General features: G+C 40.3%; 1 protein-coding gene across 1 annotated transcript; it reads right to left on the minus strand.

Moving 5' to 3' along the window:
• Positions 1-70469: 70469 nt before the first annotated feature.
• OTOG (otogelin) lies at positions 70470-217470 on the minus strand. Its single transcript, XM_054027475.1, has 54 exons — positions 217386-217470; positions 216837-216991; positions 215023-215141; positions 214379-214584; positions 212814-212944; positions 210885-210991; positions 209793-209902; positions 209098-209223; positions 207777-207885; positions 203945-203991; positions 202695-202840; positions 192361-192493; positions 191219-191396; positions 189607-189731; positions 188037-188249; positions 186822-186987; positions 184601-184675; positions 181459-181499; positions 179920-180073; positions 161948-162055; positions 157405-157543; positions 155686-155820; positions 153600-153746; positions 153220-153339; positions 151970-152086; positions 150414-150570; positions 149206-149232; positions 144228-144395; positions 141949-142227; positions 120935-121052; positions 120220-120299; positions 119488-119649; positions 118178-119412; positions 115640-118135; positions 114765-114933; positions 113843-113988; positions 112262-112351; positions 108101-108284; positions 103376-103596; positions 101067-101205; positions 96702-96896; positions 96154-96366; positions 95289-95393; positions 94216-94326; positions 92577-92678; positions 92035-92133; positions 91505-91545; positions 90233-90308; positions 88449-88627; positions 87046-87150; positions 86462-86581; positions 82774-82819; positions 73410-73489; positions 70470-71978 (listed from the first exon to the last, which is right to left on the minus strand). Exons 1-54 carry the CDS (start codon positions 217468-217470, stop codon positions 71778-71780), a joined length of 10536 nt encoding a protein of 3511 aa, XP_053883450.1. The 3' UTR covers positions 70470-71777.
• Positions 217471-244529: the final 27059 nt, after the last annotated feature.

A 244529-nucleotide genomic window follows, 5' to 3' on the forward strand; every position in this document is an offset into this window, starting at 1 on the left:
CAGGGGTTACAGAAAGGCAATGCAGTTTACTGAAAACCATTTTAATTTCCCATTTGAAAGATACTATCCACATAACTAGGGGGCACTGTTCAGATAGGCTTCCACCGCTTTATTATTGACTTAAAAGATATTTTTAAAAATTCATACATTTGGTCACGTCACCCAGACTTGACTTTATGTGTTTCCATGCTACTTGCTGATTTAAAGATCCAGATGTCATGGAATGTTTGAGCTTTTAAAAGCCTTCTCAATTAACAGCTTTTCTTTCCCAACACTCATACTACCAAACAGTAGCACAGCTACACTCTGGCAAATTTTCCACCTCTGCTACTTCCACAAGAGAATTTGTGGGTAAACCACAGAAAAATAAACATTTCATCCACATTTCTCATAGTAGCAGACTTGCAGCTAGAACAGATCTCAGTAGGTCTGTTTCTAGTTCATGATAGCAGCCTCACACCCACTGGCAGCCTCACCAACCAGATTTGTAAGCGGACAGAGTAACACTTTCTCCAGCCTTCAAGCTGCCTGCTTGATATTGCCTAGTTTCAGATTGCTGCTACTCTACCCTGTTTTGCTATTACCGGTATTTTATTTTGTAGCCATTAGAGATAAGGAGCGTTCTTTAACCTTACAAGATTTAAACTGCTCATTCACAGCTTCATCAATGTCACTGTTCTAAGCCTCGCACCATCAAGACTTTTCTACCACTCACAGCAAATAACCTCCTTTTTTCTTTACTTGCCTAGATCTATGTACAGGCACAAAGAAATTCCTCTGCTCACCAGACTCATGTATGTGGCATGTCTGCCTGCCCTTTCCACACGGTACCTTTCTCTGCCCCTTTGTCTGTGTCTGCTAAAGCCCTTTCCATGCCACGTGACTATTCCAAAAGAGGGAAAGGTGTTTAGAAATTTGGGGAAATTTTGCAGCTCAGATTTTATTCTGTGCCTCCATATTATTACTGCTGGAGAAATGCCCCGTTATGTATTGAAATTTGCTGTTCAACTCCTACCAATGCCTGCAGAACTGGAGTGCTGAAGAATTCCAAAGGACTTGTACCAACACAGGATTTTACTGTCATTTTCATTTTGAAAAGTCTTCCTTGTAGGGAATCATCATCAACCTTGTATAGCTAATACCGCTGAAGAACACTGAAATGCTTCACGTAGCTTTAATATATGTGTGTGTGTGTGTGTGTGTGTGTGTTCCATTGGAATCACCTCAGTTTGTGGTCTGTATTTCACAAATATTATAGGCACCATGGTTCAGTGTCTATATGTGCCGAATAGTAGAAAGCAAGACAGTTTCACAAATTAGACCTTTCTTCAAAGTGTTCTTTCTCTGATATTATAACCCAAAGGGCTTGAGATGCCTGACACAGTCAAGAACAGTGTGGGTCAACTTCAAAGGGGCTCGCTATTGACATACAAATTCCATATCACCTCAGAGATTCTATGTGCCAATTTCTTCAATAATTAGGCTCTACAAGCAGAGATGTGAAATTATTATTTTAATATTAGGCTTCCTTTTATCTTTGAATGAGACCATTTGTTTTGGCACTGGCAAGGCAAACCTTAATAAACTGATTGGCAAACAGTATGTTTAGCAATGAAAATGATACCCGGGCAGGGATTAGAATATAAGCAATAAGAGGGAATCGAGAGATTTAGGAAAGGATATGATTTATAATGACTTTAAGGAGGATAAGCTTCTACATCTGTGATTGCCTGATTGTATAATATTTTTAATTGATTATCAGAGCTAATAGGTTTATTGTTTCATGTGAATAAAAGCTGTTTTATTTTGGTTTTCATTTGCTTTTATTTTACAGTCTATATTGGCATGGATACTCTTTGTAGGTTTTGGCCTTATCGTGTTGTATTCATTCCATGATCTGAGACACCTAAATTAGCTTAGGAGGCAGGCGGGGGTAGGGGGAGAATCTGAAGATACACCTGTTATTCTCTACAGTAGTGTTGTTTTTTTTCCCTCTTGAGTTTTAGGAGGAAAACTGTGTAATTGTTTATACTCAGTCTCCTCCTCCCGTGCCACCGTTAATGTTTGCTGACAAGGTCCCCCAGCAATTGGCCACCCCTTAATGGAAATCCATCAACTTCATGAAAAAACTCGTATAGATACAGACAGACATCATCTTCCTTTCCAAATGCAAGCAGATGGACATCATACCAAAAGGACTAAAGGTAAAAAATCCATTACAATCTACATATCACACAGACTATGCTGAGAGACTGTGTCACACGCTCTCAAAGAAACTGCGAAACCACCTGATCAGCATCCTATACAGCAAACAGGGAAAGATTAAGAATGAGCTCTCAAAACTGGATACTCTCATAAAAAACCGACCTTCCACACAAACTTCCTCATGGATAGACTTTACAAAAACTAGACAAGCCATTTACAAGACAAACTTTGACTCTCTACAAAGGAAAAAGGACACTAAACTATCTAAACTGCTACATGTCACAAGGAGCCACAACAGTAGTTCCCTTAACCCACCCAACAATATTGTTAATCTTTCCAGCTATACTCTTAGCCCAGCAGAAGAGTCTGTCCTATCTCAGGGCCTCTCCTTTTGTCCCTCCAGACCCACGAACATGATACAGTTCTGCGGTGACCTAGAATCCTACTTTCAACATCTCCGACTCAAAGAATATTTCCAACATACCTCTGAACAGCATACTAACCCACAGAATCCTTCCTCCCAGCACTACAAAAAAAAAAAAAGATTCTGCGTGGACTCCTCCGGATGGTCGAAACAACAGACTGGACTTCTACATAAATTGCTTCTGTCAACGTGCAAAGGCTGAAATTGTGGAAAAGCAACATCACTTGCCCCATAACCTTAGCCATGCTGAACACAGTGCCATCTACAGCCTCAGGAACAACTCTGACATCATAATCAAAAAGGCTGACAAAGAGGTGCTGTCGTCATCATGAATAAATTGGAATATGACCAAGAGGCTGCTAGACAGCTCTCTAACACCACATTCTACAGGCCATTATCCTCTGATCCCACTGAGGATTACCTAAAGAAACTACACCATCTGCTAAAAAAACTCCCTGACAAAGCACAGGAACAAATCTGTACAGACACATGCCTAGAACCCCGACCAGGGGTATTCTATTTGCTACCCAAGATCCATAAACCTGGAAATCCTGGACGCCCCCCATCATCTCAGGGATTGGCACCCTAACATTAGGATTGTCTGGCTATGCGGACTCTCTCTTCAGGCCCTATACTACCAGCACTACCATCTAACTTTGAGACACCACTGACTTCCTGAGGAATCTACAATCCATCGGTGATCTTCCAGAAAACACCATCTTGGCCACTATGGATGTAGAAGCCTTCTACACCAATATTCCACACAAAGATGGACTACAAGCTATCAGGAACAGTATCCCCGATAATGCCACAGCTAGTCTGGTGGCTGAACTTCGTGACTTTGTCCTCACCCACAACTATTTCACATTTGGGGACAATATATACCTTCAAGTCAGCGGCACTGCTATGGGTACCCGCATGGCCCCACAGTATGCCAACATTTTTACAGTTGATTTAGAACAACGCTTCCTTAGCTCTCGTCCCCTAACACCCCTACTCTACATGCGCTACATTGATGACATCTTCATCATCTGGACTCATGGAAAAGAAGCCCTTGAGGAATTCCACCATGATTTAAATAATTTCCATCCCACCATCAACCTCAGCCTAGATCAATCCACACAAGCGGTCCATTTCCTGGACACTACTGTGCGAATAAGCGATGGTCACATAAATACCACCCTATACCGGAAACCTACTGACCGCTATACTTACCTACATGCCTCCAGCTTCCATCCAGGACATACCACATGATCCATTGTCTACAGCCAAGCTCTAAGATACAACCGCATTTGTTCCAATCCCTCAGACAGAGACAAGCACCCACAAGATCTCTATCAAGCATTCTTAAAACTACAATACCCACCTGCTGAAGTGAAAAAACAGATTGACAGAGCCAGACGAGTACCCAGAAGTCACCTCCTACAAGACAGGCCCAACAAAGAAAATAACTAAACACCACTAGCTGTCACCTTCAGCCCCCAACTAAAACCTCTCCAGCACATCATCAAAGATCTACAACCTATCCTGAAAGATGATCCCTCATTCTCAGATCTTGGGAGACAGACCTGTCCTTGCTTACAGACAACCCACGCAACCTGAAGCAAATACTCACCAGCAACCACACACCACTGAACAAAAACACTAACCCAGGAACCTATCCTTGCAACAAAGCCCGATGATGACTCTGTCCACATATCTATTCAAGTGACATCATCATAGGACCTAATCACATCAGCCACGCCATCAAGGGCTCGTTCACCTGCACATCTACCAATGTGATATATGCCATCATGTGCCAGCAATGCCACTCTGCCATGTACATGGCCAAACCGGACAGTCTCTACACAAAAGAATTAATGGGCACAAATCTGACATCAGGAATCATAACATTCAAAAACCAGTAGGAGAACACTTTAACCTGTCTGGCCATTCAATGACAGACCTGCGGGTGGCAATTTTGCAACAGAAAAGCTTCAAAAACAGACTCCAGAGAGAAACTGCTGAGCTGGAATTGATATGCAAACTAGATAAAATCAACTTAGGCTTGAATAGCGACTGGGAATGGCTGAGCCATTACAAACATTGAATCTATCTCCCCTTGTAAGTATTTTCACACTTCTTATCAAACTGTCTGTGCTGGGCTATCTTGATTATCACTTCAGAAGTTTTTTTCCTCTTACTTAATTGGCCTCTCAGAGTTGGTAAGACAGCTCCCTCCTTTTCATGCTCTCTGTATGTGTATATATATCTTCTCAATATATGTTCCATTCTATGCATCCGAAGAAGTGGGCTGTAGCCCATGAAAGCTTATACTCAAATAAATTTGTTAGTCTCTAAGGTGCCACAAGTACTCCTGTTCTTTTTGCGGATACAGACTAACACGGCTGCTACTCTGAAACCTTAATTCCACTGTCTTCCCCTTCCTATTCCACTTCCAGCTGGGCTCTGCTGCAGTTTCTCTTCAAAGTTAATGTGTTGCCCTCCTCTTCTGAGCTTTCAACCCAGGAATCAATTATTTGTGGGTAATGAAAGCAGAGCACACGTTAGTATCAAGGGGTACATGGGAACAGCATCCTTTGACCCACCAGAAGCCAAGCACATACCACTGTGGCAGGCCTGATATTTTAGCAGAGCTGGTCAAATACATTGCAAAGGATATCTGTTGCAAAGTTAGGCTGCAATTCAGGAAAACACTTAAGCATACGGTTAAAACTCATGTCTATTTTGAAAGCACCTAAGTCTCATAGAAGTCTATGGGTCTTAAGTGTTTAATGAATATGGATGGACTTACTAAATGGCTTTGGTGAAGCACCTTTGTCCTTCTTTCCATATGTTAATCATTTACAAACCAACCCTAATTTCAGTGAATGTATTAGTTATTTGTAAGGCTGGTCAAAAAACAAAATCTAAATTCTGTGGGAAATTCTGTCATTTCAAAAAGAAAATGGTTTCAACTCAGAACAAAAGGCCAAAATTTCCCACAAAACAAAAATTTTAAAAAATTTGATTGGGGATCAAGAAAACTTGTTAGTTCAATAAGGAAAAAATATGCTGTTTCAACTATCATTTTGATTAATTTCATTTGGATGTTTATATCGTACTAAAATATGAAATATGCATTATAACGAAAGATAATATTAAATGTAATTGTAATATAATTATATTTATATTCTCCAAAATGTTTAATATTTTAATATAATATAAACATCCAAATGAAATTAATCAAAATGATAAAGTCAAAATGAAACTTTTTTTCACCTAATCAAAATAGTTTCTACTTTTTTTCTATTGTCTATTTCAATACAATTTTCATGTTTCCACAAATCATTTCAATTTTGACAAAACTGCATTGTTCAATGGAACATTCTTCTATCCAAAGTTTTCCAACCAGCTCTAATTATTTACCATTTATTATAGGAAATACTTACATTTTCACTGGGCCAGAGAGATAGAGGTTAGGGTCCTCCCCTAGGTTCAAGTCCCTGCTCTAAACCGGGAAGAATGGGGATTTGAACCTGAGTCTCCAGATCTAGTGTGAGTGTTCCAACCACTGGGCTGTATGAGGAGGCTTTTAGGGTGCAGGAGAAGGGGAGAGAAGGGCTGATCTGATTAAGCCACCTAGCTCCAGGAGCAAGTTCATTGCTGTGAATCCTGAGTGGAGGGACGTGCCTCTTTCTGGCCCAGAGTTCGGCACCTAACTCCCTTTGAGGGGCAGAGCTTAAGGCATCTCTCTCTCCTATTGGCTAGTTTAGGCAGCTCACCCTAGTGCTCAGCTGTCTGGTTTTTGTGAATTCCATTCTTTCTAGGGTGCCTAACTCTCCCCACGCACTGTATTGGGAGTGTGGGCACCTAACTTGGGGCTGAAGAGTCCACTAGGCAGTACAGCACCTAAATATTAGGCATTGCAACACTCTGTCTATGCCACAAGTACTACAGCAGCTCAGGCTGCACTGCTGCCACATGCCACTATAGCATAGACACTTCCCTTCCATCGCTGTAGTATTTCTCCATCACTGTGGTAAATTCCCCCCCTTGAGAAGAACTCTCCTGTCAACCAAACTGCATCTACAACAGCGGATTAGGTCAACCTATGTCACACAGTGCGTGAAATTTTCCACAGCTCTAAGCAATGTAGCTAAGGACAACATAGGTTTTAGGTGTTGCTTCATGAATCTAGCCCTCGATCACTTTTGAAAAATCGGACTTAAGCAAAATATTTTTGGTAAAATTTCATAAGTGTCTAATACATGACCAGCTTCAACTCAGTCTTGTGGAAGTTATTGCTAATCACAAATGCATATAGGACCATATTCTAACCCTCTTGGGCCCTGATTCAGGAAAGCATCCCTATTCAGGCATTCGCTTGAGCACATGTTCAACTTTGAGCCCCATTGCCTTCTCTGGGATTTAAGCACATGCCTAGAGTGCTTCCTGAATAAGACTAGATGACAGAGCTGGTTTGTGTATTTTCCGGAACAGTAGCTTTACTTTGTTTTAGCAGCATCATATTCCACGAGAAATTCCACTGACTGCAATGGGACTGAACATGAAGCAAAGTACCATTGAATGTGAGTAAGGGTATCAGAATCTGGAACCTAATAACTTGCCTAGTGTTACACAGGAAAGCTACGGCGGAATCAGGAGCAGAACTGACATCGCCTGTTATTTTAGCATACCACCATCCTTCTTTCCTTGAGCCACTGCAGAGTAATAATTTAAGAACTGGAATAGAGGTGCTGTATTGCTTAGCCTGGTTTCAATTCAGCATAGCATGTAAACACATACTTAAGTTCCATTGACTTCAACAGAACATGCTAAAAGTCCTTGCTGAATTGGAGTGTTATTAATTATTCTAAAGCTAAATCAAGCATCTGTATATTTTATAAGCAGCTTGCTCACTGATATTCAGCCAGCCTTAGACTCATAATTATAGCACCTGACTGACAAAGTCATCAGTTTTATTATGAGTAGTACAGCCATCTAAAATAACACAAGTCAAAAAGTTCACTGTGTACTTCCCGTGGATTGACAGAGGTCTTAAGTTATACAATAAGGGTCTGACCCAAGTCCATTTGACTTAATGGAAGTTTTTCTATTGAATCTGATGGACTTTTGATTAGACCCTAAGTGAGCATATACAGTGATCGCCCTTCAAAACTTTGCAGTTTTCTCTTGAATAAAACTATATCTCTGTGAACAAGTTATAGGAAATATCTTGGGAAGATTGCAAATACTAAAGTAATGTTATCCAAAGCAATTGAAAAGTTTAAGGGCAACCACAGTTTCACTTTTTAAAATAAAATGGTCTAAACCAACGGTTCTCAAACTGTGGGTCAGGTCCCCAAAGTGGGTCGTGACCCCATGTTAATGGGGTCACCTGGGCTGGCTTAGATTTGCTGGGGCCTGGGACTGAAGCTGAAGCCCGAGCATCGCCACCTGGGGCCAAAGCCTGAGGGCTTTAGCCCTGGGCATCAGGACTCAGTTTACAGGCCCCTGCCTGGGACTGAAGCTATTGGGCTTTAGCTTTGGCCTTCCTGCTCTCGCCCCCACCTGGGGCTGGGCTGGCTCAGGCTTCGGTCCCCACTGCTGGGATCATGTAGTAATTTTTATTGTTGAAAGGGGGTCACAATGCAATGAAGTTTGAGAACCCCTGGTCTAAACTGACCTTGATGCTAAGAATCACTTCATTTATTTTATTTTATTTTTCACTGCTATACAGTTTCCTAAGATCCATTTAATTAAGCCCCAAGATGAAGTGATGATTGTGATCTTATTGTATAAGTCCAGAGAACCATTCTGCTCCAGCCACTAATTGGTGGCAGATTTGCAGCTCAATTAGTATGCACCTGTCACAAAGGCTTAAAAGAAAATTTGGCATTTCCCACTTTAAGTCAACAGACTTTAGTATTGGGAAGGAAAAGGCAGAATATATCCACAGGTCCACCGACAGCAATTCTGGGCCCCATGGCAGAACAGTCAATGGGCGCTCTTCCGGCACGGCCAGGGCTTCCACATGCCCACCCAGCTGCCTTCACCACTGCCGGTACTACTCCACACGTGCCTAGGAACCCTGCGGCCTGCACGGGTGATTTAAAAGGGTCCGAGGCTCCTGGCCAGCAGCAGTGGCCCCCGGACCCTTTTAAATTGCCCTTTTAAACAGACCCCTGGGCAATTGCCCCCTCCCGCTCTGTCGGCAGGCTTGTATATCAATACTGCCCTGGTTCTACTGATGAAATAGACAAAGGGCCACATGAAATAAGAACCCGGTTGGTTCTCATGAAGTTGTTACAAGTAAAGAAAAAACTGTTCTGCTGCAAATTACACGCAGAAGCCATCAAATCTTGTTTACCCATAAGTGTTAAAGATTTAGGGCTTGATCCAAAACTCATTGAAGTCAAGGGAATCTTTTGAGCAACTTCAGTGGGCTTTGGATCATGACCTCATTGTGCTTGTCCAGTAGAAATAGAGAATTCATTCTCCTCCCCATTTTTCTCATTTCACCCTATTTCCCTTCCTACCCAACACACACCTTCATCGCAATGGAATTATGTTGTTTCTACAAAATGTCCAAACAGAAGAGATGCTTCAGGAAAGCAAGGAAATGCAGGTAAAATGGAAAAAGTTCCCTCCATTTCAAACTTCTCAACTTCAAATCTTGAAATGCACAGCTAAAGAAAACCTAGTAGAGGGCCTACTCCTGCTCCCTTTGAAGTTAATGGCAAAACACCCACTGACTTCAGAGAGAGCATGAAAACGAGCAGACTGAAGTAACTGCTGGGATAAAGAGAAATATTTTGATTAATATTCATAAATCCCCCAGATGAACCTGGTTGTCAAGAAGCATTTCAGCTATTTCCCTATATATCAGTTAGTTTAAACACGTATTCAAGCCTATGCAATTCCGATTGTCACCCTGCAGGTACGTGATGCTGGGTTGATCATTTTTAAAGTTGCTTGTATTGGTATAATACTTCCAAGCCCACCTCATCCTGGAATTCTCATTGATAGTCCCCAACCATGGTGATGAAAATAGAAGTCACAACAGAACTGAATGGGCTCTGTGTAGCACCTCTGTACAGTCCCTCAGTCTCACGTGTCCACAAGCATTTCAAATGCTTGCTACATTAAAAAAAAATGAAATTTCATGTAACTGTCATTGGCAGAGCCTTGTGCTCCCAGAACCAAGCTTATGAATTTAGGTCCAGCTTGGTTCTGGGAGATGGAGATTTTGGTAGGGGCAGCTAATCACCATGAAATAGTTTGTAGTGTTGACCATACATTGCCACCAGGTAAGCCCTGATTCAGGAAAGTACCCCTATTCAGGACAGCGCTTGAGCAGTTGCTTAACATTAAGCATGTGCTTAGGTGCTTTCCTGAAACAGGACATAACGTTTCAGAGTTAATATCCCAGCAGGAGGAATAGAATAGCTCACTCCTCTCAAAACAATTGTTTCAGGCTGTTTGCAGACTCAGGCACAAATCACCACATGATTTACACTCAGTTCAGCTGAGGAAGGGTCTATCTGCAGCTATAAATAGGTAGACATGTTTAATGAACATTTAGATTCTGGAGGACAATTCTGGGGCAAGATGAGTCATATTCTGAAGCCAAGGAGCCATTGATCTACGCAGTAACACGAGATGGCAAGTCAGGTTTTAAAGAAAACTTTTCGGAATATATTTGTGGTTTTAAAAATAATGTGGGGTTTTAAGAGGTAAAAAAAGAAGAAGAAGAGTAGATGCTATATGGATGTTTTATAAAAATGTGATTACTGGTGGCATAGTATTTTGATAAACTTGTCTCACGTGTATTCTGGGACATTTTAGCTGTGGATTTGCTGGTTTCTTTGCCAGAATGAGTGAGTGACTTCACAGGCCAGATTTTCAAAAGTGCCCAGCTCCTAGTTAGGCAACTGTTCCTGGAACAAATGGAAGCTGAGCATTTTCGAAATCTGGAACCAGTTGCGGATGCTGCACACTTCTGAAATCTGGGTTCTACAAAAATACTAAACGAAAGGGATGGAAATAGGGGCTGAGAGCAGAATGATTTTCTCAAATCTTTTTTCCCGATTTTCATTGTGGCAGAGAAGCCAAGGAGTCGGCAGCTTAGGGCTTTCCTACACGTCAAGTTTTCCCACTTTAACTATACCGGTACAATTTTATTTTACTGGCATAAAGTTAAATGTTGACTAACCCTTCAATTTCTTAGGCTTTTAAAAGGTGATAATCACATCCAGTGTTGTTAAAATGGTGTTAATGAGAGTTTTAAGTCTGATGAAAGTATACCTTTTTCCCTCTTCACAAATCTTGTGACACATTTCAGGGTTTTTAAAAAAGCAAACAAATAAATAAGACTTTTGCATGCAAAAAACTCCTAAATACTAGCTGCTCTCACTTAAACTGACTAAGAAGGGAAACTTTGGTTTGGCATCTGGAAGGTCATGAATTCTCTGAAGAAGAGTGAGATTTCACAGTGCTCACCTTTCACACACTAGTGCTGATACACTGCTTTGTGACACTCTATTTCAGTCGCAGACGTCACACAGGGAACCTGTGCCATCAGAAACCCAGTCGGATCAAACATCTGACCTTTTTTGTGGTGCATGGAAATGCAATACCTAACTAAAGTAAGTGAAATCTTTGGCCTCACTCACGATGAAACTCTGTGCAAAACCATTATTAAACAAACCCAGAAGAAACTTCATACCCTGAATACTGCTTATCCTTTCACCCCCTCAAAATGGCACTTTAGCAAGATAAACAGAAAAATTAAAATGTTGGAAATAAAGAATGTGAAAAGCATGCACCAAATATACACACAGGAAAAAACAGATACAAAAGGGCAAACTCTGCATTCAAATGTGGACACATACTGCTCATTGGCCCCAAGAGCAGGCAACACGCGGAGGCTTCAAAGCTAATTTTATTATTAGTACTGCTGGTCAACACTTTTTTGACTTTAGACACTTTTTAATGAAAAGTTTCTAAAGAAATTGTGCAGCTTTTTTGCTTTTATTTTTAATCACTCCTAATGACTATTAATAATTATTATTTCTACGAGTAAGTCCCAACAGTGTGACCTGTATAAGACAGAAGAAGACAGTTCCTGCCTCAAGGATCTTACAATCTAAAGTTCAGAGAAGTTAAGAGCCAAATTCTGGACACATTTATACATTGTACAATCTCATTTACTGCACTGGGAGTCCGTATGGGCAAACTTTACATTAGAGGATGATGGCCCAAAGAACCGAATCTGAATATAATACTCATTGTCAAATGCTTTACAAATACTGTAGCAACTAATTAATCCACCTTCTCTAGTGAAGAATTGTTTTCTAACCTATATGGATGAAACATACAACTATAGTCCAATATACCCTTTATCTCTTCTGAAATGAGTCTGTGTCCTCATGCATGGACTTTGTTTTTCTCCATTTCTGCACCTTAGACCCGTCAATATGGATGCATATATATAAAACTATTAGCATTCAAAAGTGAAGAAATGTGCATATTAAAGAGTGCAGAGTTTTTAGAGAGTTTATATGACCATTGGAGTTACAGTAGCGAGGATACAGAAGAATGAGCTGTGTAGCTTGATATTATTATTCCAAGACATGGGATAATTACTTACTTTTGATGGTTCCTTAGGACCACCTCACACACCATTAGGTCTGGGAGATTTCCTCCCGCAATTGCCTGAATCAGTGCATATAGGTCCTAATTTAGCAAAACAGTTAAGTGCATGTGCTTAAATTATTTTGAATAGTCCTATTGAAGTCAATGTGCTTAAGTGCTGGATCAGGACAGTATTGTATATATGTAAAGATTCAAATAGCAGCAAAGGAAGTTTAGAATGATTCTGAATTACTTTTGATTTTTCTAAGAGATTACTTCATCATTAGAAACATCTTCTGTAATATCAGTTTCATGTTCTTGCCATTTTTGTGTAAGAGAGAGTTTTAAAAATGTAAATGGAGATCAAATATAGAGCTAGAATGAAGGATGTCATTTATAATGATGGATAGCTCAGTGGGAAACTATTGGCTGTACTAAAGCTAGTGGGAGTTTTGCTATTTACTTCAGCAGGGCCAGAATTTCCCTAAAACATATGAGAGCATCTAATCTCAAACACCTTGGGCTGGGATCACAGAGGAGCTGTAACTTTATTATTTTGCAGTGCAAGTCTTACCTTTCAACACTGGATGGAGCAATTCCCCTGGACTTCTTTTAGAATAAACCACATGTGAATATACAATTATGATGTAGAAAGCTACAGTTTATCATCATTTTGCTCATTGATGCATTACAAAAATTCATCACTTTGGAAGATCAGGCAGATTTCTATACAAGGATTCAGGAGCCTAAAAGATTGGGATCCTATTTTTTAAAATCTTGGTCCTAAATACTAAAAATGGATTAAACTCAGACATGTCACTGTACTTCTACTATCCTTATGAAGGCATTGGAATTGAAGAGTGATGGAGCATGATTCTTCCCTCACACCAATTCTACCCTGGGACATCTCCATTTCCTGCTGTATCCCAGGGATTCGTGACAAGAGAATCAGGTTCAGGTTTCTTTACTTGCAGTAACTTTTTGAAAAAGGCTGTTCCACTTCAGCATGTTTGAGAAAATCACGAACACTGTGGGGGGAAAAAAAAGAGGAAGGGTTCAAATTTACATGGGCATCTATCAGAACCTGAGTGGTCTAATGGCTCAGCAATGGGACATTTAACACGTTTCATGTGAAATATTGCCTCCGTCTTATTCAAGTTACAGAGTTACAGGTTACCAGAGAAATGTTCAGGCCACTGTTTCAAAGGCTTTTAAAAAGATTCCACTGTAATCAATATACGGGCGAGTTATAACTATGGCAGCAGCAGTTGGGTAGCTGGCTTACTTTCCAATCCTTTAATCTTGGCTTGGTTATATCAGACAATGCTGCCAACAAATGCCATGCCATAAAAGGTGGGTATTCTCACTTTCCATGATTAGCGCTTAAGCCTACTCATCATGGACTTCCTGAGTGATAATCAGAGTTGGGCAAACTGTCAAGTTTTCATGGTGACATTTTGTAAACGGCAGTCAAAGCTTCTGCAATATAGTGTACCACATAGGTGTGAGAGACTGAAAATTCACCATCATCTGGCAAATATCATCAGCCCTGATCCTGCAGGCAAGGCCATTCTGCTAAGAAAAAAAATATTTTTGCTTGTGAAAGGAAATTTCCCCCAGCACTCCTTTTGGTAAAGTGGCAGAATCGTTTTCATAATAGAAAGGTTTGGTATGGTTCTAGTGATGATTACATGGTACATAACACCATAAACAACCCAATATTTCTGGCCCAACATCCAAAGAACCTGTAGGAGTTACTTACAGGGATGCAGAGTGTTTAAATGGGGAATGTTATGTCAAGCTAAAGGAGCTATTTCAGAGAAAAAAACATCCTAAAAACGGGGCTGTATTCAGCTCACATCTCATCAGTGGAAACAAAAAGCGCCTGTTCAGTAAAACTCTTTGTAGTAACATCCACACAACTGGTTTTGGGATAAATTCTACTCTCATTTAATCTCATGCACCTCCATAGTGCACACACTAAATATACACTTGAGTGGCAGGTAAATTTTTAAAAAAAGATTTTTTTTTTTAAAAGTGATAAGTGCTAGTTGTTGAATTTGGGATCCTTGAAAATAAAATTGGAAGAGCCTTCCTGTAAATGCATTACCCCTTTCAAATTCCATCGGCTAGATCCTCAGCTGGTGTAAATCAGGGTAGCTTCTTTGAAGCCACCTGTGGACCTAGCCCTATAGTCACACTGTAGAAACTAATGAAGCTGGTGTGCACATGCAACTTCCGCTGAGTTAACTAGAAGTGGATGTGTATATCTGAAGGGGGAAATTGGTCTTTCAGCAGCTAAGCTGTTCAAGCCATTCCAGACAAAATGCTCTGTGTCCCGCTTCTTCTTCTAAAGGATTTTGGCACACATCTCCACAGAGGAACAATTTCCCAATTTAAATGAAAGTTACAATTCATTCTTGCCCATGAGGGGGAGATTGTCTCTCCATCTTATGCCATATATTCTTCAACTAGGAGTCCAAATGTCCATCTTTCCTCACGCTGAGATTTTGCTGTGCACTGAAAATATTCTGTCCCAAGTTTCCTAACTTGGGGAATGTTCCCCGCCAACATTTCTTCTGAAGTCCTTACATATGTTTGAGGAGAACGTTCATTCATCAATTTGAAACAAAAATCTGTCATCATTTGAAGGTTCAGTTTAAGCAAACAGACTCCTTTACTTTACTATTTGGCTTAAATTACCCAAACTCCCCCTGCTTGGGAAAAAGTTCAGTAAAACATACACCAAGCAAGTTTATTTATTGTTCATATGTCCCATCAGGTCAGTACTGAACCAGTGTCCCCAGAGGATGCTAAGCTTCTGAACGTATAGTCCTCTGGATGAGATATACAACTGAGGTCCTGGCCACTTATCTTTAAAAGATCCATGAGGAGTGTTAGCCCCAGTGTCCTGGTTTCATCACAGTTGCCATTATTTCCTGCCATCCTAACATTTCTCTATAGTTATAACTGAAATGAATTATGTTTCACTTTTCATCCTAAATTGTTACGTAGTGTTGCAGTGTGCTGCTAATTGGCTTCTGCCTTCAACCCCAGAAACCTACATTTTAGTGGGTGATGAAGTGGTCCCTGGGTATGAAAGGCCAGATTCCTGATATGGGGAAGTGTGCATTGGGAATTTGATTTTGGAAATCACTAGAAGCTTTGCACTGGGTGGGTGAGCTGAAGCAAACTGTCGTTACGGGAAACAGGCTATTCTTGTCTAGCTGCAGCCCTGGCACATTTTCTTTTCCAGAAACCAAGCTCCATGTTACTGTGTAACAAAAGTAAATAATGACTCATTAAGTCTCCATACGAAGAAAAGCTGAAGGCTTGCTCCACTGAAAAGAATCTGCACTAGGAAACTTGATAATGTCACCAACTCCAACAGCAAACGTTACTTGCAGAATTTATGGAACTACTCGCTACATCAAACAGCCAGCAGTGTGCTGAAAGCATGGCCTCACTTGGTTATGTGGTGTGTTCTTGCTATCAAGCAAAAGCAAAGCTCTTTGATTTTGATAGGTAGATTTCTATCTGAAGAAAAGGGAATCCCAACATTATCTGTCTAGAAAGATTGCCCAACAGTACAAACAGAACATGTCTTCCTCTTCTTACTATAGAGGATACTATATTTTAAAGATTGGTTCAGCCTCGGAAGGTCCCATTTTAATGTTGCATGAACTTGACTAACAAATGGGAAACTGAGGCACGGCGAGGCTAAGTGACTCATTCAAGGTCACAAAGGAAGTTTGTTGTGGAGCAGGACTTGAATCCAGATCCGAGGCTAGTTTCTTAACAGACCAAACTTCCTGTCTGTAACTCCACAGGAGTTAATTTCTACAAACCACTACCATCTGGCATTGGTTAAGCAAGCAATGAGCTGAGACTTATTTCTGCTAAACTTCTTAATTCTAGGTTTCAGAGTAGCAGCCGTGTTAGTCTGTATCCGCAAAAAGAACAGGAGTACTTGTGGCACCTTAGAGACTAACAAATGTATTTGAGCATAAGCTTTTGTGGGCTACAGCCCACTTCTTCGGATGCATAGAATGGAACATATATTGAGGAGATATATATACACATACAGAGAGCATGAAAAGGTGGGAGTTGTCTTACCAACTCTGAGAGGCCAATTAAGTAAGAGAAAAAAAACTTTTGAAGTGATAATCGAGATAGCCCAGCACAGACAGTTTGATAAGAAGTGTGAGAATACTTACATGGGGAGATAGATTCAATCTTTGTAATGGCTCAGCCATTCCCAGTCACGATTCAAGCCTAAGTTGATTGTATCTAGTTTGCATATCAATTCCAGCTCAGCAGTTTCTCTCTGGAGTCTGTTTTTGAAGCTTTTCTGTTGCAAAATTGCCACCCGCAGGTCTGTCATTGAATGACCAGACAGGTTAAAGTGTTCTCCTACTGGTTTTTGAGTGTTATGATTCCTGATGTCAGATTTGTGTCCATTAATTCTTTTGCATAGAGACTGTCCGGTTTAGCCAATGTACATGGCAGAGGGGCATTGCTGACACATGATGGCATATATCACATTGGTAGATGTGCAGGTGAACGAGCCCTTGATGGCGTGGCTGATGTGATTAGGTCCTATGATGATGTCACTTGAATAGATATGTGGACAGAGTCGTCATCGGGCTTTGTTGCAGGGATAGGTTCCTGGTTTAGTGTTTTTGTTCAGTGATATGTGGTTGCTGGTGAGTATTTGCTTCAGGTTGGGGGGTTGTCTGTAAGCGAGGACAGGTCTGTCTCCCAAGATCTGTGATAGTGAGGGATCATCTTTCAGGATAGGTTGTAGATCTTTGATGATGCTCTGGAGAGGTTTTAGTTGGGGGTTGAAGGTGACAGCTAGTGGTGTTTAGTTATTTTCTTTGTTGGGCCTGTCTTGTAGGAGGTGACTTCTGGGTACTCGTCTGGCTCTGTCAATCTGTCAAGCTGAACTTTGTGACTTTGTCCTCGCCCACAACTATTTCACATTTGGGGACAATATATACCTTCAAGTCAGCGGCACTGCTATGGGTATCCAAATGGCCCCACAGTATGCCAACATTTTTATAGCTGACTTAGAACAACGCTTCCTTAGCTCTCGTCCCCTAATGCCCCTACTCTACTTGCGCTACATTGATGACATCTTCATCATCTGGACTCATGGAAAATAAGTCCTTGAGGGATTCCACCATGATTTTAATAATTTCCGTCCCACCATCAACCTCATCCCACCATCAACCTCATCAATCCACACAAGCGGTCCATTTCCTGGACACTACTGTGCTAATAAGTGATGGTCACATAAATACCACCCAATACCGGAAACCTACTGACTGCTATACTTACCTACATGCCTCCAGCTTCCATCCAGGACACACCACACGATCCATTGTCTACAGCCAAGCTCTAAGATACAACTGCATTTGCTCCAATCCCTCAGACAGAGACAAGTACCTACAAGATCTCTATCAAGCATTCTTAAAACTACAATACCCACCTGCTGAAGTGAAAAAACAGTGCTACCCTAATAGAAATATTAAGTAATAATATAAACCAGCATGAGAACAGAATCAGGCCTTTTTATGCATTCCTACCACAAACTGAATGTTTAACTTCACATCCACACTATTGTAAGTTGGTTATCTTGAAATAAGCTCGTGTGTGTGTGTTGTGAAGTATTGTCACGATTGTCACAATATGCAATCTCCATTTATAGATAGGCTTGGGCTAGATCAATCCTGGAGAAGCTCCTGCCACCATCTAATGAGGCAAATATAGTCTATTCTAGGTAAAGGATATTGATTCACTTGCAGTACCAACAGCCCCATTCTTTGGCATCACTGGCACTATGGGTCCTCCATTCACTCCAGCTAAACTTGGATATAATTCCAGAATCCTGTAAGTGCTGAAATTCTGCCTCTATTTTTAACTGTAATGCTAAAGGTACCGGAAAAGCTTTGCTAAATTTAAGAATTGCTCCCTCTTCAAGCATAATTTTCGCTTTCATATATTTTAAGGATCTGATACTACCCTGAAAGACATTAGCTGCCTTGTCCAAAAATTCAGCTAATTTTAGTTTTGCAGTTGAGTTCATAATTTCTTTTTAAACTTGGAGGCATTTTACGCTTTGTCAGTGAAGCTGAATCTCAGTCATGCATGACCCCCTTACTAGAGATTTAGTATATGCTGTTTACTGTTACAGGTTACCCTCACTGTAAACCATCACCCCCAAAGAGTGAGGATTTCCCCTCTATGTTTTAGGAACACTGAATTTCTATGCAGTTGCACCTCTTTAAGCCGTCTCTGACAATCCTGCTGTGAAATTATGGAAACAGCAGACCGTGTATCAAGCCCCATTTTAAGTCTTACTCCTTCCACTTGTAAAAAAAAAAAAAATCCAAACATTTGTTTGTTGTTTAAATTAAACTAAAGAGCTGTCGAGAGGCTATAGCAATTTCAGTAGACTCCATGTTGTCAGCTACATACTGATGAATCTGCAAGCCTGCGGTGGTATATGCTTCAATTTCTTCCCATTTCTACAGGGTTTGTCCTTGAACCAAGAGTCATTTGCATTGTGAGACCCCACAATGAAAGCACACTGTGAGTGTTGCCCAGGCTGTGCTTTTGGCTTGACCCTCAGTTTATTTATTGCGCAGATCACATCATGCTGTTACAGATTCCTGGCATCTTAAATAGCTGTCTCCATTGATACAGCAATTTCTAGTGAACGTGTTAGGGTTAAATCAGTCTCAGTCAACAGCTAGTTTATGGATTGCTTCATTTTGCATACTACACACTAACTGGGGTCCCTGAATCCATCACAAACTCTCTCCAAACTGGCAATGATCTGTTAATTCCCCCAATTCAGGCACATAGAAATTGTTTCTTTTTCTTTTTTATTCCATTTATAAAGGGGGAAAGACTCTGCAATCTCCAGTGGCTTTGGGGATGGGTGATTTTGTAGGATTTCCACAATCTCAGCAAATTCCTTGTATGCCAGTTTGATAGGAGCTGTTACCCAGTGCAACAGGTTGTATGTTTTAGCCTCCACTACACTCAGTAAAGCCACCACATTTCCCCATTATTTATCCACCATTCCGTTCTCCAGTACAGATGGGCCAGTCCTCTACTGAGCTATTAAACAAGTCCATTTTTCTCAAACAGCCAGACATTTTTAACTGTTTAAGTTCTCTAAATGAGCAGGTTAGTCACAGTCCTAGTGGCTGCAGTCAGGGCCGGCTTCAGTGTTTTTGCCGCCCCAAGCGGCGGGGGAAAAAAAGAAAAGAAAAAGGCCGCAACCGGTGGCACTTCGGCGGCAGGTCCTTCCCTCCGAGAGGGACTGAGGGACCCATCGCCGAATTGCCACCAAAGAGCCGGACGTGCCGTTGGCTGCCCCAAGCACCTGCTTGCTGTGCTGGTGCCTGGAGCCGGCCCTGGCTACAGTTTTCTTTTCAATTTCATTAGGCCTCTGCAGTCAATCTCTGTATCACTGTTTCTTGTGATTAGGATCCTATCTTTGTCACCCACGGTTTGTGTCTTTTGCACTTTACACAATATACAGGTAAAGAAGGAACAAGATGGGCATGGGAGGGTGTGTTCCAAATAATTACGTTTGCTAACAATACACACAATATAAGGCTTAGCCGCTGCTAGCTTTGGCAAGGTTCTGGTGGCTTCTGAAACATAAAAGACACTGAGTGCCACTAGAGGGATCACAAAATATTTAGAGAGATACTATCTCATTCCTATTTACTACACTAGCCAAGAATCTCCCATAGATGAAAAAACCGTAACTGCAATGGCCTGGAAACCTAGTAACTTCAAGGCTGAGGATTCATAATAACTGGCAAAAATCTGTCAACTGAGTTAAAGAGTTGATTGTGAGTGGTGGATGAAGTAGTGACTATCTGAAAGTGTTTTACACAAGGGTTTTTTGGGGGGGAAGAGGGAGAATAAGCTTTGCGGTGTGGAAAGATGATTCATAGATTACATTGGGTGATAATTTGGGGTGACTGAGATCAAGTTACAGATCCAAATTGTTCACTTTAAAGCTATCTATAAATTAGTAACATGGACTCAAATCATGCTTGAGAGTGGTGCACTGTTAAAACGGAAGACTGCTGTGTGAACAGTCCAGCAGGTCCCTACTAATGGACACTGCCAGACAGAAATGGTTTACATCTGCTGGCTACTATTGGTTTGTTTTCAAAGACAACCTCTTCTGAATACATTAGACTACAATCCAGTTCATTACAGTATAATGACGCACTGAAAGGAAAGCAGGACCAGGGAGCACCAGTCTGAAATACAGTGTACCTCAGGACATACCTTTCTCCATGCCAGCATGGCTAGCAAAGAAACATTCATGCTTTGATGATCAAGCCATGAAATAGCACAGAGCCCAACTAAGGGCTCAATCATGTAACCCTTATTCACACATGTAGTGCTTATTTATGTGAATAATCCTGTTGGTTTCTTCCCATGGGGACTTCTCACATAAGAAAAACTTGTATTATTCAGAGTTTCAGGATCAGGCCCTACACGTGTTCTCCAATTCAGTTTGCCTTCTGCGTGCCCCCTCTTTCTTAGACATGTCCCAGAACATTTTTGTAGCAAAAACTGGCTATTAAAAGTTGCCCAGGTACAATGTACTGACAGTTGGCATATGATTCTCCTGCTATATACCAGACTGTATCCGTATGTTTAATTTTCCATTGAATAGAAAATATATGGAAGAATTAGAAAACTGTGCCCATGTTACATAATTCTGGTCTTTTATTTTTATGTTTTAACCTCAGTGCTTTGGTCACTGTTTCCATTCAGTTTCACTAAATTACAGAGTATTCTTTCCCTCAGCACACAGGCTCATGGAAACTATGCCTCGTATCCCAAGCTCATTCTTTTTTACTGAGATCATACTAAACCTGTTTCCCAAAACAATCCAGCTTTGTTAGAATGTAACTTGTATACAGAATAAAGAAGTTTGTTGTTTGTGTCCTGCCTTTGCTGTCATACATCCTACCACTTGGGCACAGAAGTAAAAGGAAGGTACCTAAGCACTAAATGCCCTTCTAAAGTTACCCTTTCATAGAAGTGAATGAAGCAACGGCAACTTACTCCAGCTCAGGCTCTGGTTCATAGCATAATCTGCTGGTGTAAATTGATTGATTTCAGAGGAGTTGTGCCAATTTATCCTAGAAGAGAAGTTGACCCATTGGGGATCTATTGAAGAAAGGCACTTAACATAGTTGATATGGACAGCTATGAATGTCAATCTTCACAATGTTAAAAAACATGATCAACTAGCATGCAAATATCTCTACCAAGGATCCCATCAAAGGTTGAATGATCGATCTGTGTAACAGACAATCCCTAACTTTCATCTGTAGGTTGCTATTTAAATCTAGCTAAATCTTTCTTGAAAAATGTAGGTATGTAGTATATACCTTAGGTATGTATCTATATACTTAGATGCAGAAAGAGCCTCCAACCCCCAGGAATCCTGCATTCCTCTTCTTTCAGTAAGCTATCACTCACTTAAAGTGTAAGAGAAACCAGCTAAGCCCACATGGGGGATGGAGCTATTTTAAGTAATAGTGTCTGACACCAGAGGAGCATGAAATTCAGTCCTGCCATAGCTGAAATACCTAACCTCCTCAAAAAACAACAACAAAAAAAAGTTTATAATCTGAACTTTCCCAATGGCTTTAAAGCTGTAAACCAGTAACAACTGTGAGGTGGAGGACTTGGCTTGCTACTGTAAATCTCAATAAATTAGCCACAGAGACAAGTATAAACAAGTAAATTTGTTTAAATTATATTTTGCCTAAGGATATAACGGTGACATGAGTTATTTCATCTCTTTGCAGGACCATCGCAGTGGGCATGAAATTACCTGATTTACCACTGCATGGTGGGTGGGTACTGTTGCTGAATGTTTCATACGGAGTTACAGGAGCACCAGGAGAAGATGCCTCAGTGTACTGATATTTGCAGAGATTACAGCTGCCTCAGAGCTTTGTCTGTGTGCATGCACATGTGTGTGTGTCACCAGGGCCGCCGAGAGTGGATTCAGGCCCCCGTGAAAAGAATTTTTTCGGGACCCCAGCAAGGGCGGACAGCTAAACAGGGCTGACGAGAGGGGGGGAAGCCGGGCCCCAGGTCCCCTTCCAGACTGCCGGGCCCCGGTAATTTGTACCAGCAATTATAATAATTCTTAGCACTCAATCTTCAATGCACCATCCAAACGTTGGGCCACGCCTAACTCCTACTAAAACCACTTTGTATCACTCCAGTGGCACAAAGCTACCTTAAAGGACATTTAAACAGCTGTGTGGGGATTCACCTGCCCTTGGCTCTACATTACCCCTCCCCCCATCCCCATTAGCTCAGGGAAGGTGGTTGGTCCAGAGGATCTGGACCGTTATTTATTACTTTCGTTTTTTCTGTTTATTTTTCCAGCACCACCCCAAGCTCTGGAGAACAACTGGAACAAACAATACTTGATATAAAAACTAAAAAGTTAGCATCACACTTGACAGATTACCAAGAGCAAAAAAGCCAGTCCTTTAATAAGAATAGCCCATCAGAAGACCCTCCTGATCAACCCACCTCCTGCTGAAGGACACAAACGAATGGTGGACTTTTTTCTAATCAGTTACTTCTTAGAACAGCCCTTTGAGGTGGGGGAGTAAGAATTATTAACTGGAACTGATGCAGAGAGTTAGCCCCTATCTCAATCCAGTACTAGAGTGAGGGTCAGAGCAAAGGAATAGCACCCCAAAGTAAAAGCACTCTGTCTGAGACAGAAAGACAGAGATCACAGCCACTGATACATCCTGAAAGGATGCAGCATGCACTTCCTCCTGCACCAAGCCAGCCCAGTGCTAAGGGAGACAGCACCACAACTCCATCTCTTCCTCCCCACCCCTCTAGAATAGTGCACCAGGACTAAACTCAAGGTGGGGTGCAAAGACTGTGATTGTACTTGGCTCCTGAGGTCCTGGGCCTCTTGTACTATTCAAGTCAATAGATATTTTGCTGTTGGACTTCAATGGAAGCAGGATCAAGCCCAAGGTCACAGGGCAAGTTAGTGTCAAAGCCAGGAAGGGAAACCAAGTGTCCTTACACCTAGCCCTGCCCTTTAACCACTTGTGCTATTCTTCCCAGTTTAACATCTGATATTCACTCAATGTCTGGGGGAATATATTCAGACTGGTGCACAGGGCACAAATTCAACATACTGTTTAACATTGGAAGTGATCTTTATACTACAGCTGTTCATACTTGAGAGAGACTAATCTGGGTGCAAAAATAGACAGAGTGAAGCATGTTTTAAAAGTATTTTCTCCAAAATGAAGAAATGTGCTGGGGCGGTATTAATTTTTCTATCCTTCAATACTGTTCAACAAATCTATAGACAACAGAATTCGGAGTGCGGGGAGGGTCAATTTTTTCAGTCAATCAACATATAAGGAATTTATGCACATTGGGAGTTACCACCCATGCCCTAAAAACTCCATTGCCAATCCGTGAAAGAAAAGATCTCAAAAAATATAACCTTATCAACAAAACCACATCATAGTTATTGGGCCAGATTCTTTGCTGCGATACATTGGCACAGCTCCATTGATTTCATTTTGGCACATTCTCTATGCTTATCTGTTTATCTAATGAGGGATTCCTGCATTTTCTGCATATACTGTTTTCTTTCTTTCTTAGACAACGTTCAGCTTTTATACCTATCATGAATCACTCACTGGACAACCAAAAATGGAATATGGCGCTACATGTTTACATACAAAAGATTAGTGAAAACATAATCTGATCATATTTTCAGTCCATAATACATTTATTCTAAAATACAGGCAGTAATGCCTCTGTTCCAGGCATATCTCTCTTACCAAGATCTCAAATGTCTCAGCTTAAGCCTTATTATCCACATAGGTACTACCATAACAGGCACCACATAAATGCGTATAATAATCAGTATATATATATATATATATTTTATATATATAATGAGTGAAGGTATTTTGATAGTGGAATGATGAAAATAGAACTAAGCAGCACAAAGTCATGGGTCAATATTATTTCCTTCAATGGAGCAATGCTGAACTACAGCAGCTGAGGAGATGCTCAATATATTCAGTTTTTAACAAATTTTGGCTAATTTTCCTTCAGCCTTTCTTTCTTGTGAATGCTGGAAATTGGGTCACATTAGCAGACTACTGCTCTAATACCCAACGTCCAGCCCCACCACCACATTCACATGTCAGTCAAATGGCTAATATGATTACTGCTGCCAATAGGAAACAGTACAGCGCTGAAGACAGATGTTTAGCACAATAGGAAATGTTTATTTTGCTGTCTCTGTGCTGTTTGTAATTCATTGGGATTTCTACCACTGCCTTCTAAATGAGACTTGAAAGCTTCATATTTAACAGATGAAATAATGGATAAAAGCATCCAGAAAGGGAAAGGAAAAGAAAAATCCTTCTGCTTGTTAGGCACAAAAAAGGCCTTGTTGCATTCATATTGCCATGCACATGTCTTTCAAAGTATGCTGTAAATTCAAGTGGGCATTATTATTTGTATTACGGTAGCCCCTAAATGCACCATCAGGGATGAGGGCACCACTTTGTCAGGCACTATATAGACATACTGAAGACAGTCACTGCTCCAAAGTTACTTATCAATGAAGAAGCCCTGCATGGAAGAATATAACAGGTGCTAAGCTGAATATTCACCACTTTGAAAGTTATGTGACATCATCAAAAAGAAAAGAAATTTCACTCAAACCACAGATATGTAGCAATTATCAGTGATAAAACAGCCCGAAAGTCTACACCAAAATTAAACTGCCCCTTAGCCTGACCCCCACGAGCCCAAGTCAGCTGACATGGGCCAGCCAGGGATTATAATTGCATTGTAGACATAGTGTGACCAATTCACTCGCTCTCTGTTCTTTTAAATTTCCAAAAATGCAAAGAAAGGGGAGAAGCAAAGCGGGGTTTCTCTTTCTGGAGAGCTCTTTTTAACCATCTCTTTTTCTTTCCAAAGCCACCCTTTTTATACCTGTGTTTTGTTCCCTTAAACTCTCTAAACTTGCCCATAGATAGGAATAACTTCAGATGGCAGGTTACATAATGGGAAATGCTCTTGGGGGTTTTTACATGGATGTAACTAGAGTTGGATTCTTTAAGAAAAACAACAAACAACAAAAAAACCCAACCCCTTTTGTCCAAGAGGCAATCAGAAGAAATCTCCACTTCTGGTCAATGCTTTGGCAGACAGAAAAGTTTGGTTTTTTTTTAATTGGTTGCTTTTGCTTTTGCTTGTTCTATGTAATTGAAGTGAGAAATTATATAGGTTAAAATGAATCATGATGGTTTCCCATTTGTGTAAAGAATTTAACAGTACTTTTGCTGGGAAGAGCAATATGGTCTTGGCCTCTATCTGACAAATTATTTTAAGTGAGGGCTTTTAGGCCCGTGACACTGGAACAGTACGCCTGCTCTGGAACACAGAAGCCATTAGAAAAGTGCAGACCAGTCGGTCAGCATCATGTGCATAAAATAGCATGTACAGTAATATGCAAACCTCTTAGATGACACACAACACTAACATAAGATGAAGGTCAGTCATGGTCAGCAAGGCTGGCATTGAATACACACAAACTCACTTATTGTCAAGTCTCTCCTCCTTGCCCCTCTACATTTCTGAGCAGAGGTTCTCTCTAACTAGAGTTGTATTTGCAAGACCCCAAAACAATTTGGGGCTTTTATTTTGCTTCTCTAAACCAAGTTTTGCTCTGTCTGAATTTGGTCAAAGCAGTTTTGTGATAGGAATGCATGTATCACTCCCTGGCAGGTATAGATTGGCCTACCTCTGTAGGGGCAAATTCTGCCTGCAATTACATCCATCTTTATGATCTTCTAGAAAGATACAGCCTTTTGGTGGAATTTATAAACATACTATACAAAATTCCATTGCAATGATATAACTCCTTAACTGCTACTGGATGGTTTAACAGTTCTAAAGAAGGAACATTCTCTATTAAATTCTATAGGATTTTTTGAGCAATTTCTATAGAATGATTGGCCTCACCCCGGTTGAATGCTAGAAAACTTTCCCATGCAACCTCATTGATATCAGTAGGGTTGCATGGGTGGAAATGAGACTGTTTGTGGCCTGTATTGTGCTAATCAGTCCTCCTGTGGTTAAAGTATAACACAAAATTGCTACTTACAAGAAGATATCAAAGAAAACCAACAAATATGGTTAAGGTTTCTCCTTCTAAACCCTTCGATACTTTCAAATGAAACCTGTTTCCCTGCCTCAGGACTCAAAGGAAAAGCATCTCTCCCCTACCCCTTGCCTTTTATACATCCTTCCTGATGAGGGAAATTGCCATTAGTAGGACTCAACCACATTTTTCCATGTCAGGGTTTCACTGTAATCCCTGCAGGGGAGGCAAACACGTCACAGATCCAGTTTTAACCCTTCCACCACCAAACCTGGGGCAGGATGATTACCACCCATCCCATGGTTCCAGTTTATTTTGGCTGTTGTGCAGTATTTCAGAGCAGATTGAGTGTAGACAATCTGGTGAGGATATTATTTTAAGGATCATACAATGGTGTGAGTATGGAAAGGATTTTTAAGCACCCAGTGAAATATGGTACACTCTAGGTTCCATGCTTCCGAATAGTCTTGCAATAGAAAAGTGAGTTTTTGGTAGCTTGCAGTTTTCAGATAAATGTTACTTGCTGATTAGCAATGGTCATAGAGGTGGGACTAAGCATCAGTAGCACTGTAACTCTTAAGTGTTCTTCCTTTATTTCCTATTCAAAGCAGCAGTTCTCTTTCCATGGATAATGAATCATGAACGCAGACAATGGGACTAAAAAAAGAGAGTCAATATTTATCCTGACTTGCCAAATGTTACTGCCCTAACGTTATCTGTACAGTTGAGGAGCATGAAAATCAAAATAAGCTCTAATGTTATTGAAGCTAGAATTTACAATGTTAGGTCCTAATTTTGCACACAGTGAGATCAATGGCAAAACTCCCACTCATTTCAATAGGGGCAGGCTCAGAGCCCTACCTTCCCAAGTTAAGTCTCAAAATTAACTGACTTAGGCATATTCTTTCCCAAGATTTAACCCAAAGTCAGTGCTTTGAAACTGCCAGTTTCAAATAAATTAATTGGTATTTGAGTTTCTAAAGTTTTCATTGGGGTTACAAAGACAGATTTTAAACCTAGAGCAACATTTCCCAAACAATTGAAAGCTGAAGCTCCCTTTAGTAAATGAAACCTATAGTAACTCCTTTCCGTCCTGCCATGCATAGTTAAAGGCCTACTCATATTTTGAAATTTTAAAACTTGTTCCTTGTAACATCTTCATAATATAGGGTGACCAGACAGCAAGTGTGAAAAATCAGGATGGGGTGGGGGGGTAATAGATGCTTATATAAGAAAAAGCCCCAAATATCAGGATTATCTCTATAAATTGGGACATCTGGTCACCCTATCGTAATATGATGTTTTCACTTCTATTTTACATTGTTAGATGAATGGTGAAATAGTTATCATAAATTACTGGGCAGCAGTCAGAACAACAGCTGTAGGAGGGGACTCCTTGATAGACAAGGTGTGACCTTGGGAGCCCCTCAATGCCAGCTGGCAGAGGACCCACCGTACTGTAACTCATATCAGACCTGACACACTCACTACCCCCAACATTCTGTTGTTATAAAATGTATCTAAAAGGTGTCCTTTAAGTTATCAGAGGTAAACTAGCGACATGCTGGTCCTGAAAATCATTTCATGATGTATGGGTTGTGTCGTAAATATGTTTGGGGGGCAGCGACATTTTTATTACAAAACTTGCGCAATTTTCCACATCCACCCAGAAAGGAAAACTCACTATATTTTCTTAGTTTGTTTTTGCCTGTTTTGCAAATTGTTAATACTGATTTTTTGTAAACACTGTTCAGCAAATTTCACTGTACACCAATGATATTAAAAGAACTGCTATGAAACAGGATTGATCAAAAATGCATTTCAGTGATACGTTATTACATTCATCAAATTGATACGTACATGTTTCTGCGAAGGCAAGAGGCAAAGGTTAAACATAAGGATGAGACAGTTTTCTATATTGTCTTCAATCAGGGCTGGGCCCACTTACACCAGTGATGAATATGGCTGAGAGTCGGTATCACTTGCAGTATTTCTGATGCTTCAATAGAATCAAAGGGTTACATCAAACTTTGATCACCATTTTTCCATTTCCTACTGCAGTCAATTTTTCCTGGTCCAATACGTTACCGAGAGTCAATTAAATAAACCTGATTTTAGATTTTGAAAAAACTCTGGCAACAGTTTCACAGGACTGGTGCTCGCCTCAGGTATACAATCAATATCAGTTTCATGAAATATGTTCATGTTAGCTACTATCCATTTTTAAAAAGAATGGGTGCAACTCTCATGCAAGGCAGGTCCTATGAGGAACTGCTCATGGATAATGCAGAAGGTGGGGGTGAGGCATGGCCCAAGGATGCCCTGCCATATAAATCATCCTGTACATACTTTATAGTGGAAGCTACTTCAACATCCCCCTTTCTAAACATACCTCTGCCCACCACCCAGACCAGCTACTCAGGCTGAGTTCTGGGCTAATGGTTTGGGCCACAGTGTCTTAGAGCGATCAACTTCATTAACCAAAACCGTGCCTCTCTCTGCTAATAAAAGGAGATGAAATATTATACCTCAATAAGTGGAGGTATTCTCATTTAACAATTCGCAAGCTCCTGCACTTGCTCCCAGGGCCTGCTTCAGACTAACTCACTGTCACACTGGAGGGGAAAAGCTGTAGCTTTATTTACACACCACAAGGTTACAAAGCATCTTGTTAGGGGAACTCCTAATAGCCATGAACTCTCTAGTCATTCACAAATCATTTCCACCTTATTGTGCTACCAGTAAATCCATGGCTATAAGACACTGCCACACATGAAGCAGCATGGGTATTAATTAGTTCTACCTCATACCCCAGTTGCCAACAGCACAGCCTGGCTTCCTAGAGTGGAATAGCCAGATGTTTTATTTAACACACATTAGAATTCCACAGATCCAGACTGTATCTTCTCCAAATCCATACAAAACACCAAACCAGAATGACTTTGCCATGACCCAACCCCCATTGTACTGCTCTGCAGGTGGCCTGATAATGATCCCTGAATCTATCAGAATGCCATCTGCCAATTACACTAATTCCACACTTTGGAAAGCCAACTGTGTCACAGCTGAGATGGCTGCCGCTTGCTACAGGAATGTGTGACAATCTGACCAAATCCTGCCTGCTACAGACATCTCTCCAATATTTTAACCAAAATGATTGCACTGATAATGTACATTAAAACTTTGTGGAATCAGTGGGCCTGAGTCTTCCATGCTCTGTACACTGGGGTGTCATTTATATCTGAGCAAAGTGAATGCCAAGGCGGTACAAAATATCACCACTGCCATGAGTGAGTGGAGAATTGTGATTCGATAGTGTTTTACATCTACTTTATATTAGGTGTAAATGACGACATCAGGTACAAGGTACTCCAGGACCAAACCCAGTTGGTTTGCTCTCATGGAAAAGTGTAGGTTTATTTCTGTTGAATTATATTTAGGGATTATGCAAAACACTGTGGAATTGAATAGAGAATTCTAACCTTTCTATAGATTTTTTGAATCCTTTTATAAAAATTAAATAAAGCAATATAGTTTTCTGTCAAATTATATAGGAGAGTTGAAAAATCCTAGCGAAAGATTATTTTCTATTCAGTTCTGTAAGAGTTTTACACACAAAAAAACTGAATTGAGAATTTTCCCTACCAGCCCCCTTTTCCAAAGTGATCCTCACATGTATATGACACACAAATGGCTTTAATGATTGCTGTAACTTTTAAAAGTCCCAGGCTAAATAATACAGTCCTTGATCAGGTGAAACTCACACTAAAATCAGTAGGAGTTTGCCTGGTTAAGGTCTAAATCAAAAGAGCAGAATTTGGCTCTTCACTGCTATATAGGAGAGTTGGCAGTTTTTCAAAGGGACACTATTAAGGGCCTAAAAGCAAGCTATTCTGCTGGTTAGGAAAGATAGAAAATGTGGCAAAAGACCACCTTGGCTTAACCACAAGATCTTGCATGATCTAAAAAATAAAAAGGAGTCATATAAAAAATGGAAATTAGGACAGATTACAAAGGATGCATATAGGCAAACAACACAGGAATGCAGGGGCAAGATTAGAAAGGCAAAGGCACAAAATTAGCTCAAACTAGCTACATGAATAAAGGGAAACAAAAAGACTTTTTATCAATACATTAGAAGCAAGAGGAATACCAAAGACAGGGTAGGCCCACTGCTTAGTGAAGAGGGAGAAACAGTAACAGGAAACTTGGAAATGACAAAGATGCTTAATGACTTCTTTGTTTCGGTCTTCACCGAGACGTCTGAAGGAATGCCTAACCTAGTGAATGCTAATGGGAAGGGGGTAGGTTTAGCAGATAAAATAAAAAAAGAATAAGTTAAAAATCACTTAGAAAAGTTAGATGCCTGCAAGTCACCAGGGCCTGATGAAATGCATCCTAGAATACTCAAGGAGCTAATAGAGGAGGTATCTGAGCCTCTAGCTATTATCTTTGGAAAATCATGGGAGACGGGAGAGATTCCAGAAGACTGGAAAAGGGCAAATATAGTGCCCATCTATAAAAAGGGAAATAAAAACAACCCAGGAAACTACAGACCAGTTAGTTTAACTTCTGTGCCAGGGAAGATAATGGAGCAAGTAATTAAGGAAATCATCTCCAAACACTTGGAAGGTGGTAAGGTGATAGGGAACAGCCAGCATGGATTTGTAAAGAACAAATCATGTCAAACCAATCTGATAGCTTTCTTTGATAGGATAACGAGTCTTGTGGATAAGGGAGAAGCTGTGGATGTGGTATACCTAGACTTTAGTAAGGCATTTGTTACGGTCTCGCATGATATTCTTATCGATAAACTAGGCAAATACAATTTAGATGGGGCTACTATAAGGTGGGTGCATAACTGGCTGGATAACCGTACTCAGAGAGTTGTTATTAATGGTTCCCAATCCTGCTGGAAAGGCATAACGAGTGACTTCCACAGGGATCTGTTTTGGGACCGGCTCTGTTCAATATCTTCATTAACGACTTAGATATTGGCATAGAAAGTACGCTTATTAAGTTTGCAGATGATACCAAGCTGGAAGGGATTGCAACTGCTTTGGAGGACAGGGTCATAATTCAAAATGATCTGGACAAATTGGAGAAATGGTCTGAGTTAAACAGGATGAAGTTTAACAAAGACAAATGCAAAGTGCTCCACTTAGGAAGAAAAAATCAGTTTCACACATACAGAATGGGAAGAGACTGTCTAGGAAGGAGTACGGCAGAAAGGCATCTAGGGGTTATAGTGGACCACAAGCTAAATATGAGTCAACAGTGTGATGCTGTTGCAAAAAAAGCAAACATGATTCTGGGATGTATTAACAGGTGTGTTGTGAGCAAGACACGAGAAGTCATTCTTCCGCTCTACTCTGCTCTGGTTAGGCCTCAGCTGGAGTATTGTGTCCAGTTCTGGGCACCGCATTTCAAGAAAGATGTGGAGAAATTGGAAAGGGTCCAGAGAAGAGCAACAAGAATGCTTAAAGGTCTTGAGAACATGACCTATGAAGGAAGGCTGAAAGAATTGGGTTTGTTTAATTTAGAAAAGAGAAGACTGAGAGGGGACATGATAGCAGTTTTCAGGTATCTAAAAGGGTGTCATAAGGAGGAGGGAGAAAACTTGTTCACCTTAGCCTCTAAGGATAGAACAAGAAGCAATGGACTTAAACTGCAACAAGGGAGGTCTAGGTTGGACATTAGGAAAAAGTTCCTAACTGTCAGGGTGGTTAAACACTGGAATAAATTGCCTAGGGAGGTTGTGGAATCTCCATCTCTGGAGATATTTAAGAGTAGGTTAGATAAATGTCTATCAGGGATGGTCTAGACAGTATTTGGTCCTGCCATGCGGGCAGGGGACTGGACTCGATGACCTCTCGAGGTCCCTTCCAGTCCTAGAATCTATGAATCTATGAATATGGCAACTGCCATTAAAATAAATAAATAAAAGTCAGCATTTACAAGAGATTTTACAGAGTTATCAACATTATTTCCTGTTCTAAGTACAGGGGTGGGGGTTGGCATTTCAAGTGTCATGGTGCAGAAACTTGTCAGATGATGGCTTTTTAAGAGTAACCACTTTATTTGCTTCCTTTGTTATGAAAAACGTATTGCACTAATAACTTTCATTTTACTATAAGAACTTTACTTGATCATAAACCTAAGTCACTTCAGTAATGCGAAATGGGCAATTGTGCACACAAATTGGGTAAGGGAGCTTGATGTCTGCCTGTTTGTGCAGTTACCCAAATGTGGAGTCTTGTATTCACCACACAATGTGTGTGCATTTGTAGAGACCAGCTGAAAATGGACCAACATGTGTTTAAGGAATCAGGAGATCTGAATTCAATTTCTGTCTCTGCCACAGACTTCCTGTGTACCCATAGGCAAGTCACTTAATGGCTGTGTCTCAATTTCTCATTTGTAAAATGTGGGCAATAATACATATAAGCTCTTCAGGGCAGAAACTGACTCTTTTATATGGTTGTTCAGTGCCTAGCACATTGGATTCTCTAGTCCCTACTATAAAAATAATATATATAATGTGCAGTGTTAACTCACCAGGTGGATGTTCATATAACACAGATCTGCCACTGTATCATTGTTACCTTGTTCATTAGCTCAATTAACAAACTTCACATTTCCCCCTTCACTAGCGTTGTATCAGTTGTGGTCCTGAATGCTGATGAAACAATGTAATTAGTTTCAACAGCACAGTGAATTGACATGTGTAGGTTTTCCCAATAGCAAGCTTCAAGGCTTGCCAGATTAGTAGCCATTTTTAAAACCATAGAGAAGGTGTTCCACTTAATTGCTGCTGTGAAAGCAAAAGCTTTATTTTTATTTGACCTCATGTTATGGAATTAAGTTATTACTGTCTTCAGACTTTGATGTATAAACACCAGCTTAAGTCTTTACTTGAAAAAAAGTTCAGGTAAGGTTGAAGATAACCTTTTATACCTTTTTAAGTAAATTGAAACCAATGTTGTTGGAACCCATTCCCTTGAGACCACAAATTAATCTTTCCACATAGGTCATAGTGATAAGTTAACATTTGCCACCTGTGAAAATGAACAATTTTTATTTTAAAAAATAAGTTTAAGTGTAAATAGACTGTCCTGAAAATACTCCCCTGGCCTGGATTTACTGCCAATATTTATGAGGAAGATTTTCAAAGGTACAAATGGTTAGGCAGGCACCCAGCTCCCACAGATGTCTTTTGCCTTTGAAAGACTCCCCCTCACTATTAAAATAACCCGGAATACACCCCATTATAGACTGTTGATCATATTCTGCACACAGATGCATGTGTATGGCTCCCACTGAATTCAAGGACAAAATCCGATCTTCCTTTTTATCAATATCTGTCTGTGTAGAATACCCATTCTAAATTCTTGCTCCTTTTATACACCTGAATACATAGTACTACAACCCAAAAGTTAGCCTTGCTCTAGAACAGATGCATCAAATTCATTCTGGGGAGAGGGCCTAATTATATTTCTAATTCTGATCTGTGTACTAGGTCTACCGCATTAAGGCTATATATGTTCTCAACACACAGCGGAGCTCCCATTGATAACAATAGTTGTTTGCGAGAGTATGAAGTACAATAAGTGGCCTTTATGTAGTTACCAACTTTTACAGCAGTAGTTTTCAACCTGTGGTCCGCAGACTATATCTAAGGGCTCTGCAAAAGGTGCTTATGAAAATCAAGTTTCTAGAATGTCTAGAAAAGACATTCAATTTTTCTGATCAATCAAAAGTATGTGAATACCCCCACCTACAGGTCAAAACCTGGAAGTGTTTTCTTTACCATAGAGGCTCACAGTTTAGCCTCTTTACTCACGCTGCATCACATGTCGTGTTGAGCATGTGCAACATTTATAGTTGAATTCTGTTCTGTCCGTTTTTAGTCTACAATATCTGTGGTGGGGTCTGCAGACCACAGGTTGAATTTCCAAAGAGGTGCACACCTCTATTTGAAATTTTTTAGGGGTCCACAAAGGAAAAAAGGTTGAAAAACATTGTTATAGATGGTGCAGTAGGAAATAATATGCTGGCCACTTTTAGGTCCACTGCTATTTCTCGCCTTTATTTGCCTAGTTGCACAAGCAGTTACTAATTTGTGTGCACTATTGTGCTGACTGTACAATTTTGGTATATGAAAAAAATGGTATATGCATAATATGCCTTTAGATGCAAGTTTGCACTTCTCTTAGACCTGTTGTTTAAGACTGTCTGCAGACTCAGGAAGAAAACACTGTTAGTTACACTTGGAAGGTAATCGTCATAAGCACAAGGATTAGAAACTTTCTTTTCTTTTTTTAAATGACAGAATTTGACTCTATCTTGGAGGACAATGAATACTATCCCAAATGGGACACATCTTACCCCTAGTCAAGGCGACTGAAATCATTGTTTTATAGAGACTGTTTTAGGTTGGGAGGTGTCCAAAACAGATTTGGGAGCCTAAATCTCCGAAGCCCTTTGAGAATCCCAACCATAATAACTGGGGGTCCAATTCTGCCAGTCCCAAGAGGGGTGCTCACAGAGTAAGGTACTTCTCAATGTGAGTAATGCTGGCAGAATTTGGGGCCAAATGTAATTGCATGTATGGAGTTTATCAGATACCCATCTGTCCTCTTATTAAAATTAACCCATTACCTTTATATTCATTTTTTTTAAATCAGCCTGTATTTCTATCACTACATCAGTTATCTATATTCCAGCATAGATGACTGTCTCCTATGTACAAAGGGACATGAATCAGATCACATACAGGTTCTACTTACAATAATGAAAAAATCACACTGGATTGTTGTTGAACTATGTTAAAACCACAGCACTTTCTAGCAGAATGCTAGCACAGCCTCTCCAGCCAGCATAAACAATGGTGAACGATATTATTTCTGTAGTAAAGGCATGATCAGCTACAGTTGTGGCCCTGACAGTAGACATATTGTTGTATTTCAAGTGGCTTTAAGAAGCAGCAAATGTTTAAAGACCTGACTGTATTTATGGGAATGGAGCCATTGAAATAATCAGGCATGTGTGTGTGCAAGGCTGTGAAATGCACAGCGAACATGGGAGTTGCATTGCCATGGTATATCTTGAGCTGTGATCAAACCACCCAAGTGGAATTCACGTGCCAATGTCTGCAAAGTCATGCATTAGAAATAATTAGGTAATTCAGGGATGTGTTCCAAAGCCCATTGAAGTCAATGGAAAGTCAATAGACTTCAATGGGATTTTTTTATCAGGACCTACATTTGAGTCTTCTGGTCAGGTAGTAGCTTCTGCATTTGAATGGTGGTATCTGGAAACTATACTTCATAACAAATTAGGTAGTTCTGTCAGCTCCAAGGTGCTCTGTTAGCTCTCTTTCACCATATGACACGAGAGCTGCATATAACCCAGGTCCTTCAAGATACATGTTTATCGTGGGACTTTTACCAACTTGGGACAAAATTGTCCCTGCTTTAAACTCTGTTAATGTAATGGAGCTGACCTCAATGGAGTTAAACCAGGAGCGAATTTGGCCCATCATCTTTTACACACACACACACACACACACACACACACACGCACACACACACACACAGCAATTGCCTTTACTATTGTGGTACTTGAAAATTCAGCAGTAAAGAAAATTCCTCAGGAAGGCTGCCCTCTTGAAAAGTATCTTTGCTTCTTAATCCAAGTCAAACTGATTGTTAAAATGCAAGAGAAATTAGCATAACCCTGAGGTGGGGGATGTTGCAAAAGAATCTGACAGTGTGATGAATATGTTCCCCTCCCACATCTAAGCCACATTTACTGCTACTGTGTAGGTCATTAATGTACTGCAAAGAGACCACAAAATACATTCATAAGGCTTGTTACAAAGCAATTTTTAAGGAGTAGCTACATGGTAATTGTGCTGCACCAGTAAATGACATTGAATTGAATGGGACAAAACAACTTGATTTGTTCAATTGTATCTAGGTATTGTTTATTGCTACCGAATTTTCCCCTAGGAATTTATTATATCCTCTTCTGCTTGGAGCAATTCAGGGTTTTATCTTCAGCCGTGTTCCCTTCAGGGAAAAGTGGATATAAAAACATTGTACCCCAATCCCAGGCTACATCTGAGCAGTAGAGGTAGGTGGGCAAAGGTGGCTTGGGCCAGTTCCCAGCATAAGTCAGAGAAGCCTCACAGCTGCTCTAATTTATACCTGGCTACATATGACCTAAGAAGCTGTTCAGCAGTTAGGGATCCCCCAGGAAGTCATCCACTGTCTGTTTAAAGAACGAGGAGTACTTGTGGCACCTTAGAGACTAACACATTTATTTGAGCATAAGCTTTCGTGGGCTACAGCCCACTTCATCGGATGCATGCAGTGGAAAATACAGTAGGAAGATATATATACACAGAGAAAATGAAAAAAATGGGAGTTGCCATACCAACTCTAATGAGACTAATCAATTAAGGTGGGATATTATCAGCAGGAGAAAAAAAATCTTTTGTAGTGATAGTCAGGATGGCTCATTTCAAACAGTTGTCAAGAAGGTGTGAGTAACAGTAGGGGGAAAATTAGCATGGGGAAATAGTTTTTACTTTGTGTAATGACCCATCCACTCCCGGTCTTTATTCAAGCCTAATTCAATGGTGTCCAGTTTTCAAATTAATTCCAGTTCTGCAGTTTCTCATTGGAGATTCAAATATTCCTCGTTCTTTTTGCTGATACAGACGAACACGGCTCCCATTCTGAAACCTGTCTGTTTAAACTGTCATTTCAGCTCAATGCTGCCTGGGCTGTGCAAAGCAGCCATAGTAGGCCTAAACATGTGAATCGCTAAAATGTCTTCTGCTGATTGAAGTAACGGAAGAACAGGTGTGCTCAGTTAGCATGGAATTAACCACAGCAACTTGTGAGTATTACCATGAAATAATGGGAGGTTTTATAGAGTGACTGGAATTGTAGGGGATTATTACTTCTGCATGTGCCACGAGTAGCTGTTGCCTATTTTAAAGCTGTGCACAAACCAATAGCTATCATAGTGTTGTTATAAACAAGTTCTGCTATCCAAATCTACACTGATTGCTACGCTGCCTAACGGCTACCTATTAGCTGCCTAATCAACAAGTAGAAGTTTCATTCTCAGAAGCCAATGAATATTTTACTTATACAATTTCCAATTAAATATGAAAGAGCAGAAACAGAGAATTGGTTTAGCAACCAAGTACAGTGAGCACTATTAAAACTCAGCATTTGCTACTGCAGAGAATAGAAAGTAACGTTGTACTGTAATCAAAGTACCTTTGGCAGGGAATGTTGAGTTTTAATGGTGCCCATTTTACCTAAATATTTCCAGTGCATCAACCTTGGTTTAGTTCTCCTTCCAATTCATTAAGAATTTACTTGTCTAAATGTCAAAGGGAGATGCACCCATGTGCACAGAAACACCACAAAGTTGGAGCAAATCAGATTCAGATCAGTATGGTCCATCCTGATGTACAGAATGCTAATGGCAAAGGGAATCAAGTGCAGATAGCGGGGAGGAGTTAATATTGCTACTACAGTGCAACATAGTTATTCTTTTATCTTCTGTGTTATAAAAAGTTTGATTAGTTTTCCCATTGATGTTAAACCTTAGGATATTGACTATCATGTATTAATTAAATATTAAGGAAGGATATTAAACATTAGTTAACTAAAAGATCTGAAGTAGTATTTTTCTTGAAAATAAAATCTGTATTAGCCTTAATTTAATTTACCAAGATAATAAAATCCAAAGAGCTTTATTTTGGCAGAATGGCATAGTTTGGAATAATTTAATTAATCTGATTTTAATAAAATTTAGAATCAAAAGTACAGCTGTTGAACCATAATGTTTCTTGAATCCCAGGAATCACATTGAAAACTCTTCCTTTCTCCCATTATCATGGGATTATCTATCATTTGGGGGAAAGAATATTTTTAAAACCCAGTCAATTACTAATTGCTAAAAATCTCTCAGTATTTTTTTAAAGCACAGATAGTTTGTGCTGAAATTCACACCTTCACTTTCACAAGTAGTCTCTAATTTGTCTCTTTGCTATTTAAAAAGAATCTGGGTCATAAATTGTAGGAGGGGAGGGTACAAAAGAAAGAATGTTGCTAAGGAGAAGTTTTATTCAACTCATTCATAGAATTTTCCTTTGAATTAATACATTCAGAATCTATTGTTTTTGTTTCTTGTGGAGGGCCAATATGCACACACAGAGTGATAAATACCAAATATAAAAAGCTAAAATACACACAACACATACATCTAATTATACACTTTTGCTTTATATGCCTTCACTTCTCTCTGCACAATCCCCACGTTACAACTGCATGCAGAAATGCATTTCCTTTATAGCAGCTTTGAAACAGTCTTCACAGTTTATCTTTATGCTTAATTCTTTGCAGCTGTTGCTGACTGCAGACTGTACATGCAAGTAACAGTATGAGGGACTCCAACTGTACAACCAGAATACTATAGAATCATTTTGTCATTTCTGCCTCTCTCCACTTAATCCCCTCTTCTGGCCACGATCCAATGAGTGCCTCGTGAAAAACAGATGGCAGTAACTGATATGTTTCGTAACTGTGGCCAGTTAATAGCTCAGGATAACAGTGAGATAAGGACCAGGCAAGCCAGAGTTCTTGAGGCCAGCTGCTGCTGTTTTAACCCTTCCTAGGGCTGAACAGGGTGGGGTTCAGAAGTTGCATAAATCAAGTTGTTTGCAAGGCTTTTGTGATAAATGTGAATTATTTCAGTTCTCTGTCTTTTTACTATTTCATTTTTCCAGGGCATTGTTATACATAATTAGAATGATTATAATACTTAACTCTTCCTTAGCATCTTCCATCCAAGGATCTTAAAGTCTCTATAAACAGTCATTAATTAAGCCTCAAGACACCTCATGAGGTAGGCAACTGTTGTTCCCAATTTACAGATGGGTAAATTGAACAATAAAGAAGTTAAATGACTTGGCCCATGTCATACAGAAGTTTAGGACCAGATTCTGATATCAGTTACTGGTGTAAATCCAGAATGACCTGAATTAAGTCAAAGGAGTTACCTCTGCAACAAAGAGGAATTTGGCCTTCTGCAACTAATTTAGACATATAAACTAAACTTCTCCATTCCCAGAGCTCTTTCCTGTGCATCTCAGAATTCCAGGGTTGATGAAGAACAGCTGAAAAATAAACTAGTAATATATTTGCATCACATATTTACAACCCTTATTGCAATTTACTGAAATACAAGGGCCTGATGGCTTAAAAAAAAGTAGAGTACAAGTGTTACTGAGAGAAAGTCATTTCAAGTAGGACTGGTCAGAAAACAAGAATTCCATTTTATTTCACATTGGAACAAAAATGAGACCTTTCAAAAATGTTGATGAAGAGTGTATGAGACACACCAATGCCCACCAACCCCACTGCAGAATAGCCAATAGCCAGTGGTTAGATGCTCACCTGGGATGCAGGAGACCCAGGTTCTCTCTGGTCTCAAGAGAAGAAATTCCATGCTGGATCTGAGAAGCCTTTCCAACAAGCGTCCAGTTTTCAACCAGAACACCCAGTCGAAAAGGGATCCTCCCCAGCCCGGTGAAAAGGAGAGTGTGAGGGAGGATGGGGGAGAGCGAGCGATGGAGGGAGAGGGGATGGAGGGAGCAGGGCAGGGTCTCAGAGAAGGGGCGGGGCAAAGGTGTTCAGTTTTATGCGATTAGAAAGTTGGCAACCCTAAGAAAGATTCCTGACCGGTTCTAATTCGAAGTGAAAAAGAGTGACTGTCGCTGGCTGGTGCACACCATCCATACATAAGTTTAAGTGTTGTCGGTATCTTCTCATGATAGGGACAGGAAGAATGAGTTTGGAGACTAATGTCTCAATACTTTAAATATGAGTAACTTTACTCAGGTTCGTAGTCAGTTAAAGTCAATGGGACTCAGAAGATGCCAAGGTACTACAGAGACGAAGGACATATATTTAAGTAGACTGTCAGACATAGTATTCACCTGAGTAAAGTTATTCCCAATAGTATTCACCTGAGTAAAGTTATTCCCAAGTCTAAACCTTTGCCAGATCTGGCTCTGAATGACTTCACACCATTTGAGACTATAGTCGAGAGCTTGTGAGAAAAAACTCTGATGGGACCCTATTTCAGTCAGAAAACGCAACACTTGCATGGGGATGGGGGGGAATGAAAAGTTCTGACAAGATTGAAACATCCTCTATGCAGCTCTACCACAGTCCTGCCTGTGAAGGGACAGCAGTGACAAGGTTCAAGGGGAAGCCTGTCTCTCCAAGCAAAGGTCACCATGATCATAAACATTCATTACTAGCTAACACATTCAGTGTTTATTCTAATTAGGGATAAAAATACATCTGTTAAGACAAAAAAGATGAAGGAATAAATATGAAAGAATATCACAGGTTTAGTCCAAAGAAGGTTTCTTGCTAAGTTATTCCACCTATTTTAGTGGCTTGGGTAGAATCATCACCTTCTCACTCATAAGTAGCCTTGGAGAAATCACAGCATAGACATTCCCATTGCAAATATATATTTTTTAATGTATGTGTGGATTTCTCTCTTTCATCCAGCAGCTATTTTCTAACATGGATTCTCACTCCAATTACTATTATTGTTTTCCTGAGCTCCTGCTCAGAGACGTTATGACCTCACAACTGCAGAATCTGCTGTACAAGAAAGGTCTGATAGAAATATGATGGGAGAGGCATTTCCAGGAAATCTTGTCAACATTATTGAATAATGCTGAGAATTTTTGTTTTCAACCAGTGTAGCTAGTTTGGGATGTATTGTAGGTAGTTGTCTGACAGTCACTGTAGCTCTCGTGTATTCAAGGCTTTCTTGATGATAAACTCAGCTTTCCTAGTATATTTAAAAGAAGACATGTTTAGAAGTGTCCATTCTCTAAACAGTGTATGTTTTAGACCAATTTTTGGGGTAAAACATCTTGGTACACAGAGGCCTGTTGGCCTTATTAGTAGTAAGAGAAATTCAGTTCCAGTTCCTTTCTCCCAAGCAAGACTAAACCCAGCTGACACATATTTGCCACAAATAGGCCATTTGTATCAGAGTATACATAAATTATTTCTATTCTTTCCTCCCTATCTATCTTTCTTGTCACCTATCCTTGTCCACCTCTTCCCTTCAGCCATGGTGGTGAGCAAACTGAATGGTGGGTGCAAAAATAAGGATGTCAGTTTTACAGGAACTAGCCGACCTGCAGAAGGAGACCTGCCTTTCACAAAATATGACCCTAAATGTCAGTAAACTCAGCACTAAAACCTTTTTTTGCAGCAGCATCAGTTAAGCTAAAGAACTTGTATACTTTTATAGGATCAGCTGTCAAAAGATGGCTTATTAATAGCGAAGGTAGCTGTGTCTGAAAACACTAACACATGAATCCTGGTGCTCTGGTCAATTATCACAGTTAGTATGGTACATTCTGGGATTTTTCCCCCCCGCCTTCTGAGGCATCTGGGATAGGTCACTACAGAAGACAGGATTCTGGATTAGATATTTCATTGTTCTCTCCTGGCAGTTCCCTATAGTCCTATAACAAACGTTTTAAAATATACCAATACATGTAAATATATGCTGCAGTATCAACTGTAATGAAATTTCTATGCTTAAATTCATTATGCTGTGTAAGGAAAGAAATTAGGTGTCTGGCAACAGTTAACAAATACAATACACTCCATTCAGTGTGGAGAGCCACTTTATCAGGTTGTTTTCCTGGGAACCAGTTTAGTCCAAGGAAAACGACTGCCGTTTTACTCAGACAATATTGGTAGAAATTCTAGGTAACAAGGACACATTTGGCAGTGCCAAGGCATTAAATGGTGTTAATCACATGTGCAGTTCAATTCTTTTAACATAGATGTTGCCAAATAAAGACAGAAAGAAAAAAAATAAAATGAATCCTGCTTCTATTGAAGTACATCGGAATTCTGCCATTAACTTTAATGGGAACAAGATGAGCCCCTTAGACAAGAACTCTATCTCTAAAAATGTGGTAAAGGAACATGACATGGAGACTGAAGCCAGGGATCTTAAAAGTCCGAGATGTACCATAGTTTTCTCCTCTATCACCCTGCTTTAGGTTGTACATTACACTGCAGCTAAGGTTCTGCCCTCGGGTATAGCAGACAACTTGGCTCATTAAAATTACTGAGCTAAATTCCGCAGTTCTTACTCAGGTACAATGTCCATGGACTACAGTTTCAGTCAGATGAAGCCAATGGGAGTGTTGCCTGAGTACAGACTGCAGAATCAGGCCCATTAAGACCCACATCAGCAATGGGAGAGCAACCACGATTTGATGCTTTATCGTACAGGGATTGTAATGATTATACATTTTCTAATCCTCCTTCCTTCTGGCGAAACAATAGATTTACTATGACTTTATAGCCACTGTATGTCAATCAGTTGGGTTTCTATCACCAACATTCTTTCCTTACCACTGACACGTTGCTTCCACTTGGCCATAAGCCGTGCAGTAAACCCCTCCGTGCTGTGTAGTTTGATTCAGACCATACAAACACCCTGCTCACGTGCCCTTCTTGCATGAGCAGAAGGCTGCGGTTGAACATCTTGTTTTTTCATTTGCTATAGACATTTGTTCTTGCAGCTGACCATATGCAGGAGAATTTGCTTGTGTTCCAGAAAAGGACAGCTGCACCACAAATTACCTTAAACCTCCTTGCTCCAGGGATTAGCTGGGTACAGTGAAGTGTGTGTATCTGAGGGCAGGGGTCTTTTCTAACCATAAACACAGTTATTAACCTTTTATTTACCAGAGACATTTATAAACTCAGACGTGTAGACAGTTTTGCTATCAATCAATCACTTCTGGCTGGTAATACATATTTTAAGATGGCCACCCTCAGTCCAAACGTGAGGCCTTCTGGTGTATTTCTTTAGCCTCTGTCTTCCTGGTGGATTAACCCTTTCACAGCAGAGATTTTCACAGGCTTCCTATATTTGGAGGGAACACACAAGTCTTTGGGGCTCTGGCTATGGAAGACTGAGAACTTTTAACCTCCCTCCTCACCTCCAAGCCTTCATGAAAAGGTACCAATTTGCCCATTTTAGGGCCTGACCCAACCAGCATTGGGAGCCTTTCCACTGGCATCATTGAGCATTGGATCACTCCCTGTAGGTCTCCCAACCCCACCAAGAAGCACTCTTGCCTGTTAGAGCACTTTTCCAATGCAGCATCCTCAGGCCTCATCACATATACAGCACTGTGCATCTTCTCACTGGTCTCACTGCATGGAGGATGAGTCCCCTAGACTCAAATGTAAATGGTAGGGAATGTTGGTAGAGTGGAAGCACTCCATTCCCCTCCTGATGAGTATCACTCCAGAAGCAAAGAATTAGCCTCAGACACTCACTCTGGGTAGGTAGAACATTATCCAATGTCAAACAGAAAGCCTGTGGCACAGCCAAGAATTGAACTCAGAACATTTGAATCCTAACCCAGTGCCTTAAGCACCAGACCAACCTTCTTATCAACAATCAGTCTAACAAGGGGGTGAGAGCACAAAAAAAGTATAAGGGGTATCAGAAAGGAGAAATACTTTTTGACAATTTGAAGATAAATCCACTTTCTTGCCTCTCTCTAACATGCTCTCCCATGAAAAGCCCTATGCAGGTGTCCCACTCTTTACATAAAGATGTCGTTTCTTCGGATTTATTTAGCTTTGTGTATTACCCTTTGCACCGTCTCATCTCCTCTGTTGCAAAATTCATGGCACAATTAAACACTGAACCACATGGCTTCAGTGGTGTTCCATCTAGCAGTGGTATTGCCCATTATCTTGACTCCTTAAAGTTCTAGACAGTCTATTGTACGTTAGTTGGAGCTTCACAGCAAATAGCATTTTGAAACATGCTGACGCATTTTGAGAGACATCCATCTGCAAATCAACCAAGCAAATACAAAAAGGAAAAGTTGGAAGACGGAATAGAATTAATCCCCATGTGTGGAATCCTTCCTTTTTGATAGCAATTTTTGAAGTATTTGGCAGATTGAAACAATGTATTTCTACCTAGTTTCAGGCAGGATTAACCAGTCACAGGCGGAGTTTTCATAACCTTGTCAACTTTTCCGTTTATGGCTGGATGCCTGCTTAAAAGTTTAAACACCTGCTAGCCAATTAGAATTGGGCATTCAAAGATAACTTGTATGATAAGAAATAAAAATTCAGTGCAGCTAATTGTGATTTTCTCCAGTTCACTCTAATGAGTTATTATTTTGGTAAGCACCACTCTCATTGTCTCATTGTCATGGTGCAAAAATTAGCACCCCAGCCAGATGTGCGAAGTGGCTGAAAGAGCTGACAGCTGAACATCCCCATGCCCAGCAATTAAAGGCCAGATTGTGATTTTAAGACAGTTTTGACCTCGAGAAGGTGCAGCACTATCCTCCTCCTGACCTCCCTAGCTAACAGGCTGTGTGTGTGTGTGTGTGTGTGTGTGTGTGTGTGTGTGTGGGCTGCATCTTCTCCCTGCCACCTCCGGGGGCACTGTGCACCTCTGGGATGCACAGAGAGAGCAGTCTCTGTGCTCCCTTGAGTCCTGCAACTGTGTCTGGCCCTTATGAGTCCTCTGCAATGGGCACATGAATTCAGACACTAGCTGGTCCTACACCTCAACAGTTCCCAACAGTTTAACATTTTCAGATGTTTTCGATCTCTGCCTGTCTGCCAGGTCCATCACCATTGTACCTAGGATAGCTGGGAGAAACATCAGGGGTTCCCGAGTTAGTAATATAGTGTTTTCTTTATTCAGTTAAATTTGTGGTAAAATTATTCTTCCTTTTTCTAATGCAGTGTTTAAGGGAAGCATCTATTTGTCCCTATTCTACCCTCCTGAACAATGACAAGTCCCAAAAAGATGGCTCAGTCTACTCGTACTTTTGTTGTATAGTTAATAAGGTGCCAAATAATATGGATCTGAGTCAGGTGGCACTGATCATTCTAGATGATTTTAAACATAAGGATGAACTGAAAAACCCGATTCATTCAGACATCACTGAGTGCTGCCAAATTATCCATCTGGAACATGAAAGTATATGCCTGGGGCCAGATTCCCATCCAGTGGCAAAAGCAACTGCAGACCCCTGGCACCAAAGAGTCTGCCTAGAGAACCTATGACATCTACTACATCTGGAGCCCAGAGCAGCTAGCACTCCCCATATAACGGGTGGTCTTAAAACAGAGGGTGCTGGGCTAGGGCACACAGGACTGAAGCTCAGGACAAGAGCAAGTTTTTCACCTGTGCTTAGTGAAGTGAGAGTAACCAGTGTTTTGGATGCAAACCTCGCTACAGTTGCCAAGATATAGCAAAGTGTTCCTGGCTAGCTGAATGTCTGGGTGTCTGAAGGATATTCCAGGGACTCCTCTGGGTGCTGCATATTTCTTTTATCATCTCCCAAACTGAGCTCCATGTTCCACGTACCCCTATTATTAGCATCATCTTAAATGTAATGCTTTCCATAGGACTCTGGAGCTCTGGGATGCATTGTTACTCCTGCTGTAACTGTCTGTTTGTGAAGTCACCATGTGGACTAGCATTTCCTCACTCACACTTACCGTTCTGCAGAGACAGAGATCCTTACATTGAACTTTATTGGAGATACATTTCGCAACACAGGAAGCAGAAATAGTCTCATGAAACCTGGAAACGTTGGGAAGCATAATGAAACCTGGAAATATGTGACTATGGCCCAGATTGTACATTTAAATGGATTAACCAACCCAGGAATTAGTTGTTTTTGCGTTCTCCACCTCCTCCCCTTTCTTTTGTTATTTCCTCTCCCCATTTGTTCTCTATTTCTCAGACTAGCTCCTGTTTTCTCTCTGGCACCAATTACACCCCCTCCCCCTTATTTTTATATTATAGAGATTGGTGTCCCCTTTGTATTAGGTACTATGCAAACAAATAGCAAGAGACAGCCCCTGTCCAGAAGACCTTATAGTCTATACAGACAACAGACACAAGGGAAAAGAGCAGCAAAGAGACTTACCCAACATCACACAGAGAATCAGTAGCAGAACCAAGTACAGAACTCAGGTTTGATGGAGCCCAGTCCAGTGCCTTAGCCATTTGACCACGCTGGTTACTCTCACTTCCTCTTTATGGGGCACTGTTCACTGCAATATACTATTGTCTCTGGGACACATGACTACCTTCCCTGCTCCACTGTTCAAAATGTGGTTCCAAAGAGGAACCCTTGCAAGCTGTGCAATGTGCCAGTACTATCCTCCCTTGTTTCTGTCTGGCATTACCTTCCTGAGGTACTCCAGTAACCTTCTCTCACTTGCTGTGTATTGTGGTACATCGGACAGATGGGGTTTCCCTTGAGCTGAATGATGGAGAGCTGCAGATGGATTTTGAAAAGGACTGGAGTATAGTAAAAAAATAACCTAATGGAATTATGCAACATAATGATAACCAAATCCCATCTCTCAGGACAAAATCTGATCTTTGCATTGGTCAAGAAGTCTTTTTCCAGCATATACAGCTTTGTACTATTGGTAAGATGCATTACCACTGGTTTTCACCTTTCTTTGACACAATCAGATATTGCCATTGACAAAAGCAACTACCGTACCTGATGGCCAATGGTGTGCCAATAGGTCTCGAAATAAACATATTGCATACCTAACTATTCAGATATTTTTATTCTTTTACCACTGTTCTATGCACAGTACTATAATCGGTAACGGCCAGGAAATATTAAATGTATGATTATTTCAAGATCCTTTTTCTCAAATAAATGTAAGTAGGATATCATCAGATACCTTAGCTTCTTGAGTTCTCAAATGCATATTACAACTTCTGTCTAGGAAATGTTCCCATTTGTTTTGAACCTTGTACTCTAAATCAAAGATTATCATCACTTTTAGTCTCATATCTAGGTCACATACTGTGTTACACTCTTGAGAAGCCAAGCGTTAGATATTACTAGTAAAACTATGTAACATAAATTCCTAAATTGCAACCAAACCAGGGACAAATCTAAAAATAAGTCACTATGAACATGAGCAAATTATCCCCTGTATCTTAAAAAGTAATGCAAAAAGACACCAAACTGTTGAAAGAAAAACAAAGCCACACAGCTCAAACAATCTGCTGGACACCATAACCAAAGGGTAAGAATCCTCCTTCAAAATGGGTATTGGATAAATGCAAAAGGAAATATGAATCACTACAGAAATTGTCTACTACATCCATGAAGAAAAAGTAACATCATTAAACAGTTGGTTTTTAGGCGTACTTTGAAAGTACACTGTCAAGACTGCTAATCCTGAAATTAAATCAAGCAGCTTTTGTTTTGGTTGGTCACATCACATTAAAAACCTTCTCGGCCAGTTTCTGGAATATTCAGATATAATATTAAGTGCAGGATGATTGTAAATGTCAATAAACACCTTGAGCTCACAAGAATAGAGCTGGGAAGCAGAGAGGAGGTATAGATCCTGACAGAAAAGCATGGCACGCACACATTTGCAATCAAACCTAGTATTCTGTGTTTGTTCTTGTGGGTTATTTCTGCAGAAAAACTGGGATTGTAACCATTTTTAAGGGTGATATTTTTCTAATCTGTAGGGATTGCTTTTGATTACGATGTTTAGAGGAAGTATGGGAATTAAATTTGTGACCTCTCAACTTTGCCAGTATCCCTTTAAAATGTAGTTTTGTTGCAATAAAGGACTACGTAAAATTAGCACCTTACTCAAAGCATTTGCTTCCTAATCAGAGCTGTCTACTTTAGATTTGGGTTGTGGGGCAGTTACTACTTTTTACTCCCATTAGCACTGCAGAACCCACACTACTACAAGAGAGGGAGTTGGATCCAATTCTGGCTCTTGCATCACTAACAACATTGTTGACGAAGTTCTATGGCGGGGCTAAATTCTGTCTTTAAATCACCTATACAACTCATGAGGGCACAACTGGAAGACAATGGGGTTTGCATCAGTTTAACTGAGGACAATATTTTTTCTGCATAATTTTTTATTACGAGTGATGCTGCACAAGCCGCCCTTGAAAAAGCAAAACAAACCCCTATAAACCTGACTCTGCAGGGCTGTCAATTAGAAAAAAATCCTTTTTACTGTATAATGGATACATTTGAACTGAAATCAGTGAGACACTATAAACAATGCTATTTTTACAGTCACATTTCAGACTCACTGCACCTTAATATCAAGCTAAACAAAGACACAGCTTTTTCATAAGAAACCACTGAACAAGACACTATGATGATTTTTGTCAATCTAATTTCTTCCCATGCCTGGTATGCAAAGTAAAAGGGAGAGTTTCAGGAAATAGGAAGCAGTCAGTGTAACTACAGTAGAACGTCAGAGTTACGAACACTGTAGGAGTTGAGGTTGATTGTGACTGTGAAATGTTCATAACTCTGAACAAATTATGGGTGGTTCTTTCAAAAGTTTACAACTGAACATTGACTTAGTACAGCTTTGAGACTTTACTATGCAGAAGAAAAATGCTGCTTTTAACCATCTAAATTTAAATGAAGCAAGCACAGAAACAGTTTCCCCACCCTGTCAAATCTTTATTTAAACGATCCTTTTATTTTTTTAGTTTATGTTTAAGACAGTACAGTACAGTATTCGTTTTTTGCCTTTTTTGGTCTCTGATTCCTGATTGCATACTTCCGGTTCCAAATGAGGTGTGTGGTTGACCAGTCAATTCATAAGTCTGGTGTTTGTAACTCTGAGGTTCTACTGTAAGTAAGTAATACACGTACACTTCTATGACCTTCTTCATGGGACAGGGTTCCCCCTAATGGTATATTATAGAATTTCCTTTACAGGTTTGCGCATTTTCTTTTGGGTGTTCCGGAAAGATGGAAAGGACGGGAAGTTCCTAATCTTTCTGTAACATCATAAAATAAGATTGTAGCTTTATGCTTCAGCAGGGAGCACTACATTTTCCTCACTCACTGGTGAAAGGGAGAAGGCAGCTTAGAGCAGCTGGAGGGATATGGAGATACCATCACTGATTCAAAAGGAGCCTCTGGGAAGCAAAGGAAAGTTGTTGGATATATTTTTTAATATATCCAGCGGTTTGGTTTTGATTTTTCTTTTGTTAAAAATTTGGAAGGAAAAAGGGAAACAACCGGGGATGGTCTTCAAGCATCTTGGGGTGTGGATATCACTGGACACTGGAAAAGCCTTTGCAGGGTTGATATTTCAGATGTGTTTATTTCATTAATAAGCCACATGGTGGTAGCAGGGCTTGGGGCATATATGATGCATGTGTTTATCTCTGTACTCTATAGGTATATAGATCTGCATACTGTGACGTATCCTCTCCATAGTTAAGATCACAAATGGCTTCCATTATAAAGCTCTATTTTAGCCCTTTTTTAGATTTGGCTTGGAAAATTGGTTTGGCCTGAAAATTTCCAGATTTACTCTAAAGGCAAAGAAAAGTGTTTCTGCAAAGTTTAAAGAAAGTTCATCAAACTGAGTCACACGTCACTAATTTATTTTTTTTAAATCACTCAAATGTGAAATGAAGACTTTGGTTGGTTTCTACCTCTGCTGGCAGACAGCAGGAAATGTCCACTCCCAAGGGGGGAGGAAAGCCTCTTTTCTCTTCCTCTCCCCTACCCTACTGCAGGCACAGAAAGATTCACTCCCAAGGCCCAGCATAGTCACTCCCCATCCCTTATCCCCTGGAGATGTAGCCCGTCCTTATCACTGACTTTGAGGCACTGGGCTTCACTCTGGCCATTCACAGCTTTGTCTCAAGGGGCTCCCCTCAAAGGCAGCTTTACTTCTCCACTGCTGCAATCTGCAACAACCAGCAAGGGGCACATAGTGTTATAATTTTCAGCTCCTTGCAGCAGTATCACCCCTTCATCATTACCCTCAGCACTGAGGAGAAGGAGGAGCTGGTGGCAGTATAATTGTTCACATCCTCCTATGCATGGGGGAACAGGCAGGATTTTCACACCTGTCAGAGCTTCATTTGGTATCATCCTCTACCATGGCAATAGCACTTATTTGATCCCAGTGTGGGGAAGGGAGAAGTCATCAGGAACAAGAAAAAAGGATGGAGAATCCTGGTGCTTATTACTTGTTTTCAAATGGTACCTGTAGAAGTCACAAGTGCCAGAATTCTCCATCCTTAGGATCAACCCCTTCCCCTCCCTCCCAAAAAACCTTTATAACATGATCTTCTCTATTTCTAAATCCAAACAGTTCACCTAAAACGTGTTTATGGCACAGGCATTGTTTATGTATAAAACAGCTCCACCAGCAAATGATCTGACTGCCAGGAAAAAAAAATAGTGTTGAAAGAGTTAAAGAGTTTATTATGCTTCTACACATTTTAAGAGATCATCTTTCAACAATGGCAGTAAAATCAGCATGTAGCCTTAATTTTCTATGGTTGAACCTTGAACGTGAATCATTATATTACAATGTAGTTATTGATTTCAACAGGAAGAGGATTAAGCCCAGAAAATCAGGTTAGGAACCTGAAACTGGACTGAGGAAAATGAAATTTTTCTGGTGCTAAAAACCTTTTAGGTTATGCAAAATACATTAAAATTTTAGACACGACACTTCACCATTTAGAAAATATTCTTAGTATCTCAGAAAATAGCAGTGCTGAGACAAGATAGAGGAACTGAAGAATCTGACTCATATCTAGTCCTTTCTGAGTCAAAAATTGTATCACATTATATACACATTGCATAGTCATACTGTCTATCTACACACACATATATAGTGGCTGACATTCAAAAGTCCTTATTTGTCAACAGTTATCACTCAATGTTCTTAGAAGTACCACATTTCTCCCTGGTCTTACAATAGGAAATAACTCTGATTGAGTGCTACCTGGTGGCAAATGCTGACTTTTTCACGGCAATCACTGTAGATAGTAATTATATGTAAAAAGTTATAACCAGTTGAAAACAGGGTCTTCTAATGGAAATGTCAGGCAAACTTAACTACAGGTGTTGGTATCTACTCTGCCTATCATAGGAGGATATCATATGGCAATGAATTGAGTGTACACATTTAGGTCCTACATTCATCTACTGTATCAGTTATAATTATTCTTCATTCATTATTACAGATAGAGCTGGTAGAACCACCTATAGTTAAGGTTGCCTGACACTTTCCACTATATGTAGAGTTGAGTGAATCACTTTTTTGTTGTTTGCTGACAGAACAGAAAAATAAATGTAAAAATATTCGGGACTTTTTATTTTTTCAGCAAACCAAGAAAGTTAAAAAAATTTTTTTTTTTGCCTTGACCGAAACATTTTGTTCTACCCTAAATGAATAATTTCATTTAGCTTCAGGATTTTTTTTTTTAATTATAAATGAAATTGAAGTAAAATTCAAAATGAAAAGTCATTTCCAATTGAAGTGTTTGAATATTTTCCTGAATTTGTTGGGTCTACCCATCCCAGCTGAAACAATTTGGCTAAAGTTCAGCTGGAAAAATTTAATCCAGTTTTAATTAAAAGACCTTGTTTTCAGTGACTTATAACTGTGGCCAAACTTGGGCTGAAGTTGTCCAGGCTGGGTGTCTGCCTCACTCTGGCAGTTTAAATTTTTCTGCGTGTTGAAAGTTTCAGCTAACACGGTTCAGCTGTTTCTGAGAATATGATTAAGAAAAATGCATTATTTTGCCCGTATTATAAAAAATTCTCAAAACCATTTCATTGAGAAGTTCTAGTGCCTCAGTGCTTTGGATCTGGGATGTGCCTTTTGCTGTTCCCTGTAAAAATTCACCTAATTTTGTCCAAGTTATTGATCTCTGAAAAATCTCAGCTTGCACATGCTCTGTCCCTCTCAGCTCCTACATGCCAAGTGGACTGCACATGATCTATTCCTACAGAAGCAACTGAGCATACTCCAGCCGAGAGTTACGAGGGCTGGGTATGATTTTTCTTGCAATTGCTCGGCCCAGCTTTTAGGAGCTACTGTGGTGCTAGGCAGCTGAACAAAGAGCAGAGAGGCTGTCTCTCCTCTACTCTCAATGCTCATCCTACTGGCACCTAGGCACCATGAAGGAGAAGGAACCACTTGATCTGAATGCAGTAGGAGTGAGAAATGAGAGGAGTGGGTGTGGACTGCAGGAGCCAGAGGGTGAGGAGGTTGGATAAGGAGGAGCAGGGAGAGAGGCAAGAGCCCTGGAAGAGAGAGTTGGGTAGGAGAAGAGAGGGAGAGTAGCGGGGCAGGGCCAGATTATGACATTCTGAGGCCCTAAACTATGTCAAGTGTAAAAGGCCCCATACCATAAAAAAAAAATAACAGTTTATTATTTTCACAGAAAGGACATTGAATATATAAACATGAAAGCTTTATATTTGCATATATACAAAGGTGAAATTGTAAAAATAGAATAATAATCTAAATAAAACATGTCTTGCAAATATGCCTGTTTGCATGATAAAATAATTTTAAACTAACATATTTTTGTCTATGATTTCTAAATTAATAGATATGAAAACTTTATATCTACAGCAACACCAAAAGCAGTTACAGTTACACAGACCAGTTTACTTAATGGAAGCAGTACAACCTGCAGTATGTCTGTTTGCACATCACTTTAATTTTAACATTGACATTTAAAACATTTTCTTTCATGATTTTTGGAGAGCAAAGTCATTGATGATGTCCTCAAATGATAAGCTTTTCTTGCAGCATTTTCTAGGCACACATCTCCCTTCATGTTCACTTCTCTATCCTCTGTCTCCCCCAGGACCACTAATTAATCTCGAGTAAACACCTTGGACACATAGCTATATGTGTGAAAGAGGAAGAAAGAATTTACCAGAAAAAAAGACACGTAATCTCTAGACAGGCAGTGAGAAAGTGAGAAAAACTAGCCTATATTCAAGTAAAGATGATGAATATTATAGGCTTTAATAACCTATAAATCATATATGCACATAGTTTGAAATAACTTGCTCACCAAGTACTCAGAATATTTTGATATACTATGTATATCTTCCTTCACTTCTCTCAAAACCCTCTATTTATCCTTTCATCAGCACTCTCTGATATTTACTGTGAAGGTTCCCGGAACTGACAGAGGGAAGCGAACACAAATTTATCCTCCTCAAGATCCACTCAACCCAAATCCATAAGATGGTCACCTGCAAACTCAATCATGTGAAGCATGGATAGCACATGAAGCAAAAAGTGGCATGTGCACTAAAATACACAACTGTACGTATGTACAGATCAAAGGAAGAAAGAACACACTAACACTTAAAAAGAAGAAAAATAGGAGTGACAGCACTATATGACTGAGCGTGCTGGACCTTAAACAAAAGATGGCAGCCTTCTGACTATTACCAGCCAAGGGAGATGCTATACATGACGTCACTCCTAGGACGAGTCCCATTCGAGTATGAGCTTGGCAGGATTGCTTTATGACACTGCCATTTCTGACCTCACATTTTTTCCAGTGTTATCAGCAGTGAGATTATTTATTTATTTAAATAAGTTATGAAGGCACACTCAGAATTTTACCAGTAGTAGCAGGCCAACAAAATGCTGCCTTAGGAGACTGATAGCAGACTTACTTGTAGAAATACTAATTGTACAAGTGCAGTTATTGTTTTTTTTCTCAGCCCTGGCCTCCCGCTGTCAATAATGAACAATTAGTGAAGGGTAAGGGTATTTGTATAGCCAGATGTGTATATTTTTGTCATATTTGAATGAAAATGTCTATATTTAGAGAGAATATTCTTTTCTCCATATCTCCTTTATTTATCAACCAATTTTGATAAAATTGGAAATGGAGTCACCTTTTTCTTTTTTAAAGGTCCCTCATATTGCAAGGTCCTAAACTGTTGTTTAGTTATCATATGCCTTAATCCAGCCTGGAGCCGGGACATGGGGGTTTGTGGCTATGCTCAGAGTGGGAGATGGCAGGAGATTGGATGTAGATAGGTGCAAAGTGGGAAGGAGCAGAAACCATGGTGGAGGATGGTGGACAGAAGCAGAGAGAAGGGGATTGGATTGGACCAGAAGGCAAGTTTGGCAGGGGCTGAGATGAGGGGGTGGATAGGAGTAGAAGGGAAACAAAAGCCAGTGAGGGGCAGATAGGAGCAGAGGAGGAGAGAGACAGGCTGGGGTCATAGGAGAAGAACAGTCTATAACTACTAGAGCACATCCACCTCAAAAACCTGGAATTGAACCCAGGAGTCCTGAGTCTCTACATTCCTCTGCTGTCTGCAAATAGCGGTGATAGCGATTGGCAAAGTGTGTGTCTAATCACCCTCTAGTGGTTGATTCACATAGAAGATAAGAGCATCTGTTAACCCTGCTGTGGAACTAAAGGTCAAAACCCTGCTGATGATCCAACTTGTGGGTCAAGCAGGGCCGGTGCAAGGAAGTTTTACGCCCTAAGTGAAACTTCCGCCCCCCCCAACTCAGCTAACTCCACCTGCCGCCCCCACCGCGGCAGCTAACCACGCCCACCCGCCCCTCCCACCAGAGGAGCCCCCCTGCAGCAGCTAACCCCGCCCACCACCCGGGGAGCCCGCCTCCCCCCCTGCCAGGGGAGCTCCCCCCCACAGAAGCTACCCCCCCACCTGCCGCCCCCTCTGCATCAGCTAACCCCACCCGGGGAGCCCGCCCCAGCTCACCTCTGCTCCGCCTCCTCCACTGAGCATGCCGGCGCCGCTCTAATTCTCCTCCCCTCCCAGGCTTACGGCGCCGATTGGAGGAGAATTAGAGCGGGGGCTGTGTGCTCAGCGGAGGAGGCAGAGTGGAGGTGATCTGGGGCAGGGAGCGGTTCCCCTATGTGCCCCCCCACCCCAGCTCACCTCCACTCCACCTCCCCGCCTGAACTGGCTTTTAGATGCCCTCAACCACTAGGCGCCCTAGGCAGACGCCTAGTTCGCCTAGTGGTTGCACCGGCCCTGGGGTCAAGATGGTTCCATGTGACTGAATTAGTTTTTGCAAAAAAAAAAAGTGTTTTTAATTAAATTCTTAGGAAGTTACATCTGAAAAACTGCTAAGAGAATGTTACGGTTGCAAATTCAAGCACTCAAAAATTAGTAAGTGCCAGACATAAGGTTGCCTGGTGCAACCTTAATTTGGCCCCTTTGTGCATATGCACTATGATACAGTTCTTTCCTAGAAACCCAGCCTCTTGTAGAGAATCAGTATTTCTTTGTATCCTTTTCTTCAGTGTCAGTTTGCTGGGTTTGGATGGTATGCATTAGTCAAGACCTGGGGGCCACACACTGAGGGGGGAACTTGCTTGACTTTGCAACTTTAATTTTCTTTTAGCAGCTTTTAAAATGTAATTATTTATGTTGCAGAAGCTCCCAGAGGCCCCAGTCAGGATTGTAGCCCCATTACACTTGTGTTTTATAAACACTTAATTAAAAAGCAGGTCTAACCCTGAAGAGCTTACAGCCTAGGCCTTCTCAAGACAAGTTGCTACTGTGGTGCGTAATTAGCAAGAGGAACAAAGAAGGAGAAAAGTAATTGTAAAAAGAATGCAATTACAAAAGCTAACAATGTGCAAGACTTGATTGTTCCAAAACACGTACATACACACACATCAATAACCACTGACTATTGTTATATTTGTGTGTGTGTTTGAGAGAGAGAGAGAGGGAAAACCACTGCCTGCTTCTGTTTTCGTTTTGTATTTTAAATCTCTGCTGTGTGTGTGCGTATATAATTACTTTTGGAATCTCCGTTGGCTGGCTATCTACTTGATGATGTTGGACATGGTTTCATGAATCTGTGACTTAAAACAAAGATCTGTAAGCTGGCTCTGGTGCTGGATATGCACCTGGCACCACTTCCCAATCTGTCCCCAGGCACCTCTCGCTCAAGTAATTAAGGTAGGATTTTGACCTAATTCCACATATTAGATGCACATCTTAAATGTTCTTGATGAGGATTTTCTTAAAAGGGAGAACAGCGGTATCTTATTTTAAATAATATATTGTAAACATCTTCAATTATTTTGAACTTCAAATGACATTAGTAAAAATAGACTGGGTGAGCAATGAGTGAGTCACGTACTTGGTAAACATGTAACTCATCTAGGTTTCTAGCCTACTGCAGCTATCAAGATCTTAAGTTAACTGTATCGGAGAAGAGGAGAGGGAATTCACAAAACTGTAACAAGAGACCAGGGTCTTTGGCGACATATGGGCAAAAATAGCATCTCTGACAAAATTATCTGGCTTTTATTTGATTTGAAGAAGACTTTAGATAAATGGAGGAGGTTGATTTCACAACTGAACACACCACCACTTGAAGGAATAGCCACTGCATCTCTTTAATCATTTAAAGTCTTGTTGGGCGCTTCCATTTTACTGGCAAGTGTAACAGTCCCAAATATAGGATTTGCCATGCATTACTGTTGTTTTTGTTACGACTTGTGTTATGCTATCACCTCCAAAATTCAGCTAATATCATTATCCCACGGTGGTAGGTGCTGTGCAAATGCATAAAAACAATCCTTGCCTCAAAGAGCTTGCAAGCTAAACAGACAAAGGATGGAGGAAAGGAAGTATTACCCTTCAGTTTTACAGATGAAGAGCTAAGGTAAAAAGAGATTGAATGATTTGCCCAAAGTCATGTGGAATTTATCCCAGATCTTTTGAATCTCCATCCAGTGCCTTTACCACAATGCAATGTCTCCTCTCATTCTAACAAAACCAGTATTTACAGCCATCTCTGATAATGAAGGTAATTTCCCCCTCTTTCTGACCACCATCTCTAGTCAAACTAAAAGCTAAATTATAGTTCCCCTGTGCAGGAGATGTAGGTTATGTCTACACAGCAACTAGACACCCACAGCTGGCCTCTGCTCCTGGGACTCAAGCTGCAGGACTGTTTCATTGCTGTGTAGACTCCAGAACCCTCCCACCTCATAGGGTCCTGGAGCCCAGGTTCTAGCCCAAACCTGGAAGTCTACACAGCAATGAAACAGCCCCACAGCCCCAGCCTGAGTCAACTGGTATGGATGAGCCCAAGGTGTCTAGTTCCTGTGTAGACATACCCTTAGGGAGCAGGCCTTTGCTCCAGTGCATCTGTGGAAGAGGCAGCCATTATATGGCGGCTTAAAATTCAGAGGCCTAATGTTCAGCTCAAGGGTAGGAATAACTGCCATTGAAGTTAATGGGAGTCACTTGTACTAGGCAGACAGATAATCAGGTTCCTAAATGGCAAGGAAGGAGGTGGGATAGCACCATCTGCTGTAAGCGTCTTACCTGTATTCTGTTTCACTGAACTCCCTTTTCTTGATTTTGCAGCTCAAAACTCTAGTGAAATAATTATGGTGGCAATGAGTTCCTTGTGGCGCTCTTGATCCCTTTGGACAAGGATTCTAGTCTGAAGAGAAAAGCTGACACTAAACTCTTCCCTTGGGCTGCGATTCCACACCAGCTGATCACTAACCTAACAAGAATTTTAATTTTTTTTGAAACTCTATTTACTATATAGAGATTGACCCAAAACAACTCCCTGGAGCTGATCACCATCACAGATTTGGGCACAAGGGGACATTTGCAGAAATCTGATCTGTCTTTACAACAGCCAACACACCTCAGCTCCTCCCAGACCTAGACACCAGCCTCACCCAGGTATACCCTTTCCAAAGGTCACCAGGCTCCAGCAGAAATATCCCCCTCCCAACCGCATGGGTAGCAACCCGCAGAGGCATCCTCAGAAACACCACAGACTCTCTGGAATTCACCAGAGGCAGTGGTAAAGCAGGGTGAGGCTCAGTCTGGATCCCCCTGATCCTGAGACGCAGACACCAGCAGAGAGCCTTTCTCTGAGGGCATGTCCCTCTGCTCTGGCCTCTGGGCATTTCCCCTCCTCCCCCAGGCCCATGGCCATAAAAAAAAGTACCTCATGATGCCAGTGATGACAAAAAATTCTTCCCTCTATATCTTCATCTGTGAACATTCTTCTCCCTCTGCTGATTGCCTTCCTCCCCAACCGCCTTCCTCATCTCACCTTCCAACTCAAGTCCTTCACCTGTCAGCCTGACTCCCTCTGCACCCCACCTTCCTCCTCCTCCTCTTTCTACCTGCACACCTCTCTACCCTTTCTTCCTCACTACCTTTTATCCTACCCCCTGCCAACTCATCCCCTTTTATCATTCCCTCCAGATGTTCCTATTACCACTGCCAGGACTTTGCCTTTATAACACATCCCTTTCACACACCCCACCCTTCACCTGTTTTTGGTAAGCTCTTCTGGGCAGGGTGTCTTCCTAAACATCTGTATCGCACTTTTGGGTGTTACTATTCTAAATAAATTGTAATAGATAAATCCAGTTAAGAGCTAGATTTTTCTCCCTTTCTTACATTGTGCAGGTCCTTGTTCAATGAACACTTCATCAATGGGTCTATTAATCAGTAGGACTATTCACGGAGTAATATGCAATTGAACATGAGAAAGGGTAGCAGAATGTGGCCCTTAACAAGGAACCACTATAGAATTCTTGGTTTTCTTTCAACATTTGATTCCAAGGCAATCGATAGGATCTTGGATTCAAAGTTTTAGGCAGCTTCCATTTTGTGCATGTGTGAAATTTTTCTGTACTAGGTCTAGCTTTAGCCAGTGCCATTAGCCCCCAGCATTCATGAGCAGCTAATATAATTTAGAAAGAAAAAAAGGATAGGATAAAAAATACTTCCTGGTGAGATTTCGGATAGATACAAGGCTCTCAGCTAATCTGCAATGTCCTCCCAGAAATAATAATGATTAACCACATCATATAATGCAAATATTTCAGGCAGTTATTAAAATAAACTTAACAATAGAAGAAAAATTTCTGCCCAGAGAAAAATATGTTCATATCCAGTAGCAGATTTGATTTATACAAATTGTAATAATAATTCCTTTGTTTTTAAGTCAAGGCATTTTTGATACTTGACAAAACCCAGAGACCAAGACAAACATTTCAGTTTGATATGTACAGTGTATTAAAAATACAATGGGAGAAATTGCAAAGCCAGAGAAAACATCTTTATTAGAGTGCTCCAGACTCCCTAGGGCACTGGAAGATTTCTTAACCTCAATAGAGTTGTTTAACAGTGGACTTGATCGTGCATTGGACCAGATGGCATTTTTTCCCTTCTACTTGTTCATAGCAAACACCATCCCAAGAGTGAAAGTTGCAGGCAAATCAATATTACATAAAAGAGTCCAGCAGAAATTCCACCCTACTGTCAGTTTGGACAAATATGTCTAATTTTATAGGGTTATGAGACATCACTCACTAACTCTTTAAATGGATTTACTCCATCATTAAATTATTTGATTAAAAACTTATTTCCATTCCCTAGCTAATAATTCCAATAACTGTTTCCCATAGACTATATCAGAGATCACTGACTGTAATTTGTTAAATAACATTACCACAAGCCAGCAAGGTTACAAGCCCTCAGCCCCATCAAATTACATAGACATTTGGGAAGAAATCTTGCCCCATTGAAGTCAGTGGTAAAACTCCCTTGTAAAGATTAAAAGCAGATTCTGCCAGGCAAAGTTCTAAGGTCTTTCCAAAGATAAACTACAATGAAAATCTTATTTTCTTTGGATTTTGGTTATCATAGTATGAGATGGTGTTATTCACCCGGAGCAGGAGGCTGTCAAAAGCCCACCTGCCCCTCTTAAGTGGTGTATCTTTGAAGTGGAACTGTGTATGGGGGCCATTGAGGGAGGCCTGGGAGCCACCTGCATATCATAGATAGGGACACCTCTGTGACAGCTCCAAACAGTGGGGACAGGGGAATTGTGGATCCAGGTCAGCCTCCAGGTAAGTGAATTCCACTCCCACCAGCCCATGGAGCTCCACTCATAAAGCCCAAACATCTGGGCTTCATGCAGGGAGGGGTGAATTGTGCCCAGAAAATGTACTCTTAAGCATGAGTAGCAGTGCACTGTCCTTAAATTAAATTAAATATTAAAGCTAAAGGAGGCAACCGTGGAGTTTGCCAATAGTTATTTAATCAAGTGTGAAGTGGAGCATCTGAAAAACATTGCCACATTCTGGAAACACAGTGCCCTTTTTTGATATCACCGTATAAGCATCAAACTATTTTGTTTTAAAAGCCATGGTAAATTTGTGAATGAAACTGTGCAAGAGGGATTTAATAAGAGATCCACAGCAAGTGTTCAGTGGTCTAGATGATGCCTGCCACCAGGGTAGCATGAAATCATTTGATAATTACACCATAGCCATGCAGGATTAGTGTACCATAAAATATAGGGCTGCATTATTTTTATTTATATAACAGATGGATCTAAGAGAGGGATTTTTTTAAATGAATGCAACGTCATGACAGTGTTGACAGATGATTTAAAAGTGCTACAAGATGGTCAAGCCAAAAACCTAAGAATGTTTCCATTTCCCTTTTTCTTGTGTCAAGGAGAAGAAAGCAGAGAAACAAATGTTGACTAATGATATGAATTCCATTCTGGGGATTGGATGAGGTACAATATTTTGGGGTTTTTTTGTACATAGATCTTTATGTTTTCTTCCACTTGCTATCTATCTTAGATATTACCTAAGATGGCCCCTATTATCATAACGCCTGAGTCCCTCATAAGCTTTAGTGTGTTTATCTTCACAACACACTAGTGAGTTAGGGAAGTAAAAATACTGAATGCTATTAGAAGTGCAGTAAGTGCTAAAAGTACATTCTGGAAGTAGAACAGCAATATTTCAAGAAATCTTTGTAAAAACACAGGGGCTTGAGGTGTGTGTTAAAGCAAGGAGAGCTTGTATTTTAACAATTACATTATTTTATTCATAAGCTATTTAACTGTCATATTGCAGAAATCAGAGCCTGCTGTTAGCTGCAGCCGTCTGTTCTCTTGTGAAGCCAAATAGCCCCAACTTCCGATATGAAGGTTAACCTTTTTGACCCCTGCAGCCATACTCCACAACAGCTCCTCCGCACACCAGCCCCAAATTTCATTTTTTAATCTGTATCTGAACTTTCTGAACGTTCAGGTGCATTCAGATCTGTCAATGTGATGAGCCACAGGTCTTCATAAACAGGCATTTATCAGGGAAAACAGCACTAATTTACAAAGCGGTCTGACTTCCATTTTGGTTTATTTCTAGTGACCCCACCCTTTTCTATACCTACCCACAGAGCATAGCAACATCTACTGGTTGAACTGCATAACTGCACATAAATATTACTACCAGATCCAGGGTTTGACTCAGGTGTATCACTAAAGATATAGTTTTAGCATTATTTTCTTTCTACATTCAGGAAGGTTTATGGAGGACTGTCTAAAGCTGAAATTCAAAGTTTTCTGAAATCCAGAATCCCACTTGCCCTCTGAAAATGCTGTTTAAGTGATGCTTAAGTAGTGTCTAGGACTTGTGCTGGTTCTCCCTCCACAGGGATGGGAGTGGAAACTGCACACAAAGAGGCTGTTTAATTTGGCACATGGCATAGCAAATGCAACAAAATATCTGCACACCTGATAAGCTGACTAGGTCATTTTTTTGAGGAAAAATGGATTTTTAAATTATATGAACTTTTTCTGCCACATTTTTGTATTGCTTAATTTTTTTGAGAAATAAAACCAACTTTTTTTCAGTTTTTCTCTTTCTTTATTTGTTTTAATCTACTCCACTGTCTCCTTTCTTTTCTCCTTCCACCTCTCTTCCTTCCAGTGGAAAGAGAAGGGAGAAAAAGGGGACCTTTTTTTTTTCTTCTTTTTTTAATTGAAACAAAATTGAGGGATTAATGAAAAAAATTAAAAATCAAAATAATTTAAGGTAAAAGAAAGGGTTTCTTTCCTTTCCAATATTTTCATAGTAAATACAAAATACTTCTAGCCCTACTATTAAGTCTCCCATTTTGTCTCCCATATTCTCCTGAAGATGCCCAGTTCCAGATACTCTCATATGAGCTCCCAGGGAAACAAAATGGCAGTAGCCAAGACACACTGTACCCACACACTTTTAGTCTCTATCCTCTCAGTTAGGTTGTTTGAATCTATGCCTGAAGGAATTTTGCTGAGACCATAGTGATTAGAAGTTGTGGGCAGGACATCCTGCCCTCTCACTTGTAGTAAGGCTTAGGAACATCAACATTATCAGGGCGTGTTGGCAGTTGAGTGTCTCAAACTCCCTCTGGGCAGCAAGAGGGAGGCTTCCAAATGACAGAACAAGGCTAAGAGATGGCTTCTATGATCCAGCTCTTAGCGAGCTGGGCAAGTCCCTCAGAAGATAAAAGGAGGCTCTGTCTCCCTCTCTAAAACAACCACAAAGCTTAGTAGGTTTATTAATGGAGAGAGCATTTCCCTCCTCTCACTGTGGTATCTGGGCTCCCCATTCCCCTTCCTTTAGTGGCTGTTGGTGTTTTGATTCCTAGGCCAGAAGGGACCATTGTGATTATCTCATCTGACCTCCTGTATACCGTGGGCCATGGAACCACCCCTCTGAGAGACTCCATTAGATTGTCAGGAAATAATACTTTTAATATTATAAACATAAGCTTTTAACTTATTTTGTATTTAACGCTTGCTCCAGTTTCACTAGAACTTAAAGGCACCCAGATGTCCAGTAAAAAGATGTAGATTTGTTGATTTTTATAGCATACTTATGACTGAGGCTGCAGTGAGGGAAATGAGTAAGAAAAGATATGATAAATGAATAATAAATGTCATAGATAGGTGAATGGCATCTACCTTTTCTCACAATACCAGATAAGGAGACATGCAATTAAAGGGGAAGGCAGCTAATTTAAAACAGTTAAAAGGAACTATAGTTTCATACAACATGCAATTAGCCTGTGGAACTCATTGCCACAAGATGTAATTTAAGTCAAGAGCTAAGCATGCTGCAAAAACTGACTGGATGTTTATTCTGAGAGCAAAAATGTGCACAATAATAATTGTAACAATTTTTAAATAAACGAAAGCTTTGAAAGGGATATAAACCCTCAATGTTCCAGGGTAGAAAGGCAGTTTATTCCAGGGTTTCTTGAACTTTTCTCTGAAGCAACTGGCTGGATCCAGGGTACTGGACTATATGGACCACTAGTCTGATCCAGTATGGCAATTCCTGTGTCCCTTTGACTGGCTAACTGATAGCCTTAGCCTTGATAGGATTTATGAGATAACAGTCATCTATTACATTAAGGACTAGCTGGCAAATGATTTACTTTCATGGCTGACTGATAATGCTAAATAATTAGCTTTTTAATTTTTTAAGACGTTCTCTCTACTTGTTTCACAATGACAGTTGCAGGTTTTATTTAGCTATGATTCCTGTACAAGTCAGCACATTGGTAACAACATAAACCAAGAAAGCAGGGGCAATGCATGGGTATCAAACCACTCCCCAGTAAGGAATTTCAGATATTCCAGTCAGATAGTTAAGGGCCATCTCTTTTAAAGGGAGAACAGACTGCAGATGTCAGATCTAGTTACACCTCAGAAAAACCTTATGAAAATGCAAATCTCCAAAGACATCACCCTGCACACATCCAGGCTAGAGATCAGGCTTATTTCAAAAAGTACATGTCTGCCTTTCTCCATTTAGGAAGCAAGAAGTCAACGATATAACTGTCAATAGGGAATATGGTTCAGAAAACACAGCTGTGGGATTAAGAACAAGAGACCAAGAGCAAGTGTGCTTGAACAATAATCCTTTTTTAAAAAATGCTCTGCACTCCACATTTCATGTTTTAAGATTGGATCTGTGTATTAGTCAGCAAAAATAATTTTATTTAAATGTCTCTGCTGCATAATAATGGAAAAGAGAAACAATTAGCACATGAGTAACATACTAGACAGATCTCACATTGCCAGATCTCTGGGCTAAAGTCAGACATTGGAAATACATACCCATGTCCCACTGAAGTTGATGTTCATTTCAGGGGTGTAACTGAGGGCAGAATTTGATGTTTGATCATGACATGGAAAATGACCAGAAAAGGAAAGGCCGGTGTGTTGAAAAGTTTCTGTGCTACTGCATGCTCAACTTGAAGCACCTTTAAAAGGGCTTGATTTTTAGAGGGCAAGTGCTCACCTTTTTCTGAAAATCCAAGCCCTTTTGGGCATCCAGAAACTAAGGCACCCAAAATCACTAATTGCCTTTCAAGATTTAGGCCACAGTCTGTATAATGACGGCCTAAATCCACACATCTTCAAAACCTCTCCAAGCTTACATGCCACAGTGCTTTGGCACTAAATTGACCATGGTCATCTCAGATTTTTCTGTCGGAGGAGGATATACATTGGCTAGAGCTGGCTGAGAGATATTCACTATGATTATTCAAAAAATTTTGGCTTTTTCTTTGAATTCATTGTTTGTGAATAACAATTTTTGTTCTTCAGACAGCTCTAGACACACTGGGGCTGATATTGGCAAGTAATTTAAGGTTTTTTCCTGTCATTCATTCAATTATTCTCAAATACATTTTTTCCATTGTTCTCCTTATAATTGGTGTAAACAGACCATTTGATATTAAGCCATATATCTTTGAATCAGGTGCATGGTGCAGTAGTCAAATACTATAATGTAGTCAACTGTTCCATTACCCCATAGGGTGAGAGTGTTTAACTAACCCCCACCTCAGACTCATTCAACTAGATCATGTATGTGGTAGGTAGGGGGATATGAACTATTGGCCGGAGCAGGAGTCAGGAGCAGGGAATAAGACCAAATGGCAGAGGTAGAAATCAGAGCCAAAGATCAGAACCAGAATCAGAAGTCAAATGCCAGAGCCAAGAGTCAAGCCAGAAAACAGAGTTAAAGGTCAGAACTGAGTTACCTGGAGTCAGGGAAGACAAAAGCAGGGCTAGGTCCAAGGCTTGGACAGGGGTGGATTAAGGCAGAAGTAGAAACTAACACAGCTGCACTCCCATACTTTGGGCAACCAGCATCTTGTTGCTGCTCTTTAGAGCAGGTCTTATAATCCCCTAAACCAATGAGGTGGTTTAGTCAATGAGGTGGCTCAATTGGGGCCCAGTTGCACTCATTAGACTGCCTGTGGGTTAAGCTAGCAGGTAAGCAGGATACCAGGGGGTCCGTGCTCTTGACAATATGTGTTCAAATGTTTTGTAAGGTCCCCAGAACAGCTGTATCTATTACACAGTGTGAGCCCTCTTGAGCAGATGCCAGATAGATTACATCACAGCCAGCTTTGAGAGATTCAAGAACTGCCCTGGGTGAATCAGCATACAGGAGAGGCTAAATAACATGCAAAAGAAACAAAATCTCTACAGTATAGTTCATGAATGGTAGTTATTCAAATCTCCACTCTCTACATGTGCTAACTCCATGACTTTGTTAGTCTCGGGCTCAAAATCTACATAAAATGCTACATAAAGATTGACAGTCTGTTAGGTACTGGGCCATTTGAGAGACCAGGACTGGGGTTATTTTTAGCTATCACCATCTGAGTAACAGCTGCCATCTTTTTGAAATTACTCATGGTTAGCCACTTGAACAAGGGGGAGGGATGCTGCTGGGGGGTTGAGGTGAGGGTGGAGAAAGAGTGAATGTTATTTGTATGACTGCATAGGATGCATGCCACAGAGGGTGTCAGGGAGATACAGGATGTTTAACAATGAAAAACAGAGTCCTGTGGCACCTTTGACTGGTAATTCATGTTAGCCTGTGGACTCACCAGTACCATAGTTTTTAGATTAGTCAACATGTTAACTCAGCAGATTGCAAAAATGCTGATCAGGAAAGAGGATGAGAAGCTAGATGGCACAATTCATCAGATATGAGATGATATATTTGTTTTTAATAGACCACTTTGAATTTCCAAAATTCATCATGTTCTAGGTTTCAGATGAAAGAACAGGAGTACTTGTGGCACCTTAGAGACTAACAAATTTATTAGAGCATAAGCTTTCGTGGACTACAGCCCACTTACATGCATCCGAAGAAGTGGGCTGTGGTCCACGAAAGCTTATGCTCTAATAAATTTGTTAGTCTCTAAGGTGCCACAAGTACTCCTGTTCTTTTTGCGGATACAAACTAACACGGCTGCTACTCTGAAACTAGGTTCCAGCTGAAAGATCACACATATAATTCCTGGGAATCACTGTCTTCTAAGCATCTATGATTCACTGAAATAATTCAAATAAGAAAAGAAATATAATGAATGATGAAGTAATCAATAACTAATTGAAGAATCAACAATTCTGTATTCAAATAATTCATTAAATGTTTCACTCCTACCTAGAAAACTGGAAGACAATTCAGCAATGAGAGAGCTATTCACTGTACCTCTTAATTCTAAATAAGATAAAAGGACCAAATTCTGTTCTCAGTTACTCTGGTTTTATGGAAATGTAACTCCTTTAATAGGAATAGATATAGCTGTGACCAGAATTGGACCCACCGTCTGCAAAACAGGGATGAAATCCTGGCTCTGTTTAAGTCAAAAACAAAACTCCCATTGACTTCCATAGGGTCATGATTTCACTCTCAAAGAATATTTTCCATATTAAAAGGGAGTTATTTGATTGGGCTTAAGAGATCAATGAGAAGGATGGGGAAATCTCTTAACCTATTTTATGATGTGCACATAATCCTTGAAGGTTATCATGAGAATTACCTACTCTTATCTCATTGTTCCCAAGAAAACTCAAAAGATCTAGATCAGGGGTTCTCAAACTTCATTGCACTGCAACCCCCTTCTGACAACAAAAATTACTACACAACCCCAGGAGGGGGGGACCGAAGCCTGAGCCCACCTGAGCCCCACTGCCCTGGGGGGTGGGGGCAAAGCCCAAGCCTCACCACTCTGAGAGGGGGGGCCAAAGCTGAAACTCAAGGGCTTCAGCCCCAGGCAGCGACTCTGTAACCTGAGCTCTGCCACCCAGCAAGTCTAAGCCAGCCCTGACTACCCCATTAAAATGGGGTCACGACCCACATTGGGGTCCTGACCCACAGTTTGAGAACCATTGATCTAGATATTGGTTTTGTTTGATCAGTTTAAAGAGTTTCACTACATTTACTATGTGTGGTAGCACTGCATAAATGCAGCATTGACATATCTACTTGAAAAACAAATAGGAAGAAAAGTAAGTGAGACAATGTTGTCTGTCCTTGGAAGAAACATGTGTGTGTCAACATATAAGTTACTCATTAAAACAACAACAACCACCACCCTAGAATCTAAATGTACAGTGGTCACAACTGAAGTCAATATTGCCCCACCATTATCACAGATATCTCCTAAATTTAAAGGAAGACGATATCAGATATCAGAGTGTAATCAATATTTGGCTATAACTGACTTTTAAATAATAGGAGTACTTGTGGCACCTTAGAGACTAACAAATTTATTAGAGCATAAGCTTTCGTGGACCACAGCCCACTTCTTCGGATGCATATAGAGTGGAATAAATATTGAGGAGATATATATACACACATACAGAGAGCATGAACAGGTGGGAGTTGTCTTACCAACTCTGAGAGGCCAATTAAGTAAGAGAAAAAAAACTTTTGAAGTGATAATTAAGATAGCCCAGTACAGACAGTTTGATAAGAAGTGTGAGAATATTACAAGGGGAGATAGATTCAATGTTTGTAATGGCTCAGCCATTCCCAGTCCTTATTCAATCCTGAGTTGATTGTGTCTAGTTTGCATATCAATTCCAGCTCAGCAGTCTCTCGTTGGAGTCTGTTTTTGAAGTTTTTCTGTTGTAAGATAGCCATCCGCAGGTCTGACATTGAATGGCCAGACAGGTTAAAGTGTTCTCCCACTGGTTTTTGAGTATTATGATTCCTGATGTCAGATTTGTGTCCATTAATTCTTTTGCGTGGAGACTGTCCGGTTTGGCCAATGTACATGGCAGAGTGGCATTGCTGGCACATGATGGCATATATCACATTGGTAGATGTGCAGGTGAACGAGCCCCTGATGGTATGGCTGATGTGATTAGGTCCTATGATGATGTCACTTGAATAGATATGTGGACAGAGTTGGCATCGGGGTTTGTTACAAGGATAGGTTCCTGGGTCAGTGGTTTTGTTCAGTGATGTGTGGTTGCTGGTGAGTATTTGCTTTAGGTTGGGGGGTTGTCTGTAAGCGAGGACAGGTCTGTCTTCCAAGAGAAGTGGGCTGTAGTCCACAAAAGCTTATGCTCTAATAAATTTGTTAGTCTCTAAGATGCCACAAGTACTCCTGTTCTTTTTGCGGATACAAGCTAACACGGCTGCTACTCTGAAACCTTTTAAATAATAGTCACTATAGTTTATATTTTACTGTAAGGGGAAAAGTCTATCAGTTCTCCAGGCACAACCCGCCTTTCCTAGTGATGTTAATGTGTCAGGCTGGCACCAGACTTTTTTGCAAAATTGACCATTTCTTCTTCTGTTATTTTGTACAAATGTAGGGCATGGTAAATGCAGTGTAGGGGCCTGGATTGCTTTGAACTAACCAGAAAAGAGAAGAGAGAAGCATCTGTGGAGGGATTTAGTGTTGACAATAGGATAAAGGTGGCTTCCGGTGTCAAGCCACTGCTACCATGGATCTTTCCTTTTGCTTTTCTCAGCGTAAGCCCCATGTTTACAAAATCAGAAGTAGGAACTGAACACATTTATTACTTAGCTTTGTCTAAATAAGTGGAAGAGATGGCAGAAAGTTCGATTCCTGTTTACAGATGTGCTCAGATTTCTAGCTTTTACTGCACTGTAGCATATCTCAGATTTTAACTCCCTTTCCCAATATCTTTAACTGCAGACCTTTAGACAGCTCAGTGCTGCTCCAGTTCATGTAATGTTTTCAAAGTCTTTTATGGCTTCATCCTGCACTATTGAAGGCAATGGGCGTTTTGGCATTGAATTCAATGGGAACAGAATTGGGCCCTCAGTCACCCCACTTTTTTAACACTTTAGGCTTAGTGATCACCATTTCATATCTGGTGGATGTGTCCCTTAATGGAGAAAGGAAAATTTCCTTTACCTGTCAATGTCTCTTCTTTGTCACTAGATGTCAATTAGGATGTATGATCTTGTGGTGGAGGCACTGGACTGGAACTTGAGAGAGCTTAGCTGTGCAAAGGCTTTTCTTGAAAAGTCACTTAGCTTACCTGTGTCTGAATTCCCAGTTTTCTGCTTGTCTGTTGTATTCACAACCTACGTCTGTCTCCTCTATTTAGAAAGTAGCTCTTTAGGATAGGAAATGTCCCTTTATGTGTTTGTCTGGTTCCTACCACAATGCAGACTAAAAATAATTTCTCCATCCCTAATAAGTGAAGTGTTACAGGAATTGACTGTACAACTGTTGTACTGTAAGAAAGTTGCTCTGTTTGTTTAGGATAGTATAGAATTAATGTAATGAATAAATGCTGTTTCACAGTTTGGGAATAAATTGTTTCTGAAGGAAAGATTCAGAGCTGGATCCATAACTGATAGCTTTTTCTCTCCAGAATACGGGATTGTCTGTTGGTGAGGATCAGGAGACAAGTCATCTTGTGATATCAGTGAGAAGCAGGGATTTATTTTTATTTTATTTTGAATAAAATGTGAAATTTTTGAAATTTGAATTTTTGGGGATGAAAATATGTTTGAATGATTCAGAACAAAATGAAAACATTTACATGGGAGTGTTTTTAAACCTTAGTGCTTAAACTCTTTTCTTCTACAGCTTAGTATCAGAACATCAGACGCTTGGACTATTAATAGTAACTACAGTAAAAAACAAATGAATAAACAGTGAATACTTCTGAAACAACATGTTAGTAAATATGACATAAAGGTAAGCAGTTGTTAATATTAATAAGGAAACAAGTTCTAACAAAATAAGCCTTCCTGTTGTTTATTAGATGTTATAGGAATTACATGTACAGTATATAAAAAATGTTAATAGCAAAAATGTTCATATGACTGATTTTAACAAAACATTCTTCTTTGGATTAACTGAACCCTCCCCGCCCCCCAGCTTTTTACAATTTATTATGCAACAATACACATCTATTTTTTAGGTTCCTAAAGTTTAAAATCTAAGATGCTCGTGTAACTCTACTTCTTAAAATTAAAGCAATTGGAATTTTGCTGCATTCAGATGGCTTGGTTGTGATGAGGGTTAGTTAACAAAATATTGGTTTCATTATAAGGTCAGTTGTTGCAAGTTTAAAAAGTAATTTTGTTTGTGAACACTGTACTTTACAATTTGAACATTTTGCAACATAGAAAATTCATTGGACATAGGAGGTTACAATTTTTATTGATTTAACTATTTCTCTTTATTAAAATATACATGAGACCAAATAGAATTTTGATTTTCTTTTGTCTTTATGAAAATAATTTAATATGTTCTTTAAAAAGTTAAGGTTCGATATAAAGTTCATTCTCCTAAACAAACAGTACAAGTCACATTTAACATGTGGTGCACTTTAGAAGGCAAGGGTTTGTTTAGATAAAGTGCATCTATATAATTGTAATGAGAAATGTGTTTTTCATTTGATAAACTTGTATGTTTTCAGTTTACATCATACAGTTTATATGTTGGATAAATCTATTACCAATATCTAATCTGGATAACCTAAAACAAACAAAAAATCTATATTTCCTATACATTACACATTTGACATAATGGTTTTACACTACAATGTAAAATACATTAGAAAAATCAAACTTGTTACCAGGGAATATTATATACAATTATCAGTATTGAAAATGTTTCTCTGGTAAAAATATGTCTATAATTTAATTCCTCATGAGTCCCTTATTTTGCAATATCAATTTGATTTTAACTGGATATTCTTCTAATATTTTCCATATAATTTTCTTTCATACGCATCAAGTGTGTTTTCACTATTGTAACACATTCAAGATCTTGGACCACTGCCAGATCATTTTATGTATCAGGTATTTAAAACACCATTGGGTGGCTTTCAAAGAATGGATCGAACCTCTAGAAATAATATATAAAGCATTATTCCTCTGATTGTCTCTTTCAAAGGAAATCCCTTTCCTTTTTATGTTGGCACATATCACAAGAACTCTTGAGATGATTCCTAGGAAGGGAACATTAAGATAATTTTAAATGGGTGATTCAAATCCTTTCTTTCAAAATTTAGAAGAGTCCAAAATAGCTGTGTATTTTTAATATTGAACAATGATACTATTCAGTGGATGGATAACTGTATTTTCTAAGAACAAGATATAAAAAATATCTTTATCATACTGAGAATAATTGTATATCTTCCATAGTCGGACTCACTGGCTGCTTTTTTATGAAATATTGTTTCAAGACCATTGGCAAGAACAGTCTGTAGGTTCTTGGATTGAATAGTTGACCCATGTTGAGTTGCCACTGCAGTACAATTGCACAGTTCGTCTTTGTAACCCAAGTTCCCTGCAGCATTTGCAGAATCTTGCATATGAGTTGATGTTGTAGTTATAAATGCTAGCAGAAGGGCATTTTCCATCACATGAAACAATGTTTACCTGTTAATGAACATTTTAAATTATCATTGCATTTAAATGATTAAAAAACCTGAGTTTGAGATTTTTCAAAGAGGTCTTAAAGGAGTTAGACACCCAAATCTCACTGAAATTCAATGGAATCTGGGCAGCAAACTACCTTACGCCTCTTTCAAAATCTCAGCCTATGTGAATAATAAAATGACTCAGCTAGGCCCACATTTTGAGGACCTGTTAAATGGAATTTTTCCATTGATTTCAATGAGACTAAGATTTGGCCACTATGCAACATACTCAGCTCTAACAAAAGGTTTTCTGAGATTTAATTGTAAAGAATTCATAATGTTACTTTGGCTAATACACAATACTCAGTGTCACTGGCTGGCTGTAGTACATGATGAGGCCTTTGGAGTTTCTTTGCTACATCAGGGAGGAATGTTCGGGTACAGAAACACTCCCTAGGAAAACTGAAGAACTTTACTCCAATAACATGGTAACAGTTGCTTACAGTAATTTCACCTGGTAGCTCCTTTATGTCCATGGGCTATCTCTTCCATTCAGAACACTTCTTAACCTTACAGATGGGTTCCTCCAACTGCTCAACCATTAACTCAGGAGGAGGAAAGTCCTATGGCCATGTTGGAATGTCTCTCCAGACCCTCAGACTAGTGCTTGCTTCCCACATACCCTGCCTTTCTGGGTCTGCTTTCCTGCCCACTCCCCCTCCCTGACACACACCTCACTGCCATGCTGCTCAGTAAGGCTGGTCTCTCAGAGGAGCAGCAATGAACAGTTCCACCCCAAGGGCCAATTTGGAACTAAACTTCCCATGTTCATTTACTCTTGGAACAAAACATTCGGTTTAACATTGTCTTAGTAAGTGTCATTAGTCTACGTAGTGAATCACCAGCACCGAGATTATGGCCTCATTCTTCCTACAGATAGTGCCACGGGTGAGCATGATGCTTTTGAAGAATTTAAGGACACATGATCCCTATCCTGTGGTATTTACAGGCTAAATACACTGTTTACTGTCATCACTATTAAAAAGACATCTCTTTCCAGGGACAAATACTGTAAGGCACCGGGTATCACCTATAAAGTGCTAAACACCCTCAATTCCCATTGATTTCAGTGGTAGACAAGTGCTCATTGCTTTGAAGGTCTGGATCTGTATTTCCTATTATAAATGTACGGTATAACTGGTATTTGAGATACTACTGCATTGTAGCTATTAGTAAATGTTGACTTTTTAAAATGATGACCACTGCATGTGAGCCACTACAGATCGATCTGTGGTACATGCCAATTTCTGCCCTGAGGCCGAGTCAGACATAGAATGCATACAATAGCAGAGTTAAACTCCCACCACACCTTTTCTCATGCCTACCTTTCCTTATTTCCCCCCCCCCCCCCCCCGACCTTCCCCTGAAACAAATGATGATAGTTACTTACCGGTGTGTTACTTCTGCAATCATTCTTGCGGATAGTCATCCTAACAGTCACCTTTTTACAAAATTTCCCATCTTCCTTACCTGCAAAGTATGCATTGATTGAAAAACATCAGCTCACAATTCTGAACATTTCAGAAATAGCAATGTTCCTATATGTGTTATGGGCTAAAGGGATACAAAAGAAGATAATAAATAATACAACACAGCATATACCAAAACCTCTTTGACAAAGAGGCAATTTGTATTTAAATCCTGGCTTTTAAAATGTGTAATTATTCCACGTATCAATGACAGTGTCCACTGTCTCTTATATATTCAATTATATTTCTAATGTATTTATTCCAGATATATAATTTTTAAGGACAAAATCTATAAGCCACTTAAGCAGTATTGTAGCCTCTGTCATTCTGAAAATGCGTTACCTATAATACAATGCTTTCTGAAGGTAAAATGCAGTAACCATTCCTGGGAGAAGACTATTGATAGTACATTTAAATACATTTCCTGCCATAACACTATCAAACTATTGTATTTAATCAAAGTTGCAATTTTTGGTAATAAACACCTTACAACACACGGATTTGCCAAATATGTAAAGCAGGTTTGAGAGAAGGTTTGTGTTTTCATACTTTCTGTGTAAAAAGAGAAAATACTTAATTCCAATTTTTATTTGTACTATCTGTATTTTTTTTATTTTTACAAGAAAAAGGATACAAAATGTATAGATAAAACACATTCTAAAATATCTGTTTATATATAAAATGAACAAAGGGTTAAACATAATTAAAGGGGGAAATATTGAATATTTGAAGAAGAGAGATCATGCAGAAAGTTCAGTGGTTGCAGGAGTGAAAGAATTGTGTCTGATTGCAAAGGAAATGATCTTCTTCCTGCTGGACAACCCACATCACAGAGGAAATCTAAAAGAGAAATCAAAAGTCCATTCTATTAGTTGAATTACTGCAGTTCTTCTGCAGATCCCATATTGCATCATACTGTAGAACGTAGGTCTAGATCCACAAACGGATTTTGGCACCTAACTGCCACTTTAGGTGCCTAAGTCCAAAATTTAGATCCTCAGAACCCCAGCCCAGCAGTCACATAATTCTGTAGACACCTAAATTCCCATTGTATTTAAGTTTCCATTGAAAAGTCCCCTAGGCACCTAAAAATCTGCCAATGAACATATGCTCAGCCACCTAAATCCTGACACTTGGCACCTATCTCATTCCTAAACCCTGGAGAGATTCTCAAATTAGGCGTTCCCCAGGCCTAATCCAGGGGACATTCTCAGGGATCAGGCCCTACACAAAACACAACAGATGGAGGAGGAGGTGGTTGGTGCACCCCTTATAACCATTAGCCCAGTGATGAGGGCACTCACCTTGAATGCAGGAGACCCAAGCTCAATTCCCTGTTAAACTGACTATTTTGTTATTTATAGAAAACTGAATAGCTTCAACAAGAGAGACTGAGACAGCGCCACCTCAGAATATCCAAAAACCCAGTAGTTAAGGCATTTGCTGGAGAAGTAGGAGACATGGATTCAAATCCCTACTCCACATCAGGGAGAGGGGGGATATGAACCCCAGTGTTCCACATCCTGGCTGAGTGCTCTAGCTCTGACTAAAGGTTCAAATGAAGGGGGAGGAATAGCTCTTTTTTGGGGTGGGAGGTGCGGGGAGAAGATGCTTAACCACTTAATTCCAGGAGAGGGTTCATGGCTGAGAATCTTGAGCAGAAATAGTTGCCTCCCTCCAGTCCCCAATTAGGTTCATAACTCCATTTGAGAGGCAGGGCTTTGGCCCTGCCCCACTCCTTGGCATTTCCTGTGAACTAGCTTAGGCAGCTCTCCACTTGGAGTGTTGTTTTTTGTGGATTGCATTCTTAGGCACTGATCTCTCCCCATGTATTATATAGGGAGCCTGGGTGGCTAACTCAGGCCTCTAGATTCCAATAGGTATCACAACACTTAAAGTTAGGTGTTGCAACTCTGAGCCTAAGTTGTCTTTGTGGATCTAGCCCTTCGGGCTTCATAATACTTTTCACCTATACATTGGTAGTGCCTTTCATCCAAGAAACTCAAAACTCGATACAAAAGGTGGATATTAATATCCCCAGGGAAACAAAGACAAATTGGTTGCCCAAAGTCACACATTAAATCATGGCAAAGACTGGATTAGCACATGAGCCCCAATGCTCAGTTCCCTGCTCTAACCACTAGGAAATGCTGCTTCTCTAAGAAAACCAAATGTAAGTTTTGACAAATAACTGACTCCAAGTACAGTAGAGATTTTTAGAATGTGTATTTTTTTCTAAGAGGATTATTTCCTCCCTTTACTTTTCCAATAAAAAATAGTTAGCTACTGACTATGGCAAAAGTATCAATGAATTATATCTCGAATAGGATAAAAGCACATTGAATAAGCAAGCAATAAGCCCACTAGGCGTGTCAAACAGAGAAAAGATAAAATAACATTTTTTAAAAGAAACAACTCACCATTGTTCCTTTTGTCTCCGAGGAAATGGCCCGTGGCCAACTGAATCATATCCGAAAATGGTCAGTTGTATTCCTGCTCTTTCCTTCTCTTACCACACTGTAGATGATGCCTGGGGTAGGGAATTCTTCAGGTACAATTATGGCTTTGAGTTAATCTTGGCTGCACTGCAAGTGTGTCACTTCTCAGAAACAAGTGCAGAATGCAGAGTATTTTCATGTGTGTGTTGACGATTCTTAGTAACACTTACTGACAGACATGCATAGTTTGAACAACTTTCATATAGATAGCATATGACATTGTAGGTAACTATGTACTGTAATGAGATTGTTCTGTACATTCTGTTTGGTTCAAACACGTTATATGAAGGCCTCCAATAGAGACATGGGCACCGTGTAACTATATACACAATAATATGTGCTGTAACATTACTGATGGGCAAATTCTGTTCTCATTTACCTGGGTGTCAATAAGGATGAATGACACAGAAATCAATGGAGTTCTTCCAGACTGACATTAGTGCAAATGAATGCAGAATCTGGCCTTCAGTGATGTTGCAGCATATATTATCGTTTATATAGTTACCGTCAATATAACTTGCTATGTAGCAAAGTGTACTTGTGTTTTCACAAGATTAATGTAGTGAAGGTTAACATTCATACCATGTGTTGTAAGGCAGATACTTATCATTGTTATTGTCTGTCTCCAATTATTTTGGTATATATTTCCAGTATACTGTCCTGATTTCAATAGATTAGAAAATATGAACTGCTTTTTGTACATATGCCGCTGAATGCCTCATAATATTCTAAAGAGTTATTTGAACAGTAAGCTTTACTGAGCAAAGCAATTAGTCTCTACGTTCTACAGCACTATAAACATAAAGCGATTAGCCAACTTTCTAAACATAGCAAATACACATGCAGCAAACTAAATACTATGCAAATGCTTACTACCAACAGTACATTGTTGGCTAACAACAATGCACTGCCCATACAGTGCAAAATGAAAAGAAAAAAACAAACAAACATATCTGAGCTGTTCTGAACAATGAGAAGTTAATACTACAATGCAGCTTTCAAACATGATTTGATGACATGAGGCCTGATGCTCCTATTGGGAGTACATTGTTGGAAATCAACAATGGTGCTGGTTGATTTGTTCCTACTGATTTCCAAGAAAATGTACCTGAGTTACAGTTAGCGCTAGCTGTAGGTGTGACTGGGCTAACGGGAAATGGGAACAACAATGACATTCCGGAACCTGGTAAGAATATTACATTTTGAACATGTTACACATAAAACAAAAGGCTCCCTCTATCACTAGTCAACATTTTATGGTCAGACTCACCCATGTTTGAAAAGGGAACTTAAAAAAAGGAAATCGACTTAAAATTTCATTGTGTTATGATGCAGTAAGTTATTAAATATAAAATATCTAGAAAACAATAGCAAGAATAGGAGGAACTCAAACAATATTGTTTAGATACTTGTGATGTATTTTGAGCCTATTCTCCCCTCACTTACACCAGTTTTACCTTAATTTTAACTCTGATGACTTCAATGAAGTTACTCCTGATTTACACTGGTGAATCTGGCCCTCGAAGTTACTGTTAGACTTAGGGCCAAGAGATGGAAGGAATAATTTCCCACAAGAGTTATTTTTGAAAGTTCTCAATGTTTTTGTGAAATTCCTGTAGATTTCATTACAGGGGAATGTTTTAAACTGCAGTTTTACTGCAAAAATTAGAGAGAAAAATCATAGTGATTCATGAGGATAAGGTATTTCAAATGAAGACAAGATGCTAGTGATCCTATTCATAAAATGTCTTATGCAGTTACTATTGATCATGAAATTCTTATTGCCACAGGTTTTTTTATATTTAGTCTGGGCCATATGATTCATACAATAAATGTTGGATCTACAAAGTTATACAGATATACAATCAGTTGTATTAGGAATATAAATTCTGAATTTATTTTTATCCATTGAAAAATATGAATAGGTATTACACATTGCAAATGCAAATTTCAAAAGTTGTGGCTCTAATTTGCTGGTTGGATTTTGTTTTGGAAAATGACGCCCAAAAGAAATGGCCCTGTTTTGTCTAAATCCACAAAAAGGTTCTAATTTTGGCCCTTCTGGAAGTATAATATCAAATTATTTTACCAGCTGACAAGAAAGTACATGGCTTTTTTTAAGGCTCTTGGAGAGATTAGCTGATTTAAATGGCAGTCAGTGCCCTGAGGGCTAATGTCAGGGGAGGCAATGGCAACTGGGACTATTGAATGGATGCACAGTTATGGGGAAAATGTATTTCAGAACCAGGGACAAGTGTCTGAACCAGATTTCTGGCATGCAAAGGACAGAGCCCACCAGGACAAAGGACCCCAAAATCCTTTCTCCTCTTTCTCTAGTTAACAAGAGTGTTGGCAGAGGAAATTGATCTTCCCTAGTGTGATTTCCAGCCACTACTACCCCAAAAATGTAATTCTTAAATAAAAACATGAGGAACCCTTATCCTGGCTACCCATCTCCCATTGTAGCAGCTCTTCAGCTGGTAACCCCAGTGCAGGAAGACAGGAGGACTGGAATCCAAGGAGGCTGCCCAGGGAGGTAATGAAGTCCCCTCCCACCACTACCAAAGATTGCTGTGTTTCTCTTCCATGGAGCAGGCGTGTAGCATCTTCATTTCCCCCACCACCGCCCCCACACTGAATCCCTACTATCCTCAGAACTCATTAGGCTATTATTCCACCTGCTTATGCTGATGTGTGGGACTTTCATCTGTCTTCTTATATGTGGGTCTGGTAGTACCATCAACCATTGTGGTTGGCTGACACAGCACATTAAAATACCCTATTTTCAGTTGCCTATAACTTTGCCAAAAGTTAATCATTTGTGCTGAATTTTGCCATGCCAGGTGTCTGCCTCAGAGTAAAGTTTTTTGGAAATTTTCAGACAAAACATTCAGTGATTTCTGAGAATGGGGCTAAGGAAAAATACATTGTTTTGCCCATGTTACAAAGTTCTGGTGACCTTTTCGTTTAAAAGCTCTGGAGCCCCCAGGATTTAGATGAGAGGCTCAAAATTTGGCAGGGCAGTGGCCTTTTTGCTGTCCCCATGAAAATCCACCCACATTTGGCTAAATGATAAGCCTTTGAAAAACGTGATTTCTCACATCGTTAACACAGCTTTCTTAGGTTTTTGTACCTAAATTCCCTGAGGATTCCATCCACATTAAGCATGCTGCAGCTTGGGGCTGTGCAGGACTTTCCCTGCAATTGCAGCTCTGGGCTGCTACAGGCCATGCTGGATCTGGGTCCAGCCACCAAATCTGAGGGAGGGAGATTGTCTCTCCTGTGCTCTCAATGACCTCCCTGCTGGGCCCAGGCAGTGTAGAGGAAGAAGCTGCCTGATTTTAATGCAGCAGGGACAAGAACCAAACCCGTGGGAGGAGGCAGGGAAAGTGGATTGGGACAAGGATCCTTTCAGGGATGGGGGTGGAAACTGGGACTGGAGGATAGCAGGGATGGAGAGAAGGAAACTGGGACTGAGAATTGGAATAGTGAGGGAGACCATGACTGGCATTTGGAGCCTGCAGTGAAGACTGGGCTTAGGACCGTAGAATGGACCTGAGATCCAGGGTGGAGAGACTGGATCTGTCTGGGCCAGGAAACTGGGACAAGGAGTTGGGGAGGGACTAGGAGCAGGGAAACTGGGAACCAGTGGGGGGGCGGGGAATGAGATCAGATGAGTAGCCAGGGAGGATGACTGGAATTGAGAACTAGTGGAGTGTGAGGAAGGAGCTGGGGGGGGAGGGGAGTGGAGATAGATCTGATAAGGAGACAAGGTGTGGGGGGAGAACTGGATCTGCCTGGGCAAAGAGACTAGGACAAGGAGCTGGGGGAACGGACACTGAGATTGAATGAGGAGCCAGGGATGGACACTAGGACTGAGAGAAGGGTGACCAGATAGCAAGTGTGAAAAATCAGGACAACGGGTGGGGGATAGTAGGAGCCCATATAAAAAAAACCCTCAAATATCGGGACTGTCCCTATAAAATCGGGACATCTGGTCACCCTAACTGACAGTCAGTGGTGATGGAAAATATGGGCAACATCTGCTAGAGGTCAGGATGGGAGAGAGAGAGACAGATCAGATGAGGAGTCAGGAAAGGGCTAGAGTGGAGACTAGGACTGGCTAGGCAAAGATACTGGGGACTAGGAGCTGGAAATTAGAAATGGCTGGGCAAGGAGACTGGGACTGAGGGTCAGAGAATGAATGGGGAGTCCAGATGGATGAGACTAGGACTTGCTGGGCAAGGAGACTGAGACTGGAATGACAATCTTGAGAAGTGGAGATAGGGACTGCCAAGGTAAGGAGAATGGGACTGGGAGGGGCAGCCTAGTGTGGGGAAAAAGACAAGACTGTGACAGGTTGGATGGGATGGGGTAGAAGAGAACAAGCTTGGGGGAATGGTCAGAAGAGTCTGTGACCACTAGAGCACACCTCCAATCAGGGCTGGCTCCAGGCACCAAGCAACCACGCACGTGCTTGGGGCAGCACCTTAGAAGGGGCGGCCAATGTTGGGGTGGCGGGGGGCGCTCGTGGTGGGTTGTTTTTGTTTGTTTTGGCCGGTCAGTGCTGGGGTGTTTCGGCAGGGCGGGGCGGCGCGGGCTTTGGCGGCGCGGCGCTGGGGGGGGGGAGCTGGGTGGCGCGGCGCTCGGGGGTTTGGGTGGCACGGCACGGCGCTCCAGGGTTTTGGGCGGCCCAGCGTGGCACTCCATGGGGGGCAGGGGTTTGGGCAGCCCGGCATGGCGCTGTGGGTGGGGGGGGGGGAGTTCGGCTGGCCCGGCGCGGCGCTCTGGGGGGTGGGGGGTTGGGCGGCCCGGCCTGGTGCTCAGGGGGGCGGGGGTTTGGGCGGCGCGGCACAGCGCTCGGGGCGGGGGTTTGAGCGGCCTGGCACGGCGCTCAGGGGGGTGGGTGTTACGGCGGGGCGGCGCTCTTCTTTTTTGCCTGGGGCAGCAAAAGAGTTAGAGCCGCCGACTTCAAAATTTTGAGAATTTACAAGTTCCATTACATTTTAAAATGTTTCCCAACAAATTCTGGTATGGAATGAGATGCTTCACAATAAATGTGTGGTATTGCTATATTATAATGTGCAATTCTGCATTTAAGAAAGAAGACTTCAGGACTCTCAGATAATATGTTGATCTATGAGATCATGTGAGCATAGATGAGCTTATAGTGTCGTTACATGGAATCATGGAAAAACCTCTTTTTATTGCCTTAACTCAGGGCTAGAATTAATTGTATTTAACCAATATCCTGTAAAGTATAAATAGCCACCAGATTTCCCTCGTCCTCCTTTTAATCAACAATTTTTCTCCTCAGAAAAAAAAAAAAAGATCATTCGTTTCTAGTTTAAAATTAAAAAAGCAAAATAAGGATAGAGGAAAAGAGACCAAATGTTTATGTTTATATAGTAGAATCTAAAATAACTCTAAATAATATAAATCAGCACCATATTTTGAGGGGGAAATCACTGCTTATTGTAATATTTTATGTCCCTTTAAACCAATTACGTGTGATAGCTAATGTTTGTGCAGCACCTTGCTCATGTAAAGTACTATAGAAGTGAAAAAGATGTGCTATATCTTAGAAGTCACTGCCATACGTTTCATGATTTTATTATACCTCCCAGGCAACTGGGGAACTTTACTGAAGCAGAAAGAAAAAATGTGGTTCTTCAGAATAAACATTAAAACTAGTAGCAGTGACTTCTAAGATATGGAACATCTCTTTCACTTCTACAGCACTTTACATGTGCAAGGTGCAGCACAAATATTAGCTAACTGAGCCTCTCAATCCTCTGGGAAGTTTGCTTGCTCCTGTGAGCCTCAACACAACTGTGAGGGAGAGCATCTCCATTTTACAGATGAAAAACCAGAGATAGAGAAGGCAATGGCCATATTCTGCCAACCTGGCTCATATTGAGTAGTACAATACCTTACTCCACAAGTAGTTCCATTCCTTTCTGTGGAGCTACTAGATGAGTAAAGCACTGCACAGCATCAGTAAGGTGACAGAACCTAACCCAAAGTGATTTGCCAACTCCTCACAGCATGTCACTAGGAGACCTGGGGATAGAGTTTAGGACTTACTACCTCCTAACCTGTTGGTCAGTCTCCCAGAACATGTTGCCTCTCTTAAAGGTAATCTGCACAGCATTGGACTCCTCAAACTCCATTTTACTTCAGTCAATTGCATATGAGTTGTAAAATGAGTTTAAATAATGTTTGCCATAAACATCTATTTATTTATATTCATATTATATTCAAATTTTATATTCATTTACATCTTTACTGGTATGAAGATAGGATTTAAAAATTTATGTTAAAGGAAATACAAATAATTTTATTCAATTGTTGTGACTTACGACAAGAATACCTGAACAGATAAAACACTGATCTTGAAAGATTAAAGTAGAATTAAGCACTCATTTGCAGGTTAATTTGGAGAGGATAGGTGTACTTCAAAGCCATCAGGCCAAATACTGACCTCATAAGAGTCAATGGCAAAAACTCTGTAACTTTAATGTAGACTTTGTCTCATTGGATTTTGGAAGTATCATATTAGACCATAAAAAGGACCCTGGGTCTGATCTCACACCACTTTTACTCTAGTCTAACTCCATTAGCTCCAGTCAATATACTTCTGAAAAGTACTAGTAAAGGCCATCCTTCTTCTAGTGTCATTGAGGTCAGAATCAAGCCCTCATGCAACAGTAAGCCAGTCTTGCTCCTATTATAATCACACACTAAATGGACTTTTCTGATTCCTGAAGTCTCATTAGTCACTCACATGTTTTGCAGCATCCCTCTAGAAAGGGCACAACATAACCTCCAATCTAAACAAAAAAGAAAAACAAAAACATTAGAATAATTTCTTAATCGTAGCACCTCCATACCAGTGCTATTAGAGGTGACTTCCCTTATTCTATTCTGATCTACAATTCCATGCAACCTCATTAACTTCAATGGGTTTGGATCAGGGAAGAAACTGGCCTTAAATGATCTAACTTGAGTCTATTAACACATGTGAATATTCAGTAGCTGTCATTAATCATCATCATCCACCAATAGTTATCACAGTGGTACCTGAGCAGAACTTAGAACAGAAAACAACTGTGGGATCTCAGATTCTACCATGTGATTCTTGAAATTAAATGTTGATTCTTTGCAGACCACAGTTATGGTAACAGAAAACTGATCTTGAGTTAATTCTCATAAAAAAGAAATCTCTGCTCAGCAAAATGTACATTCTACCCACGGCTCACTGTCTTTGACATTATAAGATAGAGCACCAACTAGAGTAAAGTAGACAGAATAATTACAGTCTATGTCAAAGCATTCTCAAATAATTTCACCGCGGTACTGGGTCAGTTACAGTGTCCCATTTCACTCCTATAAGCCAGAGTGATCTCTTCAACTTTGTTTCTTCATCAGGTCTCTCACATGGTGATCACCAAAAAAATACTGAAACTTTCTTGCTTTCTCAAAAACTCCAAAAGATGAAAGGAGGAGACTTTTCTACTAACTTTACTTTTGCTAAACCCTCTTTGCTCTTCCACATCTGCCATTTTAACGGCTAGAATGGAAAATATCTTCTACCTAACTGGGCCTCTTTTTTCTGATGGACCACTCCACACCTGTTATTTAGGAAGGGGTATTACAGATGCATAGTTCCTTTAAGACTGTTCCCTGGTTTAGTACCCTCACATGCACACCCCACCACAGAATTAAGAGAGAACTATATAAGATTGTTCCACCGAGTACATTTTCTGGTTACTTTGTCCAGCTTAGTTTTATGCATTCAGACCAATGGAGGTTTCATGACCTCCCCTCCTCTGCAAGAATATACCACAGTCTCATATATCTTACTATTGGGAAGATTTTCCTGATATTCAGCTAAAATTTTCCATCATTTTTATGAGCTAAATTGTCTTATACAGTAAGTCAGTTAGAAAAGAGAAGTCTATGATTGTCATGACCCAGTGCCCCCAACAGCCACAGTCCAACCCTCCATCTGGCAGTAGGGTTGTCAGGCATCCAGTTTTCTCCCAGAATGCCTGGTCGAAAAGAGACCCTGGCGGCTCTGCTCAGCACTGCTGACCGGGTCATTAAAAGTCCGGTCAGCAGTGCAGCAGGGCTAAGGCAGGATCCCTGCCTACCCTGGATCCGTGCAGCTCCCTGGAAGCAGCTGGCATTTTCGGCCCCTAGGTGCAGGGGTGATAAAGGGAAGCTCTGCAAACTGTCCCCACCCCCAGCGCCGCCTCCGCAGCTCCCATTGGCCAGGAACCAAGGGAGTTGCGGGGATGGCACCTGCGGGCATGAGGGCAGCGCACAGAGCCTCCCATGCACCTACGGGCCGGACATAGCTTCTGGGAGCAGCGTGGAGCCAGGGCAGGCAGGGAGCCTGCCTTAGCTCCCCTGCACCATCGACCAGGAGCCGACTGAGATAAGCGCTGCCTGGCCGGAGCTCGCACCCCAACCCCCTGCCTCAGTTGGAATGCCCTCCTGCACCCAACCCCCCTCCCAGACCCTGCACGCCCACCCTCACCACAACCCCCTGTCCCAGGTTGGAACCCCCTCCTGCACCCAAACTCCCAGAGCCCGCACCTCCTCCCACACTCCAAACCCCTCGGCCCCAGCCCTGAGCCCGCTCCTGAACCCCAAACCCTTCATCCCCAGCCCCACCCCAGAGTCTGCACCCCCAGCCGAAGCTTGCACTCCTTCCCACACCTCAACCCGCTGCCTAAGCCCACTCCCACATTCCAACTCCCTTGGCCCCATCCCGGAGTCCCCTCCTGCACACCAAACCCCTCATCCCCAGCCCCACCCCAGAGTGCACACTCCCAGTCGGAGCCCTCCCCCACCCCAACCCCCTGCACCAACCTGGAGCCCCCTCCTGTACCCTGAACCCCTCATTTCTGGTCCCACCCCCAAGCCCGCACCCCCAGCTGGAGACCTCATCCCTTCCTGCACCCCAACCTCTTGCCCAAGCCCAGTGAAAGTGAGTGAGGGTGGGGGACAGTGAGCAACAGAGGGAGGGGGGCTGGAGTAAGTGGGGATGGGGTCTCAGAGAAGGGGAGGGGGCAGAGGGCAGGGCAAGTGTGTTCGGTTTTGTGCAATTAGAAAGTTGGCAACCCTATCTGGCAGCCTACTAACAACAGCTTACCTGGGACCCACAAAGTCCAGTTCCAGTGTGAGGCTCGAGCCCTGAGGTCTGATTGGCACAGTCCCAGAGTGGCTGAATGGCCAAGTTGTTTTGCTTAAGCCAACAGCAGGAACGGGAAGCTGTCTGAACAACTAAGTTCCACCCTGCTGTGCACTGTGTGCTTCCTGCTCCCCGTCTTGATTTCCTGGCATCTTGAACTGGCTTGACAAATGGCATATGATTTGTGGTTCCTGATCTCCAGTTTTTCTCCTGCCTCTGACCCCCTGCTATGCTGACCAAGCCAACTCTTGACTCTTATCTTGTGGCTATAGACTAGAGGTGGGCAAACTACGGCCCGCGGGAACCTCCTGCCCGGCCCCTGAGCTCCTGGCTGGGGAGGCTAGCCCCCGGCCCCTCCCCCGCTGTTCCCCCTCCCCTGCAGCCTCAGCTCACTGTGCCACCAGCGCAATGCTCTGGGCGGCGGGGCTGTGAGCTACCGGGCAGCATGGCTGCCTGTCCTGGTGCAGCTGTAGCGCCACCAGCACTCCAGGCAGCACGGTAAGGGGGCAGGGGAGTTCGGGGTGGTGGTCAGGAGGCGGGGGTGTGGATAGGGGGTGGGGCGGTCAGAGGGTGGGGAACAGGAGGGTTGAATGGGGGCAGGGATCAGGGGGCAGTCAGGAATGAGAGGAGGGGTTGGATGGGGCGGCAGGGGGCAGGTCAGGGGCAGGGGGTCTGGGTGCGGTCAGGGGACAGGGAGGGTTGGATGGGGCAGGGGTCCCGGGGGGGCATAAAGGGGTGAGAAGCAGGGGTGGGGTCAGATATGGGGCCGGGGCTGGGCCACAATTGGATGTTTGGGGAGGTACAGCCTCCCCTAACCGGCCCTCCATACAATTTCAGAACCCCGATGTGGCCCTCAGGCCAAAAAGTTTGCCCTCCCCTGCTATAGACTGTGGCTCTGACTACTAGGTCTAGTCACTCACGACCCAGCTGTGACAATGATCAAACCCAGAAGTGCTTTCAGGTTTGGACAGCTGTGTCAGGCTAAGCTTGGCATTACAAACCTGCTTGAAAGGGGGACGTATCCTCTCAGAATATGGAGTGTCCTTTACAGTTTTGTAGCCCAGGAAGCTTACTGACACAGCGAATGTGTAGGCAAAAGTTTTGTATAGTTAGAATACTTAGAGCAGTCAACGTTTTGCTTTTAAAGATCTAAGCAGACACTATAATTTTTCCCCTTCTTGAGATGATCGGAAGACTTTAGAACTGTCAAAAATAAAACGTCAAATGCAAATATAAACCATAACAATGGAATAAACTGTCTAAAAACACTGACCTTCACACATTCAGTTTCATTAAAGGGTGGGCAGCTGATGGAAGATGTAATTAAAACTGGTCCTACTGCTGTAGTTGTGCAGTCATACTTCACACAGTTTGAAATCCAAGTAGTACCAGGCTGTTTAAACATTGTAAAATATCACCATCATCAGAACTTGAAACAAAACGTCACAAGTTGTTATTTTTATTTCTGAAAACAATGCAATTACACACAGTCCTATTTGAATTAACACAAAGATACCTCCTGCAAAATACAATCTAGATGGAACTTTTTAAGCATAAAATTATAGTGAGGATCACTAAAAAGCTTAATCAAGATGTAATCTATTTCAGTGATATAGCAAGAGAGCCTATTTTTCTGTTTGTTTTTACATTTTTTTTTAAAGAGTCATCAGTTCAATTATTATTGTTGAAACATAAATGCATTGCTAATATAAGGCTAAATATGTCCTTCAATGCACATGCAATGGGGAACCATGCCCAAGTCAGATGTCAGAATTTGCATATAGCATCTAGTTAAGTTTTGGGTCACTTCTCAGTATTTTCAAAGGTTTTTTTTTTTTTTTTAAAACAAAAACTTACCTTAAAATTGGAGACTGTCCCATTGCTGAAAGTGTGGAGACAAGATACATTCTTACAGTGACCACAGCAGGTTGTTAAATCTTTTGGAGGCTCATATACTTGATTCTGCAAAAATCAAACATGTTAGTCCTGCTCTATAACAAGACAGAGAATAGATATTACAGTTGTTTTTAATATATTGATACCATGTTAGTGTCACGGGTTAGATTTTCCAGGCTGGTGTGAAGCTTTTAGAATTACTATTTTACATGTCACTCTACCGCTTATACACTCACTTTTTATAAGATGTTACTGAGCTTGAGCCAGCTTTCACTGCCATCAATGCGAAGAGACTGACTTTGAGAGATGAACAGAGCCCTTTGCAATTTTTAAATAATGCATGTGACTGCTTAGCCAACAATCAATGTGCTTTTGAATTCTGATGTATTACACATTGTAATCAATAGGTATTCAGGAAAATTCATACATTAAAGACAGAGAAAAAGACTTTTGCTGTGGATTAATTGACAGTATTTTGTACAGAGACAAGATGGCACTTTGGTTGTGTGGGGGATGGGGGTGGGAGGTTATATAGTTCATTTTTACAGGATTTCTAGTAAAGTTTTTCTTCATTTTTACAAATATTTAGCTAGATCCAATTTCTAGTTGGTATTTGCGCAGCAAAGAAGCTGAGGCTAGAGGGGAAAGTGGGGTAGAAGTGTTGTATTTCTTCTCTAGGAATTTATACCTCTCATCATGATATCTTAGTGTTACACACCACTACTGGCTCTTCTGAAACCAGAGATGGGCCCCCGTTCTGAGCCCCCTTGCATTCTCTGGACACTCAGATCATCATCCGGACTTTCAAGCTAAGTCATACTTCTATAATGGGCCAACGTAAAAGCCCTATGTAAGCAGCCCTGAGTAAGTTCAGCTCCAATGTGGATCTGAATTTTGTGGCAAAGTCTAATCCCAACTCATAGAGCGGCTGATCCACATGTCCTCCAGGAGTAGAACTGAACAGGGGTTATTCTGGGGTGATGTCTAGGGTTCAAAAGTTAAGTCTGCTTAGTTTACCATGCATATTCTATGATCCAGCCTGCCACAGCCTCCTATACCCCCAACTCATGCAGATTACTTTTGCAATAATAATTTGCACAGGAAAGCACTGCATAGGTCTAGGCCAGCCAGCATACAGAAGCACTAAGTTGGCTGCATTAATGGGGGCCAGAGTTTGACCTTAAGTTTACATTATTATTAACAGTACACAATTTTAATCAGAAGAGCTACAATAGATCATTAAGCAAGTAGCTCATAGTTGGTTAATCTCAGCACCCAGTTCCTATGAATATAATCAGCGAAAGTCATAGTTTAATCAAGATTACTAAACACAATACGAATGTTTAAAATTTGGAATTTCTTACAGTTTCACACTTGATGACACAGTTTGTCCAGGAGATATTTATCCGATAGTATTTGGTGGAGGGATCAATCATGTTTGTGCAATAAGAAGTATGGCAAATGCCATCAGGTGTGTGTTCCATAATTGTCTGTCCAGGACGAAGTACTCCTCTCTCGTTACTCAGACACACCTTGTCTCTCACTGCAACAGTATATAAAAATATACAACACACTCACACAAATCACTTTGGCTTTACAACAGCTAAGCAAAATGTAATGTTTATTACAGAGTGACTAGGAAGTCAAAAGTTAATTTGGTGTTTAATATATCTTTTTTAAAAAAATAGGGTCAGATTCTCAACTGAAGGAAATTGGCATGGTTCCATTGACTTCAATACAGCGACACCAGTTTACACCAGCTGAGGACCTAGCCCTATAGCTTTAATAAGAATGTTTAATTGCATTCACTACAGACCCAAAATTGTTCCTACCATAATGATGCCTGATATGTAGAAGTGGATAGAATATTCCATTATTAGGAGCCTTAAAATGACTGCAGGCAAAAGGCCATACAATCAGTGCTTAATTTGTGCTGGGGCTTGCCAGGACTGAGCCCCCGCACCTCTAGGCTTGGCAGTTCATAGCCCGGCACCTCTGGGTTGCTGCGTCAGTTATGAAAGCAAAAAAATTGCTTGAGCCCCAGCACCTAATTGCTTGATCCCAGCACCTCTTTCATTCCAAATTAAGCCCCGTATACACTCCTCTGGCTGTATACATCTGGGTGAAAGGGAAACACACTGAAGTTTATATAATGGAGACGAATTCCTGACATACAATCTTATCAGGGTACAACATAAGAGTTTGAACTTCACACATACTACAGTCTGCAGATCTGCAGGAATTGAAAGTGGAGACCTAACAGATTGCATTTCATGTGCAGTGTTGTGCTTTGCATCTGCCCTGTTTCTCTTTGAAACAGGACTGGATCAAAGCAAATTAACAAACAGTTAATGCGTGTCAGCAGAGTGAATGCAGGCAATAGAGCATGGCCGGCTAGCACAGGATAAAAATCACACCCCAGCTTGCCAAGAACTAAATGTCTGTGTAGACAAGCCCCTAGACCAGAAATAACAACATGTCTTTGCAGAAGGTGCCACTGACTCCATCTAGACAGGCACACACCTGCAACCCTTAATAGTGGCTTACTGAGTACCTTGTGTGAATTCCTGCTCCACAGAGCAGCACAAGTCTGAGGCTCTTTTGGCCCCATTCTGTACTTTCTGAGATATGATTCTGCACAGAATTGAGCATTGTGACTTCCATCCTGCAAAGCACTTAAGCACACACTTAACTTGCAGCACCTGTGCCACAGCCTCACAATGGATCAATGGAACTACTCAAGGGCTAGAAGTTAAGCATATCCTTTACATGCTTTGCTGGGCTGGGGCTAGTGCTCAGTACTGCAGGACTGAGCCCCAGGAAGAGAAACATGCTGCTTGAATTAGGTGTTCATCAGCATCTTAGCACTGCCTCAACTCATGTCCCCGATTGCCCTGCTCTGCTCTCCTGCTGTGGGAATTATTTCCAGGTATGCAGGGGGAGGCTGTACACAACTATGCAGTTAGTGAGAGCCTAACATGTACCCTCCTTTTTCTCTGTTTCATCCCACAGTCCTATGTGTGGGTATGTCAATGAATTCTCGCCCCTCGGTGCCAGGCTTCAGAAGTGAATGCATGGTCCACAGCAGGTGATCCACCCTTAGCACTGTAGGGGATATGTCTTTGACACAAACTCTTCTCTGACTTACCGCACTTGTACTTAGTACAGCCACAAACATTTTCTGTGCTGTTCTGAAACTGTTCATCTATCTGCAGTTTCTCCCCCTATCCACACAAAAGAAAAAAAAGATAATGTGATGTCACAAACAGGTGTTTGCCTGTTTGATTTTTCTCCCTTAAACTTTCACTTCAGGGCTAAGTAGCATAGTTAATACAGTAGTCTCTTACCTCTGAAGCCTTGAGTGGAATCTGACTTTGGTCACTCACAAGTGAAAATTAGTTTAGTAGCTGTGACTTATTGGACATTTGTTTGTGCCTCCAAACTGAGAATGATTACAGTATAAGAAGAGTTTGAAACTGAAGTGGAAAGGCCATGGCAGGTCAAGACTGAAATCCAGTGGCACACCCGTTAATGGAAGTCTGCCTACTGTATGGGCCACGTCATTTGCTGGGATAACTCCACTGATGTGAATGGAATTATACAAGCAGAGAATATGATCCTACGTTTTACATTGGCCAATTTTCTTTCATATGCACTAAGATTAATCAAATTCATCCCTTCCTTCCCCCCCACCCCACTCCAAACAAACCTCTAAAAACCTATTAATAACAGCTTTATTGTTAGCTTTTTCTAAATAGTTAGACTATAATATTTCCTGGAGAGAAAAATACTATTTGTTCATTAAGATGTTAAATTACATTTGTTATTGATTATTCCAAGGATCCTTTTTCTGGATAAAATAATCACAGTGAATTCAAAATGTATTCATCCCGCGAAGTAATTAAGCATGTGCCAAATCTTAAGCGCGTGAGAAGAATGCACGTAAGCAGTCCCATTGAAACATGACTAAGTGTTTTACTGACTCAGAGCCTGATGTTTAAAAAACACTGACATATTCATCATGACAGGATAGTATTAAATTAATGATAATGTAAGTGTTTAATTTCTGACAGAATAAATGCCAAATCCTGCCCTCTGATGTGTGCATGCAGTTCCCGTATATGTATATTTCAGGGCAGGATTTGATCCTAAAAAAGAAAAGCAAATTGATACCTGCTAGTCATTTTAGTCTGCATGATATTTTTTTCTTAGATTTTAAACCATGTTTCTAATAACAACTGAAATGTTCATGACTAACATTTCAACTATATTATGCCATAATTATCTAATCTAATCTATCCACTAAAGCAATGTAAAAAGAGGAGAAAGATAAAGAAGTTCATCATAATTTACTGACACTTTAAATATTTTTGCTAAGAAAATTCTAAAATAATTAATTTTAACAAGACGGATTCCATACCAGTTTGCACTGAGGTTTAGCAACTGTATCACATTCACACTCTAAAATAAAACAGAAAAACAGAAATTGTCATTCAGAAAAGTATCTTGCCATTTGCATTAAAAACAAAAAAAGTGTCAAACAGCCCCAAGTACTCACTACAGAAGCCCTGCTGGCTTTTGAAACATCTCCTGCTGAGCCCAATACTGTGGACACAAATTGCACCTGACTTCTGTTCCAGCCTGACCCCCAATCCCAAATAAATGGATCCTATAGACCACTTTGCCCTGTAGCTATTAGAACTATTTATTTTACGATCTCTCTGAAAAAAGAAAAAAATCTGTTAGATAGAGAGATTCCTTGCTTTGAGCTGGCTACTCCCTAGTTCATCTGCACACCAGCACCTCTCCATGTATCCAAAACAGCCTGTACCCTGGGCAGGTTAACAGCTGAATAACTGATTATTTTGTAGCCTTCAGGCTAAAAGGCCACAGAGATCTTGCCAGCTCAACAGGATCTAACACAGATAAAATGAAAACAGATAATTTTACCACATGTACGATACGGACAACACTTTTCTGGGCTCCAAACTTCCACCAAAGACATCCCTAGTGCACACTGGAATTCATGGCAACGATAAGTTTCACAAACTAAAAGAAAGAAAAAAATACCTTCAACATGTGGTTCTAAATATTTTTTTTTTTTTGGATGAACAGAAACACAAAGCACAGGCAATGAATTGCTCACTCATGAAAAGCTCCAGCTGGGGCGGGGTATGAAGAGTTGCATTTAAAATTGTTTTACAATGCTCCATGTTGATCTCGGTTAATCTCCACTATTCAGTGCCAGGAATGACCAGTACCCATGCATGACATAGATGTATAGATGCTGCTTTATGAACATGATATTTTAAACATTATAAGAGTATAGGTTCAGCACTGGAGAGGACAGAATTATATCCCAACAGTAGGAGAGATATATCTATTCCACCATTTATAGCACTGGACATTTATTACTAGGAAATTTAGTGCAGTGACTCTACTATTTTCATTTAAGAATCACACACACAAAAAATCAAATCAAATCAACTTACCACACTGGTATGCAGGGCAACATCTATCCGTAGTGTTGCCATCCACGGTAAGCACTTCTCCTTCCTGACATTTTGGTATCTGATCAGAGCAAACCCCACATGCTGAAGAAGACAAAGATTTAAATACAAGAAAGGAAGGGAACTGAAAATGTTATTGAGACATAGCACACAAGATCTTACTAATTGTAACTGTATTTTGCCTGCTGAGTCACTCAGCAGCACCCTCAGTCTGCCTGAATATAAATACAGTACACCCTCGCCATAATGAACCCCTGGGAATCCAAGCCATTTGTTTGTTATAGCCAGGGGTTCGCTATACTGAAAGAGCACTGCTGGACTGATACCTCAAGCCCTGCAGCAGGAGCTAAGAACTCCTCCAGCCCTGGGGCCACAGCCCGAGCAGACAGCTCTCTGCCCCCTGCCGCAACCCCAGGGTCAGAGAAGCTCTCAGCTCCCTGCTGCAGCGGCGGGGCTCCAGGTGGGATCCAGGGACCAGGTTCACGATAGCCCAAGGTTCATAATTGTTAAAGGCTTTATAGTGAGGGTGTACTGTATCTTTGATTCCCAACAAAAGGCTTTATCCCTGACACCTGTTGTATCTTCTTACTTGAACTTGCAGCAAAAACACAGTATTGAATTTTTGGTATCACAGGCATTTCTAGTTGAAAGATTTATGACATCAGACAGGCAAAAGGACAATGGGTTGTGCAGGAGAAAGCTCCACACTCAACACACAGCTTCCATCCTAACAGAGTGAGCACAGAAAGCTGTCAGCGGTGAAGAATTCCTTTGGTACAAATGCATTTAAGGTTTGTCCCAGGTGGAAGTCTTTACTGAAACCCCAGCTATTTGACACTTTGTGTCTGTAGTCATTTATGCGCCCTTCCCCCCCCCCCCAAGTACATATACCGCAACCCAGTTCTGAAGGCAGCGCCACGCCAGCAGCAGCACAGAAGTAAGGGTGGCAATGTGAAAAGTGATATTCATCAATATCACTTTTCACAGCAGACTTAGCGCCACATTGTCACTTCTGCGCTGCTGCTGCCACCTGGGGCTGACAGCTGGAGCCCTGCCACCTCCAGGTGAAGAATTGGGGTGGGGGGAGCCTGAGCCCAGGCTGTCTCTTGGTGAGGGAATGGAGGGAGCGGGGGGAAGGAAAGCCCGAGCCTGGGTGGTGAGGCTCCAGCTGTCCCGTTTATCCCTGCCTCACAGGTGAGCCCCAGCCACCCAGGGCTGACAGCCAGAGCTCTTTAAAAAAAAAAAAAAAGGCACACTGCTTATGCCTCCCTTGAGGCATTCCTGTGCCTCCTTTGGGAGCCCCCTCCTCCATAGTTTGAGAGCTGCTGATCTACACTATGCATGGCCCCCACTGGCCCAGCCCTTAATCTCCCTTCCATGGAATCCCCAACTCTGCTACAACAACATGCAGGGCTGTTTTGCAGCTCCCCAAAAAAACACACATGGGATGGTGTCTTCCGTTTCCCTTGTCCTATACACACAACAAACAGTTTTTAAATGGCATCCGGGCTTTACACTGCTGTGTTGGGTGCCCCACTGTGGCCTTAAATGATACGTGATTATCCAGTTATGCTTGTCTATATGCTAACACACACAGTTACATTAAGTGAAGATATCATACCACATATATAAGATATGCAGCAGGTCCCCTCCACACGAGCAGCAATCAGGGTTTGGTCTTCTCGGCAGTTCTGACTCTGCTCCACTGGTTCACACTTGGATGGGTCACATTCTAAAACAAGCACAAAACATTTTTTGTTAAATGTCAATCTTTGGGCAAAAGTATGGTGCCCCCCCCTTGCCTGAGAGAGCAAAGCAGGGAGGCACCATAGCATCACCAACGCCAAGCCAATCTCAGAACAACGTATCTATGTATTTAGATTTATGAAATAATAAACCAAAAGGCACCTACATCCCAGATTCTGGACTCTTTTGTGTAAATAACATTCTCCGTAACCACTCATCTTCATCCCTTCAACTAAATACACCACAGAGGAAGGTAAGTAGACAACTACATCATGAAAACTGAGTGCAGAAAATAAAGTGAAGGGAAGAGCACAGGAGGAATTTCTGTCTCTTCTTACCTAAGACTGGGAGGAGGAGAGCAGCTGAGTGGGGCTTCCTGAGCCATCTGTGCAGGACAGTCACAGACAGAACAGCTCAGGAGGTAGCAAACTCATCAGCACTCTTTACATTTGAACTAAAGAAGGAGCTGCATGCACTAACCTTAATGCCTGCTTCCAGGCACCAGCAGGCAGAGAGGAGACCATAGTCTTGCAACCCCAAGTCACTGGGACATAGCCCTTTAGAGCAGAGGAACACAGGTAGGCATGTTAGTCATGCCCTTGCCTAGCACTCTACAGAGTGCTAGGTCATATTTCTGCCTGATCCTTACACAGAAGGCTCCTTTGCCAGTGCACCTGCACAAGATGCACTAGAATCCAGCCCTGGGTTTACAAGTGAAAGAGAGCTCTGTATACAGGCATAATGATGATGTCTGCACTGACATTTTTTTCCTGTGAACCTCAATCCATTTTTGCAAATGGTTTATAGTTTCACTCCAAAATTTTCACACAATGAAATCCTGCAAGAACCTCTAATCTGTAGCACATAAGAATAAGTTTGAATATTGCAAAATGCAGACATTTCTGCCAAAAACAGTTCTATGTTTTTATTTCTTCATAAAATACCTACCACAAGTGTAATTGGGACAACAGGAATCTTCACGATAGTAAGTGACTAGCTTTTCCAGGCCCTTACATTCAGGGATAAAGGATTCACAAAAGCTCTGATTACAAACTATTAAAAAAACATACAAAAAAGAAATGATGAACTTCTACAATATTCAGTACAGGTCTCTTATGCTAAATAGAAAACATCAAGTTGTGTTTCTGGTTCATTGTTAAAAAAAACCCAAATAATAATAAAACACATGCAAAAAGGCTAATAGTGGGATTTTTAAAAGTGCTCAGCATTAGCCTAACTCTCACTGGAAGCAGAATTAGGCTAGAGCTGAGCACTTGTGAAAATCCAACTTTAAAAATCTATTCCCCATGGAGAACTCTTTGCAACAATCTGATCTCAATCTGCCATAGGCATGAACAATGATAGTAACTTGCAACCTTCGCTCTTGAATGTGGGATCTTCTAGAAATATATGAATATAAAAAGTTTCCCTAATTCTGATATGATTTTTTGCTACCAAGTTACTTTGCAAAGAGGGTAAATGATCGCTATATTTCTTCCAAATTAGGAATTATTCTGTTGATTTATTTTTATTGACTAATTAAAAGAATCTACAGACTCTAGCCTATAACTGCTTTCAATAGTTGCTAGATGTAGGATTCATTCAAAAAAGCAACAAATCCATCTGCAAATTCAAATCCACATAAAGAAGCCAGGCAGCCACTATAAGAATTTTCCTGCATAACAAATCAGCTTTCACCATTCTGACCTCCAAAATAGCACGTGTAGTATAAAAACAAACCATAGCACAAAGGAAGTGGGATATGCCAGAAAGGACACTTCATATTTTCATATACTTTATTAAGGATACTTACTGCAGATCTTTTGAGGACAACAGGTCTGATCATCAGGAACAATCAGGGCCACTTCCCCAAAGCGCTGACAGTCTAAATCGTGAATATCTGAGCAGTTGTATTCCACAGGAATAATGGTCTCATTGTCAACACATTTGTGCATGCAGCATCCGCTAAGGGAGGTTTTCCAAATCTCCCCTACTGCGTGGGGTGCTCCCGAACTGTCTGTGCAGGCTAAATAATTGCAATAGAAGACAGAAAATTTTAATGCTGTTTCAGAGTTGACAATCTTGTTGCTCTATGGCATGTGTGTGATTGCAAACTAGTGTCGGGATCTGGGCTAATGGCCAGTGCTGACCACTCCAAATGTAAGAGGGAAGATGGGTGTGAGTCAGTATCACTGGGAGGATATGCTGCAATGCTGGAGCTGTCACTCCAGAGTACCTCTGAGTTAGGCATCATCAGCCCAGCCATCAGATAGGGAACTCCACTAATTAGTGAAGCCTGCTCAAGAATGTGGTCATCACTTGACAGATGGCAAAAATCAAAAAGGGGAGATCAATACATACCACACTTCTCTTCTGGAATGCAGAGAGCGGAGTGAACACGGTGAAGAATGGTCCCCTCAGAACAGACACAGCCCTCTGTCAGCACGGAGCAGGACTCTGAATCCTGAGGAGTGGGCTCACCATTCTGACAAGTGCTTGGAACGTCACAGGCAGCTATACAGGCCTGGTAGGAGGTGTCTTCTGAGCAGGGAAAGGCTAACAAAGAAATAAAACACTTAAAATAGACCACATTTTGAAGATCTTTAGCACATAAGGGTATTGTCTGGTACAGAAGGGCACAAACAGGGCTGTGTGAAATTCCCCCCCCCCCCCCGTTACATTGATATGCATTGCTCAGTTCCTATATGCAATCAGAAGTGATCAACAAATCTACACAAAATTGTCAAGAGCAAACTTTGTAAACAATTTAACTCATTTTCCCTCCCACATAACATATTTTCCCCAGGCAATAGCTAGCCTTTTGGGGGGCAGTGGGCAGAGGGCCAGAGAAACCATCCCAACACACAATTTCTTCTCCCTCACAAACCAGTTCAGATTTTTAAAACATTTAAGCATGTAGGTTTATCTTTAAATATATTTTTATTGAAATAGTTTGAATATTTCCCAGAGGAAATGAAATGACAAATATCTTGATTACTGTAGCATCTGGCACAGGGGTGGTAAACCTGCATCTCCAGAGCCACATGCGGCTCTTCAGAAGTTAATATGCAGCTCCTTGTATAGGCACCGACTCCGGGGCTGGAGCTACAGGTGCCAACTTCCCGACATGCTGGGAGGTGCTGGCTCTGCCACAGGCCCTTCCCCCACTACACCCCTTCCTGCCCCCTCACCTGAGCCTGCCATGCCCTTGCTCCTCCCCCTCTCCCCAGGAGCCTCCTGCATGCCATGAAACAGCTGATCGGCAGGGCTGCCGGTGGGCAGGAGGAGCTGGTGGGGGGAGCTGATGGGGGGCTGTTGATGTATTACTGTGGCTATTTGGAAACGTACATTGGTAAATTCTGGCTCCTTCTCAGGCTCAGGTTGGCCACCCCTGGCTCTGGCAAATCTTTATCAACTACACAAAGTTGCAACAAAACTCAACACCTTTTCACCCAAACGATTATGAGTAGAACTACTGATATGCTGACATACTTAGTAGCTATTGGCATTAATGATTCTGTTGGATGATACATATTGGTGCGGTGTCTTTTGTATCCAGTACAAACTGCTTTTTCACGTTCTTCTCTTCTAACAGCTGCAAATATGGTTACATGAGGCGTGTGAATGGGTAGTCGGTTTAAATGACAACATCTAGTCTCTAGTTTACAGCAACTCACTTTGATATAGTTCTGTCTGCAGAACACCTAAGATGAGATCCTCAGCTGGTGAAAATCAGTGCTTCAATTTTCACAATTTTACAGCAGTTGGGGATCACTCTTCTTTTAAAATCTCAAATCTTCTATTTTCACTTGCAGTGTAAAACAATGTGCTTGCTTTAATCATACTTCTTGAAAACCTTAGGAGAATATTACTCTTCTTTCATATATGGTAGCTTTTTACAGGTTTATCGGTGCTAACGAATAAATGAGAAATTTTATTAAATGAGTGTTGTGGAAGGTCATTGTCCCGCAACAACCAGCTCATAGCATTGAAGGGAGAGATTTTTAGTTTTAATAATGGTCAGTCTCCTTACTCTAATGGTTTCTACGATTATTATGCGTACATATTTCCTAAAGAATCTACAATGGCAAGGCTACTAATGTTAGCCAAAAATGGATCATCATCTTCTTGGTCTGAGAGTGGTGGGGAAAGGACATTAGTTCTAAAAAGTTGTGTTGAGGTAGGGTGACCAGATTACCAGCATAAAATATCGGGATGGGGGCGGAGCCAAAAAGGGGGGGCGGAGCAAAAAGGGGGGGGCGGAGCAAAAAAAAAAAAAGTTTTAAGGGGCCTGGGGCATTAGCAGGCCCCGCACACTGCCCTCCCCGCGGAGCCTCCCGCCCCCTGGCCCGCCACGGGCATATGCGGGGCGCAGTGGGTCTGGGCGGGGGCAGTGCGGAGCAGGCAGGAGCCAGGGGGGGGGGGTCGGCAGGGGCCGAATCCCCGCTGCTGCCAGGGAGCCCCGCGCCTCTCCCTCCCGTTCGCGGCTGTGGCTCCTTCCCGGCGGGACGCGCCTCCCGCTGCCCCGGGCACATGCGGCGCACATCCCCCGCGCCTAGTCTCCCTCCCGCCGGGAAGGAGCAGCTGGACGCGCGCCGCATGTGCCCGGGGGGCGCGTCCCGCCGGGAAGGAGCCGCAGCCGCGAGCGGGAGGGAGAGGCGCGGGGCTCCCCGGCAGCAGCAGAGATTCGGCCTAGGCCCCCGCGCCGCCCACCTGGCCCCTGCCCGCTCCGCGCTGCCCCCCGACCGGACCCACCTCGCTGCCCCGTGGGCTGGAGCAGCCTTCAGGCTGCACTCCCAGTCCTGGGTGCATCAGCCCGGGCAGAAGCCCTCTGGCGCAGCGGGGGGCTCACAGCTGAGCCCCCCTGTCTCCCTCCCTTGCCAGCCCCCCTTTGCCCGCCCGGTGCCCGGGTGCTGGAGCTGACTCACCAGCTCCAGCATCCAGGCACCGCCACCACCCCCTCCCCCCAGGCTTGCGCTGCCATGCTGCAAGCCTGGGAGGGAGGAGGAATGCTGGGGAAGAGGCGGGGCCAGGGTGGGGATTTGGAGAGGGAGCCAATGGGGGAAGGAGAGGGCGGAGCCGGGGCGAGGGGGGCCCGAGCGCCAGAGCGGAAGGGAAAATTTCTTCTTTGTCCAGTGTCCCAATCAAACATTGGTCGGGACGCGGGACAAAGAAGCAAATATTGGGACAGTCCCGATAAAATCGGGACATCTGGTCACCCTATATTGAGGCCCTGCAAGTCTGCAGTCTGATCAGCACAGAGTGCAGCATGCTCACTACACCCCTCGATGTGATGATGCCTAACCCACACAAAGTTGCTAACTGGAATGATGGCCATGATGGGAGGTCAGAACACAGTTTACAGAGGGAGTGCTTGCTCAGGAATGGGGAAGGCTCAAGTTAAAACAAATGCCCTAAGGGTTAGTTTGAAGAGGGAATTGATTTTACTCAGCTCATCACTACCAAAAATACTCATGATACCCCACAGGAAATATCCACGATGCCCCTATAATCACAGGATTCTGGGCTCTTAAAAACTGGATCACAACACATCTCCATTTAGCGACCAGAAAATATGAAGACGATTTCACTGTTTTTGCCTACTACATACCCCCAGCAGAGGTCACTATGGTATAACAATAAAAGAGGGTGATGTCTCTTCACCAAGTTTCAAATACTTGACTATATTCCAAATTTATTTTGTGAGCTCTATAGTAAAATAGTAATTTGCAAGTTAGAGCAGTATCAGTTGAGAAAGTTACCAACCCTACAATCTGCTTTGTAGTTCACAGTTTTCTATACTCAGACTGTATTTTTACTTAAAAATCCTTGCCCAAAAACACAGTCCCTTTTATTTACAAAGATATCACATATGCCTGTCTGAAAGATTTTTATTTGATTTCCAAATATTGTGTGGCATATATGTGTGTGTGTGTGTGTGTGTGTGTGTGTGTGTGTGTGTGTGTGTGTGTGTGTGTGTGTGTGTGTGTGTGAGAGAGAGAGAGAGAGAGAGTGTGTGTGAGTGCGCGCATATATACTGTATATAAAAATATCATATATGTCATGATTTTAAAGTACTGTTTTCCACAGAACTTTCCCTGTTCCATTTCTATTATATCATTCTCCTGGGCCATGCACTCCTTCATCTACAGCACCTACAGATGGTAGCTGTAATCCACGTATATTCATACTGGTACATACAGACCATATTTGTCTCTGAGGCATTCTTTAATACTATTTATGAAGAAGTATTCATTCAAGATCCTCTTCTCTCTCTCTCTCCAGTTAGTGCCCTTTACTTTCCAAACACCCTCATTGCTGCGGTCCTTCCTCCAGCCAAAGAAGGCTGGGTGAAACTTTTTTCAAAGCTCTTTAGTGTGAATCTGAGAATGGGCCAGAGAGGCTCACACCAGAGCAACAAGAAAAAAACATCCTTTCCATTGTTCACTCTCTCCTGCAGATATCTTAGCATGCTACCACTTGTCTTTGTTCTAGTTATCTGTCTAGATTCTAGGTAATAGATCATTCATCACCATGGCATCTGAGCACTTATTAAGCAAGAACTCTGATCCTAAATGTATTGTGATGCTGCAAAGCAGGTAGATCAGCTAAAGTGATCTATTTCTATAAACACACCACACTAAAACACATTGCATTATCTTTGACTTGCAATAACTCATGCTTTAAAGAAACCTCATGCAATACACCTTAGAACATAGTACTTACAGCAGTAATCTGAACTTCTCCACTTTATGCAGATATTAAATTTGTTACACATGGCCACATAGGCAGCCAGTGCTACACAAGGATTCTGAATGTATTCCACATCTTGAACCCACAGGTCACAGAATAATTCAGGTGGAACCTAATAAATAATAAATACATGGATTAATGTTGCACAGTGAATGTACCTTCATATCGTGATGCAATAGGGTGAACATCTCCACTACTTTGGGGATCCTATCATGCAATTATATGAGCTAGTGACAGGGAAATCACAAGGTCTGCCCGGCTGGACTGAAGGTACAGAAGCGACATTGGGCACCCAGCCTTCCCAAGTAAATGAAGAGGATTTATTTTCCAAGGGCATCTGAAAATGAACATTTCTGAATGTAAAGAGAATGCAGGGAACTCTTATTTTCCCTGAACCAAGTAATTTGGGATGCTTAGGGCAAAAAGTAATAGTATTCTTCCCAATGGGAAGCATAATCATTCTTGTCATGAAATACCTTATTCTCTGTTTTTCTTCCTTTTTCCCCTGTATTTCCATCTAGACTTTAGCCTTTCATCTAGCATTACCCTCCTATTTCATGTGTGAGAATGCAGGGTATCTAGGTGTAGTCTCCTTTAGAGAGAGACATCTAGAAGCAATGATAAGTTTCCAGTGCCTGCTCTTGGATCAGTGGCTCTCAAACTTTTTTACTGGTGACCCCTTTCACATAGCAAGCCTCTAATTGCGACCTCCCTTATAAATTAAAAACACTTTTTAATATATTATTTAACACCATTATAAATGCTGGAGGCAAGCAGGGTTTGGGGTGGAGGTTGACAGCTCATGACCCCACATGTAATCACCTTGTGACCCCCTGAGATGTCCCGACCCCCAGTTTGAGAACCCCTGTCTTGGATGGTTGGAAGAGAATCCAGACTAATCCAAAAGACAGCTGGAAAGAATGGCAGCTAGGGACACAAACCAGCATGTTACCTACAGCTCTCATTGGTTTTCCAATATGTTTCTACCTTGTAAATGATTTCCCTCCACAGTTTGTCAAAAATATGTTTTTGTCTAACTGGTGCATTATGTGTATGTTATTCGCTTTAAGGTGGTGCCATGTGGGGCTATTATGGGATAGATGGATTGGATGGCAGCTCCCAACCTTGAGTATACAAGATCCAATTCACCACTGTGTTACTCTACTTCTACAACAGTGAGACTCCACTGAAATCATTAGTTATGTAAAAAATTGAGTAAGACTGTATTGAACCAGGCTCACCCATTAAAATGAGATCAGGCCTAGAGGTGGCAGAAGGCACCTCATAGGTTTGTTCCTACAGCAAGGCTCCTTGGCTCCCATTGAGGAATGCTCAGCCAATATGGAACAGAGAGCTCAGGTTCCCTTAAGTGCTGGATGTGTCATAAAAGAGTTTAAATTGCAGTTTGCATAGGTAACATTTTTAAAAGCGCCTATGTCCCATTTTCACTTAGAAATCTAAGTCTCTCTGAAAGCCAATAGGACTTAGGCTCCTAAATACCTAAATCAGTTTTGAAAATGGGACTTAAGTGACTGGGAAAATTGTACCTTATGTCACTATGTATCCCATGACCGCTTTACATGCTACCTTGACCAAGAATATTGATTATTATGCTTGTTCATGGCCTGCAACTCCGTTAAAATGTACCAGCACATTTGTTCATGAGTCTGAACAATCATGAGCATATTTCACTCTCTGTGCAATCGTTAAATTGGCTGCTATATACTGGCTGACTGTGAGCTGGCAATGTTGGTCTTTAAAACCCATTAAAGCATAACCGCTGGCTACATCTGAGACCTATTTGAGCCTCAAACCTTTTCTCCTTTGTCTATATATATTGTATTCTTAGAATTACCATTATAAGACCCACATTTACTGTCTTTCCCTCCCATACCTTTCCGGCACTTTTCATCATAATCTACTAATCTACTGTCATCTGTTTGATTTTAAGTGGACTGTTTTTGTCTTATATGATGCAGAAACATGAGTGCCTTTACTGGGGTCACTTTCAAATAAAACTGTATTATTAATATTAAACCTATATGGCAGCCACCGATTTTGAATGTCAGCTGCTGTAATGCAAGTCTCATATTGATCAGCTCCGTTCTTCAGTTAATTTTCTGCAACAAATGTAAAGCTATAACAGGATGCACAGATATCACTCATGACATTTATGATGCATTATTACATTTAGCTACATTAAAAACATCATATCAAATAAATAAAAATCTATCAAAATTAAATCTCTCTAATACAGTAAACCTCTGAAATAATTAACGTACATAAGGATGACAGCTACTGAAGGTCTGGTTCAACACCAAGCTGAAACACCTGGAACAGTCCATGACTGAACAATTAGTTTCTTGGTGCCTGTCTTCTCCAACATACTTTAATGTGCTTGGCACCTGCCAGCTGTCTATAAAATTCGATGGAGCATCAGTTTTGCTTAAAACTGTTCTGTTGGGCAGCATCAGGTCATTTGCTGAGCTTCCATCACAGAAACCTGCATATGATCATAGTAACAACATGTTAGCACTGCTGTGGGTTGTGCACTTTTTTATCTTGATGCATAACTGAAGTTCAAATAAATTAGCTAACTTTTCTGATTAAAATCAATAAGCACAGGGTTTGTCTACACTCAGTAAAAGATGTGCGGCACAGCCGTGGCTGGCCCAGGTCAGCTGACTCAGGCTCACAGGGCGGGGAAAGTCTCAGATCTTGGGCTCCAGTCTGAGCCCAAATGTCTACCCTGCAATTTTATAGCCCAGCAGCCTCAGCCTACAAGCCCAAGTCAAGACCGGGGCTCTGAGACTCATTGCTGTGGGTCTTTTATCACAATGTAGACATACCCCAAGTATTGAACTATATACATAGCATATTAGTATCCGAGTCTAACAAAATGTGGCAGATTGTTAGTAGGACCAAAATGCACAACTATTCATCCACAAACAAGTTAAGCAAAGTGAAAGTAAGGAAAAGAAATATTATTTTTGAAATGTAAAGGATGGAAGAAAGAAGGAGCACAAAGTAAGAAAAGGCAGAATTCTGCTTTGTGTACCAAAGATGGGTGAAAGCAGATGTATTGCATCTAGAGGCTCCAGAAGGAATTCTCTACCTATGAGTTCTTAGGTACTAAGGAACTTAATATGTTAAGTGGCCCCCATTAACATAATAACTTTGTGCCTCAAAATCTTTGATAGGAGTACTTGTGGCACCTTAGAGACTAACAAATTTATTAGAGCATAAGCTTTCGTGGACTACAGCCCACTTCTTCGGATTCATATAGGAAGTGGGCTGTAGTCCACGAAAGCTTATGCTCTAATAAATTTGTTAGTCTCTAAGGTGCCACAAGTACTCCTGTTCTTTTTGCGGGTACAGACTAACACGGCTGCTACTCTGAAATCTTTGATGTATGTAATCTCACAAACCCCTATGAAGTAAGAAAGTACTATAAGAATTCCTCATGGATGCTCCTGGCATGGACTTCAGAGCAGGAATTATGTCACCACCCATACAGAAGGTGGAACATGTGCCCTGCTCTGCAGCCAGTGAACTCTACTACCATTTGCTGGCAGTTAACTCTATTGCCATGCACATGAGAACTTCCATAAGGATGTTAATAGAGAGTTGGGACTAACACTCCACACCCCCACGAGTTTTGTCAGCCTCTGTGTAAAGGTGAAAGAGGAGGAGCCCTCCAGAATCTGGCCAGTTTGCCATAATGTACTGCAGCCCAAAGGGGGCATCTGCCTATAGCATAAACCATCCATCCTCAACATAAACTGGTATAACTGGTAGCCTCTGCTCAGGAGAGACTCACATCTGGAATAGCATGAAGATTGAAGGGAGGGATGCACTGATCCTTTGGGAGAGCTGTTTAGGGCATGCCCATGCTCTGAGCACTCAGTTTCAAAAGCACTAAACAAAAATTCATTAAAAAAATTAAAAGGACATAAAAGCAGCTCTCTGTTTAACCGACAATGCAAAAAGGGTAAATGTCATTGTGGTATAAGAAGGAGTTCCCGTGAAATACCTAGACATACTTATCTGACACTGTATTAACTTTTACACACACACACACACACACACACACACAAACATGCTACTACCTGTGGGCTGAGTCGAATACCTATAGGCTTAAGAGATAGCATATTGAAGTGTAGCTTTTGGCACCCAGAGAGACATTAATATCACTCCTCGGCTGAAAAGAACCAGTCTTTTCTACATTCATTGATCAGAAAGCAGCATCACATTTCATCTCTGTTTTAAACTAAAATAGTTGGGAACCTTGAAAGATCTTGGAACAGGGGCAATATTGTAGCAAGGCAGGAAAGATTATGGCAAGACATCTGGTCAATGTAAAGTGGGGGGGTGCTCCATCCATCACCTCTGGAAGCTATTTTTTGGGCCATCAACTATAAAAGCAACATGATGGACAAATCCACTATCCCTTTTTTCTAGGAAGCACTGTTTGTTGCAAAGGGCTTTTAGAAAGTTCCTTTTTCTCACAGTCTCTGTACTTATATGGACTAGTTCCAAAGCTATTTGTCCAGTAATTCAAGAGGGATTTAATCCTTTCTCAATGAAAGGGGAATTGGCTTGATTTTATCATTTTTCACCCATACGTGGGGCCAGATTCTTCTCCCATTGAAGCCACTGGCAAAACACCTATTGATTTCATTGGTAAGAACAGGCCTTTGGAGAGAAGAAATCTTTTGGAAGGTGCAAATAGTTCATAGGGGAAACTTATTTCTGGCTGATGCTTTTGTCAGCTTAAGGAGGCCTTGTGAGGAGATGGAGTTTATGAAACAAAATGGGATGAATATAATGAGCCTCTCAAAGAGTTACTTTCCACAGGACTGTTGCCCAATCTGGCAAGTCTCTCCCACCTTCATATCTTGCACAGGTGGGGAGTAACTCCCATTGTAAAAGAGATTTAATAATAATAAAAAATAATATATGGAGATATGCCTATCTCATAGAACTGGAAGGGACCCCAAAAGGTCTTCGAGTCCAGCCCCCTGCCTTCACTAGCAGGACCAAGTACTGATTTTGCCCCAGATCCCTAAGTGGCCCCCTCAAGGATTGAACTCACAAACCCTGGGTTTAGCAGGCCAATGCTCAAACCACTGAGCTATCCCTCACTGAGGTACTCATTTACTTTCACCACAGTTCTGCATCCTGGCCAGGCTGTGAGGCTCTGAAACACTGGTGTAATTCAGACCCAGTCTTGCCCCTCATCCCACAGCCAGCAGTCTGTGTTTGGGAGGGTCAGGGATGAAAGTGGGTCCTCTGTATCCTGTGCTGGGGTGTAGTCTCCCTGATCCCAAAGTAGTATTGGAAATGCAGCTTTCAGCAGCAGACCAAAAGATCTTCTCTCCTAGGAAGTTTGGGTATGAGGGCAGCTCATCGCATTGTGACCCCTCCAATTCTGAAACATATGTTATTGAAAGGCTCCTACTGAGGCACCCAAGTTCCCACTATCTTCCTGTCTCCTTCAGGCAATGACCCTCATGATCCTCCCCAAACCCATGATGCCTCAACAGCTACCATTTGTTTGGGGGGGGGCAGAGGGTTCTCTACCTGAGCCCCCTATTGGCCAATTCCCTATTGTCTATGCTAGAGCTTGTTCCAAGACATATACTTGTTGCCACCAAGCAGGAGCACCAAATAGCTCCCCCATGTGAGTGAAGTGGAGAAATCAGGAGCCATAGGGGCAAATCTGTCAGGAAAATATGGAGCAACCCTCTGCAGAAGAAGCGCTTGAAGCACCAGCCTAGAAAGAACACATAAATGTCTTGTAACGTTGTTAACAGGCAATGTGCATTGGAAATGTATTACTGAATTCCAGGATTCTCTTTGCGATAGCAATCAGGCTAGTAAGACAAAGAAATCGTGCAGGCTAAATATGATCCTAGGCCTAATGAAACATTTTATCTTTATCTTCTTGATTCTGTTTATTCTAAGTAAGATGGACATTAAAAAAGGATTAGGACTAAGTCAGAAAAAAGAAAGAAAAAAAACTCAGAATAAAGAGAACATAATAATCAATTTTATACTGATATTAATTTCAAGCTCTCCTTCTCTGAGGCATGTTACTGTCTGTAGGACATGGAACTTGACTGAGCTATCATTGGTATTTGATACTGTGCTACACATATTTGCCCTTTCTGAAATTGGCAAGATAGTGTAATGATGAACTTTGTATTCCTGATTTCAAGCTCTGCTTTAGAGCAGAGGATAATTCAAATGTCAGAGTGGAGATTTATATCAATTAATATAATGCTATAGACCTAACATCTCATCCATACAACTTCCAGAAACAATGAAACCATGTGTACATACCATAGAAATCTAATAGTGATCATAATTTAAAAGTTATTAGCATATACGTGCACACACACACACACACACACACACACACACACACAAAACTCTGAACTAATTCAGCAGCAACATACATACATACATACAACTCTGAACTAATTCAGCAACAAGATCAATCTAGACTGGTTCTATGAAGTTAATAGCTATCACTATCCCTCCCATTAAATAAATACAGACCTTTGGAAAGTGAAAATAGCAGATTGTATTTCCTATCTGATGGATAGCAAACACTAAATCTATTAATGACCTCATTTGATGCCAAGGGTGCCTTAATGTAAGACACATTTCATCCTTATGACTAGGCTATCTATTTGGACATTACTTCAGTGTTTGTGCCTGTGATCAAATAGCCTAAATCCAAAAGTATAATTCCCAGAAAAAATAATTGCACTTCAAAGCTGGGCATCAATCAGCATTTCAACAATTTAGATGGTTAACAACAGTTTTATATTTATACTATTTTAACATTCACAACTATCTAAATTGTTCTATGATCATCCTTTTAGGTTCCATACGGACACGTGTAAGCCTGAACCTGCTCATGATATTATTTGTAACCAGGAAAAAGCTTCTCCTTTCTTCTGCAAAGCATTTGAACGCTTACAATACTCTCTACTTACCACATAGTCCCAAGACTTTTGGTTCACTGGTTGTATTTGACTCTATGATCACCATACCAGTGCTGTGAAACCACTGAATCCTGATATTTGTTGGTGTCTCAATTATATACATGAAGCCAGTGTCCTCAATTTTAAATCCATATTTTCTAACTGTAGGCCAGGCATATCTTGAATTTACAGTTATCTAAAAAGATGGTATAAACAAAGGCACAGCAGTTATCTGAATGCTTCATTATACTGGAAGCTATTTTACTTTCTGTGATCGCTATATGTCCATGAAACTTTTGGAATGAAACATGAATTGATTTTATTATTCATTGGAAAGACAATCCAGGTTTTCCAAAATGCCCCGTGAACATGGTCTGACTTTTGAACCAGCCTAGCCCAACCTATGGTTTCAAGAGACAGGCATGCAAAACCTAGGCAACTCTTTTACCACGCAAAACTCAGCTGTTGCCCTAACAAACTTTGACCATTTGTACAAAAGCACTCGATGAGGGGGCTAAAATGAAAGCATTTGATTCTTTTCAAACAACTTTTAAGTCACTGATCTTTTGAGACTGCCCCTATGGTTTCTTTATACAACACTGGCAAAATATTTGGCTGTAATACAGGGTGAGTCCCAGATTCAGAACTAAATTTTCACAACTGGGTTTCTTCTTTTTAAAAATATACTTTGAATATATACACACACAAGAAAAAAGCTCCCAGTTGGTTGCTGCTGAAATGACCATCCTATCACTAAGGGGGATCACCCATCTAGGATCAAACTACTGGAAGAATTGAACATTTCAGATAATAAAAAGCTATGGTTTTATGGAAATATTTTCTGTAATAAGAACAAAACAAGGAAAATTATGATAGATAAAATTGTTTCTAAATGAAATAAAGCTATTCAAAACTTCTCACACACTTCTCTTTAAGGGGAGATGATTGGAGCTATAAGGGCACCCCTAGGACAGTGAGGTATGTCCAGCATGATTGTAAATGGGAAGCATTGTACAGGATACATGAATGAATTAAGAGCCTTACTAAAGATTCATGACTCTCATTTGCTGTGTGCTCTGGTTCATAAATAGACCCACCCATTTCAACCTGTTGCTTCAATTTTATGAGTTACTTTCTCAAATTTCAAACTGCTAGTATTATAGAAACTCCATTGTGAATGCAGAGAAAAAGACCAATGAGCAACTGTGTAATCCCTATTTGGAGGCACCAGAAAATTTCTGACAATCTATAATGTTAATAATTAAAACAGTATATAACAGGTTTATTATGCACCTTACACAGCTATCTATAATGTGTAGGAGAAAAAACTGTGTGATCATGGGGGACTTCAGTTTGAATAACATATACTTGCGGTGCTCATGCTGCTAGTACTAAAACAGCCTGGGGATTTCTAAACATTACAGATGACAATTTCCTAACTCCAAAAGAGTTGCAGCCAGGATGGGGGAAACTATATAGTAGACCTTCTCCTAACAGAAAAAGAGGAACTGATCACAGAACTAAAAGTTAATGGTAGCTTAGGTGCAAGTGATCATGACTTGATCACATTTATAATGTGCAAGCAGAATAAAGTCCAGAACCATAATATATATATACTTGGTGATTTAATAGGGCCAATTTCACAAAGGTGAAAACAATTCTGAGCCAAATCAGGTGGAAGGAAGACTTTAAACAGAAAAATGTGAATGATAATTGGGAAACAATTAAGGACACTTTATCAGATGCCTGTAATGGGGTCTACAAACCTCATGCTGAGCAGAGTCAGAAGGGGGAGGAGACCCTCTCCTGCCTACAGGCAAGAAGCTTGACCACACCCCCACAACTGCCTGTCATGGAGGCAGGCACCCACAGCTGCAACCAATAGGGAAAACAAAACCTGCTATAAAAAGAGAGAGAGCTCAGAGAAGGAAAGGGAGATAGAAAGGTCTGGGATAGTGAAGGGGTAACAGCCCTGCACTAGGCTGCCTCCAGAGAGAGAAAGAGACTGAAGCAGATCACTAATTAGAGGCCAGGGGCCAAGAACTCTCTTGACCAAGAGCTAACCAAAGGAAGCCAGTCAGGGGCAGTAGAAACCATTCAAAAGACCACATCAAGGACTGGTATGAATGTCCCAAAAGCCATAATCCCATAATAGCGGAAGAAGGTTGTGCTGGCTAAAAACAACAACCTGGTTTAGAGAAGTGATGGTAAAAAATAAAAAAATCATTTACAACAAATAGTTATTAATATAAATCAAAAGTTAGGAATTGTAGAAACTGATAAGGGAAGCTAAGGGACACAAAGAGAAAGCTATGGCCAGTAGAGTTCAGGAGAATAAGAAGTTATAAAAATATATTAGGAAGAAAAAGAATCCTAACAATGGTATTGGTCCATTATTAGATGGAAAAGGTAGAATTATCCATAATAATGCAAAAATGCAGAAATATTTCTATTCTGTATTAGAGGAAAAAGAGATGATATAGTCTCATCATATGGTGATAACACTCTTTCCATCCCACTAGTATCTCTGGAGGATATTAAACAGAAGCAATTACAGTTAGGCATTTTAAAATCAGCAGGTCCAGATAACTTGCATCCAAGTGATTTAAAAGAGCTGGCTGAGGAGCTCGCTGGACCATTAACATTGATTTTCAACATGTCTTGGAGTACCGCGGAAGTTCCAGAAGACGGGAGAAAAACTAATGCTGTGCCAATATTTTAAAAATGTAAACGGGATGACCCAGGTAATTTTAGGCCTGTCAGTCTGACATGGATCCCAGGCAAGATAATGGAGCAGCTGATATGGGACCTGATTAGTAAAAAACTAAAGGAAGGTAATATAATTTAGAAAATCAGCATGGGTTTTTGAAAAATAGATGCTGTCAGACTAACTTGCTATGTTGTTTTCCCATGAAATTACAACTTTTGTTGATAAACGTAATAGCATTCACATACTATATTTGGCATACTTCTGTAAGGCATTTGACTTGGTACTTCATGACATTTTGGTTAAAAAACTAAAACAATACAAAATTTACATGGCACACATTAAATGGATTAAAAGCTGGCTAAGTCATCGGTCTCAAAATATAAATGTAAATGGTGATTTGTTATCAAGTGGGTCTGTTTCCAGTGCGGTCCTGTGGGGATCAATTCTTGGCCCTACGGTATTTAACATTTTAATCAATGATCTGGAAGAGAACTTCAAATCATCACTGATAAAGTTTGCAGATGACACAAAAATTGGGGGAGTTGTAAATAATAAAGAGGACAGATCACTGATTCAGAACAATCTACTATCACTTGGGAAACTGGGTGCAAGCAAACAATATGAATTTTAATATGACTAAATGTAAATATGTAAATCTGGGAACAAAGAAATTAAGCCATACTTAGAGGGTGGGGAATTCTATCCTGGGAAGAAATTACTCCGAAAAGGATTTTTTGGGGGTTGTTTTGGATAATCAGTTGAATATAAGCTCCCACCAGGGCCAAAAGAGCTCATATGATCCTGGGATGCACAAACAGGGGACTCTTGAGTAGGAGTAGAGGGGTTATTTTACCTCTGAATTTGACAATGGTGTGACCGCTGCTGGAATACTGTGTCCAGTTCTGATGCCCACAATACAAGAAGCATGTTGATAAACTGGAGAGGGTTCAGTGAGGAATCACGAGAATAATTAAAAGATTAGAAAACATGCCCTATAGAGATACAGTCAAGGAGCTCAATGTATTTAATTTAACAAAGAGAAAGTTAAGGGGTGAGTTGATCACAGTCCGCAAGTACCTAGATGGGGAACTATTCATAATGAACTCGTCAATCTAGCAGAGAAAGGTATAACACTATCCAATGTCTAGAAGTTGAAACTAGACCCATTCAGACTGGAAATAAGACATAATTTTGTAATGGTATGAGCAATTAACTTTTGCACAATTTACCAAGGATAGTGGTGGATTCTTCATCACTGGCAATTTTTAAATCAAGATTGGATGTTTTTTCTAAAAGACATGAATTATTTTGGGGACGTTCTATGGCCCGTGGTGTACAGCAGGTCAGACTAGATCACAATGGCCTTAGAACCTCTGACTCTATTACGGGAAAGTAAAATATTATGTAAATAGCAAGAGAGAACCAAATAAATAAAGAAATAAACAAAATCTCCAAGAACTTACTTTTCTGTTTAAACGATCAATGATTATTTGGTTTGACAAATAGGTTAAATTCAGCATTGCCGGGCACAGTGAAGTCAAGTTTAAGTGACCCTGCAGAGAAAGCAAAAATTGTGAACTTAAGTTAAGATGTGAATATTTTTTACATGCTAATTATGTAGTATTTTTAAGTAATGGGACACTAGGGGCATTTTTGTATGTTCAGTTTTTGAAAGAGGAACACATCTGCTGAATGAAGTTTATACAGATTAACTAAGAACTCTTTCTTTCTTTGTATGAGCTATGTTTGTGGGATAACGTTCATTTGAATAACATTTCTTCAGGATGTCTACATTAAATGTGTCAATTTATGATGTTCTGGAAAACTGTGTTAAGCCATCACATTTCAAAAAGCTGAAATACAAGGGGTTCATAAACAGCAACGCCACTGATTAGGGGCATGGAAAAGAATGAATTAAAAAGATTCAAACTGTTTTCCTTAGGGTAGACACAAATATGAGGGGGAAAGATAAATATACACAAAATATCAAGTTTTCTAGAAAAGTCGTATCAGGAATATATGCATCATTCTATTCACCCTCTTGTAACACAAGAATTAGGGACATTCAATGCAATGGATAGGTAGCAAATTCAAACATCATAAATGAAAATACTTTTTCACACACTGCATAATTAGCCACTGGAACTCATTGCCACAAGATATCATTGAGGCCAAATACTTAGAAGGGTTTATAAACGAGCCAGACATTTATATGGGTAACAAGAATATCCATTTATAATAGTAAAGGTTGGGGAGGAAACACAAAGAGTTTGGGAAGTACAAACTTTCATTTTCAGGTCATAAGCCAATGTCTAAACTATTGGGGATCAGGAGAGAACTATCCCATGGAGGGGCGGGGGAGGAAAGTTCTCCAGTAACTGCTTCCTTCAGGGTTTCTTGCACTCTTCTGTGAAATAGCTGGCACTGGCTTCTTTTAGAGATTAGATACCGGACTAGATGGACTGCTGGTCTGATCCAGTCTGGCAATTCCTATGCTGGTAGCCTGCAAATATATGATAGGGTGAGAGCCCAGGGGGAGTTCAGGTTTTAATTATCACCCTGCAAGACTTTATACAACAGAATGTAGAGGGGATCACTATAGTCTGTTTAATTCTAAGTACAGGAGTTTCCCACAGTAAAGCCACATAAACAAAGATACACAAAGTTGACATTTACTCTACTGACGTATTTAACACGTTATGGACCTGGATATTTGTGTGTGTGACACATATATGTGTAATCATTTAACCTCTCAATATTTCAGTTTTGCCATCTATACTATGAGGTTAATACTGACTAACCCGTAATCTTGCAGTAATGTCATGAGGAATGCTTATGCAATAAGATGAAAAAAGAAAAGCACTATACTCTTTTAATCAGAGATATTTAAAATGTATTTTAATAATTTGTAAGTTAAAAATCCCATATTACTTTCTGTATAAGCATATACAATAAAAACTTTGTAGAGTATACTTTTATTCACTGTACTGTTTAACCTTGTTTAGCAAGCGAGGGTCATAAAGAATAAAAACAGAGTTAGTTACCATGTTGGTATTCCTGCAGTCAAGGATATGGATGGTTATCGTTTCATCTTGAGTTTGGCTAACAATGTAGGCTGCCTCTTTAAATAAAGCCAAATGATTCCCATCAAAGGTTACAAAGCTCAGATCAGAGAAAAATGTACAACGACCTGGTTAAAAATAAATAAAATAAAGGCATTTCCTAACTTATTTCCTTGTTTTGTGAGCAATATAAAGCATGCAAATAAAATAGCATAAATGTTTGTATGATTTAACCTTATTTCCTCTAAGGGTTTACTAACTCGGCAAAACATTTTCACCTATTTTTTGTACCTACTAACTATCAGTTAACTGCAAATGGACAGTAAAGAACTAAATTCTGCATGTTTCAATAGGAGCCTCTTGCAGGCATCCAAGAATAGAATTTGACTCATGTGACTAATACAGGTAGAGTCTGTGGATTTTCACGGACCACAAGCTACTAAATGTTATGGAGGGTAGGAGCCACATTGGACCTTGAGTTGCTTCCCCTTCTAGGCTTGCTCCTGGATGGGGAGCTCTAGTGGAAAGTTAGCTTCCTTTCCAGTCCTACTGCTAAAGCATTTGTGCTTCAAAGGGCCCAGAGTTCTACTCCCAGTCATTACAATCAAAAGACCTTAAGTATTTACTTGCATTGCTTGTCCTTGCACCAGTTGTTTGCTACTATGGATCTAATGCTGTTCTCACTTAAGTCAATAGAAGTTTTGCTTTTGACTTCAGTAGAAGTAGAATTAGGCTTCTATGCTGAATTAAGCAATGAGTAACCTGGAGAAGATGTATATAAACTCCATCTTCTATTCCTACTCCATAGTCCAGAAAATAGAAACTTTAATTCTTAATCTTCTTATAAATCCAATAATTTGTTATAAAACTGAATTAATGTAAGTATTGCATAAGTAAAACTTACATGCACATTCCCATTTTGGGCAGCATTTGTCACCATTGATCTGAACAGCGAGCCCTAGAACTCCACAGCTGGGCTGAGTTGCATTGTAAGGGCAGTTCTGTGACTTGTTAACTTGGATTAGTTGTCCATCCAAGCAAATGTGTTTTATGCACTCATTCTCTGTAATTGGCTAAGGCATATTTAAAAGACATAGGTTACCATTCTTATCAAACTAAAGACACAAAATTGCAGAATTCTTACTGAAAAGACAAGTAGGCCTGATTTTCAGAGACATTGAACACTCTCAAACCCCAGTGAAGGCAATGGAAGCTGTAGATGCTCAACACCTCTGAAAATTAGACAATTTGTGAAAATGGTGCAAAACCATGGTTCTGTTCTAAATTCCAGAACAATATTATTAATTTTAGACAATACATCGGGCAGAAATACAGAAGAGAAGTATGCAAGGATCATAGAGATGGCGAAGATGGCTGAGTAAGTTTAAGGAATAGTCATTACAGGAAACAATCTGCCAGAAAAGTGGTAGATTGTGATTCAAAAGATCCCTTCTACTGAGGAACATGAAATGGCACATGGTGCCAACAGTATTCCATGAAAAATCACCCCTTTTGGAAACTGAGGTCCAAAGCAGCATTACATTGCAGTAATTATGAAATCCACTAATTGCAATGGAGTTCCTCCAGATTTATCCACATGTAATTGAGATAGGTATCTGGCCCCATAGTTTGATAGATATTTTTAATACTGAATACAAAACATATGGCACATAAATAATTATTTCAGCACTAGTGGTAAGGGAACTTATCCATACATAAATCTACATTCCTGTCTATTTACAGAATGGCAGAGAGATGACCATGAACAATGTTACTCACTACACAAGTTTGGAGCGTTGCTGTTTCTCTAGCTGGCATGAAAGCTGATGCCGTGACTCCTGAGATAGCTTCAGCTGTTGTTAGTCCACCAGAATACTCTGTAGCAGACTCATAAAGTGGTTTGGTAGATACATAGGCAAATGAAGGAACTGATGCAGCCATTGTAGCATTTGAGTGGGTTGGCATCATTAACAATGAACTCTTTGAGGGTGTGTGGACCTCAGTTACAGACAGTGTTCCAAGTTTTGGAGTTTGACTAGTGGTGCCTGATGATGCGGCACTAGAAGAGGCAGTTATTTGCTCAGAGGATGAATATATGGTGGACAAAACTGATACACCTAGTTTAGGAGGCACAGCAGTTATATTTGTGAAATATGGAGAATGAAATGTCTGTGTTGTTTTTAAGGTGGGGGTGATCAAATCTGTGACGCCTGGCGTATGAAAAGACTGTGGTTTTGTAACCAGTACTGCAGGCTCTGCTGTTTCAGAAGTGATGGCTTTTTCTGTTTCTGAAGCAACAGAAAAATATATGGGTTTCCCTGAAAACAATGAGGTGGTGAGGGCTTCTTTTATTGCTGCTGTTGTCCCTGAAGTAGCTGATGCTGTAGTGATGTTTTGCGCTGTTACACTACTTCCTGATGAAGGTGCTAAAACAGTGGCTGTAGTTGAAGAATGTGTGGTAGCTGGTAACACTGTTCCTGCTTGGAATGTGGAACTGTAGGAAGTAGTTGAAAGTGGCACTTGCTTAGACAACACCACAGTCTTCTCTGTAGCACTTTTGCCCGTTGACGTGGATGCTGTTGAAATCACTGGTGTTAAAAGGGCACCTGCTAATGATTCCTTCTCCGTTGTGATGGGAGTTTCTGATGTTTCTGATAGAATAAGTGATGGAGATGTTAACTTTGATAAAGGAAATATGGCTATAGAGACTGTAGGTGTCTGACTAGAAACTATTGGTTCAGTAACTGCTGTCTGCTTTGTGGATTCAAAACTGGAATCTGACTTTTGGGTAGGAAATGATGGAAATTCTTTTTTCATTGTAGCTAATGGTGATGAAGTTGTAATTACTTTTGATGAAAAAGAGAGGGGTCTTGTGCTGACAGTCAAATCCATTTTTTTTCTGGTTGAAGTTGGGAGTTTTGTCTGCAAAGCTGAGGCAGTTCCCGGTATGTAAGTCTGTAAGACAGTCTCAGTTAAGGATGACTCTTTTTCAGTAGTTAAAAGAACTTTAGCTGGAACTACTGAGGTAGGAGATAACGTTGAAATAGCCACTGCAGGTTGCGAGGTAGTTAGGAATGGGTACAAGGTGGTGAATTCTCCTATAGATTCTGTTGTACTAAAGAGAGCTTCTGGATGAATAGCGGTGGTCAATATTTCTGTTGGAGGCTGGTAAATTGTGGTACTTTTTTTGCTTTCCAAATAAGGTTTGGGAGTTGAAGGAACATGTTCTATTGTCAATTTGGTAGTGAAACGTGGTATAGCAGACTCCTCTCTGATCTGTGGAGAAACCATCGCTGCTGATGAAGTTTGAACAGAGGAAGTTGTAGCAAAGGAGGAGTAATCTTTGATTAATGATATTTGAGTTGTAGATGCTGTTTGTTTTACTGTTTCTGTGACGGTTTTAACTGTAGGCTTTGAGACTGTGGAAACTGTTCCAGTCTGTACTGGGTGCTTTGTAGTGGCTGGTTCCTTAGGTATTTTTTGTGTTAAAGTGTATAGGGAAACCGATGTCTCTGCCAGATACTGAGTGGTAGGGAATATGTGAGGTGACTTTGTTGATGGAGATGTAACAGAAGTGCGCAAAGTTGACCTTTCTTTGACTGCTGTCACTTTTTTACTAGTTATTAGTCTGCTGCTGAATTCAGAGTATGGGGATAATGTAGCATCAGTAATATTCAAAGTGACTTTTGCTGGCAGTTCCGCAGGTGATGGTGATGTTAATGAACTTGGTTGCTCTTCTATAGTGGATATGGTTGAGGCAGTCAAATGGGGAGTTTTTCCTTCTGTTGAAAAAGTAGATTTTACTACTGATGTTCTTGGGTATAAAGTAATGGTCATTGTAACAATAGCTTCAGATGATGTGCGCACAGAACTAGTGGCTGTCGTTGATATCTCTTTTCTAAATGAGGATAGTGGAAGCAGAGTAGTGAAAGTTGGTAGGGAGCTTGCTGGTGATGAAGCAAATGTAGCTGGCTTTCTGGTATGTACACTAGTAATTTTTTCTGTTTGTGCTTCATCAGGACGGACAATGATCCTTGTTGTTTCAGTCTCACTAAGAGTATATGGAGATTCAGCGATGAATGTTGTTTGCATTGTTTCCAATTGTTTAGTTACCAATGGAATTGTAGGGACCAAATCCACGATTTCTTTTGCTAAAGCAGATGTTTTTGTTGCTGATGTCATTCTAATAGTGTAGGGTTTAATGCTCATCTTTGTTGTATTAAGAAATAGAGGTGATTTGTATTCAGTAGATGTTCTTTGTGAGAATGTAGTTGGCTTTGCTGATAATTCATAGGGGCCTGTTATTTTAGATGTTACTTTTGTGGACAAAGGAATAGCTCTGGCAGTATGAGATGAAACAGGATATTTAGTGTATAAAGTAGTCAGGGTTTCTGTCATATTTAGAACGATGAATGGTGGATATTCAGTAGTTGATGCTGTTTGCAAAGTTTCTTTTGATTCTGCTAAAGCTGGAGAAGCAGCACTTATATCGGGCAGTGAAGGCCTTTTTGTAGGAAGAATGCTGGGTTTTGCAGTTGTAGCTGAACTAGAATACAGTGAATATGGAGAAAAATATGAACTTGATGGCTGCTCCACACTTGTGGTTGCTTGTATTATTTCTTTTTCACCAGTTGTAAATAGGAAGCCAGTTATTCCTGAGGATGATGATGACGACAACAATGGCGACATCTCTTTAGTTTGCAGAGTTGCTGTCTTTGCACCATGAGTTGTGGCAAGGAATACCCCTGCACTACCTGTCAAGTTTTGAACCATATATGTAGGAGTTTCAGTAACTGACAGTGTTACATGTAATAATGGAACAGGGTGTGTAGATAGTGGGGAAAATGTGGTCTTTATTTCTTCTTTGGTTAAAGCAACTGTTCCTTTTGTTGTTTCTGAAGTCATTGGTGGCTTCAGTGTAAATAATGTAGTAATCAGAGGGGAAAATGAAGTTTCAGTGACATTAGCTATTGTGGAAGAAGTTTGTTCAGTACTTGGTTTTGTTCCTTCTGAAGTTCTTGTTTGATTTGCTGTTGGTGCATAAGAAGAGGTTTCCAAAGATGGTGACATAGTGTATTTGGTGAAATATGTGGTTGTTTGTTCTGTGGCTGATACAAAGTAAGGGGCTATAGTTTTTTCTGGTTTTAGTTTTGTTTCCACTGTGGGACGTATCCTAGTGCCTATTTCTGATGTTTCTGATATTGCAGTAGTTGTGACTGGTGATTCTGTTACTCTTATTATTGACGATGTCCCAGTTAAAATAAAAGTAGAAGTTGGTTTGCCTTCTGTTTCAGTGATTTTAGTCATTGCATGTGTTGTAGTTACAGTCTCAGGCTCTGTAGCACTCAAAACCTTAGGAATGGTACTACTCGTTGCTTGTATACCTGTAGAGATTTCTGTAGTGGCAGGAGTTGTCGATGGAAAAACATCAAGTACTGAAGGGAAACTTATATTAGATTTTGGTGATTCAGACATTGCAATAGTGCTTTTGTCAGATGATGTAGCTCCAGTTGAATATGCCGAAACATTTGGTGATATAGTTGTGGTTAAAACTGTTGTATTTGGAATAAGAACAGTTGAAAATTTAGTTTTTTCTATGGTTGCACTGAATTGCCACTTTGATGCACGTGTTGTTTTTGTGTCTTTTGTTTCAGGCATAGGGGATGAAGTTACTACTTTACTCAGAACTGCTGCAACCGAGACATTGAAAGAACTGGAAGTTACATGTGAAAGAGTTGGTGTTCTCATACTGGATGGTGAAGGTTGAACATCAACTGAAGGCTCAATGCCTAAAACCAGACAAAAATAGATGTTAGTCTGTGAATCAATATACTAGAATCATTAAGCTATTAGAGGTGGAAGGGATCCATATGAAGTCATCTAGTCCTATCTTATTTTTTTTCCCTTTCTTCAGGTTTTTAATATTTTTAGAGCTTCTAAAAAAAAAAGATGTTAGGGAAGGCATTGACTATATATTTAATGTTACTGAAACTTTTATGGAAAAGGAACCTCTTAATTTTCTTTATAATTTGTCTTATATTTTAGGAAAAATATATTTGTTTTAACTGAAAAGCACGTTAAATGATAACTCAAAATTTATGAACTTGGGCATCTAAAGTTAGATATGTAAAAACTGCATTGGGTCACTGAAGTAAGAGGCCTAATTGTCACTGATATATTGCCAGGGCTCAAAATCTCTGAAAAATCAGGCCATTTATGTGGGTCCCTAAATATGGACTTAGATGTCTAACTTTGGACACCCATGTTTGAAAATTCTGGCTATACTACTTTAGGTATCTAGTAATGTCACAAGTTAAATATCAAATTAAACATAATAAAGTGGAAAATTTTGAACATACAATCTTCAAAATACACGCATCTTTGAGTGACTTCATCCAACACCATATGGAGAGGACACATGGGGACACATCCTTCCACTCTAAAAGAGAAACACAACATTAACTATTCAAGCAGTCGGTTATAGACAAAGTATTTAATTTTAAGAAAGCATTCTACATTTCTAAATAATTTAAGGCACAGGACTCTGATAATGGACCTTTCTGGTTCTCATCAGCTCAGGACATTTCTTCAAGATGCAGCTGACCACGTTTCCATTCCTGAAGATCTGAGCTAACATGTGAACTATGTAACTATCTTTGGAATGAATGTCGGCTTCCAATAATAAAGACTTTAATTTAGAAATGCCAGAGAGCCATTGCCCTCTGAAATAAAATTTTGTTCAGTAGTTTTGTTAGGGACAGATATGGCTGCTGCAATGCCATCATGAGAGGAGCAGGGCCAGAACTATTTGACATTAGCTGACTACCACATCTTTTCAATGATACTCTTAATTTAGGATACCCACTATCTTGAAAGATTACTACCATTCAAGGGCATCACTTTAATGTAGCTACCACAATGGCTACAATTCCACCACTTCCTCCTTCACTGAATTTTGATTAATGAATATGGTGCCATGGCACTGAACTATATCCAGTGCCATATGTACTTATCATGCTATATAAATATTACTAGAATTATATACTTTTATTCTAGAAAAATGCTGATACTTACTTTGGTACATCCTGACAGTTTTGTCCCAAAGGGTCTCTGCATGTTTTGAAACAAGGGCTTGTACAGGCATCATAACGCCACTCGCATGTAGAATGGGCTGGAAACTTAAATTTGGCATCTGGAAGAATACATGATTTATTATACAGAGGCATATATACATACCAATATGCATATGCATATACACACACACATTATATATACACACACACACACGTACACACTCTATAGCAGGAGTCGGCAACGTTTGGCACGCGGCTCGCCAGGGTAAGCACCCTGGCGGGCCGGGCCAGTTTTAATGACGTGGCAGGTTCGGCCGATCGCGGCCCCCACTGGCCGCGGTTCGCTGTCCCGGGCCAATGGGGGCGGCGAGAAGCCGCGGCCAGCACATCACTCGCCCGCACCGCTTCTCGCTGCCCCCATTGGCCCAGGACGGCGAACCGCGGCCAGTGGGGGCCGCGATCGGCTGAACCGGCCGCGTCAGCAGGTAAATAAAACTGGCTCGGCCCGCCAGGGTGCTTACCCTGGCAAGCCGCGTGCCAAACGTTGCCGATCCCTGCTCTATAGTGAGCACACTTAAAAGGTTCATTTTGGTTTTAGAAATATTACTATTTCTATTGACTGTATTTAAAATGGGGGATATCTGAAATTTTTAGTATCTCTGAAACTGGAATGAACATTAAGTGTATCCACTGTATATTACACATGCAGAGTAATGCATATGCAAACTATTTTACACTATGCAGTAGAAAATGTGACATTGTATTCTAGTTGACATATCTATTTTCTAGTGCATACTAAAACAATTTGAAGACTTACAGTGCAGCAAGAAATAATAGACATTCAGCAATATTTTAAAAACAATCTTCATAAAAGAATAAACTATATAACTTTTCTGATAACTCTGGCTGAACTGTTGTGAATTTTCAGTGGGGAAACAACATGAAATCAATGTGAGTAATGTTGATTCAGTGGGATCATTACTATGAAAGACTTAGAAGAACATGCTACTTTATTTAATGTGCTACTTTAATGATATTTTTAAAAGAGGTTGCATCAGCAAGAGTGGTTTATTTGGTGTGCAAAATTAGGCAACACAAGGAGACTTTCCAGAAGGTTTGTACAGTGCAACAGCTTTTACTTTAGAGGAAAAATGAAACACCATTTCAAACAAGCAAATAATCAGAAATCATTACATTTAAAACATACATTCTTAAGGTTGATCTTTTCAGAAACAGTAAAAGGCCAACATTTTAAAAGAGGACCATAACTGAATCAGAGAATAGTTTTCAGACTCAATATATGTGCCCCTTAATGTCAGAAGCAACTGAGCTATATGCAGGCGTGTAGTATAGATTTCTCCTATTTATCATGACCAAGCACCACTCCAAGACTTGGAAAACTACAATCATAGTTCACACGTCACTTTAAAAAAGGGTGTCCTGTTAAATGAAATCGATACTATGATGAATTTAAAAAATCACCTGCATCACCTTAGTAACATCTTTGTGGAATAGTGTTTATTAAAAGGTATTAAAATCACAAAATTGAAATACAAATAGCAAAAGCAGTTAGGGAAAGTGTGAAATTCTTGTGTATGGTCCAGAGAATAAAATTGGGAAATTTTCATTAATAAGTAGTGTCTTCACATATTTATTAAATAACGATGCAATGTCATAGAGGAAGTGTTAAGAAGAAAACAAATAAAAAGTGACCTACATCTCAGGGGGAGTATAAACCAGCAACCTCACATCAGCTGTGTGTGTGTGTGCGTGCACACATGCACACAAGGATAATTGAAGGCCAGTGCTTAATTTGTGCCAGCGCTTGCCAGGGCTGAGCCCCGGCACCTCTAAACTTGGCAGTTCATAGCCCGGCACCTCTGGCTTTGCTGCATCAGTTATGAAAATAAAAAAATTGCTTGAGCCCCAGCATCTCTTTCATTACAAACTTAGCACTGCTTAAAGTTCTCCTTTGTGCTAGCCTGATCCTGCACTATCTGTTTGCACGCAAGTCCCCCTGTGCCATGTTAGATGAGCCTCAGGGCTCCTCAAAGTTCTGCTAGACTTCAACAACTATAGGGAACCAAAAATGTATCCAGAGGTTAGGATATCATTCTGGTGTCCTAGCCCAAGCCCCTTTTCTCTTGTCGCACTGGCAGTGAGAGCAAGGAAAGAGTGCATTATATGAGCTTTCCTTAGCAAGTTAGGGTATGTCCAGACTACCCGCCGTATCGGCGGGTAGCGATCAATTTATCGGGATCGATATATCACGTCTCATTAAGACGCGATATATTGATCCCTGAACACGCGCCCTGTCAACTCCGGAACTCCACCGGAGCGAGCGGCGGTAGTGGAGTCAACAGGGGAGCCGCAGCTGGCAATCCCGCGCTGTGAGGACCCAAGGTAAATCAATCTAAGATACTTCGACTTCAGCAACGCCATTCACGTAGCTGAAGTTGCGTATCTTAGATCAATTCCTCCCCTGCCCCCCCAATGTAGACCAACCCTTAAAGTGGACACCAGGCCAGATTATGCCACCTAGGCAACCTGATGCAGAGCAGCTGCACCACACAGAACATTTATGTTAGAGATTGGGGAGCAGTGTTTATTACTAGAAAATATGTTCTGCTACCATGATTATATTTTTAGGGTGATATTCAAGACTTCTGTCCTGAAAAAGCTCCCATTGATCTTAGCTTCAGTGAGGAGTGAAGTATCAGGCTCTTTAATTCACTGCTATTTTACATTTGTTTAGAGACATGTGACTCTTTTCCAAAAGACGTCAGAAATTTTTTCCCTCTTCAGCCTAGGTACATCTGCACTTATGGGTAGTTGTTATACTATTACTAGTAATACAAGTCCCCTCTTGCTTGATAAAAATAATAATTCTCATAGAGCAGAAGAGAATATGTAAATCAAATTTTAATAACTTCCCCATTTTCTATATTAAAAGAGTGTACCTGTTGCCATCTAGTGTTATCCTCTAACAATGCCAGTCTGTATAATATCCCTGAATTATTATTTCTATGAGAAACACTGGTTTTATTGTAGTAGCAAGTGAATTTACTAAATTACATTTGCTATAAATTATTAAGCATGTGTATCCTGTTCCAGTGGGAGAATCTGCAGTTGCTTAAATCTGATAGCGATGGGAGGAGGGAATACTTTACATACAATTTTCATTAAATGCGTAGGATTTTATATTCTGTGTAACAGAGTTGATATGCAGGCAGGAACCATGAGGTGGAAGGATACATGGCATAGAGACACAACAGATATGGATAATCTGAGGAGATCATAGAGGATTATTTGTGCATGTATAGAAGATCTCTGAAGCTTTATTTCTTGCTTTATTGGAACTGTCATACACTTGGAATAATATGCCCTTCAATCCATTTCCCGCCAAGTAAAGTAAACGAGAAGAGGGAAGAATCAAAATAATTGATATTTGAATTTTTCACCATCTCTTTCTTTACTATTAATAGGCTTACATTTCCATTGTTAGAATGCATACAATGCAATAGATAGTCCTAATCCTGCAAAGAGGCTCCATGTGAACTCCATAAACTGCCAGTGTGATTCTTTATACAAGACCTGGGCCACTGTAACCTTCTTTCATCCAAGCACAAGAGTTATATGTTCTACTTTCAAAATTAGATAAAAACCAAACAGATTGGGTCTGATGAGCACCTACATATCCCAGTAACTTCAAACAGAGTTGCAAGCATTCAACACTTCTAAAAAATCAACCAAGTTCTTTAGAAAGCATATATTTCTAACCAAGTAATCTATGGGTTTCATAGCTGTGTAGTAAACCCAATGCCCCAGGTTCATAACCATGATTGCTATATAACTAGGCTTGGCAGAATTCAATTTTTATTATTTTATAATTTTGACAGATAATATAGATGTATTATAAGCAATATTTTTAAATATTTATGTATCTAAATGTTCACAGTTGCAGGAAATTATGGAAGGGGTGTGTGTCAAACAATAATTATTTAATGACAGCAGATGTTAAGATCCAAACAGTTAAAGCTTTATAACCATTAAAGCACAAATTGTCAACATCAACATGTCAAAATATACAAAGTAAATATCCTTATAAGTTCTCAAGCAGCATTTTTCTTACTTTGCCTATGTGTTAATTTCAATTATCATCAATGGAAATATTTTCTCATTGGTTTATGTGTACAGTGAAATCCATATTTACTGACATTTACCAATAAAAATCTAATTCTTCCAAGCCTATATATAATCCAGACATGCTCACATAAAAAAAACACATCCTGACTGAATTCCCAGGATGTTTTACATAATAGAAAGCCCTGAATTATATCCCACCAATCTCAGCAAAAAAGCAACTCAACCAAAAAAAAGATGTTATTTCCTGTTTTAAGAGGTTCGTGAGCAAAGTAGATAGACACAGTGTGTGCTTGAAATATTCTATTAAAACAGTAACCAGAACTGGAGAAAATACCATAAATATTCTCTTATTTCCAATGTCCCAGAATAAATATTTACTTATTTTTCCTTTGTTTCTGCACTTTATAATTCCAGAATGGGACAGACATTGGAGCTTTTCTGAAATTATTAGATACTCTAGATTAGTAGTTCCCTGAGGGGCCGCCAAGCAGGGCCAGTATTAGATTTGCTGGGGCCCAGGGCAGAAAGCCAAAGCCCCACTGCATGGGGCTGAAACTCGGGGCCCTGAGGCCTGCCACCCGGGGCTGAAGCTGAAGCCTGAGCAACTTAGCTTCACTGGGCCCCTGTGACATGGGGCCCCGGGCAATTGCCCTGCTTGCTGTCCCCTAACATTGTCCTTGGCTTTTATATGCAGAAACACAGTTGTTGTGGCACAAGTGGGCCATGGAGTTTTTATAGCATGTTGGGGGAGGCTCAGAAAGAAAAAGGTTGAGAACCCCTGCTCTAGATGACTATGAGCATTTATTTACCCATATTTTGCAGTACTTTATTCTCAAATCACTCGCAAGAACACCTTGTAACACTAAAGAGACAAGTCGGGGGAATGGTAACACACATGCTTTTCTCCCTAGTAGCTTTAAGTTGCATGCTTTCTCTATGTGTAAAATCTGGAGAATTGAGTACTTGAGGGCATGTGCCAAGTGCCTCATATGCACAACATTTTCAGACAGCGTCTAATAATACAGGGGTGTATGTCTATGACTTCTATTCTCCATTTCTCAGAAAACATGGGTAGGTAGTGGGTGAAGTTATGAATGTTGCTGAGTAAACAATTAGCAAAGAAAAATTGTGTGGCCACTGGAGATCTTCCATTACAGTCAGGGAATTTCAGACAAATGAGAATGTTAAACTGAGCGAAGCTGGATTTTTGTAAGTGTGTAAATTACAAAAGGAATGCACCTAATCACTCATGTCAGCTACTAAAATGCCTCCAGAGGGATGGATTAGAAGAAGGATATACCTTCCAGTGATCAGAAAGCAATATTATAGTTATCCCTTGGGAGAAAACTAGATAAACCCAAAAAGCTGTATGAGAGTAGAGTACCGAAGGAGATTATGTGCCAAAATATCTGTGTGTATTTTCCCATAATTTTTCAATGCAGTTTGCCCAAGTCACAGTTAGGAACAGATTGTGAATAGCACTCGTGCAGAAGTGTTGAGGGGAAGCATGTATCTATCTACATACTTGTACTGGGTCCTAACAGTGTAATATGTGAGCCTTCCCCCTTTATTGTGCACACCAGACAAAGGCCAGTCATAACTGTAGTCCTGTGCACACATTAATAAGGGACAAGTCTTTTCCAACCTATAACACTGCTCTACAGCCAAAATGCTTCTGAAATAAATGTAGTCAAACTTTTAGTAAAAAGAACAGGAGTACTTGTGGCACCTTAGAGACTAACAGATTTATCTAAATCTGTTAGTCTCTAAGGTGCCACAAGTACTCCTGTTCTTTTTGCGGATACAGACTAACACGGCTGCTACTCTGAAACTTTTAGTACTAATTCTGGGTCACTGAGAACGAAAATTATGCTTAAAATTGTTGATTGGCTCTAGTTTTCAAGATATGCTATTGGGTCAGTATATACGACCCTTGACTTGGGAATGGCGAGGGATAAGTGAGTTATAAAGGGAAGGGATCTCAATTTAAACCAGAAATTACTAAAATATATCTTTGACTGGATCTATGAATAAATCTATGACTGGGTTTGGACAGTACTTACTTTTTAGGCAAAACAATGAATGATGCAATCTGAAGCTGGTATTGCATCATACATTATATGAATTGCATCATGTTATTCCTAGAGGTCACAGATGATGCGATCATAATGAAGCTTACATCACTCTGCTGAACAAATTGCCCTATATCAGCTCTAGAAATCATACAGTGTCGTGCTCTCTTATTTGTCAGTGTTTGATTTTACAAAGGGACACATTTCTGTTTAGCCAAAGTGAGCAGAGATGCCTCGTACTTGTGTGAACAGTGTTTGATTTTGCAAAGGGACACATTTCTGTTTAGCCAAAGTGAGCAGAGATGCCTCGTACTTCTGCTATGTTTGTGGTGAAGTGACTTTTGCATCACAAAAGCGCAGTATAACCACTATGGTTAAGAAAGCCTATCACCTTTGTTTTGGCTGCAAAACTGGAGATCAGGACAAGAGGTGGGCCCCACACATATGCTGCAACACTTGTGCAACAAATCTTCGACAGTGGTTGAACAGGAAAAGGAAATCTATGCCTTTTTCAGGGCCAATGATTTGGAGAGAGCCAACAGATCATACCAGCAATTGTTACTTCTGCATGGTGCCTCCAGTTGGGAAAGGCGTGTCAAAGAAGAAAAAGTGGACTGTGCATTATCCAAACATTCCATCAGCTATACGCCCAGTACCCCACGGAGAAGGACTGCCGGTTCCTGATGCACCAGAATCATTCTCACTGGAGTCAGACAAGGAAGAGGAAGAGGATGAAACATCTGGTCCTGAACCATCAATGTCACAGGACCACATTTTCTCCCATCTTCCTCCTCTGAACCACACCTCATAACACAAGGTGAACTGAATGACCTTGTCAGGGATTTGGAACTACCCAAGAGTAAGGCAGAGCTGTTGGGCTCCAGACTACAGCAGTGGAATCTCCTGGCAGGTGATGTTAGGGTTTCCATGTTCCGTGACCGTCAAAAGGATCTTGTCCCATTCTTCTTCATGGAAGGTGATCTTGTAGCCTGCAACAACATCGATGGTGTGATGGCAGCCCTCAACATCGTTCACGATCCAGATGAGTGGAGACTGTTCATTGATTCATCAAAGACAAATCTTAAAGCTGTTTTACTGCATAATGGTAATGTTTTGCCATCGATTCCAGTTGGTCATGCAGTCCATATGAAGGAAACCTATGACAACATGAAACAACTTTTGAGGAGCATAAACTATGACCAACATCAGTGGTAGCTTTGTGGCGATTTGAAGGTTGTTGCTCTCTTGCTTGGTCTGCAGACTGGATACACAAAGTACTGCTGTTTTCTCTGCGAATGGGATAGTCGTGCAAGAGATTCCCACTACATCAAGAAAGATTGGCCACTCCAACAGTCATTGGAGCCTGGGAGGAAAAGTGTTCAGCATCCACCACTTGCTGAATCAAGGAAGATTTTGTTACCACCCTTACACATCAAGCAGGGTCTGATGAAGAACTTTGTCACGGCCATTGACAAAACATAAGCAGCTTTCAAGTACCTCCGTGGAAAATTTCCAAGGTTAAGTGAAGCTAAGATAAAGGAAGGTGTCTTTGATGGTCCTCAGATTCTTGAATTTCTTCAGGATGATGCATTTGACCATGCACTGCGTGGCAAGGAAAAGACGGCATGGAAAGCCTTCCAGTTAGTGGCAATAATTTTTTTCTGAAAAACAAGGCAGACAACTACAGGTTGTTGGTGGAAAACCTCCTCAAGGCATACAAAAACCTTGGTTGCAAGATGTCACTAAAGATACATTTTTTGCACTCTCATCTAGATTTTTTTCCACCGAACTGCGGAGCAGTGAGCGACGAGCACGGCAAGCGATTTCGCCAGGACATTGCAACAATGGAGAAACGCTATCAGGGCAAATGGAGCCCATCAATGCTTGCAGACTATTGCTGGACAGTGACAAGAGATGCTCCATTTAATGAATACAAGAGACAAGCCAAGAAGCGCCGAGTAGACACTGAAGAGGACTAAACTATGAACATAATAGTTTTTGCCTCTTGTTTCATAATAAATTTTATTTATATAACCCTTTTGCTGATTTTTAAAGTGTTACATAAACAGGACAGACGAAATATCATCAGGTAAAGCAACTATAAACACATGAAAAGACCTAGGTTTACAATTTATGATTAAAACTCTACTATCTACACAATATGCATAGACATAAAATGTAAACATTTAAATATCTTAGAAACAGTAGCCAATCAGTTGTTTTAATTGTTATATATGAATTCATCACATCAAAATACATAATAAATAGCACATTTTATCTCTGAAGCAGACGACTTCTCAAAAATTGTAGACCAGTGTAACACAATCCATATAATGGGCCAGTCACATCAGGGAAAAGCAGGGTACATCATCCTAATGGATGGTGAAGCCTGTGCATCCCTTGTCCCCTGCACACCCTGAAGCTCAGAGAAGGATTAGGACTCCTTGAGGCTCTAGTCTTCCTGGGCTCTAGCTGGGGTGGTGTGAATTCACCACTTCCCTTATTCATTGTAATATCATCAGATGTGACTCCTACCTGTCTAGTGCATTAACCTGCATATCCAGATCAAATGACTTCTAAATATAACATCGCTGCAGCCAATTTGTATTATAAGCTACAAGTCATATTTTGGGAGCCCTTGTGCCTTAAGATTCATTAGCACTAGGGCTGTCGATTAATCACAGTTAACTCATGCGATTAACTCAAAAAAATTAATCACAATTAAAAAAATTAATTGTGATTAATCACAGTTTTAATCACACTGTTAAACAATAGAATACCAATTGAAATGTATTAAATATTTTGGACTGTTTTATATTTTGAAATATAATTATTTCAATTAAATCACAGAAAACAGTGTACAGTACTCACTTTATATGATTTTTATTACAAATATTTGCACTGTAAAAATGATAAAAGAAATAGTATTTTTCAATTCACCTCAGACAAGTACTGTATTTCAATCTCTTTATCATGAAAGCGCAACTTACAAAGGTAGATTTTTTTTGTTACATAACTGCACTCAAAAACAAAACCATATAAAACTTTAGAGCCTGCAAGTCCACTCAGTCCTACTTCTCGTTCAACCAATCGCTAAGACAAACAAGTTTGTTTACATTTATGGGAGATAATGCTGCCCGCTTCTTATTTACAATGACCCCTGAAAGTAAGAACAGACATTCACATGGCACTTTTGTAGCTTGCATTGCAAGGTATTTACTTGCCAGATATGCTAAACATTCGTATGCCCCTTCATGGTTTTGCCACCATTCCAGAAGACATGCTTCCATGCTGATGACACTCATTAAAAAAATAATGCATTAATTACATTTGTGACTGAACTCCTTGGGGAAGAACTGTATGTCTCCTCCTCTGTGCTTTACCTGCATTCTGACATACATTTCATATCATAGCAGTCTCAGATGATGACCCAGCGTGTTGTTCATTTTAAGAACACTTTCACTGCTGTTTGACAAAACGCAAAGAAGGTACCAATGTGATATTTCTAAAGATAGCTATAGCACTCGACCCAAGATTGAAAAATCTGAAATGCCTTCCAAAATCTGAGAAGGACGAGGTGTGAAGCATGCTTTCAGAAGTCTTAAAAGTGCAACACTGCAATGCGGAAACTACAGAACCTGAACCACCAAAAAAGAAAATCAACCTTCTGCTGGTGGCTTCTGACTCAGATGATGAAAATGAACATGCGTCGGTCTGCATTGCTTTGGATTTTTAATCAAAAAGAACCCATCATCAGCATGGACGCATATCCTCTGGAATGGTGGTTGAAGCATGAAGGGACATATGAATCTTTAGCGCATCTGGCACAAATATCTTACAACGCCGGCTAGAACAGTGCCATGAGAATGCCTGTTCTCACTTTCAGGTGACATTGTAAACAAGAAGCGGGCAGCATTATCTCCTGCCAAAGTAAACAAACTTTTTGTCTGAGCAATTGGCTGAACAAGAAGTAGGCCTGAGTGGACTTGTAGGCTCTAAAGTTTTACATTGTTATATTTTTGAATGCAGTTATTTTTTGTACATAATTCTACATTTGTAAGTCCAACTTTCATGATAAAGAGATTGCACTACAGTACTTGTATTAATTAAATTGAAAAATACTATTTTTTCATTTTTACAGTGCAAATATTTATAATAAAAATAAATATGAAGTGAGCACTGTACACTTTGTATTCTGTATTGTAATTGAAATCAATATATTTTAAAATGTGGAAAACATCCAAAAATATTTATATAAATGGTATTCTATTATTGTTTAGCAGTGCGATTAATTGTGATTAATTTTTTAAATCGCTTGACAGCCCTAATTAGCACCATTTCCAAATGATTGCAATAAATTCTCTACCAGGTTTTATCCCTGAGCAGCTAATGTTGCAACTTGAGATGCTACATGTTTTCTTGCCAGGCACATCATGCTCATTTTCTCTGGGTTTTTGATCACTGCATTGCATTATACAGTTTTTGACATGTAGGCACTATCTGACTCCTGTGTCTACAAACGGATGGCCAGAACCTAGAGCAGACTTAAGCAACTGGTGGAGTCAGCACAGAGCACCTTCAGTTACCACTGACTGCAACAGGAGATCAGCGCATTCTATGAGATGCTCAGCAGCACCTCATAAGACTAAAACACGGACAATGAGCCCACCAACTATAGCCACACCCTGTATGCTACCACTGCAGTAATTCATGGTGTGCTTAAGCCAGCATGGAACTGTGTTAAGTGTGTCTCAACTGTAAGTCACATAGGGCCAATTAAATTTCTACGTTTGTTTATTATTAATTACTATTTGGAGTGTCTAGAGGCCCCAAATCAGATTAGGGATCCATTATGACAGGCACCATACAAACACAGTAAAAGACAGTCCCTGCCCCAAAGAGTTTCCAGTCTAAATAGATCAAACTTGGGAGGAGAAACAGAGGCACAGAGAGGTGAAGTGACTTGCCTGAGATCACAGAGCAGAATTCATGTCTCCTGACTCTTAATCCAGTGCTCTCTTCACTAGACCACTCTGCCTCTCTTCACTTTGCCACTGCTCTATACAGTTTATGAACAGTAATATTGATAAGGATTTAAGGAACACCAGGAAAAAAATCAATAAAGTCACTTATACACCCATTTCTGCAGCCTGCTACAGATACTTTTCTCACTCTCCTATATCAATTATAGAAATTAAATTCCACAGTGGACTTAGACTTTTATTGTCACTATAGCTACTGTTCCCCCATAATAGAAAATATAACTTCTTTATATGTGCCTCTGATACTGTGGATTTCATCTGTGTCACAGTACCAGCACTTTATGTTGCCATATGACACTAATCAGCCATTTCCATGTCATGCTTCCCATGTTTACAGTGCTTACAGTCTTCCTCTAACATCTAGCCGTTTATTGTATTTTGGGTGATACTGCAGTTCACTCACAACAAAGTAGTGATGTTCAGTTTACTGACAATGAGTTAAGCTTTTTACATCAGAGTTTTTATACGTTTCTCTATCAAGGATTTGTCATGGCATTTGAAGGAAACCACATATCTTCTGATGAAGTCTATCATAATTTGCTTTCTATCCAGTGAAATGATATAGCCTTAACAGAATAAGGAGTTATTCTCTGGATGACAATCATTCCAGTTTACATGCCAACCAAACCCATGTTTCTACTACCTGAGGAAGAGCTGAGCACCTTAGTATGTCAGTCACAGCTGATGAACGTGTTAATACAGAAATTTCGAATGTGAATCAGGACATATACTTTGCAGTATTTATATATATATTATCAAACACCATATTTAGCTCTGTCACTGCTGTTTGGATATTGGAGAAATACTGTGTTCTCTATACACGAGGCCCTAGGCTTTAACATATTAATTCCCTTCTGCCTGACTTTTGAAATTAATTCTTTGATAATAAAGTATCCTACTATTTTTTGATATTCTGACCTAGAGAATAAATAATGACACTGAGATCCCAGTTCTCCTGAGTCCTAATCCTATCACAGATTCACTTGATGTTCTCGTCTTTTAGACCCACATTTCTCAGTGTTCACTAATTTTGAGTATCCAGCTTAAGTCAAGTAGAGACTGATGTTCAGAGGTGCTGTGGAACCAACATTCTCATTGGCTTCAACCAGAATTTGGGATGCTTAGTACTTCTTAAAATCAGGCCCTAGGTGTTCAGTACTGGGCACCCAAAAACTGAAACACTCAAAATATGTGTCCTCTCTTCAAAATTTGACCCTAGTCTCTGGGCCTCTATTTCCCATTTGAAACAGGGATAATAATATTAATTTACCTACCTCATAGGGGGCATTGAAATAATTAGGAAGGGGAGGCAGCACACAGGAGCGATTGAAAGTCAGACCAAACTTGGATCTAAATGTGCAATTTCATGACCAAATTTATTTACATAAATCACAGATACAAAAGTAAGCTGAGCTCTAGGACTTAAGTGCTGCAGTGGGAGTTGAGAGTGCTCAATACATGGAAGGATCAGCTTGCCTCAAGCTTGCCTACAGCAATCCATACATCAGTTATATGCCTGCTCTCTTGGTCTACTTTTATTACAATTTTTCTGTTGCACACATAAGAAAGTAAAATATAGTCAGAATTGGTCAGCAATTAACTACACTGTGTGACTTTATAAATATGCATCTAATGCACAGTCTCACTTTATGGGGAGCCCATATCTGATGCAAATGCACTCACATGAAACTACAGCATTTCCTTGCTTTGCTAAACACTGGCTTGGCCTAAGCAAAATCCAAATCCAAAAAGCCCACAAAGGGCAAAAGTACATAGGAAAGGGTACTGAGGATCAGGCAGCATCTGAAAGAACTGAACAGGCAGGCAGGAAGATTGGAGGAATATTGGAGGTAGTGGGAAAGCAGCCAGAAAACCTCACAGGAGCCACATGCCTAATTGTTTTAATGATAATTATTTTTCCATTAGTCTAGGACTCACTGATTCACATCCCTGCCCCTATTTTCACATGTGTAGATAATGCCTTCCCTTTGTTTTCAGGTTTTCAAACTCTTTCCTTATTTCTTTTGCTTTAGATTTTCCACTGTGCAAGGATACAATTTGCTACTGTTGGTTTTCATTTTCTTCTCAGAATCCAGGCACTGCTAGTCATTACTATCAATTTATAACAGCAGATCAACACTGCTCCACCACTTAGATTGGCTAGCTCCTCAGATACATGCTAAGGAGCATGAAACTAGCTACCCGCTCACATGCAAGCACCAACAACCTCTGCTCATGTACTTTAAACTCCTGCACTGAAGCATGTAGGCAAATAATACTGGCAGAATGAACTGCTTCCCCGATCAAAATATAATCAAAACCAAAACATAGTTATCTAGCTCTCAGGTATAATTGCCTTAGTTACCTCACAGCTGGTGATGTGATTTTTGAGGCATATACTGTTGCTATCACAACTGATTAATCTCTTCTTGCTTCATTCATACAAATTCAGGAGGTCAAATGCCCATTTGTGATATAAATAGCAGAAGGTTCTGATGCCACTGTGAAAACAGCTTGATACTGACAGATGCTGAGAACCTGCAGTTCTCATTGACTTACTTCGGATTTGCAGGTACACAGTAGTTCCTCAGCATCAGGCCTAGAATAATGATCACTTGGACTTAAACAAAACAGAAGAGCTCAGTGTAAACTCAAGAGTACCTCATTATAACTAAAAAAGGACATTTAAAAGTATGCTCTATAAAGAGGGATGTTTTCCATTGTTGTGTGACACTGAGTATGTTTCCCAGACCTGAAGAAGAGCTCTGTGTAAGCACAAAAGCTTGCCTCTTTCGCCAACAGAAGTTGGCCCAATAAAAGATAATACTTCACCCATCTTGTCTCTCAGAGGGAAACAGACAAAGATAAATGAAATGAAAACTGATAGACTGTATGTACATTTTGATAAAACATAAAAGATGCTTTTATCAAAAAAAGTAATTTTATATCTTAAAAATCAATTTAATTTTTAGTTTTGTAACATCCTTTCTTGGTGTATAAGATACAATAATGAAAAATTAACTAAGAAAGATCCAATTCTTGTCTCAAACAGAAATACACACAACTCTCATTGACTACATTCCATGCCTATGTCTGAGTAATTATTCAAAATTATTATTTGCAAAAATAACAAATTGTTATCAAAGTGAAGTCTTGTGCACTCGGCAAAAGTACAGCACTCAGCTCTTCTGAATTCTATTCTGAAATTTCCTTGTGAGTTTAGACACAACTAAACTTAAATTCTCCGTGCCTCAGTTCCCTCATCAGTAAAACGAAGATATTACTGCTTTCCTCACAGGGGTATTAGACAAACACCTAAATTAGTAAAATGCTTTAAGATACTCAGATGAAAGGCTATTTGTAAGAAATTGCAGTGTCTTATTAAGAACAAAGGTTTGCAGAACACAATAGACATATCTATTAAAAGATTCTGATTTCCTCACATTTATTTGTTATTCAAAAGATTCAAATGTATTATTCTATGGATTGACTGCTATTATTTGACATTTGATCTGTGCATTTAGATGTGATTTGTCAGGTAAATCTCAAAGATTTCTTTCTTTTACTCAATTGGATGAGCATGCATCCACTGCTAGTGAAAATTCTGGCACATACAAATTTAAATTTTGTTTTCCTGTGCACACGTGTGCACAGAATACAACATGACCACTCAAACATTTTCAGGAACAGGAGCAGCAGACAAATATGAGCATGGTTGAAGCAACTTCATTTAAAAATTCATGTGGTCATTTGTGGAATACTGCAATACATTTTTCAATCACATCTGTTTAATTTATATCTAATGCATTTCAATACTACAGTATTTATTGCTATGAAACTAGAAAGAGTGACACTTCAGCAGACTTCAGACAAATATGTATGTGTCTATTGCTGTGGAAATTGGGTCATTACAAATTCTTCCTTCTGAACGTGCGTCATAGAACATGAAGAGGACTCATGAAGAGTTTTCTGGCCAAGGGATTTAGAGGGCCTATTATTCTCCTCCCAGTATTTACCCTCTGGTTCCTCAGGAATAGCAGTTCCCAGTTGGAAAGTTTCTGATCTAATATGCAAAGCATTTACAATAGTCAGCAGGAAACTCAATCTGCCTTTGCCTCTGCACTCTGGAGCTGGTGTAACTTTTCCATTAACTTAAACAAATGCTGCTGTATTTTTAGACCATGTAATTACCCTACATCAGCAGACTGAGCCCTGTGAAAGTACGCTGGAGAAAGATTCGAGCCCTATGTTTCTCTGCTTATAAAACTCTGAAACCCAAACCTTCGGATGTGGTGATTAATGAAATGCCTCTTGATCATTCGATCTGATCCCACTTGCCAAGGTAAATTGTTTCAGTTTTCCATGAGCATAGATAGGATTTTTTGGCATAATGGCTGGAGGGCAAAGACTTCACACTTGAAAAGACATACCACTCTGCGTTAATGCATGACCACTGAGAATTGTAGCACTTTTTAACTTTCTCCATTCCCCCCTCAAAGATAAAAGACCAAGGAAACATTTTTTGTTATGTCCAAAAAGAGGCCTTTGCTTGAGATGTTTTACGAACGTTCTGGTAATAGCATTAGCTCCATATACTCTGCCATTCAAAACTTCAGCAGCTCTGTGATTAAAGGCATTTGTCAGGAGGCAACAGGCATTTGGCAACGACAAAATCTGTCATTTTTCATGAAGTTGGAGTGTGCCAGTCAACAGCTGCATTAGGCTGTCATCATAATGCACCGCAAAACATGGGCAGATTCACAATGCCACCATTAACACTTTAATTCAATGTTTTGATAACAGGGTGCTCCATAAGGCATACAGTTGGTCTCTTCTGTCATATAAGTGAGTGCCTGTTTCAGATTTGTCTGTGCCTAACAGTAGAGATTTATAATGGTAACTGTACAACACAGACAAATGATGCCTCATTTGTTGCAATATTTCATTTTCCTCCTTTGCTTGCAAAAGCTATTTCAGAGACAGACTTTGAAGGACTGATATCAGATATTTGCACTTCAGGGATATCTGTGAACATACTCCGACAACAAGTTACTAATCTATTTAAAATTATAGCATAAAAATCCTTACCATATAAAAAATAATGTACATTTTGTAAATGACTTTAGAATACCACACAAGCCATCATGTTGAGGAAGCAATAATTGCCACTGAGGTCCACCAAGAATTTTTGGATTAAGCATATTCAATATAACTGATTTGGATCAAGGCAAGTTGATGCTGAACTAAGTGTTACTTCATGAACACACTGTTTTATTTTATTTTGCAGGCCAATATAGCTTCTTATATCTCGGTAAGTTGTTATAAGGTCCCCTGTATGTAATAGCAGCTCCCAAATATTTTAAAAGAGTTAACAACAATAATGATCTTTCTTTGCCTTCCAAATCTACAGGAGAAATAGGTAGATTAATTTATAGGGGTTTTTGTTTCTTTTTTATCAGTTCTAGTGGGAGTAATTTCCATAGTCTAGATCCATCTTAAGGTCCCACGTCTCCTGAACTCATGGTCGCTACTATTCAAGAAGTCCATTCTTCCATTACAATATAGATGTAATTGGAGGTCATGGTCATAGAGGAAGAGGTGATCTCTCAGGTAGCTAGGGCCAGTTCAATGGAAAGCTTTGAATATCAGAGCAGAGACCTTAAACTGGATTCTGTACAGTAGGGAGCTGGTGCAGAGAGCACAGCACCAGGTAGATGTCTTCACAGAAACCTGTATTGTGAGAAGATAGGCAACTGCATTTCATACCTGCTGAAGCTTTTTTCAGGGTGTGTGGCTGAAAGGACTTTGTAACTTTGATTAATCAGTTTGTAAATTAGGTCCGAATAAGGAAGTTAATAGTTACTAATGTAAAGTGAACCATATTTTCAAAATAAAAACCAGGACACGGATAGCTGCAACCACAGGGGGAAGAAGTGGGTGTTGGTCGGTGAGGAGGAGGGTAGCAACTACAGGAAGCAGAATTATATTTCACATAAAAAAGGCAGAATCGAGAGACAAACAACATAACCAGCCAGGGCTGAACCTAACTGAATTCTGTCCCATCCATTAAAAAAATTACAACTCATTATTTATTACATCTATTTTATATTAAGTACAAATATTTTAAAAAAATATTTGCCTACCTTGCATTGTTCTTTTGCCTTTCCCTTCACTGTGTTTTTTTCTTTTCTTCCCCTATGTATTTTACCATCTTTTCCTGTGTCTTTCACTCTATTTTCCACTCATTATAATTTTCTATAGTATGTAATCTTTGTTCTCTCATTCTCTTCTTTTTCCTATATTGTGTTCTCTTCCTCCTCCTGAGTTTCCAGGCTCTCTCCCCAACACTCCTTCCCTCTCAGTTCCCCTTCCCAATCTCTCTGTACTAAGCCCACCATCATCTTCTCTCATCCACCTTCTTCCTGTCTCTCTCTCTAAAAACTCTCTCATATACATTTTGCACCCTCAAAATCTCAAAGATCTCAAAAATCTGTTCCTGGTATTTCAGTACAGGCATTCAGCATCAAATCCTGGCCCTACACATGTATGCAGCATAGAGATTGCAACAGTTTACAGTATCAACAAGATCTGTAACTACCTAAGAATCACCTACAGAAACATGGGCCCCAAATGAGAAATCTGTGTCTCTATCCCTCCCCTTCCCTGTCCCAATTGCCACGTAGGGCAGCTGAAGAACTGAGAGATGACATCACAAAAGGCAGAGCCTCTCTGAGATCCCCGTGGGTGGGGAAGGGGATAGAGGGACAGGTTCTCCTTCAGGGCAGTCATAGCTGATGATAACGAATGGGCTGTGTGATCCATAGCCAGTGTCCATAGCAATGCTTGGCTGACCCTTCTGAAATGGAATGGTCGTCAGGGACTGAAGGATGGGAACAACTGGGCAGAAGATTCACCATCCCCTATGGCAATCACAGGACAGCAGAAAGGGAGAGATCTCCAAACACTGTTCTCTCAGTGACACATTCAACCTTTCTCTCACTCTCCTGAAGCAGTTCCATGGGGTTTACAGGATTTATGTATTGTTATTTGGGGCAGCCATTGTGTCCATCTGCATGAGCTCCCTATACCCCTGAGCAGCTGCACACAATCCAAGGAGCAGATACCCTCCACAATTCCTTGTGCACTAGGCTGAACAGCCTCAGAATTAGTTGGTGTGGCATACAGCTAGATCATGCAAGAGGTTACTGCCACATAACACAGAACTAGGGTTTAGCCTTCAATGCACAGCTCTGTGAAAAAGCAATTGGGCCTGATTTTTAGGGAGCCTAAGTGTCTGTAGTTACCAATTACTTCAATGGGAGTTAAGGGCGCTCAGCATCTATCAGAAAATCAGGCCCATTAAGCTAACAGCTCAGAGTTTAAGTGATCAATAAATAACTCCTGCAGAGAAAATCTTGGCAGAGGGGAAAATAAAACTTTTACTCAATCACACATTTCTTTGTAAGGACCCTCTAGCTTTTTCAGAGGAATCCCCTCTGTATTACTAGTGCTGCTTCATTCTTTACTCCTACCTTTCAACAGAAATAAAATCATTATAGGTACATTTGATATGGGCCTGAACCAAAGCTCTGGATCCAAACACCCTCAAATCTTTTGGGTAATGTGGGGTGGGGAGGTTGAATTCAGGATCTGAATTTTACAGTTGAGGCCCATCTATAATTTACAAAATGGCAGTACAAATCAACAGAGACAAATGCAGGGTGATTACCTTCTTCCTCTTCTGAAGTATCTAGCACACAAGCTGATGAGATACTGTCTGTTCTTTAAAGTGGCATAGTTGTGTACTTGAGTCTTGGCCAGCAGCAGTTCCTTCACAAGTTACTCCTACAAGTGTGAATACTCCCCGTGTGAGTGCTATTGCTGAGATGGGTGCCCATACAGAAACCTGTGGACCACCCCAACAGGTCCCTCTGGAGCTCCTGTTCTGCATGGCCTGTGGAAATGCCTCACCATAAGTTCTGCAAGGAGCCAAAACCAGTGTGGAATAAATTCTTTGGTGTCCATGGGATTTTGGTAGGTGTCTAGGCACAGGACCATACCAGAATTGGGCTAATAATGTAATTTTCTCTACCATTTCTTAGTCTCATTGCCGGTTGTGGATTGCTCCCATGAGGAATGTGCACTTGAGTTCAGAGAGTCACCCAATTCATAGAAGGACGTTAAACTAGGCTCCCTCATCTAAAGCTAAAATCCATAGGCCAGATCACCCCCTTCCCAGAGAAATTTCCTGTGGAAGGGGAGGGACAGAGTTTCACCTCATGGAATTTATTGGGAAGCACCCCCACACACACAGTGAGAGATTTGGGAAGCACTAAAGTGTACAGGTGGAAAAACACCTCCCAGACTCACAAATTTGTAGAGACAGGAGCTTTCCAGACAAACATCCAACCCTCCACATGGTTTCCCTGACCTTCTGCTCCCTTGGCAACATAGCTTCTATTGACTGGGTCCTCCTGTGCCTGCTTAATGGCAGCCACTGTGGGGACCCAGAGACAGTTAATACAGTTCCAAGCCACATTAAGTCCTGACTGAATTTCTGCATAGGCAGGGTCTGTAGGAAACCATTCAGCAGAGTGTAGTCAGTCCTCTGCTCTGCCCCACTTATTCCTTGCCCATTTTGAACAGAAGCCTTTTTGTCCCAGGAATAGGAGCAATGCTGTGGAGATCCATCTTCAGAGAGTCCCCTCACTGACACACATGAAAAAGACACTAACCACTACCATGTTAAAGCCCAGACTTTCCTTTAGACCCAATCAAAAATTTTCCAATGAAACTTTTTTCCACTTGAAAATTGGGGTTTCGGCAAACGAAACATTTTCCTCCATTTTTTATTTTTCATGGAAAAATCAACAACTCCCCCTCACCTCCCAAAAAAATTCTGTTTTTGTTTTTTGACAAAATTCATGGTTTTCTGCAGAAAAAAATTCTGAACTCTACTACTCCTCTTTATCAATTCAGATTGTATTGATTTAGGCTTCATGAACAAGGTTGTACTTTAACCTCTACTATGACATTAGAGTCATGTCAGCCTAAACAACTTTCCACAAAAATCTATTCAGGAATCTTTATGCAAAAAAATAAATAAGAAGATTCCTGAACCTAGAAGGAAATGGAAAAGGAAAAAAAAAAAATTTTCTCCAGGGAAACTCAACATGGTGCCTCTTCACTTCATCTTTCTAGATTCATCTTCACTGTAATCATTATCACAATTTGGTTCACATTCCTTCAGCTGCTTTATTTTCACATTTATTTTTTTAATCAGTATGTCTATGTGTGTTTTATTATACCCCACTCTGCAAATGGTTCTCTTTATTCCACTTCTCTCCATAGCAAGTCTGACTCTATAAAATAATCTGTATTTTACAAGCTGTTGGACGTAAACAAAATAATCTTCCCCACTGCTATCAATACTATACCATATCCTCCCTTAAATTTCAATTTACTGTATGCTTCCCATTGTTTATAATGGCAAACAACCCCTGATTTTCCTCTTACTTACACTGGTTTTATACAAGTGTAACTCCATTAATTTCAACTGAGTTATTCCTAATTTGCAATGGTGAGGAAGAAGAATCAGACCACAAATTCTCAGTTATAATCCAGTAATTCCAGTCAAAAGAGTAATGCTGGATGATGCAAATGAGGGCAGAATGTGGCCCACAAAGCTCCCACACTTTCAAAATGTGGTTAACGTAGTAAATTATAGTTCATAAAATATTAATTTTAGTACCTACCTACAAGTTTAAAAAGAGTCGACAGTCTGAATTTCTCTGAATGCTTGTATTTCAAAAGATCAACTGAAGAAGCTGAAATGTGGATGAAGAATCCTGGCTTTGCAAATGACTCAAAGGAATTGTATCCTGGGAGCCATGTGTTCTTGTGGATGGCAAAGGTTGATCTGTTATGGAACTCTTCACTTTCTTCCCATTTGGAAAGAAGCAGGGTATCATTGGAAGCCAAATGAAGAAAATAATTTGGTCGGTCAGCTGCTTCAAATGAAACCAAGTTGGGATCTGAAAAAACACAACAACATATTCACTGGACTAAGCAGAGTGGGCCAGATATATCTTTGGTGTAACATCACTAAAGTCAATACCACAGTAAGGATGAACTTGGCCCAGCTCTTTCAAGGAAAAATATTAAATATGCATACATGTTGCCAGCTTTACTCATATTGAGTACCTGGTAGCCCCAATGATTTCAACGGGACTATAATGCATGGTATGGTACTTGTCAACATGAGGGTGCAGTAATCTAGCCCACAGTGAGCATATAACTTCAGTTCACTACCTTTGTTAGCCTTATTTTTATCCAAAATTAAAATACAGTCTTACCAGTTTTACAAAGTTATGCTTGCCCATTTGGAAGTCATAGCTCAAAAGCTCAATTATTAATTTAAAATGAAGTAACTAAAATGCATTTTACATTTACAAACAGGGTCGTGTTTTTCAGTTTCCAAGCAGTCAGCTCTCCAGCCATCCTCAGGACAAATAATGTTAAAAACAGATTTGGAATGTGCCTATCCTTATACTAGTAACGGCTCTATTGTCGCAACCTTATACATGCTGATCATTACTTTGCCACTAAAACAGTCCCACTGATTTCAAGCAAACTTCTGTGGGACCACTTGCAGAGTAAGGTACTGCTCAATGAAAGAACCGAGTCCATTATGAGCACCTGTTGCTCACAGTATTACTTCATTTTATTTTTCTGTAAACTGTGGCATTCTGTTTAAAATAACCATAGAACAACTGTAAAATCAACTATCCCCTGAGGACTGGATAATATTTCTTTTAAAAGAGGGTACAGAGAACAAATAATCTCCATTAAACAGATGTTTTATTATGCTCTGTACCATATTTCTGGAGCACCACTTATCTTCCAAGTATGACAACATTTATTTATTTGAAACATAGAATTGCATGGAAGAGAGTATCTTTTCTATTACTGGCTGTAGCGGGTACATTGGCAATGCAATTTGTATCACCTACTCTGTATACAACAGTTACTTTATTACCAAAAACTCCCCGTCTTCTTTTATCACTGGTCTGAAGCTAATAAAATTTACCCATTTTTCTGGGATACAATTTACTATCTAATTTATAAAACTACAAATTACATATTTATATGGCTGCTGTGGATAATCATGAAGGAAATTCCAATATAATTGGGCTGATGATACAAAGAAATTGTTATACAGATTTTGTAGACTCCTCCAAGGCCAGATGACTAAATGACATCCTCTTAATGTTATAATGGAGTCTGCAAATCCTGGTAGGCAGGGTAAAGCCTGAACAGAAGAGGTCTATGCATGGCTGGAAAAGGAGACAAAATCTTTCACCCCAAATCAAAGGCAGGATACAGGGCACTCGTATAGAAAAACTGAGATTCCTGCTACAGACTAAGAGCAGAAGTAACAGCCCTGTCCCTCTGCACTCTCCTACATGTAATTTTGAGCCAGTTCTACAGTGGAACCAGACTCACTAGTTAGAGCCCTGCAATTCCCTCAGCCAACCCACAATGACCCATTCTATGGTCCCACACAGAAAGCCACAGAAAAACATTGCTCTACGGCAGGCAGGAGGTGCAGAGTCTACTCCTTACAGGCTCTCTAGGGACCTGATCAGCAGGATCAGACATTTCTGGTGCATCTTGGGTTAAGGATCATTAAAATATTTATTATAACAAACTTATCCCCTGGCAGTGAAATTGGATGCACAAATAACTGCAGTATTTCATCAGGATCACAAATGTGGCAGTTACAATGTTGTTTTGAAAACTAAAAGTATTTATTTATAAAGCTGGAATCACCCAATTAAAACCCACGGAGTGCAGAGTTTGGTGGACATTGTTAAAGTTTAGAATCAGCTGATAGCTGCAAAGGAAAGGTCTGTGGGCAATTCTGTCCTCAGGTGCAGGACTGTATTTCAAGGGCAGAATTTGCTGTGTGTGTTCATTCCCCACTCTGTCTTTGTCTTTATCTATGTTTATTTTCAGGTTGCAGTGACTTTACCATGTGCTTTGGGCTTATACCATCCTGAAGTCAGCATAAAGCTTGCGGCATCTCCCGGAACAAAATCTTCTGCTCTCGCTGGGAAAACATAGCCACCCAACAGTTTGGCTGCCATTGCAACTTCTCCATCCCAGTAGCTGACCAGTTTGTAGGGACCCTTTCCCAGAACTGTTGAGAGAGAAGCCAAAATTAACTTTTCAGTCAAAATTAATGTTCAGTGTCACAAATGCTTGAGCTCTCATATATTATCTTAGGCAATCATGTAGTGGCAAACTCTAAACAAGAACAACTCCAGCCTGAAAACTATTCCAGGCTTCATGTGCTAAAATGAAATGGCAGTGCCTTACGAAGCAACCCCCACCCCACAAAAGAACAAAAACAAACAACACCTACTAGCTGTAATTAGACTGCACAAAATTTCCAACTTCATTTCACAAAGATTTGTGAGAACTTTCCCCTTTCCTCCCTACCTCCATAACCCTCTAGGCTTCATTTTTAATTGGGTTCAACTAACATAAAATGTAGCTGACACCTCAGTTGTGCTCCTGGTTATGTGCCCAAACAGAAAAATTTGCATGTGGACAATAATCTTGCAGGAGGCCAGACTAGATAATTACAGTGATCCCTTCAGACCTTATAATCTATGGCTAGATATGGATAATAAGAATGAACATATTATATTTAGGCTTGGAAGGATTAGATTTCTAGCAGTAAATGTTGGTAAACATCGATTTTACTGTATACACACAAACCTCAGAAAAAATATTTCCACTAATAACCAAAATGCACAGCTAGGCAAATTAAGAAAAAAGCTGCTTAAGAACTTATTGCAGTCAAAATCTAATGATTTAGACTAGACTTGTTACAATTGGACTAGCAAATGAATAGTAAACATAGGTATGATTTGTTGATTTAAGGATATTTATTTGGCATATTTTGACACATAGTTTTAACAGTTTGTGTGTTAACCATTTTTAAAGCTTTAACTTTTTGAATCTCAATGTTACTGAATAATTGTCTGACTCCTCCCCACACCATAATTTCTCTCAACTATGAAAATGTAAAGGTCGATAAAAATCTAAACAGGCTTAAAATAAATATTAATATTATTCATCAAAATTACAAAAAAACATAAAAATTGAATTCTGCCAAGCCTAATTATATTACCTATATCTACATACACACAATGCTGAAGTAGTGTGGCATAAAAGAGTCTTATTAGCCTGAATTTGAAATGGGTGTATTATCCATATACATATGTTCTGAGGTTTTATAAAGATTCACACAGCTTCCTCTACATTTGAAAATTAACTATTTGACAGATGCAAAATAATACAAACATTTTTTTGCAACTGATGTGATTTATTTAACATATATCTGGTAGTACCTTATAGCAAATATATATTTAAATGCTAAATAGCTATGCTGAAATATAGTGAACATTTATTAGATGATTTTCAGATATAGGATTAATATATTTGTATTATAAGGATGCTACCCGTAGCTCTCAGTAGATCACAGCATTATTGAAATCACATTATAAATGCCTCTGTTTAACAATACTCACTCTGAGTACCTTTCTCAGGGCTCAAGATCAGCTCTTTGTAATGTCAAAAATGTGTCTCTTTCACCAATAGAAATTGGTCCAATAAAAGATATTACCTCATCCATCTTGTCTCTATTTAACAATAGTCATCATGTATAAATGAACTTCTTGGATAGTAAGAGTGCATGTATAATGTTATCTTTTTGTATACATGTGCACACAGTGGTGTAGTAGTGTGATATAAAGGTATTATCAGCATGAATTTGAAATTGGGTGTCTTATTCACAAGTGATAAAACCGAAGGGCGAGTTACATTGTGATCAAACACATGCTGATAAATACTTCCTATGATGTCACACCATCACCTATTTGATTATACCAATAATATTGTAGAAAAACATATTTTTAGGATTATTTTTTTTTAAATTAACTGGGACTATTTTTTGTAGCCTTCTGCCTTAAAGCCAGGTCTCTTAGTTCCCCTGCATGGAAAGTACAGGGTCATAAAAAGCCATAAAATGTCCTGAAATGGCATTTCTATAACTAATAATTATCATGAATTAAAGTCTGATATCTCAGGCTCTTTCAAGGCATGAATTAAGCACTGAATCCCATTAATAAATTGGCAATATAAAAAGCATCTGTTTCCAGCTTTGGAGGGATATGAGATACACAGTTCTAAGGTCAGGACATTGTTGTGCACAAAAAGCCCATCACTGGCCCAGGACTGGATCTTAGCCTTCTTGAGCCTTAGGCCAGGCTAATATTTTGGGGAGAAGGAGGATGTGTTTTTGTGGCAGGATGATTTTTTTTAATGGCAGCTGTTTGGCCTATTATAACAAGTCCTGATGAGATGGCTTAGCAGGTAAAGAGAAGGTGAAGGGGGTGAAAGTTATATGACAAATGTATTTATCACATGGCTATTACTAACAGAAATGTGGTGGATATATAGGCATATAGATATACACACATGCATACTCAAACTTACAGTAATTATCCGCCCACAGCTTTTAATAACAGTTAAAACTAACATCACAATTTACTCTAGCTTCAACTTCCAGACATTAGATCCAGTTATACTGTTGTCTGTTAGATTCTCTTAACAAATTTCTGTTCTCCATTTAGGTACTTATAGACTGTGATCAAATTACCCTTTAACCTTCACTTTCTTAAATTAAACAAATTGAGCTCCTTGATTTTATCACTGTAAGACGTGTTTCCAGTCCTTTAACTTTGAACATTATACTTTCAAACTTCCAGTCATTCAGTCATATGGTACTTCATTTGTGGAAAAAAAAAAAATACAAAAAAGAAACTATAAATGGCAATAATCCCTTATTACTGCATTTTCCTGTATTTAAATTAAAATATTGAAATAGCAATTTATCAGTTAAAAACCTACTATATAACATTTGTCTGAGCAGTTCAGCTCAAATTGAAAACACTTTCAAAAACCCCTATCACCAGGCAAGGCAAATCCTTTAGTCAGATTTTCTCTGGCCCTTTCGTATGGTGAGCAAAGAGAGTAGAGAGGCACAAGTAGCCTCTTCTACTGGAGGCCCCATCCAATCTCCCTCTGGAGAACTGACTCCATTACAAGCTCAATGTCTGGAGCCTATCCAAAAAGAAACAAACGTCTTCATAGGTTCAACAGGCAGATTTACAAGCAGAGCAGGGCTGGCTCTGGCTTTTTTGCCGCCCCAGGCAAAAAAGCCTCCCGCTGCCCCCCCCACCCCCAGCGCGGCAGGGGAGGGTGCTGAGCCCGGCCACGGACCTGCTCTCCCCGACCAGCCGGAGTGCCGGGGGGAGGGCAGCGAGCCCGCCACGGCTCTGCTGGCGGCTGGAGCCCCGGGAGGAGGGCGGAGAGCCCGGCCAGGGCTCCGCTCTCCCCAGCAGCCAGAGCGCCGGGGGGAGGGCTGAGTGCCCGGCCAGGGCTCCACTCTCCCTGGCGGCCAGAGCGCCGGGGGGAGGTCGGTGAGCCCGTCCGGGGCTCCGCTCTCCCCAGCGGCGAGCCCGGACGGCGCTCCGTTCTCCCCAGCGGCCAGAGCGCCGGGAGGAGGGCGCAGAGTCCAGCCGGGGCTCCGCACTCCCCGGCAGCCAGAGCGCCGGGGGGAGGGTGGCGAGCCTGCTGCGGCTCTGCTCTCCCCAGCGGCCAGAGCTAGAGCGCCGCGCTGCCCCCCTCCAGGTGCCGCCCCAAGCACAAGCTTGGTGGGCTGGTGCCTGGAGCCGGCCCTGTTTACAAGGTACCCTGAATCCTGAAAATTGTTCCGATCAGACTGTCTTAGCCACAATCAAGGAACTAAGTAACTATCTCTTGAAAGTTAGCTACCTCTTGAGGCTTCCCAGATCATTTAGCAATCAGTACTATTGTCCTAAGTACTAAATACCAGTTCAATTTTTAGGCATCTTTAGAGGGTCACTAGTTTTGGGAAACCCACAGTAAAAGTTATTCCAGATTATACTCTGCCTTTGGTAAAAGAATAGATTTCTTAGGCTCAGATGTATGTAAATCTGTTGTTTTTAAACTATGAAACAGTACTGAGGGACCTCATATTATATGGACTGTTTTCCTGTATGATACAAATTAACCATGGCATAGAACAAAATGAACTGTAGATTATCTGTATATTTTCCATATATTCTCCTTTATCTCTTCTTCCCTGATATTATGTATAGCTTTCATTAATTTTATTTTCATTTATTTACAATGTGGACTAATTATAACACAGTATACCATGTTTGGTGGTGACTGCATCATCTGTCTTGGGAAAGAGAATTGATTCTTCAACTACATCTAGGATATTATGACCTCAGTGTTTCCATCATATTTTCTTTTATCAATATAATCTTTCAGTGTTTAATAAAAGACATTACTATTAAAGCTATTATCACTTTATAATGTAGTAAACTAGCCCTTGACTAGCTGTTCTTTTATTAATAAACTATAGATGGATCTAAACCAAAATCGTGACTCTGAACACCCCTAACTTTGGAGTTGGATTCATTTCCACAGTACAATAGTTTTCACTGGTTACATTTTTTAAACCACATAAGAGAAATTGTCAACTATAATACTAATATGATTGGCTGACACAAATTCTATTGGATAAAATATGCCATTAGTTACTTAATGAACAATTATTTATTTATGATCTTCAAACATTTACATTAATTGTAAATAAGTTATATAATAGTGAAGTAGGTCTATGTTCAATATGAAGTAGATTCCATGATTACTAGCTCTTGGAAACAGCAAAGCAAACCTGCAATACAGTAACCTGAACATTAAAACAATATAGTATTTGCAACTTCCATTTCTCTTCATGAACCTGGATCCAAAGTTTCTACTTTTATTCAAAATGATAATAATTATACACCATAAAATGTTTTCTTGTTTTCTTATCAACTCTTCATCATTATTGTAGGACTTACCTTTATTGAAATATTCACAGTCATAAGCTAAAAAAATATAAAGGAAAGAAACACTTAGATACAGACATTTTGCAGATTTGAAATTTAGAGAAAAACAAGTTTTCCTTTAACCCACTAATGAATGGACAAACAAAAGCACCTCAAAACCAAATGCCAACTAAGTTAGATTTTGCACAAAATTGTATTAATTGGCAAAGCATTTATTATAACATTTGAGTAAAAATGCACTAAACTCAGAGCACACATTCACTGCAAACACATAAGGTTATCTTTTTGTGACCTCTAGTGGTCAAGACTCAACTTTACAATCTTTCCTTGCTGACATTAAAATACCTGCGTATAATCTACAATGGCAGAAGCTATTATGTAACTTCCCCACTCTACCAGGCTCCCTGTGTGACCTTAGGCTACTCACGTAATCTCTCTGTGCCTCCCTTCTCAATTGTAATATACAAATACTTCCCTTCTGCCACCTTTTGTATGTCTTGCATTCTTAGACCATAAACTCCTTGCAGCTAGGACTATCTTTTACTATGTGTTTGTGATAGGCGCTGTACGATTTGCCTCAATCTCAGCTGCAGCCTCTTGTCAAAACTGTATTAACAAACAATAATATAGCAATATTTTAAATCCTGAATTACACTTGTTCAGAACATTCTTTAATCCTTCCCCACCTCCACATTGCAGGTGAAGCGTTGTAAAGCATGTAAAGGTGTTGTCTCCTGCAGGGGGACTCTAAGATTTGACCCTTGCAGCTCCTCTTATCTCTTGCACCCAAAATAATTGAGTTTGGACTTGGCCTATGCTGTGATTATATGCTGTACAGCTAGCTTCATATCAGCTATTTTGGGGACACTTCATATTTCGAGAGCAGCGAAAAATCCACACAAGTGACTCCATCCACTTCCCATAGGATATCTTGTGCTGGGTCTCCAGAAGGTAATGGGAAAAGAAGAAAATGTGGGTGTGTCACCCACAAACATAGAAGTGACCAGTAGTTCTCACACAGTGCAAATCCCAGGGCCCAAATTGGGAATAGAAGCCAAGCAGAGGGCTGCATCTACTTCCAACCAACAGCCCTGCTGCCATTGCTCTGACTTTAAAAGGGATGTGCTCATGTGACTCAAACTTTGGTTATTTTTTCAGAACTTGATCCAGTGTATAGACTGGCAATGTGCTGGGCCCAGGACTTGGTTGAGAAAACTTACGACACACTCTGGGGGACCTCCAGTCTACTATGACTCCATGCTGACAGCACTGATGTGCATACGCCGATACACTTGTACAGAAACATTCACAGTCACCTCCTTGGTTACAACCACATGTGTCTGTCAAGCAGTTTGAATAAAACCAGGTGACGTCAACCTGAAGAATATAAATGTTATTGTAATAACATAAAATAATTCACATAGACTTTGACGAGTGATCTCAATACAGAGCTATCAGACTTTGACAATTTAACAAGACTTCAAGATATGATAGGTGTTATTTTAAGTGTCTGCCTAAAACACAAAGCATCATCATAGTCATGAGAAACTAGTACACTGTTTAGTGGTACAATTGAATTAATAGACTCATAGACTTTAAGGTCAGAAGGGACCATTATGATCATCTAGTCTGACCTCCTGCATGATGCAGGCCACAAAGCCGTCCCAACCCCTTTCCCTTGACTCTGCTGTTGAAGTGCCCAAGTCCTGTGGTTTAGAGACTTCAAGAAGCAGAGAATCCTCCAGCTAGCGACCCCTGCCCCATGCTGTGGAGGAAGGCGAAAAACCTCTAGAGCCTCTGCCAATCTACCCTGGAGGAAAATTCCTTCCCAACCCCAAATATGGCGATCAGTAGAACCCCGAGCATGTAGGCAAGATTCTCCAGCCAGACCCTCATTGGCCATTGATACTATTTACCAGCGATGGCACGCTGTTTATTTGACTAAAATCATGTTATCCCATTAAACCATTCCCTCCATAAACTTATCTAGCTTAATCTTAAAGCCAGACAGGTCCTTCGCCCCCACCGTTTCCCTCGGAAGGCTGTTCTAATATTTCACCCCTCTGACGGTTAGAAACCTTCATCTAATTTCAAGCCTAAACTTCCCCACTTAATCAAGTGATACATAGGAATCAGTGCAGTAATATGATGTTTATGTTTATGTTGACTTGAAGTATGGGACAGGGTAACAGTGTTTACTTGTAATTTAAACTTTAATATTTCTAATTTTTAGTTTATTAATTTCCTCAAATTAACCATAAATAAACAAACTTAGCAAGCTTGTTAAGAACCACTGAACACATATCATTTAATAAGTGATCAAAAATGTGGTGAAATTAGTGATGAACTGTTCTCCATATAGACAATTTCATAAAAATAATTCTGTGATTTTTTTCCTCTTATTGTCATGAAGTCTTGTTGTATGTGACCAAACTTAAAAGAAAAATCAATTATTACCATTGCTAAGTTTTCTCATTGAAATATTGTAAAGTGCGCTCTACATGGGTCTACACAGTAAGAGTTGCACAATCAGGCCCTAAAGTATATCTAGTTAGTTAAATGTGTCTAGATGAACTGGAGATCAGCTGAGAGCACATGATCATTATGAAACATGCAAATGAGCAAGTGCTAATGGATCGGTATCAGAACAGATATGGGTCACATTTTCTATCTCACTCTGTCATGTTAGATAAGACTGGGATTTAAAGTGATGTAAGGTTTCTTTTTAATCATATACACAGAACTTCACATCATTTTATTTGTTATCACTACTCACCACTGGATGGCAAGCTTCAAACATTTCACTTAACAGTATCCCACATTCTTTCTTGGCAAATGGCTCTCTAAGTGGGTTCAAACTGCATGGATTTCGAATGTCAGAGCTGTCAACACACTAAACCAGAAAGCAAAATTGTCACCCCCCAGAAACTTGTTTCACAACCACTATGTTATCTGAACTTTCAAAACCTAACCTTTTTTTAAAAAAAATCAGGTTTCAAATAATTCATGTGAGCACAAATCAAAAGCATCATTTCTAAAGCACTCATTGTAGGAGTCAAGATAACCTAAGACTTATTATTAAATAGAGGAAGGTAAATCTGTGAAGACAGAACAGCCCATTGTGGAAAAATGTTTCACTTGTTCTGAGGCAAAAGGAAAAACAAAGCCACAGTTGTATACATTCATTTTGTTGGGGTCTAAGCCTTACTCACACATGTAGTCCTGCTTGCATGAATAATAAAGATTGCTCATATAAGCAAGCCTTGAGTTTTTTCATTATTTAATATTTTATTTTAAAAAATTTCAATTGGACTTTTGAATAGCAATCTCAGAAGTGCATATGTATTTGGTAATGCATGGCGATCCTTCTGCTAGGCTAAATACTCAACATGAATTAATTTAAAATAAATATTGATATAGATACTGCATATAAAATATTTAAAAGTACACAAGTTTTTAATTACAGCATTTCTATAGTGCAAAAGATGGGAATATTTTAGAGGGTTAAAAGAAGAACAGGAGTACTTGTGGCACCTTAGAGACTAACAAATTTATTAGAGCATAAGCTTTCGTGGACTACAGCCCACTTCTTCGGCTTATGCTCTAATAAATTCGTTAGTCTCTAAGGTGCCACAAGTACTCCTGTTCTTCTTTTTGCGGATACAGACTAACACGGCTGCTACTCTGAAACCTGTCATTATTTTAGAGGGTTGTTTCTCTAAATGTTTCTATTACTGTTTGAGCAATGTACTAAATTTAATGAAAAACTGCAGTACATTTAGAACAAACATAAAACAGAATACTGCACATCAATCCTCCATATATCAGTGCTTTAGGAAGAAAAAACTTCCTATCCTTTTTTCCCACTTCACTTTAATTAATTATTATAATAAGGTCAGTAGATATTGTAAATACTGTTTGCAACCGAGGGGAGATTCCAGGAATGGAATTATTGGTTCTGAGGCTGATGAGCTATGAAGTGTTACACAAGGATTTACTAGGAAAGCCATTTTTGTTATTATTTACCTCTACAGCTGACCAGCTACTTCCAAACTCTTGAGAGTTTGTTAACTCAAAATTTTCTGGAGTCCTCATTTCATTTATTGTTTTCAAGTCAAAATTTCCACATAATCCAGTCAGTTCACCCTAAAAAAAATTATATGCATTAGTCAGTGCTACTAGCCTTACCCATTATTAAGGTTGCCTGTCATATCCCATTTTCAGTTCCTTATAATTTTGCCAAATTTTGATCATTTACTTTATATTAATTCAATTACTATAGAATTGTTTGAGTTGGCAGATGTGTTTGATAGATCTTCTAGTCTATTCTCTGAACCATGGTCAGATAGTTATGTTAGTCTTTCAATCCTGTACAAATGACTTTAGGTGTGCCGATCTCTGCTTACCTGCCACTGAGGTCCAGTTTGTATATGAATAGTTGTTCTCTGATCCCACAGAATGGTGATGTGTTCATTAGGAAAATGAACAAGTGTGAAAAATCCAGCTTTCCATAAGTGTATTTTTTGTAGTTTGTCTATATAACTAGATGGACTCTGTTCAAAACAAAATAAGCCATCACATAATATAAGTAAAGTCTTTAAAAGGTGTCTGCTTGTCAGGAAACAGACATCAATAAAATGAACGATGGGGATGATTTGAAAATCACTGAGTGATTACCACAGAGGAATAAAGGGGGGATTTTTACCATGATTAATGCTGGATTTGTTGTGGATTACCTGCTTTACATGGTTTTTTTGAGTGTTTGGGGTTTTTTTAAACAAACATCTATGACTTTTCACATTTTCAGAGTCGATGAGCAGAGTATGAGTGGGTAGGATACTAAAATGCTGAACAGGTGCCTGAGAGCTGCAAAATTAAACTGAATTTCCATTGAACTCAACAAGACTTAAGCATGTGCTTAAGTACTTTCCTGAATATAGATTAATGTAATCATATATTTGAGTGCTTTCTTGAACTATATAGGGACAGAGTCTGCCATCCTTTCTCACACAGAGAGCTTTTATATATTAATTTATTAATTATTATTATAAATAACATTCTGTATAAAGATTGCAGAATCTGACCTAGAGTACTGAAAAATCAACCCAAACCATGGAGCACACTAGAAACCAGCACGTATTTAATGCAATTGTATGGAAGTATTCTAAAATCCAGATTCATAGGATGAATTGCCACTTTAATGGGTGGGAGACTTGACTGGATCCACAAAGTGCCAAACAGCTTTAGAATTAAAGGGGAAGAGTACACAGAGGTAGGCCCTTCATCTCCCTGGGTGTAGTGTTGCCTGTTGGCTGGCCAGAGAGAAATGGGCACCAATTGGTTTCTTGCTCCACACAATCATTAATTGAAACCATTGCCTGGGACCTCTCAATCTCCTTGCCCCACTTTAGCTGAACTCACCCTCCCTCCCTCCCCATAGTACAGGAACAGTGTGATTTAGGATACTGTGGGTCCAACTGACTTTCTGTTTTAGGGGTCAGGAAGGAATTTTTCCCATTGCAACCAAATTGTCTGAATCTGGTAGTTTTTTTCACCTTCCTCATAGCACCATGGATAGGAAAGGTTTAGAAATTTAATATTGGAAATTGTACAAATGTTAGTACATCATAAATTGCAGCCGGCATCCAGTGTGGACAAAAAGGGCCAGTGCTGAGAAATAAGAGATCTGGTATTTCTCTGATGGGCCTCAGGCCTAAGGGAAAAGGGGAGACCTGGAGTCTTCATAGAAAAACGTTCTTCTTTAGTGTCTTTTGTGTCCTTTGTAGGGGAAGGGGAAGAGGATTCAGCAGGGCAAGCTGAATCATAGGGTTATAGGCTTTATGATAGGAGCCCTATAAATCCCACAGTGGATCCACCTAAATGCCTGTTATGGGAAGATGGGGTAGAAAGCACCAAAAAAGGGCACTAAGTTGAATAAAGTTGCAACCTGCCTCTTAAAGCCCATCCCTGTGTCTGTCCTCATGCATTTGTGTGTCCTGATCAGTGAAGTTAATGGCAAAACTTCCATTGACTTAAATGGGGCCAGGATTTCATCCATAGATTTTAAGGTCAGAAACAAGCATTATGATCATCAGTCTGACTTTCTGCATAACACAGGCCCTAGATTTCACCCAATGATTCCAATGGACTCAGGGCCGGCTCTGGCTTTTTTGCCACCCTAGGCAAAAAAGCCACCCGCCGTGCCTCCTCCCTTCCCCCCCGCCCCGCGGCATGGGAGGGCGCCGAGCCCGGCCGTGGGCCCGCAATCCCCGACCGGGCCGAAGCGCCACGGGGAGGGTGGAGACCCCGGCCGGGGCTCCGCTCTCCCCGGTGGCCAGAGCGCCGGGGGGAGGGCGGAGAGCCCCCAGCGGCCAGAGCGGGCTCTCCGCTCTCGTCGGTGGCCAGAGCATTTAAAGTATTTGTATATAATCAAGACCATCCAGTTCCAAATATACATTTTCCCTTTTTTCGGGGCTAAAAAGTGAAACTTACTGGATTTCCAGTGTCATCATCAAATGTTATAAAAGATTTTCCAACATTAATGGAAATATACTTTCTGCAAATTATTCCAGTATTAAAGCAGTTAATGTTTTCTGTAATGACTGAAAAACTAGTAATTGAAGTGCTCTGCAGAAAAAAAAAACAAAATATGTAAACTGAATCAATAATACACTGCTATAGTTATGCATGATTATTTTGTTCTTTTCCGTAGCAGTAACCTCAATGTGCTATAAGTATATTTCACCCTAGGCACTCCTGTATTCACACCCTACACATGACAGCAATAATATTTGTACAAAATATGCCTTGTGATGTACCATATGAAAGCTAATAACATGTTGGTTATTAATATAACTGTAAAATGCATGTGTTAACCTTATATGTGAAGTTATTAGTTCCCCTCTATATGATGTTACAAGAACATGTTTAAGACAAAGACAGCCTAGGCTAGGTAAAGGCAATAAACAAGTCTGTCATACACAAAGGAATGTGGGTTTACCTCAATTTACATATTAGCAGTAAACAAAGCCATCAAGTTAAACTAGCAGGGGTTATCTAGAGTCTGAACTCTAGAGTCAGAGAATTAACATGGCTCCCGAGCCCCAGAGAGACACAGGAGATTGAATCCGCAGGAGGCTTTCCTGACTTGTAAGGCAAAGACAATTCCTTTGGTAATATAAGGGACAGAGAGAGACTCCATCTTTATCCTTCACTGTAAGGAAACAAAGGAAGCAACCAATTTGATCTCTGTGATGGGTCCTGGCCAGGTCATCCAGTGAAGAACTGGAAGGGAGGCTGTGGGTGAGAGAAACCATTTTGAACAAAGACCAGATCTTACTAGATTATGTTTTAGTTGCATGTTTTTCACTTTTACGTGCTTGTAAGCACTTTTATGTGCTTGTGTCTCTAACTTTATCTCTTTTACTTGGTATCACTTAAGCCATACTCCTTTGTTAATATACTCATTTGATTTAATTATAAATCAATGATGCTGCATAAATTCAGTAAAGTGTGTGCTTCTAGTAAGCTGACAAGTTGGAATGTTACACAAATACTTTTTCTGTGAGGTTCTAGTGAGAGGATCTGATCCCTGCAGTAAGATGATTTTGGAGCAAATTCAGGGCTGGAAGGGTACTAAGGTCAGCCTGCAAGAAGTAAACAAGTTGGGCAAAGCCAGGCTGAGGCTTGTGGGCTGTTGGTAGGCTGGTGGGGTAAGAGTTCTGGACCAAAGCTGTACAGCCACAAGATACCCAGGATTATAAGGCAGATGTTGACTGAACACCTTACTGGGCTGGGTGAGCCTCAAACCATTCTAACTAATTCATGGTCCAAAGTTTTAGCAGCGACAAAGTTCACAAAGTGACAGGTGAAACATCAACTTAATGTACAGGTAAGCAGGAGGTGGAATGGAAGCTGAATTGTACTCTGCATGCATCTCAAAGAAGCCTGGAGATCCTCAGGCCCCATCAGCTTTCATTTGTTTCCAAAGATGTGGCCGTACATTTTGTCTTTTCCTGCTGATATGTTTTGTTCAACATTAGCGTATCACACAAAAAGAAATTATGTGCATTATAATGTTAATCATACAAATGAAACAATAATGTGATAATAAATAAAGTAAAAAAAGTAGCAAAAAAAATCTTTGTTGCAGATATTTCACCTATTTAATTTTTTATCTGGATTTGGGGAGACTTTAAAATAAATTCTCACCTTAACTAGATGAACCTTACAAGCTCCAATGAAGTCAAATGTGAGTCCATCAAATGTCCTGTAATGCCGATCCCCGTACGCAGTACACATTGATGGGCAGGGATGGAAGGTGCATTGAAATGACCCATGCTGGCAGATACTGAAAAAGTATGATCAATAGTGGAATATCAAGGGTAGAAACTGACAAATAATCACAGTTATTTTACTAATCATTTTTCAAAGATTAGAAATATTAATAAAAAAGCAAACCCAGTAAAATATAGCTCTACAAAGTGGAGGAGTGTGGATAGGTTGCAGACTGAAATGTTATGTAGTAATAATATCAATAAAACCCACCCTGAAAAAAATATTACATGTTGAATTGATACAGTTTGAAATGACATCCATTGAACTGTATGTTGAATCTGTAGGTTCCATAACGTACCAGACACCGGCATTTCTTATATTGAACCAGTAAAAAGAAAATGGTCTCACATCAATTTAATATGTTACATAGTAGTTCACATCAATAAAAAATCAAATACATGTAACAAGGAATAGCTTGCATACAATATAGTTGTTTGAACAGAGGCTGAATCTTGGAATCAGCTAGTGACACATGTGCAGTCAGTCCAGTTCCAGCAGTCCTTACTCCGTCCTTAATTTAAGGGACTTTTGCATGATAGAAAAAAAAATCAGATTTGCCTAAGTGATTTAGGCCCAGATCCTCAAAGGTATTTAGGTGCCTAACTGAAGATAGGCACCTAAGAATTCAATTATGTGAGCCTTAGAACCTAAATTCAATTTTCAAAGGTGACTTAAGCATATAGAAGGCTTTCAATGAGACTTAGGAGCTAGAATCCCCAAGTCTCTTTTGAAAATGGAACTTAGGCACTTTGGGAAATTTTTCCCCCATAAAAGGTCTTCGGGACTCAGCCCCTTGATATAATTATAGCATAGCAGTAATAGTTACACTAAATATAGTATGTTATATATTTTCTTTTTCTTAATATGTATCTATGCCACATGTAATATATTTAATCTGAAAATGAATAACTCTGATATACCTGTTGATTAAATGAATGGAAGTCTCATTTCATGAATAAACTATGGGGGTTGGATTCATCCTGTGAAATATCTGATACAATAGATATTACTGTATATGGTGCCTAATCATATTGAATTATACTGATTCATATATTATGAACTGAAGGAGTAGAAGTGAATGGTTTTAACAGGAGAAGCAATTGTCAGGACGGTAGAAGTGGGTGCCAATGAAAGCAGGCTCCATTTCTCCTTTATTTTGCACGCTTGTTAGTTGCAATACAGTCTCCCTTTCTGACCCCTTGGCATGTAAGTTATCATAGAATCATAGAATATCAGGGTTGGAAGGGACCTCAAGAGGTCATCTAGTCCAACCCCCTGCTCAAAGCAGGACCAGTTCCCAACTAAATCATCCCAGCCAGGGCTGTGTCAAGCCGGGCCTTAAAAACCTCCAAGGAAGGAGACTCCACCACCTCTCTAGGTAACGCATTCCAGTGCTTCACCACCCTCCTAGTGAAATAGTGTTTCCTAATATCCAACCTGGACCTCCCCCACTGCAACTTGAGACCATTGCTCCTTGTTCTGTCATCTGCCACCACTTAGAACAGCCGAGCTCCATCCTCTTTGGAACCCCCCCTCCCCTCAGGTAGTTGAAAGCAGCTATCAAATCCTCCCTCATTCTTCTCTTCTGGAGACTAAACAATCCCAGTTCCTTCAGCCTCGCCTCATAAGTCATATGCTCCAGACCCCTAATCATTTTTGTTGCCCTCTGCTGGACTCTTTCCAATTTTTCCACATCCTTCTTGTAGTGTGGGGCCCAAAACTGGACACAGTATTCCAGATGAGGCCTCACCAATGTCGAATAAAGGGGAACGATCACGTTCCTCGATCTCCTGGCAATGCCCCTACTTATACAGCCCAAAATGCCGTTAGCCTTCTTGGCAACAAGAGCACACTGTTGACTCATATCCAGCTTCTCGTCCACTGTGACCCCTAGGTCCTTTTCTGCAGAACTGCTACCTAGCCATTCGGTCCCTAGTCTGTAGCAGTGCATGGGATTCTTCCGTCCTAAGTGCAGGACTCTGCACTTGTCCTTGTTGAACCTCATCAGGTTTTTTTTGGCCCAATCCTCTAATTTGTCTAGGTCCCCCTGTACCCGATCCCTACCCTCTAGTGTATCTACCATGCCTCCTAGTTTAGTGTCATCTGCAAACTTGCTGAGAGTGCAGTCCACACCATCCTCCAGATCATTAATAAAGATATTAAACAAAACCGGCCCCAGGACCGACCCGTGGGGCACTCCGCTTGAAACCAGCTGCCAACTAGACATGGAGCCATTGATCACTACCGGTTGAACCCGACGATCTAGCCAGCTTTCTATCCATCTTACAGTCCATTCATCCAGCCCATACTTCTTTAACTTGGCAGCAAGAATACTGTGGGAGACCGTATCAAAAGCTTTGCTAAAGTCAAGGAATAACACATCCACTGCTTTCCCCTCATCCACAGAGCCAGTTATCTCATCATAGAAGGCAATTAGGTTAGTCAGGCACGACTTCCCCTTGGTGAATCCATGCTGACTGTTCCTGATCACTTTCCTCTCCTCTAAGTGTTTCATAATTGATTCCTTGAGGACCTGCTCCATGATTTTTCCAGGGACTGAGGTGAGGCTGACTGGCCTGTAGTTCCCCGGATCCTCCTTCTTCCCTTTCTTAAAGATGGGCACTACATTAGCCTTTTTCCAGTCATCTGGGACCTCCCCCGATCGTCATGAGTTTTCAAAAATAATGGCTAATGGCTCTGCAATCTCATCCGCCAACTCCTTTAGCACCCTCGGATGCAGCGCATCCGGCCCCATGGACTTGTGCACGTCCAGTTTTTCTAAATAGTCCCGAACCACTTCTTTCTCCACAGAGGGCTGGTCACCTTCTCCCCATACTGCGCTGCCCAGTGCAGCAGTCTGGGAGCTGACCTTGTTCATGAAGACAGAGGCAAAAAAAGCATTGAGTACATTAGCTTTTTCCACATCCTCAGTCACTAGGTTGCCTCCCTCATTCAGTAAGGGGCCCACACTTTCCTTGACTTCCTTCTTGTTGCTAACATACCTGAAGAAACCCTTCTTGTTACTCTTAACATCTCTTGCTAGCTGCAACTCCATGTGTGATTTGGCCTTCCTGATTTCACTCCTGCATGCCTGAGCAATATTTTTATACTCCTCCCTGGTCATTTGTCCAATCTTCCACTTCTTGTAAGCTTCTTTTTTGCATTTAAGATCAGCAAGGATTTCACTGTTTAGCCAAGCTGGTCGCCTGCCATATTTACTATTCTTTCTACACATCGGGATGGTTTGTTCCTGCAACCGCAATAAGGATTCTTTAAAATACAGCCAGCTCTCCTGGACCCCTTTGCCCTTCATGTTATTCTCCCAGGGGATCCTGCCCATCTGTTTCCTGAGGGAGTCAAAGTCTGCTTTTCTGAAGTCCAGGGTCCGTATTCTACTGCTTTCCTTTCTTCCTTGTGTCAGGATCCTGAACTCGACCATCTCATGGTCACTGCCTCCCAGGTTCCCATCCACTTTTGCTTCCCCTACTAATTCTTCCGTTTGTGAGCAGCAGGTCAAGAAAAGGTCTGCCCCTAGTTGGTTCCTCCAGCACTTGCACCAGGAAATTGTCCCCTACACTTTCCAAAAACTTCCTGGATTGTCCGTGCACAGCTGTATTGCTCTCCCAGCAGATATCAGGGTGATTAAAGTCTCCCATGAGAACCAGGGCCTGCGATCTAGCAACTTCTGCTAGTTGCCAGAAGAAAGCCTCATCCACCTCATCCCCCTGGTCTGGTGGTCTATAGCAGATTCCAACCACGATATCACCTTTGTTGCTCACACTTCTCAACTTTATCCAGAGACTCTCAGGTTTTTCTGCAGTTTCATACCGGAGCTCTGAGCAGTCATACTCCTCTCTTACATACAATGCAACTCCCCCACCTTTTCTGCCCTGCCTGTCCTTCCTGAATAGTTTATATCCATCCATGACAGTACTTCAGTCATGTGAGTTATCCCCCCAAGTCTCTGTTATTCCAATCGCATCATAGTTCCCTGACTGTGCCAGGACTTCCAGTTCTCCCTGCTTGTTTCCCAGGCTTCTTGCATTTATACCAATGTATACCCATTTAGACTGTCTTACCAACGTGCAACTTACGCTGCCATTTACCTCACCTCTCAATTTGGCCCTATGTGTTTGTATTTTATACAATGATATCTAATTACCTTGGGATACTGATAGTCAAGATAATGATTCTTCTAACTCCTGCCTATAAAGCGACTCCCTTTTTCCAAATAATATGCTGTTATTCATTCACTTGGGAGTCTCTTGTGACAGTGTTCCAGTTCTAAAAAAAAGTTCTATTTTTAACATATATTTGAACCCAAATGTAAAAATAAAATTACTGGAGATGGAATACTAGAAACTGGTTTGAAAAATATAGTCAAGAACAGTAAACAGCCAGATAGATTTCTGCTTACCAGGTATGACAGGAAGAAATGACTTTGTCACCTGGGAAGTACTCCTTTCCTTTCCATGAACATGGGCATTCATCTGGCTCAAAGCATGCATCACCATGTTTAACAAGGCTGTCAAAAAAAAAAAAAAAACATCAAGTATGCATTCAATGCAAATATATTTTTCAGATCTATACATTTATAAATCTTTTCACTGCTCTTTTAAATAATTTGTGATTAACTCCACAACATTTTTCTTTAAAAGGCAGCAGCAGTATTTTAAATCTTTTTGGGAACTCAAAAATACATTTTTTGTTCCTAATACAAGTTTGTTACCAGTACTTACACATTTCCATTCACAGGTATCTGAATAGTCCATCCTTAATTAAAGTTAAACAGTGGACTAGAACACTAAGATCTAACTCCGTAAGAGTTATTCGTAGATGCATAGATTTTAAAGTCAGAAGGGACCATTAGAACAATCATCTAGAATGACCTCCCATACATCACAGGCCATAAATTTCATCCAGTTACCTTTGTAACTTGTGTTTGACTAAAGCATATCTTCCAAAAAAGCATCCAGTTTTGTTTTGAAGACATCAAGAGATGGGGAATCCACTACTTCCTTTGGCAGTTTGTTCCAATGGTTAAAACCTTCACTGTTAAAAAATTGTCCCTTATTTCTAACTTGAATTTATCTGACTTTAATTTTGATCCACTGTTTATTTCTTTTTTTGCTAGATTAAAGAGCTCTTTGATACCAGTATTTTCTCCTCACACATGCTTAACCTCCTGAGTGGCTCCAGTGCCTTCAATGGTAGAGTTAACCACATGCATACATATTTACAGAATCAGGACTTACATTTCTTACTCATGATTATAAAAGTAGTAACTGGTGTAATAGATACAAAATTGGAACTTCAAGAAGCATACGAGAAAATATCTGGGGATTCCAACAACATATGAAGAAAGGGAGAATTCTTGTTCACCAGCACAAAATATAGCAACAAATACAAAATTTAAAATAAAACCCTGAAACCAACATACCAGGGATAAATAAATGGAGATGTGAAACAGGAAAGATGGACTTAATACATAAATACATGGAATTATTTAAATTTACACAAATACTTGGAAAATACACAGTAAATGATAAATGAACTGTTAGAACAGAGTAACAATTATCGAATGAATCCAACATAAGTTCTGTGTAAATTTTTTTCTTGTTGCAATTTGATGTACTATTTGATAATGGGAATTCAAAAAGGTCCCGAAGACACATTAATGGATTTCAGAAGTTTCAGCTGCCACCAGTGAAAAACAGATTTATAGAATGAGAAATGAGAATTTTTTTTAAATGTGAATCTTTAGTTAGATACAATAGTAGGAAGTAGACCCTTCGTTGCAAGCCTTATGACTCCAGCTTGCATTGAGTTCTACTAGTGCAAACTCCTATTCCTGTGCAGAAATTGTGGAGAAAAACATGCTAATTAGATAGAAAAAGGAAGAGGGATCCCTTGAAAGCCCCATAACATCTAAAATTATCTTAATTTAAAAAAAAAAAGCCAAGTTTTGACTTTTACTCTCTTTGGGCAAGAAATAATCGTAAGTATTGCTGCCAGGCTGATGTTGGTTTCTTTGAAAAGTAAATAGATTTTAAGAATAAAAGGTCTTCTCTACTCCATGCGTGCAAAGAATTTCTCTGAGAAAATCCACTAGACTAGTCCAATTTACTCAGAAAAGTCATATCTGGTTGCTCACCATTATAATATATGTGTGCTAGATTATCTGAGTCAGGGGAGCAGCTCATCATTGACAGTCATATCCTGGACAAACTGGTTGGTGTCACCATTTTTTTTCTCTGCAGGAACGCAGAGGAAAAATTAAATTATTGCATCAAATGAATTCAGCACTGCACTTATTCTTTGTGTACACTGGATGAATTAGTGTTTTGTAAACCAAGTTATGTGATTATAACCTAGACCCCAATTCAGTATGAATTAAAACGAAAAACAACAAGAACTTCTCCACTCTGGGGCTCTTTTATTGGGAACATGGTAACAATACCAGGAAAACACTAAACTGAAAGACTGTAATTTTCTTTAGAGTATTTGAAATGTCCTTTGTAAGTTATACCCATTTCAAGTTTTCTGTCACTTATTGGACAGTTTAAGTACATGACCAAAATTCCCACTGGTTTAAGCTACAAACTGAATAGGCCACATTCAGAGACAAAGAGCATCACGTTGACAAGCTAAGACCAAATGCAAGTTCCCTCTCTGTAATATTACACTGGATAAAATAAGTGATAACAGCTCTCTCTCTCTCTTGTAAAGCCAAAGAACTAGGCTGATTTCAACGATCTAAGAATTCATAACAATATGCCATCTAGAGATGCCCAGAACTCTCCCTTTTCTTCTGAAGTATCAGACATTATTTCTAACACCTATTTATGTGCAACCTAAAGATCAGTGCTAAGGGTATACTTATTTCTAGCTTCCTTCATCAAACTCAACCTGTACTGAATCAAATTCACTGTCACCTTATTAGGCTCCTGCATTCATTTAAATAATGTCCATGGGGGTGGAGCGGAGAATTATTAGAAGCAAAAATGGCATTTTTGAGTGAACAAAAGCCTAAGGGATAAATGTTTCTCACTTTTGCCAAGCTCAAGTACCTGGGTTTGAGAAGTAAAGAATCATCTCCAGAGGCTGCACCAGCAAAAGAGTCACTTCATGGTCACTACCACAGTGTTGGGCCTTCTGTAGGCTCAGTGCATGGTGCACTCACTTCCCTCCATTATGCAAAGTCATATGGCCAGTGAAATTCTTTGGCCCCACCCACAAACTTGCCTCTGGGGCTTCTCTCACCCCCTCTGCAAACTCCTCAGATTTTGCCCACAATGATACACCCATGATGCAAGAGGGGTATCAGGAGGGAGGGAAATTGCAAATACCAGTTATTGTGAGTGTACTCCAATGCCGAGAATAACATCCTTACTAACTGATAGGAGACACAGAAGCACAACAAAACTGCTGTACCCTGTGCTTATTAGTAGTATTACTGTAGCATCTAGTGGCCCCATTGTAGAGAAGTCACTGGCTGGCCTAGAGGAGTTAATCTGTTCCTGGAGAATGTTCCTGTTGGCGGAATTATGCTGTTGTAATATTAATTAATTGTCAGGGCACTTTAGAGCTCTTGAATAGTCAACTTTTTACTAGTTGACAGGGTTGCCAAGTGGCATCTTGCGCAACACTCCCATTTTGTATCTGTAATGGGGGGACTCACCTCTTGAGTGACTCCTAGGTGCTGGGTGTGGTACCACAGTCCTTTTTTCACCCCTGGCACCCCCTGTGGGCTACTATCCAATTTTGGTCGGTTTTGAGTGGCTTGGCTTGGTTCTTCTTTTTAGCAGAGGTCAGGTTGTGGCTTTGCCTTGCAGCTTTGTTTTGATCCCGTATCATTGGACCTAGGGCAGGGGAGTTCTGAATTTCATCAGTCTGTGGTCCCTGCTGGCTCAATCCATCTTTATGATGCAGTGATTGCACTCTTCATGAGTCCAAGCCTTTTTTCAGGATGGCTACTTCAGCCTTCCCAGGTCTTTAACTTTAGCCATGCTGGACTTCAGCCCCAGCTGGACCTTAAGCAAATTCTGAAGCTTAGTCAGGTCCTTCTGCAGCAACAAACACTGCTGTTCCGTGGTGTCTTTTTCAGTTCTGAGATGGGCCAGGTCCTGTTCCTGCAGTATAGCTTGGGCTAAGCTCCCTTGAGGAGCGCTTTATTTGTGTTCTTGCAAAGCCTTAACCTTTTGGACCTGTAGCATGTGCATTTGCACCATTTCCTCTTTGACCCTATCCACTGCCACAATCCTATCTTCTACCTTTTTCTATTCCAGTAGGAGTTGGGTTTGTTGGGTAGCCATAAAAGCTACTACAAATACTGCAGCCTCCATAGTAGACACAACTGTCGTAATGGTGGCTGTCAATACTAAGTCCTTCACTGGAAGGTGAATTCACACCCTTATACCATCTTCCTGGGTGCTTGAATCCTTACACCATTCTTCTATGGCGATTTAAGTTTCCTGGTCAGCAGTCACTATGCTTTATACTTCAATGTCCATGCTTTTATGTTTGTCATACCTCTCTGCCCTCTCCTGGACCATCAACCTCAGTCCCCTCAGTTCCTCCATTTAATCCAGGAGGTGGTTGTTGGCTCGGACAGACTGATCCCACTGTCCTATGAGCATCTCTTCGTCCTGCTAGTGTGCTCCAAATTTACACCCCAGCTTGCTGTGCACTAACTGTTCATCCAAACAAGCCCTCAGAAAGTTAGTGACTGCTCAGGAGTGTTTCTTGTTTGGAAATTGTGTTGATTAAACACATTGAACTAAATTCTGTCTTTACACATCAGCCGCACTATTGCCTTGTGTGAGTTGCATGTATGTAAACCTAGGGCAGAATTCGGCCCAGAGTTTAGTCAGAGTCAGGATTTCAGTGAGGGTAAGGTGTGTGTGAGAGAAAAAACAGAAAAAACTTCTGTCATTCATGTCTGACTGAGAGGATAATATTAGATTTTCCTGAGCTGTGGTTGTCTGAATTTTCTAGTCACATATAATTAATCAAAAAATTAATCATGCTTTTCTTTGTATGAATGTGTGTATATGTATATGTGCCCGTTGAAATATTCTTGGATTGTGTAGTTTTTTACCTGTAGTATAGCAGAATAACAAGTTATCTGCTAAATGACCAACCTCATTTTATGGTTGAAGTAGTTTTCAACAAGGAGGACAAAGTTAGCAGATCACTAGATTCACCCATCTTTGCCAGTTAATAAATAGCAGCTGCTTTTTGGATTCAGATCAAACAGCTGCCTGCTTTGTACTTTGCACAATGTTAGCATAAGAACCATCTGAACTGAACTCAACTACATTCACAGAGGGGGGAAAAGTAAAACAACTGTAACTATAATAACTGTAATATAATATATATGTTTCCTGCTGTTAGGAACTACCGTCAACAAAATGAAATGTGTCACTTCTGAAGTAAAATGACCTTTAGAAGATTGTAGAGGTGATATTGTTATGCTAGGGGCTGGGAGCAACCTCATTGAAGCTGGTGGATATAACAGCTATCTTCCATTTAGGTTAAATGAGGGAACATTAAATGCCCCTTCATTTAGAGAGAGCTGAAAAAATAGGCCATCCATAGAATCATAGAATCATAGAATCATAGAATATCAGAGTTGGAAGGGACCTCAAGAGGTCATCTAGTCCAACCCCCTGCTCAAAGCAGGACCAATTCCCAGCTAATTCCCAGCCAAAACAGCAATTCCCAGCCAAAATATATGCTACATGTAAGGCCGCTCAAAAATCAAACTGTGTGGGTAGAAGGGTTTCACTGCATGCTGAATGTAAATCCTGAGGTAGAGGATTGATTTGATTGCAGCTGTGTGTCTGTGTGTGAGAGAAAAGGGGCAGATGCACCACAGAAGCAAACAGAGAAGGCAGGAGAAAGCCAAGAACTGCCAGTGAACAGCTTGTAGCATGATCCTAAGAAAAAGCTGAGAGCTTTTCGCGGAAGTGCTGGCTGGAAAGACACTTGGAACTGTGAGCAGAGAAACTGCCTCCTGCCATTTGATCCTGCTGTGTTCAGGAAACAGGACAGTTTCTTTGTAAATAAAACAGGACTGAACCAAAGAAATAACTGACTATGTCATCAATTTCTCCTCCTAATGGAAATAACTTGCTAGACCCTGAATTTTGGCTAAATGCTGGGGTCAAAAGAGGTAACAAAATAATACATTGTAACAATAATATAAAGCACTGTAATGGTGGACATTAAAAAGTCAACATTTACAATCAGTTATCAATCAGTAACACAGATATAATATCTTCCTACTCTCACAATGGGAAAGAAATGTGGCTTCTCAAATTTCTGTGTGGTAAGTGTTGGCAAATGTTGACTTAAATGGTGATCACTGTAATAAGTTTTTAAAAAGTGTAACCTGAAAATGCAAACAATGTATTTCTAAGTCTCAAAATGTCATTAGAACAGGATATGATGTAATGGTAAGTCTATCTCTGATATATTGCAAGCATTTTCTGGAATTCATTAGTACCCCTTTAGCACGACTAGTGGGAAAGAGGTGCTTAGGAAATAAACAGACCTGGCATTTGGGGGAGATCCAGAAGTACTGCAGCATGTTAGAGAGCAGCAAATAAATACAGCAAATGGTATGAGAAACAAAGCATTTACTTTTGCTTCTTTAAATATAGCACTAGAGGCACATTCAGTCTCAAGGAAACAAAACAAAGTCTCCTTATGTCCTCTTCCTTGTCTCAATAGCATACTATCCCTTCACTCATCCTATAACAATACCAGCAAACAGCACTTCACCAGTATGAATATCAGATCTGGAAGCACCCAACTGGAGGTGGTACTTCAACAGATGTTGATTCAGCATATGTAATAGCATAATGCTTTAAGGGGCAGGTAGTGGGGTACAGAGCCAAACACGCCTCCAACACTTAGGCAGACAGGTATCCACTTATCCTGAGGAATTCAAGTATTTATGAGTGACCATCTCACATCTCTGTTTAAACTAAAAGAACAATGAGGGGGGAAAGATTAATAAGGGTGAATCATCTGGGAGTTTTGGGGGTACCAGTTAACAAAGAGGTAGAGTGCATATTGTTTTTAGTTTTTTCGCATTAAAAATGTAAAATTAAATGCTCTTTCCTTAAATCCTGTGTAAATAAAAAACATGAATAAGTCATTTGGAAAAGACGATATTTTGACATGTACTAATAGGACAGGACTTACAACTGAGCTTTGAGGATTTATATCTTATCCATGGTGCAGTGGATATGATCACCGTGACACCACTCAAAAGTATATTTGTCATAAAATGTGGCTTTATAAAATGTTGGAGACAAAATTACATTCCTCCTACATTGTTAAATTTATCTGGCCATAGACAGATATTTTTAAGATTACATTAAATGCATTGTTTACTTTGTGCAAATTAAAAAGTGATGATTTTTCTTTTTAAAAAACCTTTCAGGAATTCATTTAAGCTTCTTACATGTTATTTGATCTGGTATGCCACCTGTTTATTACAAAAATACAATAAGAAGCAATTTCTCATTTTGGGGGTGGGAGGGAAGCAGGCACAATATTTCTGGATGGATTACAGCATCTCATTACACTTGGAATGCTGCAATTTTCAGTTGACTTAATATCGTCTTTTTCGTGGTTCTAATTTATAAGAGCAAGCCTAAGCCTAAGAAAAAAATGCCCCAATTGGTTAACTTTGCCCAACGTTAGCCATAGAGACTAAGGAAGAGTGTTCTCCAGGGCCACTGTTTTAAATCGCTCTCTCTCCAAAGGTGCAGAGCAGGCCTTGCCATCGTAGAAAGCATTTCATGTACTGCATTCTAGTCTAGAGTGGAAAAAACAAAAACCAAACCCCCTCACGACTGTTTAATAGATGAAAAAGTGTGATCTGGAAACACTCATGCCAATGCATAGTACCATGAAACTACAGAATATCTTATTGATTTTATGACTAGGTGCACTGCAAGTCAGAAAATAATTGTTTGGGGATTTATACTACTAAGAAAAATATAGTCCAAGTTTGCTTCTTGTACTGTGCAAGTGCTAAGCATTGTCACCTGCATTAAGACTGGTTTTAACCAACATTTGACAATCATTTTGTGGATTATTCCTTGAGGACTTGCTTGAATGGTCATTGGGCACACTGGTCCTGGTTTTTATCTCTTTTACATCAGTGTGAAGCTGATGGGCATAACAGCTACTTTCCGTTTAGGTTAAATGAGGGAACATTAAATACCCCTTCATTTAGAGAGAGCTGAAAAAATTGGCCACCCAAAACACAGGCTACATGTAAGGCTATCTTAGTATAAATCTGGAGCAAATCTGTGAAAGTCAAGAGCAGGTAAAAGATGTGACAGCCTGTCCTATGGCCTGCCAGGACCCTGTTGCTGCAGCCAATGTGGTCAGGACCTTTATAGGGGGAAATGTCATGGACCAGCAGCAGTACCATCTTATCCATCTCTGTGTGTGAGGCTCCCTAAAATAGACACTTAACTAGAGGGCCATAGCACAATGTATTTAGAATACAAATATAAATACCTGACACACTTATCTCTTGCATGTTTAAAAATATGATTTATTTCAGTCTTGCAGGTTATTATATACCAATGGGAGGTTGTTTCCAAACATAAACATGGATAGTCTGTTGCATGTTCCTAGAAATAACATTAGTGATGTCTCTGTCCATTAAATAAAGTCAGCTACAGCAGTGCTGGGATCAGATGATGAAAGGTCCTTCTTTCCCCCAATGTACTCTGTAAGAACTAAAATTAGTGCAACCACCAGGTCCATAGTAGTTAGTCTACACTTACTACAGAGAGAGACAGAGATTAGTAGCGACATGATGTTCTATAATGCTACATACCTATTATAATAATGATACCTAGCTCTTATATAGTGCTTTGCATTGGTAGGTCTCAAAGTGCTTTACAAAGGAAGTCAGTATCATTATCTACATTTTATAAAGGGGGAAACCGAGGTACAGAGAAATGAAGTAACTTGCCAAAAGACACACAGCAGGCCAGTCACAGAGTTAGGAGTAGAAGTCAGTTCTCCTGAGTCCCAGCCCAGTGCTCCATCTACTAGGCCACACTGCTTCCTCTTTATACCAACATACATTTGTTTAGATTTTTAGGATTATTTCTGCACAAGAAAGGGCTATGCCTCTTAACCAAAGAGGATCACAATAACAAGGCAATTCTTAGAAGGTGAGCACAGCAAGAAAAGCAAAAGAATCACAGGCAGACTGAGCTTTTTAACTGTATATAACGACACAATTTATCACAAATATTCAGGTGTTATATCAAATAATAGCATGTCCAGGACACAAAAATGACAGATTCTAGAATCAGATGTTTCACCTTCCTTTTCTGATATATTTCAGAGTGGTAGCCTGGTTAGTCTGTATCAGCAAAAACAACGAGGAGTCCTTATGGCACCTTAGAGACTATTTGTTAGTCTCTAAGGTGCCACAAGGACTCCTCGTTGTTTTTGCTGATATAGAATCCCAGCTTGCTTTCCTTTCCAGTAGCCTTTTGTAGTATCTCACTCAGAGAGGTCACTCCTACTAATCCTTCCAGCTAAATTTTAGTAACATAGTAGCCCTCTAGATGGTCAGCAAATAACGCGGAACTAAGAAAGAGCCAATTACATATCATATGATTGGAAACACAGAAGTCCTATGAGAAAGGGATGAGTAGCAGGACTACCGGTGGTAGTTGTGAAGAAGGTGACACACACGTTTGTATGAACATAGATCACCATTTGTCTCCAACTTCCAAGACCAAGGGCTGAGGTTTTTCACTTGCATTGCTTAATTGTGAGATGGTAGATGATGATCCTATCAGGATCCATTGATAACACAATCACTAGTAGCAGCAGTTGTGTGACAGTTCATTTTTTGAAAAAAGATTGATCCCAAGATTAGTGGCATGGAGAAATAAGGGATGGAATATCATTACAATGGAAAAAATGATAGCTAACTTTATACAAGGATCAAACAGATTTCATGATGTCTGGTTACCATTTTTGGAGCTTGAACAAAATAAACAAACAGATAATGATGAGGTTGATCATCATGGATGTTGTAAAGGTGACAAATATTCAGAAGAAGCTGAGCAGGGCAAATTATTCCCATATGATGGGACATATACGCCAGCTGATTATGACTTAAATGATGTAGAGAGGGAAAATAACAGAAGGGAAAAGTTTCTGGAAGATCTAATAAATAGGTACAACCAAGCAAAGAAGATGGAATGATATTATGGACACTGCAAACTACTGACTACACCTTCTCAATTGTGTTTGAGTTATTGCCATCAGAAGTCCTGCGGTCCTCTTGATTCTTTGCAGTTTAAATAAAATGAAATTAGTATGCAAGGTATATGGAATTGTGTTATGGCTCTGGATAAGAGTCATTATACTGCATGGAAATGTGAATTTACTAGATTAAAGTTATAAGAATAAACACCTGTATAAAGTAAATTATTAGGTTTTCCCAGCTCATCTGTGTTAATAATGATAAAAGTTAAAATCACTTTTTTTTAAAAAATAGATGACCCTGTTATTCCTGCTCCTTGTTGATCTTTCCAATATGAAGTTCTAGAAAATGGATAGTCAAAAAGGAATATGCAGTGGGAATATCCTGATAGTCAATTCTCTCTCCTGGAAGACATGAACATGTGTTCTCTCCTATGAGCACATGCTTATTTAAAATACTGAAATACCTACAAGTGTTCCACAAAGCTCATCTGTAAGGAAAAGTGAAAGCTCTCTTTATAAAGGAATACTTATCTATTTGTCTTCTTTCCATAGTGTCAGCAGGGATCAGAAAACAAAGAACAGAGAATATCTTGGCTGTTCCCAGCCTTCTTGTTCAGTTTATAATAGCGGCGGTATGTTTGGCCTCTATTTAAATCTTTAAGTGCTGACAGCATCTGACATATTTAATCAAGAATAAAACATTGAGAAGAAATATTTAATTGGCACAGGTATCTTGAATACCTGGGTCAAATGATTTGGGGTATGCAGTTTATCCATAATCATCTACCAATACTGCTTGGAGCATGCATAAAATCCTGCTGGCCATATTGCATAGGTATATGGCAAAGTCATTCAGGTTTAGTGGAGAAGTTAGAAATTTCATGAGGTACAGAAGTTATGATCATGCCTCCAAATAAGTTTGGATCTACAGTCCCAAGTAAAATAATGGTGCCTCCTCTGACATGTTTACATGTTAAAAACAAAACAAAACAAAAAAAATATCCTACCCACTACAACTTCCCTTTGCTTCATCCCAAGGCCCCTCTCTTAAGATGTGGAAAAGGAGCTTCTTAGACAATGTGGAGATTCTCTTCACCTGAAGCTGTTTTCATTATTTTCCCCTTGTAGTACCAGTTAAATCTGCATGTTATACACCAAGGTGCATAAGACTGATCACAACCCCATAAGTCAGTGGTATTCATCCTTTTTGACCTACGGGCCAAACATGTTATTTCAAAAAGATCAAGGAGCTACAAATCAATATTTTGATGCAGATTTTCTCTCCTGGTCCACTCTCTTGTGTTGCTTGAACAGCACAAAAAGCAGAAAATATCTATAAGTCTATTGACAGGGATTCCCCTAGCATGGGGGAATCCCCAACAGGTGCAAAGGCAGAGTAGCCAGTTCCTCCATTGCCCCACAGCTCACAGTGCAGTGGGGCACAGTGGGGGTGTGACGGGACATGTCAGGGACCAGGACAGGGGGCTGGAGCTTGCTGCATTGCTATTGCCATCTGGTGTATGGGGCCTACAACATTGTTTTCAGCTGGCACAAGTTAGAGGAGCCCCCTCGGTACTCTAATCTATGCTGTGTCAGGGAAGCAGGCAGCCATCATATTGCTGATTCTTGGCTTCTCCTCTATTCTCCCTTCTCCCAGGCCGCCTTGGGTAGCTGTGTGAGGAAGGGAAATCATCCTTTGTTAGATGCTTCCTTAGGCTCAGGCAGAGCCTGGTGAGTCTCTATCCTTGCCTCACTGGAGCACCAACAACCAAGCAGGCAATGGAAAAGCCAGAGCTATTCATGAATTAAAGGGGAGGTGCGTTTATGTAAAAATATGTACAACATGTTCAGAGAGCAACTGGAGAAACAGAATATATGCACATGCACACAGAGCTAGGGGAAGCTTCCTTTCTGTTCCACAGATCTCTTATCAGTGATCTGGGCTTCCCTTACATATTCTGTACAAGGAGCTTCTACTTGCATGAGTGGAAATTCTGCCTGAGAAATGACTAAAGAATGTACACAATGTAGACTGGAAAGGAGAATTCTGCTCTTCTGAAGTCATAATGCAGATATCCATAGAGGTACTTTCTATTCAGTATCTTTAAGAAGAAATTGAGAGAACTGAAGGAACACACATCTCTAACAGAGAGGAGCAAAAATTACTGTAAAAGTAAAAATACAATTTACCTTTAGTTAAGTCTGCTGTGTGCCATATGGGAAAATTAATAGGAAGATTAAACTATTGCTGTGTACAAAAAGCTGCTTTAGGGGAAAATGAAGAACTAAACTAGGTCAAGTTTCTTTGCAAACTTTGGAATACAAAGGCTGTCTGTCTAAGAAAGGGGAAATAATTGCATGCAAAGCATGATGATGGCCTCTTTGTTGCATTAATATCATTAGCCAATTCCTGGGCATGCACACACACAAAAGTTTCCCTCTCATCGTTTTTAAACTACTTAAAATAGGCACTGAAATTCCAGTTAATCCTCAGGTTTCATTCTGACAAAATCCGCTTATAAATAGTTATTCATGCTTTAAGACCCATATCTCCTGCTCCCACTGAAGCTAAAGGCTGGATGCCAGAGGGAAAAAAAGGGGAAGTTCTTTTGATAAACCAGATGATAACTTATCTCATAGGCAATAGGAAGAATAGGTTTGAAGTCATAATAAATGAGAGCTTCCCTTTTACAGTGAAGATTATGGATCTGGCCCATCCAATGCCTGTTCAAGTCAACAGAAAGCTTGCAATGGATCAGGGTCAAAACGATATTATGTTAAACTGGGACACTTAGCAGCTGAGGAGTACAGAAACATACTATTGCTTTCTGCCTCTATATTCTGATTAAAGACCATATAAAACTGTTGAGTTATGCTGAGTTATATCTATTCTTTAGCAAACAATTGGAGTTTTAGTTTGAAGAATCACAACTAATTGTGTTATGAACAGGACATTATTTTCCCTCCTGTGACAGAGCATGGATGTACAGAAATATTCAAATAATCAGAGAGCGAGAGGAGAAAATCTTGATGTTAAAAATTCTGAGAAGATATTGGGTCATGAAAACTATGGATGAAATATTTCTTATAAAAGGAGCAGGACCTAAGTTTGCCAATGAAGCACAAGGTATGGCAACATTACATAGACTGTATTCCTGGAACAATTTTCCTCCCACAGTCATACTTTTGAAAATGGGGGGAGAAGTGTTATTTCATATTGTCCTAACACTAACTGATGTAAACAGATTGAGATACTGAAAATGCACGTACTTTATACAATCAGCTATAATAAACCACTCTCTTGTTTTATATGCCTCTTAGATTTCATGTTGTATTATTTGATCAAGAGTTCTAGCAGAATGTACTCTGAGCTCAACAAAGAAAGACTCCTAGAACAAATGATGTGAAGTTCTTGCCTGTCTGCTAGGATCTAAAATTATTTTTAAATATATTTCCAACTCTTCACATACTGCATCAAGAGAGTCTCTGTGTTAGATGAAGCCAAGTTTAATGTTTTGGCCAACTGTATTAGTGAAAAAACTGAAAGCAGCTTCAACCTACAATATACTTGCTTTAAGTAATACCAGAACTTGTTTATACTAAGAAAGTTGCACCAGTTTACTAAATCAACTCAAGAATAACAATCTAGTTAAACTGATACAAACTCCTAATACAGACACATTTAAATTAAGTTAACCCTTGTTTCAATCACATTAGTTTTTAACAGTAAATTACCAAATTAATCTAAACCAATTTAAGTGAAACCTCACAAAGATGATGTCATGGCTTGAGTAAAAGTAAATGTATGTCTTGGATCGTAATAGAAGAGTTTTAAGAACAACCCACTTCCTTCCTAAATTGACTTAAATTATGAACATCATATGTATGTAATATATGATCATTTTAGAAGAATATGCAAATTATCAGCATGCAAATAGCCCTATATAATATGCACAACTAAAGACATACCTCAGATAATTCAGTTTGTGCATGGGAATGATTGATACTGGGATTACTGTTCAAAATCCCAAACCATGATACTTGAGATCACACTATTTCATCTTTAAATTTCATATATTTTATTAATTTTATAAAGCAATAGCCACACAAACATACACAGCAACCATAAATCACAACAAATAAATGCCAGTGGTTAGCTGAATAATGGCTTTATGAAAGAAACCAAACAGATATGCAAGAAATTTTAACTAACTAAATAAATAAATCTGGTTATCATGTAAAATTCTATATATGTACTGTGAGAACCATAATACAACTCTGCATTCGTATAAAAAGAGATGAGTGATACTGAATCAATTAACAGATTACCACCTTAATGGAAGGTATTTAATATATCTCCCTTATTTTTTCAACCTTGCGACATCTCCTTTCTTCTTGCACAGTAACTTTTTCATATTTAATGACGAAACAAACTACATTCAGACAAAGTATGCAGGAGCTTTGGGAGAAAATCCTATCAATTATTTAGCATTAACTTGGTTTGTCAATACAGTAAAGGCTGACATATTTACCATTGTCAGACTGGTAATATGTATGAATTCACTTAATTCTTGGACTGAGACAATATTATCATGTCATAAGACATGCAGTTGTAAATTAAAAAGACAATTTATACTCATTCCTCCTTGGTGTCAGAGCTCACTTTTAATTTTTTTTGTTCAATAATCCCCTTGTTTGAAGGCTTTGAATGATGTGTTTTTTCTTTTGTTCAGGTAAAAGATATATAATTCCCATCTATTTGCCCCTTCTGAGTTTTAACTGCTGAGTAAGGCTCAAGGTCTGGGTCATACATTTAACATTCATCTGCTCCCTCTACAAGGTCAGAAGAGGATGATTGCTTTTTTACTAGTATTTACTCTAATTTATCCCCATGACATCTTGTCTCCTAACCTCTGCTCGTTGCAGTAGAGGAAACTCAATGTTCAGTGCATGTTCCAAAACTGCATGTCCCTACCATGTTCAGTGCATGTCCCTACCAGTATGGAGAAAAATTACTCTGACCCCAAATGTAGTGATCAGTCTATATGTTGTACTTCTACTATTGCAGGGAAAGAACATTCCAAAAATTAATATTTCTCTGAGGAAAAAAAATAGTTCTAAATTTTGTGGATTGATCTTTAATTTTCAGGTGTGTGCATTTGTTCTCCTTATATTATTAGGTAAACTAGATCTTCTCTATATTCTATAAAATTAAGCTCTTCTGGCTGTCATTGTAGCTAAGACTGCATGTCTTTATAAAGGTCAGTAGCTCTTGTCTTAAAGATATTTATAACTCATGTCTACAAATCTCTATTTTTTCATTTTTGATTTATGACCAATATTTTTCTGCATCAACTTTAACTGCTTGAATTTTTGGACTTTAGGAAACAACTGTTATGGAAAAGCTAATCAGGATTTCTAAGTCAGCACTCTTATTTAAAATGTGGGAGTATTAACAGAAGGAATTCTAACATAAAATCATTTTGGGGGCTGCATTCAGACCAACATTCAATTTCATAGTTCAGAACAAATGTTCTGACTCAGTTTATATAAAGTGTAATACAAATTTAAGAATGTTATATTAGTACTTCTCCCAAAAAATAAGAATATTAGAAACACTACTTTGTCTAATTCACAGAACAATGTTCTCTCTCCAGCTATCCTGGTCAACTCAGCTGGGCACCAATAGAGATACTGGGCCAAATTTTCAAAAGTGGCCTATAATTTTGGGTACCCAACTTTACATGGTACAGCCTAGTATTCAGAACTGGTGATCACCCACTGCTCCAAATGACTTCATCTGGAAATATTTCTACATCTAGGGGGATAGAACTAGGGGAAGAACACAACTGCATCAACCAATCACCTTTAAAGCAAGTGTAAAGATTCTTCCTGAATTCCACAGAAAATAATATTCCAACTGTAGCTCATGACAACCGCAATCTATTATATCCATCTAGTTTTAATGACTGATTCACTGAGGCAAGACAGCAGAATTCATGTCCGGTCAGCTTTCATTTATGTTTATAGTATGTTCCACTAAATCAGAGATTTTTCTCTGGCACAAAGAATGAAGGTAAAATCTCTCCTTAGCTTTTCTCCACAAAAAAAGAGGTGTCAACATGCTTAATTGTTGATGAGTCAAAGGTATTCTCATTCATCTGAATAGAGAATTTTGGGGAAAAAATGTACTACTAACATATTGAGTACTAATGTGGTTCAGATGGTCCCATTTCCTGTCATGGAAATAACTGCAGAAAACTTCCCTGTGCATAAATAATTTGACACTTTAGATGGACTTCACATCCACCTGCTGCAGTAATGTGTCTTGCTGACAGCCAGAACTGCCAATGAAGTCTAAGTCTTCCTATCTGACCAGGTATTCATTTTTGGCACCTAAGAGACATTAGATATGATCAAGTGCAAAGTAGGATTTTGTGCCCATATTTCAGTTCAAATGACTTCTTGCAGAAAGAGAGCACTTGCATTTGCCAATTTCCCATCTCGACCTATTCCTCTCCCTCCCCCCTCTTCCCCATCCAAATGCTACAAGGTAGGCCAATAGGCAGACACTGTAAAAAGCTTCTATTTTAACAGACAGGGAGGAATGTAAACGGAGACCACTTATATACATCAATTATGGATACAGAGGGCACAACTTAGTGCAAGAAATGTTGACATTGCAGTGTGTCTTGACTTTACACACCTATAATTTGCAGAATGTGTCACTGCTTACAGAGATTAAAGAGAGATTAACTTTCAAAAACAAAACCTAGCTTCCAAGGCTGTGTAACCTGAGATTTTGGCACCACATTGAGTCAGCTGAAGTGACACAAGGCAGTGAGAGCATTCTAAATGAGGTGTCCACTTCACTTTGGCTATTTATAGAAATGCCCCCTGTGGAAGGGACCAAAACACAAGCCTTTGCAGCCAGGTTGAATTTCATAAGAAAAGATTACCAGGGCGCAGAAACCTGTTTTGCTGCCCCACAGGGGGTTTCACAGAAATAGTATGTAACCTAAGGGACTGTAACAGGTTGGCAGTGTTTGCCTGAAACATCCAAGCCGTTAACCAGGATCTAGCACTACATTTTTGACAGAGAAAATATTTAAGTATTTTCTGTCAATTCTGCCTTATCAGTACAGCTTGATGTTTTCAATGCAAATCCTACTCCTGTGATATCATTTCATAACTCTGTCCCTTGGAGCCCATCCTGTGTGCTGAATGAGGCAGGAGTCCTGTGGAAAAAAATACTGTGTGATTATGCATTTTCACCCCAACTAAGCTCCCCAAATCTACTGTGGGGAAGGCAAAAAAAAAAAAAAAAAAAACCACTTCACCTTGGCCAAATTCCTTCACAGCTCCTCAGAAAAAGAGTAACCAGCACAGTGTCCACAGCAGATCCTGACAAAACCCAATATTCCATCATTTCCATGGGTGGGAGGGTGGCTGCTGCTCCTCTTAGTCCACATAAAAAGAGAGCTTTTCCTGCACCAGCATGGGGCTGTATAGTCCCCCCCGTCTTCCAGTCACCTGGGGGAATGGGTCAGCATCTCCAGACCTGATCTGCAGCAGAAAGTCACTCCCTAGCTCTCTAGCCCTTAAAGGGGCGCACACCTTTCCCAACAAGCCAGACAATGGTCCCCATCACTTAATGTGCGGTGAGATCATTTCAAGTTTAGACAAGCCCTAATTCCCATTGAAAGTTAATGGAATTTGGGCACCTAACTGCTAATCATGCTTGTGAGAATCTCCTTCTTTGTCTTTTATAACAGCTTTCACTCACACACCAATATGCCACATTTGATGCCAAAACAGTTGAACACATTTGTTGGTGCAGTATCAGAATAAGCCCCGGTTGTGTTTGTGAACCCCTCTGGCCTCGTCCTTATTATGAGGTATTAGAGATTTGACACCACCCATCCATCTTAGGCCTCCAAAGGATCGTGCCTTTTGTCTGGTGAGTCCTTAAGAACAGAACTTGCTCCTCCTTGACATCACAAGTTCTCTAAGTAGTAAGTGTTGTGTCTTTCACCAGCGGAATAAGCTATTCAACTGTCACTACTGAGAGTACAGCCATCTTTGCTGGTGCAATGAAAGGCATGGGTGCTTTGGACTTACCCTTGTGGACAAACACATCCTGAAAGACAAGGAAGATGTGCTGAGAAGGTGAGATTTAGCAGCTGATTCTCACAGGTTCTCTCTCTGCTAAGCTCCATGTTAGCTTGTGGATTACTACAGTTAACATAAATCTGGCCCGCTGGGCAGTTGTGTACTGGAAAACAAAATATTGCAGATGTTAATCATTCCTGAAATTTCAGATTTGGTAGAAATCTTTCAAAATTAATAAGTGCTGATTTAAACTAGAGATTAATTTGACCAATCATGGGGGTGGGTTCATCTATAACTCCTGGTCAGACAGTTAACCCCATAGAGCCACTATGAATCTGATCCAGTTGGAAAAGAAGAAGAAAGATAAATGTATTCTAATGAACCTACTTGTGCACTGTTCCCTCCAAGTTTAACAACCAGCCCTGGGAAGGTTCCATAATCTCCCAAGCACAGGAAAATGCAGTACTACCTGGCTCAAGAGGGAGCCAGAGCTGCATGTGAGCAGAAGCTGGGAGCTGGCTGTGGAGGGAATAGTAGATAACAGGTAGCCTGAGAGCTGGACCTGAAAGCCCTGACAGAGCAAGAACACAGGGCTGTTGACTGCAGGCAAGTGATTGGTGCAGCTGGGTTACACAGCAGCCTTTTGCTTTATATACCCCTGGACCTGCTCCTGGGCACTGGGTTGGGAACTGTTGGTTTTATCTCTTTTTTGTTTTAACCACTAAGGAAATTATTATCTGAGGAAATTATTATATTATTATCTGAGTGTGGTATCAGATATCTAGGAGATTGCTGTAGTCCAACACTACTTGCAGTGACACCCTGCAATGCGATAAGTTACACTATTCATAAGAGAGTCAAGGACCCGCAGTTTCAAAATAAACTGAAACATCCTGCACCTCACAGCAAGTTAGTTTTGTTTTTTTTATCTGAAATGAAAGGGAACATTTTCACAAAGTCCAGTCCTGAACCCCTCAGGATCTGCTAGTCAGAGTAAAGATACTATAATACAAGAAGCAATTGTTTTTAATGTTTTCCTTTTACTTAGGCACCCACACAACATTATAATCCTTATACCACTCTGGGGAGAAAGTAAAAACTGATAGTACAGAAATAGTACTTAGCTAGAACTGGGAGGGGAACAAAATCTCAGTTTGTAAAAATATTGGAAGTGTCCAGTTTTTCCAACAACATTTTGTGAGACAAAACTAGCCAATGTTTGCTCCATGTGAAGATCTGCTGTTTACATTACATAATAAACGTAGGTTGCATTATCAATCTGAAAACATTTCACTATACTAAAATATTGATAAAAAGCATTTTCTCACAGGTAGCCAGTACTTTCAACAGAGCTTATATTGTTGTACTCTAATCCTACTTTTAGTTATACCATAGGTTAAATTTCTAATTTAAGGCTCCTGCTAAGTGATGATTGATGGACCTTTATGCCCTCACAGAGTCCCACTATAATCAATGAGACATCATGGAAGAAGCAGGGTCTGTCTACGCCATCTCTTTTCCATACCTTAATGAGTCTCTTTCACTTACCAATGTTGTTCTCACAACTCATCATTCCATCTTTGCAATGGCTGCAACAAAAATATATGAAGCTGTAATTAAAACCAGGAAGGTCTGAAATGTTACCATTCATCTATACTTGAAAAAAAATGTGTAAAATATTACTCAAAATAAAAGAATTCTATAAATGTGTATGCACGAAGATAACCAATAAGGGAGTTTGTGTTGTCTTGTTCAGAAGGTTCTCAATATATAATGTATTAACAAAGTAGCCTATATTGCTGCTTACACATGCATTAAAAGAATAGAACAGTCCTTGTAATAAACAAACATTACATAATACAAATGCTAAGTTTAAAGAATAGAGCCCATGGAGGACTGACACAAAAATATTATTACATTACTAGGTCGAGTCCTGTTGCCACTGATATCAATGGGAGTTTTATCATTGACTGCAATGGTAGCAAAAGCAGACCCTGTTGTGAAACAGTATCACGTGTATCTTACATTAAACATTCAAATATGTAACGACAGTAAAAAAACAAAACAAAAAACCACATACACAGCTATAGCAAGCTATTCATTAGACTTCAACTCTGAGTAAGAGAAAGCCCCTTCTAAATAAACAAAGTAAACTATTACTCTTTACAAAAAATCTTTTGGTTGACTATTGTAAATATTCAACTGATTGATTTTTCTCATTAGAAGCCCAAAAAGCTGCTGAAGAGTGAACTGGCGAGTCAAATGAAAATCCAAATGACTCCAAAGATAGCTCAAGATAGTATCAATTCCGTAAGATAAAATGCTGTGCTGTGCAAAATAAAATCACTGGACTTCACTTCCCCAGCCCTGCCACCATAAGCTACTAAAGCAAAATTTAGTCAAGGCTGAACCACAATGAAAAAGTCACAGTGAAAGCTTCTCCCATACTATTGAGCTAATATGGTGGGGCTAAACAGGGGGAGGCGCGATTGGTTTCATGCCACTGCCAATAAAACCAGTGCAAAGAAAACCAATGAACTGCTTAAACCCAAAACATAATTGCAGCAAACATTATGCAAAGCAGCACTGAATACTGTGGCACTTTCTATACCTGTCTAACTCCAGCCAAAATAGTCTACTACTTTATAGAACAATAGCAAATTTGATAGTCACTCAGTCTCCGGGAAGAAAATAATAGTATTGGCTCTAATTCAGATTCTGTGCTATACTGAAGGAGAATTTCAGCCAGTGAATTTTAGTCCTATTCACTTATTCTTCTGTGACAGTTGTGGTCTCCCCAGTTCACCTCTGCTAGACAGCCAGTAAATAAAATATCAAAAATGCCTCTGTCTGTGCTATTGCTGATTTAATATTGTATTTAGAGCAACATATATTTTACACAACTATCCAAATTCACTAAAGGTGGGGGGCTCAGTCTTATGGAGTTTGCAATCTAATTCAGAGAGGAAAATATGAAAAAACAATACAGGTCAAAAATGGCGAGGGAGAGTGCTGTTGTGGATGTGGGACAGCATCACAGTGTAAGTGGGGTTTTAAGGAGGTGGTTGAAAAAAAGATAGCTAGAGCACTTGGCAGAAAGTTAACAATAAGAGGCTGTTTCAAATATGAAAGGAACTCAAATCTAAAAGTGGGAGGAGACTAAGGGAACAATTAGGACAAAGAGGATTGGATGAGCCTGATAAAGACCCTAACCATTTTTAACAAGTACATAGCAGTGGGCAAATACATTCTGTTATGTTCCGCAGTTTTGTTAGTGATCTCCCATATACATAGATATTATTACCCTAAAATGTCTCTTAGATCTGACTAGTTCATCTAGACCCACTGTCCATATAGTAACTCGTATGTAAGACAGGCTCTGTATCAATTGACCTGCATAAATCCATGTTAAAGTGTAGCCAGAGAAAATCATGACTAACCAGAAGGTAAGCAAGATAATCTTACAACTGTCTAAGAGGTCTACTCACAATGTAGACCAGTGTAACTCCACTGAAGTCAAGGAAGAGATGAATTTGGCCTTAGAATTTAAAACATTTCAATCAGTGGATCTCAACTATCTGATAATTCCAATATATGCACAGAGAGGCAAATCCTCAGTAGGAAATATTATTGTCAAAAAAGCTCTCATAAAACCAGGGCTCTGCACCCCTCCACTAAATTCTGTGCACTTCTTTCTTTTGCATGCACAGTAGAACTGCCCCAGCTCCATTGCCAGGGTACACTCCCCATGGGCATGAAGCCAGAGACAGTATTGACCCCAAAGTGAAGACAGGCTTAATCAAAGAACAGTTTATATATTTATCTGGGTCAGTGTACTTGTTGGTGCAAGGGTGCATGAGAAGGACTGGCATGTATTCACACTATACCATTGGGTTTCTGCCAGTACTGATGCCTAGTCAGGTAAATGGGAAATCAGACTTTAAAGATTAACTGATGTGTTTTATTAACTAGCCAGATTTTTCCAGAGTCAAAGCTATCTGTTCTGCCTGTAAATAAATGCAGTGAAAGTAAAATAGGATGTTCGATACAGGGGAAGGATGTTGAAATTTGACCCATTCCCTAATTTCCCTTTGCCAGGCAAAATTAATGGGTGAAAAGGATGCATCTGGTAGCATTCCAAATAGTTTAACAAGTTTTCTTCTTTAATGTTGTGAGTATAATGGGAAACAAAGGGCAACTGTGAAAAATAACATGCACCTTGCCAGTGAGAGGCACTCATTGCTCATTATGGTTTACGGTTATCCATCTTCAGTGGCTCAGTAATATAGGCCCCCTGCTCCCTGGCCCTCATCTGTGCCTGGATTGGAGTTCTGCCTCCCTGATCCCAGGGGGGGTTCAACAAGGTTCTAGTCCTGCCGAGTTGGAAGAGGAAGGCCAGGGAAGGGGTTGGGCATGCCAGGGAAGTCCTCAAGATTCTCTGCACCATTAACTTGCATGCCTATCTACTCAGTGTTGTGGAGCCCACTTACAGGAGGCTCTGAGGGTAAGCACAGCAGAGGAAATTTCTGGAAGCATGCATTTCACAGCAACAGTGCTGTCCAAAGAAAGGCAGAAAGTCATGGACATTTTAAAGCTAGTTTACAGAATTCTCAATAAAAGATAAAACAGGATAGTGCAAATGACTTGACAGAGCACAGGGGGAAAAAAACAAACAAGGTGCATGCCCTACCATTTGCCCAAAGAGGTGATAATATTTTCTCCGGGTGGATATTCAATTCCTTGAAAATAACAAGGGCACTCATTCCTACAGAGGAGAAAAACAAATAATTTTGATCATATGGGAACATGTACATCATGAATTAGAAGATAGGCATGAGGAAGAAAAAAAACTTCACATTAACCAATAATTACTGCCATTCAAAAAGTTGATCTTATTCTACATGGTGTATTGGTCTGGATCGTTAGCATGGTATTGTTACCATGAGGGCATCGAGATGTGTCTCCATGAAGGTAAGGTCAGCAGCTTTCTGACACTATCTATTATGCAAAGGACTAGTTCATCAAATAGACAGCAATATGAAAGAAATCTGGAGTAGCTACTTCAGACAGTAATAGAGGGGTGATAATAATCCACCATCATCACTTTAATATACTAGTATTTTTAAAAATATCATACTTTATACACCTCTACCTCAATATAATGCTGTCCTCGGGAGCCAAAAAATCTTACAGTGTTATAGGTGAAACCGCGTTATATTGAACTTGCTTTGATCCACTGGACTGCGCAGCCCCGCCCCCCCGGAGCTCTGCTTTACCGCATTATATCTGAATTGTTATATCAGGTCACGTTATATCGAGGTAGAGGTGTACTCTAAATTACCTTTTTTTAAAAAAAAAAAAAGAAGAAGAAGCAAAGCAAGTCTCTACAGCTTATGACGTGGAAAAGTGGGAACACAGCCACAGGGAATGCCATGAGAGTGACAAACGAGACCACCACTTTTCCTTCCATATAAAATCTGTACAGCTAGTTGGGCTGTATGAAAGAGATATAGCTGGAGCATGGGTGAGAGGCATTCTGCACTGCATGTTCCCTCTCCTAACTCCATGTTCATCAGGAATTAGTTAAAAATGTATTAAGTGAAATTAAGAATCCCCTTAGTTCTGTGCGACTCCCATCAGAAGAGAGACTCTAGGGTTCCCATGTGGTCACTTTTTGTTGGTGAAAGGACTAGAAGGCATGGAGGGTAAGACTCTCTACGCATCCAGACGGAGATCCGTGAAAACCTATGACTTCAATCATGTAAATTCCTGGCTTCCATTTGTTTTTTATGGTCCTGATTCCCCAACCTCTGAATGTTCTATATCTCTATTGGTCTCACAGTAGAGAAGTGTGAATGTTGCACCAGCTCTCAGAAGCCACCTGGATTATTTTATTCCATTCCATAGGTGAAATCCTGACTCTACTGACATCAATGGAAGTTTTGCCATTGACTTTAATGGGGCTAGGATTTTACCCCATATGTTTTTTTTATGCTGAAAGAAATATATGGCAGTATGATCCCAGCTTTGCCAGTGTAAATCCCATGTAACTCACTGGAAGTCAAGGGAGTTATTCCAAATTTACATCAGTGTAATTGAGGATCTGGCCCAGTGTCTCCAAGTATTGTCAGCAGTCATTTATTTAGAAGATTAAAAGAACTCATGCTAATGTTTGTAGGAGTGGATGTGGTCTCAAGACTGAAAATGCACAATTTTGGTAAAGCTGATAGATAAAAACAGGGCACAGCACTGTATTCCTCACCTATCTGTCTATCTAAGTTTCATACTGATGCCCCTCACCATAGTATAGGAGTGCTTTCCACATAAAATCAATAGCACTAGCAAAGTCCCTACCCTTTTTACCTCTCCGATATTCAAAAACAGCTAGCATGTAAAGACTGATCATCATCAATACGACGTTATAAAACCTGGCCTTAAAATTTCAGCTTTCCAGGGGACTGTCTGCTCTGCATGGGGAACTCTATTGAATAACAAAAACGCCCCATAAATAAGGCATTCCCTTCCTGCAGGATAGGTGAAATGTTATGGCACCAGAACTGTATGTGGAATTCATTGATAAAGCAATGATGAAATTCAATGGAGACTATAATAAAAACTGTCTTTGGAAAGGAAAGAACATCTTTATCCCTGCTTTTTGCACTGCTAAGAATTGGCCTTTCAAAACAGCACACCAAATTGTGTAGGCCGAGTTTAAGAATCAAAGGACTGCAAACCTCCTGATTAACATGATTCTGTGTGATACTAAAAACCTGCCAGATCTAGAGGAGATGTATATTGTTCTACAGAATATACAAAGCACTCAGAGTTTCTAAACTCTCTCTTTGATTTGAAAATATAAATGTACACATTTAAAGTGGTACTTAGCTGTCAACACTGCAAGTTATACCTACCTCTGTACACATCTTTCAGTCTTGCTGTTCAAATACATTCCAAGAGGACAAGCACAACCTTCAACACAATCACCGCTGCATGTCTCTGGCATAGAAAATGTTTGGCAAGTTTGGCCACAGGTAGATACACAGGTACTGTACTCCTTTGTGTCTTCACATGAAAGAGCTATCCAAATGAAATAGATCTCTCTAATTACAGTGCAAGAGATTCAAGTACACTCCAATCTCATAAGTCTTTTTAGCGCAACACTTTTTCTGATAAAACATCATTATTTCTTGGATCCCAGTTACATTAGAATTGCTATTATAACACCATGGGATATAAATTACACAGATTTAAATCCAGTGTCAATCCAATGAAGTCAGTGCAGTTAATCCAGATTTACACTGGTGTAACTGAGATCAGACTCTGGCCTTTTGTCTTTATAACTCTCAACATGCTTGGCTCTCAAATAAGTGCTTTGAACAGTGCACAATATCTTAAACAAAAACACAATGAAGCAACCGATTAAGATGTTGGTGCTTTACAGCTGTTGAATCACACAATCTGAAATTTTGTTTGCATGCCCCATAAAACAATAGTCAAGAACACATGCAGTCTAGTGTAGTTACACTAAATGAGGGATTGGCCACAATTGCCACATATCAATGGAAAAAAAGAGACTCGGGTTCTTGAAGAATTGTTGGAGGATTTCAAATCTTCAAATGTGGATTTCTGCTACCTTACATTAGCTATGATATCAACACATTAATTCATCAATGAACTAGTTTAAAAAATCCACAGAGCCCTACTCTGATTAGAGAGAACCAGAAGCTATTTATCCATCCCATGAACTGCACCAATACAGACATTTAGGGTGAGATATCCAAAGTAGCCTAGGAGATTTAGACACACAGAAATGGTGGAAGATGTGTCTTCCCTAGCCTGTTTTGAAAAAAATTCATCCTTGATTCTCAGATTAAGAGAATTATATGTTATGATGTGTGAGTGGGAAAGCAGAGAAAGAGCTATTAGAAATGACCTTCTGATAAATGACAGCATTTATTCTGATTTGGTGAGAAAAGGAACCTCATCCTAGTACCGTGTATAAAAAGAATGGACTATAATTCATTGGTCCCATATATGGAATAGGCAACATCCCATTTAGTTTGCTCACGACCATGCATAAAACCTATGACATTAAGATATTAGACCTGAACTGAAAGACAACTTACCACAGTCTGGGATGCTAGACCTAAAATCTATTATCACTCCATGTCTTCGGCATTGATGAGCATAATTGGCTAAAGCAGAGCACAAGCAAATCTGGCCACATTTGCAGGTGTCCCTTCTGCACTGCTCAAAATAGGAAACAGGACTCAGATAGGTGTGGCAAGGGGCAAAGAGTTCTTTTGTAACGATGCTGCAAGCTTCTGATGCATAAGAGGCTGTTAAGGTAACACATTAAAACAAACATATTTTAGCTCCAAAACTATTAACACTTGGTAGAGGTCTTAGAGGAGGAAGTAGTATTGTTTATTGAAGCTGACCATAGCCAGAGATTTATGAACATATTTTACTCTATAGTAGATCTGTATGTGCAACTTCCATTGCTATCAATAGAAATTGCACTGATGACTGGAGAAGCAGTCAGGCCCGAATCCATAAAGGGACTTCAGCATTGTGATGCTGAGCCTAGAAAAACACAGGAACAACACTACAATCCACAAAGCCTAAACTAGCCAATGGAAGATGTGGACAAGAGGGATGTGTCCTAAGCCCTGCCCCTCTCACAGAGATAGGCACTAAGCCTAGGCTGCAGGGAGATGCCTATTTCTGCTAATCATCCACAGGGAACCCCTCTCCTGGAATCAAGCAGCTTACACACCCAAGTCATTTCTTGTGAGAATGCATTAGGCACCTGCCTAACTCCACATCAAATAATAGGAGGAGGAGAAGTTGGTAGTGGTACCTGCCTAACACCACACAAAATGGGTGGTGGTGATGGTACCCAGTTTATAACATTTAACCCAGTGGTTAGAGCACTCACCCGGGAGGTGGGAGACCCAGGCCCCCCTTCTGCCTGAAGCATGGAAAGGATTTGAACAGCAGCTTCCCACCACTGAGGAGTGTGCTGTAACCACTGAGCTACAGGATATTCTGGTGTGAGGCTCCCACAATCTCTCCTGTTGAAGCTATTCTGCTTTGGATAAACAATTAGATAGTCATTGGAGATGGGGAACTGGACCCTGGCTTTGCCACCTCCCAGATGAAAGTTCTTACCACTGTGCTAAAAGTTATAGGGTCAGCATCTCCACCACAACAATTTCGAATGGGACCCAATCCAGAAGGCAGCCCTTGAGTACCCTGTACGTGAGTTAGGCAGACAAATGTCTCTTCTCCTGCAATCTGTGAATTGCTCTGGGGCATAGGTATGAGAGAGGTACCTGGCAGCCTAGAGTACAGCAGCAGTGCACATGCCCAGAGGCAGAAACACAGGTGCCTACAGGATTAGACAATAGCCAAGCAGGAGTTCTATGGATCACAGTGGAGCCCCAAACTGGAACTTAGACACCTAAGAAACTTTGTGGATCTGGGCCTTAATGGGTATGTCTATACTGCATCTGGAACCAAGCCTCCCAGCCTGGATCCAACCCTCCCAGCCTGGATCCACACACTTGTGCTAGTGGGGCTCGTACTAGTACACTGAAAATAGCTGTTTAGCTGTTGTGGCTCGGGCTCAGAGATACAGCAGAATGAAACATTTTGGTGTCAAATCAATAATGATTGATCCTTACTGCTCACCTGCCTGTAGGTGGATATCACATGGGTCCATTGGTGAATGGTCATACGCAGGGGCACATGCGGATGAAGTTTTCCAGGAGTTTCCAAACAGCTGCGGGGTGCTTTCAGGTACTCCTACTGGAGATCTTTTGCAAGACAAAGGTCAGTCACTGACAACATCACAAATTTACAACATAACTGCTCAACTGCATCACATCCCGCAATGAAGTTGGTCAGCATCCCTGTCTCACTGCTCTCTCAGGCAGTGCTCCAACAGAAGGGTATGTCTACACAGCAGTTAAACACCCACAACTAGAGCCCGGTAAGCCCAAATCAGCTGACCTGGGCCAGCCATGGGCGTGTCACAGGTCTTTTATTGCCATGTAGATTGCATAACCAGATCATGTGCTTCACACAGTGAGAAAAGACTCTTAAAAACCATTATAATTTGTCAATTATGGCATTAGATCTCAATTATGGTTTTATACTTAAACACTGTAATCTTCCAGTTGTGGTGCAGCTGTCACATTTCACTCATTTGTCACCCATTTGGACGGCCCGTGTTACAGATGGCCAGGTTTGGAGATTGAGAAGTGTGTTGCAAACATCTGATGATTGTGAATTAAACTTTTAAGAATGTAAGAATATCTTGGCATCTTGTAAATACCGTTGGCAAATTTATAGCACATCCCAGTGTGATCTAGGCAGTTTTACCTGATGATGATTCTTTGTATCTTTAAAATAAAAAGTAGAGCTCGTTGCATGGGGGGAAGGGGGGAATAGTTCTAGAACTTTTTAAAGAAATTAGGGACATTTTTGTGTGAAATTGGTAGACATTTTTCTACCAGCTTTAATAAAAAGAATTCAGTTTAATTTAAAAATTAACACATCTTTTCTTTCCTTCTGACAGGTCAGAGGAATGTCCCTTCCTGCTCTAAATGGGCTCAACCCCTTTCTGCTCTGTTAACTCCTCTTTATCCTTTATCACTCCTTTCCCCTTTACTTTCTCCCTTCTTAGTTGACTGTTTCTTCATCCTGAAGCCACTTCACTGTGCTGGGTCTGCAAGACTGCACGCAGACTTCAGAGCAAAACGGACCAGATTGAATATGTTTCACTGTGGTGCTCATGCATCTCTAACTGTGTTCCAATGCATTCACAGCAAAGTGAAGCTCAAACAACAGGCAAATTCATTTTGAAATCTACTGCTGGGCTGCAAGACTCAGCACAATGGGGACTCTGTTGGAGAAAGGAGATTAGAATGGTAGTGGAGACTAGGATCTGGAAAGAGATAAGGAAAGGCTTGCAAGGAAGCAGAAAGTCCTTCAGGAAGGAGACATTTTCAGGCACAAATCTCCAAATAAACTAAGTCTGGGAGCTTGTTTATATTCTAGTGTACTTCTATATGATTATTTTCATTTTAAAAAAGACATCAACATCAATGCGGTTTATAGTGTCTTAAAGGTTTCCCCTTCTAGCAAAGCAAAACCAACTTCTCAGTTCCAGCATTCTGAGGGGGGGGGGGAGAAGGGGGAAAATATGAAGTCAAACTCTTGATATCTGTCCAAGAATCTTCAGCATGTATATTTTCTATACCACTCTAAATATATGGAAAAAGATGGTAATCATTCGTACAAAAAGTCATCCTGCATGTTCCCATTGAAGGTTCCACAAAGGCCCACAGTATCATCCTTCCATCGGTCGTCAACTTGAAGATAGAGCCTTAGCCCCTGCCTGTCAGATAGTATCTGTAGTCCAATGTTGGTCTTTACTTGCAAAAATACAGAGGAGAGCTTCCTGATTTCAAAAGAATCTGGTGGGGAGGGGAAGGGGAAAAAAGGTAAGTTGAAAGAAAATGGTTAAGAACCTGGTTCTAATTTATGTCAGTTAACAGTTTCTAAATTCTGAACCCTCCAAAAAGCAACAGTGATGTATCATTAGAGGATAGGATGTATTTTACTGTCTCATAAGGCAAACTAAATGTTTGATACATTCTCTCAAGTTGCGTAAAAACACAACAGATCACTGGCAATTTCATAAAGAGTAAGTAGAATCAAATAGTTTTAAAAACACAATTTTTTCAGATAATCAGTTGTAGGCAGGTGACATCATCATGATGATGGCAATGTACTGCATGACGCATAGACATTTTGGACAGTTCCCATAGAGCCTGATCCTGCAAGATGCTGAGTGTCTTTAAGCTCTCACTGAAGTCAACACAGATCCTTGCAGGATGCGGCTATGATTTAATATGCAATATACTTGTCTCTCCCAACAATGATATATTAAAAATGCACTGAGTTGAGGCAAGAAAATATGAAACCCAAACTTAAGGCAGAACTCCTCTGGTGGAGCTCAACACTATTATGCTATGTAAGTAGAGCAAGAAGAACTCCCACTGACATTGCTGTGAGTTCTGTATGAGTAAGGATAGGAGAAAAGTCAGAGTCAAGACCTACAATGATGATTGGAGAGAATTTTGCTTTTAGGACAGAACTAAAGGACCTTGTAGTCTGAGTGATAGACTATGAGCCTGTCAATGGTACAATTTACTTTATTTTCATGTAAGAGGCTTCTGGCATAATACTAATAATTAATATTTTTGTCATCAAGGCATTAAATACCATTGCAGTTAGTTAGTGAAACACCAATTGGTGCCATCCTATGGGGAATTAGCAATGTGTTAATGGCAACAACATAATTCATATACATGGTTTTAAAAATACTGCTTTGCTGCTTGATATGCATTATTTACTTATGTATTTATTATTCCTTACCATCCGAATAGGGCAGGCTAATTTTGTACTGATCATATATCAAAACATCTCCTGAATGAGTCAGAGTCACTTGCCTCTTGGGATCCTGATTAAGAATCAGATTGACTGATTTGATACATGATCCATCTTGGTTCTGCAAATAGGAGTAAGAGAAACATTTTGAGTTGGGTTAAATGTTAAAGCAGAAGTATGGAGGGGGAAAACTGTAAATAATTTTCAATTGTATCTTGCCTCTTTAGAAAAATGTATTTGTAAAATATGTGGTTTCAAAGTTCAATTTAAAACAAAGTTAATATTGAGATTTTAAATATAGATGTTTGAATACACTTGTAACATATTAGACAAATACAGCTCAAAAGTAAGAGACATAAAACCAAATACAGCAAAATCTTTTTATAGGGCCTGATACAAAGCCCTATGCAATCAATGGGACATTACATTAACTTCAGTAGGCTTTGGATCAGGCTCATTTATTTCCGGAAAAAAATTCATGGAAAGTTGATGCTTATAAATAAAATTACATTCTGTACATTATAATGCAAAGAAACAATTCGAGTCAGTCGTTCCATTTAAATGGAAATGGGGTTTTGCCATTATCCAAGTTATTTCTAAACATTTTAAACCTAGAATGCTTTTGAAAGCCATAGTAATATATGATATATATATAAAAAGAGGTTTCATGGTGTACATGATTTTAAAGTATACTTGGGCTCATTCTTGCCCAGGCAAGAGATCTGAAATCCACTGACCTACCCTATTTGCCATGTGTTACAAGCAGTCCTCTTATCTAGCTGGTTAAAGCTCATCTCAGAACCACTCTGCAGACTCACTGGCAACAGGACTTTGATGACACATACCTGCTGTGCCATTGTATCCAACCACATACTTATTGAACTAAGACAGTGATAAGAATGACACAGCCAGGACTACATATAGGCGGATACTTGGGAGTTGTATTGGTTCCCTATGAACACTAGCTAAATCTTACACCAAAGGAAGGAACAAAATCATTCTAAAACAATCTAATGGACCCTTGGAAGTTCCTTGCACTCAGGTCAGTGACACCCAGTGATCAATGGTATAAAAGGCAACCAAAAGATCTAAATAATCAGACTTTGCATTGTAAGTGATCACCAGGACTCTGCAGCAGAAACCTGATTCAGAGAATTGCGTTAAATCTAATCTAGGAAAAGGAACATGCCATGTGCCATACATGGTAAAACCAACCAACACCATTCAAAGTTCATAAATTGAATATTTGAATTGCAGAAAACTAAGTGCTCTGAAATTGAAAGACCAATAATTATTCAATGAAAATGTTGCACAAATAATTTCAAATAACTAATAAATATGACTATATTGTAGGCAGCTCATGAATACTTTGTGAACAGAAAAAGAGGCAAAATTCATCAAGTAAATTATTTACTGAATATTATTCTCACGATTCTATTGTACAATGTTGTAACAGGTTGGGCTTTGTTAAAAATTAATGTTTGATTTGGTCACATGTTTTTCAGGGTTTCTAGTAAGCTTCTTTTGGAGCTGTAGTATGCATGGATAGTCAGAAAACTTTTCCCAGACCTGCAGCCTTTCATTTTGGACTTCAAAATATGTGCTTTTGGCATAAAAATTGTCAAAAGGAGGTAGTTCTATGCTCATGCATTGTACACCTGTGGCTTGTTAGCAATGGCCTTTGCAACGTGAAAGATTCCCATGATCCAAGCTAGACATGCAAAACCTACCTGGCCCACATTTTGTAAATTTGCACAAAGAAACATAGCCAGATAAAGAAACTAGATGGTGTAAGAAAAAACCTAAAGCAAGTAGTGAAACCACTTGGTAACTCAATCAAGTATTGAGCACTTAATATTCCAGCATGTTTTATATTACAGTAGAGTGAACTACAACTAGATACCAAACCAAACAGGTGGAAGGCAGTATGAGTTCAAGATTCATTGAACATTGAATTTTTCCAATGTATCACAGTTACAGACACATGTGCTAAATAACCTGGCAACTATCCACACAGATGATTCAATAGCTATCAGAGTTTCCAGACAAGTACCTCTGTCTTTGTAAGTAGCTGAACCCATTTAGCCTCCCATTCAAAGAAATGCACTGGGAAAGGGAAAAGAAATGCTTGATAAGTCAAATAGAACTAACAGACTTTACTTGTTAGAATAAAATTCAGCAATTGGTACTTTTGTAACCAGATAAAACCCTAGAAAATGTACGGTAGGGGCCAATCCTGCACTGGAAGCAAAATGGAACAGACGACCTGCAAAGGCTTTTCCATCTTTGAATTGTGGTAACAAAGTTGTTTGTTACATTTTTAAATACATATCTGAGCAGCACAGGAACCAGACTGTGAAGCAGGGTCACAATTTGGTTTCTGCTGTTTCTTTGCTCCAGAATGGGAGTAATCTGTATCGTGCCTTTTGCCAGCACAGATTATTTCACTTTCTGCACTGGCTCCAGTGAACAGGCTGGGGTGTTTGGGGACCAGCAGAGCTGAGATTTTGCCCATTCCCCACCATCTACACATGAAGGGAAGTTGCAGCCCACAGGTGCTGCTCTCCCCCCATGCAAACTCTGACAATGCAAGTAACCCACTCAGGAGAGTAAGTGGACTCTTTACATCCTCTTACTCTCCTATGCAGGCAAGTAGGAGGACTCACAAATGACCCCAACGTGACCAGGTCTATCATGTTTGTTCCGTTTTTTTCTTAATATATTATGTATGTATTTATTTTCATAGACATTTCTTCTTCTACAACAGAACACAATGCCAAAGAGAGATGTTTGAAACCTTTACCATTGGCCTTAGGTTCATGTAACTTGATTAAACTTCAAGTGTTGAAGATACAGCACAAGCATGATGATGCAACAGAAATCTGGCAAATCATATATTAAAAACCTTCAGCGTGAGGCAGGCATTGCTGCAATAGCTGATAAAAGTGTCTCACTTGAAGTGGTTATAAGAGACTGTAGGAAGGCAAGAGAAATGTCCCACAGTCACAAGGGTTGGGGTTTGAGAGACAGCTGATGGATCAACCACTGACCACATCATCCCACAGATCACTACATGCAGAGGAGGAGCACAAAGGCTGTGGAGGATACTTCAACCCAGAAGCTAGGATGGCAGCCATAGAGAAGCTCCCCAGTTTCTCTACCACTAGGGTAAGAAGGATTCTGTCCCACCAACACTTCCCACACATTTTCCATGGAAAAACCCAGCATCCAACCCTGCTACTCAGGGGGGCACAGGGAAAGGATTTGGGTCAATCTGCAAGCAAAGAGTATACACATAACACTTTAAGTGCTGACTTCTAGTGGATCATGGCCCAATTAAACTTGAAATTCAGTGCAGATGTAGAAGCAAATCTGATGACCTCCATAAAACCACGGAGAGGTTGAAAGACAAACTGAAAACCATATAAGAAAAGGTTGCATTCAAGACATACCTGTGGCTAAGCAAATGAAATCAAGAGTATGTAGACTGAATATTTCATAGTATTTTGTTGTTCGTCAAGAGTTCTATGGTACTGTCTGATTCATTTAAGATTGACTCTATGCTTTCTTTCACATATAGTGCCCCTTCCCCACCATTGCAACCTACTCTGCCATATATATTTTGTAGCCTGGCATTACCATGTCCCATTGATTATCATTGTTCCACTAAGTTTCTGTGATGCCTATTATATCAATATCCTCATTTAATACCAGGCACTCAAGTTCACCCATCTTAGTATTTAGACTTCTTGCATTTGTATACAGCACTTATAATTTTTGTCAATATTTAGCTGTCTGCCTTCATGTAATGTAACTGACTCATTTTCGTTTGACTAGGTCATGAAGAAGCTTATTAACCAAACATGAACAGATGCTGAAAAGTTGATTATAAAGTTGCAGTCATGAACCAGGACCCCATTGTGCTAAGAACTGTACAAACACAGAAATAATTACAACAAATCTAAGGAGCCAATGATATCAGAAATAGTGCCTGAAAACCAGTGCAGAAAAGAAAGCTTGCATAGACATCATTTAAATGGACAGAACTATTTGCAAAGTTTGTTGCAACTATTATTCCATCAAGTACACATCAAGTGCTACAATAATGCACATGGAATTCATATTTTCTAGATATACAATCCAGACAATGTTAATTGCAGACATTATTCAGTAAATGAACTTAAAATATTTACATTAGTGCCTAGATGTCCACTGTTTCCTCCTACAAATAGCAAGGCAGAAGTCAGGGTACTGAATGTTAAGAGGTTACTAGAAAAAGCAACTGACAGTAACTCACATCCATAATTTGTTTTATGGGGTCATGCAGCGCCATTAAAGTGTAGATTTGCAACAGACTCATATGGAACGCCAATTGCATTCAAGGACTTCCCTGTATCACTAAAAAGCAACAGTAGTGATATTTTACCCAAAAGAGGCAGTTAAAAAAAATACAACTGCTGAAATATTTTTTCAGATCTACCAACCATTTGGATTACTGATAGAGACATATACTGGACACATATTTGTACACACAAAAACATGCCTCTGCACAAACAAATTAAATACCTGTGCACATAACAGCTGATTTTCCAAACATAGTTCAGTATTTGTACATGTTATTTCAAAGCCTGACTGGCTTCTTCATGTCCTCTTGTTTATAAGAGTGACTCTCATCCAATCAATAAACTGAAACAATACCGTATTGCTTATGTGACTAATCAGCTAACCAACACGGCTAGAATCCCGAATATCAAGTATTGAATTATCATAGCTAATTGTTTGAGACCTATCCAGAATTTACAAATAATATCAAAAACTTTATCAAGTTATTTCAAACACAAAAATTATTTGCTGTATATTGTTTGTTCAGCTGTAAATGTGTAACCTTCTTCGAATCCAATCAGCAGTTAGATCCTAGCACCCATATGGAGTCCCAGTGGAATTCTGCATGGGTACTAGGCCCATCCATACAGAGCTCGTTGCAGGGGCCATGATTTGTAAACAGAACAAAGAGAGTAATTTGAAAACAATATGTTTTAAACATTCTTCCTTGAAAGGATAGAGCTATGTAATGTGCTGCAGAAAAGTACTGGTGGAAAGAAATGAATGGGATATTCCAGCTAGTGCAGTACTGATAAGCATGTTTAAATGATAGTTAAAGTGGATGCATTGAAAGCAGTCTTTCCCTTTTAAATTATACTGACTTGGCCTTTCAGAATTCTATCTTCCTACTTTTAAACTTCTATTTTTATTAAAACATATTAAATGCATTTCATGACTGAGTTATCTAACTTCTTCTTTCATAAAGAGGTTCAGAATGGGCTCAGTTTTGTAGGAACCCCTTTTTAAGCCAATATAGATGGTTTGCACTGATTACAAAGTGTTTCAATAGGATGGTCATGGTGACAGCATTAAAATTAATATTATTGATGTTGACTTATTATAATATTCACTGAATTAATAAAAATGTATTCAATAATTTTTATGTTAAGATCATGTCATTTAATGACTGTTATTTACTCCTTTACATAAAACAAGAACCAAGGGTCACCCAATGAAATTAAAAGGCAGCAAGTTTAAAACAAACAAAAGGAAGTACTTCTTTATACAATGCACAGCCAACTCATTGCCAGGGGATATTGTGAAGGCCAAAAGTATAACTGGGTTCAAAAAAGAATTAGATAAGTGCATGGAGGATAAGTCCATCAATAACTATTACCCAAGATCAGTGGTGGGCAACCTGCAGCCCGTCAGGATAATCCGCTGGCAGGCCGTGAGACAGTTTGTTTACATTGACCTTCCGCAGGCACGGCCCCCCCGCAGCTCCCAGTGGCCGCGGTTCACCGTTCCCAGCCAACGGGAGCTGCAGGAAGCGGCACAGGCCAAAGGGACGTGCTGGCCGTCACTTCCTGCAGCTCCCATTGGCCAAACCGCGGCCACTGAGAGCTGCAGGCGGCCGTGCCTGCAGATGGTCAATGTAAACAAACTGTCTCACGGCCCGCCAGCGGATTACTCTGACAGACTGCATGCGGCCCGTGAGCCGCAGGTTGCCCACCATTGCCCAAGATGGTCAGCAATGCAACTGCATGCTCTGGATGTCCTTCACCTCTGACTTCCAGAAGCTGGAAGTGGATGAGAGGGGATGGATCACTCAATGATTGCCTGTTCTGTTCATTCACTCTGAGTGGCATTGGCCACTGTCAGAAGACAGGATACTGGGCTAGATGGACCATTGGTCCGACCCAGTACGGCCATTCTTATTTGTGAATGTAAATTCAGAATGTTGCACATGAAAATGGCTGTGCTATAAAATTTTCAGGCATATTTTCAGAGATTGACTTAACACTTGGCCCTAAACTTGCAAATAATGCCTTCCAGCTTCTATGTACAACAAACTGTAGTCATATAATGTGTTAATATTTATTAACTATCGAACATTGTTCTGCAGAAGGTTTGCTATCTCCACCAAGGATTCTATAGAAGAAATTTTACCTGACAATAATTCTCTGTTTCAGTGAATTGTTTCTTTCATAACATTGCCTCAGCCAACTATCAGCAGGTGTTTTCACATGAACTGCTTTCTCTCTCACTAGACACTTAACAAAAATTCTTATATTCAGAATCCCTCATCATACGAACTACAAAGCCAGTGATGTTGTCACTTGAAACTCAGATAAGGTTAAGCTGTGCTGATCACTTTCCTGAGATGCTTTCCAAAAAGTGCTTAAACAAAATTTCACATCATTCTGAAACCACTTGTTGCCTGCTGACTATTTATGTCACCAGCTCTAAAGCGCTAGCTGACTAGTGTCTTTGTGATTCAAAGGGCTGGAATCTCTTCAGGTATTTTCTTTCTTCATTTTTTAATCTGCTAGAATGTGATGGGACTGATCAGTGAAAAAATGTAATAGTCATTAAAAAAAAAAAAAAAAAGACCAAAAATCTCAGGCCACTGAGAAATAAGAGCTTCTGTAACACACATCTTTGAAAAAAGAAGAACAGGAGTACTTGTGGCACCTTAGAGACTAACAAATTTATTAGAGCATAGTGGGCTGTAGTCCACGAAAGCTTATGCTCTAATAAATTTGTTAGTCTCTAAGGTGCCACAAGTACTCCTGTTCTTCTTTTTGCGGATACAGACTAACACGGCTGTTACTCTGAAACACATCTTTGAGATTACAATTCAGATTTATTTCTTATAAGGGAAACACATGCTGGATGTTCCCTAGGGTAAAGCAGTTTATCTGCCAAGCGGGGGCCATATATTTAAGCAAATTAATGGATGCTTCACACCCCTACTCCGGTGGTGTCTGGATTAACTTCAGTGAAGGTACTCTTGATTTACACCACAGATGTTCTGATTTTCCAGTGGCCTACATCGTCAGAACGCTCCACTCACTTATACCTGCAGTAGAGTTTACACTCACTTTGGATTCATGGAAACAGATCCTCTGGTCTAGACTCAGCACAAGACACAAGTATGTGGGAGTGATCCTGATCTTGGGTCTGGTTGTGGGACCCAACATATACTAGAATGGCCTGATGGCTGCTCCAATTTACACCTGGCTGCTTACTGCCCCAAGAGGCTATTCTGGCACCTAGAAATCACCAGGCCACAGAGATAAATTAGGCACGACCCCTGTGTCTGCGGTCAAGAAGAGGGTGAGAACAGCTCCCACGGCTGTATGCAGTCTGAGGATTACCCCAGAAGGTCAGACACATTAACATTATGGTCACATTACAAAGCAGAAGCAGCACAAAGCCACCGAAGCAAGCAAGGCCCAAGTTCTTGCTTATTTTACACAGAGGCAAGGGAGTGCTGAAAGGGAATGGAGAATAAGGCCCATAATGAGCATCTTGCATATTATCATAACAGAAACTTGAACCAAGACCTTCATTGTCTATTGGCAACATCTTTAGAAACAGCTCCCTCTAACCAAGACAGCGTAAACTGGCCTAATCTTGCCTCAGCCTCTGTAACCCACTGATGAGCGAGTGTTATGAGTTTCCCTCTCTGTCCCAATACACAGAGGATGAGAGTTGTTTCACCCCCCAATTATAGAGCTCAAGCTGTAGCAGTTTATGACCTGATAAGCCAGCCAAGAGGGAGGCCATTACACCTCAATTTGCTTAACTGAACTGCTGGCAGTGTTTCTTCAGGAGATCCCATTTTGCTAGCCATTAGTCCAGCAACACAGAACACAACTGAAATATATTCCTCTTTCTCAAGTTTGGCCAATTCTACAAACCCTGTAGAAGCAGACGTATGTAAACTTTAATGTTTATGTTCCTATTTTTTGTTACACTCCTTTTTTTAATTGCACTAAAAATGAGGATTGAGCTTTCTTTCAGACTACAATACTGGAGTCAGCAACACCTCAGGATTTACAGAAAGTAATCAATGCAGCCCTCTCAGGGGTGAAACACAGTGACTATTTAGAAATGCACATCAGTTTTGAATAGAAAGCGAAGGAGAATACTATAGGCAAATGGAATTACAAAGGAAAATAGAGGGAAGAGGATCTTATTGTGATCTCACTCAGTCAGAGGTAACTCCAGCGGACTGTAAGCTCTTCAGGGAAAATGATTGTCTTTGAACACTGCCAGCACATTGTCGGAACTATCAGAATACAAATAGCAAATAATAATAAAATCTGTGCAGTTTAGATAAACTTCAGAGTCATCAGTAGAGTTGCTACTGATTTAAACTAGTTAAGTGAGATCAAAATCAGACTCCGAATGTAATTACCCAAGCTGGAATCTGGCCAGGACACAAAGTTTAACCTGTTCTACTATTAGAACAGGTGGCCAGCAGCTCAGTTTTTTTATCTTGTCTCAAACATGGCAACTGCCATAGCACTGTGATCCTGACATAATATTGGAGCATTAGTTCAGAACAGATGCTAAGTACTGGACAAATTCTGCCCCGGGGTGTACATATATAGCACCTATTGAAGTAAATGAAAAGGCAACCATCCAAAAAAGGAAGTTAGACACTCAGAAATGTGGTGTAATTCCAACACAGTCCTCAATACAAGCTATCACTTGAAGAATGTGGGGTGGTGGCGGCAAGGGGTTCATGATCCCATTTGCAGGCTAGAGGGCTCTGTAGTAAAGTGTGTGACTGGAGTCAGTCTGAAAGGAGCCAGCTTAAAGCAAGGTGGGGTGAGTTGTGACTCTCTGCCTTAAGGAACAGCCTTTTTACTCTCTCTCTGTTTTGGGGTTCTTGTGTGTTATTGTCATAAATTCTAAGCAATAAAGTAGCATTATGTTGCACCCTTCCAGCAAGAGTATTTATATTTTTATCTAATATATTTTGTGTGTGCTGTTACCACTTTCCACAGCAACTAGGTATTCCCTGGAAGACTAGTACAGACCTGACCCAACTTTGCTTACATTGCAAGGTCTAACAAGGCCACAACACAAGGTTAAATGCTCCAGTTGACTATATCAATCAGGGTTGTATTAGATATCATGAAGGTAATAAAAACCTTGTCCAATATACTGTATTCATCAGCACAAGTAATGTTACAATGATATACATACACACAGGACTGGCTTCACACATGTAGAAGAGATACGCAACTTTTGTATGTGACTACAGGCTGATGGGCAGATGTTTGCCCATTTGCCTAAGACAGCAGAACTCCTAGACTCAGCCATACTTTACACACACACACACACACACACACATTTAGAGAGAGTTCACCACCATCAACACTCTTGACGGGTGTACCCAAAACTTTATGCAGCTTTCCAAGCACCACAGCTAAAATTCTTTACAAGTTACAAGAAGCAAAATGAGAAGCCCCTACACCCAATGCACTGAGAATGGTAATAGTGTTTTGTGACTGCTATGTTATGTTTGCTATGTGCTTACGGCAGACCCAAAGAGAGAGAAGAGCCCACTACACCCAGAAGCCTCCAGGACAATCAGATACCAACATTTATTTTTCAGAGTAAGCTCATCTTTTCTATTTTTCCCCCTCACCCAGGGCCTGATCCAATGTCCATTGAAGTCAATGGGAGGCTTTTGATTAACTTTAATGGATCCTAGATCAAGATCCCAAGGCACAGCTCTTCCTCTCTCTGGATGCAGATGTATGAGGCTTTCTCTACAATCCTCCTCAAAAAAAATCTATTTAAATGCCTTTAAACATAAATTAATTAAAGAAAATCATCGCTACAGTCTTATTTTTAAAGTGTTACATTGTACAGGAAGTTGGTTGTGGATTTTTTCCCCTCATACTGAATGCATTTTTCTGACTCCGGTAACAGAAAATAGAAGATATAAGATATAATTAGAAAGCATTAAGCCTTACCGGTCCACAAGGAGCATTTTGCAGAGACACTGTAAACTTGCCAGATCTGTGGCTTTTTGCCAGAATATATTGGCAGGTAGCTTGGAAAGTGTATTTGCGCCCATCAAATGTCATGAAGTTAATGTCTCCTGAGACAGAGCATTCAGCTGATATTAAAAAAAGGATAAAGTCCTTTATTACAGAGCAAAAGTGTTTGTTGTAAATACTCTACAACTTCTATTATTACTGTAAGATTCAAATACTCTGGTATGGATCGAACAACTTTAATGACTCATTAACAATGTTATTCATGTGCTGTACTCAAGTGTTAGTGACAGCGAGGGAATGCATTAACCAAGCCCACATAAAGCAGTTAGAATATGAACACTTGATCTTAGAAATTCTCCTGGGATCCACTGCAAACTAACACTCTGAATATTGATAATCACTGCTCTATAGATTTGTCAGGCTAGTAACTGTTGGGACTTAGATACCACAGTGGTGAGCATTATAGAAAACCCTAAGACAGGTGGATAATTGGATGTGTAAAATTTGGATTCTTGATTATTTTTTTTTTATATATATTATTGTACACAAAAAAAAAACGGTGTTAAAGGCCCATTAAGGTTGCAAAGTCAAACATTCAAAAGTTAAACGCCAGTATTAAGTTAAAGTTATCTGTTTATAACTCAGCCAGATTTGAGATTTTTTTTCTTTCACAGGAACAACAAAAATTTAATTCCTGACACCAGGGCAACCCCCACTGCCAAAGTTCAAGTCTTTTCTCCAAAGCAAGCGGTGCTCGTGATTGGCAATGAAACAGCTATAAGAATGTAGTCAAAACAATGCATTTTTCCCTACTCTTGTTTTTGGAAAAACAAATCATCTGAGGAAGACATCTGGCATGAAAAATTTCAGCTCAAACAGTTTAAATTATAATGGGAAATGTTGGTCAACATAAACTAAAGATGGTGCCGCCAGTTCTGCCTATAACAACACTCAACTAACGTACTGTGAAGAGCATTATCTAGCTGAATAGAAAAATGAAGATGGCTGTTATGAAGGTCATTGCAATACCTATTACAATGTGTGTACATGGGTGTATGTGTATATGTAGTTATATAAAGAGACACACACACGTTGTACAATAGGAAATCTTGTTAAAATATGTCTCAGGGCAGAATTTGGCCTAAAGTAACAATTGGCTATTATAAACTAACATAATGTTTTGGAATCTATGAGGTACCTGACCCCAGGTCCTTTACACATACCTGGACAGGTAAGATTTGTGCAGGTCCACTTTCCTCCAATACAAGTACTGAAAGAAAAATCAAAAGGTGCATATTAAAAAAAATTCAAACTTGTCCATCAGCTCCACCTCCTGGTTTTCTGCTCCATGGAGACATCACCAAAAGAGTAAGTGGGATGGAGGGGTACGGCAATAGCAGAAGATGGCCAGACCCAGATATTGTGGGCAATGGTTGGACTTGATTATAAGTGGGGAGATTGCTGAAAGAAGTGCTATCTGTTAGTTTGCATAGAGGCCCACAAAATCTAGGATTAGTCTTGCTTTTCTCATTAGTGATCATTATAAAAACTAATGATGAATGAACCTCAAAAGGTCAGGGAGCTTTAGTTTGGATCAAATCACTTGAAAACCTGGATGTTTATCCAAACTTTATTTGAACCTGTTGGATGTGCTTGATACAGAAGTTCAGGTCAATTCCTTTTTTTTTTTTTTTTAATCTGAACTTGATCACCTCTCCTTAGTAAAAGAAAAAACAACATGGAACAATTCTGTTAATAAAAGGACTGTATTGTAGAGGGCTGAGTTTTAGGGAAGTCTCACTTTCTAAGATTTTTGTTCAGACTCACTCACAAGATGTTTCTCTGCAGCATCAGAACCCCTTAAATATTTATACGGTTAGACTTCTCTGAATATGTAATGAGTCTGAAGAAAAAATGGAAAGTATCAAATACTTGTTTGTTCTGCAACATGCCTTCCACTCTTCATAAAATAGGAAGCCTTGCATCTGAAGTGCTATTGCTATCATGGTGCGCGGTGTATCCAGCATCACTGATTTCTCTCTTAGAAATTTTCTTTCAGTACAGAAAACAGTAGTTGGTGCAGTTATGAAGTGCCCACATCAGAATAGCATTTTTATTATTACAGTTCAGAACCGACCCATTTTTAACTCATGAAGAAGCGGGGGGGAGGGGGGAGGGAGTCACTTTGCAAGGCCTATGGTATGCAAGAATATGACCAAACACATTTAAGTACTATTGAAATAGAAGTTCTAACAACATTTTTAAGGACAGCAATCTGTAATAACACTAAGCAATAAGGGGAAACCAATGTTAAGGCAAAGACTGAAGGTGTGTCTATTTTCTGTAGCAGAGGTTTATAAAAAGAATAGAAAGCTGTTCAATTTTTCATTTTATTGAAATGAAACCTGTATCTATCCTGCTCAGCAGAACAATTTGATCTTGTCAAAGAGAGAACATCTTCCTTTTGGCCTTGAAGGTAAGATATGCAGTCTACTTAACGCTTCTTTGTGGAAAAGCATATTCAGGGTGTACTGTAACTATAAGAGTGGTGTGGCTCATATCTCAAACATCTACATCGCTACAAGAATGAAGGAAGGAAGAGATCCCTGAGCACAGATCTCATTATACATCACCACTTTGCATTGTCTGCTCACCAGACATGTCTTTAAGACTCTTCCACCTTCCAGACTACAGCACACATAAAAAGACAATGGTTTGATTTAGTGTTGTTGCTTTCAAAGTGTGTCAGATGTAATTCCCATAGGACCCATGAAATCCGGCCATACCAGAGCATCCAGAACAGCAGAAACAAGCTTCTCTAATCAGCCTTATTAAAATGCAGTCTCATATTTTTGCGCTCAACACCACAGAATGATCTATTTTATTGGTGTCCAATCTGTGGCTCTTGAAGCTCTAAATTGTGGCCCTCAAGTTTCACAATGTTAAAATATGGTCTTGATTATAAACTGAAAATGCATTCCCCAAGCCAGGCCTTGCAATTATTTAAATGAAACATTTGAATCAGCTTTGTCACTACAGGAAGGAGCTAGGGGACACTGCCTCCTCAGCTGACTTCCACTCCTTCCCCTGCATCCCAGAAGCAGCTCCATTATGAGCCGGAACTTCATGAGCAGCTCCTGTCCCTTCCCTGCTGCAGCTGTTCAGCAGTTCCCCCACTTGCCGCCTACTGGATTGCAGGGGAAGGGGAGTAGCTCTGGTTGCGTCACGGTGGGGTAGTGGGCAGCCAGACCTAGTGGTCAGAGACAGAGTCCACAGTCATGAGACAGAAGTCAAATATCAGATGGGTCAGGATACCAGGAGCTCAGAAGCAGGAGACAAACTGGAGATCAGAACCAGAAGTCAGACACCAGGAGTCAAGCCAGGGGAAGAGGAAGCACAAGGCACACAGTCCAGAACAGGGTGGATCCCAGTTGTTCAGACAGCTTCCTGTTCCTGCTGCTGGCTTAAGTAGGACCAGCAGGCCAATCAGCTACTCTGTCACTCCACCAATAGGACCTCAGGGGAGGAGCCTCAAACTGAAGTTCATGGGTCCTGGGTAAGCAGTTGTCAGCAGGCTACCAAGTGGCGGGTTGGAGCATGGCTGGGTCCTACAGACCCAGATTCAAGGCCCATGGGTTGCTCCATTGCTTACTTATCTCCCAGGTTGTGGGAGCCTGACGAGGAGCTGACAGAAGCTGAGTTGGCCTTGCCTGAGCCTAAAGGAATATTTAGCGAAGAGTGGTTCCCCTCCCCTACACAGCCTTGGCTGGGGAGAGGATGAAAAACTGAGAACCAAAAATAGTTATAGCTCCAGTTATGGCTCCGAGTCCAGGTTAAAGTAGCCTGGGGGCTGTTTTATCTTGTTCCAGCTGGCTACAGTCCCCAAGGGACTATACACTAAACGGGGAGGACCAGAGCGCAGCCTGCTCCAGCCATAATCCCTCCCCACAAAGAACACACACCAGTTGCACCAGAGGCTGTAGGGAGAAAGAGGTGAAGGAACCAACTATACTCAATGAGTGTCCAAGGAGGACTCCTCCATACCTAGAAATCCCCTGCAGGAGACATGGTTTCCACTCCATTTGTGCTTCCTGAGTACACAAAGGGAAGAGAACATAGGGGATTTTAGGGGAGTTGAGCAACTGGAGCTTTCATTGACTTCATTTGGAGGCATGGGTACTCAGCAGCTCTGAAGAATCCAGCCTTGTGTAGCTGATTAATAAATCACCAAGTACAGGTCATGCAATTGGTAAATGCAGAGTGCAGCTGCGAAATGAATTAATGATCACAGTAAAGAATGGTGAGCCCAGAATAAGTGTCTGTGAAACTTTAAGGATTCTATAATTATATAAATTTCTCCATCTAAGATTAACATCTGACCCTATAATTAGACTCTTTCTGATATTATCCTAGCAGTTTCACTATCCTAATATTTGATCTACCATCCAAATTCAGATTCTGCCTGTCCCTAGGGAATTTCTAGATTCAAAGAAGTGTTGACAACACCACAGAAATTAAACAAGGATACCTGAGAAGAAGATTATTTTAGAGTCTAAAACAAGATGTCTGATACTTATCTTGAGTTTCCACAGATTATCTGAATTTGGGTTTGAGCTAAATTTTATCCCAGTATAAATGAGTACAACTCCACTGAAGCCCTAGAGCTGTGCCATTTTACACCAACAGAAAATCAGACACAATTATGTAAAAATTTCTAAGTTTATTTAATTTGTTAACATTTATCTGCTTTATTTTTCTGATTTGCCTTTCATAAATGAAAAGAAAAGTGCATTCACTGCCCCTCCATAATCAGACAAAATATGTTATATACAAATTGATTGTATTTTCATCAGGGCTTTGGAGTGGAGCCTGGAGCTGGAGCGCAGAGCAGCTCCGCAGCAGTGGAGCTGCAGGTTTTTGCCTGGAGCTGGAGTGGAGCCGGAGCACAGCTCCAAAGCCCTGATTTTCATAAAAATAGGGGATGTAAGAAAGGGCTTTTTGTCTCATGATCAAATGATTAATCAAGTATGCAGTACAAAAAGGGAAGTTACTAACCAGTTATTGCACTCCTCATGAACCACAGAGCCCGTTCTATAGGAATTTCCATGATAATCACATGGGCATTCTGTAGGCTTGACACATAATTCATTTTCATAAATTAGACCTAGAAGGAATAATCCAACATGAAATAAATGTGAATGAGCTTCATTAATGGTGGCTGGAGCTTTGTCTACCTAACTAGTACTTCTAATAATAAAACTAATGGCCCTATGGAGTAAATGTTTTAGAATAGCTTGAAGTTTCTTCCATCTTGCAGAAAAAAATTATATCTAATTAAATATTAGATTTAATCCCTTTATTGTTGGAGATACACTGAAATCACCGGGAGCTGCTGGTTAAAGTTTAGTATCTTTGAAAGTCACACTGCTTTATTTAAGTGCCTTATGGATCTGGGAGCTTAATGTCAAGCACTCATTGTTTGACACTCTTGGCCTTTGGCCATACATTTTATGCACTGTTTGCTGTGTATTTTGTTCCTTTAATAACTAATTTAAATTATAACTATTTTAGTACTAGAACCCATAGCACAATAGCCCACTGGAAACTAAGCAGATAACAGAGATGATTACACTTACATACCAGCAGAGAATTACTGAGGGGCACCACTTTTAAGATTCATGGAACATCACTACTCTGTTTGATCCGTCCCCTTCCAGACGGTTATATATCCAATAACTGACAGTAGCAAATGGAGAATAGGGACAAGATTTTGTATTTACGTATGTGCACAAGGCTAAGTTAAGAAATACACTCTATACAAATAGGGACACATCTAGGACCCCAGCTCCCAGCATCAGCAGAATCTCAGCTTTCATTTAAAAAACCATAACTATGTATGTTTCTAGCCTTCATGGTTGCAAAAGAGAGCTTGAAAATGTAACTTGAGTGTAACCAGTGCCATGATGTCTGCCTGAGTCTGCAGACGCCTCTAGCAGAGAGATGAGCAAGAGCCACTAGAACTAGGGAGGAAATTGCCTAACCCCAAAACCAACACCAGAGCAAATCATTGCCTCTTGCGCAGGGGGTGGAGCTCTGTTGCTTCTGTGGTGGTTCCACCTGGCTACTGGTTGCAAGACTGGGAAAGGCTCAATCAATCAGTATTGGGAGAAGGGCCTCCCCGGTACTCCCCCTGTTGAGGCAGCAGCCATGATGAGTCCCCCTTGCGAGTGTGTGCCTAGAATGATCCCCAGCTTGCCTCCCCAGCCTGGTGCCCATTAGTTTCACCAAGGCTCACACACATATCTGAAGGCCAAATTTAGCCATAGGATAAGTTTAGCCATAGATAAAACAAGTTTGAGAAATAAGGCTGTGTTACCATCTGGACAGTAGCATCCATCGACACAGGGAAGTTCACTGTCAATACACTGTGTTTTTTGCTGACATGAAACTGGGCAACAGTCGATACATTCATTGTAGATTAAAGGTTCTTCACAGGTAATAACTGAAAAATGAAACAAGCTGAGAAATGAAAAGGCATTATGCTACCACCTCAGTGGAAGTTAATACTATTCACACTGTTTTCATATATTTTACTTTTTTTAAATTCACGTATCAAATCTGACATACTGAATTGCGAAGGTTTATCCAAGTGCTACTTGAATAAAACATTTTTAAGTCCTTGCAAATTTTATATTTCAGAAATCAAAGTAATCAATATCTGAGACAGCACCTTTACAATAGATAAGATGCACAATCTTCTCAAAAATACCTGCAATGTTTCTAACAGGATGATTTATTTTAAAACATTTTCAAGTCATAAAAAAAACATATGCTTCATAATTTATGACAGTCTTACATTTATATAGAACCTTTCATAATAAAATTTCCTAAGTACAGACTAAATGTGCAAAAATTAAACATAGTGAAGTTCATCTAGCACTGAAGTGCAGTCAGCTCTATGTTGTCTCTGGAAGGCACATTGAACCACAATAGAAAGAAAGATGTGCAGAACTGTCTCATCAAAGTTCAGCTATTGGGTAATATTTTCAAGTATGTGAGTAGCCAACATACCACATTGCTGAAAGTGTGTCCGCCATCCATGAAGGGGTTTTCCTGCTTGAGCACAGGTCCTGGCATATTCAGTTAATGCTCGACACCAAGTTGCATGATCAGCTGCTGACCTTATACAAAGAAAAATTGGCATGACCTTACTTTCTCCGTATAATCATATAACTTCATAAATATTTTGCTAAGTCTTGCATTGTTTCAACAATATGTATGTTCTGGTATTTGAATTTATATTAATAAGGAATAACATTTTGAAATACTGTGTTGGTTAAATAACCTAAAGTTCTTAAATGAATAAAACATTCTACCCTGCTTGGGAGACTACTTATCAATATACATGGTGCCTGATTCTGATCTTAATTATACTGGTATAAATCAAAAACAACTCCATTACAATCAATGGACTTTTATAGCAATGTAAAAGTAATGAGAGTGAGATTAGAATCAGGTTCTTGATTTTTAACAAAGAAGAAATTCTCTCAGAAAAGTTATTAAGCTCAAGGGAACAAGAGGAAAGCATTAAGAGTGCCATCAATGTGCTCAGCACGGTACAGGATGCAAAAGGCTGTCTTTGTCCCAGCAATCTTACATTTTAAATCACAGTCAGAACAGTTCAGAGAAACAGTGCATCAGGTTGCCAGATGACAGAATAATATTCAAGGAGTGTAGATTTTTAAAAAATCATTGATTGTCTCTGTTTGTCAGACTAACATATGTTTTGTGGAAGATTTTTTTTATTTGTTTGTTGATGCAGCAATCCTGCACCATTAGAATAGAACATACTGATTATAGCACAGCATATACAGTAAAATACATACACACTCAAGGATAGATAAATTGGGTAATTTAAAACTCATTGAAAGTTGCTGGGCCTGAGGCTTTTCTCACTTAAACCAGAGAAACTGAGAATAACTCCACTGAATCTGTAATGGTATGTGGGTATAAAGCCAGGCCCATTTATTACATCACAAGAACTGTTAGATAAAAAGTGTTATGCAGAAAAGACATGCATTGAAGGGTCAGATATATTTTCTGAAGAGAAGAAGAAAATGTGTTATCTACCAGCTTTTGAATTATCAAAAAATGCTTACTTACATGCAGAGGTCATTGGTGCAACTAGCCATGAAAGGAAGAGGACTCACATAATCATGACATTGTTCAAATGGGGGCCATAGTAGTGTATTACACAGAGCATATACCTTCTAAAAAGAAAGAGATTGCTGTTGTGAAAGGAGTGTTCTTAAGAACATAAGCAGCATAGCATATTGTGCAAAAGCAAAACATGTGGCATGCTCATTAAGTAACCTCAGGCTAGGAAACAGTTTCTTCTCAGCAACTAAAAGCAGTTGCCTGTAGCATATTGCTCTCCATCAGGGCTGACTAGAGAAGGAAGGGGTGAGGTGTCAATTGTTCCAAGGCCTTAGTTCAGGGTCCCCCCAGAATTGCCTGTAACTGAGGTGAAATGGCAGGGGGCAGCAAACAAATTTCTCTCAACATCCTAAGCTTGTCACAACATTGACTCCTCAGTGCTGTCTGTTATTGTCTGTACAATCACTGGATATGGACCAAGATGAGAACCTTAGACTCTGTGTTAGAGCTCAATCTGAATGCTCTCAAAGTTGTAGTCCGTGTTCTGGTAGGGCCCATTCTAAGCTCAGTGCACGTACTACCACAAAAAACTTCTGCACACTTTAAACATTTACCTGTTACCTGTCATCAATAAAGGCTTCAAACACCTCCTGCCCTGAATTGAGAGGACCAGACAACCTCTGTCAAATATATCTTCAGGCTTCACAACATGCCCAAGGGTCAATACACTCTAGTTCTGTCAGCCTAGTGGGCAAATTCCAGCATCCCCTCATTACAGACACCCAGCATGTAGGTCAATTAAAATATACAATAAAATGCATCACAACCAAAATGTGACCTCTCAAGTCATCTGCCACTGGCTTCAGTACAAAATATTTCATCTTGGGGGGCTTCCCCAAAGCACATCATGTAGAGGGGGAAAATATTGGAATTGTGGTGGGCAAAAGGAGTGATAGCTAAACCCTTCTTGCTGCCACTTATGATGCATTTTATTTCTGTCTTCTTAAGGGATATTTGCCTAAGGAAGGATTCCAGCATTGGCCCTTTGGTTTGCAGCATTTCACTGATACAACTTGAAAAAATATTGCTCAAGAATGTCACCGAAATTTTTCTTCCTTGGTTACAGAGATGAAATTTTGGTCCCCAGTGGCAAGAGAAATGCTTTAATCTCTTTAAGCAGCTGTTTTGGCACCAGATCTAGAGGAAGCCACTGGCCTGGTTTCCAGGCTGCACCTTTTCTTATGATGAGACAGCAGAACGTGCCAAAAAATCAAGGACTACATTACAAACTTAAAAGAGAAGGCAGATGAAAAAAGCACAAGAATGAACCAATCCATCAACCACTCCAAACCCCTTTCTAACTAAGCAAAGTCTATGTCTTTGAGGCAGTGTCAGGAAAAAATATGCACCTTGGAACTAGATGACACTAATCAAAGAATACTAACATTAACATCACACCTGGTACTAAAGGTTTTTGACTAAATCCTGCACTCTGAGTATTAAGTGAGGGAAAGAAGATGGTAGGAGAAGCAATTGTCCCCCAACCCAGTACTATCCCCCACCCCTCCCATAGAAGTAGGAAGGCAGAATCTCGCTATAACACTTGAGAGTTGAGAAAAGCAGACATTTAAACACACCAGCCTGGATTGCACACCATATCCCCGAAAAAACATATCTAGCCCCTTAGCCAGCTAGTAGATAGGCTGAAGTGAGCAGTAAGCAGGAATAGCAAATCGGAATTTGCAGTTTGCTCCTGCTTCACAGTCTCTCTTCACCCCCTTCCTCACAGCCTGTGGGTAGGAGTCCTGCTCTGCACCACAGCATTCCTATAGCAAAGGACACACTGGGCAGCATCTCTATTCTCCCTCGATGCACTGACCAAGACCCTATAAGAATTACAGACTGTTAATTTCTCTTGTTAATTTTTATTCAGACCTGTAGAGAGTCTTGGCTTTGGGTCAAACAGGGTGGCTCATAGTTAAAAGAGTTATCCCAGTCAGGTGAGCCCTGTGGACGATTTTCCCTCCAGCTCTCTACAAACTCTGCAATGTCTTCAGTCAATTTTCCTAAGAAATATACACAAATATTAAAGCATCAATTTGACACAGAACAACAATAACCACATTTGTATAGGCTCTTCCATCCGAGAACCTCAGATTTTAACAACCATGTCAAAGGATGACCGTCTCTTTAAGAGTTGGGTCAGCCCCACTTGTGACTAACCAGTGGCCTCCCATCTGAGGCTGCAAGGTGAGGTTGATAGCCTGAAGGTCCATTTCATGACCAGCAAGGTCTCAGCTGGTTAGGGAGGCCCTGTGGTAGGCCCTGGAACTCTGGAAATAGCCCAGCTGGTTGGTGTTTCCCAGGACAATGACACTGGAAAGTGAGAGCTGCAGGGAGCAGGAAGGCTTCTACAGAAGACCATGGATTAAGGGAAAGAACCCAGTTATATGAAACTCCCAGGAAGGTGGCCTGGAGAATGAGAATAACAAGGAGTCCCTGGGTCAGGGCAAGGACTTGGAATGTCTGAGAGAGGTGAGGGAAACACCTGTGGAAACTATAGCCCATGTTCGGCACAGGAAGTATTTTATATATGTTTTTTGCCTACGTTTTTGGTTTAACCCAATAAAGTGTGCCCTGAAGCAAGGGCTGAAACTGACTGTGGCATAGCATTCATTCTTCGTCGAGCAGGGTGAGGGTAATTTAAAGGGCCAGCTGGGAGAAGGCATCTAAGGGCTGCACTCTGCAATAAGCCATTAAACTTGAAAGCCCACTTTAAAGGTACAGAAATAGTATCTTCATTTTTATTTTTGGAGAAAATGAGACACAAAAAGCTTAAGGGCAAGAATTTCAGAAGTGACTAGTGATTTGGGGCTCTCAGCTTGAGATACTTTAAAAAAGCCTGATTTTCAAATAGTACTAACCAACCACCCTCTCAAAATCTGGACCCTCTCATGTCTCAGGTTGGGTGCCCAGAAACCTAGGGTCTGAAATCACTAGTGAAAATCTTGGTTGAAATGAAATGACACATTTCTTGAATTTTTGGTGGTTTTCTTTAATTACACGTTAAAGTTTAATTATATATTGACTTATCCTCCCAAAATAGTAGTGGTATTTTCAGGTTGCCAGAGACTCCTTGTGAACTTAGAGAGAGAGGAGGGAACACTGTCAAGTGTAAAAAACCTATCTACTTTTTAGGTTCCTAGAACCCAAAGTATGAGTACAGTTCTAGCTGGGTGCTGAGCCAAATGTTTAGTTTATTTTGAAAGGGATCCCTAACCATAACCCTGGAGCCCATATTGAACCCAGATATCCTTACAGATAACACCTGACAGAAGGGTTACAATATCTTATTTTAATTTCAAATACAGATCTACTTTTAAACACAATTAAGATTACCATAAAAACTACATTGAAGGAATTAATTTTTGACCAGGAAAATGAAAGTGAACTGAAGCAAACCTATATTAACATCATAACAAATATGTAAAAATACTCACCATAACTAGTCTCAAGCTCATCCTGCAGGATAGCATTGTTGTTTCCACATAACCCATGTGTTTTGCCCAAGTAGTCTGGTGTCAACTTTATATAGACTGCAGATGTACCATCCCAAGCCAGAGTGAATGCATACCGGTGTCTAACTAGGATGTATCCAGCTAGTTTTTGGATGTGTACATTTCCTATAGCATGAGGTAACTGAACTCTATGAAGCAAGCATAATTAAAGACAAAAGAGCAAAGAATTTTTATATTTTTAAATGAAAAAGATCTCCATGTAAAGGAATTATTACTCAGTGATTTAATGACTTCCCTATAAACTTGAGGGAAACTGTGCTTTGAGTAATACTAATGTAAATCTGGAGTAACTCAATTGAGGCCAACAGAGTTATATCAGATTCACATCCAGCTCCAAACATGAATGCAGAAATTTTATCCTCTAATACCACAACATAGTTTAAATATCATTCTCCTAGTGCACTACTTTGTGAACTGCAGAAATGTTACCATCAATATGGATGGCATATTTGCCTTTTAGCTGCCAATAAGTGATGCTGCTTATATGTACACTGATGTAAACAATGTCATGAGAATTGATTCAATGTAAAAACAAAACATACCACAATAAATGTGAATGTAATTACCCAAATCCTTTGTAGATGACCTCACTGCTCAACTTTATTTCTTCATCTCCAGAAAAAAATAGGCTAACAGACCTTTTGCAGGAATAGGGTGAAGATTTGCATTCTGGATCATTATTAACCTGCCAAATGATATTATTGGGGAGAAGTTACATTTTATTAACTTTCTCAACATTCCCTATGCTGCCCAACTAATACGTTCTGTCCCAATCATGACTTTTAGCAATGATCTCAAGGGGCAACAGGATAGTTTGGTCACCAAGGCTTCAGTCCTGGGTTTCTCCAAGACTGCCAACAATTGTGATATGCAGCAGTATAGCTATGCCGCTGTAGTGTAGACACTTGCTATGGAGATAGAAAGAGTTTTTCCATCAACCTAGCTGCATCTATAGCTACATCTAACTACGTTGCATAGGGTGTGAAATTTTTCAGTCTAAGATTTAGGGGTAGACCCAGTCTAATTTGGCCATCATCTTCTCTCCAGACTCTGAGCCTGATCATATCCTCCCAATTTTGCAGTGTACAAAGCAAATTCTATTTAAGATGCAATGCTACTAACAGGAACTGGTGACTATATGAGTTGCAGTTGACAAAATGATGCAATGAAAGTTACTGCTTTCCCTAGAGTTTAGCCATTGGAAACAATGGCAATACACTAACACAGAAAAAGAAGTACACAGCAGTGACATGTCTGTGGGGAAGGAGATCAAAGGTTGGCATCATTGGCAGAGCATAAAGGGCAAGGAGAAGAATAAGGGAGACCAATCAAAGATGCAGGAAAAAGCAGAATGAAGTAGGGTGCTGCGTGCAAGGACAAGAAGTTTGAACTTGCTGGACAGTGCAGTGGGAAGCTGGTGAGGTTACTCAGCAAAGGGCAGGGGATTAGATGGGTGAAATAATGTGTGGAGAGACTATTTAAATTTTTAATATATAAAAATAATGCATCTGATATAAATTAAGAGACTATGTTAGAAATTATGTATTTGATGGAACTATTTTTGAAAGATCGTCAATAATGTCTCAGCTTCTTCTATATTATCAGTAGTAGCTCTATTGCCATTAAAGATGAGTTAATATTCAAAATTTTTGATATTTAAAAAAAATGCATTTCATTGTTATGAAACTATGCTGCTTACATACTGCAATGACAGGCACTACAGAAACTCTAATACATATATATTGCAGAATTTAAAATGAGTTCAATTATCTGGTATTACATGGCCTAATCCCAAGAGGTGCTGAGTACTGAAACTGGAAGTTGTGGGAACTCACTGAGCTGGGCCAAATATGAGTGAGTGGAATTATGACCAGGCACTTTAGCTGTGGTTCATATGTTCAGTTGCACCCACAGAAATCATGAAACCACAGGTGCCAAACCTGAGTGGCACTGCAAGCTCATGCACCAGGTCACAAGACCCAGAGTGGGGATCCAGGCCCAGCCCCACAGGACAGAAATTGCCACTATGGGATGAGTGCAAGGTGATCACTATCCAGTTTCCTCACCCCCCATCCTTCCACACTGGACTTGGTTGGGATTAGGATTGTGGTGATAGGGCAGAGGGTGCTGCTGCAGGTGGTTGGTGCCCCTCTTGACTATAACTCAATATCATGTCCCAGAAGAGTTTAGTATAGTGCCCCCATTGAATTAGGTACTGCATCCACTTCTGGTGCTCAGCACCTCACCTGATCATGCCTATATATGTAATACCATTGATAACCCTTGTAACTTGTCTACAGATCATTGTTCCACTTTAAACTCACAAGTTATTTGTATGCCTGTGATCGTATGAAACTGACTTAAAAATGCAGTCTCCCACCTGTATAGAGAAACTCTGTTCATCTATTTCATTCTGTCTCACAAGTACATATGTGGATTTCCCAGAGAAATAATAGTAGAGTCCATCAAAGGTTTCAAAATGGTATTGGCCCCACGTTCGGCATATGTTATCCCTTTCAGCACCTGTGTTGTGCACTAGACAGACAAAAGGAGAGCAATTTGAAAAGCATTAACCTTTTATTTTTTGATTGAACAGGAAAGTTTAAGAAACACAATGCATTTGTGCTTGGGATTGCAGTCCCACTGCAGGATACCTGCAACACTCAGGGCGGAGGAGATACGAACGAACACTTCCAACTCTTCGGTTATATCTCAGCATAACTCAACGCCAGCAGGATAGCAAGTAGTGGCTTGGAGTTTTGCAACTCCAGCTCTGCTAGTGTACTGGCTGTCCCCAGAGCAGGGAGTGACGATAAGCTTTGATGTCTTTTGGCAAAGGAAGGATGTCCATGTGGCTGTGGGGCCTGTATACTCTTAACCCATCCCTGGACAGATTGCATTATAATAGAGAATTAATTTTTCTACACACCTGTCTGGCATCTTGATCCACTTGCATTAAATCGACTGCAGTCACAAAACTCTCTGTGCACACATTCACCTCCATTAAAACACATGACTGCATCTAAGTGAAGAAACAAGGCTTATTAAAAACTAAGTGTGATAATAATTTACATTAACAAGGCCCACTTCTGCCATTGAATGTAACTTGCATGTGAGTCAATGGGTATTAGCTGTGCATCTGAAGACTGAATGGGCTGACATCTTTCAACCTGAAGGATCCCAAAGAGCCTCACAAACAGTATTCATACAGGAATGACTTCACTATTGGAATGCAGACACATATGGCATGAAGGATTGCAGCCAAATGACCAGCGCAATACACTACAATTCAGGCATGCCAAATTCACCAGGGAAGATCTATATTCTGATAAAAAAGGCTATGGCATCTTAAGGCACCCGTAACCCATCTATCACTGGAGTATCTGGGAGTCAACACAGGGATGGCAGGATACCTTAGTATCTAAAAGACCCCGAACACTAAAATGGATGAAGAGCTAAGTCAGCCCTGCCAAAATTCAAACCTGTTAGTCCATGGAGTCCAGACATTTCTAACTGCTAGGCCACTAGTAATTCCCATTCCTTCTGATAACTTGTAAGGGTACCAGTCACAAATCAATCTTACAAATATGGACCTGAATCAGAGCAGAGATTGACGCTTTTGTTTCCCTAGATACTCTCCAACTTTTCAATGTAAAATATTTCTATTCATAAAGTACAATGAACCTACAGTATAGAAAGCAGAAACATTTTGATTTGTAATGACAATTTTGGTTTATCCAGAGCGGATCTCTATCAGAATCTTTTGGGCCAAATTTTCAAAGTACGACGTATGATGTATGACAAGCAGAAATATGCATTTAACTACCAAATTAGCACCTTGAAATGCAACATTGGGGGGCCAAAATATCTGCATGGGCATTTTGATGGGTTTGCCTATTTTGCCCATCTTTATCCTTTAAAGTTTGAGCTTACTTGGAAAATCACTGACTTTTAGTAACCGTACATAACTCCAATTACAAATCTGTCAATTTTATCTCCACAAGTATACAAAGTAGAAATATAGTTTATAATATCCAGAGAAGAAAAGCTTGAGAACATATCTGTTGTATGAAAATAAATGCATCATTATCATTTAAAGACTGGAGCTAACCAGGCAAGTTGAACTTTGAAAGAAGTAACCTCAGGTAGGTACAGCGTTTGGATTTGGCCTTTTTTTGTTTTACTTATTTTTCTCTAAAAATACTTCAGTCTTTAGATAGAAGCATATTTTTGCTCACACAATTCTTGAAAAACAAACCATAACTATAACTCACAAGTCGTGTACAGAAACACAATATAAGGTCAAGGTTTCACTGGAAACAGGTACTGTTTTCTTCTACTTCTAGGGAACATTAATGTTTGAAATGTCAAATCACAATCAATAGTGTGTACAGTGAAATCATGGAGTGTCCTGATTCACTTCAGCTTTTGAAAGGGACGACTATGTTATTTAAAGTTTGAACCCTGAAAACCTACATGCAAGTACTGTGATTGGTTTCAATGGGCTTGGGCCCATGAGTGAGGCTTCAAGGATTTGCACCCATGTTTTATGATGCAAAGTCATCTCCCATGCATTATGTTTTCTTCCAAATATTGGCATTCCCTGCACATAAATACAAAAAAACACAAAGACCACCATAAGCTCATTCTGAACTATTTTACTAGAATGGCTGAATTCTATTTCCTGTAGACTAATTTTAAGATCACAAATCAAAACGTTTTGACAAGCCAGGAAAGGAACATTCAAAGGATGCATTCCTATTACTTCACTGTGACTGTCTTTAGTAAGATAGCAAGCTAAAGACTTCAGCAAGAGTAATTTACCAGTAAACTTAATTTCAAATGCTATTTTCCTGCCTCATTTCCTGTCCTCAGATAGTTCATTTTATTGATATTTTTCATTACCAATTTTATACAAACACCTGCTATAGCAAGTGCCCAGTTTGTTATGCCAGCACTGGAGAACTTCATTATAGATAAAATGAGCCATACAGTTCTTCCTTCTAAAAACTTTAATTCCACTAATAAAAAATAATCTGAAGTAAAGCTGAGCATTGAAAGGTATCCTGTGATCCTGTGAGAGTGATCCAGCCAAAAGTAACTGCAGCTTCAAGAGCAAAGAGAAATTAAAAAATTTCAAGTTTAATGAAAACAGACTATAATGTCCATATTCATTTTAAAACTCCAATTGGAGTTTGATCTGATTTTCAAATGGGCCTCAAAAATGACACCCAGAAGTTTTGCATGGCCACCCATTTGCACACACTACTGCCTTTAAATGCAGACACCGGCCAGGTAACTGTGCATCACCCACTATAATTTCCATGAATAACCCTTCTAAATAATGGGATAAATGTGAGATAAATTGAACTATGACTATACAGGTATTGTCCTATGAGAGCATAACCAGTCTGAATCCTACCTTTTAAAACTGCATGGAGTTGGTTTATTGATCACGGTACAGGTTTCACTATAAAATGCTCACACTTCAAATTTCTTCTGTTTCGTAAGATTTTATCTTCTTAAGAATTAGTCCCTTTGCTTAAAATTGCACCTATGCTGGCACCTATAAGATTTCTCAGCACAGGAGAAACTTTTTGTCCAAGATTTTTAAAAATAGGTGCCTAGATCCATACTTGGTAACCTAAGTAAGTGGTCTGATATGCAAAACCTGCTGAGGACCTAGCAACTCCCATTAACTATAATTGACTTCAATGGGTGCTGCTAGATACTCAGCACTTTTGCTAATTAGACCCCTAAATCTATATTTAGGAGGCTAATTTAGGGTATTATTTCTGAAAATTTTCACATTCAACTGCAAGTGCTTCCACAATATCTTCACAATTAGTCTACAGAAAGAAGCTGTGCTTTTTCCATATTAGGCACAGTGACTTTCATAAAGGGGACTCTGACATTTCAGCCTACATGTATGTAAGGTAAATGTCACCTTATCTAGAAGTTCTCATCTGGGGAATTAATTTTAATATAAATATGTTATATTTATATAATAAATAGATTTATATTGTTTCAAAAATATCTGAATGCAACACTTTGACATTTCCAAAGTGAAATATTTAATTCCATTAAAAAAAAAAAAAAAAAAAAATCAAGATTTTGACTTTTTGTTCCAAACTGGGACAAATACAGATTTCAAATCTCAAAAATGTTTGCAGGACAGAAATTCCATTTTCCAACCAGATCTAGACACAAGAGACAGTGATATATATATACACACACCCTCTTAATCACTGTCTCTTGTGTCTAGATCTGGTTGGAAAATGGAATTTCTGTCCTGCAAACATTTTTGAGATTTGAAATGTGTGTGCGTGTATATATATATATATGTATACACACACACACACTTACATGGAACTATTTCAATTACAAATTTACTTGAGACGTATATTAAGTGGCAAGGCAGAACAATGGGTCAGCTCCCTAGTCTCCCATTTCTGGATAGCTGGATTCAAGCCCTGGTTAAAATAATTTCCTGGGATGCTGCTTCTGCACAATACAGCTGCCCTTGGCACAAAGGTACCACTCAACAGGCCACAGAGTTCAGCATGACTGGAACACTGGGATGTGACTGGTCAGAGTTGAGAGGCAGTGGGAGAGCTTTTTGGGGGGTGGAAGGCAAGCTCTACAGGCTGTGTATTGTGCTGCACTCCAGCCTACATTAATGGTCGGTCTTCCACTTTAATCAAGCGGCAAAGTTAACAATCATTTGGAAAAAGGGGTAGTTATGGGTCACCAGCTTGCCTAGATATATAACCTGCATTAAAACTGTTTGCAAATGAACATCTGGCTGCTGGGTCAGAATTATCTTACATCTCCCCGTAACTTGCCCCGTCAAGCTCACTTTTTTTCTAGTCAAATTGACAAAAAAGAAGGCTGCCGAGGCTGAGTGCTCAGCCTCCCCACTTTGTTCCAAAGCCAGAGAACTTGGTTCTTCTTCTTCTTCTTCTGCTCCAGCTCCTTGGAATTGCTTGCGGAGGATGAGCAGCTGGGCTGAAAGGCTCTTGTCAATTTTACCTGTGAAATTGACAAGAGCCTTCCTGGGGGAAGCCAAAAAATTCCATTATGGTTCTCCCCATACGGATTTTTTTCCTGAAAACCTCCCATTTTTTATCTTTCATCCTGTCCGGGGATGATTCCCCCACCCGAAAACATGAGCTTTTTCACCATTTTCCAACACTTCGACCATTAGGAGTGAGTAAAGACCACTGAAAATACTTGCCAGGCTGCAAGCATCACTGGCAGGACGAATGCAGTGGGTAAATTGTTTGCTCATTATCATGACATATGTTTCAAACAAAGACAGAGGCCCCGGTTCTCCATTGCGTATGATCAGCTGTTGTGGACCGTGGCAGGCACTGGAAGCTGCTTGTGACTCACTGAACCTTGGATGCCCAGCCCCTGCCAAACTTAGAGCAGCAGGTGGCCTAATCTAATTTCCCTGGTGGAAACTCCATAAAGAGTTTACAATAGCAGAAGATCAGCTGTAGTGGAGCCCCCTCCTGCCCCCCGCTTACATCTTTCTCCCCCTTACCCTGGGGATAGGGTGAGCATCAATCATAGGTAGTAACTACACCTCCTCTACTAGCTTTACCATAGTGGACAATCCCCCTGCACAAGAGGAATTATCCTGTGAACATTTTAGCAAAGAGCAATTTGGCACTGGAAAATACAACCCAGATTATTGAAAATACACATAAATCAAGAATGATTTAGATAATGGCATAATTAATCCCTTTTGCACTCTACAGCTGCCTTCCTCAATCTCTCCATGTGAAAATTCACCTCTGTGCATAGGACCTGTGAAACACCGACATAACCTGGTCGCCAGCGGGCGGGATCAAATCTGGGACCTCTGGAGCTTAGTGCATGAGCCTCCACTGCATGAGCTAAAAGCCAACTGCCTGTTAGCTAAGGCTGTAGAGCAGACTCATTTTATCTTTCTCTGTCTCTATGTGGTCTCCATGCCACTAGATAGGACAGCACACCACACCCAGAATGTTTGTGGGTTACACCTGTACAAGGCTTTTGTACCACATACCCTTTTTGGAGAACTTAAGTGGTGCATAAACCAACTAATGGGTCTCTGAAGTAGGATGAATTTTATGCATAATAGCCTGGCACCTTTCATTCCTGGTCCTGCCCACTGTCTCCCAAGATTGGGAATAGAACTCAGGAATCCTGACTCCCAGAATGTTGCACTAGCCAGTGCCTTTAGCAAAGTGGTGAGCTACCGCCTTCAACAAGAGTAATTTAGCCTTCAGTGTGAAAGTCATTAGGCATCTGCCTTCTAGATAAGCTAAATGAAATGCAAATGTCCACTTTGATTGGGTTGTCTGAATTGGTTGAGGTGCTGCTGTGTTCTGAAAATTGAGTGAATCTCCAGATAACAGTTTACGCTGATAACAAAACTAGTCAGGTGATCTGACAGGCTTCAGATTGTCCTTCCTTTCACAAGAAGGTGCATATATATAGAGCCCTGTGTCACTGTAAAGCAGTTAAGTATTACCAGTGCAGTACAGCCTGATTTCAATCCTGCTTCACTGGGTCGTCACTCAGAAGGCCTGTGATAACGTGCAAGTGGAAACCTGGGTTACTTTAATTTTGTTGCACCTATCAAGTAGTTCTTTAGGCTTTTACTGAACAACCTCTCATACCAGCATTCAGCTTCCTTTCAATTTGCAATCATCTTAAAAACCCCAACATATTGTGGAAGCAGAGAAAGAACTGACAGGAAGGGGATGTAATGCATGACAGTTCCTTCTCTGCTTCCACAATATTCTCAAGCCAAATGAATTTTTTCAAGCTGGAGTTGAGGGTGTCATCTCAGCATGTATTTAAGTGTTTCTGTCCCTCTCCGAAATCCCATGCTAGAAATTGCAGAGAGTGGGATAAATTGGGTTTGGATTTTGCCAGTGTTCAAGTGACACAAATGTGTCACTCTGATTTCTCAATAGCAATGCAATTTTCAAAATACCCATGGCAAGACTTTCAAGACAAAGCAACCTCCTGCATTTGGCAGGCAGCTTTTTGATTGTGTGTGCCTGGAAGAGCATTATACAAAATGGAACAGAAAGATTGGAAACCCTACAAAAGAAATTACCCCTCCCTCTTCCCCACACACACCACACATAGACACATGAGTCATCAATCAACATTTCTTACTAACAAAACTCTGTGTGTCTTTGGGATATTCCCTTTGAATAAGTGGAAGGATTTTCTTGCATAAAAGCAGGAGGTTCTATGCTACAGGATTCAATAACTAAATCTCATATGGTATTGTGTTGTGACCTGTATATTCTCCCAGGCTTTGGAGTACCTCTGAATAAAGCAGGTGAAGCACCATCACGTTGAACATCACAGGTGACATCCACTCCTGTGCAGAGGACTATGGTATGCAGCACTTAAGTCCCACTTGTAGATCTAAAGTGAAACTTAAGTGGTGCATAGATTCTGTGTTGGCTCTCTCCTCTCCACAGGGGTGAAGTTCATCCTATTTAGACTATTAATTCTGGAGCAAGGATCTTGTCTGTATATTTGTGTATAAAGAATCCATATTACTATACTTCATGCTCTGTATAAGTAACTGGCTTCAGTAAGAGGGCCAAAATAATCACAATGAGGGTTGAAAGAGAATTCAATTGAACTACACTGATTTACGCCAGCTGAGGACCTGGCCCATAGTTTTCACATGCTAAACTAATGGTTCATCCTCAGTGAGATGCTGCCTTGCTTATGTGTTTCTCCAGAGTTTCAAGACACAATGCTATCTTGTAACTCGGTTATTGGCTAACAGTACTGACCAAAAAATAATGGGTTATGGTGTTTTATACACAATCAGAGAGATGTGCAATGGCGGATGGTGACATGCTATTTTTGTTATCTACATATTTATGCAAAATGTTATGATAATGAGCCAAGTCCTGCTCTGTCTTATGCTGGTTTAAGTTTAGAGTAATTCCACTCAGTTCAACAGAATGCCTCCAGATTTACATTACTGCATATGGGAATAGAATATGGTACCACCGTGTTTGAGAGAACATAAATATAATTGAGAAGTAAATATTCCATTCAAAAAATAGCATATGGTAACATTGGATATTGCATAATATATACATTGCCCACAATGGGAATGGAACTATAACAAGGTTTGGAGAATTAAAAGTGTAACTGGGGATTATAAATAAAATTTAATTTAATAACTCGGTAATCATTATTTTGAGAATTACTATGCAACTACCTCTACTTAGCCCTAGTGCTCAGTTACAAAGCACAAACTCTGAAAGACACAAAGCCTTTTTAGAATATCAATTTGTGAAAAGCATAGTAGAAAAAGCTGTAGAGACATACTATTCAAAGCAAGAATGTCCCTTTGACCTAATATACCTATTGAATTTGTAGACTGTTCTTAGGCACTCTGATAGATTGTGTTCTCTCATCTATTAATCTCAGCACAATAAAAAGTGAAGCCATTCAACATTTGATTTTTAGGTGATGGAAATGTGCTGAATCATATATTATTGTTATACCCCATGTGCTTCAGGAACATTTATAAAGCAATGGAGCTAAATCAAAACATACACGGTACATGAAAGATAAATGTCTACAGAAGGAATTGGAGAGTCTCCAAAATAGATCCTGCATGGAAAAACAAGCAGACCAGAACAACCACCACCCAAACCCAAACATAAAATGGAAGACCAACAGTTGTTACAAAAAGACTCAGAAAGTAGTATCAAAAAGAAAAATGTGAACTCAAATTAAAATAATGTTGCTTATAACATGCAAATAAATTACAAATATATACTATTATGAGAACAGTTTAGCCACTGGTGTAAACAGGCAGAATTCCTTGGGCTTTAATAACAGGTTTCAGAGTAGCAGCCGTGTTAGTCTGTATCCGCAAAAAGAAGAACAGGAGTACTTGTGGCACCTTAGAGACTAACAAATTTATTAGAGCATAAGCTTTCGTGGACTACAGCCACTGCATCCGAAGAAGTGGGCTGTAGTCCACGAAAGCTTATGCTCTAATAAATTTGTTAGTCTCTAAGGTGCCACAAGTACTCCTGTTCTTCTTATTACATTTTTTAATTCTCTTCAGGTCATTACCATATCCAGCCGTGTGGCAGCCAAGTTCAGTGGAAGGATAAATGAAACAAAGCTAAATATGAGTCAACAGTGTGATGCTGTTGCAAAAAAAGCAAACATGATTCTGGGATGCATTAACAGGTGTGTTGTGAGCAAGACACGAGAAGTCATTCTTCCGCTCTACTCTGCTCTGGTTAGGCCTCAGCTGGAGTATTGTGTCCAGTTCTGGGCGCCGCATTTTAAAAAAGATGTGGAGAAATTGGAAAGGGTCCAAAGAAGAGCAACAAGAATGATTAAAGGTCTTGAGAACATGACCTATGAAGGAAGGCTGAAAGAATTGGGTTTGTTTAGTTTGGAAAAGAGAAGACTGAGAGGGGACATGATAGCAGTTTTCAGGTATATAAAAGGGTGTCATAAGGAGGAGGGAGAAATCTTGTTCACCTTAGCCTCTAAGGATAGAACCAGAAACAATGGGTTTAAACTGCAGCAAGGGAGGTCTAGGTTGGACATTAGGAAAAAGTTCCTAACTGTCAGGGTGGTTAAACACTGGAACAAATTGCCTAGGGAGGTTGTGGAATCTCCGTCTCTGGAGATATTTAAGAGTAGGTTAGATAAATGTCTATTAGGGATGGTCTAGGCAGTATTTGGTCCTGCCATGCGGGCAGGGGACTGGACTCGATGACCTCTCGAGGTCCCTTCCAGTCCTATAATCTATGAATCTATAAAACAGGTGACTAGCATCTGTGTTTATCACAACACTTTGATGACTAAATAAGTTTCCTGAAATGTGAGAACATGCCAACACTGCATCTTATCTAATAAGCATGTATAGCCCCTTAAGAAAACATTTTAGTAATGAGCCAATAAAGCATGCTTTGTGTGTTGTGCATTCATGCTGGTAGAAAAATAGGACATATTTTTGGTTTAAATTATGAAACAAATCTTCACTTTTCTCTCAATCCATAAGAAACCCCACTTTTGATACCAAAACAGTGCCATAGCTATAATGCGATGTAGAACTGAACTATTTTTTCTACCTATTTTGAGATGCTAGCTACTCAGAAATTGGTCAAAAGAACTGGAGAATTTGCATCAACTATTTATTGAATCTTGATGAGTAACAAAATAGTTCAAACAAATGTTTTTGCCTAGGTCACTGTTTTAGATAAACAGTAAATCAGTTCTTTAAACAATGTGTTCCTGCATACATAACTTAAAGCATTAGTCACTCAACTGTATAGCATACTTCTGTTTTTAGTAACAGGTTCCTTACTTGGTACTGAGGAATAATTGTGAATCTATAATGCAAAGACCTTAAACACAATATAATGCTGTATAATCATAGCTCATTATTCTTATTTTCCTGCTGGGAGTGCACAAATGGATATTTGAAAGTTATGAGATTTTAATTTTCAGCTCAATAGGGAAGCAGAACCTTTTTGGTTACCTCAGCTCTTACTATCCTGCATACTTCTAAACTCTGGGATGAAGAGGACAATGCAGAATTAAGAAATTCCCAACAGCACTTCATGAGTTTAGCATTTCTGCAGGACACTGAGATCTCTTAAGTCTCGAGCTTTTTAAAGTGTTGCAATTGTATAAAGCTGTTAACACAATGAGGTTTTGAACCATGGATAGTATTAAAAGAGCCATTATTTTAGTACTGGTAGTTAATTCTATTCTGTCCTGAGAAGATCCCCACATCTGATGCTTTTGTGAAAGGAGTTAATAAAATTCATTGTCACTAATTGATAAAACTTTATTCTATGTTAAATTCATAGATTTAACTTCATTATTTATCATAATCTTGCTTTATTTTACTTTCTATAATTCTTTAATGTAGTTTAAAGTGCATTACTTCAAAATTAGTCTCTTTAGGTAAACAAGGAATCCAATAAACGTGCAAAGAATCTGGGTATGGTTAGCCTTATTTTTTTACTTTTGTTTTATGGTCTTTGGCTGTAACTGCCCTGTAATGGTGCGAGTTTTCATTTTTCTTTTGTTCTCTGGAATCGTGCATTTTGGCATATTACAGAGTGACCTCCAAATGAGGATGAAGAACTCTCTGCCACTCAGGTTCATGAAGTTTTTCTTCTTCAGTTTCTAAGGTGCACAAGAGTGGAACTTTATTTGATCCCCCCACATCTTTCACCTACTGCCCACAAGTCTCCAGTCAATGGTAGACTTCCCCATTCCTGTGGATCTCGAGTTGTGCAGGAGCAGAGGCCAGTTCCTGAGCATGCTATATTGCAAAGCCTCTGTGTCTTCTATGGCAAAGTTGACCTAAAATATACAGGTCCCCCAGATTCTGCACCATTTTAGAGTTCAAGAAAATACAAAAATACAATAACCCCATGTTTATTTTCAAAAATTAATTTTTTGCTAAATATTCAGAGTGTGTCAGGTTTTTGTACTGAAAACAAAAAACTGCATTGGCGGGAGAGAGCTGGAGGTTTAGATAGCTCAGTAAGGGGGCATGAAGATATAAATTTCTCTATAAATGTTAAGTATTGCAAACAGTTCTAATGCTTCTGGTGAATAATTAATTTACAATGAGTTTATCTTTCTTGGCATGGATTCATTTCTATTCTCCAGATGCATTTTCTTCCATGGAAAAAGTCAAGGATGAGCAAGGGTAATAAATTTCTGATTTATTACCCTTCCCTTATTATTCAAAAAACCAATTTGGAAAGCAAAAGTAATCTTAAGTGACATTATTCACCTACTGTATGAAAAGTGGTTATACATGTCTAAGGAAAGACAGAAGCTGAAGAAAGTGATCGGTATATAGATAGGATTAGGGGAAATTTTAAATTTTAACATTCCAACACAATAATTGCTATCATATGAAAAACAGAATATCTATTGTAAGACTAGTATACAAAGTGGCTTTAACATGCAGGGGAATGGGTTTCAAATATGCTGTCTTGCCACTGAAGTTGAATCAATTTGAGCTTCAAAGTTTATTGGCACTCAGTAGGTCTACTCTCTGCATTCCATCTTTACGGCCTGGAGCTGTACTGGGTAATGGCATGTCCTAGGTACCACAGTGACTGACACGCAGCCTAGGATGGATTGATGGATTGATGGATCAATGTAATGACTCATTTCTCAGAGGGCTCTGTGGTCTTGTCTTCCATAGGAAAACAGTTGTTAATTAACAAGTAAATTTAAAAAGTAAAATTCTAGTGAAGATGAGGCAGATTGGTGTTGTCAAGCCAAGACCACAGTGAAGACCAGGCAGGCTGTAGTTTTAACACAAATTAGTAGGTCAAGGTAAAGACTAAGGGGAAGCTGAGAGTATACTTTGATCTGCTAACTTGTGTTAAAACTACAGCCTGCCTGGTCTTCACTGTGACTTGACAACACCATTCACTCAAGTGAACGACAGTGGAGTTGGTCTAGCTGGAGTATGAGCAGCAACACTGCAAAGCCATACTTGAATTAATGAGTCTTCAGGGGATACAGCTCATGGGATTTTACTTTGTATTAATTAAGAACACACCTTTTTCCTAGTGACGATGCAGTTTGTGTGTCTTTTAACTGCACAGGTGTTGCCAAAGTATAAAAGAGAAAGATTACCACTACCCTAAGGTCTGTCACAGCCAAAATCTACCGTCTCCCCTCTTCCCCCTGGGTTTGTTTAAACTTCCCTCATCACTTCGACAAGTCATTTATCATTCCTGATAATTTGAGTAAATATTTCTCACCCACATTTTGGGCTTTGGAATAGAAAAAAGTATCTGTCACATTGACACCACAGTCACTCCCCTGTATTTGGATTATGTTTTTGGTTTCCCAGTTTCCTCCCCTAATTTATGGTCCCTGAGTCTGTCTTATTTTGTAGACATGTTCTGGAGTTCATCTGTCATTCTCTACAAAGCTACTTGTGAGAGGGTTGGTCCAGTGTTCTTCTGAATAGAGAGTAATATGCAGTGTACAGCTGCTACACCACCAAGCTTCCAGGCAGCTCTGAGGCTGTTTTATTACATTTCCAGACAGGGAAGTATTTGGGATAGCTGATATCTTCCATTCCCAATCCTTCTTTCAATCCCAACACCAAAACCTTCTAAGAAGAAATATTAAGGTTTACTTGACCATCTTAATGTTTAGTGTACTGTTCCCTGATGCCTTATTATAGTTTAACTTACTATGATTAACTTTTAAAAACAGGGTTTTTTAAAATACAAATCACTTTTGATTTCTAGCCTGTTTCTCAAGAGCTGTGACTATCCGATACAGCACCAGGGCTTGTATCCCTTATTATTAGGCTTGGCAGAACTCAATATTTGTAAAGTTTCAACAAATATTTTAAACATTTTATTTAGTTTTCAATCAATTAAAATTTTCACAGTGGTGGAAGATTATGGGAGATCAGATAATTATCTAATGAGCTTAGATGTTGAGATTTAAAAATTTAAATTTTTATAATGGTTAACATACAAACTGTCAAAATGTCAAAGTTTTAGTCTTAAATCAAACTAAATTTCTCAAGCAGCATTTGTCTTACTTTGCTAACCTGTACATTTTGATTATCGATGGAAATATTTTGTCAGTTTGTGCGTAGATGATGAAATTGATATTTATTGACATTTACTAATAACAGTTTCATTGCACCTAGAGATTAATCAGGTCAGGCCCCATTATGGTAAGTGCTGTAAAAACATTTTTTTCCACATGTTGTTCTAATTCCCTGTGTAAGGCTTAATACTCACATCAAACTATTTCATGAGTTGCCTATTACTCTTCTTATTTAAAAAAAAAAAAAAGTAGCTTACTGGATGCTTCACATTTCATACTACGAAAGCTTCTTTCCCAGGATGAGGATGTTGTAGTAGATGAAGAGATATAAACTGAAGTTCCAGGCTCCTTTACAAAAACAAGAAAAAAAAACTCACTTAAATTATATTATTGTTTGTTCAAGCTATTTTTCACCTCTTAAAATCCAATAGTAAATTCTGACCTTTTTACTAGGATTCATACCTAGATAATGACTCTGAGCAGTCAAATAGATTAGGCCTATATTGTGCCATCAACTTTTTAGCAGAGATAAGGATTTTAAAGATTGGAATAAAGGATTCTTATAAAAGAACCCAGAGCCCAGTATGTTCCAGTTATTATACAGAGGATTAAAAAAAAAAAAGCACAGACCATAGTAACAACTTCCAAAATATCAATCTGAGCTACAAAAACTGTATCCACACACTCCTCTTTCCCCCACCTCCCAACAATTAAAGCCTCTGCACCTTAATGCTTTTATTTAACAAAGGCACCGAGTGCAAACAATTTCCTGTTTTGGAAATTCTCATCACCAAATGAAATAGTCCAAGGAATGAAAACCTAGGAATTTACTACTGCAAACTCGTTTACCATGGCATGTGTGCTGTACTCCTGAAATAAAATAACCATTACTAACAGGATACAGTTATGCAAGGTCTTTTCTTAAAGTAAACATATATTCCATTTTTAAGGTCATGGCCTGATCTAAAGTCCATTGAAGTTAATGGGAATCTTTCAATCAACTTCAATAAACTCTGGGTTAGGCCCTAAAAGCTTCCTATCATCTGTCTCTCAATCCCTCTCTCCCACTCTGTAAATTTCCATCATGTATTGCTCAAAACTATGGTCAGGTTCTCCTCTTATGTTCCTTTTTTTCTGAATACTTCTGCTGTCATCTCCACTAGGCAGCTAAGCTTTCTAATTTGTCTTGTTGTTTTCCCCCATTCCATGTTTGCAAAGCTATTATGAGTTAGATACCTCTAGATCCTGTTTCCTTCCTTTTCTCAATAAATTACCTTTTTGGCTCTCATTGTTTCTAGTCCATTTCACATGTGTTCTTCTTTGTTGGAATTCCCATTGCTCCACAAATTCTCTTATTTTTAGATTCCTTTTACCCTTTCAATTCCTTTTTCTTTTTTGCATTCTTTCAATGTTAATCTCTTCAGTTTCTTTCTTTCCCTAGGTTGCATTCTGTCCTCCCATCAAGTAACTTAACTATTCACAATGCAAACAACCCACCGCTCCCAACTTCCATTTATTTCCATAGTGGGCATCTGTATCACATATCTGAATTTGAAATGGAGTTGGTCTAGTCCTAATCTAACAATAGAAGCTCGTGCCAGCACTTTAAAAACAGTTTAGGAGTACAGTCTAACCTTTCAGCCCTGGCCATCATTAATCTAACAGCCTCCAGAAAATTTAAAGAGACAACATTCTTTAGGACCATTTAATCAAAGGGGCTTCAACCCACAGTCCTATATTATGCATTTAATTATTTTGATAACTTCTTGAAAATGCAAAGCCTTGGAGATGTACAGGCAAATATAATTTGCATATGTTGTGGTTTGGTATTTGCCCAATTTATAGGAAAAAAATGTAGCTTGCATGTACAACTAATATTTTTGTATATACAGATATGAAAAAACTGCTGATACAATTTTATCCATTTGCTTTTGAAGATGTGGCTTCTACTATCTAGATTCCAATGTAATATATGGTTAACAAGGGACTGTCTATATTAAATGGGACAGTCAGATAACATAGTAACAGATGCGGTATCAGAGCTTGTAATGCAATAAAACAAAACACCCATTTTCAGAACCATTAGTTAAACACTATTTTCTGTAGAATTTAGTATAGGAAACAAGGTTCAAAATGACGAACCATTTTTTTCTATTTTCTATTGCAACCCATTATAAATAGGGAATATTTTTATATCAGCTCTTGTAAAAAGTGTGCTTTAATGCACCCATGGCCATTAAGTTTTGTTCAAAATCTATTGATATACAAAAGGCATCAAACCTTGTAAAAATGTATCAAACCCTACATTTCAAGGCTAGTATGAACATCAAACAAAGGTGTTGACGGAGTAGAAAATTTTCCAAATGCCAAGTCACTTCTGCCTTAATTGCAAACAATTAAGAGCAATACAGAAGGAAGGACAGTAACAGCATAAAACTATGATTGAGGCTTTAGAAGGTCATTCAGAACTGTTAAAAGTTCCATCACCCCTCCTACTCAAAGTATCAAATTGCAACTATCAACCCAGCTTTAGTCTTATACTTAACAGAAAAGAAGAGCTTCCTAGACAAATAAGAATTCAAGTGATTATTTTTATTTCATACAGTGCCAGCTACATTGCAGTGTACAGTATGTGCTCATGTGAAGTATAAAATCTAGTTAACCATTCATTTGACATTAAGACACCTGGTATGTCATCTTAACAATTCCCAGTTTCTTTGTTCCTGCACTAACAAGAAGTAGTGCTAGTTAACGTTTTTCCACATTGGCTCATCAAAAGCAGATACTTATAAATATAATAAGTATCAGGAGGTAGCCGTGAAGTCTGTATCCACAAAAACAACAAGGAGTGCAGTGGCACCTTAAAGACTAACAGATTTATTTGGGCATCAGCTTTCATGGGTAAAAAGCCTCACTTCTTCAGATAATTTTCACTCCATGCATCTGAAGAAGTGAGGTTTTTTACCCACGAAAGCTGATGCCCAAATAAATCTGTTAGTCTTTAAGATGCCACCGGACTCCTTATTATATTTATAAAAACAACAAGTGGCCACTCCAGAGTCAGATCCAGCTACATTTACCTCTAGCAACTTTTACTCAGTCTCTGTCTTAAAAAGATTATTTTTGCAATAGCATTTATTGTAAATATACATTACCACAGTATACAGTTTCATTCAATTCACTCATTTATTCCAGATCTGAAACAGCAGTTCCTACAGTTTTCTCAATTCAGTGATCTTTTACATATAAATATTGTACAATTTTAATAAAAGAAGACAGCTTTGCAATGTCTATGCATATTATACACCAGTTTACAACATGAATAATCTTTTTGGAAACTATAGTTAAGAGGTGTTGCCAAATTTGTAAAAATTATATTATTCATGAATGTAATGAAAGAGTGACTGGGCAACAAAATGGCATTCAATATTGATGAATGCAAAGTAATGCACATTGGAAAACATAATCCCAACTATATATACAAAATTATGGGGTGTAAATTAGCTATTACTGCTCAAGAAAGAGATCTTAGCATCATCATGGATAGTTTTCTGAAAATATCTGCTCAATGTGCAGCGGCAGTTAAAAAAACCTAACATGTTAGGAACCATTAGGAAAGAGATAGATGAAATAGAAAATATCAGAATGCCATTATATAAATCCATGGAATGGCCAAACCTTGAATATTGCATGTATTTCTGGTCACCCCATCTCAAAAAGGGTACATCAGGATTGGAAATGGAGAAGGGCAACAAAAATGATTATGGTTGTGGAACAGCATCCATATGAGGAGAGATTAAAAAGACTGGGAGTGTTCAATTTAGAAAAGAGATGACTAAGACAGGATATGAGCGAGATCTATAAAATCATGAATGGTATGGAGAAAGTGAATAAGGAAGAGTTATTTATCTCTTCACATAACACAAGTACCAGGGGTCACCCAATGAAATTAACAGGCAACAGATTTAAAACAAATATAAACGAGTAATTCTTCACACAATGCAGAGTCAGCCTGTGAAACTTGTTGCCAGGGGATATGTGAAGGCCAAAAGTATAGCTGGTTTAAAAAAAGAATGAGATAAGTTCATGGAGGATAGGTCCACCAATGGCTACTTGCCAAGGTGCAACCCCATGCTTTGGGTGTCCCTAAACCTCTGACTACCAGAAGCTGGGATTTGATGACAGGGGATGGATCACTTGATTAATTGCCCTGTTCTGTTCATTTCCTCTGAAGCATCTGGCAATAGTCACTGTTGGAAGTCAGGATACTGGGCTAGATGGACCATTGGTCTGACCCAATATGGCCATTCTTAAGTTCTTAAATATAGTTAATTAAACCATAACAACTATGTCCACGTAAAATTACCTTAAAATTTGGTGAACTTTATTTACAATTTTTCATGCTCAAGAGTTTTTAACATTCAAGCCCTTTTTACAGTTTTGTAACACACTTTTAGAAGACTCAAAAGGAGATAGGATTACTACTGTTAATATCACAAGTTAATCAGTATTCCTGTCTCAATAATTAAGTGCTGACTGTAGCTAACTTTTTTAAATCTACCAGATATACACAGTATTTCCCACAAAAGGTTGTGCTGAGTGATTTAGGATCAGTAGTCTAACATAGAAGGAACAAAGAGCCAGTTACTGTTCCCTGAATACCTTTTTAAAGAAAGCCTTTGACTTTATCTGTGGTTGACTTAATTACCTGTTTGTGGCTGTGTAGCATATTTTTCTCTCCACTGAACTTTTCCAGAAACAAACAGTGGAGAGAAAGAGGAGAAAGAACCAGATTCCCTTCTGGGAACCTAATTAAAGGGTGCAAAATGGGATTTTGTTTTCCCCTAATCAAAGACAGAAAAGCATGCAAAGTAATAAGGGAAATTGCACTTCAGCAGCAAGCTGAATAGGATAGTATTCTGTTGCCAAAGTAAAATACATACAAAAATTAGCATTAATTTATTAAAATCTAATGTTGTTAGCTCATGACTTTTATTTAATATTGCAATTAGCTAACAGTTTTGCTTTAGTAACAAAGGGTCCAGATCCATTCACTGTGGGACATAGCTCAGTTCCCACTGAATTGATGACATTCTGCATGCTGTAAGATTATGTTCTAAAGGCTGAAGAAACCCATTTTCCCCAGAAATTCTAAATATATCCAATCACTGTTAATAAGAGGTTTTCAACCTACAGTTTATCTGTTTCCCTTGATTAAACTATTGACATTCTGCTGCTATGGCTGCAACAGGGAATAGGGAAAGTCTTTTAACGCTGCTAGAAGGGTTTGAAGTACAAAAAGGAAGTTTATTGACTCCAAATTTGAACTAAATTAAATTTACTTTCATTTAATTATGCTTACACTATATCATGTGTTTGAAATCGGTTTGTCGGTCTTCTTAAAAAATCATCAGATCCAACAAAATGTTTCAGGTGCACTGACTGATAGTACCCCAGTGAACCAAGTATTTCACGGTACTCAAATTATATATATATAATTTTTCCAAGGCTGGCATCATTTGTGGAAAGCAATGATAATACTCTTCCCTATGCACTGCTCATTAATCCTTGAAGTACTACCCTGTATGAAATGTTGCTAAAGACCATCAATTCAATATGCTTAGTGGAAGAAATATAAAATGTAAACTTTTTCAGCACACATTATTGATTCAATTTTCAAAAAAAAAAAATCTATTGTCTTCTACAGTACCCATTAATTTGCACCTTCTAAAATCTTAGTTTGACATGGCTAGCTAGATTGGCAATGTGCTAAGGAAATGCAGCAGGATTCCCCATCATTTCAGATTAGAAACACAACCAGAAATGTTTCAGAGTGTTAGTCTGTATCAACAAAGAGAATGAGGAGTACTTGTGGCACCTTAGAGACTAACAAATTTATTTGAGCATAAGCTTTTGTGGGCTAAAACACACTTCATCAGATGCATGCAGTGGAAAATACAGTAGGAAGATATATATACACACAGAGGACACGAAAAATGGGTTTTGCCATACTAACTATAAAGAGAGTAATCAGTTAAGGTGGGCTATTATCAGCAGGAGAAAAAAAACTTTTGTAGTGGTAATCAGGATGGCCCATTTCCAACAGTTGACAAGAAGGTGTGAGTAACAGTGTGTGTGTGTGGGGGGGGAATTAGCATGGGGAGAAATAGTACTCATAAATGCTATTTTAAGGATGTCTAACATTTAAGCACATTAGTCGATGTACCTGTTCTCTTCCTGATACGGTTCATGCACAATTCCTCTCTTCCCCCTCCCCCAAATCAACTAATCTTTCGATAAATCATAAAGGCAAAGGACCACCCACGGCTAAAGACAACCACAGCTCACTGTATCCCTGTGAGAGCACAACTTGTCTAACACAGTTAGCTGCCACAGACAGACAAGAAAACGGAGTTCCTCTCCCAGATCGGGAGAACATGATGGAATATAAGCGCTGCCCAAGTTCTGAGCGGGTGGACTCCCTCCTCTTACACATGAATAGCTAACTTGTGGCCCGAGCTGCAGCTGTGCACTAGCACGCCCTGCACAGAAGGTCTCCCCCAGGTGAGTGGCTGCGCCTCGCCTACCTGCCTTGCAGGCGCAGCGGGATCTCCTTTCCGCGGCCCTGCACGGCTGCCGTTCCTGGGGAAGAGAAGAACAAGGCTGGGTCTGTTCGGCGGAGGTAATCCGCACCTTTACTACTCAGGCGTAACCGTCACACAGCGAGTTTGCGCTTCAAACCTACACGGCTGCGGGCGGCGGCCGTTCTCAGGCTCCAAAGGCGACCCCGGGGGACTGCACTGATGTCCCTGCCATAGCGCCTGTCACCTGGGGAGGGAGGGGGGACGGGAAATGCACCGATGTCCCTGCCACAGTGCCCGCCACCAGCTCCCGGGGGGGGGGGGGAGGAAAGGATGCACCGATGTCCCTGCCATAGCGCCCGTCACCTGGGGGGGGGAGGCGGGAAATGCACCGATGTCCCTGCCCCAGTGCCCGCCACCAGCTCCGGGAGGGGGAGAGGGGGGAGGATACACCGATGTCCCTGCCACAGCGCCCGCCATCAGCCCCCGGGGGCTCCTCCAGCGCCTGAATCCACAGGCCCGCCCCGCCTAAGCCACTGAGCCCCCCGACGGCTGCCCAGCGTGAGGAGCGCACAGGTCAGATCACAGAGAGTCCAGCCTGTTCCCTGACTAGGGGCTCCTCCTCTAGGGGCTTTTGTGACCTCCTCCCCCATCGCCATGCAAGACGGGGGGAGAATCCCATCTGCTCTTTAGACCAGGCTCCAGGTGTCCCTGGAGGGGCAGCAGGGAGGGAGGGATTGAACGGGGTCCCCAACGCCCCCCCCCCCATGGTAGCTGAAGCAGCTCTGGTGGGCGCAGAAGAAAAGACACCCAGGATGGGCGCCAATAGACCCATCGCAGCCCTCCCCCCATTAGAGATGATAACGAGCCAATACATTGAAGCCTCTTACCTGGGGAGCAGAGGGTCCCCGCTTGGCGCGGGCTGCGCCCCGGCGCTCCATGCAGACGGGGCTGTAAGACAGTAGCCAGGGTTAGCTATGGGGCTGCTTCCCCCCGAGCTCTAGCGCGACCACTTTTCTCCCTGGCGCGAGGCTCCATCCCCTGCCCACCTACTGCGCGTACCCTGCGGGCTGCCCTGCGGCTCCTCTCCCGCACCGGAGAAAGGCAGAGGGAAGTGCGCTAACCCAAGGGGTCGGGGGACGAAGCCACCCCCGCCCCTCCCAGCAGAGCGCCCCTCCTTTCCTGAGGCGCAGCTCACCTGGGGAGATCCAGACGCAGGAGAGCCCAACACAGAGAAGCCACTTGGGCTGGAAGTGGGGCCCCATCCGATTGGACTGAGCGGGAGGCTGAACTCCCCCGGAGAAGGAGGCAGGTGCTCTCCGGCGGAAAGCGACGTAGTGCCGGTCCGCCTGCTCCCCTACCTGCACGCTAGGCACATCTCAGCGCAACTGGGCGCACAGCACTGAAGAGCGGGGCGGACAAGCCCTCGCTTGCTCTTCCTACGTCTGGCTTTTCTTTTCCCCCTTGTCCCTTCTCCAACGCTCAGACCTCTCCGCAGCACCCCACGTCTGGGGCGCTGGGACTCCTCCTCTAATTACCATAATTCGGCCGCTATCAAAGGCCCCCAATTGGTCCCACCCCCTCCTTCCCTTCGGTGACTCCCTCACAATCACTTGAGACCTCAAGGGCAGTTCTAGTCTGCACAGTGACTCGGTAACAGGGGATTCTATCCTCATCCAGGGTCAGTGAATCCAGACTACATTGGTCTTGTCTACCAGTAAAACTACCTGATTTTGTTTTCTAACTACCAGCCAGACAAACACACCTGGGGGGCTGAAAAATATTTTTTTCTGGCTTATGCATTGTCAGTAATAAAGAGTAATTTGAGTATGGGGGAGCTCATTCTCACATAATTTCATTGGCTGTACAGTTCTAACAGGACTAAAACATTTATTTTTGATACCAAGGTCAGCAGATAAGATTTCAAACAATCATAGAGAAGTAAGAGTAGCTGGAAGGGAGTTAGAGAGGTCACCTAATCCAGCCCCCAAAATAATGGTGTTAGGGTTACATTGTAATATTACGTACTGTACACATTGGGGTGTCTAGAGCTGTGTAGGGGCATCTTCATTATTTAAATCAAAGACATAAAACAGTTGCATAAGATGTTTTTATATATCACTGTGACCATAACTGCACTGTATGAAAAGATTCAGAGAAGAGCAACAAAGATGATCAAGGGTATGGGATGGCTTCCATATGAGGGGAGACTAAAAAGATTAGGGCTGTCATCTTAGAAAAGAGACAACTAGGGGGGATATGGTAAGAGGTCTGTTAAATCAGGAATGGTGTGGAAAAAGTGAATAGAGCAGTGTTAGATGAAATTGATAGCCAGCAGGTTTAACAAGAACAAGAGGAAGTACTGTGTCACACAGCTCAAATTACCCTGTGGAACTCATTGGCATGGGATGTTGTGATGGCCAAACATGTAACTGGGTTCAAAAAAAAAGAAATAAAGTTTGTGGTGGATAGGTCTATTAGCCACGATGGTCAGGAATGCAACCCCTTAAACCTCTGACTTCCAGAAGCCAGGAGGGAAAAATGGGTGGATCACTCCAACTTCCCTGTTGTGTATATTCTAGGGTTACCATATTTGAACATTGAAAAAAGAGGACACCCCATGGGGCCCCGGCCCCGCCCCAACTCCGCCCCTTCCCCTCCCCCGGTCCCACCCCTTTCCCCACCCCGGCCCCGCCCAACTCCGCCCCTTCCCTGTCCCCATTCCAACCCCTTCCCCAAAGTCTCCGCCCCCTCCCCTGAGCACCCCACATTCCCCCTCCTCCCTCCCAGCCACACGAAACAGCTGCACCAATTCTAAAGTCAGGCACTCCACTAGTATAGACTCCCATGACTTTAATGAAGCTGCTCAGTGGAGGATCTGCCCCGGCCCTCAGTTTTTGGGAGCGGTCAGGACACGCAGCTCACACTGTTCTGTTTCCCAGCTCCCCAGATGCCTTGGAGCACCCAGTTCTCCTCCCTGCCCGGTAAAATCCCGGACATTTTGAGCTATTTAATTCTTTAATTCTAAAACGTAATTCTTTATATGTAGTGAACTTTGTATTTTCGTTTTGGCATTGTGTTTGCTCCTAGGATCAGGGGCAGCCAGGGTCTCCACGTGCTTGGCCCGCCACAAGCCAAGCTCAGAGGCTCCCATTGGCTGGGAAAAGCTCCAATGGGAGCTGTCGGAGCCAGCCCCTGCAAGCCCTGCCCCCGCAGCTCTGATTGGGCAGGTATTTCGCAGTGATCCACCACACTGCTGTGTCTCATCACAAATGGGGAGCTGAGTGCCATACAGCACACCCCAGCCCCAGGAGCTCTGATCCACTTGCAGGCAAGGCAGCCCGATGCCCATCGCAGCCAGAGCTCTGATCCCTCTGCACACTCCTGCCTTTCTCACACTGCCCTCCCCTCCTCCCCCACCACAGTCAGTGCTTTTTGGCGACTCCCCGGAGCAGCTCCCCCAGCGCTGCCCCCCACCTGTGCAATCAGCGGCGCATGGTACTCCCAGCTTTGCTGCTCCCTGACTCTTCGGCTCTGTTTAAGAGCCAAGCTGCCCTAGTGCTACCGGCTTCAGGCACTTCTCCTACCTGGGCTCCACCTGAGCTGCTCCTCCCAGCTCAGACTGTAAGAGCCGAGCTGCTGGCTTCTGGCAGCCCTCCCCTACCTCAGGACCCAGAGCTGGCTGGACACGTCCCTTCCCCCGGCTCCAACTGAGCTGCTCGGCTCCGCCCCCTCAGACTTACAGAGCAGAGCTGCAGGAGCCAGCGTTACCGGCTTCAGGCAGCACCCCCCCTGCCTCGGGACCTTGCACCGTGGGAGCAGCTCAGCTGGAGCCGGGTAGGAGAAGTGCCTGGCTGGGGGCTCGGGGTCCGGAGGCGGGGGGGGGGGTGCTGCCTGAAGCCAGTAGCGCTTGCTCGGGCAGCTTGGCTCTGTAAATCTGAGAGAGGAGGAGTGGAGCAGAGCCACAGGGGGAGAGGAAGTGCCGGCCATTTTCCCGGACATGTGTGGCTTTTCAGCAATTCCCCCCGGACGGGGGTTTGATTGCTGAAAAGCCGGACATGTCCGGGAAAAAGAGGACGTATGGTAACCCTAGTATATTCCCTCTGCAGCTCTGGTACTGCACACTGTCAGGAGACAGGATACTGGGCTAGATGGAACATTGGTCTGACCTAGTATGGCAGTTCTTATGTTCTGAGATATTTTTCCATCTTCTATATGTTATTTTAAAACATTATGGGATGCTTTGGTTTCAGCAGTACAGAGGGAGACTTCACTAAATCTTTTCAGAAACTTCCTTGTATAAACAGTATCAGAGAGGGAGTATAGTCTAGTAGTCAAACAAGACTAGAAGTCCAGTGATATAAATTCTCTTCTCCGTTCTGCTATAGACTTACTCTGTGACCCTCAGCACATCATTTAGGACCTGATTTTGCACCTGGAACCATGCAGATGCCAGGGCTTGGGCACTAGGAGTTCATGGCAGGAATTGGGGCTTTTAGGGCTTACTCCTGCTCCTATTGAAATTAATTATAGTTTTGCCACTGACTTCAATGGGAGCAGGAGTAGGCCCTTAGTTACACCTCCCAGAGGAAAGCAGAGTTTAAATTAATGAATACCTGTAAAGTACATCAAGATCCTCTGATTTGGCACTAGAGATACAAGCTACTGGAGAAGTGGAAAGTATTATTAAAGACAAATACATGGAAATATTAAAAGCTTCCGTGTTTTATGTTATGTCCATGATAAAAACTTCCATTCCTTACGTGCATGCGTTCAAGGGTTTCTATGTACCTTTGAAATTAGTAAAAACTTTAACTTGGCCATAGATATCCAATAGCAGGAGCAAAACCAACTAAACAACCCCAACAACCCAGTCCAATATACACTACATGTTTATAAACGTATACTCTACATGTAACCATGAGCAATGAGGGTCCAAGCCTACAGCTGCACTGAATGCAGAATTCTGGGATAAGAATCTTACAGACAAATTGCAGGAGCTACTTAAAGGCCTTAATTAAACAAAAGCTTTGCCCTGAAGATCACCTGATACTAAAAAAGGGCAAAACAGCATAAATTAAAATGAGACAAAAGCTTTGAGTCTTACTTGGAAGGATATCACAATTGTACAGTATTCTGGCAAGCAGTGGGAAAGGCATTCCAGAATCACTGAGAATGGTGACTGAACGGAGATGTCTCTGCTGCCCATCCTGTGTAGATTACACCAGGGGTTGGTCAACTGTTCTAATCCTACTGATGTCAGATGCCATATGTAGAGGCAAGTATTGTACAAATAGAAGAACACATAGAGAAGTCTTTCTACAAGAGAGTCCAATCACCAGAGCTTTCCTTCATTTCACAGTAAGGACCTGTTGTACAGTCCTAACCCAAGCACAACTCCCATTGAAGGCAACAGCCATATCAGGACTGCAAGATCAAATCCTGTCAGAGAGAAGACAGAAAAGTTACATGAAAAATTTTAACACTAGAATCCATCAAAAACTAATAGCTATTTCAGAAGAGATGGATTCAGGCAAAAGTAAATCATATTTGTATATACATGGCTAAGTAGTCAGATAAATCCACTATGAATAAAGGGTTGTGTTCAGGAAGCTTTCTATAAAGCTCACAGTTAAGAGAACTGATAACATATCAGTACATTATTCAAATACAAATATACCAGTTTCTCAGAAATATTTAAAAAAAAAGTAAAGAGAGAAAGATACAACAAGCATCTAGTTACTAAATGGCTACTTAAATCTGGAGCTGTTTAGTTCTGCCAAATTTAAAAGGCCAGTCTCAGGAAGGTATAATGGAAGGGGGGAAAGTTCCTAGAAGAGGGAAACCCCATACTAAAGAAAGAGAACAAACGTTGGGAATAAATGAAGATATGGTGGGTTTTGTGTTTTACTCATCAACCTCCAATTCCTCCCACCTAGATATGTGGTAAATTCAGGAAAATGGTTTCTGCTGATGAATTTTCTTTCAGGTTATTCACATTTATTATCTGTTTCATGCTGAGAAATTCCTAATATTTCAAAAATACTTAGCAGTATCATAATTCTGAAATAAGAATGTAACCCTCTGCTGCCCTTCCCCTCTGCACCCTATAAGGGCATACAGCCACACAAAAAATTCAAAGAAGCTAGAGCTTGTCATGGCTAAACTCAAGCACCAGACCCAGCTGCTGAGAATTTAGAAGGATCTGCCACTATCACCTTCAAGCAATTGTCACCAGCTTCCAGCAAGTATTCCTCAGGGCTTAATAGAAGGATTACTTATGCTAGCATCAGTATAAAAGTTTCATAGCTACAAATTTGTCATTGAACATCAAAGTGAGAGAGGGAGAAAGGTGCAGAGAGAACAGAGTATAGGTAGGGCTAGGCTGATATTAGTGACTTCCACAGCCTCTGGTAACCCTACTCCTTTTTCATTGTAAACTCACACTCCTGCGCTCCATCTCTCTCATTGCCTCTGTGTGGAAATACTTTTCACACCCACCTTCCCCTCTCTCCTACCTCTTTCTACTTCTCACTCCTCTCTTCTATCTTTCCCTCTTTCCTCTATCATTCCTCTTTTTGATCCCTTCTCTCTGTCTCCCTCCCTTCTTCTTTATTCTATCCCTCTTCCATCTGCTGTCCCCTCACTCCCCTTCATTCTTCAGGTTTGCATATCTTATAACAGAAGCTTTAGAGGCTGCCAGTGCCAGGTGAGAACTGTCTCAAATGAAAAGAGTCCTTTTCTGACTGCTTTAGGAAGTCTGTTAACAGTAAGTCATTAAAAAGATTTTTTTTCTCCCTTTGTAATTTGTCCCTGTGGATTGTATTTCTTGCTGCAACAAGTGTTTCATTTCTACTGAAATGATGGAATTCTTGATGAAAATATCAATCTCTAAACATTGGGGAGATTGAAAGTGAGAAAGACAGACATTAAAAGGTTTCTCCTCTTTAATTTCTACACAATTATTTCTGAATAATCCCAAACAGGTATTTTAGGCTGTACACAGCCTTCAGTCCAAGACAGGACCCCTATTCACCATCTCCTCTTACTGGCCCACAAGGTATACTGACTTTGATTGTACTGACATCAATGAGAATTATGAAAACAGATCAAAAGCAACAGGATCCAGCTGACACAGGCAAAATAGATAATGCAATCCATTTTTGGGACCAACTATAAAAGTATGCAAGGTTGTTTTTCACTGAAACCTTTCTACTGGTTGCAGGTTTCAGAAGGGTAGCCGTGTTAGTCTGTATCAGCAAAAACAACGAGGAGTCCTTGTGGCACCTTAGAGACTAACAAATTTATTTGGGCATAAGCTTTCATGGGCTAGAACCCACTTCACCAGATGCATGGATTTGCATATGCCGTCTATTTATACCTACTGTATTTTCCACTCCATGCATCTGATGAAGTGGGTTCTAGCCCATGAAAGCTTAAGCCCAAATAAATCTGTTAGTCTCTAAGGGTTCGTCCAGACTACCCACTGTATCGGTGGGTAGCGATCGATTTATCGGGGATCGATATATCGCATCTCATTAAGAAACTCAATATAGTGATCCCCGAACGTGCTCCCTGTCGACTCTGGAACTCCATCGTAGCGAGCGACGGTAGCGGAGTTGATGAGGGAGCCGCAGCCGTCAATCCCGTGCCATGAGGACCCAAGGTAAATCGATCTAAGATACTTCAACTTCAGCTACGCTATTCACGTAGCTGAAGTTGCATATCTTAGATCGATTCTCCCCCCCACTCCTCCCAGTGTAGACCAGCCCTAAGGTGCCACAAGGACTCCTCATTGTTTTTGCTTTCTACTGGTTGTAAGTAATAAGGGTTGCATTGTCTACCTTTTCCACTTTCTTAATGATCAA

Source organism: Malaclemys terrapin, chromosome 4 (genome assembly GCF_027887155.1).
Source record: "Malaclemys terrapin pileata isolate rMalTer1 chromosome 4, rMalTer1.hap1, whole genome shotgun sequence".
In the NCBI taxonomy this organism is placed as follows: Eukaryota; Metazoa; Chordata; order Testudines; family Emydidae; genus Malaclemys; species Malaclemys terrapin.

What these genes read in the sequence shown, in the direction of transcription:
- OTOG (XM_054027475.1), bottom strand. Translation starts at nt 217,470, where the DNA reads ATGTGTTTTAATGGAGGTGAATGTGTGCACAGAGAGTTTTGTGACTGC. An exon ending in TGCACCAATGACCTCTGCAT is followed by an intron (nt 209,903 to 210,884) that starts GTAAGTAAGCAT and finishes TCTTTGTATAAG; the next exon opens with GTCAGCAGCTGATCATGCAA. An exon ending in GTCTAGCATCCCAGACTGTG is followed by an intron (nt 186,988 to 188,036) that starts GTAAGTTGTCTT and finishes TCATTTGGATAG; the next exon opens with CTCTTTCATGTGAAGACACA.